This window comes from Leucopleurus acutus (genome assembly GCF_964270905.1).
Source record: "Leucopleurus acutus genome assembly, chromosome: 19".
NCBI lineage: Eukaryota > Metazoa > Chordata > Mammalia > Artiodactyla > Delphinidae > Leucopleurus > Leucopleurus acutus.
Genome location: NC_139161.1, coordinates 18,896,132 through 19,150,475, shown reverse-complemented (window position 1 = coordinate 19,150,475; position 254,344 = coordinate 18,896,132). Strand labels below are relative to the sequence as shown.

Below are 254,344 nucleotides of genomic sequence, written 5' to 3'. Positions count from 1 at the left end.
GTCCTACCCTCTCCGAGTCCATTCTCTTACCCGCAAAACGGGTATAATACCTATGTCGTGGATTGTGATAAGAATTAATTGAGATAATGCCCAAAAGTGCTGGTATAGAGGTCTTAATAGCAGGCCCTATTATTATTACTACTAGTGGTATTACTATTGTGATTGTGTTCCCATGTGGAAGCCAGATGTGTAAGGAAGAAACAAGGCTAAATGAGCCCAAAGGAGACAGCCCCACTCACCCCTCTCCTTGCCCCCTGCCATAAGACAACACTCAGCAGGAGAGATTCCCCCCTCGCCCAGAAGACAACACTCAGCAGGAGAGATCCCCCCTCGCCCAGAAGCTGCCTCTCACCAGGAGGTCAAGCCGAAGCTCCAGCTCTGCCCTGTGGTCCACGTCCTCCTTCCGGAAGCCAGCAAAAGGAGCTGGCGTGGCAGCAGCCACTTAAAGGGCCTGCAGGGTTGCAGAGCCAATCTCCCTCTAACCTCCTCTGAGGTTGGGTGCTGGAGGAGGGGTGGAGATAGAGACTAGGGGAGGAGGTTGCAGGCAGAGGAAAGCAGTAGGGGTGCCGCAGGAGGGGCTTAGTAAAGAACATACGTTAGCAGACTCATCAGGTTCACAACACTCTGGGTAATGGCACAGGTGCCTCCTTGCGTGGCAGTAGTAATGTCCGAAGCCATCCTATTTTGGAGGACAGCTTTCTCATTAGAGACCTAAGGATGGGCTTTGTTGCTTATCATTTAAGGCTTGCTGGATGCAGTTAGTTAGGAAGGGCACCTGTGTGCCTGTGTGCCTCCACCCCCAGGCCAATGGAGGGAAACAAGACAGCGGCCAAATGACTGCAACAGTGGAAAACAGAACGTGCCCACCTGGCCTCGAGGAGAGGGAGGTGGCAGCTTTAGGCACTTGACCTGGTTGTGCATACCATACATGTTGGCTGGGGAGGCAACACTGTCAGTTGTGAGGATGGGGGCGGGGGCGGGGGCCGCGTGCCAGACCAGACCTTCACCTTCTCCCCTCTTTTTTTTGGCCACGTGGCTTGTGGAACCTTAATTCCTCAACCAGGGATGGAACCCATGCCCTCAGCAGTCCTAACCACTGGACCACCAGGGAATTCCCACCTTCTCCCCTCTTTTAATGGTGCATCTTCCATTCCAAGTGTAGTGTGTTTCAACAACCAATCCGTCACTGGTTGGGAACTCCGATGCGCGGCCCAGACTCCTTTGGCAGTTGCTTTGGGCATTGTTTAGAACACATAGGTCATGATGTTACTGCATTAACCAAGTCACCCTATTTCAAGGGCAATCAGGTATCCTCGGCAATATGCCATCCCATACAGGCTTTACAGTGGCTGTTTTTTCAACGCACCCAATCTGCTGTATCTACTGAAGGGTCAGTTGCTAGGGCTTGTATCCTGGCTAGGGCATCAGCTTCTGATTGCCGGGGGATGTCAGTGCCTTATGAGCCAGGATGTGGAAGACAGTGAGGACTGCCTCAGACTCTCGCGGATGAACTCAAATGTCTTTTCACACATCTTGTACAAGGGCTGATTTCTTTTTTTTTTTTTAATTTATTTTATTTATTTTTGGCTGCACTGGGTCTTCATTGCTGCGCGTGGGCTTTCTCTAGTTGTGGTGAGCGGGGGCTACTCTTCGTTGTGGTGCACGGGCTTCTCATCGTGGTGGCTTCTCTTGTTGTGGAGCACAGGCTCTAGGCACGCGGGCTTCGGAAGTTGTGGCACGCGTGCTCTGTAGTTGTGGCTTGCGGGCTCTAGAGCGCAGGCTCAGTAGTTGTGGCGCACAGGGCTTAGTTGCTCCGCAGCCTGTGGAATCTTCCCGGACCAGGGCTTGAACCTGTGTCCCTTGCATTGGTGGGCGGATTCTTAACCACTGCGCCACCAGGGAAGCCCGAGGGCTGTTTTCTGATCAGCCATCTCTCAGCTTCCCTTTGTCCCAGCCGTAGGGTTAATCCCTTTAGAACAGCCCAACTGTTCTGAGTTCAGCCCATTGGCTGCTGCAGTTCGTTCCTGTTTCCAGCCAGATGGTGTCAGTGTTGGGCAGAATAGCAACTGCAGTCCATGTGGGTGGGTTGCCCCGACTAGACCCAACTGTATACCAGGCATCAGCGGGGATCCCTGCCCCCACCCCGCCTCTCTACAGGCTGCAGGGGACACCCCAGGTATAGAGGCAGGGGAATTTGGAGGATTACATACTCTTCAGGGCCTAGTAGCACTTGAATTTCTAGAGACAGTGGGCTGGCAGGCAGGGTGCCCCTCTGTTGCAAATGGGCCACTTAGTCAACGTGGGGGTTGAGCCATGGCAGAGGTGGGTCCATAGAACATAGTCTCAACCCCGCCCTTGATAGGAAGGGACTTTCTTACCATGATATGCTGTTCTTTCGTGAGAGGCTATAGCTGGTGGGGTGTTCTGTATACATTGCAAGGAGCTGTTGCTCTATGAGGGGTACATTGGGGTTTCTGTCCCCCCCGCAGAGCTGGGACCAAAATCCTAAGGGTGCTCTCCTCTCCTGTTGTCTCTGCCACAGTGTGTCCCGAAGTCACAGATGCATCTAACTTAAACGATTGCCCTGCTTGGGGGGTGCCCAGAGCTGCGATCAGCTTCACTAGTACTTCTTCCATCTCAAAGGCAGCTTGCTGCCCTGATCCCCGGTTCCACGGGCGCCTTCTCTTCATCAGGCGGCATAAGGGATGGAGGCACTGTGCCAGGTGGGGAATAAAAGTCCCCCCAAACCCCCAAATCCCTGCAAAGGCTTGCACCTCTTTCTTTTATATATATATATTTATTTATTTACTTATTTTTGGCTGCATTGGGTCTTCGTGGCTGCATGGGGGCTTTCTCTAGTTGTGGTGAGCGGGGGCTACTCTTCGTTGCGGTGCGCAGGCTTCTCATTGTGGTGGCTTCTCCTGTTGTGGAGCATGAGCTCTAGGCACACAGGGTTCAGTAGTTGTGGCACGTGGGCTCAGTAGTTGTGGCTCGCGGGCTCTAGAGCGCAGGCTCAGTAGTAGTGGCACACGGGCTTAGTTGTTCCGCGGCATGTGGGATCTTCCCGGACCAGGGCTCGAACCCGTGTCCCCTGCATTGGCAGGCAGACTCTTAACCACAGCACCAGCATGGAAGTCCCGCTTGCACCTCTTTCATATTCTTAGGGGTTGGATAGGCTTGTACCTAATCAATCACAGCTTCTGGAAAAATGCACGTCTTACCCCACCAAACAACTCCCCAAAACTTTACGGGGGTGCCTGTGCCTTGAATTTTCTGAGGGCTCACCACCCATCCTCGCCCTCACAGATATTCCAGCAAAGTCTGCAGAAGGTCCTGCAGCAGAGGCAAGTCTTCACATGTTAACATCATCTCATCAATGTAATGAGCCCATTTTACTGATGTGGGGAAGGAGAATAGGGACAGATCTTGGGCTACCATCCCATGACATGTGGTGGGGCTGTGCAGGTGGCCTTGAGGAAGCACTTGAAAGGTCCATTGTTGCTCCTCTCGCATGAAGGCAAATTGATGTTGTGACTCAGTGGCCAGGTGTAGACTGAAAAAAGCATTCGCTAAGTCAGGTAGCGCATGGTACGTTCCTAGGATGGCGGCCAAGGTACTGAAGGCGGTGGCACTGTTGGGCACAGACACATGGATGGGGCTTGTTCAGCTCTCCGTAGTCCACGGTTATCCGCCATAAGCCATCTGGCTTTTTCACCAGCCATACCAGGCTGTTGAACGTATTATGGGCAGAACGTACCATTCCCACTCAGTGCAGTTCTGGGATAGTTTCTTCTATTCCCTTAAGCCCCACCCACCCAGGCAATTTATATTGTTTGACAGTTTCCACTCTTCCCCGGGGATGGCAGGCTTACCGTTCCCAGTTGGTGTTCCCCTCATCACTGGTCTGATTACTCTAACCCAGAGGCAGATTCGCAGACATAGGTTTGCAGAGCTTGACCTTGTAGGATATCAATGCCCACTATGTTCTCTGGTATTAGTGATAAAAACTCTCACATTCTCTCTAGAAAAATGGTACAGATGAACCAGTCTTCAGGGCAGAAATAGAGACACAGATGTAGAGCACAAACACATGGACACCAAGGGGGGAAAGTGGCGGGGGGGTGGTGGTGGTGGTGGGATGAATTGGGCGATTAGGATTGACATGTATACACTAATATATATAAAATGGATAACTAGTAAGAACCTGCTGTATAAAAAATAAAATAAAATTCAAAAAACAAATCTCATATTCTAGGGGTGTGGAGGGGCAAGGAGAACGCCCAATTTGCTGTGTGAAAAGGACTTTCCTGACTATAACCATTTGCGCTCTATAATTCAGTGGCGCTGAGGGGGCCAGAAAACTTCTGAGGGTGACCGTGTATTACAGTACATCCGGGGAAATTCCCTGGCGGTCCAGTGGTTAGGACTCGGTGCTTTCACTGCTGTGGCCCGGGTTCAATCCCTGGTCGTGGAACTAATATCCGGCAAGCTGTGCGGCACAGCCAAAAAAAAAAAAAGGAAGGAAGAAAAAGATATTAGAGTACATCCGGCTCCAGTATCCACCAGAGCTGTACTTTTTTAAAAAAATAAATATTTATTTATTTATTTGGCTGCACCGGGTCTTAGTTGTGGTATGTGGGGTCTAGCTCCCTGACCAGGGATCGAACCTGGGCCCCCTGCATTGGGAGCGTGGAGTCTTAATCACTGGACCACAGGGAAGTCGCCAGAGCTGTCACCTTCTGTTTATTTCTGGAAGATCAACCAGTAGTGAGCTCCACAGGAGGCCTCCGATTGCCTCCAGTGGGCCTCACCTGGAAGCAGTCTTGGCCTGCATCCTATAACCTGGGCACGTGGGAGGCACCCACCTCAAATAGGAGAATCCCTGAGGCCTCTGCTGGAGCGGGCAGGGCATCAGGGATGGTAGGGCCAATCGGGCAGTTCTGAAATGTTATGCAGGTTTTAAGGCTTCCCACAGGCCAACCAACACAGCACTGGATGGCCGATGTATCTTTTCACTTGCGTTCCCAGCAGCAATGAAGTCAAACCACGTTTGTTTCCGGGTTACTTTTACCAAACCCTTTACAGCCCTTCAGGATAGCCTTTTGGCTTTTTGAGCTCCCTCTCTGTCTTGGGTCTTTCCTGCAGGCCAGTATGTAACTGTTCCTGGGATTTGTTGGTTTCCTCTAGATCAGCAACGGATTGCCCAACATCACAAATGTCTTGTCCCACAACTGGGCTCAGCGTGGATATTACTGTCTCATACCAGGTGATGGGGGCAGTCTGGAGTATCTTGGCTTTCATTCCTGCAGTGAATGTGGCCTGATCAGGACCTTCAAAGATAGGAGCACAGATGGCCTGTCTCACTCCCAACTCCCTAAGCAGTTGTTGCACCTCCTCTATAGATTTCCAGGGTCCCACATGCCCAGGGAAACCCCTCATATTGGGACAAGCCTCCCTGCAGGTTAGAATAATCTAATCTATAAGGGAGTGAGGACCTCGAGCCGCCAAGTCCTATGCAGATGCTTCAGGAGGGCCGGCTGTGTGGTGACGTTGCTCATTTTCTCTGCCTCCTGCCAGCCAGGGAAATCATCCCCACGCCCCCCAATCCCGTAGCCATACTAACCATGCTTGGATACCTTCCCTGGCCTTTTGCTGGAATTCGGCAGCTGTATCACTAATCTCAGTGGACGTTTATTCTCTCATCGTGAACGTTTCCTGAATGGGGGCTGCCCTGCTGGCTGGGATGGTCATCACCTGTTTTTCGTTTTCTTCTGCATAGGGGTCCTATGGCATGGGGAGTTTCGTGTGTTTTACTGTCAATCACCACAACACCCCCCCCCCTTCCCTCTCTTCACTTTCCTGGGGATTCCACCTCTTAGCATCCAGTCGGGCTTTGTCAAAAGCGTTTGGACCTTAATTTGAGGCAGCTCTCGAGCTCCTAGCTTTGTAAACCGCACAGTAATGTCTCCAACTATTCATCCCACTCCCCCACCCCGCCTGCCAGCCCCGAAGTGAGCAGAACAGTGGACAATGCACGTCCTTCTCTAACCTCAGCTCTTCTTCCAGCTTTTCAACTTGAGTTTCAGCCTCTAGTTAGGCATCAGTGGCCAGCGACCTGCCCACAGCAGTGGCCAGCCCACCCTGCAGACATTCATCTCCCATCTTAGCCGCGGTGCACCCGGCACAGTTCCTCAAACAGGCACATTAGACCAGCCTGCGTTTCCCAAGATCTCCCATGCAGGTGCCTCTTTCCCAAGGCCCGTTTCTTCGGTCTCCTGGCAGGCTTGCCAATGTTGATTTGTAAACTGGCCCCATACACAGAGGGCAAAGAGAGACTGAAGAAAGAGACAGCCACTCCAGATTGGTAGGTGGCAGGTTTAATAAGCAAGGGAACTTACATACGAGGCTTGTCCTGGGCAGTGCTAGAAGAGTAGATCTCTGCACCTGCACACCAGAATCTTCAAGTTTCTACAGAGGCCTTAACTGGGTTCAGTCATGTAATTCATCCAGTTGGTCGCAACAACACATTGCCCTCTCAAGTCTGCGTCCTTGAAACAGCTCCCACTGTGGGAGTCGTGGGCAGACTATATTCCAAGGACACGGGAGGGGTGAGCAGCCTCTGACTGCCTGTGTCCAGCTGGCAACTGGTCAACTGGCAGTCACGTCATCCAGATAACCTCCTCCAACAATGTCTAAGTAGGCATGTGAGACTGTGTGTCCAGATGTTTCAGGGAATTTCCTGACCGTCTTTGCGGTTTGCTTCTTCAACTGGTCCTCTCTTTAAAACCCAACTTAAGATGTGTTTGCAAGAATCCTGGTCTCAAGGCCTTTGTGGCACTAAAACTCTTCCATCCTTGACTCCAGGACCAAATGCAGCTTCTGTGGGGCCAGAGGCTTATACGCTTTGGGAGACCTCTTTAGGAATACAAAACCCACAAAATTAAGTATGAAAGCGAGCATTTATTTAGTTTGGGAAAATAAACTACAACACATTACTGTAGTGGAATCCTGGAGATTGGCTTCCCTCCCTTTTTAGATCGTCCTGGATAATTTACCCGAAATGTTTCCTGATGGCAACCTGGCTTTGTCCTCCCACGGAGATTTCCAGTTCCAGCCTCTCCAGCACTCATTAGCTTCACGGTAAACCCTCGGCACTTAGTCCCACCCCTCTCCCCCCCACCCCCGCCGCCCCCTTTTCTCCCGTCCATAGGGACCATTCTCTGGCAGCTCTACTGAGCTCACACGCAGAGCTCTCCTCCTCCTCCTCCTCTCTCTCCGTAAAAAACTGTCATATCACTGGTTCTGGGTGATGTGGAGAGCACTGCACGGGAGCCACGACACATGGCCTCTGTCCTTACCTCCCCAGATGTCCCTGGAACACACAGGGCGTCAATTTTTCCATCTGTGAAATGGGGGCTTGGACATTGTCCTGTGACCTCCCACATGAAGATCCTCAGACTGGGAGGGTGCCAGGAGGGCTCTGGGGACGCCGAAACCTAATTCAAGTGCTACCCTACGACCCCCACCTCCGTCCCCGCGATTTACGCAGGAAAGCCAGGTGTTAGTTCCGCCTTTGCCGCTGTCTCCTGAGGGACATGGCTGAAGCCAACGTCTTCTCTCAGAGTCTGAAGGGCACCCGTGTGAAACGGGCTTTCAAGTCCGCCTTGACCTACTCGACCCAGGCCCCGTGAGGTTGGGTTTTGGAAATAACTTTCCGTGTACCTCCCAAACCCCCGAGCTCTGCTCCTTATCAATGCAGGTGCCCCACCCCATAAGAAATCTCGCGAGAATCCCTCGCCGAACCAAAGTTCAGATGTTTGGCCTTTCTCAGGTTCCGTAGCTCGGAGTCGCAGCACCGGAACTAATGTTAACTGGTCGCGGCTGGGGAAGCCTTCGCGGTGGTGCAAGCGGAACCAAGGCCCGGAGGTCTCAGTAAGTAGGACCCGAGCCTGAGCGTCCCCTTTTAGTACTCTCCTCCGATTCCTTGAAGATCCTGGTGCCGCTCAGCAAGAGCGCCCAGGATTTCTGGATCCCCAGCCTTATGATTCAGGGGCTCCTGCCGAGTTTTCCCCTCTCGGGATTTCGATGCAATTCAGCAAATTCACCGCTCCGTCTGAGAAATGATAAAACCGAGATTTAGAGCACAGCCCCGAGGCGCCGTTTGCCAGGTCCCGTACCCTCCCCCGGGTTCCTCTCGATCCGCACTGGGAACGCCATCCCTGCTCCAGGTCTCCCTCTTTTGGGTCCGAGTCCTCCTACAGTCTTCGGCCTCAGACACATACCACTCAGTAACCTTCGCCTCGTCTCCCTGACTGTCCGCAGGCCTGGGCAGCATGGCCGTATTCCGGTCGGGCCTCCTGGTGTTGACAACGCCGCTGACCTCCCTGGCCCCTCGCCTGGCCCCCATTCTGACCTCGGCGGCCCGGTTGGTGAATCACACGCTCTATGTACACCTGCAACCGGGCATGTGCCTGGGCGGCCCGGCTCAGCCCCAGTCCAGCCCCGTGCAGGCCACGTTTGAAGTTATCGATTTCATCACGCACCTCTACGCTGGCGCCGACGTCCACAGGCACCTGGACGTTAGAATTCTGCTGACCAATATCCGAACCAAGAGCTTTCTCCCTCCCCTGACCGGCTCAGTCCAGAACCTGGCCCACCCGCCGGAAGTGGTGCTGACCGACTTCCAGACCCTGGATGGAAGCCAGTACAACCCAGCCAAGCAACAGCTCGAGCGTTATGCTACCAGTTGTTACAGCTGTTGTCCGCAACTGTCTTCGGTGCTCCTATACCCCGATTATGGGCCTGGAGTTCTGCCCGTGGGGTCCCTGGACGTCCCCTTACCCTCCACCATCAGCCCAGCCTCCCCCGTGGGCAGGTCTGCCAAGCAGCCAGTGCGTGGCCACCGGCGAGGTGCTGTGGGTGGCACGTTTGACCGCCTGCACAATGCCCACAAGGTGTTGCTCAGCGTCGCGTGTCTCCTGGCTCAGGAGCAGCTTGTGGTGGGAGTAGCAGACAAAGACCTGTTGAAGAGTGAGTGAGAGAGACCGAGTTAGGGCAGTCTTACCCTCCCCCCAGGCCAAGACTGAGGAAGGGTGGGGCCATCCGTTACTTCCCACCACTCCCAAATGTCACAGTGCCTGGCACTCAGTTTGCACGGAGGGAATTTTGTTAAATGAATGAATGCAGCTTTCTAGGTGTGTGGTCTAGTCACCATTCAATCAGGATCCCCCAAATGTGTAGCCAAGGAACCTGCACTTTTAAACAAATTCTCCAGGTGATGAATCCTAAAGTTTGAGTCCCAGGGAATAAATGGATGAGTAAGTTGTAGGTAGCAGTGCCACAGGCGGTCAGAGGAGCCTCTCGGAATTCTCTGGCTCTTGGAATTCTCCATCTGACTCTGGTGCCTCCTGGCACTGCTAGTTCTCTGCACACGTGCCAGCCCTTGCAGCTCTATTGTGCTTGCCTGCTGCCTCCTCATAGCTCCCCCGTCACAGACCACTGCCCAGCTCCCCTCTGGAGATAGGATGCTTAGGGACGCTCTCCCCTAAACTGGCCCACACTCTTCCTCCCCAGTAAAAAGATCTCACTGTTCTTCTGGGCTCCTTCCCCAGGCAAGTTGCTCCCTGAGCTGCTCCAACCCTACGCAGAACGCGTGGAACATCTGAGTGAGTTCCTGGTGGACATCAAGCCCTCCTTGACTTTTGATATCATCCCCCTGCTGGACCCCTATGGGCCCGCTGGCTCTGACCCCTCTCTGGAGTTCCTGGTGGTCAGCGAGGAGACCTATCGTGGGGGGATGGCCGTCAACCGCTTCCGCCTTGAGAATGTAACCCCTGAGGGAGACTGGCAGAGGGAGTGGATGGGGATGGGGAAGGCCACTGGGGGCTGTTGGAAGTACATGACCCCAGAGGAGGGAAGAGAGGGCTCAAGGTGGTGGGAAGAGGCAAGGAGGAACTTCCCAGCTTGCCCTCCGAGGCAAGCTCTACCTCTGGGTAGGCAGGGGAGGATAAGGCGATAGATTTGTCCTCATCTCACCCCTCCTTCTCTCTCCTCACTCTTCCTTTGCCTCAGGACCTGGAGGAGCTCACCTTGTACCAGATCCAGCTGCTGAAGGACCTAAACCACAAGGAAAACGAAGAGGACAAAGTCAGCTCCTCCAGCTTCCGCCAACAAATGCTGGGAAACCTGCTCCGGCCTCCACATGTAAGCCTAACCCACCTGCCTCCCACCCCTTCCCCTGCATGGGTGGGCTGGGAATGCTGGAGAGGAGAGACTGAAGGGTTCAGCCTCAAACCTGAGTCTGGGGACCCTAGTAACTGTGGGATTCCCTCTTATCTACCCATAGAAGAGGCCAGAGCTCCCCCCAGGTTTCTACGTGATTGGGCTGACGGGCATCAGTGGCTCTGGGAAGAGCTCAGTAGCTCAGCGGCTGAAGGGCCTGGGGGCATATATTATCGACAGTGACCACCTGGGCCACCGGGCCTATGCCCCGGGTGGTCCTGCCTACCAGCCTGTTGTGAAAGCCTTTGGAACAGGTAATAACTGGGGAGGGCTGGAGGTGGCCTGAAGTGAGGAGATGGCTGGCCTCCTTGCCCAATCCTCTGTCTCTGTCATCCAGATATTCTCCATAAAGATGGCATTATCAACAGGAAGGTCCTAGGCAGCCGGGTGTTTGGGAACAAGGTAAACACACACCTCTCCAAGGGCTCTGCAGCTGCTGCTAGACCCAGAGGTTGGGACCCAGTGGACCTCTCTGGTCTGGCCCAGAATGCCAGTTTCCACTCAACTGTTCCCAACTGCCTCCTCCCTCGGGCTGGCTCCATCTCATCCGGGGGAGGGTAAACTCTGCCCACCCCTTCCATTCCCTTTCTCAGAAGCAGCTGAAGATGCTCACGGACATTATGTGGCCAGTTATCGCAAAGCTGGCCAGAGAGGAAATGGAGCAGGCTATGGCTGAGGGTGAGTGAGCAGCCCAAGGGAACAGCTAAGCAGAAGCTCCCTCGGGAGCGTTCCCACCCTAAATCAGACCATCCGCTTTCTCTGGGACTGTGTTTCCTTGGCTCTCTGACTGGTAGCAGGTGGCAAGGTGCTGCTGGCAGTGACTGGGGTCTCCCCACAGGAAAGCAGGTGTGCGTGATTGATGCCGCCATGCTGCTCGAAGCAGGCTGGCAGAACATGGTCCATGAGGTGTGGACCGTTGTCATCCCTGAGACTGAGGTATCTGGATCCCACCCCCTACTCTATCCCCACTGTAGCCCGCATCCTGCTCTGAACCGGTGGGCTGATGAATGCCTTGTCTGCCCAGGCTGTACGACGCATTGTGGAGAGGGACGGCCTGAGTGAGGCTGCGGCCCAAAGCCGGCTGCAGAGCCAGATGAGTGGGCAGCAGCTTGTGGACCAGAGCCACGTGGTGCTGAGCACCTTGTGGGAGCCACATGTCACCCAGCACCAGGTTGGTGCCCAGGAAAAGGCTGGGTTGTGGGGAGGGAGTCTCCAGTGGATGCTTGTATGACCCTGTCCTCTTTTCTTCCCAACATTCTGGCCTGTCCAAAGGTGGAGAAAGCCTGGGCCCTCCTGCAGAAGCGCATCTCCGAGGCACCATCAGGCCCATGACTAACAATGAGTCCTCTGTGGGGCCAAACTGACCCCTGGAGCTGACAAGAGATCCAGTGATGATGGCGAATTGGGGCCTTGAAGCTCACCCTAGCTGGGGCCTAGAGGGCTCTGTGCTAAGCTGGGCGGGGCCTGGCTGGGCCTGCTGGACACAGGAAGCCTACCCAGCTTGCCAGTGTTTGGCCAACACTGAGAATGTGGCTCTTGGGGGAGCATCCGTCCTCGCTTTTGCCCACAGGCCTGTGGCACCCGTGGTGGGCTGGAGCCAGGGCAAACACTGAAACTTGTTGCAGAATTAAAGGTGAACGTTGCTAGGTGCTGCCTGTATGGCGCTTACTTCCTGCTCCAGTGCCTTTGGGTATCTTTGCGACCCTTTCGCCACAAGTGCAGGGCCCAGGCCCGAGCTGTAAGCCAGGAACGCAGTGGTTAAGAGCATGGCTTTTGAAGCTAGCCAGACTGAGGCCAGTCTTGGCCCTATCACTGACTAGCTGTGTGCTTTTGGATACGTTTTGGACTTTGTAGGTACCTCAGTTTGCTTAGCTTACAAAGTAGCATGACTTGGCCAACAGGCTCTTTGAAAGCGTCAATTCCACAACTATCCTGCCAGACTTGGGCTGGGCGTTGCAGGAACATCCTACAAGAAGCCACGCGGGGCTTCTGGCCTCACAGAGGTTGCACCCCGGAGGGGTCGGACGAGGTGGCCAAGACTGCAGGTCCGGGAAACTCGTCCTGGTCCTCGGAAGCTGGCTGGCCTCGGCAGTGCGCGTGCGCGCAACTCTGCGACACTGCGTACAAGCCTTTTGCGGGGAGCCCGTTTCACCGAATGTGCTTCATGTCGCGGCGGCTAGGACGCCTGCCCTGAGGAAGGGCAGGGACGGGCGGGTAGGACGGCCCCAAGACCGCCGGTATCAGCCCCGACACCAAGCCGGACTCCAGCACTCCACCGACCGCAGCGGGTGGGGGGGTGGAGGGGCGTCTTCCGGGTCGCGCATGCGCAGCCTCCCCGCCCCGCCCCCCGCCTCTGGGCCGCGGGTTGGTGGGTTTGGGTCACGTGGGCGCGCATCGCCGCTTCCTCGCCGCAGGGGGCCAGCCCACGGGCAGGTTTCCGGTTCGGTGGGTCGGAGATGACGGAGCCGGGCGCCTCTCCGGAGGACCCCTGGGTCAAGGCAAGCCCCGTGGGCGCGCACGCCGGCGAGGGGAGGGCGGGTCGGGCTCGTGCACGTAGGGGGTCCGGAAGACGAGGGGACTCCCTGAAGTCCCCAGAGCTACTCCCGCTCTCCGGGCCCCGGGGCTGCAGAGAAGACAGCTCTCACCCCGCGTGTGCCAAGGTGGGAAGACAACTGAGGCGTGTGCGCGCGGGTGTGAGGGGACGGGGTTGGAGGGCTGGGGGTGTGGAGTGGGCGGACGGGGTCCTGCCGAGGGGTGGCGCTCCTGCGGCCTAGCCACTCTTGGCTCTGGGGGAATCCTGCGGCTGCCCGCGCACCCCAGGGGTGTGTGTGTGTGTGTGTGTGTGTGTGTGTGTTTGTACACGCGCGCAGGGGCGGAGGTCTGAACGGGCTTCTCCCTTGCTCGGTGCCGCAGGTCGAGTATGCGTACAGCGACAACAGCCTGGACCCCGGTGAGTGCGTCCCCCACCGTCTGCAGCTCTGGAGGAACACTCCCATTTCAGCCCTATAGATTTAAGTGGCCTTGCTAGCCACACCTGAGCACAGTCCACTGCCCGTGAGCTGAGCGGGCCTGAGCAGCGAGGGAGGAGGAGCTGGAGGACAGGGGCAGGAAGCATCCAAGGGTGACACCTAGTTCCCTATGTCCTGGAGCAGGGACGTGATGGAAGTAGTGACAGTTGGTCACTCACCATCATCACGCCCCGATGTCACTTTGTGAGCCAGGAGGTATCACTGCAGGCCTGTGGAGCAGAGTAGACACTAGAGACAGGAGCACTGCGAAATGGCACGACAGGAAGTGGGTGGCCCAGTATGGCTGGCTTTTGGGTTGAAGGGGAGAGGTCAGTATTTAAGGCCCAGGAAGCCATTATGCCCCTAGCAGGGCCCCTCCCTCTATCCTACCCTTAGTGATTGGGGCCTCTCTTTTCCAGGGCTTTTTGTAGAAAGCACCCGCAAGGGGAGTGTAGTGTCCAGAGCTAATAGCATCGGTTCCACCAGTGCCTCTTCTGTCCCCAACACAGGTAGGCAGCAACGTACCCCCCACTCGGGGGAACCAGATATGCCTTCATTTTAGTATCTTTCCTAGACAGGGCAGCTCCAGCCATCCACGTGGAGGCGCTGGAACCCTAGTGCTAGAAGCAGGGTATTGCCATCTCTCACCTCATCTGGGATATTAGGTTCTTGTATCTATCTGCCATCTCTGGGTACCAGGTTTTTCTTCCCAGCTGGGGAAAAGTGGGCTAGATGGGCCCCACTGGGCCCCAGAATGACCTCTTCCTGCCCCCAACTCTGAGCGTAGACGACGAGGACAGCGATTACCACCAGGAATCCTACAAGGAGTCTTACAAGGACCGGCGGCGGCGAGCACACACTCAGGCTGAGCAGAAGAGGAGGGATGCCATCAAGGTGATTGGGGATGCCTGCACCTCAGCCAGCGCAGGAGGGCGCTGCACACTTCAGATCCACTCTGCCTTGACCCCGTCAGGCAGTCCCAAGCAGGCTTGGGGGCAGCTAGTCTAGGCCCTGGACATGAACTTCTCCCTCCTTCCCACTCCCTTTGAGTGAGTGAGCATGGAACTTGGTATCATGGAAGAAAAACTTTGTGCCCATTTGCCTTAACCCCTTAGTTAAGGAACCCATGTCCCCTGCTGTCTCCACAGAGAGGCTATGATGACCTGCAGACCATCGTTCCCACCTGTCAGCAGCAGGACTTCTCCATTGGCTCCCAAAAGCTCAGCAAGGCCATCGTTCTGCAGAAGAGTATGGCCAGGAGAGCACTGGAGGGCTTGGAGCCAAGGGGGCTGTGAAGGCTAGTGCCTCAGAGCCGCTTTTGGCCTGGCCCTGGTGGGGTGGTTGTAACAGGAGAGGTGGGGTCTGGGGGAAGGGGAGACACAATCAGCCTGGTCCTTCTGGTTGTGCCCACCCCCTCTTCCCTCCCCCACTCCAGCCATTGACTACATCCAGTTTTTGCACAAGGAGAAGAAAAAGCAGGAGGAGGAGGTATCCACGCTACGCAAGGACGTCATGGCTCTAAAGATCATGAAAGTGTAAGGGGGGTGCTGGGCTGGGGGAACCAGGGCTTCTGGTTCTGAGGGGACTCTGAGGCCCCTTCAGTTCACGCCCTTCCCTTTGTTCAAAGGCCACATCAGATAATATTCTCACTCTCTCATGTGGTAGGCAGGACTCTATCCCAACTGTAGCAGATACTCTGGAAACGCCTGTGGGATTAATGAAGGGAAGGCTGGAGAGGGTGGGTCACCACTGCTGACCTAGAAGCAGTATCTAGCTGATGTTGAATACCTCCCCAAGGCTCTCTGGGAATCTCCTTCCCAGGGGAGTACGTAGGGTAGCGCTATTCTTCCTGGGCCGGTGGAGCTGCTGCAGCCCCTTAGCCCTGGCCTGTTCGCTCTCAGGAACTATGAGCAGATTGTGAAGGCACACCAGGACAACCCCCATGAGGGGGAGGACCAGGTCTCTGACCAGGTGAAGTTCAACGTGTTTCAAGGCATCATGGACTCCCTCTTCCAGTCCTTCAATGCCTCTATCTCCGTGGCAAGCTTCCAGGAGCTGTCGGCCTGTGTCTTCAGCTGGATTGAGGAGCACTGTAAGCCTCAGGTATGGGGCAGCCGTGGACACGGGGCTGGGGGTCTTCCCACAGGCACAGTGGCCCAAGCTGTTGTTTGTTCAGAGAGACAGGGTAGCAGGTTTTAGGTTTCTTGAGGTTATTTCTACAACTTTCAGTATTCTTGTTTCCCCCTTTGCTTTCTAGCCCAGTTTTTCCTGTTAAGGTTTCATTTGGCAAGAAGGATTGGAGCACTCACTAATGCAAGGCCTAGCTCTTGGCCTTTGTTTCACCCACATAGTGGCAAGTAATGGCAGCCTCAGGCATTCCTCCTCGGCCGCCCAGCAAGTAAGCCCCGATCACTTGCAGCAGACTTACTTGGGGTTTTTGGAAAGATTCCTGGCCCCCACCCCCAGGCCCACTAAAGTAGCTTTCCATGGGGTTTCTAATTATTATTTGTAATGGAGAGTGTGTTAATGGTTGCACCGAGTCTTCCATTTTTGAGGCCTGGTTGCTTTTTCTGAGGCTTGACTTGTATCTGAGATTCTCACGTTTTTGTTTCCCAACATTTTTTTCAATGTAATTTTTAAAAGTTACACTCCATTTACACTTATTACAAAAAACATTGGCTGCATTCCCCATGTTGTACAATACCTCCTTGCAGCCTTACACCCAGTAGTTTGTACCTCCCACTCCCCCACCCCCCACTGGTAACCACTAGTTTGTTCTCTGTATCTGTGAATCTGCTGCTTTTTTGTTATATTCACTAGTTTGTATTTATTTAGATTCCACATATAAGTAATGTTATACACGTATATGTGGAATCTTTCTCTGACTTACTTCACTTAGCATAACGCCCTCCAAGTCCATGCATGCTGCTGCAGATGGCAACATTTCATTTTTCTCTTTGGCTGAGGAGTATTCCATTGTGTGTGTGTGTGTGTGTGTGTGTGTGTGTGTGTGTGTACCACATCTTCTTTAGCCATTCATCTTGGTTTTTTGCAGGGTTTTTTGGGTACTTTTAAAAATTTTATTAAAGTACAGTTGATTTACAATGTTGTGTTAATTTCTGCTGTACAGGAAAGTGACTCAGTTATGCATACATATAATCTTTTTCATATTCTTTTCCATTATGGTTTCTCATGAGATATTGAATATAGTTCCCTGTGCTCTACAGTGGGACCTTGCTGTTTATGCATCCATTCTATATACAGAAGTTTGCCTCTGCTAATCCCAAACTCCCACTCCTTCCCTTCCCTACCTCCCCCACCCCCGCAGCCTCAAGGCTCTTCTCTGTGTCTGTGAGTCTGTTTCTGTTTCATAGAGATGTTGATTTGTGTCATACTTAGATTCCACATATAAGTGCTATCATATGGTATTTGTTTTTCTTTCTGATCTACTTTGCTTAGTATGATAATCTCTAGGTCCATTCATGTTGCTTCAGATGGCATTATTTCATTCTTTTTTTAAGGCTGAGTAGTATTACGTTATATATATATATATACACCACATTTTCTTTATCCGTTCACCTGTTGATGGATGCTTAGGTTGCTTCCGTATCTTGGCAGTTGTAAATAATGCTGCTGGAACATTGGGTTGCATATATCTTTTCGAATTAGTGTTTCTATTTTTTTTTGGATATATACCTGGGAGTGGAATTGCTGGATCATATGGTAGCTCTATTTTTAGTTTTTTGAGAAACCTCCATACTGTTTTCCACAGTGGCTGCACCAGTTTACATTCCCACCAACAGGGTGCAAGGGTCCCCTTTCCTCCACATTTGTTATTTGTGTTCTTTTTGATGATCACCATTCTTACAGACGTGAAGTGATATCTCATTGTGGTTTTTTGTTTTTCTGGCTGCGCTGGGTCCATTGTGGCATGCAGGTTCGTCTTCATTGCAGCGCATGGGCTCAAGCTCACGGGCTCAGCAGTTGTGGCGCTTGGGCTTAGTTGCCCTGTGGCATGTGGGATCTTAGTTCCCCGACCAGATCTTACCCGCGTCCTCTGCATTGGAAGGCGGATTCTTAACCACTGTGCCACCAGGGAAACTCACCATACTGTTTTGATTACTGTAGCTTTGTAGTATAGTCTGAAGCCAGGGAGCATGATACCTCCAGCTCTGTTCTTTCTCAAGATTATTTTGCCTATTCGGGTTCTTTTGTCTTTCCATACAAATTTTAAAATTATTTGTTCTAGTTCTGTGAAAAATGCCATTGGTATTTTGACAGGGACTGCAATGAATCTGTAGATTGCCTTGGGTAGTATGGTCGTTGTAACAATATTGATTCTTCCAGTCAAAGAACATGGTATATCTTTCTGTCCGTGTCATCTTCAATTTCTTTCCGTCAGAGTACAAGTCTTTTACCTCCTTAGGTAGGTTTATTTTATTCTTTCTAATGTGATGGTAAATGGGATTGTTTTCTTAATTTTTCTTTGATACTTAAATGCAAGAGATTTCTGTACATTAATTTTATACCCTGCAACTTTACCAAATGCATTGCTGAGCTCTAGTAGTTTTCTGCTGGCATCTTCAGGATTTTCCATGTTTAGTATTGTGTCATCTGCTAACAGTGATATTTTACTTCTTCCTTTCCAATTTGGATTCCTTTTATTTCTTCTCTGATTGCCATGGCTAGGGCTTCCAAAACTATGTTGAATAAAAGTGGTGAAAGTGGGCATCCTTGTCTTGTTTCTGATCTTAGAGGAAATGTTTTCAGCTGAAAGCATGTCCCAACATTTTTATTGTGAAACACTGTAAACATACTGCAGCATTGAGAGAATTTTATAATGAACACTCATATATCCCCCCCCAAAGTTTACCATTAACCTTTTTGTATTTGCTTTATCACATAGTAATGCATCTCTCCATCCCTGACTGACTCCATCCTGTTTTGGGGGCATTTGCAAACTGTGGACATCAGTGCTTCCCAGGTTTTTTGTTTTAACTGTACTCTAAAGAGCACACCTGGTTCAGGCAGGCATCACTGAGCAGCTCTGTGCCCTCCGTGAGCATGATCTCTCTCTTTCTCTGCTGCCCCTACCAGACCCTACGGGAGATTGTGATTGGTGTTCTACATCAATTGAAGAACCAGCTTTACTGACCAGCTCTTGGAACCTGCAGAACAGCCAACAAGAGGCCTTGAGTCTCCTACTTGGCCGTGGAGCCACTGGGCTTATGAGATTGGACTGTGACACTGCACACCAGTCAGCTGCTTTCTCCTCAGTGTTTGGCTCCCCAGCTCCCCCTCCCCCTCAGCCCCATCTTCAGTGGGGCTGGGGAGGGGGGAAGGTTATTATGAAAGCTTTGATTAATTTATTATACTGACCATAGATCTCAAACCTACCTAGTCTTTCCCCCTCCCCATAGAAGTCCTCGGGATGGGGTCTGCTCTGGGAACCCTAGAAAGCTCCTGGCCTCTCCCTTTGTCTAGGCCTCAGGTTTCTGCTCCTGTTTGGTAACTACCATTTGCCTGTTCTGGTCTCTCTGGCAACCTTTAGCCTGAGTCTGGCCACTTTGGCAGTAGTTGGATGGGAAGAAAGGAGGAAGGGAAAATGCTCTCACAGCCATGAAGGGTGAAAGGTGGCCTCATGCCTAGGCTAGGGCTGCCTGGTCAGCCCAAGGTGAGGCCAGAGCTTTCTCTGGCCAGCTCAGGGCAGGGCTGCCAGGTTCCTGCCCTTGCCTCCTACTCTGGGTGGTGGAGGGAAGCAACCTCCTCACCCACTCCTGCCCTCTGTGTCCCCACAGGCAGTAGCACTGCACAGCAAAGTCAAATGTGACACAACACTACATATTAAATTTTTTAATTTTTCTAAACACCAACAATGCAATTTTGCTAAAGTTACAATTTTGGAAAACTGGTCTCAAGACCACTCCCAGGCTTTCTGTCAAGTGTATCTGGGTCTCTACCATCTCAGTGCTGCCTGCATTTCTCCCAGGACTTAGGGTGGGGTGAAGGTGGGTAGAGAAGATTTTCTAAAGGTCTCCTGGAGTGTAGAGCCCAGGAGAGTCCTGGGTGAGGCCCTGGGCTCCTTGAATGCTGTGCATAGTAGCCTCTCCCTGCCCTTGTCCCCCAAGCTCTCTTTTGCCTTCCTCAGGTTTGATATCTGGGAGGTTTGATTATCCAGAGGAAATTAAATATTTTTATATCAAATTATATTACAATAAATATTGCCAAATGCTTTCCTTTTGCATTGTTCCCCATCTAACTAACTGTTAAGTTCAGGCAGTCAAAACGTGGATGACGAAATGAGTGAAACCATCCTCTCTGGGCCACCAGTGCTCCACCCAGTACTTTGGTGTGTGCCCAAAAGCGGACAGCAGCAGGAACAACAAAAAAAGCTGACCTAAACAAGGCAGCCAGTCCAGGACATCTGTGTTCCCAGGCCTGCCGGAGGGCCTCAGGGATCTGGGAGCTTGAGGTTGTAATCTTCATCTGTCTCTATCCCAACTTCTTCCTGCGGTGGAGGGGCAGCAAGACAAGTGAATGAGACCTCCCTGGACGCAGGCCCCAGGGGAGCAAGGAAGGGAGAACATCACTTACAAAAAACTGCTTCTTGCTCTTGGGGTATCCTTCAAGGATTGCATCAGACAGCTCTGTTGCCTGACAAGAAACAAAACCGCCCCCTTTCAGATGGGCAGTACTCGGCTTGCCTGACGAGTCCATGATACCCCCGGTGGCTGCTGCTGTCCAGGGCCCGCCTAGAGTTCCCCCGCACTTACCATCCTCTTGCGCTTCCTCCACTCCTTGCAGTACCTCTGCCTCTCTCTGTACACCTAGACAGGGAAACAGGTTCCTCTGACCCCACAGCAGCCGCTGGGGTCGACCCCAGCCCCACAGCAGCCGCTGGGGTCGACCCTCCTCACTTTGAACCTGCACAGGCAGCCCTCCCTGCTCCCCACTCCCTCCCCACCCACCTGCTCTTTCTCTTCTGGAGTCACGTGGTTGGTGGCCGCTTTGATGTTCTTCAGTCTCTCTGTGTAGCCAGCACATTCCTTCTTTAACTCCTGGATCTCTTTCTGCATCTCCGCTGTGGTCAGGGCACTAGCTAACTCCTTCAGCTCTAAAACCACATCCCCCGGAGAGGTCACTGGCTACCCTGAGGTAGGAGACCAGGCCTCCACCTTGCTCTGGGCTCTATACACAGGGTCCAGAATGGGTCCCATATTCTGGAAATCCTCAAGAGAGATTAAGGCTTACAGAATTGTCGGTTTATTCTAGTTTTCTTTCCTTCCCCATCTACAAATAGTCGAGGGGAATGAGTCTGAGTAGACTGTTAGCTGTAGTCAGTTAAAGCAGCAGAGTAAAGGGAAGTGTGGGAACCGTATACTGGTACTCACAGCAGGGAAGGCAAATGCCTGACTTGCCCACTTGTCTTCAAAAGCCATTAGTTGTTAGACATTGATTTTAAGGTAATGCTTATGACAGCCCAGCAAAGGGATCTTTGCTGCAAGAAGACAACACTGCAGTCAACAAACCCTTCACTTGGTAATTCCTGACCTCGGACTGACCCTGACACTAGGGGTTCCTTCTGGGGGTTGCCCAGTCCTACCAGCCTCCATGTGGCGGCAGCCCTGCTGCAAGCTCTGCACCTTAGCAGTGAGGGCCACGATTTTGGCATCCAGGACTTGGAGGTCAGCATCACTGGCCGTGTCAAACTGTTCCTGCCAGAGACAAAAGGAAAAACAGAAGCAGGCTGATGGGAGAAGCAAGAAGGGAACCCACGTTTGGGAAGGCCACATTCATACACACTCGCGAACCTGGGCCTGGGAAGATAGTGAGAGGGTACTTTCGAGCAGTCAGTTCAGTACCAGTCCACTCAAAAAGCTGTAAAAGAACAAGTTGAAACCTGATACTCGTCCTAAGGGGTTTTGAGGTGCAGGATACTGAACAACAGGACAGAAATATCTTTCAGGTTACCGGCAAAACCACTCACTGGGCTGAAGGAGTAAAGGAACATTCTTCTCAAGGTGATGATACCTAATTATGGGTTTCCACAATAGGAAGAATCTGGACAGGTGAAGAGGCATGGTGGGAGGTATTTAGATAAAGGAAACCAGTGAAGTCTGAGGAACCTCTTGCATGAGACCAGCAGCTAAAAAAGGCCTGTGCTGGGGCTCAGTGGGGTCTTGTCAGTGGTGACGGGAAGCAGAATGGAAAGGATGGGAATACCAGCCCAGGCAGTTTGGATTCTACATTCAGGTGAGGTAAACCATTAGGGCAGGAGGCAGCAAACTACAGCCTACAGGCCAAATCCTGCCAAATGCATGTTTTTGAAAAAAACTTATGGAAACGTAGCCACATCCACTTGCTTACATATTGTCCATGGCTGGTTTTGCTCTATGGTGGCAGACTTGAGTACTAGTGACAATTGTGTAACTGGGACAAGAGACCATCTAACCTGCAAAGCATAAAAATATTAACTGGCCCTTTACAGAAAAAAAAAAAAAATCTGCCAACTTCTTTAAGGGATCTTCAATAGAGCAGTAATATAATGAAATCTATTTTGGGATAATTAGCCTTGACGGTGGATGTTAAATCCTGTGGGGTTACTGAGTAAAGGAAGATGAGAAATGGGGTCTGCCCCAGAACAGCTTCAGTTTTGTGAGGGAGACAAGTGAAAAGACAATTACAATAGAGTGTGCCTCAAAAGAGGTAAGTGCCCGAAGAAGGCAGTTAGCTCATAGCATTCAGGGAAGGTTTCTGGAGGTGATGCCCTGCGTGAAATCCTAAGGGATGAGTAAGAGTTAGCCGGGCAAAGAGAAAGAAGGGACTCAAAAACTCTGAGCAGAGGAAGGACAATGAGCAAAGGCCACAGGAGTAAAACACATCTAAATGGTCCAGTATTGATGAATGGAGAAGTAACAGGGACAGGAGAGGCTAGAGGCAGGCTGGGGCCAGGTCTCCAAGTGCCTTTCATCTGTTCTAGGGAGCACTAGAGTTTTCAGTAGGGAAACAGCATGACTAGATTTGTACGTACATAGGTTATTCTGGCTGCAATGTTTAAGATATGTTTAAGGAGGCCAGGAGTTAGAAGGATATTGCAGTAGATGAGGAGCACCTAAACTAGAGCAGTGGTGGCAGCTGGAAAAGGAGAGGATGGATTCAAGAAGAGGAAAACAACTGGACTTGATGGCTGACTAGGCATGTGAAATAAGGGAAGTTAAGAATGATTCCCCGGGACTTCCCTGGTGGCGCAGTGGTTAAGAATCTGCCTAACAATGCAGGGGACACAGGTTTGATCCCTGGTCTAGGATGATCCCACGTGCCACAACTACTGAGCCTACGTGCTGCAACTACTTAAGTCCACGCACCTAGAGCCTGTGCTCCGCAACAAGAGAAGCCACCGCAATGAGAAGCCCACACACCGAAACGAAGAGTAGCCCCCACTCGCCGCAACTAGAGAAAGCCCGCACGCAGCAACGAAGACCCAATGCAGAAATAAACGAATGAATGAATGACTCCAGGAACATCCCTGGTGGTCCAGTGGTTAAGAATCCGCCTTCCCATGGACATATATACACTACCAAACGTAAGGTAGATAGCTAGTGGGAAGCAGCCGCATAGCACAGGGATATCAGCTCGGTGCTTTGTGACCGCCTGGAGGGGTGGCATAGGGAGGGTGGGAGGGAGGGAGACGCAAGAGGGAAGAGATATGGGAACATATGTATAACTGATTCACTTCGTTATAAGGCAGAAACTAACACACCATTGTAAAGCAATTATACCCCAATAAAGATGTTAAAAAAATATATATATATACTCATTTTCTTCAAAAAAAAAAGAATCCGCCTTCCAATGCAGGGGACGGGGGTTCGATCCCTGGTCAGGGAACTAAGATCCCACGTGCGGGTGGGTGGGGGGCAATTAAGCCCCCCCACCGCAACTAAGACGCAATGCAGCCAAAATAAGCAAATAATAATAATAATAATAAAGAATGACTCCCCGGTCTCTGGCCTGGGTGAAGAGTGATTCCATTAAGGGAGAAGAATACAAGAGGAGCCAGTTTAGGGGAGAGATGAGGCATTCTACTTTGGCAATATTGATTCTGAATGGCCTGAAAAGCATCCAGGTGAGGGGGGTCTGGGCTGGAGATACAAAGTTAATGTCACATGTGTTTACGGAAGGCGGTGGAGACAGAAGGAAAATAATTTGGAAGACGGTGGTTCTCATCTAGATGATAGGGAATAAGAACTTCCAAGGATAAATGGATCTCGATAGCAACAACTCAGGATCTTCTGTCCTCTATCATATTTCAAGTCTGGAAATCTCGTGAAGTTTGGATGACAGCAAAGGGGGTCCACACTTTGACTTAAAGGCTGGCTGGGACCCTTTTATTGGCCTAAGACCGGTGAATTTCACAGGATGCTTCAATTCTCCCAAAGAGAGTTCATACCAGGGACTGATTCACCTAATGCCGGACTCTCCCACACGTGCTAATCTGCACGTTTCCCTCACCTGGTCAGCAAAGTATATTTTCTGCTTGCCGTACATCTTCTCTTTGATCTTGCCTTGTTGGGCCAGCTGGTCCAGCGCCTTCACCACCGCCTGGCAGAGGGGAGGGGGCGGAGAAGTCGGGGGAGTGACTTCGGGCCGGGCTGGGGAATGTCACCAATGAGGCGGGAAGCGCCCGAAGAGCCTTAGGAAGCCCAAGGCTAGAATGGCAGCCTCGGGAGGGGAGGAATCCAGGCAGATTCAAGGGGTCCCAGGGGAGGAATCCCAGGAGAGGGTCCTCACCGCCTTGCCCAGTCCGTGTTCCCGCTGCAGGTTCCCGAACACGTCCTGGGCGCTGTAGGGCCGGTTCTGCTCCTGTAGGTACCTCAGCAGGATCCCGGAGGCTACGAAGAGAGACGAGGAGGGGAGGGGTTCCCTCAACCGACCCCTGCCCGCCCTTCTCCCAGGCCTCCCGGCGCCCACGGCCCTTACCTCCCGCCACGGCCCTTACCTCCCGCCACGGCCCTTACCTCCCGCCACGGCTTCCGCCCGGCCTTTACTCATGTCCTTTACCGCCACAAAACTCTGAAAGCCGGAAGTTGAAGTTGCTCGGGGCAACAGCTCCTTCCGGCGATGAGCCGGGCTGGCCTCAAGTGGTGATTGGCGGAGGGAAGCCTTCGCGAGGAGCGGAGCAGCCCTTCCCGGACACCGTGTTTCAGCTCGGCCGGGAACTCGGACGCCTACGTCTCGCCGGCCGGGTCCCGGCCTCTGCCGGGGAGGCGGGGCGCGCGCTTCGAACCTCTCACTTACTCCTCTCGGAACCAGGGCTGTAGGGAATCACGCGCTGATGTTTCGGGACCCAGTTCTAGCGGCCGCTGAGCACTCGTGACCTTGAATTGGGCTGAGTATTCGAACGGAAAGAAACCTCAGCATCACCTCCCGCTGGGCAAGCGACTTGCTCAAGGTCACAGGGCTAGTTACCTACGGACGTGTCCCCTCCCACGGCCCAAACCTTTCAGTCGGTTTTTCTCATTTTTTGTAAAACGGCAACAAGAGGTGTTTGCAGGAGGGGAGTTATGAAGACAATAGAAGGGGTAAGCGCCCTGGAAAGAATAACGCTGCCTTAATTTGCCCGTTACCGAGCTTCGCACACAGGGGGCGCTCAGCACATGCTGTGGTTGAAGGTAGGGTTGGGAGGCGCTGCTCTTAAGCCACAATGCTTGTAGAAGTTTCCTCTTGGCCGAGACAATCTTATGGCAACACCTGGCAGGTGCTTTCCACTCCTGCCCACATCGGCCAATGGGACAAAGCCTGAAATAAGTATTTCTAGTTTCTGAGGTCAGCTGAAGGCCAAAGAGCAGCTGTTGAGTTGCAGGTTCAAACAATCCAGAGGGCCACGGTGCTAATGTTAAAAGCTTCTATTACCTAAAATCTCATTAGCCATTGAAACCTATGCTTGTCTTCACACGTTTAGGGGACAATATTATGAATCAGAAATGACGGAACTGCAGGCTAGATGCCAGCCGAGAGTGCCGGTTATGCTCACATCTGGGCTCTCCTGGAGAGGGGAAGTAGCCTCCCACCATGGTGATTGTTCTGGCCATCACAGAAGGAAAAACAGGGGTGGGCAGGTGGGTCCCTCACACATGGGCTTCCTCTTTTGAGGCTATCACCTCCTCAAATTAATATCATCTCAGATTAACAAGACCTATCAAAGGATAAGGCACCATTCAACATCAGTCTCTTAAAAGATTGTTCTCATACAAGATTTATTCCCCAGCACCCCTCCCTCCCTCATCCCCATCCCAATTCACAGTGGAGGACTAAGGAGATTCAGAGCAGGATCCACAGGTACAAGAAACACCTTCCAAAGATTTTGCTCTCCTTCCTTCCCTCCCTCTTGCCAATTTCCAAGGCCTGAAGCTAAACACACTCATGCAAACACACAAAGTCCCACTCCTTTCCCACACCTGTTTTTTCCACATCAGAGCTCACTTGTAAGACATCTGGGCTCTGGGAAGAGAGAAGGTATCCAAAGTCTGTTTGAGAACACTAAAGTGGGGAGAGGCCGTTATCCTAACCTTCCACAAAGGGAAGTGACTATGAATCAGACACCTAGCTCTTCTCCCTTCTCACCGTTGACTATTTTCACTCCTTGGCCTCTACCTTGTCCATCAACCAAGAGCAAACATGTTAGCACACTCCCACCTGCAGCACGTGAAAATGGGCTCTGTCCAACATCCCTCACCCAGCTACAGGGGTGTTGGGGGAGTGGTCCCTGAGGATCAGCAAAGGGTTAATGCAGAGGGAAAGAGGACAGAAGAGTTCAGCTTGAGCTCTGATTGGGGAGGCACAGGTTTAGAACTAATGACCTTTTAAAATTTTTGTCTCACATGATTTTATTAGGGGCAGTAGAACAGATACCCTTTACTGGGGTCTCTGCTGATTACAGACACATTCTTGCTAACTGGGCTCATCCTTAAAAGAAGCCCTGCCAAACTGGGGAGGAGTTGAAAACAAAATTATTAAAGGAGCTGAACAAGGAGTAAGAATAGCTGGTGCAAGAAGAACTGGTGGCTCCTGGGATGAATGCCACTGAGCCATCTGTAAAGTGCTACTCTGACACTGCCCATGTGGGATTATTGCTTCTCCAGAGGAGGAGCAGGGGAAGCGACAGGAACATGGAAATGGGTATGGCATGGCATTGCTTTGCTCACTGCTCAGGCTGATGGGCAAATGGAGCCAGGGGTTAGCAGCACCAAAAATAACCAGGCAGCTCCAAAACATTCAGTGAGACCATGAGATATAGAGGCACTCACCCTCCCAGCCAGCTGACCCCATGGCCCAAAGTAATGTAGAAGAGGCCCACCCCCACCTCATGTTCACATTCTTAAATTTCACAAGCAGTATGTTGGAGCACTGGAGGTTAGGCCTCAAGAAATGAGGATGGGCTGGGGCAGAGGGAACAGGCCTGCTCTGCAGAACCAAAGGACAAGCTTGCTTAGAAAAAGGCAAATCAAAGCATGGCTTAGCAAACGAGGAAGATGACAGTGTAACTCTCCCAGCTGCCTGACTTGGAGCTCTCGGGAGATGATAAAGGGAGGGAGGAAGGAAGGGATCTATCACTGAGGGCTTCTGAGCACCCATACTTAGAAGCACACAGCAGCATCCCCTCAAAAGGGAACCAATACCCCTGACTACTTTGTTCCCCAGAAATACCACCATCCTGATGGAGAGAAGTGTCCCTCAGGGGAGCACATTCTCACTTCAGTGACTTGAGCTCAGAAGTCAGTGTCCAGCTGGTGGCAGAGGAGTGAGTGTCCTCTCTCATCAGGCCTCTGCGCATCTGCCAGGCTACTGAGCATACATATATAACTCGGGGGCTGGGACCTGGGTTCTTCCCTTGCCCCTTCACCTTAAGTGGAATGGGGAGCAAAAAAACCTAAACCACAATGAGCCCAAGGGGAGTCTCTGCCTCAGTGGCTCCTGGAACTGGCAGGGTCCAGCTGATTCAGCTCCGACTGGTCCAGAAGTTCAAAGTCATCCCCCTCAGCATCAGTGTCCAGGTCTGAACTGGGGGCCCGGAGGACACCTCTTGTGGCTCTCCGGGGAGGTAGGCCAGCAGGGCCTGGCTGGGAGGCCCCTGACAGGGCCAGCTGGATCATGCCCTGGGAGACCAGGCTAGCAAGGTTGCTGGTGAGGTTGGATCCTGCAGGCAGGGCGCCAAGCAAAAGCTCCGGCAGTGCAGCCTCGTCCCGGCTGGCAGGGGGGCCCTGAGGCTCCTCGGCCCCTGGTGGGGAACGGTACATCGAGCTGGGCATCCCGATGCTGGTATCGTCCTCATCATCCAGGCCAGCAGGATCCACGTTAATGGAAGGAAAGTCTGGGAGGTCTCTGGCAAAGGATTCCTCTGGATCACTGTGACCATCTAGGTCTGGGAGAACAGAGGAGTGTCTGAGACATGGCAACTGCCTGGCCTTCCTATGCCCTAGACCCACCAAGTCATCTCCAAGTAACCAGATGTTTCCACCCTGGATTTCTGGCACCGGTCAGCTTTCCCCCTCCACTTACAGACTGCTGTGACCTCTACTGGCCAGAGAACTCCCCCTTTCTTCCTCTGCTATGTCCCCCATAAGCCGAGAATCTGAGGGTATAAGGGACTGAGGATTTCTAGGAGAGCAGCAGTGCCACCTGGCTGGAGCCATACCCCTAAAGCTGCTCTGCCACCTGCTCCACAGCTCAGAAAACAGGAGAAGCGAGGGCAGTATCCCCGCTGCCCGGGAAGCTGAGAGGCAACAGTCAGGGCCAATATCAACTTGGGTCCAAGGTTCCTCTACCTTCAGAGCCTTCTGTTAGAGGTGTCTGGCCCCGTGAAAGATTGAACGTGCCGTTGTCTGTACAGGAGACCTCAGCATCCGAGTGCTCAGAGTCTGTGATGGCCAATTCCCTGGCAACAGTAGAATCATCCAGCTTAGGAAAAGAAAAGACCAACACGCCTGAAGAGATGGTGCCATTAGAAACGTGCGCAATTCCCTAGTTACAGCTTCACCAGTGAGCTGGCCCTAAAGGCTACCTTAAGGCCAACAGTGTAACCAGGAATGCATGGGGACTTGAGTCAAAATCTTGACCCCTTTTAGGCTGCTCCCCCAGGGAAAACACCCTTTTTCATCAGTCTTGAGCACAGGAAGGAAAGCAGTCTTGGGTGTCAACCAGCCACTTACTCTTAAGCAAATAATTGATCCAGAGAATACTTTTCACAAGTGCCAGGAGGATGCACACATTGCCTGACCTAAGGCAAGCCGGGCTGTTTAAAAAACGATCACACCAGTTGCAGAAGTTCTGCCATGATGGCAGGGTTAAAAGGAGGCATGGAAGAGGGTGTGCTGGTCACCAGGCTCAAACTGAGATTCTACATACAAAGTCCCAATATAAAACTAGCTTCTCTCCTCACTGCTCTTGGGGCAGTGAGGTCCTTGGAAAAGGGCAAGAAGCTGGGTCCCTGGAGAGCCCACAGGGAGCTTGAAAACCTGGTTACTGTCTAAACATGAGTGCCAGATGGTTAAAAAGGAGCTAAAAAAAACCTGGCCAGCGACGCAGCTCCCACACCCAAGATACCTGAGGACAGAAGGCAGCAAGTTCCTCTTCACTGTCACTGTGGTTGTCCCCAGCGCGTTCTGCGTGTAGACCTCTGCGGCGCACTGTGTGGAAAGAGCAAAAACGCCTTGACGCCTTCCCTTGAGGGGAAACCCCTGTCCCCTTTGGCTTTCAAAGGCATAAAATCAGAACACGAGAATGAACCCCCTAAGCCTACATAACAACGCCTGAGGGAGGAGCTGCTGAGCCTAAGTGGCAAGGTAAGCTGATAACACAGGAGAAAGATCTCTCTTCCAACATCCCTCCCTTTTTGTTCTGGTCAGATGATCAACTACCAGGCTTGTCAACAACTCTCAGGATCAGCTAGGGACAGACCAGATGTCAATGTGTAAAGCGGACACTGTCACAGAGAGGGCAAAGGGAGATGCCCCACCTGGGCTGAATCAGCCTTTTGAGGACTGGTACTATTCAACTGGCTGCGTTAGGGGGAGCTGGGCCTTGGTGCCCATGTGCAGGGCTCTTAGAAGGCCAGGGTTTAATGAAAACCCAACCTGACCATACCACAGAAGAGAGGGAAAAGTTCGCACGACTGTCACTCGTGTGTTGGAAGATCCTGGGCTAGTACACTTCTGGCTTCTGAAGCCAGTTTTAAATTACTTTTGGAAGGCAGCTTTCAGTACTGAATGGAGGCCGAGCTTAGGAGTTTGAAAGACCTGCTCTGCCATTTACTAACCGTGAGCTTCAGTTTCCTCAACCAGAAACTCAACCAGAAAAAGATAATACCACCCTCTTCTCAAGGTTGTTATAAACGTTAAATAAGACAACGTATGCAGAGCTGCCAGCACATGGGACGTGCTTCATAAAAAGAAGCTAACACTGGGAATATCTTCACTGTCTTTTAGTTGACTTGGGAGAACTTTTCTCGTTATTTGTTTAAAATGGGAGCGTCTAGAATTCCAAACGGGAAAAACTAGTAAGCCTGCACAGATTTCCCTGGAATAGAAGGTCACTTTTACCACCAACCCCCTACACACCACCCACATCCCACTTCTCCGTGTTCAAGGACCTATTATGTCAGACCTACGGGCTTCTCCTTCTCCTCCCCAAATTGTCCAAGTGGAAGGAAGCTTCCCCTTGACACTTACATTGTCTCTCTCTCTGCTTGGACATCATGTAGCCACGGACACTGAAGTCCAGCCGCTGCAGAGCTGGCTTCAGTCGTACGTACACTCGATCCCACAGTCGGTGGTACACAGCAAGGGGCCACATCATGACAGTGACAACTGAGAGGAGTGGGAAAGAGTGGCAAAATGGAGAAAGGGCTGCATGAAACAGTCCTGACTGTCCCTCTGCTATCGTGTCCTTAGGGCTTGGACACAACAAATTCTAATTCTGCTGGTCATCTTCACAGATGTGAAGGTTCCGGAGGGCAGAGACTTCTGCAGTCACCTACAGGGCTGTGCATAGCGGAGTACATGCTGACACATCGAGGGCAGGACCAGGCAGTGCTGTCACTTGCATATGGGTGTTGCTGAGCCATAAATAAGGCCAAATGGTAACAATGCCTCAGCAAATACACAACAAATCATGTGAGCTTCGGATATATAATGGCCAGGGCCATCACTGCTCAGTTCTTCCAGTCTCAAGCAGACAGAGTTCATGCCAATATGAAGCAACTAAATTTACAGAACTGTGCTCCAGGGGGAAAAAAAGTGCTCCAGGGTAAACAGAAGCTAGTAGAGGATCCCCTAAGTGTTATGTTCTACTGTTGTAACAATACACTGACTCTAAAAATTCCCTCCTGAAATAGGGACAGACAGTCCTTTATAGCTGGTAACACAATATATGTTAGTGGACCCTCATCAGTTTCTAAAGCTGACTTGGTAAGAAAAGGACTTTATATGTGGGGAGCCTGATACAGGTAAGAAGAAAGATATTTTCATGACACTAAACAGGACATGAAAATATAAAAAGGTCATTTCCTGGAGAACCAAAATATAAAAGTCCTCTCCCTAAACCCAGAGTTAGCTATGGCTGGAAAAGCTATGAGGAGGGTAAGCTTGTGGGGGAGGTATATACCATACTTACGAATTAAGTAGGAGAGCAGGAGCCCAGGGATGTAGCGGCCCAAGACAGCCAAAAAGGTCAGTATCCCACAGCTCAGCAAGCAGAACTGGGGGTGTCAGGAAACAGTATTAAGCTTCTGCTATACGGCAGGGGACTGGGTTGGGCATGGGGGGCGGCTAAGATGGAGATGTGATAGAAATGATTCTTTATGACCTCTGAGTAAAGCATGGACATGTCAGAATGACATGTACCTAGCTACTGTTGCATCCAGTGGTGATTCTGTTTGGGAGGAAAGGGAGGATGTCCACTTCTATTCAAACTCTTCTCACATGGCTAACCCCACAGGGCCGCACCTTTCATGCTGGCAAACTGGTTTGAATAGGACTCAGCCAAAAGTTCTCTCTGAAAACAAGTGTTGGTGGTGGGCTTTTTAAGTCAAAGTAAAATAAAATAAAAAACTCAACCACCTACCACATGTTTAACGACACAGAATGCACACAAGCAAGCTTTCTTTCCCGTCTTGGGGCAGGAAGATGGCCTAATCTAAGTAGCAAGCACCCAAAGAAGGAATCGTCAAGCTCTTGCCTTAGTCTTAGTCAGAAGCCCCTTCCGACAACTTCCCTTGTCTATACAAACACCATGGTCTTTCCTTTCTTGAAGGAGGGTAGGTAGTAAAAGGGCTGTTTCAGTTTAGCATGAACTGAACTGAGAGCCAGAAATGAGAGTGAAAAAGGGAAGAGTCTTACCTTGCCTGGGTTTTGCTTTTTGAAAAGCAAAAGGTTCCTTATGAAAATGGTCCCACTAACCCAGACTTCAGCTACGTGGTAGCAGAGCTCGGGCACGCTGAGCAACCGAGGGTGCACAAAGCCCCAGCTATGGGAGAGAGAAGGGGGAGCTGTGAAAGGAGGGTGTTGAAGGTTCCCCCCGCATCTCACTGTGAAGGCAGCCAGTCCTTCCGGTTTAAATAGGGTCTGGGAAGTGGCTAGTCCTAGTTGCTCTGGAGGTGAAGCATGACTTTCTTCTTGGCTCACCAGGTTGAAACTGGAATTTAAGGACTAGGAGGGCAGACTTGTTCTGACAACTCCACCCTATGAGCAAGCAGCCCAATCCACGTGTGCAAACCTGCCACCAGCTCCAAGGCCCTTTGTGCTTAAAAACATCTTTCCTGGGCTCAGACCATTGCAATTCACTGTGATTGCAACGCAGGGAAAAAAGTAGAGCACAGTCTGATGCCACTGCTGCAGAGGCGAGAGGCAAAGGATGTGCCCCTGAGAGAGAAAACAAAGCAAAACCAAAACAAACCATGGCAAAGAAAATTCTTTGGGTCAAATATATGAGATGAATGAATTGAGAAAGGAAAGCAGGAGCTGTAAGCCACAAGGGGAATCTTTGGCTTGCTGATGCCGGGAACCACTGTGTTTTCTGACCAGGAACTTGAAACAGCCAGAGGTTACAGAAAACACTAAATGACCTGGTATAAAAGCCAGGAGACAAACGAAGTAAGTTGCCTCTAAGTTTTCATACTAGAGCTGAATAATGCAGCCAATTCCTTGGTTATGTCAGGTTATGGGGCACTGTAATGCTTCTTTCTCAGAAACATCTTTTGTAAATATCAGAGGACACTAGCCATCTTAACATATTCCTTCCTGAACTTGAGGATTTGTTAAAATGATTATTTGCAACAGACTAGGTTCTCAGCTTATACTTTGTATCTAGAACATGGAGTTAACAACCTATAACCAGAATATTACAACAAGAGAATCAATCAGAGCAACAAAAAGGGATTTAATTAGTGTTCCATACCTCTCATTGTCTAATGCGTCGGGTCTTGGCACTACAATATTAAAACAAACACCAGCATTAGTTGGTAAGGAAAACTTAAACATGAAAATGTTAGGCTGTTGGTCTGATAGCTCAAGTTTTAATGGGTTTGGGGAAAAGGAAACAGTAATAGACGACAAAAAGGAGACACCATGTTATACTGCCAGAGTTAGGGAGCTGCAGACAAGGGAATGATGGCTGATGCCTGCTCTTTTCTCTGGTGGGATGGGGTGGGGATCCAAATGGAGCATTAGGGCCCCTTCTAATTACTACAGTTGAGAGCCAAGGCGCACATAAAAAAAGGTCCATCCCACCCCTCAAGTGTGTCTGGGTTGCGCGTACGCATCAATGTGTGCCAGGTTACGAAGGCATTATATGACTACTTCAACTTTAGAAATCTGCCTATTCTCTTTAAAAAGAGACCCATTAACTACAATCAATGATGTAAAGTCTTTTGACATTCACTAGCCATGAGACAGGTGGGTGAACTACCTGATTCCTTGAAGTCTCTCCAAAATAGGATGGGAATGTATTTAAAAGCTGTAAACTCTGGTTTGAATATTCTGCCAACACTTCAAAATTACCATGTCCGACCTACATCAATTTTCCTCTCTCTCACTCCCCACCCAAACCAACTGCCCTGCCTGACGTTGCCTACATCTAACTGTAATGCCACTGCTACTCTCCTAGCTTTGAAATCCCAAAGCTGCTGTTATCCCTTACTCTCCTAACCTCTACTTATCAGTTTGACGTGTCTTCCGTCTTCACAGCTCTCCAAGCCATCCATCATTTGTTTCCACTGATACCTCTCTGACTACTTCTCACACAGATACAGCCAGAGTCTCCCTTCTTCGCCCTTTTCTCTTACCACGTGGTTGGGTAAAATGCTATCAAATTAATCTTTAACATCTTCTCAGCATATAGCTCTAATAAAATAATTATCAGGGACCACCCACTATCTATAGGATAAAGGTTCTAAGCCTAACTTAAAGGCCCTTATAAAATCTAATCCCAACACACTTTATTTCCTAGCACTCCCTTTAATGACCTCTCCACTCCTGTGAAAATGATCAGTTCCCTGCCCTCAGGAGATGCTTTGCAGCTTCTGGTTCCTCAGACTAATCAAGCCTCTGACCCCCATAGAAACCCACTTATCTCGCTACCTGTCCAAATCTTTTGTTTCATTCAAGGCTTGAGCTAGGGCCAAAATACATGACAAACATACTGATCACATACTGCACTGTGACATCTCTGGTGCTGTTCTGTAACTTTTCTTATGTTTACGTATGTATCATCTTGGATAAAAGGAACCATATCTTAGAGGACTTTATCTAAGTCATAATACCTAACTTAGTGCTTTGCAAATAAACAATTTAAAAGAAATTCCAGAGGCAAATTGATACTGTCTTGGTAATGATGTAGTACCCAGTGAGGAGAATTATTTTTTAACCACTTGAGGACTATTTATTCCTCAGGCCAATTATGAGGGCAAGAATATCTCAGGTGGCGGATACAGATTTCCTAAGCTTAATAAACAATGAGAAGGACAGAACTCAGCTCTAAGGAACTACAGATGGGGCACTAGCCCTTCAAACGTCTCCTAAAGCAAATAATTCAGACTTCAAAAGATATTCCCAGCTCCACATACTCTCCCCAAACCCCCTAAAACTAAAGGTAAAAATGACAGAAAAGCCATTTTCGGTTCAGATTGTTCTAAATGCTACCAGACTTACCTTTTATTTCAGGCCAGATTTTGCTCTTCCATTGATCTATACACACAATGATCATTGAGCTGAATGCAAGTAAAAACACAAGACGAAGGGATGTCAGGGCAAAGAACCTAAAGAGAAGGAAGAACAGAAGATCATTATCCAATTAAGCTAATTTCAGAAAAGACCGTATGTGCACCACTGGTCCTGTGGTAAACAGACTTAAGCGTTAGTTATAAACCTTGGGAAAAATCACTTAAACTTTCTGGACTTCAGCTATTTTACCTATGGTGCAGAGATAGTAATTTGCTTCTGTAAAGGCAGAGGACTAAACCAAATAACCTCTTAAAGCCCATTTCAACTTTCAAGCCTGTGATTCTATTAATATCAAGGAGAAATTCATTCTTTGTTTTTGTTTTTGCCACACAGCACGGCTTGTGGGATCTTAGTTCCCTGACCAGGGATTGAACCTGGGCCCTCATCAGGGAAAAATGCAGAATCCTAACCACTGGACTGCCAGGGAATTCCCGAAATTCATTCTTGTACTGACCAAGTTGTTTTGATGAAAGCAAACATCGTTCTACCAAATTAGACCCTGGTTCAGGGCAACAAACGGACAGACATGCACTAAAGAGCACCTAATTCAATTAGATATCCTTTTACAGAGGAAGGAACTAAGGCTCAAAAAAGTAAAACGAGTTGGTCAAGGTCACACAGAAAGTGAGCACTGAAGCTACATCTAAAAGCCATTTCTCCAGAATTAACACCAACCCTTCTCAAACTCTTCCCAAAAATTGAAAAAGAGAGAACACTTCTTGATTCATTTAATGAGGGCAACATTACTGTGGTACCAAAGCCAGACAAAAACACTACAAGAAAACTAAAGTATATTGATACCTATGAATATAGATGCAAATATCCTCAATAAAATATTCAAAACGCATTCAGCAGCATATTAAAAAGACTACACACCATGACCAATTCCTGGGATTTACTCCAGGAGTGCAAGGGTGGTTCAACATACAAAAACTCAACAGTTGTAATGTATCACATTAAGAGAATAAAGGAAGAGCTAGTTCTTATTAGAAGGCATCAACCATAAAGAGATATTTACAAAAAATCTGGGAAATCTGAACACTGACAGTACATCTGAAGATATTAAGGAATTATTGTAATTTTGGGGCTATGATGTTATGGAAGTTATGCTTTTAAAGAGTCCTTGTCTTTTAGAAATACATACTAAAATATTTATGAATGAAATGATATCTGGGATTTGCGTCAAAACAATGGTTTGGCAAGGGAAAGGGTGTGAAAGAAGAGGAAACAAGATTGACTATGAGTTGATAATTGCTGAAGCTGGATGATGAGTACTTGAGATTATTTATGCTATTCTCTCTACCTCTATATAATTAAAATCTTTCACAATAAAAATTTTTTTTCAAAAAAAGCTAGTTCTTATGAGTCTTTCTATGATCCAACTCTAAAGCCTTTAGGGCAATGCCCTGTACAGTGTCTGTAGTCCAGTGATGTTACCAGACTGTGAGGAAATAAGTATAAAAATTGAAAGTAAGAATTTAGCAATTTGACCAAGTAATTTTGAATCTAAGGGTATATTTGGGCTTGTATTTTGTATGCATTTTAAACATATCTAGTAACTCATTTATACTGTATTTTACAAAAGTATTGCTCAGAAATAGACTGGGGAAAACGACAACACTAGTCCTTCACTGCAGATCGTCTGAGAAACAGTGTTCTAAGATCTTGAAGGAAGCCAAATGCATCACAAGAGGCGGTTCAGCAGGCATGGCTCTTAGACTGACTTGAGTTTGTTTCTCTGAACAGCCACTCTGAGTTGATGACCTTGAATAAATTAGCTTGACCTCTTTAAGCCTCAGTTTCCTCATCTATATGTGATGTTAACAATAACAAATCAGGAGACCTTCCTGGTGGTCCAGTGGTAAAGAATCCACCTTCCAATGTAGGTGACACAGGTTTGATCCCTGGTCGGGGAACTAAGATCCCACTTGCCGCGGGGGCGACTAAGCCTGTGCGCCACAACTACTAAGCTCGCGCGCCTCAACTAGAGAGAGAAAAACGCACACGCCACAACTACAGAGAAGCCCACACACTGCAATGAAAGACCCCTCATGCCTCAATGAAGATCCCACATGCCGCAGCTAAGACCCAATGCAGACAAATAAATAAATATTTTTTAAAAAATAACAAATCATGCAAGATTATTTGTAGGTATTAGAAACAACATACTTAATCACTTATAGAAATATCATAGTTGGGCTTCCCTGGTGGCACAGAGGTTAAGAATCCGCCTGCCAATGCAGGGGACACGGGTTCGAGCCCTGGCCTGGGAAGATCCCACATGCTGCGGAGGAATTAAGCGTGCGCCACCACTACTGAGCCCACGTGCCACAACTACTGAAGCCTGGGCGCCTAGAGCCTATGCTCCGCAACAAGAGAAGCCACGAGAATGAGAAGCCTGCACACCACAAAGAAGAGTAGCCCCCACTCACCGCAACTAAAGAAAGCCCAGGCACAGCAACGAAGACCCAACACAGACATAAATAAATAAATAAATAAATTTATTTATTTAAAAAAAGGAAAGGAACAGAGAGCTAGAAAAGCAGCAAGAAAACAACTAACAAAATTAAAAAAAAATCATAGTTGATCTTGCTAAAAAGACAAGAAAATACAAGGCACCTAATATACGCCTAATATATGTCCTATTCAGTTTTACAATGTAGAAGTGTCATTAGCTATCATCACAGCAACTGATCAAACAAGAGTAAGGATGACCAAGAGTTGGTTATAAATGACCTCTTCTCTCCTCAACACATGACCTAATGACATATTCACAGAACACCATACTAAGAGTATAATCCTTACATTAAAAAAAAAAAGCTTTATCTGTATCTATGAATACGTATATGCAAGCAGGAATTGTCAGAGGAACTTTAATTTTGGTCTCTAGACGTTTCTGCACTGTTTTCAATAAACATGAATCTATGTCACATAATTTTTTAAACTATACAAAGAATGAGGGATGGAAGAAACCAAGAACTTAGAAATCCAGTCATCAATGACAACCCTATTCCAATATTTCCACTCCATCACTTGAAGGATACTGTAATTATATATGAGATTACAGAATGAAAGTAGTTTAATAGATTTAAGCCTCTAGAGCTGCCCCAGGCCATTAATCTTCTCTCCAAAGCCAGTTCATCATCCCAACAAACAAGGAAATTTAACAAGGCCAAGGAGAAGGTCTCGAGGGCATCCTGCTCCCCAGTGCTGCTGCTTCCATGTCCCAGCAGCAGGATGTGGCAGGACTGTTTTCTCTGGAGTACTTGAAAGGGCTCTCTGGGGAGGCAATCCAGGCTGTCTGCAATCTCTGCTTCCCAAATCATGATTACTAACACAAATATAAATTGGGGTAGGGAAAGGATACTAAGCTCTCCTAAGAAAGGTCAGTTTTCCAAAGATGATGGCAATAAAAATACTGTTTCTCCAAGAGCTGGACTATTTTAGTAACCTGTTAGAGCCCCCACCTATGCTTCAACTCAGTTCAAACATTTATTAATTGCCTATTATATGCTGAGGCCTTGTGGTAAGTAGGCCAATTACAGAAAAGAGTAAAACATGGACCATACTCTCAAGTGTATTTATGTCAGTATGTGTTTGTAATATAGCATGACAAGTTAACGATAACAAAGAGGACATCTAAGCTGTGATTTGAAAGATTAATGGTAAGACAACAGGGCAAAAGGATGCGGGGAAAGAGAGGACATTCAGATAGGGAGAAGAGCCAGCTGGAATGACGTATTTAGGGAACTACAAGTAGTATGATAGAACTGGAACTTAAAGAACAGAGGGAGGGGATGAGTATGGGGAGAGAGGCAGAAGTCAGATCATGAAGGGCCTTTCATGACAAAGGGTACTGGATTTTATCCTGCAGATAAAGTTGAATCAGCAAAGAGTTTTACAAAGGGTATATTTTCTGGATCATGAAGGCTGAAACTGTGCGCATCTTCTTGAACCAGATTAATCCTGGTCCATAATTCAATTTTAGAGCCAGATATAAGATAACCTTTCCTTGAACAAGCCAATGCAGAAACTTAAGAGGAAGAAGAGTTTTTCTGTGTGGTGCAAAATAACAATTCTTGGAAAAATAGCTTCTTCCATATAGATAAAATCTTAATTAATGGAAAGACCACCTCAAACCACTAGAGTTACCTCTCCAAGGTAACCAGACAATTAATATCAAATATTATTAATTCCCTTAGGGGGTCTATCAAATATAAAAGAATATGGATAAGTGTGTGCTCCTTTCCGTCAGCCCTCAATACTAAATTCTTAAACAAAAAGGAAATATCAATCTCAGATGCATGTGTTTGGGATATACTAAAGTCACATTACACTTTTATTTTATGGAGGTAACTTGGAAGCCTACCTGTAAAAAAACCTCTGCAACTATGTACAAGGACAAGACAAAATTGAAGATAAAGTACTTGTGAGATTGGTATAGGTAAGGAATGAAGAAAAATAAGGGAGGATTCCTCTGGATTAGTTTAGTCCTGCAACGTCTATTCACGCAGGCCAAAAAATTCACATGCAGATATGTGTACAAGTTTGATAAGACAACATGCAAAACGTTTTTCAGCAACTATAATCAGCATGAGAACTTTCCAATTTAGCAAAGATAACTACAAATGCAGTCAGTTCTGGATATTCACATGTGAATTATTTAATTTGGTTACTGCCCATAGCCCATTACTCCTTCTACCCATTGTAGGCTCACAATAGACTTTTCCTTAATGATATTTATTTTTTCATATTTCTAAAGGCAAGCATGTTTACAGGAGAAATTTTAGAAAATATAATTACTAATTAAGGAAGAAAATAAAAATAATTAGTACACTATCACCCGTATGAAACAGTCTTGCCAATAAAAAAAAAATTTTTTTTTTTTTGAAACTAAATCTGATCAAGACTCTAGATTTAGCTACCAATTTACAGGAAATACACAGAGGAGCACAGGGGAACATGTTACGCCACAGGGATGCAATCAGCAAAATTCAATCTGTAGGACACTTTACAGGACAAACTGGTTTCTTCAACAGATAAATTGCAGAGGAAAAAAGACTGAAAGGGAAGCAACAGAGTAAAAGAGATGCTAAAAACAGAACAATCGGTCACAATATGTGGACTGCATTTGGATGCTAACCCCAAAGAACTGTTGAAAAAACAAAGTGACATTTATGAGAAAATTTGAACACTGACTGGAGCCATTAATTTTTTACACTGACTGGAGCCATTAATTTTTTACATTTTTTAAAAAATCTTTATTTTTCAGGGTCACATGCTGAAATACTTAAGAGATTAAATGACATGACGTCTAGGATTTCCCTCAAAACAAGAAAGGGAGCGGAAAAGAACTGGGGTATGGAAGACACAAAATTGGCCATGAATTGAAAAATTTTAAAGCTGGGTACAATTGTAATACATACTATTATTCTGACTGCTTATATATATGTTTTTAATTTTCCATAGTAAAAAGTTTAAAAAATAACCTATTATCTACACACATACCCTAAAATGGCAACAGAGGTTCTTCATTTAAAAAAATATTCAAATGTAAAAACTCCATGGAAGTATATAGAATATCTGGTTTAAAAACCTCCTCCTTCATTTAAAAATACATAGGCATGTTTTCCTTCATCACCAGAAAAGCACCACAACTTGAAAATGATTACATCATACACAGATACAATTAGGTGGTTTTTTTTTTTTTTTTTTTTTTGGCTGCACTGGGTCTTCCTTGATGCACGCGGGCTTTCTCTAGTTGCGGTGAGCAGGGGCTACTCTTTGTTGCGGTACGTGGGCTTCTCATTGCAGTGGCTTCTCTTGTGGAGCACGGGCTCTAGGCGCACAGGCTTCAGTAGTTGTGGCACGCGGGCTCAGTAGTTGTGGCTCGTGGGCTCTAGAGCGCAGGCTCAGTAGTTGTGGCGCACAGGCTTAGGTGCTCCGCGGCATGTTGGATCTTCCCAGACCAGGGCTCAAACCCCTGTCTCCTACATTGGCAGGAGGGTTCTTAACCACTGCGCCACCAGGGAAGCCCCTACAATTAGTTTTCTAAACCTTTCCCTAATTGAACTGAGATGTTTCCAATTTTTGATGTAACAGAGCTGAACTAATATCACTGAGCATAAATCTTTGACCTTATTTATGATTAGCCACTTTAAATAGAAGTACCAGGTCAAAAAGCATTAACTTTTTTTTTTGTAACAGTATTATTGAGATACAGTTTGCATACCATAAAATGTATCCTTTCAAACTAATTCAATGTTTTTTAGTATATTCAGAGTTGTGTGACTATCACCATTATCTAATTTAGAACATTTTGATCACCCCAAAAAGAAACCCATGCCCATTAGCAATCACTCCCCATTTCTCCCAGCCCCTGAAAAGGTAATAACTTTTTAAGTATCTTAATACATGTTGCTAAATTACTTTCCAGAAAGTCTGTTGAATTTATGTTCCTATCAACCATAAACCAGTTTTTCCATATTGTGCCCGGAATTAAATACTATCATTTTAAAAAACCTAATAGGCAGAAATTAGAAACTCACTGCCACTTATATTAGAATTTTTTATTACTAATATGTAAAAATTTATATATCTATTGATTTATTATTATTTGGGTTTTTTTGTCTTTTTATAAACTGTCCATCCCCTTTATTATGGGCTAAAATCCAATTAATTATCAGTCTAAATAGAATACTCCTTGGAAAAACAATCTGGTGTCCAGAAAACTCATGAGAAATTTCAAAAATAAACAATTTTTCTGAGGTCAAATATACCATGGATCCTCATCATTAGTACAGATAAATTAAAGTTTGTTATAATCATAAACAAAAGAAAGATCCCAAGTCTATTTTCAATCAAAGAAGATACTATTTCTGGGTTGCTTTGTTATTATGGAGTAAGCTTGGCACTTCGAACAAAGCATCCCATCCTATAGGGACAGAAAGCCCACTATTGTACAGCACTTGTGGCTGTCTGCTTAATGAGTCAGTCACTGGTAAATCAGAAAGAAAACAAATTAACCCAACCAATATCATGTAGAGATAGTTGCTGCTTGCACAAAACCAGAAATGAAACCAGCTAGCTGCAAATGACCTACCTTATGTTAATGGACAGAAAACACCCAACCTATAAAAAAATAAATAAAATAAAATTCAAAAAAAAAAAAAAAGAAAGCATCCTTATAATCAGAAGAGATAAAAACTGATGGCAAAAGAGAGGCAAAAAAAAAAAAGTAAGCCAAGGCATCTCTGGGAGTCTTCCTTGCTATCAAAAGCAACAAGAACCCTCCAAAACTATCATCAGAAACATTTGCTCAATAGATTTCAACTGAAATTTGACGTGTAGATTTTTTTTTTCACAGAACAAATGTTTCTACTTAAATAGGCCCTCCCTTCCATCTCCTATCTCTCACTATTACTTTTTACTCAAATTCTAACTTTTAAAAAATATTTATTTATTTGGCTGCGTCCGGTCTTAGTTGCGGCACACAGGACCTTTAGTTGCTGCATGCGGGATCTTTTAGTTGCAGCATGCGGGCTCTTAGCTGCGGCATGTGGGATGTAGTTCGCTGACCAGGGATCAAATCCCGGCCCCCTGCATTGGGAGCACTGAGTCTTAACCACTGGACCACCAGGGAAGTCCCTCAAATTCTAACCTTTTAGATCAGCATTGTGGTATACCTTTAATCACTTCTCCGGTCATTATTTTTGGGGGGGGGGGATGGGGGGATTGGTTAACTCAGACTAGTGACTGTAAAAGCAGATCCCAACAGAGAAAAAACAGCTTGTGGATTGCTCTAAATCAATATTCCTAATTTGAAGACCATCTAGAATCACAGACTGCTAAAAACTGAAAAGGAGCTCAGCAGTCATCTAGCCCTCCTTGAACCATATGTACTTCATAGGAGGCGGTGCGAGGGCTTAGAGTTCACACACATTTCCAGGGCTCCTTTGTCCTCCCCTTATCTTATGAGTCAAACTAAAAAGTTACTGAAACTTTTCTTTTCTGATCCTGTCACGACAGACTCTTGCTGACTCATATTCTTCCCCCAAATCATTCATTTACAGGTGGTGCTGAGGCTAATGAAAATATAGGCTATTGATAAGGAAGGCCTGACATTTCTGTTATTACACTAGAGAAAATAACATATAAGTGACCAGAAGCAATATAGGCTGGAAGATCTCTAATAGGATCACTATAATTTTTCTGGAACCTGAAAATAAGAGTGAAAGCCTTGAAATACTATAGGAGCAAGGCATCTACATCTATCCCTATCTTTTATGTTGTTTTTTATTAATATGTAAGAGGGCACATTCACAGGTATGGAAAAACCTCAAATGAGAAGACAGAACACTGAAAGTTAAGAGCTACCTACCTGAATTCTGATGATTTGTTTGTATTCCTATCCAGTCTTCTAATACCTCAAAATGTATAAAACACCTCAGTTAATGACATATCATTATTCAAAACAAATAATGAAAGAAAAGTAAAATGTTTCAGACTTGATTTTTCTCTGACCTGAGCTAATGGATCCACCTGTGTTTCTTAAATTGCTTTTTTAAATAAAGTGAGAACAAAGCAGTTACTCTTCAACATTCCTAAGCAAAACGTCAACACCCACATTAATTTGATGCTACTGGAATGTGAAGTCTAACTTTTATTTTGAACCTCACACTACCTTCCAAGGAAGCTCATTTCCTAAAACAAACAATCCTGTGGATTCCAATGCTAAAACTACCCTAGCCTCTGGGGTCAGTCATTTTGTACCCTTCACAGGTATGAGTCCTCTCCAAGAATGGCATACCCAATTGCTCTTTCATTCTCAAGAGTCACACCCTCATTTTGCTACATCTCTCCCTCAGCTACTTAGAGCCTGATGGGAACGTAACAGGAGTAACTGCATTCTGGATACACAACAGGCAAGCTACCAGGAAATGCCAGAGATAAAGACCAATCACACGGATGCTTTAAGAGACTCAGAGTAGGTAAAGGGGATCTGAGTGAGATTCTAAACACAGCATATTAGTAAACTTAAGTATATACTATTGGGAGCCAGTAAATTAAAGATAACTAACATTTAAAGATGTGTCTCAGTCAGAGCGGCTCCTTATGTGCAGATCTCAACCCCACATTCTATTTTGAAAATCGCTCTCAGGCAAGGGGGATGTGGAAAGCCCTCTCCTCAAAAATAACAACATACATGCTACTGATCTATCTGCATTAATAAACCCTTGGTTTCTCAGGATTCATTTAAATCCTGATAAAGTTTTTATATATCAGTCACACTCTGACACAAACTGGTTTATGATCAACTTTTTTCCTAGGAGTACAAACCCAATGTAGGAAATGAAGTTCTGACTAAATGGTCTGCGGTTAGAGGTTGGGATAGGGAGGTGACAGGAAAAGAAGAAAAGGTCATTTTGGAAACTGCTCCAGAATGAGGTGCTACAGTTAAGGTTTTTGACAGACAGCCAAGGAGAGAAGTAGATACCTGGGGATCAAGGAAGAAACACTATCAAAAATAAATGAAGGGGCTTCCCTGGTGGCGCAGTGGTTGAGAGTCCGCCTGCCGATGCAGGGGACACGGGTTCGTGCTCCGGTCCGGGAGGAACCCACATGCCACGGAGCGGCTGGGCCCGTGAGCCATGGCCGCTGAGCCTGCGCGTCCGCAGCCTGCGCGTCCGGAGCCTGTGCTCCGTAACGGGAGAGGCCACAACAGTGACAGGCCCGCGTACCGCAAAAGAATAAATATATAAATAAATAAATGAAGAGGGGCAGGGGACACGGGTTCGAGCCCTGGTCCGGGAAGATCCCACATGCCGTGAAGCAACTAAGCCCGTGCGCCACAACTACTGAGCCTGCGCTCTAGAGCCCACGAGCCACAACTACTGAAGCCTGTGCGCCTAGAGCCCATGCCCTGCAACAAGAGAAGCCACCGCAATGAGAAGCCCGCACACCGCAATGAAGAGTAGCCCCCGCTCGCCACAACTAGAGAACACCCACACCCAGCAACGAAGACCCATAGCAGCCAAAAATAAATAAATAAATGAAGGAAAAAAAGAACCCTCTTTAAAAAAGTCATGAGGGACACAAAATAATTTAAAAATAAATGAATGAATGAATGAAGAATGCTGTAGGAGAAGTTTATCATCAAGTTTGCTCAAGACTCTAGAAGCAACAACTGCTGTGACACCTCTAACCTGAGTCTCCTTCAAACTGTGAGAGGATTACTGTAATAAGCACCAGTGTGTCTTCCTGTCAATGAACTTGGAATTATTCATTTTGCTCTAGCTCACTGAAAGTCTTCTTTCAGACAAAGAATAATAAATGTTTTGGTTTTAAATCCAAGAATTTCAAGAGGAAATGTATTTTTAGCAAAAACAATTTTGTTTTGGAAACACACACTTTGTTTTGTTTCAGACTTATCCAGAACAGCTTTATTTCACTCAGCTGTAGAAGCCACCCTACACTTCAGTTCCCTTGGAATCTGATCAATACTTCCCTAGTTATTAATAAATCCAAACTCTGCTTGGCACATCTTATGAAGACCTAAGTCCACTTTAGGTGATGACAACTCAGAGAAGCAGCAGTTCCATTTTCACAGAGCATGACACAGACAGATTCTTAAAGCATACTTGTAGCCCCACTTTTCCAGCTCAGGAAAATACACACACTATTAGACACCCTCAATTTCCCTGGCTATAAACCGTGGCTAAGGATGCCTCTCTAACTCCCTGGAACAGGGAAGACTTGCCGTCATACGTGACTTTGAAACGGGTGAAATCTCACAATCACTATTTCATAACTGTTCTTTAAAAGCTTACAATTTTCTTTCAAGTTGCAACTATGGAGGCTCTCACGGACGCTCAGACTTCGCAAACTTCCCGAGTGGGCGAAAGGATATCTATCTAACATGCTAATTCAGATCGCTCAAGTTTGTTTTCTTATCACACCTATGTATACCTTTTCAAGAGCTCACGCCTCACGCATCTACCCCAATAATAATTACTAAAATCCCTGGAGACAGTTTTCAAACCACTGTTGAGCAGACAAGAGAAGGGAGGTAACAGGGAAGACATATGGGAACATATGTTTATGTATGACTGATTCACTTTGTTATAAAGCAGAAACTAACACACCATTGTAAAGCAATTATACCCCAATAAAGATGTTAAAAAAAAAAAAGAGAGAAGGGAGGTGATGGCCTTAACGGGACACAGCTTCCCCTGGCTAATATGAGGCGCCCTCGCTCACTGCGAGCGGCTCAAGATGTTACTAGAAGCTCCTGCCAGATGTGCGGGGCGAGGGTGCGGGAGCAGATAAAGCACGGGAAACAACTGGAAGGCCCTGGGGAGAACTGCGGTGCTAAAGCCGCAGGCGGGAAGCAGTGGAAGGTGAGGCAAAATTAGGCAGGTACAGGAAGGAGCCAATGCAGCGAAGAAAATAAGGGGGGCGAGAGATAGAGCCTTAGAGAAACCTGACGAATTCGCGCCTCGGAGGGTTTCCGAGGATCCAGTTCTCTCACCAGAAAGCCGCGTTCAGCCCCAGGCACCACAGGGCGCTCCTGGCTGGCCGCTCCCACACCAGGGCTGCCTGCACCCGGCTCAGCAGAGGCTCGTAAGGCCCCAGCACCTCCACCAGGGCCCGCTGCGCCGCCTCAACCTGCTGGTCACGCTCCCAGGAGCCTGACATACTGCGGCGGCCCCTGAAAGTCTGCCCCGAAGCTGGGCCTGGGGCCACGGCCACCCCCTCAGCCTCCGCCATCTCCCCCCGGCAGCCACAACATCCGGGGCCACGGCTCGACAGTCACAATAACACCAACTGCGCAGGTGCAAGATTCGGCGGGAAGGCCGCTTCCCTCCACAGTGCGCCTGCGCGTAGGGTCTAACTCCTGTCCACCCAGAGAAAAGAACGCTGCGTCAAAGTACGTCCCCGGCGCCCCAATCAGGAGCCGCGCACGCGCAGTCTGCAAGACTGAAACCAAGTGATTAAGGAAGTGCGGTCGGCAGAACTCAGTTCTCATTGGAGCGAAGAATGTTCGTGGGCGGAGCGAGTTGTTTGGCGCCTGCGTCGTCCGGCTAGCGGGCTAGCGAGCCGCGGCTGGGCTGGCGGGAGCGGCTGCAACGCAGGTGCCTGAGGAGCGATGCCGAGGGAGATCATCACCCTACAATTGGGCCAGTGCGGCAATCAGAGTGAGCGAACCTCCGGCCCCTCCACTAGCCAGGTTCCTTAGGTTCTATGGGATCTCGCTGTGGGATCCTGGACTCCATCGGCCCTTCCCAGAATCGTAGTTCTCCGAAAGGCAGGACATACCTGACCGAGTGTCCAGTTGCCCAACCCCGAGGGGCCGTCCCCTGGTCAGTCGCTGACATACAGCCCTTTCCTCTGACACGGGAGACTCCCGAAGCTTGACTTCCTATCCCTGGACCCGGGCGCTCAGTCCCCGCTCCTAGCTGGAACCTGCCCAGACCTAGATATCTTCTTTCTCCCCCGCCCGCCCCTCCCCCCAGTTGGGTTCGAGTTCTGGAAACAGCTGTGCGCCGAGCATGGTATCAGCCCCGAGGGCATCGTGGAGGAGTTCGCCACCGAAGGCACTGACCGCAAGGACGTCTTTTTCTACCAGGTGCCCCCAGCGACTTGGCCAGGGCCGGTAGTGGCCCAGGGGGCCTGAAGGGAAGGGCAGTGGCTTGGTACTGGAAACCCGCTGGGCAGAGGAGCCAGGGCGGCTGGCTTGAAGAGGGAGGGCAGGCAGGAGCCAGAGTTGGGAGGACTGGAGGAGTGGGTGGGCCCGAGCTTACTGGGCCCGATCCTGGACTCCCCTTGACAGGCAGACGATGAGCACTACATCCCCAGGGCGGTGCTGCTGGACCTGGAGCCGCGGGTGATCCATTCCATCCTCAATTCCCCCTATGCCAAGCTCTACAACCCAGAGAACATCTACCTGTCAGAGCATGGAGGAGGAGCTGGCAACAACTGGGCCAGCGGATTCTCCCAGGTCATTTGCTGTTCCCTGGCAGAACAACTCCATTCCCGTGTGGGGACAGGCCCTATGACTTCCTAGAGAGAGATGAACCAGATGGAGGATGTGTGACTGTAGAGAGAGAGACATGGCTGAGGGGAGTTCTAAGCCAACTATGTGTAATATTGTTAAGAAACTGTACTAGCTAGTGCTGTGTGCCAGGCCATACTAAGTGCTTTACGTATGTTAACTTATTTAAACCTCCCAACAACCCTATAGGTAGGTTCTACAGGTCCACAGGCTCTGTGGGTTTCCAGAATAAAAAAAACCCCTCTGAAACCAAAAGATGATTTATAACAACTCATTTAGCAGCAAAACCAAATCTCAATGGAGACAAGTTATTTTATAGTTTCTTTGCAACTTATTGTCACTACTCATAACTTCCATTGCAGAAATATTAATGTATTTGATTAGCACCCCTCAGACCCCCACTGGCATTTTACTTGGTACATATTATACATTCTATGTTGCCTTCCTAGATCTGAAATACTTGAATTCCAAAACATAACTGGCCCCAAGAATTTTAGATAAGGAATTGCGGACCTGTATTAGTACCTTCATTATACAGATGAGGAAACTGAGGTATAGATGAAGTAACCTGCCCAGAGTCACCCAGCCAACTAGAACTAGAGCTAATATAGGAACCCAGGCAGTCTGGATGTAGAGGGCCTGCTTGTAACCGCTAGGCTGTACTACCTCTCAGTGCAAATAAAAAGCAGGACCACTGTGCTCCTAAAAAGGACTTTTAGGTGCTATAAGGAGAATCGAGGGTGGCTCTTCTGAGGTCAGAGTCCTTGTCCCTTAGTCCTGTCCCACTCTGACACCCCCCATGTCTGTACAGGGAGAGAAGATCCATGAGGACATTTTTGACATCATAGACCGGGAGGCAGATGGCAGTGACAGTCTAGAGGTGAGTGTCTCAGGAATGCTGGTGGGAGCCAACATGGGGAAGGCTCAGCAACACCCTTTAGAAGCCACCTGTTAGGTACGAGACCTTCCCATGTACCCTTTGCATTGGTCAGAAGCCACAGGGCCTTGCTGGAAACAAGGCAGAATCTCCTAAGCTGCATATGTGTGGCAGGGAGGGAAGTGGAGGAGAGGGCCTGGGAAGATAGGAGTCCAAGAAATTATGAGATGGGTCCAGTTTGAAATCCTGCCACTAGATATGTAGACACTGTCGGCCCCTTCCCCATACAGGGCTTCGTGCTATGTCACTCCATCGCTGGGGGAACAGGCTCTGGCCTGGGCTCCTACCTGTTAGAACGGCTCAACGACAGGTAAGTCTGTGTTTTGAGGGGCTGGGAGGATTTGGTTTCCCAGGTGACTGGGAGGCCCTCCAGATGAACCTTCCTATTTCCTGGAGCAGGAAAGGGCCCTTCCATTCCCTCCTGTATTGAGGAGAGACAAGGTACAATGACCAAGAACCCAATCACACTCCCAGTGGTTGGAAATGGAGTCTAGCATCTCAGCCTTAGATTAAAATTCAAGGAGCATGGCCGGTCTGGAATTAGAACCCTAGGTCCTAAGATGTCTCTCTACCCTTCCCCGCTTTTGGGTTACAGACTTCCAAAAGTCAAGTCTCCCTTCTCTGCTGTTCTGTGACCCCACCCAAATTTCCCCACCCTGACAGTCATTGGAAGCCCCAAGTTTACCAAGCCTCCAGTCTGTTGCCCTTGACCATCCTCTCTCAAACACCGCTAGGTACCCCAAAAAGTTGGTGCAGACATACTCGGTGTTTCCCAATCAGGACGAGATGAGCGATGTGGTGGTCCAGCCCTACAACTCACTGCTCACGCTCAAGAGGCTGACCCAGAACGCAGACTGTGTGGTGAGTCCTGGATTCTCCCTTCTCCACTCCCAACCTTCCTATTTTATCATTTTCATGCATTTTTAAATGTCCATTTGGGACCTTCCTGTGCCCCAGTCCTGTTCAAGTCCCTTTTGGATGGGTCTTTCTGGCGCCAAGGAAATTAAGCTTCAGAGCCCAGAATCAGGCAGAGCTCCTGTCCTTTCTGGCCCCATAAATCTGTCACCCTCTTCGGTCCCCCCAGGTGGTGCTGGACAACACAGCCCTGAACCGGATCGCCACAGACCGCCTGCACATCCAGAACCCATCCTTCTCTCAGATCAACCAGCTGGTGAGCCCTCACTCCTAGACTCCTTTGGACTGGAACCCCACCATCGGGGGAAGGGAGGCCTCGCAGGACAAGGCCCTTGACACAGCACCCCGTCCCCAGGTGTCCACCATCATGTCAGCCAGCACCACCACCCTGCGCTACCCCGGCTACATGAACAACGACCTCATCGGCCTCATCGCCTCGCTCATTCCCACACCACGGCTCCACTTCCTCATGACCGGCTACACACCCCTCACCACGGACCAGTCGGTAAGAGCAGCCCGCAGGCCCAACAGGCCCTGACTTGCCTTTCTCTTTTCCTGCTGCACCCGGAGCTGCCCCGTGCAGCCCCCAGAGGCCCTGCGCTCAGGGACTGGCACAGGCTGGGTGACCTCCTGGCTGGCTTGCTCTCCTCTTCCCTCTGCCTGGGGCTCCCTGCAGGGCCCGGGCTGTACGGGGTCTGCTGATGCTCCTGCACAAGGGCATGAGTTTGCTGAGCTCGGAGGACTGACATCCCTGATCCCACAGCAGAGGCTCAGTGTGGACCTGAATCTAAGGACACTCCCCACAGAGGCCAAACTACCCCAAGTCTGACGGGGACGTGTGTTGCCTGCTGCTCTCTGTCAATGCGTTTCTCGACTGTGCCCTGAGTGCTGGCCTGCCCTGTGGCCACTGTCCCCTCAGGTGGCCAGCGTGAGGAAGACCACGGTCCTGGATGTCATGAGGAGGCTCCTGCAGCCCAAGAACGTGATGGTGTCCACGGGCCGCGATCGCCAGACCAACCACTGCTACATCGCCATCCTCAACATCATCCAGGGGGAGGTGGACCCCACCCAGGTAGGTGAGGCCCCTTCGTTTTACCCCCAGAGCCCACAGGGGTAGAGGAGAGGCTACCACCACCACTCCTGTGCCCACCCCAGGTCCACAAGAGCCTGCAGAGGATCCGGGAACGGAAGTTGGCCAACTTCATCCCCTGGGGCCCAGCCAGCATCCAGGTGGCCCTGTCCAGAAAGTCGCCCTACCTGCCTTCTGCCCACAGGGTCAGCGGGCTCATGATGGCCAACCACACCAGCATCTCCTCAGTGAGTCTCACAGTTGGCACATAAGTATTGTCCTGGTTGTGCCGCACCCCTGCTGCCCCTGCTTCTGGCTTTTTTACTCTGGAGATAGCCCAGCCTTGGTTCCCTGGCTCTCTGAGCCATGTTGTTCGCTGAGGTTCTTTGTGACCCCTGCTTTCTGCACACCCCAAGCTCTTCGAGCGGACCTGTCGCCAGTACGACAAGCTGCGGAAGCGGGAGGCCTTCCTGGAGCAGTTCCGCAAGGAGGACATCTTCAAGGAGAACTTTGACGAGCTGGACACATCCAGGGAGATTGTGCAGCAGCTCATCGATGAGTATCATGCAGCCACGCGGCCCGACTACATCTCCTGGGGCACCCAGGAGCAGTGAGTCCTCAGGATGGGGACCCTCATCTGCCTTACTGGTTGGCCCAGGCCCCACCTGCCTGACCACCCCCTCAGAGCACAGATCAGGGACCTCGTACCTCTTTCTTATCAACATACAAGTACATGGCCAGGAGACACATGTACTTCTCCTCTTTTGAGACTATTTATGTTTAATAAAGCACTGGCTATAAATCAAGTCACTGGTCTCTTGGAAGCCTTGGAGAACTGGGGGAGGTGGTGCCTATTCTTTCTCCATCATTCCGACAGGGTCTTCCTCTACCTCCTACACCTTCAACTCTAAGCAAACGGCCTCCCCTAGCTTTTCCTCCTCCCGCCCAGTATTGGAGAACATGGGTGAGGTTGGCCCACCTGAGACGTTCCTTTCCAGGACAAAAAGGTCCACAAATACTGCCTTGCTCTCTATCTGACACTCCACGTCCCAGTTCCCTCCCACCCCTCCCTGTATGGTGACCATTCCATCAGGTTCACATTCCCGCATCAGAGTGTTCTGTTGGTCGTCACAGCCGCAGGCCTGTGGCCACCACCCTCACTACCAAGCTCTGGACAAGCAATAGAGTCAGCCCAAGTGCCTTGAATCTTTCTGCAGGCAGAGAAGTGACGGAAAGCCAGTCCGGGAGAGCCCTGGTCAGGCAGCTGGAGTCTAGGACAATCAAATCAGGAGACCAAATCCAAAGTCTAGACTGTAAGCAGGGCCAAAATGGGCCCATATCTGGGGCACCATAATTGTGTATTCAGGTGGTCTCCAGTTATTTCAAAGGCCAGAAACTTCCACTTCTGGTGCAAGATTGCAGGGAAGTAGTCAATACATAGTGGCCTAAATCTTCAGGATCAAAAGGGCAAAGGATTGGGGCTGGCCGGGCTCAGCAAGCAGGTGAAGCAGCCCAAGAAAGTTCCTGCAGCTCTATGGAGGCTGAAGAGTACACAGGAGCTTTGGGTGAACTAAGACTTTTTTCCTTCTTGCTGCCTGTTAGCCTGGGGACACACTTTTCCTTCCACGAACCAATTTATCTTTTATAAAGCTCTGGACGTGAACAAAGTGAGCAACATACAGGCCAGACCTTCATGAACAAAGGGGACACAGGACTGATGGGCAGAGAACGCACAGTCACAAGCCAGGTCCTGGGCTGCCTGAGGGGTGGCAGGGAGGCCACAAGCCTGTCACCACCACCGTCATAGCACAAGCCTGTCACTTTTGGTTGCCAGGGTCTGTAGGTGACTGACTAGGGAGAGCCAGCCTGGCTGGTGTCAGCCAGCTTCCTCCCTTCATCCAGTAGGGAGGAAGATGACTTCAGGGAAAACCTGTGGGCACCGGGTCCCTTCTCAGCTCTACCTCTGACCCCTGCACCACTGGGTACCTTGCCTGGCTCCTGTTCTGACCTTGATGACCAGCCTTTCATCACTTGGGGCATCTGCACGAGTGGCTGGTGCGAGTAGGGGATCATGAGCTGGCAGATGGGGTGAGGCTGCTATATGTGAATAGCAGCTGGTCCCCCTCCAGGCCACAAGCCATCCCAGGGCCCTCATCTGCAAGACCTAGTTAAAGAGTGTGGAGCCCGGGGGAGGGAACACCTAGGTAGTCTGGAGTAAAGTTGTGTGTGGGTATTACTAGTCACCAACCCAGAGGGGTGAATACCATCCCTGAGAGGGAGAACTGGACTTAACAAAGATGCCTCCTTTTTCGGACCGCTGAGTGTCTAAGCGCAAACACCTCAATGCCAGCTTCAGAGCCAGGCCCCTCCCCCAAGGCTATTTCCAGATCACCCATCACCCCACACCAGCACAGCCCCTCCCTGTTCTTGGCCAGCAGCACACCCCAAAGTATGTCAACCAGAGGGCAGAGAGGAGGCCAGGTGGAAAGGGAGGGAGGCCTCTGGGAATCAGGGCAGCAGGTGGTGCTGGTGGTGAAAAATCCCTGCAGTCTGAGAGCCTGCCAGCCACAGAAGTAACAGTGAGACAAGGGCTGCTGCAGAAGAGCTGGAGAGAGCGGAATGCTCAAGCTGGAACAGGAACCTCTCTTGACTAAACAAATCAGAGAAAATGAGCCATTTAAAGGTAATGTTCCTAGAACACTCCAGTGTGATGTGACCCCAGGGACCCTGAAACACGCATGAGACAGAGATCTAGCAGCAGGAAGCACTTTAAAAATAGAGTGGTATAAACCAATCTGAATCCTCAGGATTGTAATTTTGGAAAGTGTGTGGAGATGAAGGCAAGAGGTAATGAGCACAAGGGTAGGGAGGCCCAGGGTGAGCACAGCCACTGCACCGAGTTGGTGAATCGTCTAGCAAGCCTTATCCCTGGTCTCCACTGGACACAAGTATTCTAGAAATCCCTGGAAATGGGTACTCTGCAGTAGATAGTCAGAGTGCCCAGACTGTATCTTAAAATCCAACATACAGGGCTTCCCTGGTGGCGCAGTGGTTGGGAGTCCGCCTGCCAATGCAGGGGACACGGGTTCGTGCCCCGGTCCGGGAGGATCCCGCGTGCCGCGGAGCGGCTGGGCCCGTGGGCCGTGGCCGCTGGGCCTGTGCGTCCGGAGCCTGTGCTCCACGGCAGGAGAGGCCGCGGCAGTGGGACGCCCACGTACCGCAAAAAAATTAAAAATCCAACATACAGTCCCCCCTCCGGTAATGCCCACCCCTCTACCACCTGCTCACTTTCCAGTCCCACCTGAGGATCTGAAGCAGGTAAGGGGCTGCCCTAGAAAAGTGACAGGAACATTTAACTTGACATTCTGATTTACTAATCCATCATGTGTAAGTTTAAATTAGATTCCCTAGGGCCTGATCACTAAGTGTGAATTGGTAAAACTGAGTTCCTTGCAAAGCTGCAGGCCCCATCAGTCAGGGTCTAACACCCCCGTGAGACCCAGTTGGAAACACCTCTGCATACCTGTGGCATTGCTATAGTGGTAACCTTGGCCATGGAATCCAGAGGTAGGCAGTTCTTCTACATAACCCTCAACCCTCAAACCCAGTGGTACTGAATTATCACCTGGGTGACCAACTCATCCTGGTTTTAGTACTGAATGTCTTGAGTCCCAAGAACCCCCTCAGATTTGGTTTTAAAACTAAAATTCCCATATTCCCTCATTCCTGGGAAAACCAGGACAGTTGGTCACCCTAAATTAAAGAACACCATAGAGAATGACTGGAAAATCTCAAAGCAGTACAAGTGAGTGATCAGGGCTGAATCAAGGCCAAGTAGACAACAGTTCATGTGTTCACTAATTAAGCAAGCATTTATTAAAAATAGAGACCAAGGGCTTCCCTGGTGGCGCAGTGGTTGAGAGTCCGCCTGCCGATGCAGGGGACACGGGTTCGTGCACTGGTCTGGGAAGATCCCACATGCCGCGGAGCGGCTGGGCCCGTGAGCCATGGCCGCTGAGCCTGCGTGTCCGGAGCCTGTGCTCCGCAACGGGAGAGGCCACAACAGTGAGAGGCCCGTGAACCCCAAAAATAAAAAATAAAAAAATAGAGACCAAGTTGCCCATTAAGCTTCACAATGGACCCTACCTAAGGGGGTTTCCAATTTTATTGGGAGTGAGTAATATATAATGTAATTTATATTATGTATTTATAAAATATTAATAATATTTTTGCATGTGATCATATATTGTTTTTCTTAATGAAATGTCTCAAACTATGTTGTCCAATTTTAAGTGCTATATGTAAAATATAATACAAAATAATTTTGGAATCATTATTGAGCATTTAATATACACTAAGCACTGTTCTAAGCACTTTACATATATGAGCTCATTTAATTTTGACAACAACCATATAGATAGGTACTGTTTTAGCGCAATTTTTACAAACAAGGAAACCGAAGGTCAGAGGAAAGTGAAGCTCAGGGTCACATGGCTAGTAAGTAGTCTTTCCCCACCTGGAAAGAAAAGACTTAGGAGGAGATGTGGTGACTGCCAAATATATGATGGGCTGTCAGCTGCAGGAGGGAGGGGACTCATTTTGTGACACTCCAGGGAGCAGAATGAGGACCAGTGGAGGGAACTATGGGGGGGGGCAGGGTCCAGCTCTGCAGCAGGAAGAACTTCCCCATGATCAATACTGTCTACCCGGTGCAATGAGTGGTCACATGGACCGTGAGTCCCCCTCCACTGAACTCAGTCAAGCAGATTCTGCATGACGACTTGCCTGGAATGGATGGATCCCAGGAAACGGACGAGGTGACCTTTTTTTTTTCACAGCATGCCGGATCTTTGTTCCCCGACCAAGGATCGAACCCGTGCTCCCTGAAGTGGAAGAGCAGAGTCCTAACCGCTGGACCACCAGGGAATTCCCAGATGAGGTGACCTTTAATGTGCCTTCCAGCCTTAAGGACTGTTAGGAATTTCTTGAAAACCACTTTCTTTTATAGTAAAGCTTATTCATTTTCAAAACAAATATATTAAGGGCTTACCGCGTGCCTGAACTTTTCTGGGAATTGGGGATACCTAAATGAATAAACTAAGGTGCTGAATCTCAAAAAATTCATAGCCCAAGACATCTATGCAGAAAGTGACAGTCAAGGTGGTAAGCAAACATCAGAAGGATCACAACAGTGTGTGCTCAGTCGATATTTGTCGAGGATTTCCCTGGTGGCGCAGTGGCTAAGAATCCTCCTGCCAATGCAGAGGACACGGGTTCAAGCCCTGGTCCAGGAAGATCTCACATGCCGTGGAGCAACTAAACCCATGCGCCACAACTACTGAGACTGTGCTCTAGAGCCCACGAGCCACAGCTACTGAAGCCCGCGTGCCGCAACTACTGAAGCCCGCGTGCCTAGAGCCCGTGCTCCACAACAAGAGAAGCCACTGCAATGAGAAGCCCACGCACCACAACAAAGAGTAGCCCCCGCTGGCTGCAACTAGAGGAAGCCCGCGCGCAGCAATGAAGACCCAATGCAGCCAAAAATAAATAAATTTTTTTAAAAAGAGCTAAAAATATATATATATAATTTGTTGAATACTTGCAAGAACGAAAGGCTGTGAGAGGCCAGTGTGCGAGTCACAGAGAACAATCATTTGACAGGGTCTTGAATTCTGAGGGAAAGCTTTCCAAGTGGAGATGTACGAGAGAGTAGGAGGGCTGGCGTGTGCAAAGGCCCAGGCTGGGCAGGGGAGCGCGAGTTGCAGCTCACCTCTCTTCTGAAGCTCAAGCCCTCCCTTCCCATCAGTGGCTGCGAAGGGAAGCTCACACCAGGCAAATGAGGCCACCAGGGCTCACCTGGGGCTGAGGGGAGACCAAAGGCAGAGAAAAGGGGTTGTGGCCCAACCCAGGTATGTGGTAGGCTTCACAGAGAGAAACCAGCAGGGCCTTGTATGCCGGGGAGCAGTTAACGCACTGACACCCAGAGGGAAGAGCATGGTAGGCACAGGGAAGAGCACCTGAGAGAGGAGGGAGCCCCCAAAACAGGACAGGGTTCTGGAAGCTGCAGAGGCTCAGAGGTGCATGTGGGGGAGCAACAGGAGACCAGGTCAGGGAGATATTCCAAGACCAGACAGGTCATGTAGGGCCTTTTATGCCATGTAGAGTTTGGACTTTATTCTCGGAGCAAAGGGGAACCCCTGAAGGCCACCTGGGAAGCTCCAGTCACCAGCCTGCCCTTTCTGGACTTTTCCACCCAAATGACCCCCACACCCCCTCCTGCTTTCTTTCTTATTTTTTTTTACTCTTCCATTATGGTTTATTACAGGATATTGAATATAGTTCCCTGCCTTATACAGTAGGACCTTCTTGTTTATCTATTTTATATATAGTAGCTTGTATCTGCTAATCCTGAACTCCTAATTTATTCCTCCCCCACCCCCTGTCCTCTTGGGTAACCATAAGTTTGTTTTCTATGTCTGTGAGTCTGTTTCTGTTTCGTAAGTTCATTTGTGTCATATTTTTAGATTCCACATATAAGTGATATCATATGGTGTTTGTCTTTTTCTGACTTACTTCACTTAGCATTATAATCTCTAGGTCCATCCATGTTGCTGCAAGTCACATTATTTCATTCTTTTTTATGGCTGAGTAGTATTCCATTGTGTATATATACCGTATCTTCTTTATTCATTCATCTATCGATGGACAGTTAGGTTGCTTCCACGTCTTGGCTATTGTAAATAGTGCTGCTATGAACACTGGGGTGCGTGTATTTTTTCGAATTAGAGTTTTCCCCAGATATATGCCCAGGAGTGGGATTGCTGGGTCATATGGCAACTCTATTTTTAGTTTTTTAAGGAACCTCCATACTGTTTTCCATAGTGGCTGCACCAATTTACATTCCCACCAACAGTGTAGGAGGGTTCCTTTTTCTCCACACCCTCCCTAGCATTTGTTATTTGCAGACTTTTTTTTTAAAGTTTATTTATTTATTTGTTTGTTTGTTTATTTGGCTGCATTGGGTCTTAGTTGCTGCACGTGGGCTTTCTCTAGTTGCGGCGAGCAGGGGCTACTCCTCGTTGCAGTGAGCGGGCTTCTCATTGTGGTGGCCTCTCTTGTTGTGGAGCATGGGCTCTAGGCACGCGGGCTTCCGTAGCTGTGGCACGCAGGCTCAGTAGTTGTGGCTCGAGGCCTCTAGAGCACAGGCTCAGTAGTTGTGGCACATGGGCTTCGTTGCTCCGCGGCATGTGGGATCTTCCCAGATCAGGGCTCAAACCCATGTCCCCTGCATTGGCAGGCGGATTCTTAACCACTGCGCCACCAGGGAAGCCCCATTGTAGACTTTTGAATGATGGCCATTCTGACCAGTGTGTGGTGGTACTTCATTGTAGTTTTGATTTACATTTCTCTAATAATTAGAGATGTTGAGCATCTTTTCATGTGCCTGTTGGCTATCTGGATGTCTTTGGAGAAATGTCTATTTAGGTCTTCTTCCCACTTTTTGATTGGGTTGTTTGTTTTTTTTGTTATTGAGCTATATGAGCTGTTTGTATAGTTTGGAAATTAAGCCCTTGTCGGTCACAACATTTGCAAGTATTTTCTCCCAGTCCTGTAGGTTGTCTTTTGGTTTTGTTTATGGCTTCCTTTGCTGTGCAAAGTTTGAGTAGGTCCCATTTGTTTATTTTTGCTTTTATTTCTATTGCTTTGCTCATCCCCTGCTTTCTCTTCCCTCCTGTTCCCTAACTTTTTCTGCAACCAATATTTGGCAAATCTGATGTCAAAACTCTTGTCTATGCCCTGCCACTCCTTTCTGAAGGTGGATTCTTAGATGCTGTTGCCAGCACGCTGACGGCCTGCTCTTTATCATTTTTTTCTGAGGAGCCATGGCCTGCCCTGCCCTAAGCTGCCCCAGACCAGTTCTGCTCAGCAGCCTGCCCTGCTTCCTTCCCTCCCCCAAAGCCCTCAAATCATTCCTGACAGGCTCAGCCGGGCCTCCTCCCCCAGCTCAACCACAACATTCCCCTTTCTGTCTGCAGTCCACCAGATGCATAATTTCACAATATTTTGTTAGTGTTATAATTATATTTTTGTCATGTAATTTCCTTTTCTAAACTCTCAAACACAACCCCATGTAGTCCATAAAATGCTTTGGCATTCTTGCAATAATTAAGTTCCAACAAATAAAGTTGGTTTTGAAATGTACCCCCTTCCTTAGCAGTTATACTATAATTAAGACAGTTTCTTCAGTTCATTTTTTAAAGTAATCAAGACGTGGATACGAAACATGGACATTCTCTTTTTTCGTTAAAAATGAAAATATAAAGGGAAAGGCAGGGTACAAAACTCTAGCTACAGACTGATTTTTTTTTTTTTTTTTTTTAGTTTGAAATGATAGATTCACAGGAAAGTGCAAAGAAACATACAGGGAGGTCTTTGACACCCTTCACCCAGCCTCCCTGATGTTAACATCTTGCATAACTATAGTACAATAGCAAAACTAGGAAACTGACATTGGCACAATCCACAGAGCATAAGCAGACTTCACCTGTCACATACAGTTCGCTCATGTATGTGTGCAGCCCTATGCAATTTTATCACGTGTACTTTCATGTAACCACCACAATAAACATGATACTTCATTGTGACAACATCCCACGACTCTTTCATGCCACCCTTTTATATCCACACTCACCCTGCCCTCAGCCTGATTTAAATATGAAAAAATATTAAATGGAGCACAGAAAAATTGCTGAGAGAAAATACAGCAAAACGATTGTCAATAGATGTCTGGATTGTGGAATAATGCTTGATTTATTTTTTATTTTACTTTTTATTTTTACAATTTCCAGTCTTTTCCATTTTTCTTCAGTGACAATCCATTACTTTTATAAGGATAATATCTTGAAGAAATTTATAACATATACCATAGTATTTATAATAGCGTGATCCAACAATTTTCAAATTGGAAAAAATTCTGGTAGATTTTAACTTGTTTTGAAGTTTACTTTACCAACAGATCAAAATAAGACCTTCCTTTCCAGGTGTAAAATTTTTTCCATCTCCCACAGAGCGATTTACAAAGTAAAACATCTAAGCGTTGTTCATAATTCTATCTTAGCCCGCCTTTATAAGGTTAAACTTGAGCACAGTAAAAGGACATTGTTTCAGTTATTTATTGATTGCATAAAAATTCATCGCAAAACGTAGAGGCAAAAAATACTGATTTATTGTTTCTCTTGATTCTGTTAGTTGATTGCAAAGTTCTCTTTCTGGATCACTTGGGCTACTACAGATGGTTGGAACAGCTGGAAATTTATTCCAAGTTGGCCTCATTCACAAGTCTGACAGTTGGTGCTGGGCAGGGAGTCTCAGTTCTTCTTGTGACCTCCCAACCTCCAGTAGACTAGACACTGGTCCAGGACAGGGTTCCAAGAGGGCAAGCCCCAGTGCACAAGTGCTTACCCTCCCGTGCTTGTGTGATTCATGAGTCTCTTGGTCAAGCCCAAAGTTGATTAGGGAGGGAGCTACACAAAGGCAGGAATACTGGGAGTCAGGGTCATTAGGGGCCACCAAATGCAACAATCTACCACAGATATGAAGGCTTGCCCCTTTATAAGAATGTAAATATGGGCAAAATAAAATATTGCTTTGGGTCCAGGGGTAAGGTTGAAGAAGGCAATTATAAGGCAATTTCTAATCGTCATATAACCATGATTCAATCAAGATAATAGAAAAGGCCAATTTCCCCATGGCTAACTTAAGAACTAGTGCCTTATTAAGTGAGTTGAATAATACGGTTACATAATCAACTAGATGTTACATTCCTATATCTATTTCCATAGTAGAAAGTAATATAGATAAGAAATTCTCTTTTCTTAATATTCACCAAACATAATTTAGCTTTTTTTTTTTTTTTTGGCCGCACCGAGGCACGTGGGATCTTAGTTCCCAAACCAGGGATCGGTTACCCGAGCCCATGCAGTAGAAGCGTGGAGTCTTAACCACTGGACCGCCAGGGAAGTCCCCATAATTTAGCTCTTTATTTTAAAAAAGATTTGTTGGAATTCCCTGGCAGTCCAGTGGTTAGGATGCTGTGCTCTCACTGCCGAGGACCCGGGTTCAATCCCTGGTAGGGGATCTAAAATCCTACAAGCCTTGCAGAGTGGCCAAAAAAAAAATAAATAAATTTTAAAAAAAGATTTATTGTTTAAAAACAAATATTTGTGAAAATTATAATTCTTAAGAGTTATACATTAAATCAAACTTTGCCTCAGAACTAATTTCTACAAATACAGGAAATATAAAAATGGATATGTTGGGACTTCCCTGGTGGTGCAGTGGTTAAGAATCCGCCTGCCAGTTCAGGGGACACGGGTTCGAGCCCTGGTCCGGGAAGATCCCACATGCCGCGGAGCAACTAAGCCCGTGCGCCACAACTACGGAGCCTGTGCTCTAGAGCCCACATGCCACAACTACTGAAGCCCACGTGCCTAAAGCCCGTGCTCTGCAACAAGAGAAGCCACCCAATGAGAAGCCCATGAACCGCAACGAAGAGTAACCCCTGCTCGCCGCAACTAGAGAAAGCCCACATGCAGCAACAAAGACCCAAGGCAACCAAAAAAAAAAAAAAACGATATGTTGGAACTTCCTTGGTGGCGCAGTGGTTAAGAATCCGCCTGCCAATTCAGGGGACATGGGTTTGAGCCCTGGCTGGGGAAATAGGATCCCACATGCTGCACAGTGCAGCAAAAAAAAAAGAAAAAAAAAAGAAAAGAAATGTCCCTCAAATGAATGTAAGTACGAGGCAGAAAGAAAACTAAAGAAAGGCACTCTGGATAGCCAAGTTCACGGGGGTGGGCTTAGTTACCCCACAGCATGTGGGATCTTAGTTCCCCAACCAGGGATCAAATCCACATCCCCTACATTGGAAGGCAGATTACCACTGGGCCAGCAGGGAAGTCCCTGTACTGTCAAGTGTTGACCCATAGTCTACTTACTCTTACTTTAAACAAAGTCTGATCTTTTTAGCGCTTCCCTGGTGGCGCAGTGGTTAAGAATCCGCCTGGCAATGTAGGGGACACAGGTTTGAACCCTGCTCGGGGAAGATCCCACATGCCTTGGAGCAACTAAGTCCATGCGCCACGACTACTGAGCCTGCACCGTAGAGCCCACGAGCCACAACTACTGAGCCTGCGCTCTAGAGCCCACGAGCCACAACTACTGAAGCCTGTGCGCCTAGAGCCCGGGCTCCACAACAAGAGAAGCCACCACAATGAGAAGCCCGCGCACCGCAACGAAGAGTAGCCCCCGCTCACTGCAACTAGAGAAAGCCCACACACAGCAACAAAGACCCAATGCAGCAATAAATAAGTTAAAAAAAATTTTTAATCCTTTAAAAAAAAAAAAGTCTGACCTGTTTAGATGCATGAATTCCTAGACCAACACAAATTTGAAAGGAGAAAGGAGAGAGCTACTAGGGACTGTCAAGTAAAAAGCAGTCAGGACCAGCACAATCATCCTGATAAGGAGAGGAGAAACAGAAACATTACCAAAAGCCATAAGGAAGGGCCAGTTGGCTTAGGGGAGAACCTAAGAGTCTTTGGGCAGCACGGCCAAACTCAAAGCCTAGCATTCATGCAGTGCCTCGAGTCAACGAGAAAAGATTGAATTTCATTCAGTATATTCCATTTAAGAAAAAAGAGAAGAGTACATTTTACATATACTCCCATCAGAAAAAAAAGTATATATATATATTAATGTTTTAAGTTCTGAGACCTAAAGAGATAAGCCTGGTTATCTGGAATATCCACTTATCTACATGGAAAATCTTTTTTTTTTTTTCCTGTTAAACAGTGAGGGACTACTGATTTTCCACTGAAAGAGGTAGTATCTTTCCTCTGGGATACCAGCCCCCTGTTCACTGCTCTCCTGGCAATTACTCCCCTACATTTCAATTAATGATTCACTTCTCTGTCTCCCCCGCTGGCCTATGCATTTCTTGTGGGCTGGGAGAGGGTCTTTTATCTCTGTAGCCCTGATATCTACCGCAGGCCTAGCACATTGTAACCGTTCAACAAACATCTGTTAAATAAGTGAAAGAACAGTGTCAAGGCCATAGCTTCTACTGTCTTTCCTTTAACAAGGAGACAATAAAAGACTTGCCACACAATCACATAATAGTGTACCCCAGGATAAATTTGTGTGTTCACTACATTGGCCTTCAGATCAAGAACATTGTGACTTTAATCCCAGACCATTTTCAAAAAGGAGGGAAGGGCTTCCCTGGTGGTGCAGTGGTTGAGGGTCTGCCTGCCGACACGGGGGACACGGGTTCGTGCCCCGGTCCGGGAGGATCCCACATGCCGCGGAGCGGCTGGGCCCGTGAGCCATGGCTGCTGAGCCTGCGCGTCTGGAGCCTGTGCCCCGCAACGGGAGAGGCCACAACAGTGAGAGGCCTGCCTACAGCAAAAAAAAAAAAAAAAAAAAAAAAAAAAAAGGAGGGAAAAGGGGGCAAGAGATGTCATTTCTGCAACTTACAGAGACAAATTTTTTTCAATTCCTTTTATGCATGAGGTAAGGAAAGCTATCCCCAGATTCTTACACTGAATAGCTTTATGGTATCAGGAACCAAGTGGCTTGTTGTAGCTGAATTTCTGATATTTGATCCTTTGGAAATCTTCCCAGTGGATACATTATACAATGTGCCATTAGCGCCTGAATGGAAACAAACTAGTGACTAGGAGTATTTTACTTCCTACAAGATCAAATCATAGTCATGAATCACAAACTAGATCTCTAGACGGCTGCACCAAAACAGAAAATCAGTGGAAGGTATGGCAGTTCCAAGGCCCTCCCTGCAAAGTCAGTTGGGAAAGAGGGCGTCAGAACTGGCACAGCGGGAAGGTCACCCACAGGGTAAGACAAAGTTGCCAACTGGATGTGCTCCTTTGAAACAACTTTGCAGCGGCTTGCCTTTCTCAAGGAGCAGGGCCGCAGCCAGGAGATGACAGAAAGGAGGAGGTGAGGAATGAGAGCGAGCCTCATCGACACCGAGCTACAGCGGGTTGGGCCAATGAGAAAAACACTGGGCCAGAGAGCCCCAGACCTTGCCCAGAGACTCAGAAATGATTCAAGGAAAATGAACATTTTCCTTTCCCCAACCTCCCGTCCTCCCTGAGAGGCCTGACTCCCACCATGTCCCATTCTTCCTTAGGATTCCAGAACCTAGAGAGAACTGCTCCCCAAAACTTTTCTCTTGCCCACTTAGATTCCAGTCCTGGAAATGGTACTATTCTGAGTATCCTATCAGCGGGGAGGACCCCAAGGGCAGAAAGGAATCACACAGGGCACTGGCCACAGAGTTGGTGTGAAAAAAACACCAAGCCACCTGAGGTTCATGAAAAGGATCAAGTAGTGATGAGCATACTAGGGTTCATGTCAAGGAGCTAATGAAGGCCAGACTACTACCTCGGCTTCTAGGACATAACTATAGACGATAAAGCTTAAGAGGGCCCCCACCCAAAGCCCTGGGACAACCTTAACTGAAGTCTAGTGTGGCCCCTGGAAATCCTTGTGATCTCACTCTCTCGTGGATTGTAAATGGACTCCTGAGAGCACTGGGATACTCTGCTCTGGGGTCCAGTTGTGTTCAGGGATCTCCCCGTAGTGACTCTTCTCTTCCAACCAGCTATGTTCCCTTGGCCTCACGCTATTTATTTCTCTGTATACACTGCAGTTGTCCCTTGCTCATTCAGTAAGTTTCTGACCACTGCCTCTAACCCACATGTGAGTGCATGCCTTCAGGTAAGTTTTGTTATCAGGAGATGCAGCAGCTGTTAATCCGTAGGCCCTGAGCCACTAAACTGATTCTCCTACCCTGCCATACTCCACGCACTTATATCCTTGCCATGTGAACAGCAAGGCCCCCTATAAATGCAAGCGTTCCTTCTGTTTCCCCTACACCAAGACTTCTTAACCTTTGCTGGTGCATGGATCACTTTGAGAATCTGTTACGAACCTTTCCCCAGAAAAATGTAAACATACGAATTTGAAAATAATGTTAAGGGGTTCTTGATTCCTAAAGCCCATCTTTTGGACTCCAACCCAATGCTAACAATTCCTGATGGCAAGAAATGATGACACTTCTAAAGAGACAGGCAGTCAGAAGAGTGAGAGCTCTGGGGAATTCCCTGGCAGTCCAGTGGTTAGGATTCAGGGCTCTCACTGCTGGGCCTGGGTTCAATCCCTGGTCAGGGAACTAAGATCCCACAAGCCACGCAGCGCGGCCAAAGAAAAATAAAAAAGAGCAACAGCTTAACCTACTTGCTCTCCATATGCATAAAAGCCTGCAGAAGATTTGGGGACAAAAGTTTGTCAGTTTCATCCTTGAGGTCCAGCCAGGGGCTGTGCTCAGCTGTCCACCGAGCTCAGGCAGCAGGCTAGGCTCATAATGACCAACCAAGGCAGCATCTCCTCATTGAGGCTGGCAGACACAGGCCCCTGCCCTTGCCCACACCAACACACTCCCAACTATGGGGCTAGCCCAGGCCTTACACACCTTTCCCCTATGGCCATCCAGGCAAGCCAGGTGACTCTGGTGCTACCCTGTCACCTTGAAATAGTGGATGAAAAGGACTTCCTCCAGGTCTGCCAGGCCACACCTTTTCTATATTTCCTTCTTCTACCTTCATCTCTCTCTCTCACACACACAGACACACACACACACACACACACACACACACACACACACACATTCCAGCTGTCACTCAGGAGAACAGCCAGTGTCAGCATCCTGAGGCCCCCCCTGGAGCACTCCTCCCAGAGCACATCTTCAGGGATGACTCTGCTGAGCTCAGTCATGACTGTCACCCAGCCACTGTCCAGATTCCATTTCCTGGGTCACTGTGACCTCCTCAAAGGCCACAGCCATCACGGAGCTGGTATTCTCATGCTGACATCCTACTCCAACCCTCTCGGCCTCAAAACAAAACAAAACAGCCTTGATCTTGGCACAAAACTAAGTGGTCATCACACACACAGAGGGTTGCCACCAACCTTCCCCAACCAATGCCCAAAATGATCACATATCTTTTTTTTTAAAAAAAAATACTCAATAGGGCTTCCCTGGTGGCGCAGTGGTTGAGAGTTCGCCTGCCGATGCAGGGGACACGGGTTCGTGCCCTGGTCCGGGAAGATCCCACATGCCGCGGAGCGGCTGGGCCCATGAGCCATGGCCGCTGAGCCTGTACGTCCGGAGCCTGTGCTCTGCAACGGGAGAGGCCACAACAGCGAGAGGCCCGTGTACCACAAAAAAAAAAAAAAAAAAAAAAGTCAATAATGTATTGCATGGCATTCATAACTTTTTTTTGGTTATAAATTTATTTATTTATTTATTTTTGGCTGCGTTGGGTCTTCATTGCTGCACGCAGGCTTTCTCTAGTTGCAGCGAGCAGAGGTTACTCTTCGTTGCTGTGCACGAGCTTCTCATTGTGGTGGCTTCTCTTGTTGTGAAGCATGGGCTCTAGGTGCATGGGCTTCAGTAGCTGTGGCACACGGGCTCAGTAGTTGTGACTCACGGGCTTAGGTGCTCTGCAGAATGTGGCATCTTCCCAGACCAGGGCTTGAACCCGTGTCCTCTCCATTGGCAGGCAGATTCTTAACCACTGTGCCACCAGGGAAGTCCCTGATTACATATTTCTAACAAAGACTGACCATGAACATAATCTAGAGTCTGTGGACCCCAGGGATAGGGAGAGATTTCCCTGCCCTTCCATAGACTAGGGACTTCTCCCACTCTAGCCTTTCCCAATCGTGGGAAAGCTTCCTCCTCCCCACATATACCATCTTTCCTACCGGTAGAGCATTTCATCCTTGAGGTCCAGCCAGGAGAAACAAAACTGTAAGGTACCAAAAAAAACCTCTCAGGATGGACCTCAGAGTCAATCCTTGATGCTGTGGACCATCACATGAATTAGAAATCCACATGAATAACATGTCACCAGAGTTTTATTCCAAGATTCAGTCCAATTCTGGCCTCTCCCGACATGCTGTCAAGCAGTGCAATGTACTTAAAATGTTATCATAACCTATGTCTCAGAACGTTGTTAATAACTACATTTGTGATCTTGGGCAGGGCACCTGTCCCTGGGCCTCTGTTTCATCATTCATTCACTCAACAAACATTTATTGAGAATCTAGTAAGCTCCAGGCACTGTGCTAAGTGCTAATGACAACAAAGATGAGCAAGATATAGACTGGCTGAAGAATTTCCCACTCTTGTTTATGGATTAATGTAAATAACACATCACATGGCTGCACGAGTTATTTACATTAACACATAATTAGGGCAATAACACACTAGGGTAATAATGGAGGCCAGACAAGGTACTAGAGGAAAACTGGGAGGGGAGAACCTGTGTCTGACTGGGGCAGAGGGGTCTGTGAAAATAAGGGGGTTGGACTTCCAGATGAAAGCGTCTGTTACTCTAAGATCATGATGCATTCCAAAAGGGCCCAGCAGCCATTTGGATATTTCACTTCAGGGAAATGTGTACAAACCACCCTCCACTAGTGCAGATAAGGCATTCACCATTGGCAGTTTACCATTTGGCACCAACACCTCTTTCAAATTGAAGAGAAGCCAGATTCTCATTATCAGACCTTTGCAATATCCAATTCCAATGATTACCTACGAGTGTAAATGACACTTGGTGAAATCAAGTCTCTTCCAACTCCAAGGTCAGAAAACACGTTATGTATACTTGTGCCATATATATACTTAACCAGTTGATGAAACAAACACATCATTTAGGAGGGGGAAAATAACCAAACCCATACACACATAAAGTGAATCTATCATAAGGTTTTCTTTCAAACAAAAACCAGAAATAAAACCTATTGATCTGTGATTGCTGGGAGCTCATTCACCCTGAGATGCTACTGAACTAAAGTCTGCTAAATGTGGCTTACAATTAACTCACAAGCACTAGTTAATACAATTTAAATCCTCAAATACTGAGAGGAACAGAGTTATGAATGCCTAAAAGGTCAATATCAATCCTTCCAAGCTATTTTCTTTTTCTGCTTACCTGTTTTTTCTATATTTACTACAATAAATATTTTTTTAAATTAATTCATTTATTTATTTATTTCTGGCTGCGTTGGGTCTTTGTTGCTGTGCGTGGGCTTTCTCTAGTTGCGGCAGGTGGGGGCTACTCTTCATTGTGGCCCACGGGCTTCTCATTGCGGTGGCTTCTCTTGTTGCAGAGCACGGGCTCTGGGGCATGCGGGTTTCAGTAATTGTGGCGCATGGGCTTCAGTAGTTGTGGCACACGGGCTTAGTTGCTCCGTGGCATGTGGGATCTTCCCAGACCAGGGCTCAAACCCGTGTGCCCTGCATTGGCAGGCGGATTCTTAACCACTGAGCCACCAGGGAAGCCCAATAAATGTTTTGATGTTGTAATATTTAAACCTGGTAAGGTCATTATTTTACATAGAATAAAGTGTGTCCTCTCCCATTAAAATATTTATTAGTTTTTCCTGTCTTCCCAAGGTAGTGTGTGGAATCTGATACTGCCACAGGCAAAATGACTGGTAAGTCAGTTATATCTACAATTCAGTGCTTAGATTTTGTTCTATCTTGAAGTAGGAATACAGGTAAAATACAAGGCTTCCCCATCCCATTTTCAATTCTTCATCAGTTTTATATATATATATATACATTTTTTTTTTTTTTTTTTTTTTGCGGTACGCGGGCCTCTCACTGTTGTGGTCTCTCCCGTTGCGGAGCACAGGCTCCAGACGCGCAGGCTCAGCAGCCATGGCTCACAGGCCCAGCCGCTCCGCGGCATGTGGGATCTTCCCGGAGCGGGGCATGAACCCATGTCCCCTGCATCGGCAGGCAGACTCTCAACCACTGCGCCACCAGGGAAGCCCTATATATATATTTTTGATAAAAGTATATCTATGTATATTTGATATATATTTATCAAAAATATATATTTATCAAAAATTTTACGTGTTAAGAAGCCACCTTGATGGTTGCACACCAATGTGAGTGTACTTACTGAATATTACACGTTAAAATTACACTGAGGGCTTCCCTGGTGGCGCAGTGGTTAAGAATCCGCCTGCCAGTGCAGGAGACATGGGTTTGAGCCCTGGTCCAGGAAGATCCCACATGCCGTGGGGCAACTAAGCCCGTGCACCACAACTACTGAGCCTGCGCTCTAGAGCCCGTGAGCCACAACTACTGAAGCCTGCGAGCCACAACTACTGAAGCCCGCGCACCTAGAGCCCGTGCTTGGCAACAAGAGGAGCCACCACAATGAGAAGGCCATGCACCGCAACGAAGAGTAGCCTCTGCTTGACACAACTAGAGAAAGCCCACGTGCAGCAATGAAGACCCAACGCAGCCAAAAAAAAATTACACTGAACTGTACACTTAAAAACGGTTAAAAGAGTAAATTTTATGTGATGTATCTTTTGCCACATTAAAAAAATAATTAAAAATGTTTTATTTTAAAAAATGCAATTGACTTGTGTATATGGACCTTGTATTGTAATCTTTCTAAACTCCCTTATTAGTTCCAGTAGCTTTTGAAGGAATAGTCCTTAGGATCTTCTATGTACAATCTTGTCTTATGTCTTCTGTAAATACAGTTTTATTCTTTTCTTAAAAAGAAAAGATATCTCTACATTAACAAAGCAAAGACTATCAGAATATAAAATCTTTTTTTCTGTACACTAAAACGCTTTTAAGATATGCCAAAGAGGAAGAGCCATGACACAACAGATGTCAACTCAGATTAGGGAAGATAAGATTAAAATTACTTTGATTCAACACATGAGAACAATTTGAGAATGACTTTGCTTCAACATGTGATTAACAGAATAACACCGTTAAGTCCTGTATCATTCCTGAGCCACAGAGGAACTATGGCAGAGGGAAGTGGACACAGGCTTTCCAGGGTTCCTTGGACTCTCATCTTATTTGATCACGGGGTGATTCAACCAGGGAGCACTGTTTGGTCTCGATCCACCCAGAAGACACACTCGATGACTTGCTTCCATCACACATTTACAGATGGGGTTGAAGTAAGTAAGGGAAGGGACTCTGACACTTCTCACCCGGAAACCTCAGAATAGACGCAGATCCCCCCTGAGAGCCTGCACAAAGGGACTGTCTGAGACCTGCAAACCCTGGGGTTCAACCGCCAAGGTCTTAAACTGGAGAGGTAAGGAGCCCGAGGGGCAGGCAGGCCAGGACTCAGAAAACAAGAGCTCCAAAACATACAAACAAAAACCATGAATAAAAAGTGTTAGGGCTGGATTTTCCAATTCTCAGTTAGACTGTTAAATAACTCTTCTTAGAAATTTGTTGGGCTGATTTAACAAAGCAAATGATAGAGAGCAGGAAACTAAAACTATGTCAGAAGTTAATTTTTAATAATCTCCCAAATAGTTTTAATTAGCCAAATATACTAGCCCGGCATAGCTGGAGAGACATATTGATAGCATAATAAACATCAGTAGAGTCAAAAGGGACTACAAATTTCAACATACATATAAAAACAGTGGAAGCCGTAGAAATAATGACTTAGTCCCAGATACCTGAGGAGATCAAATTATTAAATATAACATATTAAAGCAGTAACAGAAGATATTACATCTTACCACAGTGGAAATATTTTTTTTATTTCATCAGAAAAAAAATCTGATTTAATTTTTTCATGGCTGGGAAAATAGGATCTTAAAAAGGAATTCTGCCAAGAGCACCAACACAAATATATCACGACTTAAACAGAAATCATCTTTACTGTAAGAAGGAGAAAAAAATACAACTTTCACAATACAGAAAATACAGACCATGAACAATATTATTACTAGTAGATCATGCAAAGATATGTTTTGAAAAAGAAACAAGCCTCAGTTTCCTCATTCATGAAATGAAAACTTGAAATAGACTGAGTATTTAGTGATCAAACTTTTTATGCGTTAACAAGCTATCTCGGACTTCCCTGGTGGCGCAGTGGTTAAGAATCCACCTGCCAATGCAGGGGACACAGGTTCGAGCCCTGGTCCAGGAAGATCCCACATGCCGCGGAGCAACTAAGACCGTGCGCCACAAATACTGAAGCCCGCGCGCGTAGAGCCTGTGCTCCGCAAAAAAGAGAAGCCACCGCAATGAGAAGCCCGCGGGCCACAACGAAGAGTAGCCCCCACTCGCCACAACTAGAGAAAGCCTGCGCGCAGCAATAAAGACCCAATGCAGCCAAAAGTAAACAGATAAATAAATTTATAAAACAAAAAACAAGCCATCTTGGGGGATAAGGAAGGATGGATTGGGAGTTTGGGGTTAGCAGATGCAAACGATTGTACGTAGAATGGATAAAAAACAAGGTCCTACTGTATACCACAGGGAACTATATTCAATTTCCTGTGATAAACCATAATGGAAAGAATATTAAAAAATGTATATATATGTATAACTGAATCGCTTTGCTATACAGCAGAAATTAACACATTATAAATCAACTATGCTTCAATAAAAAAGAGAAAAAGAAGCTATCTCGATGGTTGCACATCAGTGTGAATGTACTTAATGCCACTGAATTCTACATTTAAAAATGGTTATAATGGTAAATGAGCTATAGGGGTGACAGGAGCCCCCAGGCAACCCCTCCCGAGGAGAACTGCCTCTACCCTTCCCTTTCCTTAGGGTGTAGTTGCCATTTTCTCTGTGAACACTGTGGGGGAAAGGTTGAGAAGGTTTAATTAATAAATGATTTTTATGTCCCATCCAGCTCTAGCATGCTGTCACTATGCCTCCAATAAATGAACATTGTAATGCACAGTGACAACAATTTGAATAGACAGGACCCCCGTTCCACACAAAGAAGTTATAACAAATAATGAAAATGACAGAAACATTTCTATCTCTCTAAAAGCTACTTTTCTGGAAAGTACATTTAAAGAATATCAAGATTAAAAAAATTAAATACATTTTAAAGCAGGCATTCCTAGCAAAATGTGTTTTAGGGCAGACTGAAATGAGGGCCTAAGGTCATCCATTTGATGGCTGTAACTGTAGCTATTTCCAACTAAGAGAATGTAGCCATTACATTCTCCCCAGCCACAGTTACAGGGATAACATGGACATGAACTAAGGACAAACACAGAATCCTGAAACTGTCATCATGAAATACATAATTTCCAATAAGTAGTATAAAAAAGGATACAAAAAATACATAATAAAATCAAAAAATTGAAATTTGCCCCTATCCTTTCTCTAGTGGGTATAAAGATATTAAAACACAATCATTTATTCTTTTTTTTATAAATTTATTTGTTTGTTTATTTTTGGCTGCATTGGGTCTTTGTTGCTGCAAGCGGACTTTTCTCTTTAGTTGCTGCGAGTCGGGGCTACTCTTTGTTGCAGTGCGCAGGCTTCTCATTAAGGTGGCTTCTCTTGTTGTGGAGCACGGGCTGTAGGTGCGCGTGCTTCAGTAGTTGTGGCACATGGGCTCAGTAGTTGTGGCTCAAGGGCTCTAGAGCGCAGCCTCAGTAGTTGCAGCGCACAGGCTTAGTTACTCCACGGCATGTGGGATCTTCCCAGACCAGGCCTCAAACCCGTGTCCCCTGCGTTGGCAGGCGGATTCTTAACCACTGAGTCACCAGGGAAGCCCCAATCACTTATTCCTAAAATAGTGCATGATTATTTTACAGAGCACTGATGGCATACACAAATTTACCTTAGCATTCAAGAGATTCCTAAAAGAACGTTCTCAAATTTATACATAGGATAAGTTCTTCACTTGAAATCAAGTATGAAGTACATAGGGTGCAATTATATGATCCTTGCTACTTTTTATGTTTTTAAATGTCCAAAATCAAAAGTTTGAAAGTTTAATTATAGATTATATCTTTTTAATTTTAAAATGTTTAGATTTTGTTACGTGATGTGCATAGCTGAATCCTGAGTGTGTTATTTCAGCCTGGTCAGGGATCTATGTTTTTAGCACTCTTGCTTCAATAAGAGAAATAAAAAGACTCAATGGAGCATATTGTTGAGCAATGCTCCTTAAAGTTCAATGTACATACAAATAACCCAGGGATCTCCTAAAAACGCAGATCCTGATCCAGTAGATCTTGGGTGGGACCTTGTTATTTTTTAACAAGTCTCTAAGTGAGGCTGATCCTGCTGGGCCAGAACCATATCTGAGGAGCATAGCTAGAGAGCAATGGCTTTCAAACTGAGGTGCATGAGAATCATGGGGAGGGCTCCTTAAACCAGATTGTTGGGCCCCACCCCCAGATCTGAGGTGGGGTTTGAAATTCTGCATTTCTTTCTTTCTTTTTTTTTTTTTTTTTTTGGCCGCATTGCAAGGCTTATGAGATCTGAGTTCCCTGACCACGGATTGAACCCAGGCAGTGAAAGTACCGAGTCCTAACCACTGGACTGCCAGGGAATTCCCTGCATTTCTAACAAGTTCCCAGGCAATGCTGATGTTGCTTGTCTGGGATCCACACTTTGAGGATCACTGCTCTCAAGGAAAGAATATTAGATTGGGAGAGAGAACACCTGGGTCTAACCGCCGCTCTGTTACTCACTGGCCCTCTGACTCCATCAGGTAGAAATGCAGTCAGCTGCAATGAAAAGAGCATTCAATTAAGAGTAGCTTAAATAAATAGTATTTTGTTTTTCTCACTTGGTAAACCCAGAGGTGGGGAGTCCAGGGTTGCGGTACCTATTAGGAAGCCATCAGGACACATGGCCTTTCTCTCTTTGTGTTCTTCCATCACTAATGTGTGGCTTTTTGTGCTCATGGACACAAGACAGTTGCTGAACCAAGTTCCAAGCAGAAGGAAGGGAATAGAGCAAAGGTGGAAGGGGCATCCGGCTGCACTTGCCCTTCTGAAAAAGTGCTCCCAGGAGTCTCGCTCCATGGCTTCTGCTTACATCTCACTGGCCAGAACTGAGGCAACCATAGACCAATCACTGGAAGGTGACTAGACAGAGGGGATTGGCCTCGCCAACCAACAATGTCTACCACAGTGATCTAAGACACAGACACAGATCTTAATATAACAACAAGACAGACAGAAGCTCCAAAGCCTAAGTACACGTCTCAGCTCTCTGACCCCCCAGTCTCCTCATCTGTAAAGTGTATGAGATACCCTACTGGCATTTTGGCACCCACAGTATGGGTCTGTCCTGTACGTTGCAGGACATTTAGTAACTCTGATCTCTAGGCACTCAGTATTGCCCACACCCACCTTTGTGATAAAACCAAATAGGCCTCTGCTGTTTTGCTGCTGATACCTCCAGTTGGGGTGGAGCATGGTAGGGGACTACCTTCTGGGGTTGGAAACCATCTTACTATATGGTGTCTGGTCCAAAATCATGTGATTCTTCCTGGCCTCTTCGATAAAGGCTAGTGTTTTTTTGGTTTTTTCTTTTGTTGGTTTTTTTGTTTATTTGTTTGAAGGCCTGACTACACAGCAGGAGCATGGGTCTTCACTTTTCACCTCATGGTGGGTAGGCATTTTTCATCTCCTTATTGCTATTTTTAGACATTACTCTCTTTTTTTGGAAATATAGTTTATTTACAATGTTGTGTTAGTTTCTGGTGTATAGCAAAGTGATTCAGATATATATAGATATCCAGGTATATTGTTTTTCAGATTCTTTTCTATTACAGTTTATTGTGAGATATTGAATATAGTTCCCTGTGCTATACAGTAGGACCTTGTTGTTTATCCATTCTAAATGTAAGAGTTTGCATCTACCAACCCCAAACTCCCAGTCCATCCCTCTCCCCGCTTCCCCCTTGGCAACCAGAAGTCTGATCTCTATGTCTGAGTCTATTTCTATTTTGTAGATAGGTTCATTTGTGCCATATTTTAGATTCCACACATAAGTGAAATCATATGGTATTTGTCTTTCTCTTTCTGACTTACTTCACTTAGTATGCTAGTCTCTAGGTCCATCCATGTTGCCGCAAATGGCATTATTTCATTCTTTTTTTATGGCTGAGTAATAATCCATTGCGTATGTATACCACATCTTCTTTATCCATTCATCTGTTGGACATTCAGGTTGCTTCATGTCTTGGCTATTGTAAATAGTGCTGCTATGAACACTGGGGTGCATGTCTCCTTCTGGACCATGTTTTTCTCCAGATATATGCCCAGGAGTGGGATTGCTGGGTTATATGGCGACTCTATTTTTAGTTTTTTAAGGAACCTTCATACTGTTCTCTACAGTGGCTGCACCAATTTACATTCCTACCAGCAGTGTAGGAGGGCTCCTTTTTCTCCACACCCTCTCCAGCATTTGTTATTTGTAGACTTTTTAATGATGGCCATCCTGACTGGTGTGAGGTGGTACTTCATTGTCATTTTGATTTACATTTCTCTAATAATTAGAGATGTTGAGCATCTTTTCATGTGCCTATTGGCTATCTGGATTCTTCTTTGGAGAAATGTCTGTTTGGGTCTTCTGCCCACTTTTGATTGGGTTGTTGGTTTTTTTGTTATTGAGCTGTATGAGCTGTTTGTATATTTTGGAAATTAAGCCCTTGTCAGTTGCATTGTTTGTAAATATTTTCTCCCAGTCCATAGGTTTAGAGAATTACTCTTTTACCTTGTTGAAAAAGCCCTCTTCCTCCTTTTCTTTTAAAATAAATTTATTTATTTCATTTATTTATTTTTGGCTGTGTTGGGTCTTCGTTGCTGCACGCAGGCTTTCTCTAGTTGCAGCGAGTGGGGGCTACTCTTCGATGCGGTGTGCGGGCTTCTCATTGTGGCAGCTTCTCTGGTTGCAGAGTACGGGCTCTAGGCATGCAGGCTTCAGTAGTTGCAGCATGTGGGCTCAGTAGTTGTGGCTCGCGGGCTCTAGAGCACAGTCTCAGTAGTTGTGGCACATGGACTTAGTTGCTCCGTGGCATGTGGGATCTTCGCGGGCCAGGGCTCGAACCCATGTCCCCTGCATTGGCAGGCGGATTCTTAACCACTGCCCCACCAGGGAAGCACCCCTCCTCCTCCTTTGAGGCACCTGTTATCCACCACCACACTCTTTTACTGCTTGCTCCAAAGACCTACCTACTTCCAAATCATTCTTCCACATTCTCCAGACTTTCCTCTCCACTCCAAGCCTCACCATCATATGGATGGTCCTGACTGTACTGGCTGTTCCCTGACCTCGTCACCTCCAATGTCCTTTACCACTTCTCTACTTGTCACCCACACTATGGACAGACCTCAGCACTTGCCATCCCACAAACTACTCCTTAACTTCAAACTTGACTGTCTCACTCTTGCACCACAGCTTCCTGCACCTCCACCTTCTCATTCCCTTTGTCCCATTCTTCTTTCTAATGTTGATTTCCCTCTCCCAAGCAATCAGCCCCTTCCTAGCGTTACATTCTTGTCCAGGCAGTCTGGATAATCTGATCCATCCCTCCTTTATTCCCCAGATCTTTACCTCACCCCCCTGGTAAAACCCAGCCCTGGCTCTCACTGATCTGCCTCTGACACCCACATTTGGGCAGCTGAACACTGCCCGAGGCAGCATTCCCCCCCCACTGCAGACTATTGCCTTGACATCCTGATGGTCCCTAACTGCCCCAACCTTCTCCAGCCCCTGGGCTGGGAGTCCTTCTACTTGTCCTTGTCAGCCCTCTCTTCTGCTCCCAACCTTTGTTCACCTCCCCTCTCACTCTCACTCGAAGCAGATAACTTCACTCCTACTTGACAGTGAAAATAGAAGCCATCAGGCAGAATCCCCCTCAACTTCCTGCCCCCCACTCCCACCCCACTAAAACACTTATTTTTATCCACACTCATCCTTTCCTCCCTTTCACTGTGGGAAAAGTTTCCTTCCTGTAGTTAATCCCTCCACCTGAGCCCTGCGTCCCAATAGCTCCAGTCTCCTCAGGGACTTGGTTCTTAGAATCCTCTCTGTCCCTTCAGTATTTCAACATGATGTTGAAATACGGAGGCTTTTGCAAGCTTCTCCCATGTTCTAAACAGCAGTGTTCCCCAGACGCTACATTCCCACCTCCTCTGTAAAAGTCTCCCTTTCTCTCTTTTCCCCTTTAAAGCTGGAATTCTTAAACTTTTTCACACCACGGATGCTTTTGGCAGTCTGGTAGATTTCTGAATGCATACAACAATACACATAGGGGATAGGGAGGGTGGGAGGGAGGGAGATGCAAGAGGGAAGAGATATGGGAACATATGTATACGTATAACTGATTCACTTTGTTATAAAGCAGAAACTAACACACTATTGTAAAGCAATTATACTCCAATAAAGATGTAAAAAAAAAGATATTCATAATCTGGAAGGGGAAATAACAAGCATAAAGAATAGTAGAAGTGAGGGAAACTATACTAATTGTCCCCCAAAGAGTTACAAACAAAAAGATTTAGATATTTAAGGGAGGAAGAGATCACATTAGGAAAGGTTCTATGGAGGAAGTAGCCTTTGAGAAGGGCCTCGAAAAACTGATAAGATTCCAACTGGCAGAGATGGAACAGAGTAAGAATAATAGAGAGCAAGAAATCAGCTGCAGGAAGATGGGCATTTCTAGAGAATGGTGAATAGCATATTTTGATTCAAGGGTTTGTTAACCTTTTCTGGCTTTAAGAATTTTATGAAAACTATGAACCCAATTCCTAGAAATAAAAGCACAAATTTCATAATCAAAAACAAAACAGGGCTTCCCTGGTGGCGCAGTGGTTGAGAGTCCGCCTGCCGATGCAGGGGACGCGGGTTCGTGCCCCGGTCCGGGAAGATCCCACATGCCGCGGAGCAGCTGGGCCTGTGAGCCATGGCTGCCGAGCCTGTGCGTCCGGAGCCTGTGCTCTGCAACGGGAGAGGCCACAACAGTGAGAGACCTGCATACTGCAAAAAACAACAAAACAAAACAAAACAACAACAAAAAATACACATAGAATTACCATGGAAACCAATTATATTGAAATACAGTTGTTACAATAGATTAAAATTTGTGACACAGTAATACATGTGCTTCTTTCATTTTATTTTTCTGTCATCCATGAATGCATTAAATAATGAGATACTGGGACTTATGTGGTGGTCCAGTGGCTAAGACTCTGAGCTCCCAATGCAGGGGGCCCGGGTTCGATCCCTGGTCAGTGAACTAGATCTCACATGCTGCAACTAAGAGTTAGCATGCCACAACTAAAGATCCTGCATGCCACAACTGAAAGATCCGGCACATGGTGACGAAGATCCCACATGCTGCAACTGAGACTGGATGCAGCCAAATAAATAAATATTTTTTAAAAGAAAATAAATACATAAGATCTTGAAGCGAGTCTAATAGCTCCCATATTCGCAAGCAGTTATGATTATAAACAATACTTTGCAACATCTGCATCAACTGTCATGTGATCTAAAAATAGCTGTGATTTTTACAGGTGACAAAGTCACAGTCACTGCTAATACTCGTGAAATGTGATGCCTACAGTTATAATGGAAGGGGAGGCTAAATTTTAATTAGAGGTGAGTGAAAAATCAAAATGTAATTTTCTTCTCATCCAAGTTCATGGATTCCCCTGAATTCTATTCATAGACCCCTTGGAGGGGATCAGTGAGCCCCAGATGAAGGCCCCTGTTTTAAAGTCTATACTCCCTGCCCACCTCCTTATCTTTCATTCATGTCTTAATTTTAGGATTCATTAGTGCCAATTATGTATAAGGGTAAGTAACCTTCTGCAATCTAGTTTTTATTCTCGTAGCCCAGGGTCACTATCCTCACCAAAGTCACCAGTGTTCCCCCACACTAGAAGGACTCTTTTCTATCTCCATATTACTCCATCTCCCTGCAGCCTCAGATGTCAAATCATTTCCTACTCGGAAACTTCTCCTTCCTAGGCTTCTGCAGTATCCTTCTCTATGGCCATGCCTCCAGCTGCAAGTAAAAAAAAATTTTTTTTAAAGATTTAAATTATAAGGAAATATCCCACATTTTAAGAGGTCCAGATATGAGGCAGCTCCAGGGCTGCCTTATCAGGGACCCAGGTGCCTTCCATCTTTCTGCTCTACCACCCTCAGCACGATGGCTTATCCTCAAGATGCTCTCTGCACAGTTAAAAGAAGACTGTTGCAGTTCCAGGTGCCAACATGCAATTTTTTAAATAAATTTATTTATTTTATTGACTTATTTTTGGCTGCATTGGGTCTTCATTGCTGCGCACGCGGGCTTTCTCTAGTTGAGCGGGGGCTACTCTTCGTCGCTGTGCACGGACTTCTCATTGCATTGGTTTCTCTTGTTGGGAGCACGGGCTCTAGGTGCATGGACTTCAGTAGTTGTGGCTCGCAGGCTCTAGAGCACAGGTCAGTAGTTGTGGTGCACGGGCTTAGTTGCTCCGCAGCATATGGAATTTTCCCAGAGCAGGGCTCAAACCTGTGTTCTTTTTTTAAATTTATTTATTTTAATTTATTTATTTTTGGCTGCGTTGTGTCTTCATTGCTGCACGCGGGCTTTCTCTAGTTGTGGCGAGTGGGGGCTTTTCTTGCGGAGCACAGGCTCTAGGCGCTCAGGCTTCAGTAGTTGTGGCACGAGGGCTCACCAGTTGTGGCTCACAGGCTCTAGAGCGCAGGCTCAGTAGTTGTGGCGCATGGGCTTAGTTGCTCTGTGGCATGTAGGATCTTCCCGGACCAGGGCTCGAACCCGTGTCCCCTGCATTGGCAAGTAGATTCTTAACCACTGCACCACCAGGGAAGCCCCCAACATGCAATGGAAGAAGAGAGTGTGTCTCTTCCTTTCTTTTCTTTTTGGCCACGCCTCGCACCTTGCAGGATCTTAGTTCCCCCACCAGGGATTGAACTCGGGCCTCAGCAGTGAAAGCGCCGAAAGCTAACCACTGGACCGCCAGGGAATTCCCTCTTCCTATCTATTTTTATCCAGTGAGGAGACATTCCCCAGAAGACCCCAGAAGTCTTTCCTTACATCTCACTGACCTAAATTGCATCACATGTCCCTTCCTAAATCAGTTGCTGGCAAGGACACTGTGATAACCAGAGTTGGCTTGGATTAATCAGGATTTACTGCTGCTTGGAGGAAAGGTGGAATGCAGAACAAAGTCAGGGCTCTGCCAGGAATGAAGAGGGTAGGCAATCAAACCTCACTGATATGCACTAGTTTTTCTTCTGCCTTTTTGCTTGCTCCTTCATTTTTCTTTGCAATACAGTCTTCCTACCCCCTAGGTGTTGTATTCTATCAGGTTCTATTCCAGTCCTCTTCCAAGCTAGGACCATCCCACACCATGCAGTCTCCCTGAGTGACCCTATTCGGGCCTATGGCTTTAACTGCCACTTGGGTACAGCCGACTCTCCACCTAGACATTGCTCCTTAGCTCTAGGCCTGTGTATTCCCTGTTGCGTACTGGCCCCTGACTTCCATCTGGATATTCTTCAGGCCTCTCAAACTCAACCTGTGCAAACACACTCCTCCTGAATTCCCTGTGTCTCAGTACACGGCCCTACCTTCACCCAACATCCCAAGACTGAAATCTGTCCGCTCAGAGTCTTCCCTCTCCCTTACCCCCATGACACGTTCAGTCATCTTGAACTGCTGTAGATTCTCTCCACTCAGTATCTCTCAACTCTGTCCCTTGGGCAGGGCCCTCCTCATTTCAGGCCTGGCTGGTAACCTTGCCTCTTGCTCCACTCCATGCCTGTCTCGCTGATACCAGAAGCATCTTTCTAAAAGGCAAATCTGAGTCTGTCCCAGCCCTGTTCAGAATCCTTCAGTGGCTTCCTAGTCCTCAAGGAGCATCCAGGTCTAGTGCCTGCTGACTTCTCCAGTTCACTACATGAAATTTCCCTCATTCCCCCTAAACTCAACATGCCATCTCCCACATCTGGACCATACATATGCTGTTTCTTCCACACCATAAACTCCCTCAACACACGCATACACACACATACACACACACACACACACACACACACACACCTTTTTTTTCCTTCCACATGCACTCAAAAAATACTTTTGTTTCTGATTTGTCATAAGGAATGAGACCGAGCATATTGTTCTGTAACTTGTTTTTGTCAGCTGCCATGGTTGGCCACTTTTCCACACCAATGATAGCTCTACCTTATCTTTCTTTCTTTTTTTTTTTAATATTTGTTTCTTTTGGCTGCGCCGGGTCTTAGTTGCACACGAGGGATCTTCGTTGCGGTGGGCGTGTGGGATCTTTAGTTGCGGCATGCGGGCTTCTTAGTTGTGGCATGTGGGCTTCTTAGTTGTGGCATGCATGTGTGATCTAGTTCCCGGACCAGGGATCGATCCCAGGCCCCCTGCATTGGAAGCGTGGAGTCTTACCCACTGAACCACCAGGGAAGTCCCTACCTTATCTTTCTTACAAATGGCTCCTTTATATTCCTTAGTAGGGCTAAGAGTAGTTTATTTAACTATACCTCTGTTGATGGACATATCGATCATTCTGCCAGTTTACCTCCAGAATGTATCCATTTATACTACCACTAATAGTGTATAGAAATAGTGTATAAAAGCACCCATTTCTCAGAATCTTCATCAACACTAGATATTGTCAATCTTTAAAATTTTTGTTCATATAATTTTTTGCCTTAAATGTGTGGGGTTTTTTTAGTAAATTTATTTATTATAATTTATTTACTTTTTGGCTGTGTTGGGTCTTTGTTGCTGCGTGCAGGCTTTCTCTAGTTGCAGCGAGTGGGGGCTACTCTTCATTGTGGTGTGCGGGCTTCTCATTACGGTGGCTTCTCTTGTTGCAGAGCACGGGCTCTAGGCACGTGGGCTTCAGTAGTTGCAGTGCGTGGGCTCAGTAGTTGTGGCTCGCGGGCTCTAGAGCATAGGCTCAGTAGTTGCGGCGCATGGGCTTAGTTGCTCTGCGGCATGTGGGATCTTCCCAGACCCTCCCCGGACCAGGGAGGATTCTTAACCAATGTGCCACCAGGGAAGTCCCTAAATGTGTGTTTTTCTGATTAGTAGTGAGACTGAGCATCTTTTTATATATTTTTTACTTATCATGAACCATCTATTTCTTTCATCCATTTTTTTCTGACTGTTTGTTTTCTTCTTATTGATTTGTATCCACCCCCCCACTCCCCCACCCCCACTTTCTCCACCTGCCTAATTCCTACCAGACATTCAAGATAGGCCAGGTACCACCTCCTCCAAAAAGTCTTCGCCAGTTCTCTGGCCTCTCCCTGCCTCTACCCTCAAGTTAAGCCCCCAACTCTGCACTGTCTACATATCAACCTTGCTGTGAGTTTATCTCCTCCACAAGTTCATGAGTGCTTGGGTCTGTTATCTCTATTTCCCCAGTTCATATTAGCGTGCCCTGCGTAGTATAGGTGCATAATAAAAGAATGAGCAAATAATTGGCAAATAGGATGACCTTCAGGCTTAGTTTCTTTTCCCTATTCCTTGAGAAAACGATACAGAACAAAATACCCAGGTTTATTCTATTTCATAACCAAATATGAATTTAGCATAACTCCTTTCACAGAAAGAGCTTCAGCTCTCTGCCTTCATTGTTTAATTTTTTTCTTTGGCTTCGTTTTGAAAGTTAAAGTCCCTGGGGTCCTAGGATCCCAGTCTCAAGACCCGAAATCTCCCAGCCCCTGAGACACACCCTCATTTCCAAACCTCACACCTCTGCCTCCTTACTTCCCAAGATACCCATGCTCCTGGCATACTACGGGCCAGGCATCCAGGAAAGGCCAGAGATGAAGGTGTATCCAAAATAATGTCTTATTGGGAATTCCCTGGTGGTCCAGTGGTTAGGACCCCGTGCTTTCACTGCCGAGGGCCCAGGTTCAATCCCTGGTTGTAGAACTAAGATCCCTCATGCCGCAAGGTGAGGCAAAAAAAAAAAAAAAAAAAAAAAAAAGTCAAAATGATGTCTTATTCAACCTGGAATGTTCAATAAATGCTTAGGACATATACAAACTTGTTAGTTGACAAATGCTGCATTTATTACCAGACACAAACCAAGGCCTCAAACAAAGGAATGCCACATCCCCATTACATTATCATAACCTGGATTAGAGAATACGGAGCCAAGCAAATTAAACTCAACACACAATAATCAAGCCATGGGTAATGAACTTGAGACCCTATGAGAAGGACCATGAACCTGGGCCTTCTGTTCAACCTCAACAGAAGTCAGATCTGAAACTGAATCTGTAGGATCATCACACAGTAATTAGGTTTTCATTTTTTCAAATGTATTTAAAGCAATCACTCATTTTGTTTTTACTCTGAATAAGATCTTTATCTGTGGCAGCAGCCGCTGAGCTATACCTGAGTTCCAGTTGCAACTCGTGGCTAATATTTGTTGAGCATTGACTATGTCAGGCACTGTGCGAAGTGCGCATGCATCATCTCATTTAACCCAGACAGCCAGGTCAGTTCTCAGCAGAAATGGAAAGCACAGCCTGCGAATAACTGGGAGGATTTATGTTCAGCTCTGCTAATGTACACAAGCATCTCAGTTTCCAACCCATGTCTACAGACTTGGAGGAGCCTCTAGCTAGTCAGAGATGGCTTCTTAGAGAAAACTTACACTGCAACTTCTCCAACTCAGAGAAATTCACACGTTCTAACCTGTTTGCCTATAAACTAAGATTTGAAGGAAGCTTTCCCACTTCTGGGAGACTAGAAGGAGGAGCAAGGCACTGTTATTAATCAAAAAAAGGCTGAAATTAAAGTCTCGCGTTTCACAAGTGTTCATAAACTGCTTTCAGCTTATTATTTTAAAGGAAGCAAACAGCCGTTCCAGAGCCACAAGGAGGGGAGGGCTGGCAAGTTCACTCCCACCTCAGAAGCCTTCCACTTCACCTGGGCAGACTCGGAGAGGGGCCTGGCTAAGCCTCTGAAGACAGGCGGCCCCAAGGAGAGGATCTGTCGGGGGAGGGGAGCTACGGGGCTGAAGGAGGAGCTCCGACCCCACCCTCTAACTTCAAAGGGAGCGGCCAGATCCTCCCTGAAAAGGCTGGGCTGCAGATCCTCCAGGAGGTCGCTCGAGCTCTTCCGACATACCGGCGGGAGCTGGAGGGAGCGGGCGGGGAGGCCCGGTGGGGTGAGGGGAGGGAAACTGAGCCCGGGAGGGGGCAGGCGTAGGGCGAGCCAGAGCCTTCTAACGAAGCCCTGGAGATTCTTGGCGGCCAGAGCTGGACGGCGGCCGAGTTCTCTTTTGAAAAAAGAGAGAGAGAGAAAACAACAACAACAACAACAACAAAGAAACCAAGAAAAACACCTCGTCTGAGCATGACTCTTGGCCGTGGTGCTTTCACCAGCGCCTCTGCAACGGCTCCCAGAGAAAGCTCGCCAGACGGGGACAGACCGACAGCCCCACTGAGCGGAAGAGCGGCCAGAAGCCGGCCCAGGTCGGAGCGGGTGCTTGGAAGTTTGGGGTGGGGGTGAGGGCGGACTGCACCGACGCTGCCATAATTGGTTCAGAGACAATTGGCCATCCATATGGAAAAGATAAAGTAGATCCCTATCTTACAGCAGGCCTCCAAATAAGTTCCAGATGCACTAAAGACCTACAGGAAACAAGCACAACTACTATGGGGCTTTGGGAAGAAAACACAGAAGGACAGCTTTGTAAGAGTGGGAGAAGGGACAGTTCCTTTAACAAGGTCTAAAACGTGCAAAATGTAAATGAAGAGATGGATAACTTTGTCTACATTAAAATGAAAATCGTCTCTAAGGCAAAAGACATCACACACAAAGTGTAAAGACAAGCCATAGACCCCATAATATTTGCAACCCATACAACCGAGAAGAAATTCGTACAATATCTTAAAATGTCTAAGAGAAACAGCTCAATAGAAAAAAAAAATGGGCAAAGGAAATGAACAGGCAATTCCAGAAGGTCAGTTACAAAAGAAAATGGAATCGACTTTACTTGTGATCATAACTGGAAGTTACAACCATGAGATCCCATTAAGCATCTGTGGGATTGACAAAAATTAAGATCTGATAACGCGTGTGGAACTGAGTATAGAGAAATGAGAATTATGTTGCTAGTAAAAGTGTAAATTGGTACGACCATCTAGGAAAAAATATGCCAAACCTTGTAAAGTTGAAGCTGCTATCTCCTTGGTAGAGATATTTTCCTTCACATTCACAAGTGGACGAGTCCTGTACTCACTTGATGTAAGAGAGAATAGTGGAGACAATCTAACTGGCCCTGTGTGGAAATAGAATAGACTGGTTTTATTCATCCAATGAAATACTTTGAAGCAGTTAAAAGGAATGAAATAAATCTACATGTGTCAACATGGCTAAATCACAAAATCTAATGTAGGGTGAAAAAAACCAGGTTACAAAAGGATATCACACTCTGATACCATTTATGTAAAATTTCAAAACAAAAAAATATATAGTAAAAATACAAAATCATGCTTGTATGTTTAACATTTTTTTAATTTAAAATAAAATAGAAACCACAATGAGATACCACTTCACATTCACTAAGATGTCTACTTTTTTCTTTTTTAAGTAACAAGTGTTGGCAAGGATGTGGAGAATTTGGAACTCTTGTGCATTGCTGGTGGGAATGTAAAATGGTGCACCCACTGTGGAAAATGGTATAGCAATTCCTCAAAAAAAGTAAACACAGAATTATCCTATGATCCAGCAATTCCGCTTCTGGGCATATACCCAGAAGAACTGAAAGTAGGCAGTCAAACAGATATTTGTACACTCATGTTCATAGCAGCATTATTCACAATAGCTAATAGGTGGAAGCAACTCCAGTGTCCATGGATGGATGGATTAAACACAAAATGTGGTATATGCATACAACAGAATATTATACAGCCTTAACAAGGAATAAAATTCTGATATATTCTGTAACATGGACTAACCTTGATGACATTATGCTAAATGAAATTAGACAGACACAAAAGGACAAAACGGTGTGATTCCACTTATATGAGTTACTTAGAGTAGTCAAATTCGTAGAGACAGAAAGTAGAATGGCGATGGGGGTGGGGTTACTGTTCAAGGGGTACAGTTTCAGCTTGGGAAGGTGACAGTTCTGGAGATGAATGGTGGTGACAGTTGCAGAATGTGTATGTACTTAATCCCACAGAATTGTAGTTTAAAATGGTTAAAATGGTAAATTTTGTTAGGTACATTTAATTTAAAAATAGAAATTTAAAAGAAGAAAATTGGCTTGAATCCAGTCCCTCTACCTAGCAGAGAGGGCAGAACCACTCACCTACCTGTGAAGCGCGGCTGACTCCAGACACCTGAATCGCCCCTCCCCTCCCCTCCCCTCCCCCACACCCAGTCGCTACCCCGCGGCCTGGCAAGGCTCACTACGCAGACGCGGAGCTGGGGTGGGTGGGCAGGAGGGGCGTGGCCTCACTCTGCGCCTGTGCGGAATTCCAGCTGCAACTGCTGTGGGGGAGAAGATGCCCAGGTTGGGCTCCGCGGCCGCCGGCCGAGGGGAGGCCCGCACTGCACACGCGCAGACTGAGCATCCGCGTCAAAAGCCGAAGAGAGCTCGCGCTCCCCACGTCCTGCGCGTCCAGCTGCCAGGCATTAGTCCCTGCCGTGACTCCCGCTGGGCCCGGACGGGCTGGCGCGCCCTCGTCTGAAAAGCAATGCCCCGGGAGATCATCACCCTGCAACTGGGCCAGTGCGGCAACCAGAGTGAGCGAACGATCGCCGGGCCCAGCCAGTCTCCGGTTCTGCCCTTTCGGGTCCCACCCGAGTGCTTCGCATCCTCCAGCCCCCGCTTTCCCTTCCATGAACCCCCTGCCCTACTGCGCATGATGAACCAAGCCCCGGACCCCAGACCGAGAGCCCTGCCTCCAGCCCCCGGCTGTCACGGCTCCCAGACTCTTGGGCCCACCCTCTGAGAGTGACAGTCTCTGAGCCTCACCCTGGGCTCCTGAGGCCTTACGGCTCTAGCAGATCCAGGCGTCTCTCCTCTCCCCCCAGTTGGGTTCGAGTTCTGGAAACAGCTGTGCGCCGAGCATGGTATCAGCCCCGAGGGCATTGTGGAGGAGTTCGCCACCGAAGGCACTGACCGCAAGGACGTCTTTTTCTACCAGGTGCCCCCAGCGACTTGGCCAGGGCCGGTAGTGGCCCAGGGGGCCTGAAGGGAAGGGCAGTGGCTTGGTACTGGAAACCCGCTGGGCAGAGGAGCCAGGGCGGCTGGCTTGAAGAGGGAGGGCAGGCAGGAGCCAGAGTTGGGAGGACTGGAGGAGTGGGTGGGCCCGAGCTTACTGGGCCCGATCCTGGACTCCCCTTGACAGGCAGACGATGAGCACTACATCCCCAGGGCGGTGCTGCTGGACCTGGAGCCGCGGGTGATCCATTCCATCCTCAATTCCCCCTATGCCAAGCTCTACAACCCAGAGAACATCTACCTGTCAGAGCATGGAGGAGGAGCTGGCAACAACTGGGCCAGCGGATTCTCCCAGGTATCCAGGTGGCCATCCCAGAGATTCTTGATGTTCCCTTCCTGGGGCAAGGCAGGCCCAAGCAGTCTGGGAATTTGACCACACTGACAATAAATAAGAGACAAGGGTATTACCCTGATAAGAGGGACAGCCAGAGAGAGGTTGATGCAAACTTTGTGCAAACCATTTGCAAAGTAGCATTTCTGGGGGGAGGGACATAGCCCTCTGTTTGAGGTGGCAGCAGTGTCCGACAGTAGAATTATTGGTGCTGAAAAGAGATGCTTTCCAGAAACTTCATCCTCATCCTCCCTCCTCATGTGTCTATCCAGGGTGAGAAAATCCATGAAGACATCTTTGACATCATAGACCGAGAAGCAGATGGAAGTGACAGCCTAGAGGTGAGGCTGCCCCCCTGGGGGGTGGGGGTGGGGAGGAAGCTGAAAAGTGCTGGGGAAAGGTCAGGAGGTAGCCTGATCAGATGTGTGATGAGGGCAATTCAATTCAAAACTCTTCCATTGAGTATCAGATGTGAGATAGTGAGGTAACTAAGGTACAGTCCTTGTCCTCAAGGAGATCCCAATCTGGATGGCATCAGCTCCTTCCTTCTCAAGGAGCCTCAGCCTGGATGGACATAGAGGAAGCCTTGACACATTAGCGTGTTGGGAATGGGGAATGACACAAGCCTGAAGCCTCTCTGCCAGATCCCTGGAGACTGCCTCTCCATCCCTCCCTTGCAGGGCTTCGTGCTGTGTCATTCCATCGCCGGGGGAACTGGTTCTGGCCTGGGTTCCTATCTTTTAGAGCGACTGAATGACAGGTAAGCCTGTGTTTGGGGAGAGGGCATTAGCCCTGTTTCCCTGGGTAATGTCTTTCCTTTTTATCGCTTTTTTCTTTCGGACTGGAAGGCCTGCCACTACCACCTTTGAGTCATAGGTAGGAACAGAGCCTGGCCACCCAGGGAACACCTTGGAAGCAGTAACTCCCAGGCGGGGGGTTGCCTAGGGGGAGAAGGGGACCTACGAGGTTTGATGCTTTAGGCTTATCTTTTTTGGCTTCTGGGCTCTGAAGACTCAGTTCTGCCCTCACCCCTTTTGTATAAGACGTTGGTGGCACTTGGAAAGGAATGGCCCCTGTTATCCCTAGAGAAGATAGAGATGGGCAGTGATGAGAGTCCTTCCAATTCACTATGTCACCTTCCCCTTTCCCTCTTCCTTACCCCCAGGTACCCCAAGAAGCTGGTGCAGACATACTCAGTGTTTCCCAACCAGGATGAGATGAGTGATGTGGTGGTCCAGCCCTACAACTCACTGCTCACGCTCAAAAGGCTGACCCAGAATGCAGACTGTGTGGTGAGCATGCGAGGAGGGAGTGGGGGCTTTGGTCGACCTCCCCAAACCAGAGAGACATCTACACCCTGCCCTTCCCAAGCCCTTGCCCAGAGAACAGAGGACCAACAAAGCCATACCTGGTGGACCAAATTATGAAATAAGGACCTGATCCCAAGTTTCTTATAGTCCCTTTAGGCAGCAAGACTCTCAGCAAAGTGAATAACACGCCCCCACGTGTCTCCCCTTAGCCTGTTTTTCTTTTTTTAATTAATTAACTAATTTATTTTATTTTTGGCTGCGTTGAGTCTTCATTGCTGCGCACGGGCTTTCTCAAGTTGCAGCGAGCGGGGCTACTCTTTGTTGTGGTGTGCGGGCTTCTCATTGTGGTGGCTTCTCTTGTTGCAGAGCACAGGCTCTAGGTGCGTGAGCTTCAGTAGTTGTGGCACACAGGCTCTGTAGCTGTGGCTCACGGGCTTAGTTGTTCCACGGCATGTGGGATCTTCCCGGACCAGGGCTCGAACCTTTGTCTCCTGCATTGGCAGGCGGATTCTTGATCACTGCGCAACCAGGGAAGCCGCTCCACTTAGCCTGTTTAATGCCTACTCATGCTTACATTCTCAGCCCAAGGGTTACTTTCTTAGCAAAACCTTCCCTGACCACCCAGACAAGGTCAAATTCCTTTGTGCATATTTCAGGCTATAACTATACTTTTCTGTTGTTTTATATTTAATGTCGGTCTCCCTCCTCTAGACTATAGATGTGGTGAGGGGGAAGACCATGCCTGTTTTACTCTCCATAGTTTCTCTAGGCACCGTGCCTGGCACATGTTGGACAATTAAATATTTGTTTAATGCACTGGGTGGTAGAAACGTGTCTCCTGATGCCCCAGAGACAGTACATGCCCTTTAAATTAGCACACCTACTTCCTAGTTTTGGACTTCTTCCTAGTTTTGGAGTTTAGAGGCGGACTAAGCAAATAACTTATTTCTCTGCCCCCTTTCTCCTCAAAAAGGTGCCGTGACCCTCTTCTGTCCCCCCAGGTAGTGCTGGACAACACAGCCCTGAACCGGATCGCCACAGACCGCCTGCACATCCAGAACCCATCCTTCTCTCAGATCAACCAGCTGGTGAGCCCTCACTCCTAGACTCTTTTGGACTGGAACCCCGCCATCGGGGGAAGGGAGGCCTCCCAGGACAAGGCCCTTGACACAGCACCCCGTCCCCAGGTGTCCACCATCATGTCGGCCAGCACCACCACCCTGCGCTACCCCGGCTACATGAACAACGACCTCATCGGCCTCATCGCCTCGCTCATTCCCACACCACGGCTCCACTTCCTCATGACCGGCTACACACCCCTCACCACGGACCAGTCGGTAAGAGCAGCCCGCAGGCCCAGCAGGCCCTGACTTGCCTTTCTCTTTTCCTGCTGCACCCGGAGCTGCCCCGTGCAGCCCCCAGAGGCCCTGCGCTCAGGGACTGGCACAGGCTGGGCGACCTCCTGGCTGGCTTGCTCTCCTCTTCCCTCTGCCTGGGGCTCCCTGCAGGGCCCGGGCTGTACGGGGTCTGCTGATGCTCCTGCACAAGGGCATGAGTTTGCTGAGCTCGGGAGGACTGACATCCCTGATCCCACAGCAGAGGCTCAGTGTGGACCTGAATCTAAGGACACTCCCCACAGGGGCCAAACTACCCCGAGTCTGACGGGGACGTGTGTTGCCTACTGCTCTCTGTCAATGCGTTTCTCGACTGTGCCCTGAGTGCTGGCCTGCCCTGTGGCCACTGTCCCCTCAGGTGGCCAGCGTGAGGAAGACCACGGTCCTGGATGTCATGAGGAGGCTCCTGCAGCCCAAGAACGTGATGGTGTCCACGGGCCGGGATCGCCAGACCAACCACTGCTACATCGCCATCCTCAACATCATCCAGGGGGAGGTGGACCCCACCCAGGTAGGTGAGGCCCCTTCGTTCTACCCCCAGAGCCCACAGGGGTAGAGGAGAGGCTACCACCACCACTCCTGTGCCCACCCCAGGTCCACAAGAGCCTGCAGAGGATCCGGGAACGGAAGTTGGCCAACTTCATCCCCTGGGGCCCAGCCAGCATCCAGGTGGCCCTGTCCAGAAAGTCGCCCTACCTGCCTTCTGCCCACAGGGTCAGCGGGCTCATGATGGCCAACCACACCAGCATCTCCTCGGTGAGCCTAGCCTCCTGGTCTTCTTTGGCCACTCTCTTCCACTAGCCACCTTCCTCATTCTCCCCCAGATCCATTCCAACCCCTTATCTTGCACTGGCTCCTGGAGATTTCCATCTCTTGCAGCTCTTTGAAAGTTCCTGCCAGCAGTATGACAAGCTGCGGAAGCGGGAGGCCTTCCTGGAGCAGTTCCGCAAGGAGGACATCTTCAAGGAGAACTTTGACGAGCTGGACAGGTCCAGGGAGGTTGTGCAGGAGCTCATTGATGAGTACCATGCAGCCACGCGGCCCGACTACATCTCCTGGGGCACCCAGGAGCAGTGACTTCCTCCCCGCTGCACCCGCTGGACAGTAAGCACAGCCCCCACCATGCCTGGTCCCTCTGGTCCAAATTCCCCTCACCAACAACCTTTCTAGGTTCTTCTTCAGCCCAGCAGTCGGCCCTGCTTCCTCCCTTCCATGCCTGGCCCTTGATGTGCTTATTTAGCTCTAATAAAGTAATAAAGCTGCACTGTGAGTAGAGTCAGGCCTTGGTCTGTGAATATGGGGGACAATAATAGTATCTCCGTGGTGCCCCACAGTTCCCAGGCATATGTCGGTAGGGTGGCCTTTACCTGCTCTAGCTGAGTCCCGGTCTTTGTGTGTCCGCTGTTTCCATGAGCCTCCCTTACCTAGAACCAAGCTGCTCTGGAGCCAGTCCTACTCTCAAGACTATAGAGGATTACTGATGCCTGCTGTCTCCTCAGTGCCTAAGGTCCTGCCCCAGGGTGGATCAGTATTGCCCATAGTGCCCCAGCCTCCTCCGCTCAGGACAGAGGCCTACTGAAGGACGGTCTGCAGCATTCTGAGCGGGTCAGGAAAGCCAAGACTCTATTCCCAGGCACAAGGCGATTAGATCCTCAGGAGTCGATCTAATTCAGCCTAATCTGATAAAAGTAGGGCTGAGCCCATCCTGATAAATTCTTTATCTGTGCCAGAGAAGTTCTTGGGTCTGATCCTGCCCCAAGCTTCTTCCGTTCCAGTCCCAAAGCAGTGGGCACATTAAAGATGGACCCAACCAAGACCCAGAAGCTGGACACCAGGGTAGGACTGGGTAGTGTCAGTCCTGATGACTCACTGTCCTCGGGCCTCAGGGATGCCAAGAGGCCACCCCTATGCCACTCGGTGGAAGAAGGGTCATTGCCAGCTTCCAAAACTGTCCTCTTGCCTGCCCCCCCCCACCACCCTAGGGCAGCCTACGGGCCGGCAGGAGGTGAAATCCAGAAGGTCACGGAGGGTGGAGCCCTGCGGTGTTCAGACCCCCCTCAGTGCTGGTGAAAGCCCAGAGTGTGGGCATCCCCGGAGGTGGAGCTCTGAGCTCTGGGGCTCCACCTTGTCCCACTGACAACACTCCCACGCAGCAAGGGTTTGTGTAAATAAGGAATTTTTGTGTGTGTGTCTTCTCTTCTACAAATAAATTAAGAAACAAACTAGAAAATTGTCTGCACCCATTGCAGCCCTTGGATGTGGGGCGTGCCCTGTCCCTGCAGGGCCAAAAGGGTCCATGGTTCCCTGAAATCGCAGAGCAGTCCAAGTCCAGGATGGAGGCAAGAGGGAGGTCGTGACCTCTTGGCAAGCTCAGTCCTGCAGCTGCCCCAAACAGCCAGACTGTCCCTGGGGCTCGTCCAGGCCCGGGTGCTGGCTGGGAGGGGAGGTGTCTGGCAGGTCTTGGCATGGAGGAGGACTACTGCTGGGCCTCTCAGGGGAGGGGTTGGCCAAGTAGGCATTCACCAGCTGCATGATCTCTTCCACCTAAGGGAGGGCAGAGGTCAGAGTACACAAGGGGCCACTGGGTTCTCCTTTTTCTTGACCTCCACCCAGGCTCCTTCCCAAGGCCTTACATGAGCTGCCCCCTACAATCTTTCCTTCCTCATCATCACTCTCCCTCACTCATAATGTGCCAACCATACTTGCTTCTTTCTGCTCCTATAATATCCTAAGGTTATTCTCAACTCAGGGCCTTTGCACTTGCAAGTCCCTCTACCTGGAATGCTGTGCCCCAGATCTTCCTTTGGCTAACAGCTTAAGTGTCACTGTTGTTGCGTATCTTTTCCTGACCGTCCTACCTAATGCTATGGCCCCCTCCAATCACCTCCTGTCTCACTACCCTTTCCTTCATAGCGTTTGTCACTGTCTTAAATAGTCTTTGAGGGGACTTCCCTGGCTATCCAGTGGTTGAGACTCCACACTTCCACTGCAGGGGGCATGGGTTCCATCCCTGGTCAGGGAACTAAGATCCCACGTGCCACCTTGTGTGGCCAAAAAAATTAGAAAAAAAGTCTTTGATTCCTTTAGTGTCTGATCACTGGCTCTGATGTAAGCTCCTTTAGTTTGTCTTTGATCACTGTTGGATCCCCAGGGTCTAGAGCTGTACCTGGCCCATGCTCAATGCTTACTAAATGTTTCTTGACATCCTTTCCCTTCCTTCCTCCTACACCCTCTTCCCACTCACCTGGGGACTCTGCAGGAGGAGCTGGCTCTCTCCCACCCTCAATGCCAGGATGTGGGGGCCCATTAGTTGGCAGGCGGCCACACGGCCATAGCTGACACTGTGAACGGGCTGTGTCTCACCCGGTCGGGAGAGGGACATGGCCTTGGCTCCCAGGCCCAGGCATAGCTTCTGTGGAGCGCCCCCACCAGGCTCCTGCGGACAGACAGGCAGAGTCAGGGTGGAAGGAGGGGACCCTGCAGCATTATTTTTGGTGTGGGGAGATGGCTGTGAGCAAGAGGTTTCCTGGCCCCCCATAATCCACAGCTCCACAGAGGCGAGGGCCCCAGGGCCAGTGACTCCTGGGGTCTGAGAATGGGCAGCTGTGCTGGGGGTAGGGAGTGACGGGACCCACAATGGGGGCCTGTGGCTCTGGGGCAAAGGTGTGGGGCTCGGGCCGCCAGAGTCCCCCTCTCCCTTCTCCCCCTCACCGTGCTCAGCTCCAGAACGTCATACCGAGCAGCGCCGAACCCTGGACACTGCGCCGCCAGAGCCAGGTAGGCAGCCATGGCCTCAGCTCGGCCCATGCCCCGTAGCCGCTTCCAGCCTCCCAGCACAGCAGCCGCTGTGCCGGCGCCACCTCCTCCCTCGCGGGCCACGCTTCCCGCCGTGCGGCCGGCCCCGCCGCGCCGGGCCCGCTCCGACCGCCTCTTGGCCAGGGCCGGACTCCAGATTGCCCCGGCCAGCAGGGCGGCGGAGCGGGGAGGCCTGGGCACCGGGCGGAGAGGGTCTTCACGCGGCGGGGCCGGGGTGGGCAGCAAGCGGTCCAGGCGCGGCAGAGGCGCCCGCGGGGAGAAGTCTCGGTGCAGGCTCCGCAGGCGCAGCGTCGCCTGGGCGCGCAGCGTGTCGTCGGGCGGGGACGGACGGCCGCGCAGCAGCAGAGCTTGAGCCTACGGGGAGGCAGGGGTCATCAGCGCGGGAGCGGCGGGGTACCGTCTCGAAGACACCTAGGGGTGTGGAACCTGAGGTCTGGGTTCGAGCACCGCCTCCCCCGGGGTTGCCATAACGACGAAATGCGATGGCCCAGAAACGGGGGGGTTCAGGCTCGCGGGTCTTCGCTGGGCGTGAATGCCAGAGATCCTCACCTGCTCAAAGAGGAAGGGCAGTTCGTGACCGTCTGAGGACAGTCCCTCAGGGTGCAGAGGTCCGTGAAGACGCAGACACAGTCTCCATCCGGAGTCCGGCGGGTCCTCCAGCCCGGCTTCCTCCACCGCCAAACTGCAGAATAAAGCACGCCGCGATGTGTCCGGGAAGCAGGGGCCCCCAAGGCGCGGGCCCAGGGGAAAAAGGCGGGGCCAGATGTTTGGGGCGGGGCCCGGGCGGAATGGACAGAGGAGGCAAGCCTTGAAGCCAGACTGCAAACCGCCGGCGGACAAGAATCCGTCTGTGAACCAGTGAAATTGACTGTGCCGGGCAAGTGGCAGGCGCTCGGTAAACGTTTGCTTAGGGATTGACCGAAGCCGAGAGGCGAATGGGCTAACGGAGAGCAGGGCTGGGGCTGGACATTTACTTCTCAAACCTGGTGAGCACGTCGGCCACGAGAGTCCCCCCGGCCAGGGCTCGCTCCTGGGGCCCTCGCTGCTCGTACAGCGCGAATGCATTGCGGCTCCGGGTCAAGCCCAGCCGCCCCACCAGCTCTCGAGCAACCTGGAGGAGTGGGAACATAAGAGGAAAGTCAGACCCAGACCGCGCAGGGGTCTTGCCAGTACTTCTGGAGGGGTCCAACTGGAGGGGTCTTTCAGGTCTCTTAGTCCCGCCACACACAGCCGTTACCCAACTGATGACTCTCAGACTCGGGCAAACCCTAAGGCCCAGGCACCAGGAGAGCCAGGCATGGGAAGCTGAGAGGAAGGTTGAGGTTTCAGGGGTTTTCTCTGTGGTCTTACCTCTCCCGCCGTGGTGTGGGAGTCTATGGCCACAGGGCAGGCACCAGCCCCCGGACAGTGCACGGTGCACAACAAGTCCTGCCGTCGGCTCAGCGCGGAAATCTCTGCCAGCGAGGGCACCAGCTCCCGGCCGCGCGTCCGGCCCAGCGCTTTTCGTATGAAGCGCGCATATTCCGCCAGTTCCGAGTCCGGAAGCGCCTGCTCAGTCCTGGGTTAGGGAGAACTGGAGAGTCAGTGCTCCAAGGGCTTTCCTTCACCTCCACCCTATTGCCTTCTTACTTTATAGTTTATTTCGCCTCGCCGATTCCCTCCCCTCCAACTCTAAGTTCCTTGAAGGCAGCGTGGCCAGCTCTTCTGAATCTACCCTGATGCTCTGTATGGAGCAGAATTACTTTCTAAGGCCCCTGGCAGCTTTCTCCTTACTGCCTCCTCCCACTTCCCAAAGTTTCCATGACCCTCCTTCGGGTTGAAATCCAAACTCCAGCCGCATTCCTCTTTCCAACCTAAAAGCCCTGGCGCTGGACTGCATCAGCTCCGAGAAAAACAGCCTTTTAATAATTCTGCTGCCCAAAGCGGGAGGCTTTTTGTAATTCCTCTGCCCGCAAGTGGTGTATGATCTTGTAATTCCCACAAAGGCACTATGCATGTTAGCAGAGCCCTGACCTTGGGGCAAGTCCCTTCCCTTGTCTGGGTCCAAGTTCTCCATCTGCCAAACTCTTTGGAAAGACCTGCCGTTCTTTTCCAGCCCCTTAGCTCCCTTGCCTTGGCCTTACCCCCACGCCTCCCCTCTCACCTCTCCAGATGCCCCAGGAGGTGCCCCCGTACAGGTCCACCAGGCCGGAAGGTACAGCTCATGCAAGTGAGGAGCTGCCAGTACCGCAGGGCCGCGGGGTCTTGGGTAGCTGGAGGCCCGGGGGGGCCTGCGGGGCCCGAGGTCTGCTTAGCCAGCTGCAGGAAGAGCTCATCTCGGAGCGCAGGCAGGTCCCGGCAGGTCTGGAGCACACCCTGCATCAGGGGCCCGGGGCGCCGCGCCCCCTCCAGGGCCTGCAGCGCCAGGAACAACCGCACCGCCTCCTCGCGCAAGGGAGCGTAGCCCGGACCTGCGGGGACGGCGGGGGCGGAGGGACGGTTTGGAGAGGGGACACAGAGCTGGGCCCTGGGAGGAAGGTGTGAACCAGGGGAAGGTCAGAGGGAGTGTAAGGGGACAGAGGTGGCAAGGAGGGGAGAGTGCGAAGGACAGGAAGAGTGAAGGGAAAGCAATCGTCCCCACAGAGCCAAGTTCAACCCCTGCCTCCCGGGAATCTCCCCCTCCAGATCCCCTAAGGCTGCACTTTGAGTTAGTAACTTGGATGGATGGACTATAAGGACACAGGGTCAACCTTCAGATTCTGTAATTGGGTACCAACAGCTATCACCATGGGCGAGAAAACAGGTTGGACCGCGAGTCAGAAAACCAGGGTTCTTGTCCCAGCTCCCCTTAATCCTCTAGCTTGAGGACCTGGGCCTGTCACTATTCCCTTTTGGGGAGAAGTATAACTAGATGAGGTCAGCACATTCTCCCAAGGTGGTGGCTTTTCCACCACTTGTAAAGGCAGTATGCCATGGTGTTGAGAGTATAATGAAAGAACAAAATAGAGGGTGTAAAAAACTCATGAAGGAACATCAGTAGTCAGAATGAGATCCAGAGAAGGTGGTCAAAGGGAGCCTTTACTTTCTGTGCTGGCTTTCCTCCCCCTCTACCTTGGGTACCAGTCTGCTCAGCTTCTGGTTTCATCTTCATCCTTTGAAAAATGAGGGGCTGGGTAGGCCCCCTGAGGACTCCTAGATCTCTATCAGGTGAGGCATTCAGATTCCCCATCCAAGGGACTTGGGCCATGGCAACACTCACCTGGGGCACTGACTCCGTAGGGCAGGGGCAGGAGTGGGGCATACAGGGCCCCACTAGTGTGCCTCAGAATTGGGTTCCGTCTGTAAATAAGGGCCACAGCTTCCGGGTCCCCATAACTCTCCTAGAGGCCATGGAAATGATCAAAGTGATGGAGAAGGGGGCTCACCATGAACCCAGAAAGTTTATGGGTCCACCACCCTCCTCTTTGTCCATGGAGTTCCCTCCCTCGCACCTGAATGTCCCTGAGCAGCAGCTGGGTGGGGGTCTCCAGCGGCGCCTTAGAGGCTATCACTTCGCGCAGCGCCACCCCCCAGCGCTCTGCCTCAGCCTGGCGGGGCGAGCAGAGCCGGACGCTATGCTTCCGGCCAGACACGGTCACTGACCACAGACCTGGGGGAAAGAGAGGCCGCGGAGGTCAATCAGGGCTGGCTGGGGCAGCTACCTAGGGAGGTAGGAGAATCCCCATGAGGTCTCACCGGTCTCCTTGGGCCTGCGCTCAGGGCCGGTCACCGAGCACAGGCTGGTGAGCACGAGGCTCCCGAGGCGCCGCGCCCCCTTCCCGCTGCTGCTGAACTGGTCCAAGGAGTCCCGGGTGAGCACGAACCAGGCTCGGCGCGGGGGCAACCAGGGCCGCGCCCCTCCTCCGCGGGGCTCGCGGTACAGCCAACCTGCGGGGAGAAAGAGGGAAAGGGGATCGGCAGGAGAAGACATTATCCATGGAGGATTGGGATTGGGGCCTCTAGAGCGCATGAGGTGGATCCCCACCTTTCACGACGACGTCTGGGTCGTCTTCTGACGGCCCCTTCTCCGGGATGAGGCTCCGTGTCTCCTCCCAGCTTTGCAGCCTGGGCAAGAAGGGAGCGAGGTTTGGGCAAGCCTGCCGGTCCTGCACCCCGCCTCCAGGAGGCTCCTCTCTAAGGGCTCCCCAGACAGCGAGGGGTGCCTACTCCCCGAGCTGGGCACCCCTCCCCCAGGCTGTGGGAACTGCTGGGCCGTTCTGACCTCGCACCAGAAATAGCCTGAACCCCCCCTTCCTCCCCGCGCCCCCAGCCGGACCGCCCCCCGGGACCCCGGCCAAACCACAGCGTCCGGCGTGAGGCCTTTCCCTTATTGCACAACCGCGGGAGGGAAGCCGGTGAACATGGGGGTCCCAGACCATGGGACGCAGGGGCTGAGTTCACCTGTCTGAGACTGGACCGCTCCTCACAGGCTGAGTCAGCGTCACATCCAGGGGGCCCTGGGGAAACAGGCAGGGCGGCCCTCAGGCTAAGAACCCTCCTTGCAGGATGCCAGTGGCTTCTGGCCCAGGACAGTGCTGCTCAGAGGATTGGGGAATCAAGGAGTGGGATGGTGACTGTGACTGTGACTGACCGAGCGAGCTGAATGAAGCCACTGGGCTAGCCCCTTCCACCAGTCTCTACAGAACAGCCCAAGCTAAAAAGCCAAGACTCTCGCCTGGTCTCTGTGATTCTTTAAAGAGGCAATCAGGTGTTGGGGTAGAGTAGGAAAAGCACTGGGCAGAGAGTCAGGAGACCTGGGTTCTAATACCGGCTCAACCGCTAACTCAGATCTGCAAACTTGCTGAGGAACCCTGGCCAGCCCCTTCGAGTCTTTGGGCCTTAGGTTCCCATCTGTGGAGAGGGAGAGGTGGATGAGGTCCTTTCTTGCTCTGGCAGTCGAAGTCACCCCCTCCTCCTCATCTCCCTTCATTGGCTGGCGGGCGTTCGTTCAGGCTGGCAGGCAGGCAGGAGGCACAGAGGTGAATGAAGGGAAGAGGGACCCTTTCGGTATAGGGCTTTCTCCAAGAGCTTCGTATACCCTCCCACAGGGACCCCTGAAACTCAGTAGGAAGTAGAGACCCTGTGCTTTTGCTGGGGCTCAGGCCAGGCTGAAGAATACTCTCCACGGGAGGTACAGTCCCGGATTTTGCCCTCCCCCAACCACACTCCCTGTGCCCTGGAACTCCTACTGTAGACTGGGGTCTAAGAAAGGCCTAAAACCCTGCCAGGAGCCAGGTCAGGCGGGAACTGTGCCATGGTCCCATTGCATCCAGGCAGCTAAAGTCAGGAGGGGGAGGTGGGGGAAGGGGGCCAGGGACACCTGTCCCCAAGCTCCGAGGAGGGGGGCGGTGGTGGAGGTGGAGCATGAGGGAGGCAATGGCAGTGGTTCACAAAGCCGACCCTGCTCAGGCTGGAACCCTGGGGACGCCTGGGTCCTGTGCCTTCGGGGGCGCAGATCCTCTTATCTTCTGGAGGGTCTGAGAGGGGCTCTCAGCCACACCACCATAAGGGCAGGTGCTGACCCCTCTCTTAGACCAGCTCCCCTAATCGCAGTCCCCTGATTCCCTCCCTCCCCGCCCCCCCTCTATATTTATCCGCCCTCCGCCTCCGCCAGGTGCTGGCGCCGGCCCCAGCGGCGCAGCCCGCCCCACCCGGGCACTGAGCCACCGGGCCTGCTGGGGACCCCTGAGCGGGGGAAGGGAGCCCGACCCAGGCCACAGCACACGCGAGTCTGGCTGCCCGAAGTTTGCTTGCTGGCGTGCAGGGGCATCAGAGAGGGGACGTCGGGGGATGCTGGTCTCCCACACCAACAGAGCCTCAGTTTCGCCACGGGGAGATTCGACAAAACCCGGGAGCCGAGTGTCCCTCACCATTCCCTCAGGGATTCCCCAGGAGCCTCACCAGGGAGGCCCTGAGTGTCAGGGTAATGATGAGGGGTCCTCGGAGAGTTGTGGCCCCCAACTCCCTCTCCATGGTGTCCCCGCCACAGACCCCAGTCTGAGGATGCCAGCTTCCCCTTGCCCAGGTCCCCGCGGCGGGAACTCCCGCATCTGGCCCCAGCGCTCAATGCTCATGAATTGGAAGCGGAGCGGACCCAGGTGTCCGAGCCGTCCAGCCGGCCTCGCCACATTCCTCGGCGCTGGCGGAGGCGGAAGGAGACGGGATGGGACGCGGGCCCAGCGGGGAAGGGAGAGGCTGGGCCAGGTCGGGCCAGGCGTGACGCCTCCCCTGCCTCAGGGCCCCCAGCAGGTGGACAGCGCCCAGCGTGCTGCGCGAGGCCCACAGGCACATCCCGAGGCGGGCTGCTGCTTGAGCTCTCGGGGGCTTCTGGCCCCCAGGCAAAAACGTCTCCCGAGTCCCCAGTCCCGCAAGAGCACGGCGTTTGGCTCGAGTCTGGAGCAGGATCAGGCGTGACGGCCGGTTGTAGTGAGAGGGATTGAGACAAGGCTTCAAACCCCCCGGGACTTACCCTCCCGCCGCCCGCTGGACTCGGGGTCCGTAGCTCAAAGGTCTCCTCGTCCTCGTCTTCGTCCCCGTCCCCGCTAAGCTCGCCGTCCCCGTAGTCCCGGTGCAGAAGAGTAAAGCCTCGACGGCAGCAGAGGAGCCACCACAATCCCCCGGGGAGAGGCATCCGGGCGAGCAGCCGGGGGATTGGGGTGCGGGCAGCCGGGGCCGAGCTGCAGGGGGTCGGAGAAACTGGCGGGGCTCCGACCCGAGCGGGGGGAAAGATGAGGAGGGAGGAGGGAAAGGGAGAGGGGGACTGGGAGGAGGAGGTGTCTGGCTCTGGGGTGCAAGAGGTCACTAGCTAGAGCCTGCGGGGGGCTCAGAGTCTGGGCCCCCGGAGGGGGAGGGGGAAGCGGGGGTGGGGGAGGAGGGAGCAATGTCCGGAGCTGGGAAGTAGTGTCCGTTGTAGTGTCCAGCCCTGTGGGGGGCAGTGTCCGGTGCAGTGTCCGAGGTGGGCAGTTGTCCAAGCTCCAGGGAGGGTCGTGTCCGGTAGGGCGTCCGGTGGCCGGGGCCCGGGCCGAGCGCGCTGCGCTCCCTGCAGCCCCGGGACTGGCGCGCTAGGGGCGCGAGCACAGTGCCGGGACCCCGCCTCCCCAACCCCCTCCCCTTCGCCCCCCCCTTCTTTCTCTCCTCCCTTCTTTACAGGGCTGTGTCCAGTTTTCGTCACAGCCTCCTCTGCCCAATCCCTGTGCCTGGCGCCGGGCGCGGCCACCAATCAAGCTACTGAAACCGCGGCGGGTTGCATCATGTGTCCCTGGCTTGGTGACAGCGGGGAGGGGCAGGGGAATAAGGAGGGAGGGGGCAATGCGATGTTAGCCACGCCCCCGCTTCGGAGGTCTGACACGGACTGCTAGGGACGTCACGGAAGCCCGCCTTCAGGCTCTTGTTTTAACTCTTGGCTCACCAACCAACAAATTAAAAGCACTCGAGCAGGAGCTTTGGAGAACAAAGTGCCCATAGGGCATAGAGAAAGGCTCCGACTGCTGCCCTCTGCACCCCTGTCTCGTCTCAGGGTTCCAGAGAAAGGAAAGAGCCTTAGCTACCTGCGCCAAGCACAGCTCTAGAGGTAGCCCTCCGCCCCTGGATGAAGGAGTCCAGTTCCGCGATCTGAGTCACCTCCTCTTGAGGTGAAGACGCTGAGGAAGAGACTCTGGGAGAGTGCAGACCAAGGCCGGAAATAAAATCTAATGTAGAGCGCACAGCTCACTGAACTCCAGTTGGGAGAGTGACTTCGGATTCTAGGGAATTCCGTGGTCTTCGAATGGAGTGGAGTCTCCTCAGGGTGACTATCCGGCGGTTCTGTGTAGGAAGGGGTTAACCAAGGCTCTAAGCGGACGGGGCGGGGCCAGAGGAGGGGCGGGGCCAGGGCGACCGCGGGCGCGCGCGTGCGTTGCTGACTCAGCGGCGATTCCTGAGATCACTGGTGGAGGGTTCCAGGTTGGCCCCCAGTGACTGGCGTGTGGGACCCTTTGAAGATCGGCTCTGTGTCCGGGACTTCCCTGGATCCTGGCCCCTGGAGGCCGTGGTTCTTGGTCTCAGCCGCCGGAGACTCCGAGAAGGAAGGCTAGCCGGAGCTGGGCGCGGCGGGACAGGGCGGGGACGACGGGCCAGCGCCTCCCTGGAGACATCCCCGCCACGCTCCGCCCCTCTTGCCCTGGGTCCCCAGACTCCAGGCTGGAGTGGTCGGGGCAGCTTGGCTGACCGGATATTAAACTGCGAGAGTTGTCGCACGTGGACACCATCCTGCCTGTCGTGACTGTGTAAAACAAAGACCAGGACTCAATGTCTTTAGAGACCATCCCAGCCTGGCCCTCGCCCCAGATGAGAGTGGCCTGCGCTGAGACTTCCTAGGGATGGAAACACCACACCATATACTCTCTTCCCTATCTGGATCCCAGGCCCTTGCCTGCAGGGAAGTTCTTTCCCTTGTCTAACCTCTCTCGGGCAGGCTCAGTACATTCCCTCTGAGCCCGTCCCCAAGGAAGACGGAGAATGGCTGTCACCCCACCCCCACCCCGCCCGTGCTAACCACTCTTTGGAAATTTGCAAATTGGAATTCTCTCCTTGGATTTTCTCCAAGGTGAAAAACTGCGACTCAACTTTTCAAATAACTTTTTCTCTCCACCAGCGAACCTTAGAAGGGACTGTAGAGTGGTAACCGAATCCAACCCAAAACGGGAATCTCCTGGCCCCGTTCCTACCCCCACACCAGGCATAGGCACACACACAGTCCCCGACAGCCTCAGCCGGAACATTCCAGAGGCCGGGAACTCGGTACTTGCTAAGGCAGCCATTACTGGATAGCACTCTGGTTGTTAGAAAGCTCTTTCTTACACTATTTCAGGAGGAACGCTCGCCCCTCGTCGCCTGGCAGCTTCCCCACCTCACCTCTGTTGGCAGAGACCGGGTGAAGGTGGAGGGGGTGTCAGTGCCTAAAGCTTTAGCAGGCTTAGCAGCCCCTCACCCCCACCCAGGCTCTCAGCGCCTTCCACTCAGAGCCAAGCGCGGCGGAGTGCGAAGGGGCGGGGCCGTGGGGGACCCACCAGCTCTGCCCTGCTGCAAATCACTTCCAAGCCGGTGAGTCAAAAATAGTAACAGTTGTTGTGTTGCCCCTCATTTCCATGTTGTCAGTTTAATGTGCCGAAGTACAGAAGCAATTCCTGATGTCCCTACCTCTTTCTCAGTGTCCCCCACCTACTCCCTCTTCCCGCTACCCTCCCTGGAATCATTTCCTCAGCCCGCCCCCCTCCTCTTGATTCGCAGCCCTAGTAGTCCCAGAAGGAGATACTGTTGGTCTCCGTGGGAGCCGAGCAGGAAGAAAGGCGGGGCCGGAGGGGGCAGCGGCCGCGGTGGTGAGGCCCTGGACTACAGCCTCGACCCCGTAGCAGCCTCCGCAGGTCCTGGCGGAAGCGCAGGCCCAGAAAGGCGTAGAGCACGGGGTTGAGACCGCAGCGGGCGAGGGCCAAGCCCCCGGTCACCAGCAGTGCCAGATCCTTGCGCTTGCTGGCGGGGCAGCTCCGCTCGCGGGCCGCCAGGAGGTCGGCAGTATCCAATAGCAGGGCGAGACTGTAGGGCAGCTGCAGCACCACGAAGGCAGCCACCAGGGCCACCACGACGCGCAGCGCGCGCCGGCGCTCGGGCCCCCTGGTGGCCAGCAGCGTGCGGCCCAGGAGCGCGTAGCAGGCCGCCATGACGCCCAGCGGCAGCGCGAAGCCCAGGACCACCTGCGCCACGGCGCTCACCCCCTTCACCGCCTGCGTGAGGCCCTCGGGGAAAATGAGACGGCAGCGCCGCTGGCCTTCTCGCTGCCCGTCCTGGCTGAAAAGGAGAGCAGGCAGCGCCAGGAGCAGCGACAACAACCACACGATGACTGAGACCAAGTGTGCACGGCCCGGCACCGGGGGCCTCGGTCCAGCTGGGAGGGCCCGCGCGATGGCCACGTAGCGGTCTGCGCTGATACAGGCCAGGAAGAGGAAGCCGGCGTGGAAGGAGGCCGAATAGAGGCCCGAGATGGCGCGGCAGGTGACACTTCCCAGACTCCAGCCCTGCAGAGCCCCGGCAGCGGCAAAGGGCAGGGTCAGGGCCAGCAGAAGGTCGGCCAGGGCCAGCTGGAGCAGGTGGGCGGAGGTGGGCGAGCGGGCAGCGCGTCGCGCCGCCAGGTGCGTGGCCAGGACCAGGCCATTGCCAGCCAGACCCAGCGCAGCCACCGTCAGGGAGACACTGGGTTGGAAGGCCCGACTGAAGGCCTGGACATCGGCCTTGTAGCAGAGTTCTGGCAGCGGCTCAGCCGAGTATGCCTCCTCATCGTCCCCGGAGTAGGGGCCCCAGGAGACCTGGGAAGGCCAAAATGAGAAGAGAGACCTTATGAGGCATGCCTCCACCACACACCTCCCCCTCCCACACATGCATTCCAAGCTGGGGGCTCCTGTGTGACCAGGTACAATGGTACAGTACCCGGGGAGAAGACATAAACTCTTCTCCACACTCTTCTTAGCACACCCTCAGACAGGCCTTGGCTTCCCTCGCACCCCTCCTGCCTCTACATCCAGCTTCCTCGGTGACCTTGAGTGAATCACTTGCTCTTTCTGGCTCTCCAGTTGCCTAATACATAATGTCGAGATTAGAAATCCTGACCAGCCCACCCGGCAGGGTTGTTTGAAATAAGGAAGATAATGAATGTGAAGCATCTGTGCTCTCCATAGGCCAAGTGTCTGTATTGTTAATAAATCTTAGCGCTTCAGTTCTTCTGCAGCGCCCTCTCCTGGAAGAACATCCACATGCAGACTTTGCCTGAGACCTGGTCCCTGGACTCCATGCTTGGCCTGGAGAGGTTTTCTATGTCTCCTTTCCCTTCTCCCCTTCTCACCCCCACCTCTTAGCCTCCAGTACAGGTGCACTGAACTACTCATGACAAGGGGGTCATTAAGGGTTGGAGCTCAGGTTTTCTGGGCTCAGTTGGGACCTTAGATCTCTAGGTTCAGCTCATCCTCCCTCTGAACCCCAGTCCCGTCCCCGAACCCCAGCGTCTCATTACCAGCCCGATCTATCTGGAGGGCCTCTGGTCCCAGAGGGCTCCAGGCATCCTAGGTAGGTCACAGCATGGCAGAGGCCTGGTGCTAGGTAGAGAATCCCGTCCCTTCACCTTACCCTCCCTCTCTGTAACCATTACCCCCCTGCCCCCACTCCCACCTGCTTTGCGGGCTCAGTCCCCATCTCTGGCTACTCGGGTTTCTGAGGTAAAGCCACTGGGTACAGAAGTTAAACTAGTGGGACAGGAAGGAAGGGGCGGGGAGAAGGGCCAGGAGGGCGGTGGGGATTAGGGTCTGTGGGCCGTCTTTACCTAACTTTCCTATTCTACGTCCTAAAAAATAATTTCTCCTTACCGTGCCAGTAGAAAAAGAATGGGTTTTGTAACATCATCGTTTGCTAGCCACCTGTGTGATCTTAGGAAGGTTTTCTGACCTCTCTGAGCCTCAGGTTTTTCATCTGCAAAGTGGAGTGAGGTAAAAATGCAGAATTCACAGGGTGCTGAGGGTGCCTAGTACGCGTGCCTGGAGCATAATTTGCTGTCAGAAAATGTTAGATTCTTTTACTTACTCTTCTCCCCATCTCCAAGCACCCTCCCCTTCCATCTCCCTTTTCTTGGATTTTTTCAGGACCCCCTAACCGGCCCTAGCCTCCCTTCCCCCATCCCTGCGGCCACAGTCCCTGTCGGCCTCGGGTTATTCAGGGTATTTCCCGGCGACGGGAGGCTCTCTACCCCCGCCCATTCGCAGTAGGGCTGAGGCGCGCGCTTGCGCGGGGTCCGGGAAAGCGGCGCGTGCCAGGAGAGAGAGGCTGGGGGAGGGGGGAGGTGAGAAGAGAGAGGGTGGAAGGAGAGACGAGAACAGCGGAGAACCAGGAACAGCACAGAGAGAGACAAGGGAGAAAGGTTGGGGGAGAGAGGAAAGAGGGAGGGGTGGGTAAGGGGTCGAGAGAGAGCCATCCGCTGCGAACCCCAGGAGGAAAGCCCGAGCTGGAACTGGAGCCCTAGCCGGAGACGGGCACTGGGAGGCGGCCGCCGGGATCCGTCAGCCCTGCATGATGCGTCTCCGGCTCTTCTGCATCCTGCTCGCCGCGGTCTCGGGAGCCCGGGGCTGGGGCTACTGTGAGTGCGGGGCTCGCAGGCAGGCGGGGTTGGGCCTGGGAGTCTAAGGTCTGCAGGGCGGGTCCCGCACCGCATTGCGGCTGGGTGGTCGCGGGTCCCTTCCCGGCCGGCGCGCGCTCGTGCGCTTTCATCCTTTCCTGCCTCTCCCCGGCGCTCCGCAATGCAGCTCCGAGGCTGGCGCGCGCGCCCGGCGATGGGACTGGGCTCAGAGCTGAAGATAGAGCCGGCCCGGGCGGGGATTTGGGACTGGGATCCAAGCGGGAGCTAGTGCCTGGGTTTGAGGGTTGGGAATAAGGGTGGTGCCAGTGACCCCGCTAGGGTTAAGGTTTTGCCAGGGGCTGGGGCTGGGCTTGGAGCTGGCCCAGGGACCAGAGTTTGGGGCTGAGGCTGGGGCTGGATTTTGGGGTTGGGATCCATGCAGTATTTGGTGACCCTTTATGATGCTAAGGTTGCACGTGGAACTGGTGATGGTGCTTGGACTGGCTGGGGTTGGGACCAAGGCCTGGATTTGGGGTTGGTGCAGGTCTGTGGGTGCTGCTGACTGGGATTGAGGCTAAGGCTGGGGCTGGATTGGTGTCTTGGGGTGACTCAGGTTCTAAAAGATGCTGAGGTTTGGGATTGTGTTTGTGGGTGTACTGAACCCCAGCTGGTACTAGGCAGGGTCTGGCCTACAGGTTCTTCCAGAAGAAGAAGGCAGCCTCCCCGAAGTGTGCAGCTGTTGCTGCAGACCAGGTTGAGTAGATGGTTTACGTTAGGGCTGGGTCTGCAATGGGGGAGAGAGAAGAAAGAGCTCCGGTTGCTCTGCGTGCTGGGCCTTTGGGAAGACTGGGAGGGGCCACCCTGATCAACATGTCTGTTCCCCCAAGCCAGACGGCTGTGACGAGGAGCTGGTTGGGCCCCTGTATGCACGCTCCCTGGGTGCCTCCTCCTACTATGGGCTCTTCACCGCACCCCGTTTTGCCCGGCTGCACGGTGAGCGTGGTGGCGCCCCGTGGTGGGGTGGGGGACTCTGGAGGGCTGGAGGTGAATGGGGAGCCAGTGGTGAAAGGCCTTGCCCCTTCTATAGGCATAAGCGGATGGTCTCCCCGGATTGGAGACCCAAATCCCTGGCTCCAGATCGACCTAATGAAGAAGCACCGGATCCGGGCTGTGGCCACGCAGGGCTCCTTTAACTCTTGGGACTGGGTCACACATTACATGCTGCTCTATGGCGACCGAGTGGACAGCTGGACACCGTTCTATCAGCGAGGGCACAACGCGGTACTCCAGGCTCCCTGCGCACACACTTGGGGAACCTTTTCAGCTCTGTGACCTGGGCTGGGCCGGGCACAATCTTGGGGGAGGGGCAGCAGGCAGTGGTGAGGGCACAGATGAGGAGCAGTGACTTCCTCCCCAAGGACTCAGTCCAGAGGGACTGTCGGCTCCCCATGTGTGCAAGATATTCCCAGTGACAGGGTTTAACATACTTCAGGGTAAAATCTGGGAGAGCTTCATGAGGGTGGTGACATCTGAGTTGACCTTTGAGGATATAATGGGACGCTCTAGGCTAGGGAAACTGTGTTTGTGTAAAGCCATGAAGGCAGGGGAGATAAGGAGTGTTTGCCTTCCAGAAGTCGAGATTGGCTAGATGTGACAACTGTGGACTGGGAGGCTGTGGAGAAACAAGCAGAGGGTGGGGACGTGGTCACTCCTCTTCCCTTGCCCCTCAGACCTTCTTCGGTAACGTGAACGAGTCGGCGGTGGTTCGCCACGACCTGCACTACCACTTCACGGCGCGCTACATCCGCATCGTGCCCTTGGCTTGGAACCCGCGCGGCAAGATCGGCCTGAGGCTCGGCCTCTACGGCTGCCCTTACAGTAAGGGTGTGAGGTCGTGGGCGGGGTGGGGGTGGTGCCCGGGAGACAAAGAGTCTCCCCGGTCCCCAACCCACCTAGTGCCCCTCGTGCAGAGTCCGACGTGCTCTATTTCGATGGCGATGATGCCATCTCGTACCGCTTCCCGCGAGGGGTCAGCCGGAGTCTGTGGGACGTGTTCGCCTTCAGCTTCAAGACCGAAGAGAAGGACGGGCTCCTGTTGCACGCCGAGGGCGCCCAGGGCGACTACGTGACACTCGAGCTGCAGGGGGCGCACTTGCTGCTGCACATGAGCCTGGGTGAGCTCAGAGATCCCGGCGCAAAGCCTGAGGCTCTCCTCCCACGTCTCTTGTTGCACCTCCTCCGCGAAGCCGCACCCCACTCCTTATCCTTCCCTTCCTTAGTGTTTGGACCAACCCACCTTTTTCGTGTAAAATTTGGTGCTAGCAAAACACTGGACTCGGGATCAGGAGAAGCGGATTCCAGTCTCAGCTCTACCACCTACCAGTGGGACAAGCACTTCCCCAGTCTGTTTCCTCATTGTAAAAACGTTGTATATACGTATACACACACGCTTAAAGTGTTATTATTTTGCATCTCAATCGCTTTTCATAACATCCACATGATGAGGTAGAAGCAGCTATCGTGCCTCAAGTTTTACTGATAGGAAAACAGAGGCTCAGAGAGGTTAAATGGCTTACTCTAAGTCCATACTTGCCAATGGCCACTGCTCCATCCCAGGCTGAGGGTGGTCCAATCTCTGTATGCCCACCCTCCCTGGCTGCCCTGGGCCCTGGGCAGTCCCTCCTCTGTGCTGCCAGCTGCTGCTCTGCCTGGGGACTAGCTGGGCAGTAGGGCTCGCTTGGGTTTTCCAGGTTCCAGGTCTGACCCCGCCCCACCCTCCCCTCAGGCAGCAGCCCCATCCAGCCAAGGCCCGGTCACACAACCGTGAGCGCTGGTGGCGTCCTCAATGACCAGCACTGGCATTACGTACGCGTGGACCGATTTGGCCGCGAAGCAAATCTCACCCTGGACGGCTACGAGCAGCGCTTCGTGCTCAATGGCGACTTCGAGAGACTGAACCTGGACACCGAGGTGAGCGGAGGGGGGAGGAGCCATTTGGTTAAGTGGGATGCTGGGTGGGCCGGTGGGGGACAGCACTTTTCTCTACCAGAGGTAAGACTCTGCTTTCGGGTGTCTGAATATGCTAGCAGCTCTTGGCAAACTCCCAGAAAGGCCTGGGTTTTTGTTGTTGCTGCTGCTATTAGCACGCAGACTCCCGGACTCCACCCCAGAACTACTGAGATGGAGTCTGGAAATCTGGATTTGGGGGATCGGACAGGATGAGAAAATTGCCCCCTTCAGGCCCTGATCTGCAGATAAAGAATCCCAGACAGGTTCATTGACTTACCTAAGGGCATGCAGCCAATCTGTGGTGGAGTCAGGGCTAGAACCCAAGCCTGGGGAGGCCCAGCGAGCTTCCCGCTTCAATACCGATACTGGGGCACTGTGTGTCTCAAGTCTTATAAAACTCAATCTGCCTGGAGCGTGGGACAGTGTACGGCGGGGGTGGGGGGGGAGCGTGAGAAAGGCGTGCGCGCTGCCGCGCTTGTCGGCTCAGTGAGAAAACTTCTGGAAACTTCACCATTGATCCTGATGGGAGTGGCCCCCTGAAGCCATTTGTAGTGTATTCACTCCTCACTCCGCCCCGCAGATGTTCATCGGGGGTCTGGTGGGCGCCGCGCAGAAGAACCTTGCCTATCGGCATAATTTCCGCGGCTGCATGGAAAACGTAATCTTCAACCGAGTCAACATCGCGGACCTGGCCGTGCGGCGCCATTCGCGGATCACCTTCGAGGCCAGTGGGCCGGGGGATCTGGGAGGACTGGGGCGTCAAAGCCGCTTGGAACCGAGAGGTGGAGTGGGAAGAGATATTGCGAATCATGTAAAAGCCGAGGACCCCTCTCCCCAGCGGGATGCTCAAGTGGCGGTGATGGTGTCATCACTGCCTCACAGGAAGTGCAAAAGGCCAGCTCCCAACCTCCCAGTTAAAAGCTGTGGTGCGGTCTAAGCATCTCCTCAATTATAACTGAGGAAAGTAAGGTGTAGCGACCCTGAGTGGCTCCACCAGGGGTCACGGAGCTGCGCAGGGGCTGAGGAGGGACTTGAACCCAGGGCTGTTTCGGTGTGTGGGTGTGCGTGCTCCCCCCACCCGAACTCAGGAGCGTAATCAGGCACTGCTGCCGGGAAGCAGGCGGGAAATTGCCTCTCCACGCTGGAAGGAAGGGAAGGAGCGGTCGCCCCTGGAGACGATGTAGATCAGGATAGAGTCCTGCAGGCCGACTTGGTGGCTGGAGACCTCCTCCACAGCTGGACATGTTTCTGGGGGAGTTGGGGAGGTGCACCCAGGGAACCTCACTCCTCACAGAGGTGGGGCGGGGCATCGGCTCGGGTGCTGACAGACCCTCACTTTCGTCTCTAGGGTAAGGTGGCATTCCGTTGCCTGGACCCGGTTCCTCACCCCATCAACTTTGGAGGCCCTCACAACTTCGTGCAAGTGCCTGGCTTCCCTCGCCGAGGCCGCCTCGCAGTCTCTTTTCGCTTCCGTACCTGGGATCTCACCGGACTGCTACTTTTCTCCCGCCTGGGGGATGGGCTGGGCCACGTGGAGCTGATGCTCAGTGAAGGGCAGGTCAATGTGTCCATCGTGCAGACTGGCCGAAAGAAACTTCAGTTTGCTGCTGGTGAGGGGTGGAGGGAAGGGGGAGGCACAGGGAGGCCAGGGAAGGGCAAAGAGCAGAGGAGTTTGTAGGCCTGGACTGAAGCCTTTGCACACAGGAGAGGGGTGAGGGAGTGAAGGGAGGGAGCAGGGCAGGAGGTCCCAGGGCCCTGGGAAAAGGTGGGAGTGGATGGAGGCTGCTGGGAGTTGGAGGGCGGGGCAGATCTGAGGAGCTAAGGAGAAGCAGGAAGGCCGAGAATCCTGGTACTCTCCAGTTCCGGAGGGTCTCTGGAGGTGTCATTCAGTTATGACTTTTGTGTCAGCCACTGGGGTTCCACACAGTGAAGAGAGACATTCAGAGATGTCACCACTCAGGTTGATAAGTGTAAAAATGGGAGGCACATAGGCTACTGTTAGGACACAGAGTGGGGTTGCTGCCTCTTCTAGAACGTGGTGCCCTCCCTCCCCCACACACACCATCCTCCTGTCCTGTCCAGGGTTCCGCCTGAATGATGGCTTTTGGCACGAGGTGAATTTTGTGGCACAGGAAAACCATGCAGTCATCAGCATTGATGATGTGGAGGGGGCAGAGGTCAGGGTCTCATACCCACTGCTGATCCGGACAGGAACCTCATACTTCTTTGGAGGTAAGTGGAGGCCAACCTGGCTAAACCCCTGTCTCTGGGTGGGAAGGCCCCATCTAAGTCCACCCAGACAGGGCCACATGGAGAGTTTTGTAGCAGTAAATCCCTCTTGTCCCTCTGGGGCCTTGGGGACTGGAAGGTCACTGTCATTGTCTACTAGCCCCCTTCCTTCCTTCATGTCTGGCTCTCCCTTGGCATCTCCCTGGGGGAGGGTCGCTGGAGTCTCCCCTGGGGAGGGCCTCACAGGGGTGGTTGCTCCAGGTTGTCCCAAGCCAGCCAGTCGATCGGGCTGCCACTCCAACCAGACGGCGTTCCATGGCTGCATGGAGCTGCTCAAGGTGGATGGTCAACTGGTCAACCTGACTCTGGTGGAGGGCCGGCGGCTTGGATACTATGCTGAGGTCCTCTTTGACACATGTGGCATCACTGATAGGTATCCAGAAGCCCCTCTCCCTACAAGAGGTGACCCCTCCAAAGCCCTCTTCCATGGTCTCCCAATGATGGGAATGGCCTTTCTCAATGATCTCCCTTCTCCTGGTCCCAGCTCCAAAGTCTCCTACCTGGGGATGATTCCTCCTTGACCTCTCACCTTCTATTTCTTCCCTTAAAGTGACACATGCTCAGAATGGAAATGAAGCATCTGTTTTTGGTCCTCGAGGGTTTTATTTGGGGGGTGGGGGAAATAAGGCATTATTTATTCCTTTGGGGACGGGGAAACAGTATAGTACTTGAGCCCTGAAGCCTGCCTAATGCCCCGGCATTTAAGCTTGGTAGGTGGAGTCTGTTTCGCACTGGGTTTTGGTGCTCCCAGGAGTTGTGAGTGAAGCTTGTAGGGATCAGACTGTACGCTCAAGCTCCCCGTAAGGCTCCTTCCCTCGGTGCTGACCCCTCACCTAGGTGCAGCCCTAATATGTGTGAGCATGACGGACGCTGCTACCAGTCTTGGGATGACTTCATCTGCTATTGTGAACTGACAGGCTACAAGGGGGAGACCTGCCACCAACGTAAGCCAGGTTGGGTACGGGGGAGAGTCAGAGACAGGGGAGGTCAGGAGGTTTCTGGCAATCCTGAGGCCGCTAGAGATGGTAGGGCTGGCCCTCCTAGCCCCCTGACCCTATAACTGCCTTTTCCCCACCTCACCACCGACCAGCTTTGTATAAGGAATCCTGTGAGGCTTATCGGCTCAGTGGGAAAACTTCCGGCAACTTCACCATTGATCCTGATGGGAGTGGCCCCCTGAAGCCATTTGTAGTGTACTGTGATATCCGAGGTAAGTGGCTCTGACGGGTGGCGGAGGGGCAGCTGACGAGGCAATGCGGGAGTGTGGGGGAAATGGAAGGATGGAAGGGTGGACAGGGGCCAGTGAGATTAAATGGTGGTGGGGGTAAAGGAGGACAGAAGGGGGAAGGGGACACTCAGGGATTTGTAATCTAGCCTTGCAGGTAGATTCCAGCTTCCTGATCCATTCCAGCTGTCTCATCTCCGGCCTAGGACGTTGGGGGCCTAGAGCTGGGCTGAAATGGAGCTGCTGGCCACATTTCTTGTCTCTGGATTGCAGTAGTGGTGCTGGGGGCGGGGCAGGGACATGGGTAGGGAATGCCCGTCTCCAGCCACAGCTCTGTCTCATCCCCCCTCCCCCAGAGAACCGGGCCTGGACAGTTGTGAGGCATGACAGGCTGTGGACAACTCGGGTGACAGGTTCTAGCATGGAGCGGCCATTCCTCGGGGCCGTCCAGTACTGGAATGCATCCTGGGAGGAAGTCAGTGCCCTGGCCAATGCTTCCCAGCACTGTGAACAGTGGATTGAGTTCTCCTGCTACAATTCCCGGCTGCTCAACACCGCAGGTTAGGGGGTGTGGGGGTGGGGAGGGCAAGGTGGAGAGCTGGAGGAGAGACCGGTGGGGTCTGGGAGAAGAGGATTAGAGGGTTCAAGGGAGCCCTGGGCTACAGGATTCAAGAAAAGGTCTGGGCTGGTTGGAAGGGTGAGAGAGGAGCCCAGAGGCTAATGGAGGGCAGGGCCTGGAGGCTGCCTGCACCTCTTCCCCAGGAGGCTACCCCTATAGCTTCTGGATCGGCCGCAATGAGGAGCAGCACTTCTACTGGGGTGGCTCGCAGCCCGGCATTCAGCGCTGTGCCTGTGGTCTGGACCGCAGCTGTGTGGACCCCGCTCTGCACTGTAACTGTGACGCCGACCAGCCCCAGTGGTAAGGGGGGCAAAGGGACAGGGCTTTCAGGATGCCAGGGACCGCTGAGCGGCAGAGGCTGAGCCACCACATCCTGTCCCCACAGGAGGACCGACAAGGGCCTGCTGACTTTTGTGGACCATTTGCCTGTCACTCAGGTGGTGGTGGGGGACACGAACCGTTCCAATTCTGAGGCCCAGTTCTTCCTGAGGCCTCTGCGCTGCTATGGTGATCGTGAGTGACAGACCCTTTTTGTGTACCCTCCCAGGGTCAGCTCTCCAGTCTCCAAAATCTAGGCTACCTGATCCACTGGGGGTCTCTAGGACACACTGCCAGACACCCCAGCTCCTGGTGTGATATGCCCACACCTGTGTTGTTCCTCGGCACCTTCCTCTCTTTCATTACACGCCTTAAGTTTCCCTGGGGACCCCTAGTTGTCCCCTTTTGCCCTGTCTCCCCCCGACCTGAGGCTGCCTCACTCTTCTCCCCTCCTGCCTCGCTGACAAGGCCTTCCTCCATCTGGTTTTGTAGGAAATTCCTGGAACACCATCGCCTTCCACACTGGGGCTGCACTGCGCTTTCCCCCAATCCAGGCCAACCACAGCCTTGATGTCTCCTTCTACTTCAGGACCTCGGCTCCCTCAGGAGTCTTCCTAGAGAATGCAGGGGGCCCTTACTGCCAGTGGCGCCGACCTTACGTGCGGGTGGAACTCAACAGTGAGCAGGCAGACGTTGCCGGGGGATGAAGATCCCTGGGGAGGTGTGGGGTGGGTGGAGGCTGGGACAAGTGACAAGGGGTAAGATGCCCCTCTGCGAGGCAGCATGGAAAGGGCTTCAGATGGCGCTGGCTTCTACACCCAGCTCTTTTTTTTTTTATATATAAATTTATTTATTATTTATTTATTTATTTTTGGCTGCGTTGGGTCTTCGTTGCTGTGCGGGCTTTCTCTAGTTGCAGAGAGCGGGGGCTACTCTTCGTTGTGGTGCACGGGCTTCTCATTGCGGTGGCTTCTCGTTGCGGAGCACGGGCTCTAGGCGTGTGGACTTCAGTAGTTGTGGCTCGCGGGCTCTAGAGCACAGGCTCAGTAGTTGTGGTTGCACGGGCTTAGTTGCTTCGCGGCATGTGGGATCTTCCCGGACCAGGGATCGAACCCGCGTCCCCTGCATTGGTAGGCGGACTCTCAACCGCTGCGCCACCAGGGAAGTCCCCAAGCTCTGTCTTGACAGCTGGCTTCGTGACCCCGAGCGCCCACTTAGCCTCTCTGGGCCTTAGGTCCCTGACTTGTAAGGAAGCTGGACTCCTGGTGTGTGGGGGTCTTCTACCTGATGAGCTATGCTTCTAACCTGAGAAGTGGGGCTGGGAAGCTGGCTCCAGGGATCTGGGAATTTGAGAGAGACCAGGGGTATGAGGGTTTTTTTCTTTTTTTATACATTTATTTATTTATTTATTTTTGGCTGCGTTGGGTCTTCGTTGCTGCACACAGGCTTTCTCTAGTTGCGGCGAGCGGGGGCTGCTCTTCGTTGCGGTGCGTGGGCTTCTCATGTGGGGGCTTCTCTTTGCTGTGGAGCACGGGCTCTAAGAGTGCGGGCTTCAGTAGTTGTGGCACGTGGGCTCAGTAGTTGTAGCACACGGGCTTAGTTGCTCCGCGGCATGTGGGGTCTTCCCGTACCAGGGCTTGAACCCGTGTGCCCTGCATTGGCAGGCGGATTCTTAACCACTGCGCCACCAGGGAAGTCCAGGGTATGAGGTTTTAAGCAGTTTATGGGTTTTGTCCCAGGCTGTAGACAGATTGGAGGGACATTCAAGGAGCTCCAAAGGGTGAAGAAGAGGGGTTGTATCAGGTGAACCTGTGAGGGATCTTGGAGGTCTGAGTCCTCTCCCCCTAACCCCCAACGTTGTCCAGCATCCCGGGATGTGGTCTTCGCCTTCGACGTGGGGAATGGGGATGAGAACCTGACAGTGCACTCCAATGACTTTGAGTTCAACGATGACGAGTGGCACCTGGTCCGGGCTGAAATCAACGTAAAGCAGGCCCGGCTCCGCGTGGATCACCGGCCTTGGGTGGTGCGGCCGATGCCCCTGCAGACCTACATCTGGCTGGAGTACGACCAGCCCCTCTATGTTGGTGAGCAGCAACCCAGAGGCAGGTCTGAAGCCTCTGACACCTTCCCCCGCTCTCAAGGCCACTCTCCTTGTTTCCAGGAACCCTGTGTCTTAGGTCCCGATCCCCTCGACCTCAGAGTGAGCCAAAGGCCCACCTTTCCTCTCCAGTCCCTGGCATCTATTCTGTTCTTCTAGCCCCCTTGGCTCCCTTCCGAACCCCAATGCTTATCCCTGTCTCTGGCTCTGCACCCATTTCTTGACCTGCCCACCTTCCCCAGGATCTGCGGAGCTTAAGAGGCGGCCCTTCGTGGGTTGCTTGAGGGCTATGCGTCTGAACGGAGTGACTCTGAACCTGGAGGGCCGTGCCAATGCCTCTGAGGGAACCTCACCCAACTGCACGGGCCACTGCGCCCACCCCCGGTTCCCCTGTTTCCATGGAGGCCGCTGCGTGGAGCGCTACAGCTACTACACCTGTGACTGTGACCTCACGGCTTTTGACGGGCCATATTGCAACCACGGTTAGTGCTGCTGGTTATGGGAGGACAGGGAGCCATAATGGGATGTAGGGAGGGCAGGAAAGGAAGGAGGGCACAAAGTGAGCATCGGGGAAAACTGTGGTCGTCCTGGGCTCCTGCGCTCTGAGCTGGGGCAGTCAGGCAGTTGAAGATGTTGGGTGACTCCAAAGGCATAAAGTGGGGCAAGGAAGGGATGGTACAGCTAGCTGGCACGAAAAAGATCAAAAGCAACAAGCAAATAACTTCCCCATCTTCCCACTGTCACCGAGGGAACACAGGTCACCCCACTTGCAAGCATATCCCCCCAGGCTGCACGACGCCCTCCTATGCCATTTCCTATTGGACAATCGCTTCACTCCTAAAACATGTCTACAACCTGGTCCTTGGTTAAGGCAAGCCTTGACATTCACCATAGCAAGATTCTGCACATATACCCAGACTGCAGCCTCTCTAAGGCTGGTCTAGGGGGATGAGTGAGCAGGGAGGTCACTGGTGGGAGAAGTCTGGTGAGGTAGGGAGATACAGGGACTAAGGGACTGACAGAAGGCCTTTGGTTTTGGTTCGGAAGCGTGAGTAGTGGCAGGTGTACCAGATGGGCTTATGGTATCTCGATTCTAATCTTGACTGTCCCCTTACTGTGCATCCCTAGGCAAGGAGCTACCCATTTCTGAGCCTCGCTTTCCCCAGCTGTAAAACGCGGGGGTTGGATTAGATGATCGTTTACATTTCCCATGATATTAGGATTCCATTCCGTGATACAGGGGTGCCAGAGGACCTAAAAGCGAATGGAGACGGGTTGTGGTGGTGGCTGAGACTGGGGACACGTGCCAGAGGGTGTGTGTGTATGACATACACAGCGTCTGAATGTGGGAACAGGGGCCCTGACCTCACTCCCTCTGCCTTCAGACATTGGCGGTTTCTTTGAGCCGGGCACCTGGATGCGCTATAACCTCCAGTCAGCGCTGCGCTCCGCAGCCCGCGAGTTCTCCCACATGCTGAGCCGGCCAGTGCCGGGCTATGAGCCCGGCTACGTCCCCGGCTACGACACTCCCGGCTACGCGCCCGGCTACCATGGCCCTGGGTACCGCCTGCCTGACTACCCGCGGCCTGGCCGGCCGGTGCCGGGCTACCGTGGACCTGTCTATAATGTCACTGGAGAGGAGGTGTCTTTCAGCTTCAGCACCCACTCCGCCCCCGCCGTCCTGCTCTACGTCAGCTCCTTTGTGCGTGACTACATGGCTGTGCTCATCAAGGAAGACGGTAAGCCCCCCGAGGCTCTCGCTCTCAATTCCAGCTGTCTCTGGGTGCCCTCCATTCTCGTAACTATCGATTGACCAATACAAGGACTCAGGTGCTCTTACAAGATGGGGGCTTTGTGAGCTGAGAGGAGACCCCCCTCTTCCTCCTCCCCACCCTACAGGGACCCTGCAGCTGCGCTATCAGCTGGGCACCAGTCCCTACGTGTACCAACTAACCACCCGCCCCGTGACTGACGGCCAGCCCCACAGCGTCAACCTCACCCGGGTCTACCGCAACCTCTTCATCCAGGTGCGTGCAGGGGGAGGGGGACAAGGGAGGCGGGCCGGTTCAGACCACAACCTCGCCATCTAGGTTGCGGCAGTGGGAAATGCCAAACGTTTAGCATTTGTAGAGCACGTTCCAGTTTACAGAGGACGTTCATGTGTGTACTCTCACGGGACCTCACAACCTCTCTGTGAGGTAGTTCAGGTAGGCAGCTCTTCTTCTTACCTTCGTTTGACAAATCACTAAAGGGGCTCAGACAGTAAGGTGGTGTCCCCGAAGTCAAACCACCGTAAGCTGCGAAGACAGGGCTCAAAACCAGGTTGTTGGGTTTTTAATACCAAATCCTATGTCTGGGTCCAGGGGTTCCCCACCTGGGACTGAGCTAGGACTCACCACCAACTGGGAGAGGAGAGTTCCAGCCCGGCCTGGGCTACGTCCGCCCCCGGTTCTCCCTCCCTCACCTCCTTTCCCCTCCCCACTCAGGTGGACTACTTCCCCCTGACAGAGCAGAAGTTCTCACTGTTGGTGGACAGCCAGCTGGACTCACCCAAGGCCTTGTATCTGGGGCGCGTCATGGGTAAGCTGGGGCTGAGAGGGCGTTCTGGGTAAGGAGCTGTGGGTGAAGTCCCTGGAGCCCGGAGGGGAGTGAAGGACGGGGAGTGGCATTGAAGGTGCCGATAAAGAGTGGGAACCTAGCGATGGTGAGAGGGGGCAGCGCTATTGGTGGTCCAAGCCCGTTTCTTTCTGGGCTGCCCCTCCCTCAGAGACGGGAGTGATTGACCCGGAGATCCAGCGCTACAACACGCCAGGTTTCTCGGGCTGCCTGTCTGGTGTCCGATTCAACAATGTGGCCCCCCTCAAGAGCCACTTCCGAACGCCTCGACCCATGACCTCGGAGCTGGCTGAGGCCCTTCGCGTTCAGGGAGAACTGTCTGAGTCTAACTGCGGGGCCATGCCACGTCTCGTCTCAGAGGTGCCACCTGAGCTGGACCCCTGGTATCTGCCCCCAGGTACATCCCTGGGACACAATAAAAGAAGGGAAGAGGGACAACAGGGAAAGGAGATGATTCTTAACCTGGAGGCGGCTTCTCCTACCTGGTGCTTTCTCTTTTTCAGACTTCCCGTACTACCACGATGACGGATGGGTTGCCGTACTTTTGGGCTGTGAGTAGCACAGTCACTACCCTGACCTCCTCATTCTACCCTCTGGCTGTCAGCGTTGCCTCCCGGCCCCGTATCCTCAGGCCTGAGGGGTGGTGAAGGCACTGGGTGCATGGTGGCGCCCAGAAGGATGAGACAGGCTATGCTGAAGGTAGCTGATAATCAGGTTGGAGATTTTTAAATGTCTGAGGATGCTATAGACTTTTCGTTGAAAAGAAATATCAAAATGGGGCTAAGCTTTTACAATGATGTGCCCATCAATGCCTGATCCCATATGCCATCTCTTCTCAGTGGTGGTCCATTGCTGGGCACATCTGACTTTATGACCTTGTGGATCAGATAATCTCCACTTCCTGACGAGCAGCTTGAGTCACATGCTTGTCTGCTGGATCATGGTCATCATGTTCCACCAAAGTCAGGTGTTCAGTATCTAAAAGGTCCCAGAATTAGGCAGGAACTGTTTATTCAAAGGAGCTTTACTGCACTATAAAGAGGTACATTTTGTGGTACGTAAACTATATCTCAATAAAACTGTTATAAGAAAATTAAAAAATAAAATGAGGCTAAAGGTAAGGGATGAGGAAATGGGGGTCAGTAACATCCAGAGGGACGAGAAACTGGGGTAAGTACCAGGGATGTGGAAAGAGAATGTTACAAACAGAAGACGGCAGGGGATGAGCCAGGAATTTAGACCTACCAGATACTTAAGAATGGCTTGATGTGGCCATACAGCTGACACTCTTGTACACGTATGCTTTAGGCCAAAAGCGTACATGTGTGTACGTATATAGGTGAAACCCCAAAGATCTGCCCTGAATTGTTCCTTTTTTTCTCTTTCAGTTTTGGTGGCCTTCTTGCTGCTGGGGTTGGTGGGGATGTTGGTGCTCTTCTATCTGCAAAATCATCGCTACAAGGGCTCCTACCACACCAATGAGCCCAAGGCCACTCACGACTACCACCCGGGCAGCAAACCTCCCCTACCTACTTCAGGCCCGGCCCAAGCCCCAGACCCGGCCCCAACACCAGCTTCTACCCAAGTTCCAGCCCCAGCCCCTGGCCCCCGGGACCAAAACCTACCCCAGATCCTGGAGGAGTCTAGGTCCGAATGAATCAGGAGAAGGGCTTCAGGGACCAAGTCCCTCTCCTCCAAATTCCCCAATCCCTGCCTCTGCCCCCCCCCATCAGGGACATTTGGCTCCTCTTAGCTGGCTCTGCTCACCCAGAGGCTTTCCCTCCTGCCAAGTGTGGTGGGCAGAGCCGCAGATGGGACCAAAGGGAGTGGCTGCGCCGCACTGCCTAAACCAATGCCCTGCCCGTCCCCATGTCCCCAGGCTCCTGGTGGTTTGCCTGCCCCAGAGAAGCCTCATGGGGTTAAGACAGGCCCTTCCTGCCATCCCTGTCCCAGCTGCTGCCGGGGATTAACAACAGAGTGCAGGGGAGATTAACTGCCTCCCTTCAAATATTCAGTCTCAGCAGGGACAGATGTGTGGGATTGCAGGGATGCACGGGGTATGGGGGGAGGAGGCTGCTGAATCATACCCCCCAGCCTCCCCCCTCCCCTGCAGAACATCTTCCATCGGCTTCCACTCAGTTGGGGATTAGGGAGGGCTTCACTGATGTCTCCCACCCCCGTTTTTTGTTTTTTACAGAGACCGAGAGGCCTCAGTTTAGCACCTTAGTACCTCCACTGCTTTACATGCTTTAGCCAAAGCCATAAAAAACTTGCAATGTAGAGAGAATAACGCAGACACGCTGACTAGCCAGCCCTCCACTCTTCCTCCCTCTTCCAAGATATGCAGTAGCCTTGGTGCCCGTCCAAAGGCTTGGCCCCCCTCTCCAATGCATGAGGAGCCCTCTTTCCTCCGCTCAGAGATGCTGCTTCGTTCGCCCCGGAGGTCATATTCTTTATATATATTTTTTGTTGCAAAGTCTCTCTCTAGAGAAACTCTATATATTACTCTAATTTTTTAAATTATCAGTTTATATATAAAAGAAAAACTCAATCGACTGTCCTGTCCTGTGCTGTGCCCACGGTCTGTAGTGTGCTTCTCCTGTGTTGGAAGTCTCATGAGGTCTGCTGGTCATTCACCCAAGCCTGATCCGGCCTCCACTCTGAAGCTGTGCTCTCAGACTTGGAGCTGTTCTAATAAAGCAGAGTGACAGAGCCTAAGTCTGTGTGTGGTAGCTGGCGTCGTGGTTAGGGCACAGTGGGATGATTTTAAGGCAGCTAGTCTGACGGCTCCAGAAACTCTATGGGGAGCACTCAAAATCCTTGCATCACCTACTGGAAGCCTGCTTGCTTCCTGCCAACCCCCTACCCCAGATCTCCCCCAACCCCAGATCTCCGTGGACAAGCGGAGATCAGAATGCTACAGCTTCAGCCTGAGCTGCCCCTGTACCACCATCCCTGGATCCTTCCAGGGTCCATCCCTGGACCCCGAAGCACACAGTACACAACTTGCCAAAATGGATTCTACCACTTTATTCAGATAAGAGGTCACAAGCCACAGGACTTTAAAGTGCGTGAAATTCACTGGCAATAGAGCCGCACATATACCAGCCTCCCCCCGCCGGTCCCCACCACCTTGCTCCATCCATCATTACATGTCTGAGGGGGAGGGGTTAAGACCCGTCATTCAAAGGTGGGGGACAGCAGGGGATAAGGACGGGAATGCTGGAGGAACAGCAGTAGTAGTGGTCTGACACTGGGGGAGGGGATCAACCACAGCGATTCTGTACACGGAGGGAAGGGTGGGGTCAGCCCAGCCTCTCAAAGGCTGGATGTAATTTTTCCCCCATCTTCTCCTTATAGCCAGCCCCCGGCATTTCAGACAGCCCTAACTCTTCCTCCTTCATCTGTCTCTGGTTTTTCCCTATAATTTATGAGTAATTTGGAGCCCACAGTCCAGCTAGAGGGTGTCCCCTATACACAATGCATACAGACCACAGCAGGTGTAGATTTCAGAATCATAGTGGGGGCTGGCCCAGTCTGGTGGAAAGAGGCTTCTGTCAGGAACTAGCTAGGCGTGTGCTCAGTGCTGGCTGCATGTGTGCCCACAAGTGTGGTGAGTGAGAGGATGTGAGTGTGTGTGTGTGTGTGTGTGTGTGTGTGTGTGTGCACGCACGTGCGTGCATGCACGTTCCACAAAAATCCCTAGGTGACAGTTTAGCCAGAGGGAACCCTACTCCTCGCTTCATGGGAAGCCAGTGGTGTTAGAGGAAGGGGGTGGCCAACACAGACTGGGGAAGAGAGGCTCTAATTCCCCAGAGAGAAGGGAGAAGCCCGCTCCCGTGCCTAACGCTCCCTAGGCCAGTCTGTGCCTGCCCATGTCTTCTTCCCCAGCACAATGCCCCTTGTTCCCTGCAGCTCAGCACCAGCTGTTGACACAGGGGCGGCTCTCAGAGCTGGCTCCATTCTCACTCAGTTCTTCTGTTTCAAGGCAGCTCCTCCTGCCTCCACCATGACATAAGACAGAACTGAAGGAGAGTCTTCCACTGTCTCCTTCCCCCTCCTCCCTCAGGAACGAGATTTGGGCAGGGACCCCAGAGACCTCAGCTCAAACTCCACCTCAATCTATAGACCTTCTAAAGGAAATAAAGTGCTTTGCATGAATCCCAGAAAGAACGGCATCATGAACTGGCACAGGTGGCCGGCCTGCTTCTCGACACTTCAGATACCCTCTGCCAGTCCGCACCGCATGCGCGATGCCATCCCAAACACGTGCAGTTTGGGAGCTCCTTGCCCACCTCCAAACACATACTGTCCTTTCCAACAGCAGGGGCTACAGACAGGAAAGTAATCAACCACTAACCTCCCCCCTCTCTAGTCCAGGCCTGCACCCCTGTACCCGGAAGAGAGGAGCAAGAGGGGCTCCCAGCCTCTAAGGGGAATGAAAGGCCTGAAGACAGCTACATCTGCAGGGAACCCGAGCATCACACCCAGGCTGCACGACGCCCCCCACCCCCAGTTCTTCAGTGGTGGCGTAATGCCTGCCTGCAGTCGCTAAGCCAGAACTTTGGAAGGGGCTGACAGGGCACTGGTACCTGCTCCCGGGAATCTGAAAACGTGTCTATCCATCTCCAGAGTACACAGAGAAGGTTTCTCAAAGCCTGCTGGGCCCCAAGCTTAGCAGTTTAATTACTGTCGTCAGGCTGGTTCTCACTCTCTGCCTGTGGAAGGATGGCACTCAGCTTTCCTTCTCCCAGCATTGAATATCTTTACTTAGAACCCACACTCTTTCAGTTTGAAGCCTGTCAGGAGGAAAGAGGTAGTAAGATGACCCATCTCCCCTCTGAGTTCGGTCTGTGCTGCCCGCCAGGCTCGCCTTTAACCCTGACCACTCATAAGCTCCAGGTACCAAACTTCACTTAGCCTGTCCTCTCCAGGTCTTAGGACCACAGAGAGATATGCTGGCAGCCCAACTACAGAAGGACCCTTGGTTTGGAAAGTTAGGGTAATGCTTGTTAGGAACCGTCCAAGTTAACTCCCGAGGCCCACAGCCTGGGTAGCTGATGAGAACTCAAGCGTAAGTCACCCGCCCCCAGCCTGTGCTCTCTTCCTCCGAGGCCTGAGATCGGTCTCCCACTTGTGCAACTCTCTCCTGGGAGCTCAAGCCCTAGCTGCCTCTGTCTCCCCTCTCACTGAGACAGTTTTGTCCCCGCTGGACACAGCTGAGGCCTCACTACAGAGGGAGCGGGTAGGGGTTTCTCGGTGTGGGAGACACATAGTGCAGGAAACTGGGGCAGCAGTGGTGTGTGCATGAAAGCAGGACAGTGCCGCTACCATAAGTGCTGGCGAGGGGCCCAGGAGGCCTAAAGGACATCGGTCTCCCTCTCGATCCCCACGTACTTGAGGGCATCAGCTTGGCTGTACCTGTCCCAAAGCAGGAGGAGGAACCAGGTTACTAGCAAGGCTTTTGGGATTGACAATAAGGAGTCCCCTCCCGTCTCACTTCCCCTCCCACTCCCTACCAGCAGCTTACAAGGCCCCCGCTTCTGAGGCGAGGCATCAGAGACCAGAACAAAGAAAATGCCTCGCCCACCGTGAGATCTTCTCCTTCATCCGCATCGCTCACCTCCAGCCCCCAAATCAGGTTCAACAGCCACCCCTTACACCTCTAGGGCCACTTCCCCAGGACTACTCCTGGCTGCCTCACCTGTAATCGAAGAAGAGCTCTTCACCAGCCTGAATCGCCCTCTTGGCGAAGATCCCAATCCGATGATCCCCATTCACCATGACCACTGAAACAGGATAAACCCAAGGCTAGATTTCCACTTAACTCCAAGTCAACAGTCAGTAGCGAGTCTGGGCTGATTTTCTCCAAATTCCCAGTGGAAACATACATGAAGTGGAGTTAGAAAGTACTCAATGCAGGTAGTTGTCTCTCTGCTTTTAGATCTGTTATTCTGGCCAGTGACAGGGGGAAAGAATTATCTTTAAAAGACTCATGTTTTGGGGAAAATGTTTATAGGGTATCCAGTGAAAAAAGCAGATTGAAAAACTGAGAGAGGGACGCTCAAAATGATACCAGACGTGAATCATATTATCTTTGGACAAAGAAATAACTCAGCTATGAAAAAAACTGAATAATGGATAGAAATCGTAGTAAATGAAGCATCCACCTCCCACCCCACCTCCCAGGTTACCGGGAGCTCACCTTTGGCGTAACAGTTGGGGTTCACTGAATGGTTTGCAAATCGAATTTTGTTTCCTTTCCGGGTAGCGTCCACTACAAAATCTGTATAAAGTAAACCAAGGAAGACCATGAGCTCACCAGGCAACTCTACAGCTTCCTGAGCCTGAGTCTGAAATCAACTAAACTGTAACAGAAACAATACAATGCAGGGGGGCCTCTGAAGCCAGCACACCCACAGGAGCTAGAAACCAGCCTCGTGTGGAAGCGCTCCCCGTGGGTGCCCCTCTTCTTGCTGGAAGCACATACCTCCCCTCCCATCTACTGGGGAGGGAGATTTCTGAGGTGTAAGTGCTCGGTGCTCTGAATACAAACACAACCCGGAAATGGAGGTTCTCCCAAAGCCAGTGAACTATGGCTCATGGAGTCTCTGAGTTCAGTTTCACCGCTGTGCTCTGAGCATCTGCTGGAAGACTCGGAGCTGACCTGAACCTGTACCACGACCAGGGGAATGTGGTAGCAAGACCTGCCCGAGACCACCTGGGGATGCGAGAGAGCCTCCCTACCGTTGTTGAGGTTGAAGAGGAAGCTGGACATGTACTTGTCATAGACCTTCCCTCGTCGATCAGCCTCATCCTGAGAGATGAGCTGCAGAGACAGACAAGGAACAAACAGGGGGATGTGGCTGTCTGTTCAGGGCACCGCACCCCGCCTCTAGAAAGGGCTGGGAGGGGGCTTATTGAGGACCACGATGAGAATCGTCGGACGGACAGCTCGGCTTCTTTCCTCCCAATCCCCACCCACCCAGGCTGACCAGCAGTAAGGCTGACCAGAGTCTCCTGCCCGCACCCCTTGAGTAGCCTGACTTGCCAAAAAGCCCGAGAAAGAGTGGTTTGTTTCAGGACTGCAAACCGTTCTGTGGCATCCCCCGAGAGGCCACATGAGAACTCAGCTGAGTTATTTAGAGATTAATTCACAGAAGTCTGGCCCACAGAAAATCAGGGTTTCTCATCAGTATCTCCCCAGATAAGAATGTGGGCCAAACCGATAGCACTCACCTCACCACAGTATTCAGAAATGAATTCGTTCTTCTGCACAGACTCCTTAATGAAGGTACCCCATCCGGCCACATCTGAGGGGGCCAGCAGCAGGTGCTGGGGAAGAGGGAGTCAAACGTCAGACTACAGGGCGTGTGCGAGCCAGTGGGGGATGTGTGCTGGACGTGCATGTGTGCTGCGGGGAGCAGGGTGGAAAGAGCTAGTAACTGTAAGAGGATCTGAAAACAGAAAAGGCTCTAAGCCATTGTGTTCTGGTGGGAGTTGGTGAAAGGAGATATGACACCCCTTCCTCTAGCCCTGGGGACCTCCTGGGCCTGAGCCCATGGAACTCACTGTGGGTGTCCAGTAAAAACAGACAATGTCAACGACATGGCCCTCCTCTCTGCTCCTCTCAGCCTGGCCAGGTCAGGGGATCATTTTTCTAATCCCTCAAGGGGACCAAACACTTGATTAACTCAGAAAGCGTGTGTTTGTTAGGATTTACCGACACTGGCGTACACACTGCCTAAGGAACCAGTAGAAAGGGGCCACTCGGACCGTCGGTCCTTCCCACTCCATCTGGCCCCGAGTCCTGGGAAAAGCCCTCACCTTCTTGAGGCCACGCTGGATGCTGCAGTTCTTACAGGAGACCACCTTGCAGTCCCAGTGCTCCGAGGCCCCACAGGTGAGACACAGGTCGGGGTCGCACTCTCGCACCGCCAGGTAGCACGGGCACTGCTTGGTGTTGCACTGGGTCTTGCAGCGACAGCCGGGAAAGCGATTCTGACCTGTGCAGGGTGCAGGCGAGGGTAGAGAGAGAAGCAGCCTAGTGCTGGGGCTCGGGTTTGACTCAAGGGACAGCAGGGAAGTCCATGTTATGGGTTCAAGGGTATGTGGCAACAGAGGAGAGAAGCTGCCTTCCCAGTAATCACATACTCAAGTGTTTTTCAGAGAAAATGGAGTGCCTACCAACATTCGTGCCTGAAAGTCAGAAAAGCAGCTTTGACTCTGGAGATGTGTTTCCTAGAGATTCCCTAACAATGCTCTCCCCTGCTTTGTTAGTAGAATTTGGAAGGGAGGTGGAGAGTGCCCCAGAGAAGAAGAAATCAGTGCTTTTCGCTGGTAAATCCTCACTACCAAAACAAGAATCATTTTCAGAATGCATCCGTTCTATCATCCTCCTCCACTCCTCCCAGCATGAACACCCATCCCTCCACTGTGGTTCGGATGGATATCTGCTCTGGGTTAGGAGGTGCTTCCAGCACAACTGCCTGGGCACCAAGGTCTGCAAGCTCTGGGGGCTGCCTTCATACTGCTCAGCCTTGAGTGGAGGAGGGCACGCGGGGATAAGACGTGAGAGAGAAGCACTCTGAGCCTCTGTTCCACGCTCTGCTGACATCCAGACTGACCTGATGCTAAAACTCCAGATATGAGACTAAAACAGACACACACAGAATTGTAACCTGTATACATTGTAAAACAATATCCTGGATAGGGAGGCTGTGTTTTTGCACTTGAAGGAAAAAGATTCCCCTGTTTCTTAATGCTGCCCTGAAAGGTGAAGCTGGAAAAGCAGCTGATTTCTGTGTAATTGTTGCTTTTAAAATCATACACATCAGGGTTTTTAAAAAATGGTTTTTCCAGATCTTAAGTATCTTGTTTTCCCTGGAGAATGCTTCAAACACAGCAAGGAGAATATGAGAAGGCCCGTAAGCAGCAAAGGGCCTGGGGGGTGGGGGCCGGAGCGGAGGGAAACCTAGGATGCTGAGGCCGACTACTGCAGCAAACGGAGAACTCTTACAGTCAGGGTTGCACTGGCAGAACTTCTCACAGAAATTCTGAGTCATGATGCAGGGGCAGGTGCTGTCACAGGGCCGGTCTGGGTGGTCACAGGGCTGGTAGTTGTACACTTGGGTGGAGGAGTTATCTAGGAGAGAAGAGAACAGACAGGACACTGCTGTGCCCACACTCCCAAGCTGCCCTCCCTCCCAAGGGTCCAGTTGCCCCCATTCAAAGGAGGCTTGTTCTGATCATAACCTTGGACACACATTTAGCACCTGAAGTGAGAAGCAATCACAGGTGACGGTTCATAAGCTACAGTGGTGCGATTTGCTTTGTGGGGAGAGTGTGGAAATGGTCCAATCACAGGGCAGCTATTTTAAACACTAAACGAAGCCTAAAACCTGGCAAATGGCCCATGATGAAAGTCAGAGACCACAGGCCTGTGACTCTACCTCCTAAGAGGTCTTCTCGGCTGCAGTGAGGGGCTGAGCTGTTCTCAGCTGCTGCAGGGGGACCTGCGATGTGTGCGGAGGCCGTGCCGGGTCAACAAGTGCAGCCATGGGTGGGGCAGCGGGAGGGGCGGCCACAGGCTGCAACCTGAGCGGATCACCCTGGTGGAACGTACCTTTCTTCAGCTGAATTTTCCTGCAGTGAGCAGCCCACAGCCTGCAAGAGATGGTACAGCTCAGGGTCATGGCCCTGGGGAACTCTGCAGATTCGGGTAAGTGATAACATGACCTGCTCTGAGGGACTGCGGTCTGATGACTGGGGATCCTCCCCAAATCCCTTCACAGGAGGCCTGGACGTTGGTCCACGGAAGCTGGAGTCCATCCTACCTGCAGCTGGCCTATGCCTCAGGATTTAGACATGAACAACACCCCTCTCAATAAACAAACATACGTAAAAGAACAAAAACCAGATGCAAAACAAAACCCAACCCTCTACGTCTATTAAAATGCTATCGTTTCTCCCCGTCTCCTCTCCCCTGCCCTCCCTCTCTTTGGGGAGGTGGAGATGTGGGGGCATTTCAGGACGGGGAGGTTGAAAGGGAGAAGACACAGGGATTTCCTTCTATATCTAGAGCTGGTGTCAGTTCCTTGGGGAATAAAGCCAGGCAGAGTGTCGGACACACACACACAAAACCAAAAGACAAAAAAAAACTTCCAACCCTAAGCAAAGACTAGCTAGAAGGCAGTGTTGTTATGCAACTTAGAAAAACAACACAAAGGCCAAAAACAAAAAAAACCAAAGACAAAAAAAAACTCTGGTCAGAGCTGAGAAGTGGGCACAGGGGTAACTAACAGCCCAGTGAGAATAAATGGCCTCAGGGTGGAGCCACAAGGCTAGCTCACGTCCTACTGGCCGGAGCTTAGATGGAAAACCAGTTATTTCATGGTCCACAGCATCGAGGGACAAGGGAAGGGCTGGTCCAAGGCACAGGCCCACAGGGAGCACTGAGAAGGCTGGCCCCCCGCTGGGTGATGCTGAACTGATGGGCAGTGGCTGAAGAGGGAGGCAGCAGGGAAGTCCTAGGGGAGGTCAGAGCACAGGGACAGCCCGGCCATAGAAAGCCCTCTGTCCGACCCTTGCCTGTGCTTTCTCTTCTTCTTCTGTGAGGGGTTCATGAGCTCATCTGTTGGCAGCTTCAGGATAAGTGATTCTTTGACTGCGAACTGGAAGACCTGGAAGAGAAATCCAACAGGACCTGTCACTTCTCCTTGAGCTGAGTGGTCAGATAAGTGACCCAGCCAGGTGCTGGGCTTGGGAGAGTTCTGGAGAGCTCACAGGCCGATGACGGAGCATCTTCAGTAGGGAGAGAGAGAGTGGCCCTGGGACATTGGGTTACTGGCTCTGAAGTTAATTCTTAAGTGTTTATCCTGATTCGAGAAGGAGAAATACTGAGTACAGGTACAGTTTTCCTGGTCAGTAGCTTTCATCTACTGCTCTGCCTACCAAGCCCTGAGGGGGCCGATTCTTACCAACAGTATCTGCCTCTTCTTAGGAAGGGCAGCACCGTGTACCTTGTGTGACTGAGTCTGACGTGACCAGAGGTACCGCCCGGCTAAGCACTAGCTCCCTCTGTTGGCGTAAAGTCAAGGTACCGCCCGGCTAAGCACTAGCTCCCTCTGTTGGCGTAAAGATGCAGAGCCTTGACTATTTCAGTAGGACAGCATTTCAGGAAGGCTGGCTCCCGCTCAACGTGCTGCTTCCCGGCGAGCGTTCGTTTTCAGCTTTTTCTTCTCCTTTTTGGTTATAGGCCCTCTTGAGATTCCGTGAAAACTATGAATCTTCTTCTCGGGAAAATACACACAAAAATGGTTTTGCACACATTTCTGCAGATTTTTAGGTCAAGAAAACCTGTGCCTTGGGGAAATAGATGTGAGCTCCAAAATGAAAGCAAACGGCGCTTCAGCTCATGGTTCTATTTGTTCTAAGTAGAGGGAGCATGAAGAACACGTCACAGAGACACTTTCAGAAGGTAGGGAGCTACGCGAGCAGGGCTCAAGCTCTGGCGTTCCTCTCTCTTTGGACAGTTTGGCCCTAACACCTGACTCCCTGTCCCTGTGCTTCAGTCTGTCTTCTCACCGCAGGCTTTTCCTGCCTCCAGAGTAACAGCAGCTGCTATCAGATTGTGATTCTACAGACAATCTGAGCGAGATGGGCAAGTTCCAGGCCCAGCTCTCAGGGGTCCTATTTAGAAAATCTGATGATTCCACATTTGAAGAATAAAGCAACTGAGAAGACTGATGGGTGGGGTGGGGTGGGGGCAGCGGCAGCTGCAGCTACAGAAGCAGGAGCAGCAGTGGAAATGCAAGATAAGAAGATCCCCAGAAAGACCCAGGAGTCCCTTCTAGGAAATGGGTCCACATTTAGAAAGAAAGGCAGGAACCAAAAAAAAAAAAAAAAAGCTGAAGAGGGTAGAAACATCCAGAAGAGGTAGAGAGTGGCTAGAGACAGAAATAAGAATTCAGCAAGGAGAGCAGATCCCCAAACCTTGCTAGGCCTGGCATTCGCAGGAGGCCCCACGTTTGGGGAACCCACCTCATGGCCCAGAAGCACAGGCTCATGAAGGACTGAGCCTTAGAAAGCTTTTGTCCAGACAGGCAGTCTTACAAAATGGCAAAAAGGGGACTTCCCTGGTGGCGCAGTGGTTAAGAATCCACTTGCCAATGCAGGGGACACAGGTTCGATCCCTGGTCCAGGAAGATCCCACATGCCGCAGAGCAACTAAGGCCGTGCGCCACAACTACTGAGCCTGCGCCCTAGAGCCCATGAGCCACAAACCACTGAGCCCACACGCCACAACTACTGACGCCCGCATGCCTAGAGCCCATGCTCCGCAACAAGAGAAGCTACCGCAATGAGAAGCCCGCGCACCACAACAAGAGAAAGTCCGCACGCAGCAACGAAGACACAAGGCAGCCAAAAAAAAAGGCAAAAGGGCCACCAGAGTAGCAACTTGTTCTTGTTCCTTTCAGACAGTACCTGTTTGCACGTCTTAGTCCCCAGAAGCCTGGCTATTGAACAGAAGTTGTTGAAGTAGGTGCCGTGAAAGACTCGAAAAAGAGATTCTTCAGCCCCGGTCCACTCCACAGGCTCCGAGGGTGCTTCCACTACACAGAGCTGAGGTGGGGCCGGACTAGCCTTCTGTTTCGTGGGGGTCTGACAGCGAGAGTTAGCCTCTAAGAAAGGAAGAAATGAGAGAAACAGAAGAAGGTGGAGTGCAGTTGTCATCAGTAGTGTGCCACAGACTCAGTACTTCATTCTAAAGGCAGAATCGTTAGGAACAAAAACGTTCCCTGTCCTTACTGCTTACAGGTGAACACGTGGAAAGAATGAACAATTTTAAAAGGTAGTGATGTTAGGTGTTAGGCAATGATCCTGGGTTTACCTTGTGTGGAAAGAAGAGATCATTTTCTGTTCACTGTACCTGAAGAACTGGAGGCCCAGTCATTGCCAGTGTCCCTGTCACTGTCCCCTTCTTTGGTCTCAGCCACAGCAGAGGCTGAAGTGTTGGAACAGGAAGCACTGACCACGTGGTGCCTTCGCCGGCGACGCCCGGAGCACTTGGAGCGAGGGTTGTGGAGCATGGCATACTCCTTTGCTCCTTCCTGCAATGGCCGTGTCACAGTTAGGAAACAGAACCAGGCCCAGAGCCACCACGTTGTTCCCGTCATCACAAACTATCTTCAATATCTGGGCTTACTTACAACAATGCTTTTTCTTTTTCTTTCTTTTCTCTGTACCACATAAGTATGACCACATGATAGTTTCTTAACATTCTAAAGCTTACAAACTTATACCTCTTCACAAAAGAGCTGCCCTATAAAATAATCTTTAGAAAGATATAATCAATGCATCCATGCACCTTCAACTGTCTGGTGAGTTGTATCTTACGTTCATTTGCATGCTAGCTGTCTGGAATCTGAGAACACATTCTCCTGTAGATGAGAAAATGAGGTTCAGGGACTTCCCTGGTGGTGCAGTGGCTGAGAATCCGCCTGCCAACGCAGGGGATACGGGTTCGATCCCTGGTCCGGGAAGATCTCACCTGCCGCGGAGCAACTAAGCCCATGCGCCACAACTATTGAGCCCACGTGCCGCAAATACTGAAGCCCGTGCTCTTTAGGGCCCACATGCCACAACTACTGAAGCCCGTGCCGAGCCCATGCTCTGCAACAAGGGAAGCCACCGCAATGAGAAGCTTGGGCACTGCAGCAAAGAAGAGTAGCCCCCGCTCGCCGCAACTAGAGAAAAGCCCGCGCGCAGCAACAAAGACCCAAAGCAGCCAAAAAAAAAAAGAAAAGAAAGAAAGAAAATGAGGTTCAGAGAGGGGAAGGGACCTGCTGAGAGCATGTAGTTAGTATTCCAGACTAGGTACAAGAATCAGGGCTCTTGGTCTCCAGGCCTAACTCTTCTTTACATTTAACCACACGGTCTCTGTTTCAATAAGAAAATGTATAATCCCTGAATTTGTATAATATTCCTACTTAAGTTTGGAACTTCCCTCCAAGTCAGTATTTTAAACTTGGAAGAATACTGTTTTGTTACTTTATAGCTACGTTTATTGTGGGTTTTTGTTTTGTTTTTTTTAAAGACCAAATAACATCATTCAGCTTGATCATCTATCTTCTCATCAGACTTGGTTTCCAAAGATTTCTAGCTGTTTCTGAAAACTAAATCTACAAGTAAAGGATAAAGGTTTACCATCACTAAGGATATTCAGAAGGCCCTAAAAGAAATTCCAAGAGAGAAGTTTTGAATTTAACTGAATCTGATATTAAGGGCCTATGCTATGATGTGACACACACAAGATTCCAGGAAAACTACTGTGGAGAGGGCAATGTCCTTCTGAGTTATATAAATGCTGGTATGTTGACATAACATGGTGTTAAAAACAAAAAAGCATGGACTGTGGAGTTAGACCAGAGCTTGAGTTTCCTCACTGCCACACCACTGACATAGTAACAATCTTGAGGCAAAATATGTAACTTTTATAACCTATAGTTTCTCCACCTCAAGATGTTGTTATAAGCATGAAAATAAGATAATATATGTTAAGGGCCAGCCTACTGCTTGACACGTAGGAAAGCGTTAATACATATTACGGAAAAAATAAATCAGACAAAGTCTATTTATTCTTTTGCTTTACCATATGGCACATTTTCCAGATTTTTATCCAGTGAAACTCTCTACCATCTTCCTTCTATTATCCCACTAAAGATGGTCCCAGAGGCACTTGGCTGTATAACCTCATTTTAATTGGTAGCAGAAATTTTATCAAGGTATTTTATTCTTTACCTAAGCTCACCCTGTTGTGTAGAAAGCAGAACTGTGTCTTTGGCAAGTCCAACTGAACCTATTCCCTTCGAGCTCTCAGTGTACCGCCTCCCCACATGAATGCAGGAGACTTTATGCCGCTGCATGAGGTCTGTCCATCGGGGAAGGGTCCATCTGGTTGATTAACTCACATAAGACATCAGCACCTTCACGTGTTATTCCTCCTACATTTATATGCATTTAAAGGGAGACAGCAAAGAAAATGGTGTCTCACACACACATACAGCTCCAGTTCAAACAACACAGTTTCAGACTCTGAAATCTGAGTAGCTGATATTTAGAGCGAGAAGGCCTTCAGTGTTCTTCAAACCTCACTCCACAAGACTAACTTCACAGTCCTACTGCTGCAGTAACTGGGAGCTCCTTAAGAGCAGAAGCCATGTTTCATCTGTACTGTGTGACCCCCAGGGTGCTGTGTACCAGCTCACTTGGTTTGCGTTTCCTGGGGTAGAAAGCCCAAGGACCATTTCCTGCTCAGTTTTCAACAAAGTTTAACAATGGCAGAACAGCTTAAAAACGTACCAGCAAAAGGAAGCAGTCTGTGCCACATGGTTCTGGCTCAATCTTGATTTCTTTGTTCTTGCGTTTATATACATTAGGGGTGGCATGAAAAGCTGGAAAACACAAAACTGTCCTGTTGCCAATGGTTCATCCACTTGACAGGAGGGGGAGGAACAAAATTGAATTAGGGAGCTACTGCAGGAGAATTTAAATATAAACAGCTATCATCAAGGTGCACAAAACCAAATCATTTCTGACATCAACACACTTCTTCCAAAGCTAGGGGGTACTCGGGGACAACTGTGTTGCTGGTTATTCTGTCCTCACCATGCAAAGCACACTGCACTATAACTGAACAAGAGAAAACAGAATGGGCCCTTTGTAAAACCATCATCAGATCAGAAGCCGGGAACTCTATCGGATAAACTGAAATAAAGAGAAGGAAACGGTGGCTGGGGATGGAAAACAGGAGAGCATTTCAGGGTCGCCCCACTCACGGTGAAGGAAGCAGTCGTATTTAAAGCAGCGCCGGCAGAAGAGCGTGTGGAAGGAGTGCAGGGACTGCTCCCGCTGCACGGACTTAGCATTGGGGCCATCGATGTTGGGTGTGCACTGAGGGGGCAGTGCATTGGGGTCTGACATCTCTGTGAGCTCTCGATACCTAGTTAAGAAAAGAGAGGTGAGAGTTCCTTCCAAGGGAATGTGTGCACTGAGAAAATGCACACTGAGTAGTGACAGTCATTGCGAATGGTCTGCCAAGGGAGAATGGGCGTTTTTTTATGGGTCTTGATGTATAACCAAGTGGGTTCACCACTGTAATTATGCTGGGCTCGGCGTGTGTCTGAAAGTAAAGGGAGGCAAAGATTTGATAAATATGGTGCTGGAGTAACTCTCCAGAAAAGTGGCAAAATCTTTAAACTTCTCTGCCCAGACTTACTTAAAAGCCAGCAAACGATGTCCCTTAATATGGGAATGGGCATTCAGAGATAATCAGAAGTGTAGGCCAATCATAATGCACTTACCAGAAATGGGGCTTTTTATTAAGCAAAAACAAGCTTGTATGAAAGTTTCCCCCCCGCCCCCCGGTGCTCTACATGGCCTGCAGGGGGCAGCTTTCCCTACCTCTCCTTCATGTCATCTGGGACACCATTTTCAGGGAACATTGAGGCAATCGCACTGAAGATCATGTCATTTGGGAACTGTTTCTTGGAACTCTTTTTGTTTCCTGAATTAGAAAGACAAAAAGTTCCTGAGTGCCATCATCAGAATATGCAAACAAAAGCTATTCGATCGTTTCTCCTTTTGTCACGGCATTTTGATTAGAGCTGCTCTGTTAACCTGACCATTGACGGTTTAGGAATACATAAAGAAGGTCAGTGCTACCTGGACCTATCTAATAGGCCACCAGTAAATAAGGAAATCAGATTCATCTACACGTTAACAACAAAATCCACAGTCCAGGGGAATTCCCTGGCGCTCTAGTGGTTAGGACTCTGAGCTTTCACTGCCGAGGGCCTGGTCGGGGAACTAATATCCCACAAGCTGTGTGGTGTGGCCAAAAAAAAAAGTCCACAGTCCCAGACAGAATCTGGAGGCGAAAACAGAACTTTTCATGGAGAGACCTGAGTGCAGAAGGACCCCACCATAATACTGATGCTGAAGAACAAGATAGATACTATAACTTCATTATAACAAGAGAGAGACACTATGTGTCTAGACATATAGTATAATTAGATAACATAAAGTATAATTAAATGTGAAATTAATTAAATATTGACTAACATGGGAAAACGCTCATGATGTATAAGATTAAAGAAATAAGGGGTATAAAATTATGTATGGGTATACACACATATGTGGCGTGACACCAATTTCATATACCACATATGTATGTTAATTTACATATGTACTTTTTAAAAATTGAGGTATAATTGATATATAATATTGTACCCATTTTAGGTGTACATATGTATATTTATATACATACATTTTTTAAGTCTAGACGGAAATATTAATACTGGTTATTTCTAGGCAGCAGCATAACAGGGTAATTTTATTTTCTTCTTTATAATTTTCCGTATTTTCCAAAGACACTATGTTTATAATTAGAAATGCACAATGATTACTGTCTAAGTTCTCCTACTTTCTTCTTCAGCTAGATCACAGCTATCTTAAACCGTTAGTCAGTGAGCACATTTTCCTTTTCAGTGGACCAATGAGAAGCACCAACAGCCTTTAATAAGCAATAATCTTCTGTTTTTGCCTTCCTCCCTCTCACTGTCACTTTCACGGCGGAATTGGGAAGTCGCGCTATTCACCTTCAATAGCATGTCGTTTTCTCTTTCTTGTTACTGGCAGATCCTCTTTGCTGTCATCTTGCTTTCCATCTGAGGTGTCGTTGTGCCCTTCTTCCTCCTCATCGGAGTATTGATTCAGAGCATCTACCAACTCCAAGAAAACAGCATCACTAATCAGGACAGACCCGGGAATCATCTCTGAAATATAAGATTTAGATGGATGAGCAGTGGTCATTTTATAGTCCATTAGTCCTCCTGGGAAGATTTTCCGGTGTTCACTCCTGAGACCCAGATAGATAATATATGTACATTTTTATGTGGACAACCAGGGAATTACAGTAATTGGATTGGCTCATACAACTGCAACAGTTCAGCTGGCTAGAGTGGGAAATCCAGTTATGGGCTTTCTTTTTACTGGGGTCTTCACTTCCTCAGTAATATCAACCTGTATTTATGGTCCAAAATATCACAAAAGTGTTCCAACAATACAAATGGGACAGAGGAAGATGATAAAGTGAAAATGTACTTGGTTTTGCTGCTGATGGGTCAGTAGTGACTTCTTTGAATCAAAAGACAGCATACTTGTTTAAAAAAATCATACTATCAATATATGGGGTTATACTACAACTTAGGATAAAGCCTCTGAACACTAGGGGGCACTGTGTATAAATAATGCATTTCAACAGCATCACAGCAGCACCCACAATTGTCAAAAGATCAGGTGAGGCTATTGGTTTGCGAGTCCATGGAGAGTCTCTCCCTATCACCCCTTCGTACACACTAACGCCTTTTCTAGAACTACAACTAAATACAAATGACTTGCTTTTGAAATCGTATACAAGCCCCTGTGTCCCTGTCCTTTGAAGTAAAAGGCTTTTGCTTTAGTCTCCCAGGTCTTCCCTGAGTCACCAAAAGACTGGCTCAAGAGGCAACGATTAGGAAATGTGAAGATGCAGAAACAAGGAATAGCTGTTGGGCCAGGAAACTGGTAACAGTTTAGACTATAAACCTACAACGTAGGAGAACCACTGTAGTCCCAGTTCCCCGAAAGATATAGATACAGGCCTGACACATGTTCCTAAGTTGTCTTACAAAACGCAGACCCCCACCAGAGGAAAACTGCTGACCACAAGTATGCAGACCCTAGACTGGTTGAAACCAGAAAGTTGATGATGCTTGAAATCTCACCCTGATGCCAACCAATCCAAGCATTGGGCACAAGCTGATCGTGCGCCCTGCGGCCCCTTCCTCACATTGCCTTTAAAACCCCTTCTGTGAAAGCCATCAGGGAGTTCCGGTCCTTTGGGCATGGCCTGGCTTTTCTCCTTGCTTGGCACCCTACAATAAATGCCGTACTTTCCTTCACCCCAACCCGGTGTCAGAAGATTGGCTTTACTACATGCGGACAAGCAGACCCAAGTTTGGTTTGGTAACACTTTTAGGAAAGTCAGAATATTATAACCAAGTTCTGGGAGATCCAGGGGGTATCTGGATCTAAGGAGAGAGGTTATACTCATTGCCAGTCTCACAGAAAGGGAAACAAAGAACAAAACAGCCTTGGATGGATTTATGGAAAACTCCTAAGATCAAACTTATTTGTTCACTAAACTTTCTCTCTAGCCACTGATTACTTTTATGTCCCATCTCCTTTTTTTGGCCATGCCACATGGCTTGCGGGATCTTAGTTCCCCAACCAGGGATTGAACCTGGGTCCCTGGCAGTGAGAGCTCGGAGTCCTAACCACTGGACCATCAGGGAATTCCCCCAACTCCTTTTAAAATTGAACAGGGGTGCTGGTAATATAAAATGTTTACTCCCAGCCATGTGGTGACATTGAAATATTCTTCAGTGTATCCACCATGAGGCAGCAGATAAAAGCAAGACAATGCTGCATCAGATAAGAGGCACCATCCTAACAAAGTCCAGGAGTCCAGCGCCACTACCTTCTTCACCGTGCACTTTGCCATCGTAGTTATTGATCAGCTCCTCAATGAAAGTCTCATCTTCTTCTTTCACCTCATCTCCCATGTAGGGAATATTGCACAAAACTGTCTCATCTTCTACCTGAAATCAAACCAGATGTGATTCATTCCATGAATCCACTGTGAAGCTCCTCTTTCCTGTTTAAAGGAACCTTTGCCAAGCCTTTTTTGCTGCTTTGAAGCCCCTGAAAATGCCTTTGGTTACAAAGTTAACTACATTTTAAAGACTGGCCATTTTGTTTTGCCAACAAAACCTCAAATGGAAGCGGGTAATGCTACTCTTGGAAGAAAAAAAGAAGTCACTTTTACTATTGGAGAATATTAACTACCAAATGTTAAGCTGGATATTAACAATGATATTTTCACCAACATCTAGAATGTGACAGCACATTTCTTTTTCACAGTGATTCCATCTATTACGTCATTTTATCCACTAAACATCATTGTGAACTAGGTACAAATATCACATAAACAACAGCCTAAAAGGTCTTCAATTCTAATTCTTCTCATAAGTGGAGAGACAGATGAAAGGAAGGCTTCCAAGAGTATAATCTGCAGTATAACTGGAATGTTTATAACAGAAACTGGCAACCATAAAGTATTTGTATATTCTATTATATAGACTAACACTAACCTCAGATAAACATAATAAAAAATTATGATTACAATTCAAATTACTCACACTCAGTGGGAATCTAAAGTCAATTGCAGTACAAGCTATGTATATTTTCTGGCAATAAACAATACTAATGGATCATTTTTATTTTATTCTATTTTATTTTATTTTATCTTATTTTATTTTTTGGTTCAGCAGAGAACGGTCATTCTTAGTTCTCCAACTATCAAGTAAAATTACTCTGGAGTTTTCTTCTAAGAGATGATTTCCTTCTGTAAACCTATACCCTATTCCAGTCAGCGGAACTGCTATCTGTCACCAGGCATGATAAGCGATTGCCATGGTATTTAGAGAGGACTGATTATCAGAACCACAAATAATCCTAGTGGGAGTCAGCATAAAGGCGCAGATGAAAGGACTGTAGATCCATGTGCATCTCTGTTATCTTAGTTGCTTTCACAGCATCTTGCCTTTAGGGGATTAAGAAAGGATTGCTCCATCAGCAGGGAGTTGTCAACCTGCTGAAAGAAGTGTCTGATTTAGACTGCATTTAACTGCACGTAATGTTATAAAATTGGGCCAAGGTAGTAAAGGAAAATTGGACTCGTGCCCAGTCTCTTTCATTCAGAAAAGAACCAGCATCAATTCTCAGGCACACTCCAGAGAGCACAAAACCTAACAAGTTAGAACAACGTGCAGTATGTGTTTCCCAGAGCCAACAAATTACCAAAACATTCTGCTCTGCAGGCCCAAGCTTTGTTAAGTATATTCTGACAATATTTACCCTGAGAGGGGTGCCAGCATATCAACATTAAAAAAAAAAATCGTTAAGTTTAAACAATCACCACGGTACTTTCAATACGTACCATAAAGTTCTGCTGGAGAGGCGACCAGGAATACATGATGGGAACCAACGCAACTGTGTTCAGAGACCTCATTAACATATGCTGGCTTGCAAATCCTGGGAAAATGCTCTCTATGGTACACTGAAATGTAAGAAATGACATGGAAAGGGAAGGGCAAGCACACAGCCCAAGAGAGAATTGGAGTTTCCTTCCAAAATGATCCCAGTAGCCTTCTACTTCTTACAAATTAATAAGCTGAGGGTTTTGTAACAATCAGCTCCTAAAAGGAACAACTCAAGTGTAAACCTGTGGGAAGCAGGAACTGTCTCTTATTCACCTGTGCATCCTCTACAGAGTCCAGCACAGTGCCTCCCACACTCAACTGATGTTTATCTCAATCTAAAACTGTTGGTCTCCTTGGGCTGAACCCAACAGCAAAGGGCCTCTGAGAGTCCTGGGAGATAAGGAGGAAGATAAGGAAGTTTTCCTGAAGACCTAAACTTTGAGACAGTGGACATCAACTTAGCTGCATAGCTTGATGGGGACAGTACAGTGGGAAGCAAAGTAGTAGAGAGATTACAGTCACATTCTGCTTTGGGAAAGAAAGTTGCTCTCCATAAACTATCTGCTTTTTATATTTAAAAAATATTATCTCTATAAGAAACTAGGATGATTTTTTAGTTTAGAGAAAGGGATGTCCCTTTGATCAATATACTCCTATCCATTATCCATGGCATTCCTTTCCCAATTTCAAAGTAGTGGAGGTGCCAAACAAGACACAAAAAAGGCTGCTTTGAAGCTTGTATACAGAGCCCAGGATGGTAGACAGTAAATGTCTTATTTTTCTATGAAAAACTCATGATTATACTCATTAACTGAGGAGAACAATTACCATCCCAGTTATTCAAAGATGACTACAGTAGCTGTATCCATTATCCTTATTTTCTAATATCACAAATACAGAAAAAAACCCTTAAGTTCAAGGAAGAGAGGAAGGCTGAGCTTAGACACTGGAAGTACCTTTTTGAGAAAAGGATGCCCACTCACAGGCTTCATCAACTGAACAGGTTGGACACGAAGCTTCTTCCATTCTTCATTGAGGATCTGGGTTTTTTCTTGAACTTTTGCAAAATTTGCTACATACAGAGCCTAGCAGAGCCAAAGAAAAAACTGTCAGGATTTCAAGAGAAGACTAAGAAAAAAGAAATCCAACCCCTCCATATTGGATCAATATGTTAAAATACATAACCTTTCAGTTAAGAAGTATTTTTACCTTTGCACCCATATTCGCCTGAAGCCGTTTAAGTTGCCGAAGTCGCATGTATTCAGATTTAACTTTCCTCTTCCAGTAAGTGATACATTTGGAAGTTGGGGGGTTTGGTATATCCATTTTGCTGTAATCAAAGAGAGGCAGAGATGACAAATAGCATTCAACTGCCTGGAAATGAAGCATTCCACAAATGCAAATAAACATGGTCAATTATGCTTTCATTCCCGTTACGTTTAGTCATAAAAACATAAGCTTAAAGAACCCAAATCTATGAGTTCAACAGAAACTTCCAATTAAGAAAAGATTTCATACCAGCAATTTCTGGTCTGATTACCCACAAGCTTAGCCTCTGTCCTCCTGTGGTACCTTGTTTTTAATTTAGCTCTCAAGAAGTTCTTTCACAGATATTTAGGAACTTGGATTACTTGGAAATTTGGAAGTCTACCCACTACCTTATTAAGAGAAATGTTTAGCAAGAACTAAGTTAATATCAAAGAGCTTCGTGGAAAGATCCACCCACAGGATAAAACTACACCCGCCAAACTGCCTAAATCTACCACATGCCTAGCAATAAAGGTCGGATATGACAACAGCATAATCTTATCTCCAAATCAAGATACATGGAAATATATAACATTGCAAATCACTTTTTTGGGGGGGGCAGTGTTTGAATTAAGGTTCACAGTTTTAAAGAAGTACTTATTGTACCACACTCTACCTACCTCGTAGAATGCAGGGCAAAGGATATAGTTTTACAGGTGTCTTCTGTTCTTCAGAGGAATGGCAAGACACAAAGGCCAAACAAATGTTCAGCTTTTCAAAAGAGAATAGACAGTGGTTTCAAGTCAGTGGAGCATGTTTAGACCCTGATTCCCTCAGTAGGATGCTCCCTAAGAACTATGAAGACTTTGAGGTCTCTGCTACCACTGTATCTGCATATAAGTCAGGTCCTAATAATACCTGATGCCATTTGAGAAGTGTGCTTTATTTTACTGAATTCTATCCTTCCAGTCATACATACAAATATATTCTCACAATTACCAAGTGTGCTTTTCTGCACCAATTTCTAGGCTCAGCCAGCAGGCCCAAAAATTAATATTTTAGAGAAAGAACAAATATTAAGTGCATGTAAAAATTCAATAAAATCTGCAAGGTTATGTTTTTATTCTACATCAACTACTTAGGTTTCCTGGAGAACGAAGTCTATTTATTTCACCTAACATTCTATATTTCTAAAAACATTACAAGGAGCTATGAAGAGCCAAAATTTGAAACAGAAACTAAAGTTTAGAAGCATTTTATTTATTTATTTGTCTGTATCATGCGGCATGTGGGATCTTAGTTCCCCGACCAGGGATCGAACTTGTGTCCCTTGCAGCGGAAGTGCAGAGGTTTAACCACTGGACCGCCAGGGAAGTCCCCTAGAAGCATTTTTAAATTACCTGTTTTCACCCATAAGAAATGACAGCACAGACAAGAAAACAGCAAAATTTAACCCGCTGTCACACATATGCCACCACCAGATCATAATTATATCTCATGCTACTGGACTTCAAGAGGACTATATCTGAATGTTTCATTTAAAGAACCAGACGGATTGGTGTAATGCTATGTTAAACTTAAAGGATAAATGAAGTAAGGGCAGAATAGCAAAGAAGCAGACAGACTCACTGTGTTTACTGTTAAAGCAATCAAGTGATTCAAGCTCTTAAAAACAGAATTCTCTGTGAGTTAAATATTATCTCTCTGGCAGAAGGGAATTTAACAACGACAATACCATAACCTAAGAATCTGAATCCCAGAAGCTAAGCTACTACGGTGCTGGGTTATAACAAAAATTAAGCAGACCTGAATTTCTTTCCTATAAATTACAGCATCTCTCTTCTTCCTACATCTTTTAAGTACCTCTCATGCCTCTATGGAATGGGGACCAAAAGAGGGACTCTTTTTTAGAATGAAAAAACCATTTAAGAATATACACCCTGCTCACATGTAATATTAAGCAGTTGCTCATATAATTTCTGCCCTGAACAAGCTTAATAATAATCTGCTTTAGGAAATGAAAAAATGATTCAAATCTAGGACAAAATGCCTCCCTAAGAAACCTTAGGTTACCCTTATCGAGACCCACATGACCCAAACAATTGGTTTTGTACTGCAATCCCTCTCCCATTCCCTTTGGAACTCATTTTCCCCTTTTTTTCATTTTTAAAAATTTTTTCATAAATTTCTTTATTTTTGGCTGCGTTGGGTCTTCATTGCTGCGCGCAAGCTTTCTTTAGCTGCGGTGAGTGGGGGCTACTCTTTGTTGCGGTGCGTGGGCTTCTCATTGTGGTAGCTTCTCTTGCTGCGGAGCACGGGCTCTAGGCGCGTGGGCTTCAGTAGTTGTGGCACTTTGGCTCTACAGCGCGGGCTCAGTAGTTGTGGCACATGGGCTTAGTTGCTCTGAGGCATGTGGGATCTTCCCTGACCAGGGCTCGAACCTGTGTCCCCTGCATTGGCAGGCGGATTCATAACCACCGCGCCACCAGGGGAGCCCTCCCTTTTCTTTTTTTTTTTTTTTTGCGTTACGCGGGCCTCTCACTGTTGTGGCCTCTCCCGTTGCAGAGCACAGGCTCCGGACGCGCAGGCTCAGCGGCCATGGCTCACGGGCCTAGCCTAGCGCTCCGCGGCATGTGGGATCTTCCTGGACTGGGGCACGAACCCGTGTCCCCTGCATCGGCAGGCAGACTCTCAACCACTGCGCCACCAGGGAAGCCCTCCCCCTTAAAAAAAAAAAAAAAAAATTATTTATTTATTTATTTGTTTGGCTGCGTTGGGCCTTAGTTGCAGCATGCGGGATCTAGTTCCCTAACCCAGGATCTAGTTCCCTAACCAGAGATCGAACCCAGGTCTCCTGCATTGGGTGCCTGGAGTCTTAACCGCTGGACCACCAGGGAACTCCCACTCATTTCCCTTTTTGAAACAGTAAGCTTAAGGTAGGTTGCTCCATCCATTTAAAACTGGAAACCAGGAATCCCCTGGTGGTCAGTGGTTAGGACTCTGCATTTTCACTGCCAAGGGCCTGGGGTTCAATCCCTGGTCGGGGAACTAAGATCGTGCAAGCCATGCAGCACAGCCAAAAAAAAGAAAAGGAAAGAGAGAGAAAGGGAGAGGGGGGGAGAGAGAGAAAGAGAGAGAGAAAAAGGAAGGAAGGAAGGAAGGAAGGAAGGAAGGAAGGAAGGAAGGAAAGGGTCCCAGTCATTGAGCCGCAGCCGAGGACTCAGCAGCCTCCCCTCGAGCCCCCTCGCTTCCTGACGCTCCGTCCCCCCAACCCGCCGTCTTCTGTCTTACGCAGGTGCAGGTCCTTTCCACCAAGGAAAAGGAATCATATGGTATGTCCACTATCCAGAACCTCCACTCTTTCGACCCCTTTGCTGATGCCAGTACGGGTGATGATCTGCTTCCTGCTGCCGCTGAGGATTATAACCATCTAAGAATTTAACAGAGAAATGGCAGGAAGACCCTTACTACTGTCCAAGGGATAGCTGATGATTACGATAAAGAGAAACTAGTGACGGCGTTTCAGAAGAAATTTGCCTGCAATGGAACTGTAATTGAGCGTCCAGAATATGGAGAAGTAATTCAGCTACAGGGTGACCAGCGCAAGAACATATGCCAGTTCCTCGTAGACTGGACTGGCTAAGGACGATCAGCTGAAGGTTCATGGGTTTTAAGTGCTCCTGGCTCACTGAAGCTTAAGTGAGGATTTCCTTGCAATGAGTAGAATTTTCCTTCTGTCCCTTGTCACAAGTTTAAAAACCTCACAGCTTGTGTAATGTAACCATCTGGGGTCTGCTTTTAACTTGGACTAGTGTAACTCCTTCATGCAATAAACTGAAAAGAGCCATGCTGTCTAGTCTTGAAGTCCCTCATTTAAACAGAGGTCAAGCAGTAGGCACCTGGCAGTGTCCGGCCTGAAACAAAGCAATAACAGCGATGTTTCAGCCAAGTCCAGAGCCCCAAGATCACAGGCGGCTATGTCTGGCCAGAAGCTCCTCAGCAATCCCTCTACAGAGTTCCCTGCCCTAAGAGAATGTCGCCACCTGAACAGCCCTCGGTGAAGCTGAGAGTGGAGGATGGGGTGAGGCAGCGATGGCAGCTGTACTGCTAGAGGGAGTCTTTGATCATCAGGGGAAAGATCCCGTGGTATCTCCAACGTGACCAGGTGGGCAGAGCTTAGAGCAGCCACCTTCCTTCTATTGAGGTGACAGAACATCTGGCTTGCCACCAAGGTCTTTTTGACCAGACATATCCTAGCTGATCGATGTCCAAACTAGAATGTGAGGCCAACCTTCTATCAGAGTTAAACTTTTTTTTTTTTAAACTTTTGACAAGGGAACAAATTTCAAACCGGTGTATCAGTCATGTAGCTGTAGAGCTCGCAACTTACTAGCAACAACTGCCCAATGCCACGTGAAGTAACAAACTGTTTTTTTCCCTTCAGTTTTAATGTTATGTATTGTATTTAAACCCTTATTTAAATAAAAGTTTTCAGAAACAAAAAAAAGAGAAGAAAGAAAGAAAGAAAAAAGGGTAAAAATGGAGGCCAAGTAATGGAAAAGAAAAGAATCCACAGCTGCTAGGGTGCGCGCGCGCGCACGCGTGTGTGTGTGTGTGTGTGTGTGTGTGTAGATTTCTTAGAGGAGATGGCCACAGGAAAACATCACTATTTTTATTATAAAAGGAGTTATGGCTGAAATATGATCTCCTACAGTCTGCCAAAAGAGATGACTGTGAGCACACCACAATAGTCTAATAATTAATGGCACTATTTCTATTTACTTATTTATTTGGCTGCATTGGGTCTTCGTTGCTGCACGCGGGCTTTCTTTAGTTGCGTCAAGCGGGGGCTACTCTTCGTTGCGGTGTGCGGGCTTCTCATTGCGGTGGCTTCTTGGTGCGGAGCACAGGCTCTAGGCACACGGGCTTCAGTAGTTGTGGCACGTGGGCTCAGTAGTTGTGCCTTGCGGGCTCCAGAGCACAGGCTCAGTAGTTGTGGCACACGGGCTTAGTTGCTCTGTGGCATGTGGGATCTTCCCGGACCAGGACTTGAACCCGTGTCCCTGCATTAGCAGGTGGATTCTTAACCACTGCGCCACCGGGGAAGCCCCACTATTTCTAATTTTACTCAAGTGCTTTATTTGGCCAGAGCAGTACACACATGTACATGAAAATGTCACTGCATTTTAACCAATCATAATGTATAATAAGCCATGCTTCCTCCTTTTACAATTTAAGTGATATTTGAATCTCATGTGACCATGGGTCAATATTTATTTTGCTTGGCTTTTTAATGTGTTTTCGGTGTCTCAAAAAGTTTATTTGGCAGTTGGCCAATCCCCACAAAGTGAATGAGGAAGATGAAACATACTGTTTAGAACAGATAAGTTTGATTAAAATAAACACCTGAAACACAGCCATAGGATGGGTTTTCACAGCATCTGGACATTAACAACAGCTATCACTTCCAAGATTACATATTAAAAAAAAAAGCAAACAAACAAAAAACTCAGCATTCACTAGAACAGATTTGGAGAAATGGGTCCATTCATCTTAGGCAAAGGAAGTGGCACACAAAAAATACTTTAAATTTTACTAGATCTGTTATTTAGTTACTTATATACACAAAACACTATTTATATTCCAGTTAAGTACTAAGCTAAGAGCTTTTCATTACATTCACCTATACATTGAGAATAAACTCCAAAATATGCTATTATGGTCAAGAAGTTTAAACATAAGTCTTCATCTAAATAACTCCTGCAACTCAATAAAATAAAGAACCCAATAAAAAGTGGGCAAAAAATTTGAACAGAGGGCTTCCCTGGTTGCGCAGTGGTTAAGAATCCGTCTGCCAATGCAGGGGACACAGGTTTGAGCCCTGGTCTGGGAAGATCCCACATGCCGCCGAGCAACTAAGCCCGTGTGCCACAACTACTGAGCCTGTGCTCTAAAGCCCACGAGCCACAACTACCGAAGCCCACGCGCCTAGAGCCGGTGCTCCGCAACAAGAGAAGCCACCGCAGTGAGAAGCCCGTGAGCTGCAACAAAGAGTAGCCCCCACTCGCGGCAACTAGAGAAAGCCTGCGCACAGCAACGAAGACCCAACACAGCCATAAATTTAAAAAATAATAAAAAATAAAAATTTGAACAGATACTTCACCAAAAAAGATACAGAAATGGCAGATAAGCACACAAAAAGATGCTCAACATCATTAGTCATTAAGGAAATGCAAATTAAAACCACATTGACATAACTATTATACAACCACAAGAATGGCTAATATTAAAAAGAGTTATAATACTAATTGCTGGTAAGGATGTGGAACAACTGGAATCCTCATACATTGCTGGTGGGAATGCAAAGTGGTACAGCCACTTTGCAACATTATTTTTTTTACTTTATTTTTATTATTATGACTTTTTTGGCCGTACTGCGTGGCTTGTGGGATCTTAGTTCCCAGACCAGGGATCAAACCCGCATCCTCAGTAATGAAAGTGCAGTCTTAACGACTAAACTTGGCTGTACTGGGGAATTCCCTGGTACAGCCTCTTTGGAAAAGTTTGCCAGGTTTTTTTATTATTATTATTCTTTTTAATTTTTTTGGCTGTATTGGGTCTTAGTTGCGGCACGTGGGATCTTTTGTTGCAGCACGCGGGCTTCTCTCCAGTTTCTCTCTAGTTGTGGTGCGCAGGCTCCAGAGCGCATGGCCTCTCTAGTATTGGCGCATGGGCTCAGTAGTTGCAGCATGTGGACTTAGTTGCCCTGTGGCATGTGGGATCTTAGTTCCCCAACCAGGGATCAAACCCACATCCCCTGCATTGGAAGGCGGATTCTTAACCACTGGACCACCAGGGAAGTCCCACCAGTTTTGTTTTTTTTTTAATAAAGTTAAATATATACTTACCGTAAAACCTGGCACACAATTTCTAATTATTTATCCAAGGGAAATGAAAACATATGTACATAAAGACCTGTACACAAACGTTCAGAGCATCTTTATTCGTAACAGCCAAAAAGTGGAAATAACACAAATATCTATGGATTGGTGAATGTATACAAAGTGCAGTGTATACGTACAATGGAATACTACTCAGCAATAAAAAGGAACAAACAGTTCCTGTATATGCAAAATATATCGCAAAAGCATTATGCTAAGCGAAAGAATTCAGACACAAAAAACTTCATACTTTATGATTCCACTTACATGACATTCTACTAGAATGTTTCTAGAAAGGGATTAAATGGAAAGAAGCATAAAGGAGATTTTTGAGATGATGAAAATGTTCTATACCTTGCTTGTGGTGAAGGTTATATGACTATGTACTTTTATGAAAACTCACTGAGTCTCTGGGCACTATACGCACAGAAAGAACCTTACTAACAAGAAGTTGCGACACTGAATTCTTTTTTTTTTTTTTTGCGGTACGCGGGCCTCTCACTGCTGTGGCCTCTCCCGTTGCGGAGCACAGGCTCCAGACGCGCAGGCTCAGCGGCCATGGCTCACGGGCCTAGCCGCTCCGCGGCATGTGGTATCTTCCCGGACCAGGGCACGAACCCGTGTCCCCTGCATCGGCAGGCGGACTCTCAACCACTGTGCCACCAGGGAAGCCCCTGAATTCTTATTTAAAATAAAATTATAGCATTAATATTTTCTAGTGTTGCTTTATTAAAAGAATCAGGTCACGTGCACTTGAGACAATGGTGATAAATATCAAAGCAGGATTAGTTTTTATGAGACCCAAACGCTGGCTCTTAGGACGTACAATACTGATTCAGAAGAGTTAAAGGAACTTCCTAATAGGCTAGAGTCCTACCTTGGCTGGTTCTGCATTACACTAGCATAAAGCTTAATATTTATTGACTGCTGGGAATTCCAGTGGTTAGGACTCCATGCTCTCACTGCCAAGGGCCCGGGGTCGATCCCTGGTTGGGGAACTAAAATCCCATAAGCCGCATGGCTTGGCCAAAACAACAACAACAAAAATATATATATATATATAGACTGCTCATTATCATTCAGTAAAACAAGACTTTTTAGTTATTCCATTTTGAATCAAAATATTAGGGCAAGTGTGTCAGAGAACACAACACATCAGAGGCACTGAACTCTACCCATTGAGGAACTCTTGACTTTAAGTTTTGGAGCACTGAAGTCCCCATTGACAGTCTGTTGGACTAAAGAGGCCAGGAGAGAGCCCAATACACAGTTTGGACAAATTAAAGACAAACAAACAAAACCAGGGACTTTCTGGAATGGAGGTGTTCTCTAAAAGAAGTTTTTCCTTTTAAAACCCTCTCCCTCAATCTTAATCTGATATAATTCTCTTCATCTTTCTCAACATATTTTTATTTTTAAAAATTTTGTTCTTTTGTTTTATCTTTTAGATTTCACATATAAAAGAAAACATATAGTATTTGTCTTTTTCTGTCTGACTTCAAGAAGCATAATGTCCTCCAGGTCCATCCATGTTGTTGCAAATGGCAAAAAAAAATTTTTTTTCTTTAAATATTTATTTATGGCTGTGTCGGGTCTTAGTTGCAGAAGGCAGGATCTTTTATTGCAGTGCACGGGCTTCTCTCTAGTTGTGGCACGAGGGCTCAGTAGCTGCGGCGTGTGTACTTAGCTGCTCCTCAGCATGTGGGATCTTAGTTCCCTGACCAGGGATCGAACCTACGTCCCCTGCATTGGAAGGAGGATTTTTTTTTAAATTTATTTATTTGTTTTTAGTTTTGCCTGTGTTGGGTCTTCATTGCTGTGAGCGGGCTTTCTCTAGTTGCGGCAAGCGGGAGCTACTCTTCGTTGTGGTGCGCGGGCTTCTCACTGTGGTTTCTTGTCTTATTGCAGAGCAGGGGCTCTAGGCGTGCGGGCTTCAGTAGTTGTGGCACGCAGGCTCTAGAGCGCAGGCTCAGTAGTTGTGGCGCACAGGTTTAGTTGCTCCACGGCATGTGGGATCTTCCCGGGCCAGGGCTCGAACCCGTGTCCCCTGCATTGGCAGGCAGATTCTTAAGCACTGCACCACCAGGGAAGCCCCTGGAAGGTGGATTCTTAACCACTGGACCACCAGGGAAGTCCCCAAATGGCAAAAATTTTATGGCTGAGTAATATTCTGTGTATGTGTGTGTGAGTGTGTATGTATCTCATATGTTATCCATTCATCTGCTGATGGACACTTAGGTTGTTCCTGTATCTTGGCTATTGTAAATAATGCTGCTTTGAACACTGGAGGCAAGTATCTTCTTGAATTAGTGTTTTCATTTTCTTCAGATAAATACCCAGAGGCGGAACTGATGGACTGTATGGCAGTTTTATTTTTAATTTTCTGAGGAACCTCCATACTGTTTTCCATAGTGACTGTACCAATGTACATTCCCACCAACAGTGCACCAAGGTTCCCTTTTCTCCACATTCTCACCAGCATTTGTTATCTCTTGTCTTTTTTGGTAAAAGTCATTCTAACAGGTGTGAGGTGGTACCTCACTGTGGTTTTTACTTGTATTTATTTCCCTGATGATCAGTGATGACGAGCATCTTTTCACGTGCCTGTTGGCCATCAGTTTGTCTCCATTGGAAAAATGCCTATTCAGCTCCTCCGTCCTGTTTTTTTCTCTTTCTCTGTAGTTAACTATCCTTTGCAGAAATGTAATGTGTTTTTAGTATTGCTGCCTCAAACCTTCTTTGGGAAGTAGCTAGTCAACAAAGTAGAGACTTTTTAAAGTTAGTACAGGACAGGAAAAAGATATACTTAGCAAAATAAATTGTTACAATTTTCACATAAGGCACAAATCAAGGGCAGGAATTGTTACCTGGAGAACTAAGGAAGCCAGGTTTCAGATCTCAAGAATTAAAGAGACATAAATAATATTTTAAATGGTTTTAAAAGGCATGCTAATTCCAAGGCAAGTATAAGAGAAACAAGTCCAACCAACTACGTTTTCTCCCCTTTTCCCTTCTCATGAAAGTCTTCTTGGGAATAAAATTTCATTTTTAATCCTAGGCTCCTTATTCTAGTGCTGTTTCAAAGAGAATTAAAGTAACACCGGACTTCTCTGGTGGTGCAGTGGTTAAGAATCCACCTGCCAATGCAGGGGACACGGGTTCGAGCCCTGGTCGGGTAAGATCTCACATGCCGTGGAGCAACTAAACCTGTGCGCCACAACTACTGAGCCTGCGCTCTAGAGCCTGCGTGCCACAACTACTGAAGCCCGTGCACCTTAGAGCCCGTGCTCCGCAACAAGAGAAGCCACCGCAATGAGAAGCCTGCACACCACAATGAAGAGTAGCCCCCGCTCGCCACAACTAGAGAAAGCCTGTGCGCAGCTACCAAGCCCCAAGGCAGCCAAATATAAAATAAATTAAATAAATTATTTTTTAAAAAATAATTAAAAAAAAGAATCCGCCTGCTAAAGCACAGGACACGGGTTCGAGTCCTTGTCCGGGAAGATCCCACATGCCATGGAGCAACTAAACCCAGGTGTCACAACTACTGAGCCTGCGCTCTAGAGCCCGCGAGCCACAACTACTGAGCCCACGTGCCACAACTACTGAAGCCCGCGTGCCTAGAGCTGGTGTTCCACAACAAGAGAAGCCACCACAATGAGAAGCCTGAGCACCGCGACGAAGAGTAGCCCCCACTCGCCGCAACTAGAGAAAGCCGGCACGCAGCAACGAAGACCCAACGCAGCCAAAAATAAATAATAAATAAATAAATTTATTTTTAAAATAATAATAAATAAAGTAACACCATAATGAAAAAGTCATTTCCACCTCAGTAAGTTTTAAAGCTGTGCCCTGGCGTCGAGTTCCGTGATTGGCCTGTAAGTACTCTGCCAGGTAGTGGAAGAACTAGGATCCAGATCTCCCAACTCCCAGTCCCAGAGATCGTCCCACTACTTATTTATTCCACAAACATGTATTGAGCACCTACTGTGTGCCTCGTAGTGTTTTAGTGCTTAAAGTGCATCAGTGAATAAACAAACCAACATCTCTGCCCTGGGAGAATTAATTCACACTGTACACACTCAGCATACACCCTGACAATAACAGTATTATTACATCTTTACAGATGATCCTTTCCTCTATTATAAATGTGTGTGTGTGTGTTTTAAGTACTTTATCTCCTAATAATTTCTTCAACGCAATTAAGTAATCTCCTTTATCAATGCCACACATCCCAGTCCTGGGGTTTCCAAGGCTTAAAGTAGACAAGCTCTCACAGAAACCTCTGATGGAGTTAGCACCTACTCCGGCTGGAAACGTCTTTCAAGTTTCCTAAACTTAAAAGCACCGGGTGGGGGATTTTTCTCTTCAAAGGCGTCATGGCAGCAAACGCGGAAGAAAAGACCTACACTTTCAAGGCCATCTTCGCACGCACCCAGTGGTTCGGCTACCTCGGCTCTTAGCCCCCATCCTCACCCCTGTAGCCCTAGACTCGATACCTAGGCGACTCTATTAACAATCCCATATTTCACCTATGAAAAGCCCACTCTCAATATTTCCATCGGCGGCACGAACATCCTTCCACCTTCCTTCCCCTCCCCGCCCCCGAAACAATTTCTCAGTAGTCGCTTTTTACCTAAATAAGTTTGTCCCACATTTCCTAACAGGCATGTCCCAAATACACCACCTTGCCTTGCTTCAAGGCTCTTTCCCTTACATTATTTGATCCCCAAGAGAATTCTGGGGTGGGCAGGGATTGGCGCGAGACCAAATTTGGAGAGAAGCCTCTTACTCAGGGCTGGGACTAGGGGGAGACTAGCTGGGCGCCTAGTGCGCAAACCCGAAGGAGGCACGCGGCACCGGCTCGACCCCAACAGTGAGCTCCCCTTTCCATTTTGCTCCTTAGGAGCCTCACTCGCCTCACCCTGTTTTTATTGCCACCGCTTCCTCAACACCCCCAAAGTCATCGCACGCTGAGCCCCCTTGTCTGGTCCTTCCCGTGCACTGCCCCAGGTCCCCGGGAGTCCACCTCGCTAAGGGCCCCCGCAGGTGCCACCGCCCACCCACGCCCTCCCGGCGCTGGGGCTCCCGCCCACCCCACCCCGCCCTCCAACGGGATTCCCCGTCCCCGGGCCCGCCCCCGCCGCTCCTCCTCCCCGACACACCGCCCTCCCCGCCGCAGACGCGGTTCTCGCCGGGGGTTCTCTCGCCCCGCTGCCCCCTTTCCCCAGCCTTCGGAACGGGGAGTGGGCGCCCCGCTACCCCCCGCCAGGCAGATAGTGTGCTCCTCCGCTTCCTTCCAGTTCTCTGACCCCTTCGACTCTCCCTCCCTCAGGCCCCGGGTGGCAAGGTGCGGAGGCCCGGCCCCACCGCCGGGCCCAGGATTGTTTACTCACTCATCCTCCATCCTGAGCCGCAGGGACCTGCCGCTAGGGCGCCTGCGCACCGCGGCCCCGCCCCCACGCCGCGGCCCCGCCCCGCGCCTCCTCCCGGCGCGTGCGCACTGCGTTGCCCGCGACCGCTGGTCAGGCCGGCTGGGCATCCTTCTTCGCACTTCTGCGGTTTGGCGCCAATACCCCAAACTCGGGAGTCCGAGGTGGTGCAACCCGAGCCCGATGGTTTCCAAGGCGACGCTGTCAGGGGACAGGAAGGGCTCTTGGGAAACCTCCCGGAGCCATTAATATCTTTAAGACTTTATCCAGTAGTTGCATCATCCCCACACTCTAGTGACATGCCTCACTTCATAATTTGAAACCAACCTGGAACCCCTTCATTACAGATCCTTCACATCTACAAATACCCTCAAACGCCCGTCTATGGGCTCTAAGTTATCATTCTTGCTTTATTTACACCGGACTGCCCTATTTCTGTCAATAGTTTTCTCAGTCACTTAGATTCAAATCAGTTGCCTTGAGTCAAAGTATCTTCTCACAAGATACCTGTAAGTTACCAAAGGAAAAAGAGTAACTTTACAGGGGAGAAATCTGGCAGACATCACCTTGACCAAGTGATCAAAGTTAACATTACTAGTGCTGAGAGATATTCTTACTAGGTACCTCTCAATATGATGCAATGAGAAGGGTACAAAATCACTTACATAGTTGTCTTGAAAAAAATGCATAAGCTGAGTTAATCATGAGGAAGCATCAGACAAATCCAAAATAAGGGGCAGTTTACACAATAACTAGCCAGTATCTTCAAAAATGTCAAGGTTAAAAAAGGCAAAGGGTGAGGAACTGTCCAGATTAGAGGAGACTGAGCAGACATGACAACTAAATGTAATGTGTGATCCTGGCTTGGATCCTTGTCCAGAAAAAGCACACCAGTGGGATAACTGATGACATTAGAATAAGGTCTGTAGATTAGTTAATAGTATTTTTTCCATCTTAATTCCTGGTTTCGGCAATCGCATTTCTTCAACATTTGAGGAAGTTTGCTCCAGGGCATAGAGGAACTCTCTACCACTTGTAACTCTTTTGTAAATCTGAAATTATTTCAAAATATAAAGTTAAAATACAAAATAACATTACCTTAAATTTGTCTCCACAGACATAATTTAAAAGCCTATAATCATTTTTTTCTTCAAATAATTTTCATAACAACTCTATGAAGTAGGTAGGAAGGATTTCAGTTTTACACACGAGGCTATTCTGGTGTAAAGGAGTTAAAAGACTTGCCTCACACAGATGAAAAACTGTTCTGTCAGATCTTAAACTCGGGTCTCTGGATTGCAGATTTAGTGTTCTTTTCCTTATATCAGAACCTTTGACTTCTCTGTTTTCCTCTTGCTTATATCCAATTCACAAGAAAATCAAGGCAAATATTCCTTAATACTTGGCAATTTTCAGTGATGTTCCTTTCCATTCCAAATGCTTTCTAGACCAGTGGTTCTCAAATTTGGTTCACATTGAAATCACCTGGGGAGTTTTAATAACTACTGATTTCTTCCTCCCACCTTCAGAGAGCCTGATACATTGGTCTGGGGTTTGGCTTGTGCTTCAAGAATTCTCAGAGCATCCCAGGTGATTCCACTGTGTAACCGAGTTTGAGAACCATTACACTACATAAATAATTGTTGAAATAAAGAATATGGGTTTAGGGCTTCCCTGGTGGCGCAGTGGTTGAGAGTCCGCCTGCCGATGCAGGGGACACGGGTTCGTGCCCTGGTCCGGGAAGATCCCAGATGCCGCGGAGCGGCCGGGCCTGTGAGCCATGGCCGCTGAGCCTACGTGTCCGGAGCCTGTACTCCACAAAGGGAGAGGCCACAACAGTGAGAGGCCCGCATACCGCAAAAAAAAAAAAAAAAAAAAAAAAAAGAATATGGGTTTAAAAGGGGAGGAAGGGGACAGGCAGCAGGTTAAAAAAAAAAAGAATCTGGGTTATCTAAGGAGAGATGTTCAGAAGATCTGAATGTCAGGACTGAGACTGGAGAGCAGTTTGAGAACCATCAGCTTATTGTTGTTAACTAACACCATGGAAGTGGACCACTTGGTTTTCAGGAAGTATGCCAAGTGACAAGAGGAGAGATACAAAGACATTCTGTGATAACAAAGAAAATATGGTTACAAAAATATTTTGAGGTGGAAAGGAAGGAAGGAGAGGGGATATATCTGTACATATCAGAGTGTACAATGCAGCTCAAGCTCCACCTCCTCCTGCCAGCCCCCCAGGATCTCCCCCAGCTTCAACTCCATTACCACTTTATACTCGCTACCAGGCTGTCTACCTCTCTGATATCCATCACAATGTTAGACATAGGACTAAACCCAGGGTTTAGTTATCCTTGTTCACTAGAGGATTATAAAACCAACTTTCCACATCACCAGTAAGTGTGGGGTTCTTGGGGAAAATTTGTCTGCCAATTGGTTCCTCTCTCCCTCTCTGATGGGAGAGAGTTTTTCCTGAGACCAGGCTCCTTCTTAGCTGACCATGGTCCATGAGACGCTATCAGCCAATCTTTGGCCAGCTCTTCCTCTAACTTTTTCTTTTCCAACCCTTTACGTCTTTGCCCTATAAATTCGTAGAAAAACTGTTGGCAAGTGGTCAGCTACTAGACCTTTGAAAAACAGTACCATCACCCCTGCCCCACTCCTCCCAGCCCCACCCCCAGGCAGTTAATAGGAGAAAGGAATAACTGTGTCACTCCTGGCTTCCAGTTGCTCATTTTGCTCTTAAATTGGAGGCCTCTGGGGCTGAAGGAAACTGGACAAAGTGTGCTGAGTAGCCTAATAGGACTTTTTTTTTTTTTCCTCAAAGTTCCCTATTGTGGAAAAATAAAATAATGTGTTTAATTTCTGAAACCTGATGCCTGATTTGCCTTGGCAGCCATCCTCCTGGGCTTGGCCGAGAGTCCAGCAACACTAATATACTGATTAATACCAGCTCAACTTGCTCCCTGGAGAAGAAGAGCATTATTTACTTGACCATTTTCTTAAATCCTTTTTAATTTGCATGTATTTTAGCATGATCTTATTGGCTTTACCATGCTGTATCTCTGACCACTGGCCCCAAAGAAGCCTCAGGGAAGACTGTTCTGCTCTGTGCACTCACAACCCCATCACAAGCAAGATTTTGTTCCACCCGGTGATTAGAAATGACATGTCACGTGTTCTGTTTCTTCTGGGGCAGGCAAGTTCTAAGTGTCCTTTTGTCCCCTGCTGGTCTTCAGGCCACTAGTAGAAAGGGAGGGAGCTGAGGCTTCCCAGAATTCAAACAGGGCTTTCTGTACTGTTCCTTCCTCCCTTCCAACTTTCCTCCCTTCCACGGTAACCCCTCTGCTCATTCTGCCCCTCCCTTGTAAAGCCCACAGGGATATCAAATAGCTTTTCTCTGAAGGGACACAGAGGATTGAGGAACCGTTGGGCCCCAGACAGTCCCTGACAGGGAAATGTAAACACAGCTGTAGAGATGGGAGCAACCCATCTTCCCTCCTCCCCCATTTCCCACCCAGAAGCAGGGAAAGGCCACCCTGCTGCGGAGAAACAAACAAGCAAACAAAGCAAAGCACAGCCTCAAAGCCCGCATGAAGGTCACCAGAAACAAGCTGCTGCCCAGGCCTTGACGGGACCAGCTGAGGTGCCAGACCCCTCCCTGAACGCTTAGAGCAAAGGCAGCTCCAGAGCAAGTTGAGGTCTGGACATTACTGAGCCTGGAAACATGGCTCGATTTTTGAAGCCTCTCCACTCCCGGACATTTTGTCTTCTAATCTCAAAAACCCAGCTTTCCGCCTCAGGTACTTATCTCCTGACCCCTAGTTGCTTAGGGATCATAATAATGCATTCAATTCAGCAAGTAAGAACAGGCCCACAATAAACCCTTGTCCAGGGCTCTCAGAAGTGTAAACTCTGAACCTCCAAGCCAAAATATTAGAAAGGGCCTCCTTAGCTTTTGTTAATTACAAAATAAATAATTCCAGCAGGAAGGAGAATTACTTTGGGGGATTATTTGGTGGGATTCAGGCCTTGCTTTGCACATACTGGGAAAGCTCCAACGCCACAGCTAGGGTGGTGCTGCCCATTCTCACTCTCTTGGCACAGTGAATGCAGGGCCTTGATCCCACGGGACACGCTCTTGGCACGGCGCTGCCTGGGAAGTAGCTCTGATCGGGTGGACAGCTAATGAGCTGTGCTTCCTTCCTGGCCATCAGGGCCCTCAACTGTAAAACTGCAGAAGTCGAAAGACAATAACAGCCTTCAAATACTGACCACTCAGTATGTGCCTGGCATTGTGCTAAGTGCTTTACAGTAGGTCATCTCGTTCCATATGAAGTCAGCAATATTCTTACACTCACTTTACAACTGAGGGAACCAGGGCTTAAAGAGATTCTGGAACTTGGCCAAGGTCAGCCAGCTGGTAAATGGTGGGGCCAGGATTTGGGCCCCAACATTCTGACTCCAAACCTACCCTCTAAACCATTCCACTCTACCTCCTCTATTCTCTGAGGTCTTCTAGCTCTGAATCACAAGTCTGGATTTTCTCCATGGTTTTTTCCTTTCACTGGTGGTGCCAGGAAGAGAAATGTGTTTGGGACTCTCCTCTGCAAGTTCAGAGGAAAACAGTTCCTAATAGACAAGGGGCTCCTTACTTCCTCTGTACTAGAGATGCCAATCAAAGCTGGACACTGGACAGACCCCCATATCAGCAGGGCACAGCCTGTGTGAAAGACAAACAAATCCTAGCCAGACAGGAAAGGGGAGTTCCCCTTGGTTCTGTGACACCCCCTTCTTTCTTCCCTGGCTTATCTGCAGGGTCCCATGCTGCTGATACTATGGCCCTTTGCACCCCACTGCAGCTAGGATTGGATACAAGGCTGTGGAAACTCTTTTGGAGAAAGAAAAGTATAACACATAATCTACAGATTCCATGCACGACATTGTATGGAAAGAACCAAAAATAAATCACATTTCTTTATACATTTAACAAATTGCTTTTAGCATTCACATATTCATTAGCTATTGGATTGTGGGTGAACCTACATCATCTCGTACAATCCTTGCAAGATGCCTGGGGGTAGGTGCTTTTATCCCTGTTTTACAGAGAAGAACACTGAGGCTCAGGGAGACTGACAACATTGGCCATGGCCACGTGACTGGTAAGTAGGAGGGCTGGAATTCAAACCCAGGCTAGGACTATCTGACTCCAAAGCCTGTACTCTTTTCAATAAAGAGTGTTGTGTAATGAAAACAACCAAAATTATGAAATGGGAAGGATCCCAGAATATCTTGGAAACAGAGTTGCATAACTATATGTGGTACACGTTATGATAGTAACTACCATTTATTGCATGCTTCCCAGTGCCAGACATCGGGCCAAATGCTGTAACACGCTTCATCGCTACTGCTCAGTGAGATACATGCTAGTAACCCCATTTCTGCAGGTAAGAAAACAGGCAAGCTCAAAGGGGTTAAGTAACTTGCACAAGGTCACATAAGTGACCTTCTGTCTACAGGTTGGATAGCAGGTTGACTTCCATCAGGTGTTAACCTTTCTTAGCCTCAGTTTCCTCCTTTGTAAAGTGGGTTGCTATGGTACCTACTATAATGGAGTTGTGAGGGTTTTTCTGATGGTGTGGTGATGGTAGTTTTTGTTGTTTTGGCCACGCCACAAGGCATGTGGGATCTTAGCTCCCCAACCAGGGATCGGACCCATGCCCCCTGCAGTGGAGACGTGTAGCCTTAACCACTGGACCACCAGGGAATTCCCTGAGTTGTGATTTTTAAGTGAAACAATTTGTATGAAGCACTGAGCACACTGCTTGGCTCCCTCAGGGCATCCCCATGTTACACAACACCTAGACTTCTGGGGTGCTGGGGAGGGGTAGAAGGATTCCTGGGGATGGTTTCAGAGGACAGTCCTAAGGAATGGAAGAAGGGTGAAAGCAATCCTGGCATCTGGCATTGGGTCCTGACAGCAACCATGAGTCAGCCCCAGGTGCCGAGGGACCAGCAGTGTTCTCAGCACTGCTGGGTGTGTGCTGTGGTCTCTTGGCCATGGTCCTCTTCAGTCACACTGTCTGGACGTCATTCTTATAAATCTGGCCTGGGTTCTTTTCAGAAAAACAGCCTCCACCATGTGATGTCATGGTCCAGCCTTGGTCAGGGAAGGAAGCAGGGAGGAGGTTGTGCGTACAGAGTTGGGTGAAACAGGATCTTCTTATTTCTGGAGGGGCCCATCTGGTCCTAGAAGAAACTCTCTACCCTTCTCCCCTCCCTTCAAGACTCAGTAAAGAATCAATATTCTGATCTGGAGTGAGAGGGAGGTGATAAATCTAATGGTTAAGACCTGAAGCTTAGCATCAAACGGTCCTGGGTTCATATCCTGGCTTTGCCAATTACTTCCTCTGGGACCTTGAGAAAATCACTCCTGTTTTCCCCATTTCACCCATGGACAAGATAATTCTGATGTTATGGTGGTGAAGTTTTAAGAAATGCTTGGAAATCACTCAGCATATGTGTCAGGGAACACACTCTGCAGCACATAGTAATTGTTCAATAAATGTAGCTACTATTAAGTCCCCAGCAGTTGATGAGGAACATGGCTTGACAATTTTCTCTGCTTTTTACATATAACTTATAGATATTATAAGAGAGCCAGTGTTTTCTCCAATAACCATTCTTCCCTGTGAGAGGTGGTCAGGCTCCTCACGCCAGCACCCTGGAGATGAGGAGGCTGGGGAGAGACGGAGTAGTTGTGTCCCTACCCCTTTGTCTTCCCTCCCTTAGCCAGCTGGCTCCCTGGCTGTAGCTCTTCTGGTTCTCCCTGCTGCCTCCCTGCCCTCTGAAGAAGCCTGTCTCCTCTCTCCAGATTGGAAAGATTAGCTGCCCCCAGCCAGAACTTCGGGCTTCCCTGACCCTGGCTCTCCCCCACACCTTCTCCTGCGCTCTGCTCTTTATTTTGCAGACAGCTGGGGAAGAGGCCAGCATGTATGATTGTCTCTATGCAGTAGAAAAGCTAATTCCTGGATGCTCTGCATGTAATTTCATTGTGTAGGAGGCCCCCAGTGCTTCTGACTCCCCCTATGTTGTTCTGGACTTGTCTGTGTGCATAGGGGGAAGGCTGAGGATTCGAAGTGGCACTCCTCCTTAGGATCAAGTTACCTCTCCCCCTGCTCCAGGCAGGATGACCTTTGGCCCCTAATAAGAAGGGAAATTTACATGGCAGTAAGATCCCTGCCCAGGAGAAGTCAATATAGGTTGAGGCCAGAAATCTCAGGTCAATGTCCAGCTGGATCAGAACCAGATCCCTCTCTTCCCAAGCCCTGGGGGTGGGAGTGGGCTAAGGACAGAGGAATAAGGGATTGTGTAGGAAACTCAAAGCCTAGACGCTACTAGATATAAGGAAAAAAGACTGAAGACAATACTACACTGCAGCTAAAAGGAAAGAGGCACATCTGTATATGGTATCATGGAAAGATGACCCAAGACATTACTAATTTTTAAAAAGTCGCTGAACAAGGATATTAATTCCCATTTATGCTTTTTTTAGGTCCAAAATACCTGGGGGAGGTGAGAAAGGAATGGGGTTATAACGTTTTCTGTGTTTAAGTATTCTGCAATGAGTATATACTTACGTATTACTTGCAATTAAAAAGTATGTCTTTAGAGCAAAAAGTATATATTTTAAAGCAGAAACAGGCTCAGAAAGGAAAGGTAACGGCCCGCAGGGGTGGAAAATACGACTTCCCATGAAAGAGCCAGCCCCTGTCCCTAATGAAGCCCTTCTCTGGCCCCTTGCTGCAGATCATGGGACTATTTCCTATGGCAACTTGGAAAAGGTGAGGTCTCTAGTCCCCGTTCAGTCCCAAAGGACCTCCATAGCAGCAGACCCGCAGTTACCAGGATGCCCCCAGGGGTCAAATGAAAACAGCCAAACATCCAACTGGCTAGGAAAAGTGAGAAGAGGAAAATCAGGAGGGGAGGAAATTTACAGATTCTCCAACAGGTTTGAACTCCCAAGTTCAGGGAGGATTACAACAAGCGCTCCTTTGCATCATTACATCATGATGCAAGCTTAACTCCAACTCTAGGCTAAAATACCGCTTTCTACCAAGTCACTTGTATTTTCCCTTTTGCTTTTTATATATGAAAATATATAATTATATATATATAAAATTCTATTTTATATATGAAATGTTTTATATATTTTATATATAAAATATATATTTTATATATGAAAATGTTGAGCTCCAAATATATATTTTATATATGAAAATGTTGAGCTCCAAAGATGTGAAATGGCCTACCTAAGGTTACACAGCAAGACAGAGGCAAAACCTGCCTTCAGAAAACTAACCAATGTTTGTTTGTTTTTATCCATTATACCATACTGCCTTATTTAAAACCCAGCATTTGTTTTTGTCAACTTTAATCTTGATCCCAACCCTAGTCTTTACCCACAGTGGGCTCAGGTGCCTCTGGCCAGTGGAAATGGCTGATTTTGCTTTCTGCCCCTCCTTGCTTCCTCCTCCCATCTTCTCACCTAGAAATCTCCCTCTTGACCATGTTTCCTTCTTTTTTTTTTTTTGCGGTACGCGGGCCTCTCACTGTTGTGGCCTCTCCCGTTGCGGAGCACAGGCTCCGGACGCGCAGGCTCAGCGGCCATGGCTCACGGGCCCAGCCGCTCCGCAGCATATGGGATCCTCCCGGACCGGGGCACAAACCCGCGTCCCCTGCCTCGGCAGGCGGACCCTCAACCACTGAGCCACCAGGGAAGCCCCCATGTTTCCTTCTTGAAAAGGGCAATCACAGGTGGGAGGGAAGGAACGGAGTTTGTCCCTGGCCTGAAGTGACTCCAAGGCAGCCTGGCTCTTTTCTGCCCCTTGCAGAAGATGACCCTCACCAGGAAGGCTTGGGGGTTCATGCCAAGTGGGCCAATTCCCTTCTCCCTCTGGATGCCTTGCTAAAGCAACCTCTTGATCCTAGCTATGGAAGAACAACAGGTTATCAGTGGCCATGATTTAAGAGCCTAGGACCCCGAGATGAAGATTTGAAGAGAGATGGTGCAAGGTAATTTGTGGTGGGAAGGAATCAGTAAACTGGGACAACAGCAGCAGCTGAGTCCAAGGGTCAGTGTCTGGGAGTAATTTAGGAAAGTTCGGTGCTGACAGCTGTGTCTGGAGTTGAACGTCATGGCCAAATCAGCTCCTGGGCTCCTCGGCTGCTTCAGGCCTACAAAACTCTGGCTCAGGACACAGAGACAGCTGTGGTGTGGCAGAAGTCAGGGCCGCTGGGGCCCCATGCTCAGCCTTGCTGTTTCTCAGCTGTGTGGCTTTAGGCAAGTCCTTAGGAAAGGAGGAAAGGAAACTAGCATCTGCCTAAGTGAGTGCAGTGCCCGTTCACAAGTGTCACTCTCACTACAGATTAGTGAGGAGGGTAACGTCCCTGTTTCACATGGGAGGAATCTGAGAATTCATGAAGGTAACTGAGGTCATTCCAGGCTATATAGCTGGAAAATGGGAAGACGGAATTAGGACTCAGAGCTTCTGAGCTCAAGTCCTGGGCACTTTCCCCTGGGCTTTAGCGTCTTCCTCTGTAAATAATGTACCCACCTCATGAATGAAGTCACACATTGTAGGTTCTAAACCTTCCCTTTTCACAACCTTGGCCCTGAGGAGTTGTGGCCACCTTCTTCTTGGGAATGGAGCAGTCTTACTTTTGCCACTGCACTCAATCTGGTTCGTGGGTCTAGGCCCCAGGGGGTGCCTCGAAGGCAAGGTATTCGGACTTTGCTTTCCCCTCTACCTCTATCCCCAGGCCTTCTCCAGACTCTGAAGGTCTGGCTCCCTCTTCTCCTCCTCCTCCTCGATTTTGGCAGGCGGGCTGACATCAGTGGGTGTTCCCAAGGAAAGGGAACTCTGAGCCGAGCTCCACGGGCCCCTTCCCCCACGGCCCCGGACAGCCCCAACCCCCAGCCTCAGAAACGGCAGCGTTCAGAGGCCCTCTGAGCTCCCAAACCCCTCCCTCTTTTCGCTACCCGCCCCCCCCCCCACGCCCCCGCCGCCTCGCGGAGGAAGGGAAGGGGTTGCTAGAGTCCGGGGAGTGGAGGCTCAGAGACCCCGACGAGTCCTGGGCGCCACGCAGCCGAGCCCAGGAAATGGATGCCGGTTCTGGGGTTACGAGGGGAGCTGTCCAGCCCCGCAGGGTGAGCTAGCAGAAAGGGTGAGCCAACGTCGGCCAGGCGGAGGGAGCGGCGGGCGCCAGGGCCGGGTGGGGCAGCGACTCCCCCTCCAGCCCGCCGGCCCCGGGCGTCGCCCCCGCCCCCCACGTGGCCGCAGCCGTCCCAGCCCCTGCGAGGAAGCGGCGCGGCTTCCTGCGGCTTGGGACGGGGATATAGGCGCCCCCGCCCGGGACCGGCTCAGCGCCGCCGCTCCTCCTCGCCTGTTCGCCGCGCGATGGCCTCGCTCCGGGCGGAGCGCGCTGCCGGCGGCCCGCGGCTCCCCGCGACCGGCGCCGGGCGACCGGCAGCGCTCCGCCTCCTCCTGCTGCTGGGCGGTAAGCGCAGCGCCCCGAGGCCCGGGCGGGAGGCGCGGGAGGCCCTGGAGGGGAGACGGGCTGGACGGCCAAGACCGGAACGGGCCCCGGGGTGCGGATGCGGACAGCGCTGCTCTTTGGACGGTCCCTGGCCCCACCACGGTGAGGGCGCAGCGCGAGCTGCTTCCCACTGGGGAAAAGCTGGCGTGCCCGGGTCCCACAGAGAGGTCTTGGGACGTCTGGAGCTGGCGAGGAGGGAGGGGTTTGGATGTGAGTGGGAATGAATTGGTGCAGCCCCTCTCTTCTGGGCACTGAGGCATCCCGTGGGGGCCTGGATTGCTTCTCTTGTTTTTCTGAGGGTAGCCCTGACTTCCAGGGGTCTCAGCCCCCAACCCACACACCCCTTCCTCCAGGCTCCAGATCCCCAGCATCCCGTCTCCCTGCCCCTTTTCTGCCCACAGCCGTCCTGAAGCCCCAGGAGTCCCTGGCTCAACTTCTTCCCACCCCAGACGTCTTAAAGTCAGAAGGTGAGTACCCAGCAGCTGTGGGAGGGTGGCCCAGGGCAAGGAGAAGAGAGGTCTGTGGGGAGTGTCCCTTTCTCACAAGCCAGGCCCCAAACCCAGTTGGTGCCCCTAAGTTCTGCTCTGTTCTCTCTTGGGGTTCCTTGTGGTCTACCTCTCATCCCACAAAGCCTCCAGCCGGCTCTGAGCTGGCCCACCTCACAGGTGGATTAGAAGATCCCAGAAAAAGTGTATGTGGAAGTTCTTGCCAGGCGGGGTAGTGCTGGGCACATGGAAGACATTAAATTTTTCCTGAGCTGAGACTCTCTGCTCAGCCAGGACTGTCTTGCTTAGGAAGGCTTCTGAGGCTCTCCGGGTAGTTCCCATATTTGAAGACAGGAACAGTGGTTCCTCAATGGAAGTGCCTGGACCAGAGGGCTTGGAGGGTGGCGTAGGGGTGTGGTCAATGTGCAGCATCTCTGCCCACAGGGAAAACAGTGGAGGAGAAGTATGAGACAAATGTCCTACGTTGCTGGGATCATTATAAGGTTCAAATGGACTCTATCGAAAAGGATTGGTGTGACTGGGCACTCATTAGCAGGTAGGGGCAGTGCTGGAGGGCGGCTTGGGCCAGGGCTAGGGCTTGCTCCTTGTGGGCCTTGAGTAAGTGTGGGACAGTCCTCTTTTTGGGCCCAACCCTTCCCTCACTCTAGTCCTCTCCTGTCCCCAGGCCTTACAGCATCCTTCGAGACTGCTTGGAAAGGAATGCAGAAGAGTTTGGCCTGGGCTTCCCCAATCCCTGGGCAGAACAGATCATCTTTGAGACTCACCAGATCCACTTTGCCAACTGCTCCCTGGGGCAGCCCCCCTTCTCAGACCCCCCAGAGGATGTGCTCCTGGCCATGATCATAGCCCCCATCTGCCTCATCCCCTTTCTCGTCACCCTTGTGGTGTGGAGGAGTAAAGACAGTGAAGCCCAGACCTAGGGTGGCGTGAGCTCTTCAGCCGCCATCTTACTCCTTTCCTCTGCAGGTCTCTCCCCTCCCCTCCCTACTTCCTTCTCTCACTCCTACCCCAACTGCAGATCCTTAGATCGGTGGAAATGGAAGCTGGGTGGGGTCAAGGCTCAAGTTCTGTAATCTTCAAAATAAAACTGGTTTTTTTTGTACACTGTTCCCCTCCCTATCCCAGTGGGGCCTGTGTCCTTCCCAGAGTCTCTGCCATTCCCACAGGCCCTCTGTTCTGAGCAGCAGAGCTGGAAGAATCTGGATAGGCCCACTGTTTTGTTCACTTACCTGCCCCCCCCCTTCCCCTACCCGAAGGCCACACCCATATACTTCCTTCTCTCAAGGCCAGGCCTTTCCTGCGTCTATCCAAACCCAGCTCCAGGAAACGTGCAGGAAGAGACTCCCTTCCTGTCTGGAGAGCAGCCGGGGAGGTGAGGGGGGTGGGATGAGGGAGGACACTTTGCCATGGCTCCTGTAAGAAGGAAGGGGGTGCCACCCGGGAGCCCTGAATTTTCCCTTTCCTGATGCCTCAGTTTCCTCCCAGGGCCTGGGAATAGGAGCTCTGATCTGACCAACAGGAGTCCATCCCTAAGGACCTCAGGATTGAGGGCAAAGGCAGTGGGGGCTTCCTATACTAGACTCACCACAGGACTTCTCCTCCAGGTCCTTGGCCCTCATCCTACATTGTCCTGGACCCTGGGTGGGTGTGGCCTGCAGCCTGGCCACACACTGCCCCCTGGTGTCCACTAAAGCTAACAACCAGAAGATGGACGTGGCCTGGAAGAAGCTCAAAACTGAACCCTGTGATCAGAGACCTGTCATCCCCATAGCAACCACTAGTTCTTCACTGGATGCTTCTGTTAGCTTCTTGAGCCATACTTATGCTCCCTTTCCCACTTCTTAGGGACATACCTAGCTATCCACATTTCTGTATATGGACACTCCTATATGTTCCCTGGATGGTGAGGCCCAGTTCTCCCCATGGAAACTTCACCTCCAGTTCTCCATGGGACAAACCTGCCAGGTCATCAAAAATGTCTAGAGCATAACTTGGTTCTTCAAAAAGACACCTGTTTATTCCTTGTGGCACCTGGCACCTCTTTAGGAACTCTCCTTCTCTCCTTGTTGAAATGTAAGCCTCCCTGAGTACATGCATATCCACTTCCTGGGACATGCCTGTCTGTTCCACAGATATATACCTATATGCTTCTAGAACATATCTGTTTATTCTCTGAGACACACTTCTCCTCTCAGGACACATCTGGCTCTCTAGAGACATACCTATTCCCTAGGACATTTAGAGTTTTCACCAGAGAGAAACCTTTGCTCTATTTCCATGAATGCATCTGTCTTCTCCAAGGATATATCTATGCTCTTTTTGACCCATATTTGCCTTCATACATTTTACTAATATACATCAAAGGCATGTTGGTGTAAGACACTGTATATGGCATTTTGTGTTGGGAAGATAAGTTAGATAAGGCTTGGCTTCTGCTTTCAGTGGCTTTCATCTAGTAGAGGAGCCGACATGTACACAAATAAAAACAGTGGAGGGCTTCCCTGGTGGCGCAGTGGTTGAGAGTCCGCCTGCCGATGCAGGGGACACGGGTTCGTACCCCGGTCTGGGAAGATCCCACATGCCGCGGAGCGGCTAGGCCTGTGAGCCATGGCCGCTGAGCCTGCGCGTCCAGAGCCTGTGCTCCGCAACGGGAGAGGCCACAACAGTGAGAGGCCCGCATACAGCAAAAAAACAACAACAAACAAACAACAAAAAAAAACAAAAACAGTGGAGTGTGTGATGAGAGTCATGCAAGGGATGCAAGCCAAATGTTTTCTGAGTGCAAAGGAAGGAGGGGCCCATTGAGCTAAGGTGCAGTCACAGGAGGTGAGATCACAGGAGGGTGATTGTGGAGTTGGCACCTGACTAGGCCTTAGATGGAGTACATTCCCCTATGGGAGAGAGTCGAAAGGGAGGTGAGTTAGAAAATTATTGCAATAATCCAGGTTTGAGAGAACAAGGGCATGGACCAAAGGAGTGGTGAATGGGGAAATGGAAAAAAATTAAAAAGTAGGGAACTTCCCTGTTGGCACAGTGGTTAAGAATACGCCTGCCAATGCGGGGGACACGGGTTCGAGCCCTGGTCCAGGAAGATCCCACATGCCGTGGAGCAACTAAGCTCGTGAGCCACGACTACTGAGCCTGCACTCTAGAGCCCGCGTGCCACAACTACTGAAGCCCATGCACCTAGAGCCTGTGCTCCGCAGTAAGAGAAGCCACCTCAATGAGAAGCCAGTGCACCGCAACAAAGAGTAGCCCCCGGTTGCCGCAACTAGAGAAAGCCCGTGCGTGGCAACAAAGACCCAACGCAGCCAAAAATAAAATATTAATTAATTAATTAAACAAAAAAGTGAGCAGAAAAAAAGCAATTAAAAAAATAAAAATTAGGAAAGGTTATTAAAAATAGGGGAGGGATTTGGATATGAAGGTGAAGTAGAGGAGAGGTTAGAGCTGACTCTGGCTTTGAACCTGGGTGCCATTAGAAGGAGAAGCTGGCCTGAAGAAAATGGTGTATAATATGAATAACAATGGAACAAGCTGTTATGTTCCGTAGAGAGTTAGAAATGGGAGTGGTGGTGGTGCTGCTAGTGGTAGAAAAGGGCTGGAGCTAGAAATATAGGGTTAGGAGTCCCCTGCACAGAAAAGCCATGTGAAGCCATGAAAGGGATGAGAGTTCCTGGAGAGAAGGTGTACTGAAGAAGGCTAAGGTCCTTTAGGAAACACCACATGTAAACAATGAGGACAGAAGAAGACAAAGGGAAAGATCAAAGAGATAGCAGAACAAGGATAAAGCAGTGCCATGGAAGCGAAGGAGATGGTACCCTTTGAGAGAACTTTTTTTTTTTTTGATGTGGACCATTTTTAAAGTTTATTGAATTTGTCACAATACTGCTTCTGTTTTATGTTTTGGTTTTTTGGCCACGAGGCACGTGGGATCTTAGCTCCCCAACCAGGGATCGAACCGGCACCCCCTGCACTGGAAGGCAAAGTCCCAACCACTGGACCACCAGGGAAATCCCAAGAGAACATTATCTATTAAATGGTTCATTCATTCATTCATTCAGCAAATATTTGTTGGGCACTTCTGTGGACCAGGAACTGTACACAGTGTAGGATGGACTTCGGTGGGGGAGATGTTAGAGATCAGACAGGAAATTGAGAGGGTGGTAGAGTCAAGGGAACTACATATTTTCCAGTAGGGATGACGTCAGCATGTTTGTAGACGAGAGGAGCCGGGGGAAAGGGAAAGAGGGAATATGATACACAGAGAAGTCCTGGAGGAAACTGGAAAGGAGAGGCAATCAGCTGCCAAAGGGTTGCCCTTGTAAAGGAAGAGTGATACTTCTTCGAGTCCAAAAGGAAGGAGTAAAAGTGAGAGAAATTTTTGAGAGATGAATCCAGTGTGATGACAGAGAGGAAAGATTAAGAGGTTCACATGCATGGCCTCAGTCTCATAGAAATAGAAGGGAAGGGCATTCTGCAGAGATGGAGGAGATGGGAACAGGTGGAATGGCATGAAGAGTGTGGAAAAGTTTGAAGAGTTACCTTGAGGGATGTGACAGGGAGCCAATAAAAGACAAAACATCACTGGGCTGCACTGATTGCCCAGCAATGAGGTCAGTCAGGGAATCTGGGGTTCAGTCAGCAGGTTCCGGTGAATTTTTTTTCTTTTTCTTTTTCAGTAATACTCCTGGGCCCAGGCGTGAAAAAAAGAAGATGGGGGTGGGGTGGGGAGGTGGGCAGGGATCAACGACTCTGGTTTGGAAACTGAGCAGCAGGTAGGCAGGCAAGGGGACGGAATTGAGTAGTCTAGGCTGGGGAAGGAGTCAGATAAGACCAAAGGGGGTCCAGGGACTTGAGGCTAGAAAGGTGAGGACGTGGGAGAGGTGAGAAAGAGGTGGCTGTGCTCAAATACGGCAGCTCTGAATAATTGAAGCAGAGCCATTTCAAGCAATAAAAGCTACAAATGAGCTCCTGGGGAATGATGGAGTCGAAGGACACAGGAATCGAGGGCAACTGCGAGGGACTGAAGTTAAATGACACAAATGTTGACATTAAAAGAAGCCTAGTATAGTGGAAACAAGTCTAGGCTGGGTTCTGGAGACCTGGGTTCTACTTGCAGTTCTACTAACTGTGCCCACTTTGGGGGAGTGACTGCCCTTCTCTGGGGTGGAATCAGAAGACTTCTCAGGGCCGTTTCTGCTCTAGACGGTAAGGATTTGGGGATAATAGGAAGGGACGGGTTGACGAGGACGATCCCTCCCGTTGGGCAGCCCCTCTCCCCAGAGGAGCCCGGAACCTTTCTGCTGTGCTTTCTGCCCGGACGTGCCGGAGAGGAGACCGGAAGTCCTTTGCCGGCGGGTTCCGGGTTTCCTGGGCTACTACGATGGCGATGAGTTTCGAGTGGCCGTGGCAGTATCGCTTCCCGCCCTTCTTTACGTGAGGCTCAGACCCCGAGAAGCCCCGCTGGGCCTCCCTCCCCTCCCTAGGACCCCGGGCTCAGCACTGATGCTTCAAATGGGGAGGGGGAGAACGGATCCGGTTGCCGCCACCCTCAGTCCCTCACTTTCTCCCCCGAATGCGCCCCTGGCAAGTGCTGCCGCTTGCTCTCTCACTTCCTCTAATTCTGCGCCCCACCCGCTTCACCCGGCAGGTTGCAGCCGAACGTGGACACTCGGCAGAAGCAGCTGGCCGCCTGGTGCTCGCTAGTCCTGTCCTTCTGTCGCCTGCACAAACAGTCCAGCATGACGGTGATGGAAGCTCAGGAGAGCCCGCTCTTCAACAACGTGAAGCTACAGCGTATCCTCCCTCAGGCTCTTCCACACCCCCCACACATGCACTTCCACACTTTCCCACGTGCCCAGACCTCACACTCCTCTTCACCCACAGAAGGCAGGTTCCCACCCCAACTGGCCTTGGGAAAGAGCCAGACTGTGTAGCTGACATCCATTTTACCTCCAGCTCCAACCCAAATACAGCACCAAGCCCTCTTGTCCGCGGCAGTGATGAGTACCCAGGTGTCATTCAGATCTTAGAATTTCTGCCCTGAAGCCAAGTACCAAGTTTTTCGACCTGAGCCTTTTTGACTCGTTGCAACTTTTGTCCTCTGTATGAGGCTCAAACTCTGGCATTACCTTTAGTAATTTTCTCTGCCTACTCTCCTTGTCCCAGGAAGTAAGGGTTGTTTTCTTTTGCTGCCTGATTCATCCCTAAAATATCTAGAGAATGGCTGGAGGAAGGAGAGATGACAGAGAGTGAGAAATGATAGTACCTTTCATTCTCTAAAGCTCTGACTTTTTTTTTTTTTTTTTTTTTTTGCGGTACGCGGGCCTCTCACTGTTGTGGCCTCTCCAGGTGCGGAGCACAGGCTCCGGACGCACAGGCTCAGCGGCCATGGCTCACGGGCCCAGCCGCTCCGCGGCACGTGGGATCTTCCCAGACCGGGGCACGAACCCGCGTCCCCTGCATCGGCAGGTGGAGTCTCAACCACTGCGCCACCAGGGAAGCCCCTAAAGCTCTTCCTTTTAATTACACTAGTTTCTCTTTACCTTCCTCCCCCCAATATGCAGAAAATGCCAGTTTATATCCTGTTGGGGCACTGCACATCTATGTGTGTAGGTGGGAGAAGAAGGGTAGTTTGTAGCATAAGCCTGGCTCTGAGAAATTTTATCCCACCCAGTTCATTCCATTAATACCATTCCCTTAACCTTAAACCAGGGAAGCTGCCCGTGGAATCAATCCAGGTTGTATTAGAAGAACTGAGGAAGAAAGGTGGGTTCAGTTCCCCAGATTCCTTATTTTTCATCCTAGTTGGGTTTTCCTGAGGGCAGATTAGCACAAGTCTTTTCATTTTTTTTTTTAACCCTTCAGTGGCTTTTTCTAAAAATTAATTTTTATTTTTGGCTGCGTTGAGTCTTTGTTGCTGCGCGCGGGCTTTCTCTAGTTGTGGCGAGCAGGGGCTACTCTTCATTGCGGTGTGCGGGCTTCTCATTGAGGTGGCTTCTCTTGTTGCAGAGCACGGGCTCTAGGTACGTGGGCTTCAGTGGTTGTGGCTCGCAGGCTTTGTTGCTCCACGGCATGTGGGATCTTCCCGGACCAGGTCTTGAACCCGTGTCCCCTGCATTGGCAGGCGGATTCTCAACCACTGTACCACCAGGGAAGCCCCCACAAATCTTTTCTTTTAAGAACTTTTTTTTTTTTCCTCTCCTGGCTTGGAGCCCAGAGTGTTCTGTACAGTAGCTCAATTCCCTGGATTCTTTTCCCCCACTGGTATACAAAATTGAAATCTCTCCATCTGTGCCCCAAGACCTGAAGAGGAGAATGGATGCCTTGCAGATAGTAATAGTAAAACAATCCTTGAATTTCTCTTTCTGAAAGCTGAGTCTCTTACACTCTCTTCCACCTTGGTTTTTGCCTCATTGTCTCTTCTTATAGCATGGTGCTTTCATAAGTATCTGTTTTGCAGGGAACCTCGAGTGGTTGGATAAGAACAAGTCTAGCTTCCTGATCATGTGGCGGAGGCCAGAAGAATGGGGGAAGCTCATCTATCAGTGGGTGAGACTATTCTGACGCAGTGACCCATGGCAAAGGAGAATGAATCTGTGCTCAGCAGATGCCTGGTGTTTTCAGATCCAGACTGAGCAGAGTGGGAGGGGGCAGAAAGAGGAAGGTCTTCCAGGCAAGCCTCTTTCAATGACTCAATTTCCCTGGCTGGAAAGAACTTTCCTTTTTTTGCCTGTAGGAGGCCAGAGGCTATGTGAGGCCATGTTTGGAGAATGCAGTACTGGAAACCACGAGTACTATTGTTGGCTGGAGCCTTTGGCCACAGGAGATAAATGGGGAAAGGAAGGGAAAAAAAACACAAAAACCTGGAGCCCCTCCCCCACTACATCCTTATGGGGCTGTCCACAATATAAATGAGACTTTCTGAACAGTGTGGGTGTGGGGACAGACTCTCTCCCCTGTCACCACTAGCCCTAAACATTCCCAAGGGAGAGAGGAGGGGAAGAAGCGCCAACAACCCAAATATAACAAACACACACCACCCATTCTTGAACAGGAAAACAAGCAGAATGAGAGGTCACTCCTCAGACACGTGAAGGCCTGTGGTTTAGTGGTTCCGAGCGTGTGTGTACATGTATAAATATAGCACCTGTAGGGTTTGTGGGTTTTAGGCCACTCCTCTGCTGAGGTGACAGCTCTGGTTTGGGAACAAGTATCATTCCTGGGTCAGAGAGGTGGAGCTGGTGAGTTTACCTTCCCCCAGGAAATTCCTGGTTCTTATTCAGTCCCTGTTTTCTGTGTCCATAGGTTTCCAGGAGTGGCCAGAACAACTCCGTGTTCACCTTGTACGAACTGACCAATGGGGAAGACACAGAGGATGAGGGTAATGCTTTTTCCCTTTCTCCCCAGTTTTGTTATCTGAATCCTCCTCCGTCTAATTTTTGTTTACTTGACATTCAGATTTCCCATTTTTCTGCCTCTAAATTCCAAATACTAAATAATACAAAGGTTCTTAACCCATGTCCAAGATTTCCATAAACCATCTGAATTCACATGCAGAGAACCCACAGATTTTGTTTGTGGGGGTGTATGTGCATTTTTCTCAGCATAGAGTCCATATTATAAGATTTTGAAGGGCATCTGTGACCCATGAAAAGTTAAGAATTATTGGTAAAGATGCCGAATGAGGAACTAGGGCAGGAGATTAAGCCTGAAATTTCATTCCTTGCTGACTCAGGCTTTCTTTCACCCTTTATTCTTATAGAGGGCTCAAGATCTGTAGGTGTCAGCTGAAGGGATTGGGCCAACACTCCCATCCCCACCCCCTGCCCTTTAGAATACTATGGTTTCTGGCCAGACAAGGATTTGTATACTGTTTGGTTTTTACATAGTGCAAATACTCTCTCAGCTCTTTTATCTCTGACTTCATATTCTGATCCCCAGGATCACCAAAAGTACCAATCTAAGCTGGGGAAAAAGGGGCACCTCCCCTTTCTGCCAGGCCTGGCTGCCCCAGCAGAGTTTACAGCTCTTGGCTTTCCCCCCACTTTCCTGCAGGCCTCTGCTTGCTACTCCCACCATCATGCCATGACTTCAGTGCTGCAGCCTTGCCCAGCCCACCGCTCAGGCCAGGCAAAGCTGGAAGCTTCCTCAGAAAGCAAGCTCCCTGACTCAAGAGCTGGGCCCCTGCAGGGGGTGAGGTGTGCAAGCCTGTTAGGGCTTGCCTCCTGCCTCTCACATCTCCCTGCAGTATCTTGCCATATCTCCAGATACTCAGGGGGCCCTTGGCTCCCAGCCTTGTTCCTTTTCACTAGGAAAGGGGAGATATCTGTGCTGGACCTTAACAGTCTCCTGGCCAGAGGCATGGCTATACCTCTTTGTGTTAGAACAGGTCCTCCCAACAGGTACAGATGCAGTTAGGGTCAGCGTACAGTGACAAGGGACTTGACCTCCCTACACTTGATTGTCAGGGCCCCTTCTTTGTGGCCCACAAGCAAACGGTGTTACTCTTGTATATCAGACACTAGTGGGTGGGGGGGGGGGGTTAGTGCGAGGGTGTGTGTGGGTTGAGTCTGACAGAAGAAACAGGAAGGGGGAATAAGCATGAACTCCCATTTCATGTTGACTCAGGCTTTCTTCCACTCCTCACTTCTAAGGAATACCCAGGAAGGGTGGGTGGGGGCAGCTGTAGCAGTACAGCTGGCCTGGAAAGTTCTGTTTCCAGCTGGACTGCTCTTCTCAGAGGTCTTGAGCCCCAAGGAGCTGAGTGTCCCTGACTACCCATCTCTCCCTGTCCAGAGTTCCACGGGCTGGATGAGGCAACCCTACTGCGGGCTCTGCAGGCCCTACAGCAGGAGCACAAGGCCGAGATCATCACTGTCAGCGATGGCCGAGGTGTCAAGTTCTTCTAGCAGAAACCTGTCTCCCTTTACTTCTCACCTCCTACCCTTCCAGGGCTTTCAAAGGGAGACAGACCAAGTGTCCCCACAGATTGGATCCGTGACTCCACCAGACTCCAAAGGGCTGCAGTCCAGGGGTGGGTTTCCCACTTATCCCATGTGTCTGTCCCTGGGATAGGGTGAGGCTGAGGTGCCAGGGAGAAAAGATGTGCTGCTCCTTGCCTCACCTCCTCTCGTGAGCTGGGGTCTGTAAACCTAAACACAAACTTCATTTGTGTCACACACGTAAGTACATACACACATGCACCTGCACAAGCTTGTTTCTTCCCCCTCCCACCCCTTTAGCTGCTGCTGCCTCCTCTCTCATGCTGCTGGTGCTGGATCTTTCCTAGGGGATGGGCGAAGCCCTGGCTGCAGGCAGCCTTTCAGGCAATGTGAAGATAGGAGGCCCAGGAAGGGGCCTGGCAATGAGAGGTGGGGCCGGACACTGATTTATGATATTAAAAAGCTTAACCCTACTGCCTGCTGCTGAGGTTATTACTGGAGTGGGCAAAGGGAAGGCTGTGAAGTGTTAACCCCCTGAGTGAATCCCAGCCTAGGGGAGGGGAGAGAATGCCTATGGCCTTTGAAAAGGTCCTCTCGGCTGGCGGGCTCCAGCGAGCCTGTGGTTTTACATCTGCCGGGCGGGCTGTGCGGGGGAGTGCCGATGGCACACAGCTTGCGGACAGACTGCTTTCTGTCTCTAAAATGGAGTAGCTTAACGACTTCCCCCTCCCTCACCATCTCCCCGTGGAAGTCCTGAACTACTCTGAAGCCCCTCCCTCCATCCATCTGCTCTGGGTGGGGTAGTTGAGGCCAAGGGGAGCTGAGGGGGAGTAAACCGGATATGGACTTCGGTTTAGTAGAAACTTCGGCAAACAGAGGGGGAGGAAGGAGAGCCCACAGAGCAAAAACAGCCACTCCGGCCAGGATGCGGTCAAGGTGGGGAGGTGGAGAGGATGGGTGACCTGGTCCTTGGTTTGGGGGAGGGGCTGGCTTTGGGGTGCACACACCCATCCCTGTGCAGCCCGGAGGGACTGGGAACTGCGACGTCGGAGAAAACCAGATCTTTCCATTGACCTCTGTATTGTCGGCCTGGGGCCATTCCGGACGATTAGGAGGGGGTGGCGCTACCTTATCTGGGTCGTGCAGGCTGGTGGTAGCCTCCTCCTCACCACCCCCCTTTCTAGGGCCGGGGAGCCGCGGTCACTTTTCATCTCCCTGTCCCAGTACCGTGTTCCCCCAGACAGGTTTGCGCACTCGTAGTGCGGGAGGACACACCGCCGCCCCGCACCCGGCTCCGGCTTCGGAATGAGACTGAGGGCGGGTTCTCCGGGAGGCCAGGGGGAGGAGGGCCAGCGGCCGGGGGCGGGGCGGTGGCCGAGGTGAGGGGCTGCGCCACGGGCTCCACTGCGCTCGTGGTTCCGAGGGGGCGGCTCTGGGGGAGTAGGGCGTGTCGGGGGGCGTGTCGGGGCGTGGCTGCGGGGCAGGCGACCCTGGGCTGGGGCCCCAGTAGCTCAGGCGGAGCGCTGCGCACCCAGCCAGTACTTCTGTCAAGCCGCCGCCTCCGCAGCCGCCCGGCTTACCGCCCTGCGGCGCCCGGCCCTTCCTCATGCTGGCACCGCCGGCCCCAGAGACCGAGGTCCCTATGTCCCAGGCGGAGGCCGACCTGGCCCTGCGGCCCCCGCCGCCTCTGGCCGCGGCGGGGCCCCCCCGCCTCGGGCCCCCTCGCCGGGCGCGCCGCTTCTCCGGGAAGGCTGAGACCCGGCCGCGCTCCTCCCGTCTCAGCCGCCGCAGCTCAGTCGACTTGGGGCTGCTGAGCTCTTGGTCCCAGCCAGCCTCACCCGTTACGGAGCCCCCTGCTCCTCCGGACTCCGCTGGTTCCGGCCCCGCAATGAGTCCACCGCCTAGCTCTGAAGAGCCCACTGAGGACACGTGGACCGCGGGCGCCCCGGTGAAGGCCGCAGACTCCGAGCGTCCGGAACTCGCGGGCTCCGCAGGAGGGTCGGGGCCCCGGGAACCGCCGAGGATCACCGAGGCGGCGGCCCGGGAGCGGCGGCGGGAGCAGGAGGAAAAGGAGGACACGGAGACTCAGGCTGTGGCAACGTCCCCGGACGGCCGATACCTCAAGTTTGACATCGAGATTGGACGTGGCTCGTTCAAGACGGTGTATCGAGGGCTGGACACCGACACCACGGTGGAGGTGGCCTGGTGTGAGCTGCAGGTGCGGCTGGGAGCCCCCTCGGTGACGCCACGGGATGGGAGGACCCTTTGGAGGTCTTGGGATGGGAGACCCAGGGGACAGCAGCAAGAGGGATGTATTTTTCCAGTCAAATATCCAGACACCCTTGTCCCCCTTGTTCTGATGATCCATGGACCTGGCTGATTCCGGGCTGCAGAAGGAGAAACTGAGGCAGGTGGTGTATGGTGGCTCCCCTATGGATTTAGACATTCTCACTTTGCGGGCTCTGTACTCAACCCTGAGAGGTGGAAAATAGGATGGGAAATCGGGTAGGGAGCCAGTTCAGACCTGAGTGGTTACCTACTATCTCTTCCCTTCCTCTCCCTTCCCCCTAAGTCCTGAGACCCTCAGTGTGACCCTGGTCCCCCTGCTCCCTCACCCTGGCTCTTTGCAGATTAGGAGGCTGGAATGATGGAGGCCAGCAGCTGAGGCAGGGTCCTCTCCACTTCCAGATGATTTAGGGCTATTGTGGCAGGACGGGGCCCTCCCACGCCCCTTCTGAAGCAGTCAGACTTCTGGACTTCTCCACAGCTGGGGGAGGGGAGACAGGGAGCTCCAGCCCTGGCCTGAGTCCAGTCCTGCCCCTCATCCCGCTGCCTACCTGAGCTCTCCTTTCTCAGATCTAAAGGTGCTGAACCCCATAGACTTTAGGGGTATGCTGGCTTGAAGGACCTTCTTCCCATAGGGGAAGAACCCAGTTAAGTCTGAGCTAAAAGCTTTGGATTCAGACTGGGGGGACAGGGCCTGGGGGAAGGGTCCTCCCCTCCAGCCCTGGCACTGGGCTTGCCCCTTGCGCCTGCCAGTGCCGCGCCCCAGGCTCTAAGCCAGGCAAGGCAAGGCGGCCAAACTGGGGTGGGGGGGGTGGTGGAGGAGGGAGATGGGGGAGGCGAGACAGCCATGGGGCAGGGGGCAGTCTCCTGGCACCTGGTCCTGGATCCTTTGTCTCTTACTCTGTACCTCCCTCTGCAGCCCTCCTGCCTCCTGCCTGGATCTAGCAGTTCCCAGTTTCTGAGGCCAATCCCCTTGCCGGCCCCAATTCTCTGCCTGCCGTCCGCCTGCTGCCCGCCTGCTGCCTGCCCGCTGCCAGCCCCTGGGCGTCCCCTCCCACCCTACGGCCGGCCTGGGCGGCTACAAAGGCGCTATTGACTTCAGGGCTCCTGGACAGGGCTGCATAAAAGCGCTTGTGTCCAGGCGGGGGTCCAAGGGGCGGCCCCAGGCCCATGGTGGGTGTGTCCTTGGAGCAGCCCAGGGGGGCACACTGGGAATTAGGGATCTACAGTCAGTGGACAAATGATCCCACCCACCCAGCCCCATCCGTTGGCTCCTACCCTCACTTCTCCCTCAGCCCTGCTCCATGTGCTCCCATCCCCCCTCTCCGTGGGGGTCCTGGGCCTCATGTGACTGTGACCCCCACCCCCTACCCCACAGACTCGGAAACTGTCTCGAGTGGAGCGGCAGCGATTCTCGGAGGAGGTGGAGATGCTCAAGGGGCTGCAGCACCCCAACATCGTCCGCTTCTACGACTCGTGGAAGTCGGTGCTGAGGGGCCAGGTTTGCATCGTGCTGGTCACCGAACTCATGACCTCGGGCACGCTCAAGACGTGAGCTCTGCGCCTGGTGGCGGGAGTTGGTGGGAGGACTGGTGGTGGGAGGTCTCCACTGCTTCTGGAGGAGCCCAGCCTCCTCAAACGCTACACGCAGGTCCCAAACCAGGCTCACTATCTCTCATCCTCCTCTCTTGAGCGTCTGGAGGCCTCAGCTGCCCCCTAAGGAGTCTTCCCCCACGCTGCCTCTCTCCTCTGCAAGCTATCCTATCTTCCTGCAGCCTGCAGAGATCTGGCACTGTCACTTCTCTCCTTAAAACCCTTTCGAGTTTTCCCACTGCCCTCAGGATAAAGTCCACACTCTCTAAGGACTGCTCACAAAGTCCTTATAGGATCCAGCCTGCGTTCCAGACAAACCAAATTCCCAGCAGCTCCTCGCACCCTGGCCCATCACCTGCTGTCTCCGTGCCTTTGAGCACGGGTGTCTCTTCTACCTGGAAAGTCTTCATCCCTTCCCATTTTCACCCTTGAACGCCTATTCATCCTTCAGGACTCAACATAAAAGTTATTTCCTCTCTGGAGCCCTCCCCCACGCCCGGGGCAGTTAGTTATCCCTTCTGGCACTTCCACAGCACCTTGGGGGCGGCCCTGTCTGTGCATTTACCGCCCGACCCCCGTTTTGTAACCTCCTGTCTACCTACCACACTCCCGAGTGCGTTTCTGCTTGAGGACTGGCGCGGATCTAGGCTAGGAGAGGCTGGCAAAAGATGCGAAGGCGGGGGAGTGGGTGGGGCTACGGGGAACTTCCCAGTGGTGGTCTCCCTCCCCAGCCTATACGTCCCCCACCAAGACCGTGGCTATGCGCCCTCCCCCAGATACCTGAGGCGGTTCCGCGAGATGAAGCCGCGAGTCCTTCAGCGCTGGAGCCGCCAAATCCTTCGGGGGCTCCATTTCCTACACTCCCGGGTACCCCCCATCCTGCACCGGGATCTCAAGTGTGACAACGTCTTTATCACGGGCCCTACAGGCTCCGTTAAGATTGGGGACCTGGGCTTGGCCACGCTCAAACGCGCCTCCTTCGCCAAGAGCGTCATCGGTGCGTCCCTCCCGGGGGTCCTTGCCATTCTTGCCCTCCCCCATGTCAGGAGAGAGCCTGGGGACCCCCTCCCCCTAGCAGTGTCTTTCGGGATCCACGGAGGTAGAAGACCACAGGGAAGATGGGGAGACCTGTGGCATTCCCTCTTCCCCACACCCCTCCCCCAATCCCCCACCCTCACACACACAGGACGGGGAGGGGTCGGTCACTTGCACTCCAGAGCTGCCTAGCCTCTTGTACGCTCGAGGGGAGGGACGAAGCCATAAAGGAGGCACTGCAGCCTGACACCTGCTGTGGATCCTACAGGGACCCCGGAGTTCATGGCCCCGGAGATGTACGAGGAAAAGTACGATGAGGCCGTGGACGTGTACGCGTTTGGCATGTGCATGCTGGAGATGGCTACCTCGGAGTACCCTTACTCTGAGTGCCAGAATGCCGCGCAGATCTACCGCAAGGTCACTTCGGTGAGAGGGGGCAGGGAGGAGAGGGAATTACAGGTCCCCTTTACACTTTTCCTGCTCCAGCCACCCCGCGGTCAGTGCCCTTTCCCTTAATGAAAACAGGCTGGACATAAAGACGCCCTGGTGAACACTGAAGGATATTGGATGCACACAAGGCCCCTCCAATACAAGCTGTTTAGAATAATGTCGTGTGTAGCGCTCCCTAGAGCTTACAAACGATTTCACATCCAATCGATGTGAAATCCTTCCTGCTGCCCCGCGGGGTGAGCAGGGCAAATGTTCTGCCCTGCGTTTTACAAATGAGGACACTGGCTCAGCGAGAGACTTGTTCAAGGTCACACTGTCGATACGTGGGGGGACTGGGATTTGAAATCACATCTTCTAGTAGCAGTCGCGGTGCTTTTGCGTCTGCACGCCCTGCTGCCTCGGGCAGGGGCGGGTGTGTCAAGCAGAGAGCTGGGGCGCAGAGGGCGGGAGGCCTCATGCAACCCCATTCCTCAGGGCACAAAGCCGAACAGCTTCTACAAAGTGAAGATGCCCGAGGTGAAGGAGATTATTGAAGGCTGCATCCGCACGGATAAGAACGAGAGGTGGGTGGAAGGGGCAGGATGGGGGTGGGGGCGGGCGGCGATGGGGCTCGGCTCACGGTGGCGCCGCCCTCAGGTTCACCATCCAGGACCTTCTGGCTCACGCCTTCTTCCGCGAGGAGCGCGGCGTCCACGTGGAGCTGGCGGAGGAGGACGACGGAGAGAAGCCAGACCTCAAGCTCTGGCTGCGCATGGAGGACGCGCGGAGAGGGGGGCGCCGCCGGGACAACCAGGCCATTGAGTTCTTGTTCCAGCTGGGTCGGGACGCAGCCGAGGAGGTGGCGCAGGAGATGGTGAGCGGAGGACAGACTGCCTGCCCTGCGGCTGGGCATGTGAGGGGCGTTTGGACGTCGACTGGAGGGGCCAGTGCCTCGCTGGAGGGGTGCCTGGGTGGTGGGAGGGGGGCTCAAGCCAGCCCTCTCGGCATCTCCCGCAAGGGTCACCCTGCAGCTCCGGCCTTAACGCACCCCACTCGCATGCACACCTAGTGTTCTCCACAAGTTGGAGATTTCCTTTTCCAGCCTTGGGTCCTTCCACCTCCCTGTTTTACTTCCTACTGATCCGGGTTTCCTGAAATGCCCTTCTCTCCAGCTTATCTTTTTTTCCCTTTTTCATCCCCCATCCCCCCCGTCTTTTTCTCGATCTTCCTTCATGCCCAGAACCATCCATTTCAGAAAGCCTGTCCCCTCTAGAGTCAAAATTAAATGCTTTTTTCCCATTTCAGCAGGTCCTCCATTACTGGAGGGGCCCCCATTGGTCTTGTTTTATACCAGGATACATTCCTGTCTTTTTCTTACACTAGACTATAAAGTCTTGGGGGCAGGGACTGTGTGTATTGGTTTTTCTGTCCCTGAGGGTGCTTAGCACATGGTGGGAGCTTGTTAATCACCCACATCTGTACACAGCCTAGAGCCCTTTCCCATGCATTTGATGGTTGTTACCAACCCTGCATGGAGTGACATTATCCCGATTTATTGATGAGGAAATAAAAGCTCAGAGAGGTTGAATATCTTGTACAAGGTCCCAAGCAAGTTAAGGGCAGAGCTGGCCCAGGTTGTTCAGATTTTAGGTCAGATCGCCCTGCCCCACCGCCTTTACATGCCCAGCAAAGCTTGTTATTGAAATGAATAAGGACATGATGAACAGAAGCTGGTGGACCAGGAGAGGCATATGTGGGAAACAGAGATGTGGGGCTGGTCTTGGAAGGCCTGAGGGGGGAAGGGAAAGAGTATGAAATTCTTGATAGAAAAATGCAGTTGAGGGCTTCCCTGGTGGTGCAGTGGTTGAGAGTCCGCCTGCCGATGCAGGGGACACGGGTTCGTGCCCCGGTCCGGGAAGATCCCACATGCTGCAGAGCGGCTGGGCCCGTAAGCCATGGCTGCTGAGCCTGCGCGTCCGGAGCCTGTGCTCCGCAGCGGGAGAGGCCACAACAGTGAGAGGCCCACGTACCGCAAAAAAAAAAAAAAAAAAAAAAAATGCAGTTGAAAGGGTGGGAAGCATCTCTTGGTGAGTCTGGGTCAGGAACCTGAGAATGTGTTTGAAATATGGCATAGGAGCGGGTCTCCGAAGCATAGCTCAAACCTGACCTGGGATCGGATCCTGATCCATTACATACAGAGGTTCTTGATCTTGACACTACTGACATCTTTGTTTGGGAGACTGTACTGTGTGCATTGTAGGATATTGAGAAGAATCCCTAATATCTACTCAGTAGATGCCAGTGGTACCTACCCCTAAGTGTGACAACTAACAATGTCTCCAGATATTGCCAAGTGTCTCCCAGCCCCCAAGAGCAATTGACTTACTGTATAACCATGAACTGGTCACTTAGTTTACTTATTTCTAAAATGGGGCTGATAAGACCTACCTCAGAAGGTTGCTGGAAGGATTTAATGTTGATAATGTGAAGAGCTTCCAGTTAATGGACACAGTGGATAATCAATAAATGTTGGTTCCCTTTCTCCCATGTCCTGGAGGCCTCAAGAAGGTGTCATGATGGGTCCTTGCTGGGGGAGGGGGAATCTCATCTCAAACTGTGCTCCTCACCCTCCCAACTCCAGGTGGCCCTGGGTTTAGTGTGCGAAGCCGATTACCAGCCGGTGGCCCGTGCAGTGCGTGAACGTGTTGCTGCCATCCAGCGAAAGCGTGAGAAGCTGCGCAAAGCTAAGGAGTTGGCGGCCTTCCCCCCAGCGCCAGGGCCCCTACCAGCAGCTGTCCCCATGACTCCAGCCCCCTCCAGTGTCTTCCCCCCTGAACCCGAGGAGCCAGAGGCAGACCAGCACCAGCCCTTCCTCTTCCGCCATGCCAGCTACTCATCCACCACCTGTAAGTCACCTCTGACCTTGGGACCCAGGTCCCAGAACGCTTGGCCTCTGCCCCCTACCCAGAAGTTCAAGCCAACAGCATTGTCACTTACCCAGCCTTCCACATCTAGCCATAGCTCCTTCTGGGAAAGAACTCTGCCACAGCTCCAGGCCCCTCCTTGCTCAGGCAGCCTCCCTCCTTGGCCACCACTCCCCTTTATTTCCACTTTTTGATCCCCTCCCTCCCCACCAGCGGATTGCGAGACTGATGGCTACCTCAGCTCCTCCGGCTTCCTGGATGCCTCAGACCCTGCCCTTCAGCCCCCTAGGGGCGTGCCATCCTGCCCCGCTGAGTCCCATCTCTGCCTGCCCTCGGTGAGAGGGGGTCACATGGGGGGCTCCCAGCCATTCCAATCCTATGACCTATCTCCCATACTGTAAAACCCAAACCCCTGACATGGCCCCATGTCCTTGGAAATCCACCCCTCTTGTCCTCTTCCTAATTCCCTCTGCCAAGTACCCCAGCACCCTTGACACCATCTCCCTGGAGCCCAACAATTATCCTCCCCTGACCTCATGAACCCATATCCCATTTCAGGCTTTTGCCCTATCCATTCCACGTTCCGGCCCTGGCAATGACTTTTCCCCTGGAGACAGGTAAGTTCTGGTCTGAGTTGGGGTGTTAGGGTGAAATATATGGAGCTCTGGGCTCCCAGTGTCCACTCTGACACTCCTGTCTTCTCTTCCTTTTTTTTCCAGCTATGCCTCAGATGCAGCATCAGGCCTTAGTGACATGGGAGAAGGGATGGAACAGATGAGGAGACCCCCAGGGAAAAACCTCCGGCGCAGACCCCGATCCCGGCTTCGGGTCACAAGTGTAAGGAAGGGGCACAGGTGTTGGGGAATAAGCTACAGGGCCTGGAGGGAACTGTCCGAGGGATAGGGGAGGTTAGCCAGGAAGGGGGAGAAGCAGTGTGCTACTGGTACCCACGAGTCAGCCAGACATGTTTTTAATACAAGACTACGCTGGCAGAATCTGCCTCTCTCCAGTTCCAATCTGGCCACCATCATTTGGTTGGAGTGGGGCGGGGACACGTGATGAAGACAGAGAGCTTGACCTCCTCCCTCTGCTGACGTTTGACTCTGAAGGTCTCAGACCAGAATGACAGAGTGGTTGAGTGCCAGCTACAGACGCACAACAGCAAGATGGTGACCTTCCGATTTGATCTGGACGGGGACAGCCCGGAAGAGATTGCAGCTGCCATGGTGAGGGGGAGAGAGATGAAGACAGAGTCTTTGGATCTGGGACAAGAGTCTCCTTCCTGATGTCCCCTGTTGCTGAACTCCCCACCCCCACCCCATCCAACAGCAAAAGCGTTTTAAAGCTCGTTGGCCCTCAGCACAGTGACACTGAAGATATCTCTGCCCTTGTTTGGGGGGAGGTTTCTGTTTATCCAGTGAGGTTCGGATCCTCAGCTGGAGCAATTTGAGAGTAACGTAGGGTATACATAAGTGCAGTGAAGTGCATGCCAGACACGCGATACTGTGGCTGTAAGTAAAGGATGGGTTGGGGGCAGCAGGCGAAGAGGTAGGACTTACGTGAGGTCTTGACAGATGGGTCAGAATGGCAGTGAAGAGTGGAAAGGGCATGTCCAGTGGAGGTATGGCAAAGGAAAGGCATGGATATACGGAGTGCCTTGAAATATGGGGCTAGGAGGGCTTCATGAGGAGACTTTGTCATTGGAAGAGTTCCTGTAGGAAGCAACGAGGTCCTACTGTATAGTACAGAGAACTATATTCAATGTCCTGTAATAAACCATAATGGAAAAGAATATGAAAAAAAAAGAATGTGTATATATGTATAACTGAATCACTTTGCTGTACAGCAAAAATTAACACAACATTGTAAACCAACTATACTTCAATTTTTAAAAAATCCAAAAAGAAAAGGGTTCCTGTAGGAGAGTTGTGGAAGTGAGGTTGAGTCCAGATCACAGACAGTCTTAAGAGTTAGAGTGTAATATGGTGAGAGTAGGTTTTAAGAAGACTGTTCTGCTGTGGGATGTGGGAGAGGGTTGGGGGTAGGGAATCCAGTTGGCAGGTGGATACAAGAAGCCGGATGTGGTCCAAGGAGAGAATGGATTATGGGGGAGGAGGAAGAAAAGGGGTGAATCTGAGGGTATTTTGGGAAAATAAATTACTCTGTAATCCAGTAATCTATTGACATGGTACAGTGTACATAGTAGATGGTCAATAAATATTTGCTGAGTTGATATGAGAGGGAGTTAGGGAGAGGGGATATCAAGGGCGAGTTGTAGCTTAGAGGAACTAATGGCAATAGGCCATCAAAGGAGAGAGGAAGTTAGAAAATGAAAGTGGCTTGTTTTTTTTTTAGGGATCATCATGAGCTTGAATGACAGAGACAGGCAAGATAAGATCCTCTATAGGAGAGAATACGGGTCAGGGCTGGAGAGAGCGGTGGATCTGGGGGTCTCAGCAGAGTTGAGCATGAGACAAGGTGGGCCTGCAAAGCCTGAGGCGTAGAGGTTTGTCTTAGTGGATACCCCCAGTTGTGGAATGGGGGGGTGGGGATAGGTCATCGAAGGACAGAGATGGAGCCTGAGAGGTAGGAGGAGCTCCAGAAGATGTTACTAAAAACTGAGTAAGGAGATTGTTTCAAGGAGGCATAGGGTGAAGCCTGAGGCAAGACCACACTGGCTTTTGTCAGGAGGAGGTCTTTGTGGGAGACCGGTTTCAGTGGAGTGGGGGCAGTGGATGCCAGCCTCTGGGATGAAAGAGGGAAGGGAATGGAAGAAACGTCAGACTTCAGGAACTCTCTCTAAAGCTTCTCCTCCATCATGTCATTCAGCTTGTGTCGGGGACAGAGACAAACTATCACCTGGCGTGCAGGCTTATCAACTTCTGTCAAGCCACTCAACCCTTCAAGAATCTTTCCTCCAGCCACACTGGTTTCTGAATGGTCCTCTGAAGAGGCTTGGGTGCCTTTCAGCTTCTGGCTCCATCTCCTCGGGGGTCTCGCCCTGGGAGCTTTCTCTACTGGGCTTTCAAGCCCCACTCAGATCCCACACAGCCAAAGGGACCCTGTCCCTGAACCCAGGGTCCATTGCCCTCTTTTCTCTCCTTCCCAGCCCACCCTCCACTCCTCTGCTGCAGAATTCTCCTGAGACTTAGATCTCCTCTTGTTGCTTTTTTGCCCCCAAATCTGTAGAGGCTATTGTGGTTACAGAGTAACGTCCAAACTCTGGAGCACAGCCTTTAAAATTCACAGCACTCTCAGCTATACTCCAGTCTTCGCTATTTTGTGAATGTGCTGGGCCCTTTTTGAATGTGCTGTGAAGGTGCTGTGCCCTCTCCTGCCTCAGCACAGCATGGAACAGAGGAAAGGGTGGACTTTCACATAAGACCTGAGTTCAAACTTCAGCTCTGTTATCTACTAATTTGGCAAACTTGGGCAAGTTTCTTAACCTCTCTGAACTTCATCAGTAAAACGCAGGGGATAATACTTATTTTGCAAAGATGTTCTGATGTAATATATAATCTATGAGAAGTGATACAGCATGTACAAGAAGTGAAATGATGATGAAAGTATGGGAAGTGTCCACACATGGTAGGTCCTCAATAAAGGGTTGCTTTTCTTACTCATCCTTCAAGCCTCAGCTGTGGAGCCATCCCAGCTTCCCCCTATCCCCTGAGGTGGTATGAACTGCTTTCTTCTTAGAATGGATTTTTAAAAATTGTGTTAAAAAACACATAACATAAAATGTACCATCTTAACCGTTTTCAAGTATACAGTTCAGTAGTGTTAAGTATATTCACACTGTTGGGCAACAGATCTCTGGAAACATTTTATCTTGCAAATCTGAATCTCTGCCCATGAAACAGCAGCTTTCCCTTTCCCCTTCCAGGAATAGCATTTTTATCTCTATGCCAATCAAAAACGCCTTACCTGCCATGGGCTGACTTGCAGTCTATTGAGTTATGTATGTGTGTGTGTCTTCCTCTAGATTTTGGGCTTCTTCAGGACCAGGACCTTGTTTCATACTTCCCTGTTCCCTCAAAGAACCTAGCAAATGCTTGGCACATAGTATATGCTCAGTAAGCATTTGTGGACTTGAATGTTACATTTACCATTTATTGCCTTATTTTTACTTAACTTTGTGGGGCTGTGTGTGTATGTGGATCTGTGGGGGCATACTTTATAAGCCCTATGAGAGAAGGAATTGTGTCCAAAAGCCTGTGAGGCAACAGTGTAAAGAACTCAGACTTTGGCTTTAGACAGGTCTGGGTGCAAATCCCCTGATCTTGGGCAGACTGAACTTCACCTCGTTGAGCATTGGTTAACATAGCTCTAAAGTGGCAGTGTTAACATAGACCCCAGAAAGCTGTCGTTGGTGTTAAATGTGATAAGATATGTAAAGATCTGGTATATACATGCATGCTGTGAATGTTACCTCCTTTTCTCTAAGCTGTATTTCTCCTTATGCCACACAGTGCCTGGCACACAATGGATGCTTACTAAATACTTGTTTTAGGTTGGTGGTGAGCACAAGCGTGGGGTGAAGGGTTGGTTTTTAAAGACTGGGGCCGGGAGAGAGGGATGAGTGGGATAACCGAGCCCTCCTTCCCCTTCCCACTGACTCTCGCCAGGTGTATAACGAGTTCATTCTGCCCTCGGAGCGAGCTGGATTCCTGAACCGGATTCGGGAGATTATCCAGCGAGTGGAGACCCTGTTGAAGAGAGATACTGGCCCTGTGGAGGCTGCTGAAGACCCCCTGGGCCCCCAGGTCAGACCCCTCTGGGCACCTCCAGGGGGAAGGGACTCTGCTCCAGGTTTCATTACTCTCTGCCCTTACCAGTCCCCTTGGATCTAACTTGTCTTCATCTCTGGGACCCCAAAACAATAGCTCTTCCCCCATTTGAAATCTGATGAAAGCCACAGACTCTTGTTCTAGAAAAATGTGTCCAATGCATACTTTTTTTTTTTTTTTTTTTTTTTGCAGTACACAGGCCTCTTACTGTTGTGGCCTCTTCCGCTGCGGAGCACAGGCTCCGGACGCGCAGGCTTAGCGGCCATGGCTCACGGGCCCAGCCGCTCCATGGCATGTGGGATCTTCCCGGACCGGGGCACGAACCCGTGTCCCCTGCATCGGCAGGCGGACTCTCAACCACTGCGCCACCAGGGAAGCCCCAATGCATCCTTTTAACTCATTATTTTGAAACAATTTCAGACTTACAGAGGGGACTTCCCTGGTGGTCCAGTGGTTAAGACTCCACACCTCCAATGCAGGGGGCGCGGGTTTGATCCCTGGTTGGGGAACTAAGATTCCCACATGCCTTGCGCTGCGGCCAAAAATAAATAAATAAAATTTCAGACTTACAGAGAAGTTGCAAAAATTGAACAAAGAATTCTTAGATACTCTGCCTAGATTTGCCAGTTGTGTTTTGTCACATGAGCTTTACCATTCTCTCTTCCTCTCTCCCCTATCTGTGTGTGTGCATGCATTTTTGGGGAGAACCATTTAAGTAAGTTGCAGACATCATGCCCCTTTACCACTACATATTTCTCAAATACAGTTTTTTTAAAATATTTATTTATTTGGCTGCACCAGTCTTAGTTGTGGCACACGGGATCTTCGTTGTAGCATGCAGGATCTTTAGTTGCGGCATGCGGGATCCTAGTTGTGGCATGCGGGATCTAATTCCCTGACCAGGGATCAAACCCGGGCCCCCTTCATTGGGAGCGTGGAATCTTAACCACTGGACCACCAGGGAAGTCCCTCAAATACACTTTTGAATCCCTTGAAACTCATCTGTGGACTCCTAGAGGTTCACGAGTCCTAAGACTCAGCTCTTCCCACTGTGACATTTCTCTCTCTCAGGAGGAGCCAGCACCATTGCCTGCCCTCCCAGGGTACCCCCCAGACCCACCCAGTGGTATGTACTACATTCTGTCCCTGCTCATCCCAACCCCTGGGGTTGCTCCTGGGAAGGGCATAGGGAATGGAGGATGGGAATCTCAACATCCGCTCCCTGCCCAGCAGAGTTCCAGAGCAGCACCCTAGAGCAGAGGAGCTGGGCAGCCTTCTCCACCTCCCCATCCTCTCCTGGAACCCCCTCGTCTCCTGGAAACCCCTTTTCTCCTGGATCCTCTGCTTTCCCAAGTCCCATCTTCCCCATCACTTCTCCCCCATGTCACCCCAGCTCCTCCTCATTCTCTCCAGTTTCTCCCCAGGTCTCCTCAAATCTCTCTCCACACCCCCCCAGCTCCCCACTTCCATTCTCCCCCAGTGCATCCCAGTTTCCAGTCCCATCTGCTCAGTTTCCACTGAATTCTCTCCTCCCCAGCTGTTCCCAGGTTACTCTTGCTCCTCCCTCCTTCCCGCCCTGTCCCTCTGCTTCTCCCGTCCCCTCCACCACAGCAGCCCCTCTGCTCTCTCTGGCTAGTGCGTTCTCACTGGCTGTGATGACTGTGGCTCAGTCCCTGCTGTCCCCCTGCCCTGGGCTCCTTTCCCAGCCCCCGCCAGCTCCTCCTGGTCCCCTGCCCAGCCTGCCCCCTCCAGCTCCCCTTGCTCCCTGTGGCCAGGAGAGGCCTTCACCTCTGACATCTGAGATGGAGAGTGAGGTGAGTAGGAACCAAGAGGGATGATTGCGGGGTGTGTGTGTGGGGTCCATTCCGGATCATTTCTCTACTCATGGATCCACACTTTTTAGGCCTCTCCAAATCTTGGTTGGCCACTCCTGGGTGAAGCCAGACTGGCTCCCATCTCTGAAGGTGAGGCCTCTGACCACTGACCTTCCCCTGCCCGTTATCCTCAGTCACTTTTCTTTTTTAATAAATAAATAAATTTATTTATTTATTTATGGCTGCGTTGGGTCTTCGTTGCTGCGCACAGGCTTTTCTCTAGCTGCGTCGAGCGGGGGCTACTCTTCGTTATGGCGCACGGGCTTATTGCGGTGGCTTCCTTTGTTGCGGAGCACGGGCTCTAGGCGCGCGGGCTTCAGTAGTTGTGGCGCGCAGGCTCGGCAGTTGTGGCTCGTGGGCTCCAGAACGCAGGCTCAGTAGTTGTGGTGCATGGGCTCAGTTGCTCCGTGGCACGTGGGATCTTCCCGGACCAGGACTTGAACCCGTGTCCCCTGCATTGGTTAGGCGGCAGATTCTTAACCACTGCGCCACCAGGGAAGTCCCTCAGTCACTTTATATCCTGCCACTGATGTCTGTTCCTTCTTCCATGACTCCTTCCTTGTCTCACTACAGAGGGAAAGCCCCAGCTTGTTGGGCGCTTCCAAGTGACTTCATCCAAGGAACCAGCTGAGCCTCTTCCCCTGCAACCGACATCCCCTACTCTCTCTGGCTCCCTGAAGCCTCCAACCCCTCAGCTGACCTCGGAGAGCTCAGACACGGAGGATAGTGCTGGAGGCGGGCCAGAGGCCAGGGAGGCTCTGGCTGAAAGTGACCGTGCAGCCGAGGGCCTGGGGGCCGGAGCCGAAGAGGAAGGGGACGATGGGAAGGAACCCCGAGTGGGGGGCAGCCCTCCACCCCTGAGCCATCCCAGCCCAGTGTGGATGAACTACTCCTACAGCAGCCTGTGTCTGAGCAGTGAGGAGTCAGAGAGCAGTGGGGAGGATGAGGAATTCTGGGCTGAGCTGCGGAGTCTTCGGCAGAAGTGAGTCTGGGGAGGATGGAGGTCAAGAGGTGGACTTGGGAGAGCAAAGTGTTCGGCTGGCCCTCTCACGCTCCTGATGTGTCTTCAGGCACCTGTCAGAGGTGGAGGCACTACAGACACTACAGAAGCAGGAAATTGAGGACTTGTACAGCAGGCTTGGGAAGCAGCCCCCGCCGGGGATTGTGGCCCCTGCCGCTATGCTGTCTAGCCGCCAGCGCCGCCTCTCCAAGGGCAGCTTCCCCACCTCCCGGCGCAATAGCCTGCAGCGCTCTGAGCCCCTGGGCCCTGGTGAGACAGCAGTTGCCCCACTCCCATCTTTCTGAAGACCTGTCCCTAGTGATCTTTCTTTCAGGCCCTGGGGGTCTGCCCCTTAGTCTGGGGGGGACTAGCCCCCTCTCCCCATGGCCCCTTCCCTCACTCAGTGCTCTCCCTCCCCATCCTGCACCCAGGCATCATGCGAAGGAACTCCCTGAGTGGCAGCAGCACCGGCTCCCAGGAGCAGCGGGCGAGCAAGGGGGTGACATTCGCCAGGGATGTTGGCAGGATGGTGAGGGCGGGCCCAAGGGAGGGAGAGCCCAGGGAATGATAAGTGGCTGCAGCTTCACCCTCCTCCCACCCTGGAGGTTTCTTCAGTTCTTTTTCTTTTGCCTCCAGTGAATTCCGAACAGAAGCCATGTGTCTCATCCACACCAGGGCCCACCGTGGAGCTTGTGCTCTCAGAATCTGCTGACCAGCACTACTCTGCAAGGAAGACCTCAACCCTGAGGGAGTAGGAGGCCCCAGGGGCCTGGAGAGTGCCGTTCCATTATAGGGAAGAGCCAAACACGTGGGAACTGTTCGCTGTGTGTAGAAGGCATAAATTCTGCAGCCTACCATCCTCATCCCTGCCACCTCTCCAGCCAAGAGTGAACCACTAAGCAGTCCCACCCGAGCCCGGATGCTTCTACAAGGCACACTCCCAGCTGGGCAGGAGGAGGGGGTGTTCTCACACCAGAATTAGTAGCAGCCAATAAAAATGCTGGAACCTAGAACCTGGTGAATTTGTATGTCGGACCTTAGGAACTGGGGACAAAGCTTTACAGGGTAAGGCAGGGGAGGATTTACAAGGAATTCCCGTTTCACAACGGGAGGCAGGGGTGGAGCCCAGCCTTATGGCTTCCCGCCAGCAGTTCATGAGGAAACTGCAAGGTCAGTAATCCACCTGACCAAGCTAAGAGTCCACCCAGACCCCACCTTAGGCCTACACAAGCAGGCCCCAGTGTAAGTTAAAAGAATGAAAGCTGCTTGTCCCTCATCCTTCATCTCTCTCTCTCTCTCTCTCTCTCTATGGGAAAAGGCAGTAAAGTTGGAGTAGTGTGTTTCTCAGGGTAGAGGACAGAAGAGTGAGTGACCTTCCTTCCCCCCAAGACCTGGTTCAGTCTCAAACAGCCCAGTGACCTACCACGATCTCTCCCTTAAATCAGGTGGAAAGATCTCATGGAAAAAGCAATTCTAGTTAAACATTTACGGCTCCCTGGGGCCATGCCACAGCTGCAGCTACTGCCTGTGGAGCGTTCCAGCATGAAGTGTCAGCCCCAACACACTCATTGGACTCCGAGAGATGACTCAGTTTATTGTTCTCAACCTGACCCCATTTTTCCCACTTTAGGCTCCAACACTGCACAGAGCTGCCACCCTCACCCCCATTAAGAGCCCACCTCTCGTCCTCCACCCTCCCAGCCAGACCCTGAAGGGGATAAACCACAACGTCAGAAAGCTTGGGAAAAGCCAAGGTCAGACACCTCAAACAAGGAAACAAACTAGGAAAAGGAGTCTGGCCACACACAGTGAGTGCAAGGTGGGCATGTTCCCTTGACAATGGCCAAATGCACAAACCCGTGGTCACTTGGGCTCTATCATCGTCCAAAGTTAGTAAGAAGGAAAGCAATGCTGTGAGCAGGCTTCCATTTCTACAGGGTCGTGGGGCATCATCCGTCATGTGAAGGGACTCCAGCAGGTTGGAGATGCAGGATGCCCGTCTGGATCAGTGTCCTGATGCCCTTTCCTGAGCTCGGGCTCGAGCAGCTTTGGCCTCATCTTCTAGCTCATCCAGGAAACGCTCCTGGGACACCGAGTATAAGGTGTAACCATCTGCGGAGGTGGGTTCAGGAAACCACGTGGAAAATGCACATTCCCTTTTCCCAGACTTGCTCAACCACCCTTGTTGATCTCTCATCCTCCCAAATCAGTGATTCGATCTTCTGCCCTCTGCTCTTCTGAGCCCTGACCCTGATTCCGTTATCATTAATAAATTATATTAAAAGAGCACCTTTAAAATGACAAAGTAAGGTACACTTAAACAGCTTGGCTCAGCGTTACAAGTAGCCAAGACTTTCACAGGTCGGGCTCTTTCTGCCACCCCCACATTGCCCTCCTACACGCCTCTGCTGCCTTTCTCCTGCCCCCAAATGCGGTCTTCCTGAGTCTACAGTCCAGACGGATACAAATTGCTAACACCAGGGCCCCAATGCTCAGGCCGGTCACGATGTTCCGGGTCCGCCGCTGTGGCAGCATCTTCTGCCACTGGGCGAGCTGCACCTGCCGCATGAAATGTAGTTGCGCAGGAGTCAGTTTGTCCCGCGTCGGGTCGATGCGCTGAGCCAGGGGGCCCTTTCCGCTCTTAGCATCCGGAGGGTCTCCAGCCCCCGGCGCCGCCATGTTGCCGCTCCGCCCTCCGCAGTTCCCGGGGCGCGGGACTTGCTGGGAGTCCATGGCCGCCGCAGGGAACTCTGGGAGATGTAGTCCGCATTTCCTTTCACAAAGAGTGCGGCTCCCGGCCCAAGGGAAAGGGCGGGGCAGGCGAGAAGAGGCCGTGCTTTCCGATTGGCTGAAGGGTCCGCGTCCGTTGGAGCTGGAAAAGGCTGTGAAAGGCTCGAGGCTGTGCTGGGAAATGAGTTTTCCTCAGACTTGAGGCCAGGAGGACCAGCACACGGAAGGGGACGAAGAATCCAGGGTGTGGCAGAAGACTCTGAAGGGAAGCTAAGGGGGACGGATCCAGTGAGACGTCCGGGGCAACAAACAAGGTTCTGAAAATGGACCGACCTGTGAGGCCCAGATTGGCCTCTCTCAGTGACTTTCAGTTTGGAGCTGTTGCCACAGAGACAATCGAAGACGCTCTGCTCCACTTGGCCCAGCAGAATGAGCAAGCCGTGCAGGAGGCTGCGGGCCGGATGGGCAGCTTCAGGGAGACCCGGATCGTGGGTGGGGATGCAGGCCGGGGAGCTGGGCTTATGGGAGGCTGGGGCACCGCTCTTTGAGGCACCGACCTTGAGATTCAGTGTCCCTTATTCATTCAAATAAGTTTCGTTAGTACCTACTCTTCCTCCCTGCTCCCTGGTTAGAAAGATGAACGAGAGGTCTAGTCCCCGCTTTCAAACCATGTATATCATCTTTGGAGGATATTAGGACAAATCTGCAAATGACTAGGTACAAGTATGGTTAGATAAGTGACATACCAGGTAAAACAAGCTTTTATGGGGATTGAAAGGAGAGATGGAGTGAGGTGGGGGTAGGATGAATTAAGGAGTCCTCCAGGCATCGTGGCATTTGAGGTAGACCCTGAAGGAAGGATAACATTTTGGCTGGTGAAGGTGGTGGATATGGACCGTCTTCCTCCCATCCTTCCTTCTTTCCTTCCTTTTTACCGTATCTCTTTCTCTTTTTTTTTTGGCCTTGCCAGGCGGCTTGTGGGAGCTCCCCACCCAGGGACTGAACCCAGGCCTCCGCAGTGAAAGCGCCGAATCCTAACCACTAGACCACCAGGGAACTCCCGGGACCATGGTTCTACTGAAAGGGGATAACATGAGTCAAGCTATGGAAATAGGGACATTTTGGGTGAATGTGGGTACCATGTCATCCAGGTTGGCCAGAGCCTGTGGAAGAGTAGTTGAAATCCAGACCAGAAAGTGGTTTGGAGACGTTCCATGTGGAACTTTGAATGCCAAAGTGAGGAGTTTATACCTGACTTAATAGGAAAACAAGAAGGCACTGAGGGTTTTTGTTGTTTTTTTTTTTTTTTTTTCCATATGGGAGTGATATAACTGTAACTTTTGCCTTAGAAAAAATTATTTTGGCTGTGATGTAAAGGATGGACTGGAGTAGAGAGAGATGGGAGGTAGGAAGACCAGTGGAGTCTTCATGAGTAGTTTTTTAGGTGATAGGGCAGAGGGAATGACAAGGGAGGATGGATTAAAAACATTTCAGAGGTAAAAGCTAGGGTTCTGCAATGGATGAATTTTAAGAAGTGAAGAAGGCGAAGATGACTATGCCAAAGGGTTGAGCCTAGAAATAGAGCGGTGCCACTAAGAGAAACACACACATACATTAAAATAAATAAAATGGGAGGAAATGTGACTTGTTTGGGAAAGAAAATAGCTTTGGTTTGGGAGCTACTGAGTTTCAAGTGCTTGTGGGACATCTAGAGGAAGGTTTCTAGCAGGTTGTTTAAAGAGTAAGTCAGAAGAGAGGTCAAACTAGAGATAAGGGTTTGGGAGTTCTCTCCAGAATGATACTGTTGAAACTGTGGCACTGGATGAGCTCCTAGAGGGAGAGAAGAGAAGTGGGTCTAGTACAGTTCCTTGGGAGACATTTTGTGTTCAGGAAAGTGGAGTAGGAGGAAGAGTCATGAAGGAAATAGATGGAATGGTTGGGGAGTTAGGAACAGAACCTAGAAACCTTTGGAAGCAAGAGGAGAGTTTCATGGTCAGCAATTTCAGATACTTCACAGATATGAACACCAGGAATGACGATGGCAAGAGGGCCATGATATTTAACAATTTGGATGTATTTTCTGACCTTTGAGACAATCATTTCAGCAGGCTGTAAAAAGTAGAAGCCAAATTGCAGAACATTAGGGAGTGGATGATGAAGTGGAAGCAGCAGGTGTAAGCTAGGCTTTCAAGGAATTTCACAGTCATGGAAGCTAGAGAGATAGAGCCCTAGCTTAAGAGAATAGAAGGGGAGGGTCTTTTAGTTAATAGATCTGAGTGTGTTTGTACGGAGGTGGAGCCAGTAGCAGGAGAGAGGTGTAACCCTCATCCATTCCACCTAACCAAAACTGCTTTCTTGGCAAATTAAAATGGAAAATAGAAACAATTGCCCAGATGATTCAGATCAAAAACAAAATAAAACCAAACAACTATACACACACACACAGGAAAACAAAGAAATAACACCTAAGTTCCAGCAAATAAAAGGACTGGCTAATAACACACATTATGTGTTCTAGGATACTTTGCTTAAACTAATTATCTTCTTCATTGGACACTGTTAGCAGAGCTTTGGCCTCCGTAATGATAAGGTTTTGTGCTTGTAGCTATGTGTAACCTGTGTCAAGTAGATTGTTAAACTGTCTTGTGCTAGCTTAACTTTTATAGATTGTTTTTCCTCTAAGTCAGATTTTCTCTGACGACATATGGTAATGGAAATTTGACTAGATGTAATTTGTTGCTGCTCAATGCTAAAAGTTCCTAGTTCTGCAGGAGCTTTGAGAACTAACGTTTATCCTTGTTTCCACCCTCTAATGATATTGCTAACTAAATAGAATTCTATCTGGGGCTGTTCTTTCAAAGAGAAACACAGGCAGCCTAAAATCCTGCCAAGGTATCTTACCCTTCCCACCTTCCCAATGACTTCCCCCACCCAAGTTGGGCTATGTTCCCTGATTTAGGGGATGTTGCTTCCAAACAAGCCACTTCAGAGTAACAAGCTTGCTCCTGGGGAGAGGCTTAGCCACCACAGATTTACCCAACGAACTGGTGGTGGCGAAGTGGTGTCCAGCTGTAAGGTGAATTGTGTTTGTAGAGCAATGGGAGTTCTCCAGTGGGTGGTTACTAAGCAAACAGTGTTATAAAGAATATCAAAGCTCCAGGAGGGACCTTTCTGTTCCTATCAACATTCCAGTGAAAACAGAATATAGGGGTTAGGGTTTTTATCCATCCAAAATCTCTCTTGAAGCTGGAGGTTCCCAGCATGGTGTAAAGGCCAGCTAGACCAGCTGGTTTGTTTGTGTGTCGCTGGCCAAGCCTTTTATCAGCTGAGACCCATAGGAAGGCTCAAGGGGCCCTGAGGGGGCTCAGTAAGCCTTTGTTTTTGCACGCAGTCAGCCTCCTTTTCATGCCTCTCATTTGCCTATTGGCAACAAAGGGAAACAGGTTCAGCTTGGGTTGTTTCCGTCTCATCTTTCTCACCTCCTGACCCTCTTCCCTGGGCCCCATCATGGCTTTTACACAACGCCAAGAGTTCACAGAGTCGTTTTGGTTGCACCTTGTGAATTAAGCTCTTCTTTCCTGTTTTGGCAGAGTTTGTTTTTCTCCTGTCTGAACAATGGTGTCTGGAGAAATCCGTGAGCTACCAGGCTGTAGAAATCCTAGAAAGGTAAAGCCCTGAGCATAAGGCCTTTGTGAGGGGTACCTCTCAGAATGCCTAATGTACCCAGACCTTTAAAAGAAAAATACTAGTTGCCCCTTACCATGAGACCTGGTTTGCACCCTCTTTTTCTTGCAAATGTAAAATTTTTTAGCCAGCGATTGATATTGGAGAGGATAAGCTGTAACACGGTTTGAAGCACAAACTCCATTTAGTCTGAGTGTGGATTGTTTCCTTTCCCCTTTCCCTTCTTTATAGGTTTATGGTTAAGCAGGCAGAGAACATCTGCAGGCAAGCCACAATCCAGCTGAGAGAGAAGACAGGGCCTCAGAATTGGAGGGCTCTGAAAGAGCAGCTTTTCAACAAGTTCATCCTGCGTCTTGTGTCATGTGTTCAGCTGGCAAGCAAACTTTCCTTCCACTACAAAGTAAGGAGCTGGGGTTGCGCATGGGCACCTGAGTGTTAGAGAGAAACCAGTCCATCCAAAGGTGGCTTTGAGAAACCCACTCCTAGGCTAGGTGACACTACTCATGCAGGAATTCCAGAGTGTAATTATGCTCCCTGAGCATACCTCCTAAACACACACACACGGGTCACACAGAAGCAGTGACTAAATAGTCTGAAGTTCTGTTCCCAAAGTATAATTGTTGGATGGATGCCATCATTCATACAGGTCACCTTTCCTCCCCTTGGACTCAAGGACAGTTAAGGTGCCAACCTACCTATTAGTATTAGAGGCAACCTATTACATTTATAAAGGATAAAATGTTTCCACATCACTGTGTGATGTCTGTATAGTATCATTTATTCAACAAATATGTTTTGTCTTCTATGGCCAGATGCTGCACTAGGTGCCATGGCTACAGGAGTAAAAATATTGTCTGTGCTCTCAAGGAATTTATTAGCTGACGGGAGAAGACACACAGGCTAATAATGTGAGCAAGTGTTCTGATTAGTGTAAATACAGAGGGCTCTGAATAGAGCCAATCAGCCTTGGAGAGTCGAGGAAGTGTATTTAGAGAAAATGACTTTTTGGGGGAACAAACAACAGAACATTTATTCATTATCTTCCACCTGCTGTTAACCTCTGTCTCCACTCCCATCTAGAGATAAGCTTCTCTCAGCTCTGCCTTTCTTTGAGATTAATCAAACATTTTTAATAACTCTTTTCTTCTATTAACTTACAGTAATGCATTATTCTTTTGTTATCCAAGAATGTTTCACTGCCTGTACCCTCTAGTATAAGTTGAATACAAATGGTGAGGGCAGACATCTTTGCTTTTTCACAGTCTTAGGGAGAAAGTGTTCAATATTTCACCATTGTAAGTGATGTTAGCTGTAGGATTTTTGGTAATGCACTTTATTTTTTTTTTTATTTTGGTTGTGCCGGGTCTTAGTTAGTTGTGGCAGGTGGGCTCCTTAGTTGCGGCTCACCAGCTCCTTAGTTGTGGCATACGAACTCTTAGTTGCCACATGCATGTGGGACCGAGTTCCCTACCAGGGATCCAACCCACGTCCCCTGCATTGGAAAGCAGATTTCAACCACTGCGCCACCAGGGAAGCCCCTGGTACTTGCACTTTAACCAATAGAGAAAATGACTTCTTGAAGGGTAGGGTGGGGGAGATGGGTGGATCCTAAGGAAAGAGGGAGAAGAGGTAAGGAGAGCAGTGGGGGTGTTGGGGGTGAGGAGGGAGATCCAGATACAGGAAAGAGCATGTGTAGAAGCTTGGACAGCATGTGGGTTTGGGGAGTGCAAGTAATTCTATATGGCAAGTGTAGAGTGTAAGGGGGAATTACCAAGAGAGAAGATGAGATAAAGGCATGGGCTGGATTGTGAAGGGCTTTGTTCACCATGCCAAAATGTATGACCTCTATTCTGACACCCTGCTCTCCCTTTCACTCTATTTTGGTTTTCTTTGCTCAGATAATCAGCAACGTTACAGTCCTGAATTTCCTCCAGGCTCTTGGGTATCTACACACTAAAGAAGAACTGCTGGAGTCAGAGCTTGATGTTTTGAAGTCCCTGAACTTCCAAATCAATCTGCCTACTCCCCTGGCGTATGTGGAGATGCTCTTGGAGGTTTTAGGTACTTTATTAAGTGTGTCGGGCATGTGGGTTGGAGTCTTCCATAGAAGGCAGTAAGAATGTGCCTAGGGGGTTGAGGGCAGTGGGCAGAAGCTGCCAGTGAGGAACAGCAGGAAGCGCGCATTGACTGAGGAAAGTAGTTTCCTCTAGTACTTGTCAGGGAAACAAACACCAGTCCCGGCACCTGGCTTCTGTTTGGCCTCATTAAGCCTCTCTTATTGTAGCACCAAAGAGTTGACTTTGTGGAGAGGCACGAGATGAGAGGGGAACAAACAAATACGCTCCAGTTGTATATATACTGTAGCTGGAGATTTTTCTACCTCTCCCTTTGTCCTTTAAAATCCACCTCCAGCTACAGAGGTTTCTTACAGTAGAACATAGCAACCAGGAAGCACAGTAGCAGCTCAGCAGCTTTGTGTCACATGACAGCTGTGATTATGATCAGAGAAGAGGTTCATAATGCTCTTTACCGTGCGCGTACTCCATCTAGGATACAACGGCTGTTTGGTGCCAGCCACACAGCTGTATGCGACCTGCCTGAACCTACTGGACCTAGTCTATCTTCTCCATGAACCTGTATATGAGAGCCTGCTGAGGGCTTCAATTGAGAACTCCACACCCAGTCAGCTGCAAGGGTAAGGCAACTCCTTTATTGTAGGCTCCTTCCAGAAACAGGGAGTCAGTAACATACCACAAGAACTTGGGAAATGGAATTTACCTAGCAAGGCACCCAGTCCACAGATAACCTGCATGGGTTATCTCGTTCTAATTAACATCCAATACGTTGTTTGGTTGGATGACTGAGCCCAATCAGCAAAACCCTGAAGGCTTTTACTTTTAACATTTAAATGACTTCTAGTAATTAACATACTTTCATTCCTAGCTCTTCTTTTATAGCTGCTTATAATTTGAGATTACTGAACTGCTTTTATAGCCACTTAGGAAAAAAAGCCAGTCACAGGGTTGCAACTTGGACAAAAGTGTTTGATTACTGTACAGTCAGACTGGTAAAAAGCCTCACAGTTACATTGTTAGGGAGACAGACGGAACAACTAAAGGTCCGTAAGCCATTCAGACAGGAGGCTCATGTTTTAATCCGTTGAGTTGGGGGAGGTTGGAAGAGGGAATCAATTAGCTATTATTTGACCATTTCTTTCCATCTATAAAAATTCCATGATCAACATAAACAACTCATAGTTGAAGTCCCATAACCCTAGGATTTGGAAGATCAAGTGTCTAGCTCCAAAATTAACATGGTTTTAATCACTTAGGGAAAAGTTCATTTCCGTGAAGGAAGACTTCATGCTGTTGGCAGTAGGAATCATTGCAGCAAGTGCTTTCATCCAAAACCATGAGTGTTGGAGCCAGGTATGCACCACTGAGCAGGACCAGCATGGTCAGAATTCATTTAATAGAAAGCATTCTCCCCTCAGTTAAAGGAAAACAGAAGACAAGCTATAAAAGGTAAGTGCCAAGACCCAGGACTAGGATGAATGAGCAGGATTTGGGAGGGAAAAACTACGGTGGTACTGAAAAATGTTCTCCAGTTTTCCTCTTATGAAATTGGAAATGGAGGCCCAAGTTCAGCTTGTTCATTTCCCATTATGATGATAATCTGCTACTATGTTAAAGTCCAATAAGTGTATCCTCCCAAATAGAAAAAATGTCAAGACCCAAATATCCCTCTCATATTTCACAAAACTTATCTCCAGCAGAGGGAAATGTCTACCAGAAACTTTCCATGCTAACACTATCAGGGCAAAGGTATCCTAGTGTAATTTGGCCATTGGCAAACGCTGGGATCTGGATTTAATCTTCTCTGTAAGCTCAGAGAAATGAAAAAATTTACATTTGGCTTGAGAAAACAGCCCCAGCAATGTGTCTGTGCACTAACACATGTTTATTTAGTAATAAGAAATCTGTCTCTGTTTCTGAAGGTTGCGGGGCATTTGCAAAGCATCACTGGCATTGCCTTGGAGAGCATTGCCGAACTCTCTTATGCAATCCTGACTCACAGCGTGGGAGCCAGCACTCCAGGTCGACAGCGGCCTGTTCTACCCCACCTGGTGGCCGGAGCACTGAGGGCTGCGACTTCTCCAACACATGAGGCAGGCGGAATCCGCCCAAAATAAACAGCCTTCTGTCACTGCACTCATCTCTCCCTTTCCTTACTTTCATACTCAGCGTACAGAAGTTCCAAGTATCTTCTGAGCTGTGTTTTATATTCCAACTTGATGCTTATTTTTCTGCATCAGAGAAAGAGTTAAAGTGAATAAAGCATGTCCTCTTCGTCGTACCAGACTGAAAGTGTCCAAGAGCCGGGACAAGATATTAGAATATCAGTGAAATTAGTTTATTTTTGTTTAACAAGATATTTATGGCTTTCCTCTTAACTGTTCATTAAGGGAGAACATCAGACATGGAGATTAGTATTAACCAGGGGCTCAAAAACTGAGACCATCTGGGTGACCTTGACTGAGCATCAAGGAGGTAGCCTTTATTTCCCCTTAAAGTTAAACATCTCTGTTCTGTTGCTGAGAGCTACACAAATAGGGCTTTCTCTACAGCTGTCTACTTTTGATTAGAGTCTTTTTAAAAAACTAACACCCATCTCTAAACATGTTTCAGCAGACTTTCCACATACCTGCACTTGAACTCGGTTCTCCCAGAATACAAAGTACTCTATTCTAGTTAAAGAAAAACCCAACAGTGCACCTCTGGGCAGTTATCAGACTGCAGTAAATCTTTTATTACAAATAATTAAATCTCTCCATAAGGTCTCAAACAGTATCAAACACAATTTCATATCTCTAACACAGAGCAGAGCAGGCATTCAGTACTAGAACCAAGTGAGAAGTATTAAATTTCAAGCTTCTGATCACATCACGTGGTGACCAAAGCTTACATGTCATTTTCTCACGTTATCCAACTGTGCATCTCACACATCTTGTAGTCTCAGTGGAGACAAAAGTTTCTATTTCATATTCTAAGTGCAGGAAGTTGAGAGAGATAAAATCCAGTGAAAACACATCAATCTCAATTCAACTCAGTCTAAAAAAAAAAAAGCAAACTTAAATTAGTTGTTTTGCGGGGACAAAGGGAAAGGAAGGCATGGGGTTAAGAGTCAAAACTGTGATAAAGGCCAGTTGCTATACATGGCATGTTGTAGCTCTGGAAAGTATCTGTTATGTTTTAAAATAAAGTGGCTTTTGTGGATTTTTTTTTCTTTTTCGGTATTGTAAACATGTGCTGTTTAATAGTACCCGAATTTAATTTAACACTTTTTTTTTTTTTTTGCAAACAAAACAAAATTTAAAGCCTTTAAGGCAAACAAACCCCTAAGGAAAAAAGCAAGTCATTTGTTATAAAACTGTGAGGATACCCAAGCAAGACCCCACTTAAGATTCGTCAGCATGAACTTGAGAGCTTTTGTCCACTGTTCCTCAGAGTTAAACTGGGTTTTGATGGAATAGGAGCCACCGCTGCCTCCTGTGTCTTCAATCTTGCCTTTCTCCACATCCATCCTGCAAATGAACACAGCAGAACTCATTAGTAACTGAGATCCGAGTTAAGTCAGTTCAGGCAAATGGGCAGGGACTTGATCATGGGACCATTCACGTCATTTTATCTACTAAAGAACTCTTGGCAAGGAATGGTAGTGTATTTTGGATTTGCTTGAAAGCCCAATATCAGGAAGGCTGTCACAAGAGCCTCATTGTCATTGCGGAGTACAGGGACAAGACACACACCCAAACAGATGAGAAGCCTGGAGCAGAGGGTAAGTGACGGTTACAGTACTCCTCACTGTTTTCCTAGGCATTCCTCACTTATGGGGAGAGAAGGGAGGCAGAAGAAAAGAAATGCTTTGTTTTGGGGTGATGGAAGCAGCTCAGCCTTACTGTGTTAACCAAGGTGTCCATCCATCTCTGGGCTCCTACAAAATTTGATCAAAGGAAGCATTCCTGTATATTTCCAAGGGTGTAAGGGAAAAACCTCCCTGAAACTGGAGAGCAGGCTTGAGCTCTGCAGCAAGAAAATCCCCCACACCATCTAAGTCAACATTCTTTTTCTCCAGGGACCAGGTGGTTACATTCTGTCCTGTTTGCAGTGTTGGATCAGTCTCTGCCCATCAGTGTCAATGTCATCTTACTCCATTTTCTGCTTTCCCACTATATGTACTAGTTTTGCCTCCACTCTACTGTCCCTTCAATTCTGCTCACTCTGGTCCTACTCTAGGTTCATTCAGCACCGGGGGATACTGACCTGTAAGGAAGACAAAAACGTGTCTCGCCTTTCTCAACCTCTTCTTTGAACTGCTGCACACAGTCCAGGAAAGCCACCATTGCATGGTCAAACTTGTTGTCCCAGAAAAACCGCAGCCCCCCAGAACAGTACAATGGCAGCTCCTGCCCGAGAAAAGAGAACTGGCTATAGCTGTGGCCCTAACACAGGTTACCGGAGATTGTTCCCAATCCTATCGATCTCTCAAGTCATGTTATGTCTGTATTTCACTGGCAACAGTAACCTTGGGCAAATAACAATGCACCTAAAACTGTTTCACCATCAGTGGAAATGTATTAAACATCTACCGCACAGCGATGCCTTCCCCGTCCTGGTGCACATATTCTGCTCTGATCTGCCCATAGCCCTTCTCAACACTGTAAAAATTTTATTTTCTTTACAGGCCCCAAAGAGCTAATCCGGAACTAGACAGGACACTGAACCAGACGTTGGCTCAACATGAGATATCTCAGTCTAAGAAAGAAGCTAAATAATGCCATTATCAAAACTAAACCATTTCGTTAGAAGGTAAAAGGATTCTGTATTCCAGTGAAAATGGACCTTCCTGGGTACCTTAGATTTGTCTGTCAGAGACTCCAGATACGAATGGTTTCCATAGGGAACAAGTCGATACCTAAAATGGAGATGCAGACAGAGATGGAAATAGGACTCCTCCTAAAGTGATTACTGGGATGTTATAACCCAGTGATTTTCAGTCTTCAGCTACCCAAGAACCTCTATTATTATTTCCACTCCTCTCTCACCTCCCCACGCGCTCCATGTTTAAAAGGTTTTGTTTCCCAAACAAACTACATTTATTAGATAATTATCTGGGGGCCTTTTATGGATGCATGTATGTCCTGGTTTAGATTTAGAAACAAAAACTGAAAAACAGCTTTAGGAACACTAGGTTATGGAGACAGGAAGTTGGGGACCACTGCTGTGGTCGTGCAGTTCAAGGACTGCTCAATCATTGGAAAGGGACTGTGGTGAGGGGAAAACCAGAAGCAGACAGTCTCCATGGACAGAATACTCCCCGTTCGTTGGGAGCAAGGGCTCTTGCCATAGTGGACAAGAGTACCAGGTAGGAGATACAGATTATATCACAGACACACCACACTCAGGAAATGACTACATTTCTTACCTCTGAAATTTCAGACCCATCTTATTGGCCAGGGCATGGAGCAGCAACACTGTCTGGCCCCAAGCAGCGTTAATCTCGTTCCATTCCACGGGAACACTGGGCAGGCGACCCAGTCTGAAGTTATTGATTGTGCCAAACTGTCCACTGTGCCTACAGAAGAAGGGCAGGGAAAAATACAGACAGAGTTTAAAACTTAGCAAATTCTGAAATTTCCTGCTCTCACCTAAAACCTGGCATAAATCTCTCTCCTTATCTCCAGATTCATATATCCAAGTCCTACTTGGTACTTTAAATACATGTCTAAAACGTGAGTCGTCATCTTTCTCCCTGCTGCTCAGACGCCAAAGTAGAAACCTGGGCGTCATCCTTGAATGCTCTCTCTCTCTCAGCTCCCTTCCCCCCAACACCACCAGGCTCTGTTGATTCTACCTCCTAAACCTCTTAAATCTGTCCACTTCTCTTCAGACTCAATGCTACGACTCTACCCTCTCCTGTTTAGATTCCTACTGGCAGGTTTCCTTACCAACAACCTTGCCCTCTTACCCCAAGTCATTTCTCACATTACAGAAATGCACAAATGCAACTGTACTTATGTCACTTTCCTGACTAAAATGCTTCAGTGGCTCCCACTGTCTTTTGGACAAAGTCCATATCCTTAAAGAGGCCTACAAGATCCTTTAGGAATTGGTAACGCTCCAGTTTCATATCCTGTCATTCTCTGCTTCACCCTCAATCTCCAGTCACAATAAACTCCGTTCAGTTCAGCTGGAGATTACCACTCCCACTTTCCTCTGTTTCTGTGCACATGATGTTCTCTCTGCCAGGAACAACCCCCCTCCTCTGCAGACTTATACTCCGTATCTCAGCTTAAACATCAACTTCCTCTGGGGGAATCGTTCCATGCAGCCTCCTCAAATCGGGTAAAGTGCCCTCATGTGTTCTCACAGCACCCAGGGTTCACCGTGACCACACTGTACTACAAGTGCCTGTTACCGAGCCATCTCGCCCAAGCGAAATGTATATTGCTTGCTGTTGCCTTCCTAGTGCTTAGCACAGTGTCACCACACAGTAGATGCTCAAAAGATACCACTTGAAATGGATAAAATGTCAAATCAATGAATAAACAAACGACCCCAGGGGGCAAGAAATCAGCACCAGGCAGATGACCAGATTTTCACGTAGCTGGAGAGCTCCAATCTTTCCCTTTCCTTGGAAGAATGGAAGTCACCAAGCTCTAGAGTTCCAATCCCCTGATTGTGCCTATCCCATTACAAGGAGTGAAAGAAACCTAGATGGGGTGAAAATGACACAGACCCCCATTCCGTGGGAGGTGGGCACCCTGGCGTAGCGGCCAGCAGCTAACGTCCAGGTTGTGGTGCTTCCCAGACGCTCCTCACCCTCCAACCCTCATTACCAAATGTGGAAGGTTGCGTTAAAGACGTTGGTTTTCTTCAGCTTGTCCAGCTGCATCTGGGCATAACGCATCTGGTTTTCTACACTCTTCAGCTCATCATCCAGTTCTAGCTGTTGTCGTTTAAATTCACTATATTCCCTTTGATACCTGTGAACAGCCAAGGTGACCATTAAAGGCTGTTTGGGGGCTAAAATTTCTCTCCCACCGCCCCCCTTAATGATTTCTTCTAGTGATTATGGTCACTTCTAGTTACAGCATCTTTTACATTTGGCAAATATCCCACTCAAAGGAACGTACTTGCCCTACATGTTTTGCCTGGGAAGGACAGAAATGTCTCAAATTCCAGCTGCTCATATGGAAAACGGGGAGGAAAACAGGACTCTCCCAAACCAGGACCAGACACCTCTTGGATTTCTGATCTTTTCCAGAAACTAAGTGAGTTAGTCAATGGTGGTTTCTTCCCTGAATTGGCCGTAATTGAGCGTCTATCACTTCACCTCTACATCCTTATTGACTTTTAAATGGTTAGTATACATCATTTCTAATGGAACTTGTTACACTATCCCATGAAAAAATTAACTTTGTTCAATGTCTTTCACTTCCCCATCCGTAGTTACTGTGGACACTGTCTCCTCCACTAGACAGAGGGTTCTCTCAGGTCAAGAGCACCAATGAAATTTTTGAGCTGGAAAAGAACGTAGGCCAACAAGCTCATCTTTCCAGAGGAGGATGCCGGGTTCAGTGGCTGACTCACCCAAATGAGCCCAGGTCCCTACAGGACAGAGCTGTGACTAGAGGCCTGGTTCTCGGCTCTCTATTTAACCAACGCTTTTGCCACTTAATCATGCTGACCCTTCGTACGTAATCCTCCCCACCAACCTCTAGAAACAGGGCCTGGAAACAATATGCAGGATCCAGAGCAGACATGCTGCTGAATGACAGCTCACTGCTGTTTACAAACTAATCAGACACATTCAGCTGGAAGCCATTTCCGCTGCTGGAGCCTTGAGGGCAGGAAGATAGAAGAACAGGGTGATCACTCACTGAGCTTCCTCCTGATCCAACCTCTCAGCCTCAGCCTGGACCTTCTCGAGATTTTCTGCCACTATCTGACGGTTCTTTTCCACATCTTCCAGCTCTTGGATCAGCCTCTCCTCCTCTAATGCCAGCTCCTTTAGCTCCATCTGGAGTTGCTCGCTGTCATCTTCATTCATTTGCTCTAAGATTTCCAAGCAGCGTCTGCCAAGGACACAGGCAGGGAATGCTTACCAGAGGGAACCTGTTATTCCTTTTATCTGAGTGGAGCACAGCCCTTGGGTAAGGGCCACGCAGCCCCAGAGCAGGGAGAGCCCTAAGATTCAGAGCTCCATTCCCAGGCCCAGGCTCTGGACGTACTCACTTGTAGTTCTGACACTCATTTTCAGTGACGTTGAGCTGAGTGTCCAGCTGGTCTAAAAGAGTATCTGTGCATTCCTCACACAGTGGGTGATCCACATCTGTCTGGCCTGACATGATGTCGAAAAGGTCCCCAGTGACCTGGAAGTGTGGGAGAGTCAGGGTAGGGCCTACCCCATGCTACCTGCCCAGACACCCCCTCTACCAGCCAGGCCCACTGCCTGACACCCATGAGGCAGACTTGCCTTCAGTCTTCGGCTGAGGTTCTCCATGGTGCCGCCGTCGGATGCCTCCCCGATCAGAGTGAAGCTGTTGGCACTTTCTGTAGACATCATCCTGCAGACAGCCCCCCGCCCATGGGCCACATGAGGGAGCAGAGAGGCCTCCTCCACCTACTGCAGTGCCAGTGGCAGAGACTCTCAAGCACCGGCTGAGGGGCCTCAAGGCACATACCCACTCCTAGCCCGACTGACCTCCCAAGGGTACCTCTCTCCCAAGGGAAGGCCATGCTGGTCTTCCACAGGGACACTCAGCACGAAGGTTGGCCTGGATGGACTAAGGGGGGAGACGGGGCATCAAAAACTGATATGTGTGTGTCTATAGTAGAAAAGGAAGGAGAATCAGGAAAGACCATTTCTTAATATTACTACCCCTTGCCAGCCACCTTCACATGCATCAATAATTAAGAACCTGAACATCTAACAACATTTGCTATCTTAAAACTTTTCAAGGGCCCATCTCTTTTATTAGTCAATCACGCTCTCAACTTTTCTCAGTTCTTCATCATGAGAGATATTGTCCCTTCCCACTGTGTGAATGGCTACAGGAAAAACTCAATCAACACTGGAGAGTGATGGGCCAGGTATAAGGGAATATGTCTTTTCAGGAAGAGCCAAAAGGCTACGTGATGATCCATCTTCATCACCTGTCTCCAGGTCTCAATTCTGGGTTTAATTAAAATTCTACTGGCCTTTGGCAAGGAACAGGGGGCTGAGGAGTAGTAGGCACCTGGCTGGGGGGATGAATCTGCGAGAGACACCATCCTGGCGAGTTTCAATAAATGGCTCCTGGGGAGGAAATAAGAGAGCATTAGAATCCTGGCAGCTTAGAGGTGGAGTCCATTTCCCCAGTGGCCTCAGAACTATTTGGCTTTACCCTTGATTGATAACCACAATACTTGAGAAACCACAGAGACTTAAGAAATGGGTGTTATATAGCCAATCCTTGGATACTTGCACTAAGAAAGGACCCTTGGTACAGACAAACCCCAAGTCCCATTTGATTTTTTGTGGGGAACAGCGTTTCCTAACTATGCTATACCCTATTATATTTGCATTTACCAGTCAAGGTAGGGGAGAGAATGCCCTAAATCATGGCACAAGGAAAAAGCCAGAGCAGACTGCAATGAAGTTTACCATGGCATAGAACAAAGTAGATACTTTATGTTTTCCATACTTTGATATAATTTATATGTGATCAAAACCTTATGACATTGATCTCTGACAATGACAATTATCACTCATGTTATCACGTTTAAAAAAATTACACATTCTCTAACACTGACAACCCTTTCTAGCTAGTGTAATCACACAATTCAATGTCCAAACCAAGATACTTTTGAGACTAGAGAGGAGTGGATATTAATAATTAGCTAGGACAACACCAGGTGAACCAGGAATGCCCTGGGATGACCTGTGCATCCAGGTCATCCCATCTCCCACCTATAATGGCTTATAATTCCACTTCAAATAAAGAAGAGCCTCTCTTCACATTTTTGAATGGATGCCTCATTCAGCAACCCTGTGACCTCAGGTGCGACTTCTGTGTCTCCAATGATCCACAGTGGTCTGATCATGCAGAATGTCTCATGTTAACCAAAGATCCAAAACATCTGGGGGTCTAAGAGCACCAAGTACCCTGCAGAAATCCACTTCGCATTCCAGTGTGTTCATACCTCTCCTGAGTTAGCCTCTTCCTCCTGGGTCTCTCCTGGTTTCACCTGGGCTGTGGCAAGTAATGGAGCTAAGAGCAAGGAAAATATCGAAGCTTTCAGAAAGAGTCTTCTCAAAGCAGAAGCATGTATGACAGTATAAGAATCAGAAATATCCTTCACCTTTTTCTTAAAGTACAATTTATACAAAGAAGAATCTGTTGTCTTTTTTCCCTTACACCCATTAAATCGGATTAAGGGATTGTTAAATTTTTTCCAGTATAATGGTACGATTATGTCTTTAAAGACACACCTTACCTTTCAAAAATACTAAAATATCTATGGTATTTATATGTTTGGGATTTGCTTCTAAATAATTTGGGGTGGGAGGGGAATGGATGGGGCTGTAGATGAAAACATGGTTAAATATGGATGGATAATTTTTTTAATTAATTAATTTTTGGCTGTGTTGGGTCTTCGTTGCTGTGCGCGGGCTTTCTCTAGTTGCGGCGAGCGGGGACTATTCTTTGCTGTGGCGCACGGGCTTTCTCATTGCAGTGGCTTCTCTTGTTGCGGAGCACGGGCTCTAGGCACGTGGGCTTCAGTAGCTGTTGCACATGGGCTCAGCAGTTGTGGTTCGCAGGCTCTAGAGTGCAGGCTCAGTAGTTGTGGCGCACGGGCTTAGTCGCTCCGTGGCATGTGGGACTTCCCAGACCAGGGCTCAAACCCGTGTTCCCTACATTGGCAGGCGGATCCTTAACCACTGAGCCACCAGGGAAGTCCCTGTATGGATAACTGTTGAAGCTCAGTGATGAGTACACGGGGTTTCATCATAAACTTTGAAGTTTTCCATAACAAAAGTTAATATCCCCTTTCCCTCAGAATAAGTGGGAAGGAACATGAGAGAACTTTCTGGGAAGATGAAAGCTTTCTACATCACAATGGAGATCTAAGTTACACGAGTGCATACATCTGTCAAAAACATACAGCTAAGGGGAATTCCCTGGCGGTCCAGTGGTTAGGACTCCGTGCTCTCACTGCCAAGGGCCCAGATTCAATCCCTGGTTGGGGAACTAAAATCCCACATCCCACAGGCTGCGTGGCACAGCCAAAAAAAAAAAAGCTAAGATTTGTAATGTATAAATCTTGACAATTAGGGACTTCCCTGGCGGTCCAGTGGTTAAGACTCTGCACTTCCACTGCAGTGGGCACGGGTTCCAGCCCTGGTTGGGGTACTAACATCCCACATGCTGCATGGTGTGGCCAAAACCCAAAAAACTTGACAATTAAAAATTGTCAATTCATGACAATTTACCTTAAAAAAAAGGAAGTAAAGAGCAAAGTAATTGAGTGGAGATGGGAGGTGAATGGAGGTATAGAGAAAACAAGAATGGCAGGATGTAGCTAATTGTTGAAGCTGGATGATGGATACAAGGGAGTTCACTACGCTATTCTCTTGACTGCATGTTTGAAATTTTTCATAATAAAGTTTAAAATATATTAAAGAGATAGTTCCCCTCAGAAAATAAAAATCAGGTATTAATAATAACAGTTAATATTTATTGAGTACTTTTCCCCAGCATATTCTTAAGTATCTATGGTCTTTGTCATATTTGATCCTTACAACTACCTTGAGATTGTTTTACATTTTACAGATAAAGAAAACCAAGAGACCAGGGTCAAGAGACGTGAAGTAACTTGCAAAAAGTCATTCAGCTAGTAAATGACAGGATTTAAAGCTAAGCAGGCTGACTCTAGACCCATGAGCTTATTTTAACTGTCTATTCAGTCTTTTCTTTTTTTCTAGCTTCATCTCACTTCTTGGGACTTTGAGACTCTATTCCTCTACTTATCAGCTGTTGGCCACTGGGTGAGTCACTTAACCTCTCTAAGCCTCAATTCCTCATGGATAAAATGATAATTTTACTACTACTCCATAGGCGAGTATAACTGTAATACTCCATAGAGGTTAAAAGTAATGCATGTAACGCACTTGGTATATGGCAAGTCCTCAACAATTGCCGTTTATTTTTAAATGTACATATTCCTTTACTCTGAAACAACAGAAGCAGAAAACTAAGGACCTTTCCTTGCTATAGAAAGCTCTCAGAAGCACACAGTGTCAACATTCTTTTATGTTCTCGATAAGAAAACAAGAAGCCAGAGAGACTCCGCGACTTCTGAGGCTCACAAGGCGTGTCTGTGGCAGGCTATGTGCAGTCTTTAAGACCTTCATCTCCAAAGCTGCCCACTTTCAACGATCTTGACCACCCTCTTTCTAAGGGTCTCGCTGACCTGTGAGCTCCTGGATGGTGACACGGTCCAGGATCTTGAAGCTCGTGTCCAGTTTCAGGGGCTGGCTGCAGCGCTGACACACGAAGCTCACCTGCATGGTGCTGCTGGATGTCTTAGACCCCTCCATCCCTGCGGCGGTGGAAAGGAGCCGATGTTAAGGGGAATCGGCGGCCTTGAACCCCCGGCCCGGGGCTACCACCAGCCTTACTATTATGGTGAAAGGGTAAAATCTCCGCCCGCACCGTTCCCTGTAGGAGCGGTAGGATACCAGGCAGACCTTCTTCCGGGGTAGCCCCGGCAAAGGCAGTTTACAGTTCAAAGTCAGGGAGGGTCTGCAATAGGGGCCGTGAGGGTTCCCAGGTTCCCTTCTAAGGTAGCGGTTCAGCCCCCGACGCTCTTCATCTCGGGACCCGGAGCCCGCCACCCTGGTCCGGCCTACCGCGGGGGCACTGTGGCCTCGGGTCTGTCCGGGCGCGGGGCCTCCAGGACTGCCATCGCCCAGCCTTCAGCTACTTCCCGATCGGCCAGCGGAGGACTTCCGCCAGGACCGGACGTGACGTCACGACGGCTGCAGCTGCTCTGGGAGTCAATCCTGGTCCACTCGCTTCCGTCTGGCTGCCACTTCTAGAGGCTGAACTGGGAATTGCGGCAGGCGTCAGCCGGCGGGCTGATGTTGCGAGGGGAAGTGGAAGGACCGAGTTGGGGGGGAGTCAGGACACTCTCCCGTATTTTAATGCAGTGACTTTCCTTCAGATTTGTCACTTCTGAGCGGAGCCACTTTCATTATTCACTGCTGTGTCAGTTTTTAAAGTTTCTCGTTGGGAGAGCTGGGCGCCCGAGAGAGTGGTAGACACACTTGGAGGGGAAAGTGAGGAGGTAAACTTTATTATTTCATTTTAGATTTTAAAATTTCAATTATAATTAGGGAAAGCCGAACACTTCAGATATTGAAACGTATTATGAAATTATAAAGCTAAACCATTTTTGTCTTGGTGCAGGAATATCAGTGGAACAGACTAGAGTTCAAAAATAGACCAAGTATACAGGGGGATTTAGTATGTGATAAAGCTAGTATTTCAAATCAGTGGGGAAATAAACTACTTAATAAGTGATGGGTGGGGCCAAAGAGCCATGTAAATGGTGGTGAGCTGAATCTTCTACTTCACTTTTTGAAGTTAGTCACAAATTTCAGTGTCAAAAATACAATGATTAAAAGTACTAGATGAAAGCATGAGTGAATATTTTTTATAATCTTGAAGTAGAGAAGGTCTGTCTAAGCATGACATGAAAATCAGAAGCTGAAAAGGAAAATACTGAATTGTACTCAAAAATTAAAACTTTCTGAACTATCAAAGACACTGTAAAAAAAAGTTACGAAAGAAAAATATGGAAAATAGTTGCAGCTCATAAGAAAGAAGGTAAATTTTCTTAATATACAGAAGTCTATTCAATCAATAAAAATACCGATAGGCCAGTAATGAAATGGGCAAAGAATAAGAAAAAGCTCACAGAAAAACAAATGGTTGATTGAAAAAATTAAAAGATATTTCATTTTACTTGTACTTAAGTCAGTGAAAATCAAACAAGTCAGGCAGCATTTCTCATTTATGAGATTGTAAAGGCTTAACCAGTTGATAACATCGAGTGTTCATGAGCAGTTGGGGAACTCCATGCGTAAACTAGCATAATCTTTTTGGAGGTCAGTTTGGGAACGTCTTTCAAAAATTTAAATGTTCATAGTCTTTGATTCATAAAATTTCTTTCTAGGAATCGTCCTCATAGATATGCAAGTGCTCAAATATAGGTGTACAAGAAAGTTCACGGCTAAATTTCCTTCAGTAATAGGGATTGTTTAAATAAATCATGGTGTTGTTCATTCAGCAGAATACTATGCAACCATTAGAAAGAATGAAGTAACTTGCTTTTTACTTGGTTCATTTGACTACTTTGAGAATGGTCTGAAGGAGGGCGAGGGTAGAAGCAGGGAGACCAGTTGGGAGGTTTTGCATGAATTGAGGCAAGAGATGATTATCAATTGAAATAAGAAAAGTTATAGGCAGTAAACATGATACGATTCCATTTGTACAGAAAACAACGTAACATATGTGGTATATAACATGACATGTTAAATGTTATGTTATATGAAATGATGTACAGCAAGCAGTGTCCTTCACCGAACAACGGGACAGAGACTTCTACTTCATACAAGTTTGTACTGTGAGATTTTTCTTAACAATAAGCCTATAATTCATTTACAGCAAAATTAAACTTTTTACAGAAAGAAAATACAACAATACAGGAAGTTAGGGCAATAGTGTCAGGAAATTACCCATAATCTCACCACACTATAATTTTTATGTTTTCCATTATGATGTTTTTTTCCCTATGTATTTTAACAAGGTTGTATTTATGTTTGTAATCTATATGCAGTTTTTGTATCCTGCTTTTAAACTTTAACATTACATAATAAATATTTTCCCATGTTGCTATACAGTTTTTGTAATTGTCATTCTCATGACTGCATTACACTGCATCAAGTGCGCTACCTTAATGTGTTTCTTAGTTGCTGGAAATTTCCATTGCTTCCAGTTTTGGTGATTACAATAATGCTGCAGTGAAGAGCTTACTGTTTCCTAATGATAGAACCTCACAACTGGGATTAACGAGTTTGGCTATTTCAGGTCTCTTGATTAACGTTAGCAATTGTTTTCCAAAGTGGTTGCACATAATTATATTCTACCTCCAGTAATGTATGAGAGAGCCCATTTCACGATGCCTTGGCCAGTATTAGATATCATATAGTTGAGGGACGAGGGCAAAAACATTGCACTTCCTTGTTATTTTAGTTGATATATCATTGGTTCCTTGTAAATATGGACTCTTTTGTGAAGGTTTTCCTCTTTTGTGAAATTCGTTTGTGTCCTTTGCTTGTTTGTCTATTAGGTTCTTAGTATTTTTCTCAGTATGTTTCATTAATTTGTATGAATGGTCTGTTTAACTAAGGTGTTTTCCAGATGTGCAGACGTTTTATGTTTTTATGAATTCAAATCTGCTTTTTTTCTTGATGACTTATATTGCTTAGAAAGTTGTTCCCACTTCCAGAAGTGACTTTCCTATTAATATATTAAATGTGTACGATCCTCCTATAATTAGCATCACATGTAATATGTGGGACTAGATTGATTTTCTCCTGGTATTGCTAATTAGAGATGGTCTTTACAACCCTAATTCCTCTCGGATCTTTCAGCATGAGACCCCCTCTAGAGGAGATGGGTGGAATCATCCTCAAAGAATTTTCACCTAGGCCTCGTGTGGCGGATTCATAGTCCTACATTTCTTCCTGTGTGGCTGCCACTAACACCATCTCAGAAAGGCGGGGACACGTAAAGGGCTTCTGGAGAGGTAGGGCCTATAGAGATGACAACTGTGTGTTTGGAAGTCTGTCTTTGTCATTTACCAACCCTGACCTTGAGCAAGTTATTCAACCACTCTGTACCTTGTTTTCATATTTGTAAAATGAGATTAATAGGGAATTCAGTGGTTAGTCCAGTGGTTAGGACTCCGTGCTTCCACTTCAGGAGACATGGGTTCGATCCTTGGTTGGGGAACCAAGATCCCACATGCTGCACGGCACGGCCAAAGAAAGAAAAAAAAGAGAAAAGATTAAAATAATGATAATAGTGTACGTCACATAGGGTAGTGTGATGATTAAATGAACTAATAATATGAAGCACAAAGAGCAAATGTCCGGCACGTAGTAAACTCTCCATGTGCTCTGCGGCTTAGAGAATATATGACCATCAGTATGTGTAGTGCCTGAGGGATTGTGAATAATCAACATATTGTCATCAATTCAACAAATATTTATTGAAGACCTGCTATGTGCCAGTCACTCGTCTAGGTCTGGGAGGATTCACTGGTGAACTGCTCTAATAGCTTATATTCTTGAGGAGAGAATTTGACAATAAACATGTAAACGAATGAATAAGGTGATTTCAGATAATGGTAGGTGTTATGAGTTGAATTGCGTTCTCCCAGGAGATGTTGAAGTCCTAACCCCCAGTACCTGTGAGTGGGACCTTGTTTGGAAATAGAGTCTTTGCAGATGATCAAGTTAATGAGGTCATTAAGTCATTAATCCAGTATGACTGGTTGTCCTTATAATAAGGGGCAATTTGGACACAAAGGTGGACATGAACAGAGGGAAGACATGTGAAGAGACACAGGGAGAAGATGGTTGTCTCCAAGCCAAGGAACACCTGAGACTCCCAGGAGCACCCATTTGAATGTTGTGGACATGAATTTAAAATAAGACCAGTCATCAGTGATCATGTTTGATTCATAAGCACCCAGGAATGAATAGTTTGTTAAATGTAGCAGTGCCCTCAGCAATTGTTCACTGAATAAATAAACAAATGAGTGCACATTACATAAAACACTTGGATAAGGGAGAAGAAAGGGAAATAAAAAAGGAATGTGTATCTGTCTTCTTACAACCCTACTTGAAGAAGACAAAATACAATTATTTGAGAACAAAGCCATATTTCAACAAGCAGAAACACATTAAGTTTTCAAGCTGAAGTTATCAATTCTGAAAGAAATGCAGGGTAATGGCACACTTAAAATAGGACGTAGTTAATTTGGGAAAGCATTCCTGAAGTTAAGTTCCAGATCAGAGTTGAAAAGTTACTAGAGACAAGTGTAACAGAAAGCAGGGGTAAAAGGGGGAAAACCGTTAGATGGTAATACACAAGATGGGTAGTATGGGCTATGTTGTATGTGGTCTTGAATAAGTGGAAAAGAACTTTGAGTCTGAAAATGGGACTGATAATAATTATATAGTTTAAGGTAAGCATGAGGTAAGTTCATGAACAGGTAGCTTGTCTGATAATGGCTACTGTTTATCTAGTGCCTGCCTTGTATCCAGGCACTGTACTAGTTCTTTTACATATATGTGATTTCCAGTATTCCTAACAACCCTACAAAATTGCATACTATTTGTTAATAATAATTGAAATTCCATTTTACAGATGAGGGAACTGAGACTCAGCATTTCAGTAATTTTCCCAAGATATCACAGTTAGTAAGGAGCTGAGGTGGGATTTGAAGGCAGGTTTCTCTGATTCCAGAGGCCATAGTCAGTCACACTTCATTTAACTGTGTATTCCCACCACCTCCCGTGCTCTTTTTTTTTTTTTAAATAAATTTATTTATTTTTGGCTGCGTTGGGTCTTCGTTGCTGCACACAGGCTTCCTCCAGTTGAAGAGAGCAGGGGCCACTCCTCTTTGCGGTGAGCAGGCCTCTAATTGCGGTGGCTTCTTTTGTTGGGGAGCATGGGCTCTAGGCACGCGGGCTCTGTAGTTGTGGCTTGTGGGCTCTAGAGCGCAGCCTCAGTAGTTGTGGCGCACAGGCTTTGTTGCTCCGTGGCATGTGGGATCTTCCTGGACCAGGGCGTGAACCCGTCTCCCCTGCATTGGCAGGCGGATTCCCAACCACTGCGCCACAGGGAAGTCCCTCCCTTGCTCTTAACACAGAGGTGTGCTCAAGATAAAATGTAAATCAGATGACCTGCCTTTGCACTTAATCCAAATTGTTTCCTAACAACCTTCCCCAGCCCACTCCCACCCCCAACTAACTAACTAGTCTTTCAATTTCTTCAACGGAGACTTCCCTGGTGGTCCAGAAGTTAATACTCCACGCTTCCACTGCAGGAGTCACGGGTTTGATCCCTGGTGGCAGTGCAGCCAATAAATAAATAAATATGCTCTTTAAAAAAATTTCTTCAACTGGACAACCACTTTCCTTCCCCAGGGCATTTCCCTGTGCTGCACCCATACCTTTGAAGGCTCTTCCCCTCACTCTTCCCAAGCTAACCCTTTTACACCCTTTTAGCCTGTCACTTCATCTGAGAGGACTTTCTTGGCCATTTTAACTAAAATAGACCCCTGGCATTCTCTATGTCAGTCATTTTTTCCCTAACATTTATCAGATTTTGAAATTATGTTGTCAGTTTACTTTCTGGTGTCTTTCCCAAGTATTAAGTCCCAGGAGACCAGAGAACTTGAGTCTTGTTTACCTTTGATTTCCCAGAACTGTGCTGTTCAATACAGGAGCCACTAACCACATATGGTTACTGAGTACTGCAAATATGGTTCCTCTGAACTGAGATGTGCAAGTAAGTGTAAAATTCATACTGGATTTCAAAGACTTGGTATGAGAAAAGAATGTACATGATCTCATTAATATTTTTTATATTGATTACATGATGAAATGATAATATTTGGTTAAACTGGGTTAAATATATGATTAAAACTAATTTCACCTGTTTCACTTTTTAATGTGGCTGCTAGAAGATTTTAACTTACATAAGTGACACATTATTTCTAGCCTCTGAGACACTGCTGTCTCAGAGCCTAGTCCATTTTAGAGCGAAATAACCGATGTTAAGAGACCATGGGTGGGTGAATTAAGGGTTAGAGACTCTGCCTTCCATGAGGAAAATGGATACAGCATTGCCCTAGAAGTTAGGAGATCTGAGTTCTGGTCTTGGATTTTCTGGAAACACTGTGTAGCCTTGGACAAGCACCACCGGCCTCCAGGCATCAGTTTGCCCATCCATCAGGCAGTTGATCACTGAGGTGAAAGTGTATGAGATTAAGTGGCTACATGGCAGAGAAAGGTTGGGAAGCCTGGTGCAACAGGACTTGTCTTCTGTTAGGCTCCAGCCTAACACTAGAGCTCCGGCCAAGAGAAGGAGGCGGCAGAAATCACAGACTAGACGCCCCAAACCCAGCGCGGGGACCGTCGGCTTCCTCAGGTCGAGGCGCGACGGCGTCACTGGGGCGCGACGGCGTCGTCGGTCGGGTCCCCGCTCGAGGCGGTAGCGGCTCCGAAGGTCCCTTCGGAGAAGGCGAGTGCCGGGATAACAGAGAAGCAAGTAATCCCCGAGTCTCTTTGAACCTCAGATCTCACTAAACCACCCTTGGCCGCACTCCCTTTTATTTCACCCGCAGAGCGGAGAGGAGCCGGGAAATAAGAATGTCCAGAGCCGAACCTCAGCGCGGCTGCGCAGGGCTTGTGCGCATCCTCGCCGAAATCCCGGCGGTTGTCTGTGACGTAATTTCCGGCGTGAGCGGCGAAAGCCGGGAGGGCGAGCGAGAGAGGGAGCAGGCAGAAGGCACAGGCAGCAGGCGGGCGGGCGGGCGGACGGCACGAAGGGAGGGAGCGAGAGAGCAGTGAGTGAGCCAGCGAGGGCGGCCGCGTCCCGAAAGCAGCCGACATTCCCGCCTCCCTCTGACCCCCTCCCCGGAGCCCACAGCGCCTCCGGTCTCCAGCGGAGCGGACACGGCCCGGCCCGGCCATGGCCTCGTTGCTGAAGGTGGATCAGGAAGTGAAGCTCAAGGTAACGGCACCGGCCCGGGCCTCCTTACCCCTCGCTTCGATCCCCGAGCAGTCTGACCGGCTCCCCACTCCACACGGCGTCTTTGTCTCCCTGGGGACACCAGCCCTGAGCTTCCGCTCGGCTCAGCCCAGCCCCCCACTCCCGGGACAGCATCGGGGGAGAGGATAATATGGGATGGCCTTCTGTACCCCGTCTAATAGTGGAGAGCGCGGGGAGACCTCTGCGGACACGTGGTGGACTTAAGTTCTTTAGGCCAGTGACAGCTGGAAGTCCCCCAGCCCAGCAGCGTCCCCGCCTCCGGACGCTGCTGCTGCCCCTGCCCTTGGCATCAGGCCTGCCTCGTATCCTGGGCCAGGTTTGGATGGTGGTTGACAACGTTTGTGAGCTCACACCTCCCCCACCTACCTGTCTTTTGTCTGCTCTTAAAGTCAGACAGCTTCAGAACAGGGAGGGAGGGAGGGAAGACAGGCGGGTGTTGCCCTCAAGCCCGGCTTCCTTCTCCTGAGATGGAGAAATGGATCCTCAGAAAAAAAGTATTTGCAGTCTGGGGGCCTCTCAGCTTCTCATTACGATTACAGGGTGAGGGGAAGACAGTTGGATTTGGGTTTCCCCATCCTGCCCATACTTCTGTTGCCAGGTACTGACTTACTCATAGTGAATTGTTTTCTTTGTTAATTTTAGGTTGATTCTTTCAGGGAACGGATCACAAGTGAGGTGAGTGAAATAAATAGAAAAATGAATGTTGGTTAATAGTCGGGAGTTCCCCAGAGGAGAGATACCTGTAGAGACAGACCTCCCCACAGTTACTAATTCGGTTGTATTTTCCCTCATCTTTAGGCAGAAGACTTGGTGGCAAATTTTTTCCCAAAGAAATTGTTAGAACTTGATAGTTTTTTGAAGGTGAGAGACGCTTTTCTTTTTCTCAGATTCCCCCATTTTTTTGCCCCGGTCTTTCTGTCAAATGGGACAAATCACGTGTTAATTCTGTTTTGTTTTGTACTGTAAAGTGCTCTCATTTCTTGCCCTTTAAATGAAATACTTCTTTGTTCATCTTGGAAAAAAACTAATGTTTTCGGGGTGGGTTTCTCTCTTTCAGGAACCAATCCTAAACATCCATGACCTAACTCAGATCCACTCAGACATGAATCTCCCAGTCCCTGACCCCATTCTTCTCACCAATAGCCATGATGGACTGGACGGTGTAAGTGTCGTATATTTATCTTTGTGTTCGGAAGCAGTAGGTTCTCTGTTCATTATTCCCTGCTCAGTGTGAACATATACAGAGGGGACAGTGGGATTTGGATCTGGGAATGAGGATTCTTACAGATGTTATGACTGAAGTACACCCCCTTTAGATCCTGATTTTCATTTGTAGCATGAAGTGAATATGTTAATGTTACTCTGTTAGAGTGAGTTTAAAAATAGGACAAATAGCTACAGGTTCCCTCAGGTGATCTGGTCTGTCCCCAGGACTCTAGACAAGACTTTTCTTACCCGTTTCAGTGTCTTGAGTGTTGTTATGGAATGAACAGTTCTTCTTGCTATGTAACTGCAGTCCTAGTCTTTGTGTATCTTTAGTGCCTAGTTTTTATCAGCTATATATCCACATTTTATTATAACACTGATGACACTGTACTGTATTGTTCTTTGTCTGCATTACTGTCTCATTGATAGAACTTGCAATTCTGGAGAGCAGAAACTATCTTAATTATCTTTGTATCCCCAGCACCTAGCATTGTTCCTGGTACATAGCAGGTGCTAAATACATGTTTGTTGATTGAATATCGCATTTCATTGTGGAACCAGCAGATTTGTATTTATTCCCTTAATTATCCTAACTCTGCATTCAGTGCTTCATTTTTCCTGTTTTTTTATAGTATCCCCCTGCCCAATTGCTTAATTTTTTAATTTTTTTAAATTTACTTATTTGGCCATGTCGCACGGCTTGTGGGATCTTAGTTCCCCAACCAGGGATGGAACCCAGGCCTCTGGCAGTGAAAGTGCCAAGCCCTAACCACTGGACCACCAGGGAATTACCCCTAATTGCTTAATTTGTTATATTTCTTGAAAGGTTGGTCTTCCCAACTAGAGTTTAAGTTGCTTTGTGACAAGAATCTTTTTAATTAATTAATTAATGGCTGCGTTGGGCCTTCGTTGCTGCACGCGGGCTTTCTATAGTTGTGCCGAGCGAGGGCTACTCTTCTTTGCGGTGCACGGGCTTCTCATTGTGGTGGCTTCTTTTGTTGCAGAGCATGGGCTCTAGGCATGTGGGCTTCAGTAGTTGTGGCACGTGGGCTCAGTTGTTGTGACTCGTGGGCTCTAGAGTGCAGGAGTTGTGGCACACAGGCTTAGTTGCTCGCTGGCATGTGGGATCTTTCCAGACCATGGCTGGAACCCGTGTCCCCTGTATTAGCAGGCGGATTCTTAACCACTGCGCCATCAGGGAGGCCCCAAGAATCTTCTCTTAAAGCCTTGTATGTGCTTAGTAAATTGTGTGTAAATTAATAATGGGGTCGAGGAAGGGATTAAACTTGCTCGAAGGGTAGCTTATGATGGGGATGTAGGTGTCAAGCAGGCTAATTCCCATCTTTTTGTATCTTTAGCCCACTTACAAGAAGCGAAGATTGGATGAATGTGAAGAGGCCTTCCAGGGTAAGAGCTCCCTTCACTGTATCCCACCCCAGCCTTTCCTGGCCTGCAGCCCTGAGATGCAGGATGAATCTTGTGTTCTCCTGGCCAGGAAGCAGGATCTGAATTTATTTCCCAGACGTTAGCATTCCCAAGTCCTCCAAGCATTGTCATTATTTAGCACTGTAAACCTAATTTTCCAGTTAATAGGGAGGGTTTGTCTTAGTGTGGACTGCCAAGGGAGAGAGGTTGGAAGTGGCTACACATCACAGATTTTTCACAGAAGTCACAGTTCCATATCATTTTTTCCTCTTCAGTAATAGTTGGTACATTAAGTCTATAGAGCATGTTTTAATTTTTTTATCCTTCAGAGTTTTGGGATACTTTAGACACCCATTTGCTAATCCATGCATTCTCTTTTTGATTTCGTTGGGGGTGTCAAGGTTTATAGATAGAGTTGTGACAGATAAAAGGCAGAGGTCATAGCATCTCATGGGTCTGGGAAAGAGAGAAAGGGGTGGAGTGCTATGTCCTGCCTTCCATCCAAATCATTTAACCTTCCTCATGTCCCTGCCAGGAACCAAGGTGTTCGTGATGCCCAATGGGATGCTAAAAAGCAACCAGCAGCTGGTGGACATTATTGAAAAAGTGAAGCCTGAGATCCGGCTGCTGATCGAGAAATGCAACACGGTGAGGCAGGGGCTGACCCCAAATAGCCTGGTTTGAACTATGCAAGATGATGGATATGGGGCTGGAGGCGTGGAGATGGTGTGGGAATTGGAAGTCTATTTTGGCTCCTGTGCTCCTGACATCTGGCCCCAGCAGCATGAATTGTATACTTCGTGGCTTCAGTAGAAAAGGCCAAGGTCCTCATATGTATATTTCGGTCTCCTCACTCTCCAGGTCAAAATGTGGGTACAACTCCTGATTCCTAGGATAGAAGATGGGAACAACTTTGGGGTGTCCATTCAGGTAATGTGCTTGCATTAGAAACTGGAGAGGAAGGTTTGGGAGGTAATCTCATCTCCCCTGCTTTTCTGTTTTCCCTTTCTCTTTGGTCTGCCTTGGGGTGATATGGAAGTGACTTTTGACTCAGTTGTTTTTTCAGGAGGAGACAGTTGCAGAACTAAGAACTGTTGAGAGTGAAGCTGCATCTTATCTGGACCAGATATCTAGGTAGGGCTGCTTGGGCTTGGCCCGGGAATTGGGGGCTGATGAGGTGGTAAGCACTACTGTCCAGGGTCTCCTGCAGCTTCCTCCTCTTCTCTCTCCTTCCAGATATTATATTACAAGAGCCAAATTGGTTTCTAAAATAGCTAAATATCCCCATGTGGTAAGTAAGGGTTTTGTGGGCCGAGGGTGGAAGTGGTAGGACCGGGAGGAGTGGCTGTTCCTGGGAGGAGCCATGTGGGGACAGTCAGGCTTTGGGAACTAGCCTTTTCTCCGCCCCGCTCTCAGGAGGACTATCGCCGCACCGTGACAGAGATTGATGAGAAAGAATATATCAGCCTTCGGCTCATCATATCAGAGCTAAGGAATCAATATGTAAGTAACCTTGGTCCCTTCCCACAGTTGCTCTGGCTTCTCTTAGTTCTGGTGACCATTTTCTTGCCACTCTCTGGAGGTTGAGATGGAGGGCGGAGGTGGAGGTAAAATGAGTGGAACAAATTCTGCCCATTAGCCAAGTGTTGAGAGCTATGAGGTCATTGAAGGTATCTAGCTGGGCATCTCCCTTCTTTCTACCTGGATGGGAAAGGGCACAACATAGAATAGGGATGAAGATGTGGGTGTTAGAGTCAGGCTTAGGTTTAGAACCAATCCTACCTGTAATGTGTGGCCTTGGGCAAGTTTAACCTCAAACTTCAGTTAACACATTAAAGGACCCAGTGCAATTCTTGGTATGTTATGTGCTCAGTAAATGTAATTTGTTAGACTCTTGGGCCCTGGATATACCCAGGTGTGCCTGGGGTATAAGAGAGGTAGTAGGGCAGCCATGCTGAATTCAGATTCAGGTGAGTGAGATCCAGGTTATGTGAGTGATTGCTTGGGAGTTTGTGACGGTGTCTTATTTTCCTAGTGAGGTAGGGGTACAACAGACATGTGAGTCCATGATCCCTCTTCTCCCAGGTCACTCTACATGACATGATCCTGAAAAATATCGAGAAGATCAAACGGCCCCGGAGCAGCAATGCAGAGACACTGTACTGAGGCCAGGGCCAGGGCCAGGGGACTCTGTGAGTCTGGCTCAAGACCGACATTGCCTTGGTTTGTTACATGACTATCGTGATGGGGAAACTGGCTGGAAGTAGTAATCACCCCTCTCTCTGTTTTTAGTTAGAGCCTAATGAAACTCTCATGTAGTTCTGTGACGTGTTTACCTCTTTTTTCAGGCCTCAGGAACTCTTCTATTTCCTTCCCTAGTACCCCACGCCCCCCTGTCCTAATTTCTGGAGACCTCCAGGTTTATGTATGCAGGATATTGGCACAAGAATACTTGTGTTTTTTCTCCCTGGCTTTCTCCTGTGTCTTGGGCTTTGTATATTCTTCCTCTTGATGATCAGTTGGTTAGAAACTGAGGGAACTGGAAGGAGAGTGCTAGGTGTTTTGTAGGAACTGGGGCGGAGTGTGGGGGACCAGCTCCTTTCTTCCTGATGGGAGGTTAGTGTCCCTTGACAGTGGGACGTTGCATCCTCCCTGCCACAGTTGCCCTGGTGATGACTTCGGGTTTCCCATCTATATACATTGCACCTTGAACCTGATCATGACAAGAAACACCTTAGACCTTCTGCCAAGTCCCTAGCTGCTTCAGATGTTTTTATAACTAGGATTTTCACATACACATATGTGTGTCATATACACACACGTACACACATGCAGCACACACATGCCTTCCTACTCTGTTACTTGATGCCCCCCTCCCCCCAGCCCTGCCCACCCCCCCAAACCCTGTCTCTGTCTCACACTCTCTCACACTTTCTCACACACACACACACACACACACACACCCTGTTCAGAAGGTGTTAGGTGTCTTAGTTCTCATCCACCAGGGCCCATTGTCTCCTGGTATTGTAGCCTCTTGGTGCCCGAGGCTGGTGAGTTGGAGGACAACTGAAAGATGAGAAGCAGGGGTAGTGGGTTCCCCTTCCTCTGTGATTCGGGTCCTTTGGGGCATTTTTGCAAAGGCTGGTCCTCTGAATCCCGGTTTCCTCTTCCCAGGCCAGTTGTAAATTGGGGTGGGGGTGTCTGCAGCTGTGAGGCCAGATGCTGCTGCTCCTACTGGGTTTTCCCTTTGGGAAAAATGTTTTCTTATTTATAGTATTGTGCTTCCAGGGAAAGCGGTCACTTGTGTGTATATGTGTGTGCATGCACACACATGCATGTACACATTGTGTGTATGTGGAAATCTGCTGGGCAAGTCAAAACCATAGAAGAGTTGCCTCTTATCTCTCAAATCTTCCAGAGATGTCACTTGTCACAGCTTTTGTGTTAGCCCTCATCAACCCCCACTTCTATTCTACCACTACTGGAGAGTCTGCTGGTGATTCTCTGTGTCTGTTGCTGACTTTTATTCTACCCCTGTCTCTGTCTTGCAGCCCCGAATCATATTTCCATCTGGATGCATCATTTTTCCTCCCAGTGTGCTCTAGAGAAGGAGTTAGGATGCTGTCTTCCCATGAATAGTACTCAGTAACAAACCAATTGCATTTTAGTTGGGCAATGCCCCTACCCACCCTCAGACCCCTTCCAGCTAAAATGTTCCGTCCTCCCACCATGTGTTTCTCAGTTTCCCTTTTTGTTTGTTGGATTGTTCCCATGTCCCTCCTCCTCACCTTACCACCCTTGGATCGTAATGTAAAATTCTTTTACCATGTCAAGAAATTATTAAAAATACAGGTACTTTGACCTCTTTCTAAAGCTGCAGACCCTGATGCGATGCTCTGGTGTCCAGGAACATACCCACACTTACGTGTGTGCACATTGGGATACCCACCTCCTCATATACCTCCAGCCACCCTATTGGGTGTCTTTATACCAACTGAGCTGCCTCTTTTCTCTGGAATAATGGAAAGGCTGAGGCTTCTGCCTACCAAGAGGCAAGGGTGGGTCCTTCATTTGTCTTCAGTCTGAATTAAATGAAAGTTAGCTCTTTCCAAAGCTAAGCTGCCTTCTACCCTCGCAAAATCCCAGCTCCTTCCTTCCTTCCCTCCCCAGTGATACCCATGAACTGCCAGTAGAGGCCGCTCTAGTTCCGTGTGTGGGGAATCACCTGGTTCAAGGCACACCCGACCCTGTCATTTTCTTTGCTCTATACTAAAAGTTCCTTCTGAATAATGTCTTAAGTTTCTTGCGGAGATGCCAGGGACCCCTGGTTTTTGGTTTTCAAATGAATTGGAGGGCTATCTAGGACCTTAGCTCCCTCTGAAATAAAGTTTCCTTAACTTCCACCTTGCAGAGGAGCATTCTGGTATCCAATGATCTGGTATCTGTTGTCTCTGCAGAAAGGGATTTAAGGTCTTGAACAATGGAGGAACATCTGCCCTATTCTGTTTCAGAGATCCTTACCAGTAGCTGACAATTTTTGAATGCCTGCCCGTGCCAGGCTGTTAAGCACTTTACGCGCCTGATCTCATTTACTCTCCGTGAATCTCTGGGGTAGTTTTATCCCTTCTTTATAGGTGAGGACACTGAGACTTACGATAAGTAACTCCCCTCAGGTCACACAGCTTAGGGACCTGCGATTGGTGTACAAATCTGACTGCTGCGCCCAGGCCTTCACCACTCCTTTCTCACCGACTAGACGGAAGAGGCCTGAGACTACAGATCAAGGGCTTGGTCTTAGGCATGTGGCAGAACACAGTGCTTACTGCTGAGCTGGGCAGTGGATCCTGGAAATACTGGAGGGGAGTGCCTGCCAGGAGGTAGGAAAGTGGACAGTTAGAGTGGCTGCATGTAGTACATGGGACTTGATTGGGCGTCTGAGATCTGCATACTTCCTCAGACCCATTCTGGGTGGAAGGTAGAGTCTAGTGTATATACAAATGCCCTCTAATCTGGTCTAAATGATGGAGATCGGTAGTGGGTACTGACCGTGCTGCTGGGAGGAGTTCAGGGATGGGGAGAGGCTATGCACGTGGAAGTAGTACCTTGAGCCAAACCACAGAACAGAAAATTGGAGCAGAATTATATAAATCAAGGTCAGAAATTTCCCGTCCAACCCACAGGGTGGAGTTTTCACTATTCCTATCCATCCTACTGAATATAAACCCTGATTTGATGTCAGTAAGCAGAAGGAGCAGCTGGCGGGACTCTCATTTCAGCTCTCGGCAGTCACCATGAATCTCAAGGTAGTCCTCGTGTTCCTGGCACTGTCCCTCATTACTGTCTTTGCCCTGGCCTATGTCTTGCTGACCAGCCAACGTAGCTCCAGCCAGCCTCCCCGCTGCCCCTCTGTATCCTACAGTGCCCAGCCCTGGACACACCCTGGCCAGAGCCAGCTGTTTGCAGACCTGAGCCGAGAAGAGCTGACGGCTGTGATGAGCTTTCTGACCCAGAAGCTGGGGCCAGGCCTGGTGGATGCAGCTCAGGCCCAACCCTCAGACAACTGCGTCTTCTCGGTAGAGCTGGAGCTGCCCCCCAAGGCTGCAGCCCTGGCCCACCTGGACAGGGGGAGGCCCCCGCCTGCCCGGGAAGCACTGGCCATCGTTTTCTTTGGTGGACAACCCCAGCCCAATGTGACTGAGCTGCTGGTGGGGCCACTGCCGCACCCCTCCTACCTGCGGGACGTGACTGTGGAGCGTCACGGGGGCCCCCTGCCCTATCACCGACGCCCCGTGCTGGGAACTGAGTCTGCCCAGATGTGGAAGCATTTGAAAGAGGTGGAGCTCCCCAAGGCACCAGTCTTCCTGGCTTCTGTCTTCAACTACAATGGTTCCACTTTGGCAGCTCTGCACGCCACCCCTCGTGGCTTGCGCTCAGGGGACCGTGCTACCTGGATAGCCCTCTACCATAACATCTCAGGTGTTGGGATTTTCCTTCACCCTGTGGGGCTCGAGCTACTGCTGGACCACAGGGCCTTGGACCCTGCCCGCTGGGCTGTCCAGCAGGTCTTCTACCTTGGGCACTACTATGCAGACTTGGGTCAGCTGGAATGGGAGTTTAAGGCTGGCCGGCTGGAAGTGGTTAGAGTTCCTCTACCCCTGCCAGATGGGGCCTCATCGCTGCGATCGCAGGTCTCCCCAGGTCCTCTTCCCCCTCTTCAGTTCTCACCTCAGGGCTCCCGGTACAGTGTGCAAGGGAACCTAGTGGCGTCCTCCCTTTGGACGTTTACCTTTGGCCATGGGGTGTTCAGTGGCATGAGGATTTTTGATGTTCGGTTCAAGGGTGAGCGAGTGGCCTATGAAGTCAGTGTCCAGGAGTGTGTTTCTATCTATGGTGCCGATTCACCCAAGACAATGATGACCCGATACCTGGATAGCAGCTATGGACTTGGCCATCACAGCCGGGGCTTGGTGCGGGGAGTGGACTGCCCCTATCAGTCTACCATGGTGGACATCCACGTATTAGTGGGCAAAGGGGCAGTCCAGCTGCTCCCGGGGGCTGTGTGTGTGTTTGAGGAGGCCCAGGGACTACCCCTCCGCAGGCACCACGGTCACCTTCAGAGTCATTTCTATGGTGGTTTGGCTGGCTCGGCCCTTGTAGTCAGGTCTGTGTCCTCTGTAGGCAACTATGACTACATTTGGGACTTTGTATTGCACCCAAATGGGGCGCTTGAAGGGCGGGTCCATGCCACGGGCTACATCAACACAGCTTTCCTGAGCGGGGGCGAGGAGAGCCTCCTCTTTGGGAACCGCGTTGGGGAGAGAGTGCTGGGGGCGGTGCACACGCATGCCTTCCACTTCAAGCTGGACCTGGATGTGGCAGGTGAGTGCCCAGGGGATGAGGATTGAGCATTGGGGTGGGCCAGAGGGAAGGGAGACCCGCACATCAAGCCACATCAAGCCGGAAGAGGCAAGAGGGTGGCGTTCCAGCACCACAATTTATTGTGGCAACAGCAGGGACTGATCTGACTGTATTCAACTGCAGTCAGCCTAAATACTGGGCTTATTGGGTATTTGGCAAAAGGTAGAGAGTGTTCCCCCGCCCAGCCCCTCTGACCCGCTGCAATTGTGAAACCAGATGTAATGGCTGCGCTGTACTAGCTGGCTGCCTTAGCCGGTCTGTGGGTGGTGAACTTGCCCTTGCCCTGCCTGTCTGAGGCTGGACACGGCTGGAGCTGGGGCTCTGAGTTCTTCCTCATTCTGAGAGTCAGTGGAGGTGGGGGAAGCTGGGGCCTGAACAGAGATAGGGAGTAGTCTGTGTAAAGAGCTTCCTGAGAGTGGAGGTGGTCCTGGGGCCTGAGAAAAGGAGGTGCTAGCTGGGGGCTGCTCCGCAGGATTTCAGGCAACTGAGATTACAAGACAGGGGCCCAACCACCTCCTGGGGAGGACCATCCCATCCCTGCCAGCACGTGTCATTGCAGTGGGCTCTCTGGTGACATGGCAGGCATGCGTTAGGCTTGCTGCAAGTGTAGAAAGGGATTTCTCAAGTAGGGCTCTAAGCACAAAGGGGACCTAAAGCTCCTGACAGATTTTTGTCCAGAACAAAATAATTAACTTATCAAGTTAGACTATTGGGCCCAGAAAGAAAATTAGGAATCCATCAGACCCTCTCCATTTTTCAGTTATGGGAACTAAGGAGGGTGGGGGGAGATGGGTCAGGAAGTGGCTGTCCAAGTATAATGCACTGTAACTCAGCATATTTCTTGTGAAACATTTCCATATTCTCTTGAGTATAAAGATGGCGTGTGTGTGCATCTGTGTGTGTGTGCTGTGCGGGTGGAGGGGAGAGAGCTAAGAAAACAGCATGATTGAAATGCTATTTTAAATCATGCATTTTAACTAGGTTATTCTTGGACATATTTGGAATATGACTATTTTCTGACTTGAAGTTTTCTTTCCAGCATTTTGGCATTGAAGAGCCTTGTCTTAGGACATAAAATCAAATCACATTTATTGGACCAGCGTGCAGCACAGGCTGGTGCTGTGGGCCAGAGAGTCTGTGTCAGGCCCCTGCACACAGGACAACTGGCAGGGGCACTGGCTTCAGGAGAGTTCCCTGTGTGCCAGCACATTCATATGAGTCATGCCAAAAGGAACTAGCAGTCCGAACCTGCAGAAAGAGTATAAGTGTTCCAGGGATCTCCCAGACAATTTAAAGATATAAATCTACTTCCTTGTAAAAAAGACAAAGTGATACCTGCCATATTGAGAAAAAAAATCAAAGTCTCAGAGCCAGGAGGAGTATGCAGGGCACCACGGAAGGGGACTGGGTTTTTCCATCCGGCTTCTCCAAGACAAATATCCCTTTCATAGTTAGAAGAATGTTATTAGCCACCTGTGTGTGCTTTCACATTTATAGAGCTCAGCCACAGAACAGCTTTTCTTATGCCCATTGTAGCGATTCACCGAGTGAGAATCAGAGAAGCGAACAATTGGTCCAAAGTGTATTGGGTAGACCAGCGCCAATAGAACTTTCTGCAATGATGGAATGTTACATGTCTGCCTTGTCCAATATGTTAGCCGCTAGCCACATGTAGCTGTTGAGCACTTGGAATGTAGATAGTGTGACTGAGGAACTGAATTTTTAAATTGAAAGAGCCACTTGTGGCCGGTGGTAACTGTGTTGGACAGGGCAAGTTCAAAGAAGGCGGGCTAGCTCTCAAGTCCAGACCTGGCTCCCAGCGCAGAGCTGATGAGCTCTGCTGTGGTGAGCAGAGCTCTGCTGAGCTCTGCTGTCCTTTGTCAGGCCAGTGCAGGGGGCATCACGGAGAAAACAAGGGACCTGTCTCACCTGCTGTGGCACTCCTCTCCCTCCCTTCACCCTGGCAGGGCTGAAAAACTGGGTGGTAGCTGAAGACGTGGTGTTTAAACCTGTGGCAGCCCCTTGGAGTCCGGAGCACCAACTGCAGCGCCCACAGCTGACTCGGCAGGTCCTGGGAAGGGAGGACCTGACAGCTTTTTTCTTGGGGGACCCCCTTCCCCGCTACCTTTACTTGGCTAGCAACCAGACTAATTCCTGGGGTCACCAGCGCGGGTACCGAATCCAGATCCACAGCCCTCTTGGCATACACATGCCCCTGGACAGCGACATGGAGAGGGCCCTCAGCTGGGGGAGGTGAGGAGGGCCCTGGGCACTGGGTGGTAGGGAAGGACTGGTCCCCTTCCCATCCCAGCTCCTGAAGACCCCAACTCACTAACCTCGATCATTCACCCCTGGACCTCTTCTCAGATCCAAGTAGATATGGGACGGGAATGGTCTCACACAGAATCTGATCCAAAGGATTTCTGGGCTGAAAGGCCCTTGACGTTTTCTGACACCACCTTCCTACAACATTCCTGGTCAGATACCAGCTTGTGGTGACCCGGAGGAAGGAGGAGGAGTCACAGAGCAGCAGCATCTATTACCAGAATGACATCTGGACACCCACTACAGCCTTTGCTGACTTCATCAACAATGAGACCCTGTTAGGAGAGGTTGGTAGCCCTAGGGGCAGAGGAAAGGAGCTCCCCTAAGCCTGGTGTCTTGGCTGCCCAGCCCCTGGCTGTAGGATGGAGGGAATGGTAGATTTCCAGTTCTTAGATTAGGGGCCAGCCAGGGAGTTCCCTGATGACCAACATGGGTCATCCCTCCTGGGGGTGAGATTAGCCCTGGGACCACCCTACAGCTTCTCACATGGATTACCACGCCTGTTATTTGGGCCTGCAGCTGGGCAGAGGTAGAAGCAGGGCTGAGACTGGAGACTGGGGATTGTGGCTGAGGGGAGGTTCTCTGGGTCTCGCCTCCAAAGTCTCCAGTTCTTCCTCTTCCTGCAGGACCTGGTGGCTTGGGTTACAGCCAGCTTCCTGCACATCCCTCACGCTGAGGATGTCCCCAACACAGTGACTCTGGGGAACAGAGTTGGCTTCTTGCTCCGACCCTATAACTTCTTTGATGAGGACCCCTCCATCTTCTCCCCTGGCAGCGTCTACTTTGAGAAGGGCCAGGATGCTGGGCTCTGCAGTGTCAATCATGTGGCCTGCATCCCCCACCTGGCGGCCTGTGTCCCGGACCTGCCGCCTTTCTCTTACCAAGACTTGTAGCCCTGAGTGTGTGGTCGGACATGGGCAGGGCGGAGAGGGGGTGCCAAGACATGTACCTTCCTCTCTGTTCCCACTTCCTGCTCCCCTGACACTCGACCCTTGGGAAACCACCTCGTACCACGTAAACCCCCATATATCCTTTGGTTAATTCTTATTTCCAGTTCATTTTTTAAAAATGATGAATTTATACAAATGACGTTGATATTAAAACTAAAACACCACAAATCCTACCACTCAGAAAGAGCATTCACATTTGGTGAATGTTATACCAGGCATTTCTTTAATGCATGTGCATTGAAGTGGAAGAATAGATCGAATTTTGTAAAAACTGATGGTGTGTGTAATTTATAATAAAAAGTATTACAAGACTTTTACTTGGATTTCTTCTCTTTGACTTTTGAAGTATCTAGGATCCCCCAGAGAATATTAAGGACTCTGGCCAAGGAAATTAGCCATGGAGGAGAGGGGGCGAGGGGGACAGACCTGGCCAAGAAATGCTGCTTGGGGAGCTGAAGAGCTGGGGGTGGGGTTTCCTTGGAAGGAGGACAATAGTTCCAAGTTGCAGGAAAGGGAACATCTGGCCCTGAGAAATGGGCGCTGGGGAAAGAAGTGGGGCGGAGGGGAAAGAGGGGCTGCCTCCTCCCCGGCATTCCTGTGCATGTCAGCGCATGTCTGTGCTCAGGCTGGTCAGCTGCATTCGTTTGAAATCCCCACCACCCCTTCCTCCTAACCCAGCGCTCCCCTGTCCCAACCCTGACCCAGAGAGCAGAATGTGAGCTGGAGCCTGGAACACAAAGCCATGTAAGGTCTGTGGAAATCACTGCTGCCCTGCCTTAGGCCCGCCTCCCAACCCCAGCCCGCTCCGCCCCCCTCCCCAGCCTTCCCATGCTCTTCCCATCCTCAGTCTCCATTGCGTCGCAATACTGAGAACCTCAGCCAGAGTCTAGGAGCCCCCAGTACAGGGAGCAAAAGAGACCCTCTGCTGCTGAACTGAGAATACAAGTCTCCACTTTGGTTCAATCCTCTGTCTCTACGTTCATGGGACAATGAACCAGAAGACCACCCTGGTGCTCCTCGCTCTGGCTGTCATCACCATCTTTGCCCTGGTGTGTGTCTTGCTAGCTGGCAGGGGAGGAGATGGTGGTGAACACAGCCTGCCTCCCCTCTGCCCCTCCATATCACCAAGTGCCCAGCCGCGGACACACCCTGGCCAGAGCCAGCTGTTTGCAGACCTGAGCCGAGAAGAGCTGACGGCTGTGATGAGTTTTCTGACCCAGAAGCTGGGGCCAGGCCTGGTGGATGCAGCTCAGGCCCAACCCTCAGACAACTGCGTCTTCTCGGTAGAGCTGGAGCTGCCCCCCAAGGCTGCAGCCCTGGCCCACCTGGACAGGGGGAGCCCCCCGCCTGCCCGGGAGGCACTGGCCATCGTCTTCTTTGGCAGACAACCCCAGCCCAATGTGACTGAGCTGCTGGTGGGGCCACTGCCGCACCCCTCCTACCTGCGGGACGTGACTGTGGAGCGTCACGGGGGCCCCCTGCCCTATCACCGACGCCCCGTGCTCATGCGAGAGTACCTGGACATAGACCAGATGATCTTCAACACAGAGCTGCCCCAGGCTGCTGGTCTCCTCCACCACTGCTGCTTCTACAAGCACCAAGGAGGGAACCTGGTGACCATGACCACAGCCCCCCGTGGCTTGCAATCAGGGGACAGGGCCACCTGGTTTGGCCTCTACTACAACATCTCAGGGGCTGGGTTCTTCCTGCACCCCATAGGTTTGGAGCTTCTGGTAGACCACAAGGCTCTGGACCCTGCTCGCTGGACCATCCAGAAGGTGTTCTTTCAAGGCCGCTACTATGAGAGTCTGGCCCACCTGGAGGAGCAGTTTGAGGCCGGCCTGGTGAATGTGGTGGTGATCCCAGACAATGGCACAGGTGGGTCCTGGTCCCTGAAGTCCAAGGCGCCTCCGGGTCCGGCTCCCCCTCTGCAGTTCCATCCCCAGGGCCCCCGCTTCAGTGTCCAGGGGAGTCGAGTGGCCTCCTCACTGTGGACTTTCTCCTTTGGCCTCGGAGCTTTCAGTGGTCCAAGGATCTTTGACATCAGATTCCAGGGAGAACGGCTGGCTTACGAGATCAGCCTGCAAGAGGCCTTGGCTGTCTATGGTGGAAATTCCCCAGCGGCAATGCTGACCCACTATATGGACGGCAGCTTTGGTATGGGCAAGTACGCCACACCCCTGACCCGTGGGGTGGACTGCCCCTATCTGGCCACCTACGTGGACTGGTACTTCCTTTTGGAGTCCCAGGCCCCCAAGACACTACCTGATGCCTTCTGTGTGTTTGAGCACAACCAGGGCCTGCCCCTGAGGCGACACCACTCAGCTTTTCACTCCCACTATTTTGGGGGCCTTGTGGAGACAGTGCTGGTCTTCAGGTCTGTGTCGACCTTGCTCAACTACGACTATGTGTGGGATATGGTCTTCCACCCCAATGGGGCCATCGAAGTCAAATTCCATGCCACAGGCTACATCAGCTCAGCGTTCCTCTTTGGAGCTGCCCGAAGATATGGAAACCAGGTTGGGAAGCACACGCTGGGCACCGTCCACACCCACAGTGCCCACTACAAGGTGGATCTGGACGTGGGAGGTAAGACATCCTGGCGGAGGCCAGGATCCCAGATAGGGGGCTGAAGGGCTGTCTTTGTTTGCTTTGTGTTTGTTGGAGGTTTTCCAGGAAAGGAAGATCTGAGCATGAGTATATGTTTTGGAGTTTCATGCTTCCTCTTTTGCTGGATGGGAGAGAGTTGGCTGCTGAATTTTACTGAGATCTTAGCTCATTGGCTGGGTACAGAGCTGCCACCCACCCTCCACATGACCTCATCAGAAAATCTTGGGAAACAGCTAAGCTCAGAGAAGAGGCAGGATCCAGGCTAAGGGTCCCCTTTGCCCTCTTCCCTCTCTGGCACTTATATGGGCCCCACTTCAGTGAGGCAACCATTTGCTTTTCAGCTTATCTGTGTCTGGCCTGCAGTGTAGGTTTTGGGGAGGATCTGTTTGCATTCTGCAGAGTCCCTGGCACCTGCAGGCCAATCGTGGAACGCCCCCGGGGGATACATTTCCCTGGGAGGTGGACCTTTCTCCTCCCTGAGTTTCCATCTCTGGGCACAATACACTTAAGTGTGAGGGGTAGAGTGGATACTGTGGAACATTCCAGATAGTTCCTGGAGTTGGTGGTCACAGAGAGCCAAGGGTTACATGATGCCTCGGAGTCTTGGTCATTTCACTGTCGTTCCCCACACTGAGTTCATCACCAGATTTTTTTCTGCCTCTGAAATATATCCAACCCCTCGCTTGGCCCCGCTACCGGCCCCCTGTGGGCGTCAGCCCTCTCTCTGCTGCTTCGACTCTTCTTCCTCTCAGATCCATGGTTCACCCTGTGCTCAGAGGGACCTACCAGCCCATGCCAGCCTGCTCCCTTACACACTTCCCACTTTCCCCATCACCTATAGGATCCTGTCCACAGAAGGACCTACAAGGCCCTTCCCTTCAGAGGACAGCTACTGCCTGCCTTTCACCTTCTTCCCCGTGCTGCTTAAGACACACACCCGCCCTGTCCCTGGACACGCGCACCACATGTGACAGTCACGCTTCTTTGCTTTTGCTCCTGTTTTGCCCCTGTCTAGAATGCCCTGCCATGTCACCTCTGCTGGTGACATCCCCTAAGGTCAGGCTGAAAAGTGGCCCAGGAAGCCCTCTATTCTTGCCTGTACCTGTGTTCCTCTAACCTTCAATCTGGAATGGGCTCCTCTCACACTACAGTCCCTTCAGGGCTTGGCCTCTCTGGGGCTTCTGTGACAGCAGGAGGGTAAGGATGTTGTTTCATTCATCAGTGTGTCCCCAGTGCTGAGCACAGGCCTCTCCACTAATGAGTGTGAAAGGACGAAGGAATGAAATCCTTGAAGAAATATTTCACAGGTCAATAGGTTTGGCTGAAAGATTGGGACATCTTGGGGAGAGGGGAGAGAAGCAGGGGGCACACTCAGTCTGGCTTTCTCTTTGGCCCCCACTCTGAAGCCAGGTGGGGACAGAGTCCGGGGGCGGCGCGGGGCAGCTGCATGACCAGCCCTCCCTCCCCCCCTCCCCCCCTTCCCTCCACCTACTCTTCACCCCTGCAGGACTGGAGAACTGGGTCTGGGCTGAGGACATGGCTTTTGTCCCTACGGCGGTACCCTGGAGCCCCAAGCACCAGATACAGAGGCTGCAGGTGACCCGGAAGCTGCTGGAGACAGAGGAGCAGGCCGCCTTCCCCCTGGGAGGTCCCTCCCCTCGCTACCTGTACCTGGCCAGCAATCACAGCAACAAGTGGGGGCACCCGAGGGGCTACCGCATCCAGACAGTCAGCTTTGCTGGGGAGCCTCTGCCCCAGAACAGCTCCATGGAGAGAGCCTTGAGCTGGGCAAGGTGGGTGATGGGGTGCGGTATGTGTATGGGGTTGGGGAGGGGATGAGAGTGAGAAGGGAGTGTTGGGAGGGGCAACTGGGAACTCAGTTCAGACTGTACACGAGGTGAGTGAGGTAAGAGCTCAAAAAGGATTTCCTGGTTATCCAAAGGCCCACAGTGGATACATGGTCCCCTTGGAAGGCTAAAGCCCAGGTGGGAAAAGTCTTTTCTGTTTGGGAGGGGGCATATTGTGAAATGGCAAGGGATGAACAGGAGGACATGGAATGATTTCGGGCCACCCACCAGGGTGGCGTCAGAGTGACTGTGTGAATGAGATGGGAATGCTGAGGTCCATGGGCTCGGCTCCTTTCCATGATGATCAGGCAGCAGGATGGGCTTAGTGACCATGGAGGCCTGACCAGAGCATCTCTAGGTACCAGCTGGCTGTGACCCAGCGGAAGGAGGCGGAGCCCCGCAGCAGCAGTATCTTCAATCAGAATGACCCCTGGGCCCCCACCGTGGACTTTGCTGACTTCATCAACAATGAGACCGTAGTTGGAGAGGTCAGCCGGCTGTGGGAGGCTGAGGGAGGGGTTCGGGGACACAGAGATGAGCCCCACCTCCTCTTGGGGAGGTCCCTGAAAACCATCTCCTCAAGGACGGAGCTGACTCCTGCCTTCTGTGCCTTTGTGGATCTGATCATTACCTGCTGAGGGAATCTTCCCAAGCTGGAAGTTCATTTGCACACAGTGGCTGAGGCTCCAGCCTATCCTCAAGACTCTACAGCTCTCTAAGTCTCAGCGTCGTGGACTGAGTCCTTTAAGGGCCCCAGGACTCAGGAGGGCTGGAAGTGACCAGGGAAGACCACATCTCTTATATCTAAAGCTTCTCTGTTGCTGGCTTGACCATTAAAGGATTAATTTCCAAGTTAATTTCTGCCTCCCAAACCCTGATCTTCCCTCCTCATCCTCCTTCCCTCAGAGTTTGGGAGCTCTCGTTGAGTCAGGGGAAAGGAGCTGAAGTTGCCCGTGGGTGTCATCATTCCTCTGGGGGTGTGTAGGCTGATGGTGATGTCATGGGGAATGTCAGATGATGGAGGGTACAGGCTGGGATGGGGGGCAGGTGTTGCTCCGAATATGAAATCGACCATTTATGCGTTGATTTCTGGACTAGTAGGAAAAATGTTTGAAGACTTAAAATCCTCCTGAGCAAAGGTGGGCTGCCAAAGTGAATCCTGGGGGAGGCGGACGTGCCCTTAGCAAAGCCAGACCTCATGATCCTCTTTCTTCGCCCCCATTAGGACTTGGTGGCCTGGGTGACAACCGGTTTGCTGCACATCCCCCATGCAGAGGACATTCCCAACACAGTGACTGTGGGGAACAGCGTGGGCTTCTTCCTCCAACCCTACAACTTCTTTGACCAGGACCCCTCCGTCGATTCTGCTGACTCTGTCTACTTCCGGGAGGACCAGGATGCTGGGGCCTGTGAGGTCAACCGCCTGGCTTGCCTCCCCCAGGCTGCGGCCTGTGCCCCCCACCTCCCTGCCTTCTCCCACGCGGGCTTCTCCCACAACTAGGTGGATGGGGAATGTGGTTGGGACCCCAGGGCCAGGGAGTGTGGGGAGGGGAGGGGATGGGCACTGGGCAGGGCAGCCTATGTCTTCTCCCTCGTCACATCTTGGGGGTCTTCTTTCTCCCATCGTCCTCCCTTCCCTCCCCCTTCCTTCTGGAAGCATCCTGAGTCTGTGATGCCTGACACAGGGGGCTCTCAGCTCTGTTGACCCCAGACCTGCTAAGTTCCTCTTGCAGAGAGGAAAGGAATGGCCAGCCAGGAGCTTGGAGTCATGGTTAAACTTTCCAGAAGACTCCTGTTTTGGGTGTTTTTTGTTTTGTTTCCTTTTATTTTTGCTTTCTGGTTTCCCAAATCTTCTTAGCCATCCCAGGTTTCTCTTGAGACTCCTGAGTCCTCACTTGGGAGGTGAGGATGGGGGGCTCTGCTATGGGGGTAAGCACCGGGAGGCCGTGGGGCAGGGTTCCAGCCAGGCCCGTGAATCTAGGAATCAAGCTGGAAGGGGCTCTTTCGCCCATGTTTCCTTCTCTCTCTCTCCCCTCTTGCCTAGCCTCCTCCAGTTCCCACCTGTTCTTATATCCTGGGATTTCCCTCCCAGCCCTGAGGGGATGTTACCCAGCCCTCATTTCTCACCTCTGGTCTCCTCTCCTGGTTCTAGGCCTGTGGAAGTCTCAAAATGCAAGGGACATCTAGTTTGAGAGGACAGTCCCCGTCTGTGTCCCTGTGTCTGGGAGCTGCCCCTACCCCCAGTCCTGGGGCAGGATGTGTTTCCCCACAGTTCTTTCTGCCCATTTGTATAGGCCTGCCTTGCATTCTCTGGCAGAGGATGGTCATGGAGACAGCAGCAGCTCAAGTTAGCACTTTAGATGGCTTTGCGGGTGCAGTGGTAATGAGGAGTGGTCATTTTGTGCCAGGTCTGTGCGTGACCAGTGCCCTCTGTCCTCTGCAGTAGCCAATATGGGAGGCTGGGTGGACACCAAGGATGAGAAGCAGGAAGACCATGGACTCCAGTCATAGGGCCAGGGGTCCAATCACGTGTGAGCATGCAAATGAGCCAAGGCCTCTGGGGGTGGAGCCTCCCTGGCAGGTTGTCCGTGTGGAGGGGTGGGTGGGAGCAGTCTGGATTGGGGGGTCCCTCTACAAAGAGCCAGAGATGGGAAGCAGCAGAACTGTCGTCCCTCAAAGACTGATTAAATAAATTCTGATGCAGCCTTACAAAGCAATACTACACAGCTGTAAAACTAATTTTATCTCTTTATAGGGAATAATCTTCCAATGAACAAGGAGAGGCACAGAAGTGTGTATAGGGCACTTCCATTTGTGTTTTACAGGGAAGGATCATATAAATACATATTTTCATATCTTATAGATGCATATTCGGAAGACACGGGTAACACTGGTTGCCTCTGTGGAGGGGAACCAGGAAGCTGGGACAGAGGAGGGAGGAGACTTAGTACTATACACCCTTTTGTACGTTTGAATTTTGAACCATGTGACGGTATTACCTATTCATTTATTATTATTCAAATAATAAATGGGCCCAAACAACACCTGACTTCTTTTTTTAAACTGACTTGTCTTTTAGGAAGGGGTTGGGGTAGGGGGGAAGGGTAGAGTGAGTTAAGAGATAGCCCCAGGGACTCAATTTTCTCAAGTATTTGAGACCCAGAGAAATGGGTGTGGCCTCTGGTAACTGCTTTGCCTCCTCTTGCCTGTACATCTCCAAGAAAATGTTAAACCTCAGTCAATGTCTCTTTTGCTGTCTCTCACTCCCTCTCCCTGTCTCTCTCTCTCTCTCTCTTAGAAGTGGGAGCGATGAGAAGCACAGGGGAGGGGTGACTTCTGCCTGCTGGAAGCCCAGGCCAGGCTAGGAGGTGAAATGCAGGAAACAGATTTCAGGCGCTGCTCAGCTTCTGACCAGAGGGAGATCATATCCAGGGAGCACAGCCAACACAGAAGCTTCTGCTACCTTCTGTCCTGCCCCAAGCCCAGGTTCACTTCTGGGTCAGTAGAACAGCGGATGGAGACGAGTTAGTGAGCTGGAGAGAAACTAGGTTCCAAAGAACAGAGAGAAAGACTTCAGTCAGGAGGGAGGGCCAGTGATGGCTGGATGAATTTATAACACAGGCTGGGGTGGAAGCCAGGGTGACAGAGGACAGAGAGAGATTGAGGACAAGGAGAGACTGAAGACTGAGACCGAGGGGCAAAAGGCATGTTGTGGCCACCGTGGCTCTGACACTGAGTTTATGCTTCTGTTTTCTCTGACCTGAGTAACTTCACTTCTCCGTGACATGCTTATGATTTTGTCTCCACCTCCTTCTGGCTCCTGTTCATGGTCAGTTGCACAGCAGTCAGTGTTGGAGGGAAAAGGAACAAAGGAAGGCTGGTGTGCACCCCTCATCCCATCCTGTTTTTATAACATGACACTCATGGCCTTGAAACCCATCTCCAGACCGAGAGTGTGAGTGTTTGCAAGCGGTGAGTGTGCGTGTGTGTGTGAATGCTCGCTCACAAGCTTTGATCTGAAGAAGGGACGGTGGTGTGTCTCTCAGTCACGTCACGGAGATGACAGCCCTCCATGGAGATGACGTGGAGACGACAGCTCTGGCCCACGTGGACACTGGCACGTGGCATCAGTGGACACGTGGGTCGTGAGCTCATCAGCCCGGCTGGGGTCAGGAGGGCTGCAAGGTGGACCTCCAGCCCCTACCCCACCCGCTCTCTTCCTAAACCCCTGAGGCTGGCTGGATCGTTCGCCTCAGACTTCTGGCCCAGCCGTAGGAGGGAAGAGTAACCCAGGATGTCAGGTTCTGAAATAACTGGTGTCCCCAAGGCCAAGATCTTTAGGACTTGGGCCCATTGCCCTATAAGAGGAGCTGGACAAGGGGACGCCTGAGGCTTAGGTCAGGGGCATAACTGGACTTCCAGGAATGTAGACATGGGAAGTCCCTGTGAGGAGCGCAAGATATGCTCGCCTGCCTCTGCTCTCCTGTAGCCCCCTGAGAAGGGCTCCCTCTGAGGGTGCAGGAGAAGGATTCCTACATGCATTCAACAAAGATTTCCCCAGTGCCTCCTACATGCCAGGTACCTTGAAAGGCACTAGGATACGTTATGGAATAAGATGCACAATGTCTACCCTCAGGGAAGAGAGGGGCCAGGAAAGGGTCCATTACATCAGGGAATTTGCCAGGGGAGGTAGGAGGAGGACATAGCAGGGGCTCCTAACCCGGACTTAGGGATTGAGGAGGCTTCCTGAGGGACCTGATGTCTAAGCTGATCCTGGCAGAGGAGTAGAAGTTGGCCGAGGGAGAAGGAAGAGAGCGAGATAAGGTTCCAGGAAGAGGGAACAGCATACTCAGAAGCCAGGAGGTGACAAACTGGCCCCATCCAAGTACCCAAGTTCATTGACATGTGTGTGGGCTGTGAGCAGAGCCTGGAGGGCCAAGCAGGGGGCAGAGGAGGCAGGTCCTTGCAACCACAGTTACCGTAAGGAAAATGGGGAGCCATGGAAGGATTCTAAGCAAGGGAGTGACAGGGTCAGTGTTGCCTTTGAGGACATTGCCTCTGGCCCAGATACAAAGAATAGAGTTGACAGAAGGATTAGGCACAGGGAGGTGGGTCGGGGGAAGAAATGATGGTGGCCTGAATTCAGGGTTAGGCTGGGGGAGGACTCCTGTGAGAATGTGGCCCAAGGAGGCCCTGTTTGCAGAGTGCCCTGATCAGAGCCCCATCCTGGATGCCCCCCTCCCCGCTCCCAACTTGTGCTGAGATCACAGGGAAAGTAAGGAAGGATGCCTGGTCACTGACTCTGGTCCGCAGCCCCTGACCTCCTGAACGGAAGACCATTGCTTTTTTTTTTTTTTTTTTTTTGGCATGCGGGATTTAGTTCCCCTGCAGCAGAAGCGTGGAATCTTAACCACTGGACCGCCAGGGAAGTCCCCTGTATGTCCTTCTTCTGAGGAAAGTCTCCCACCATCCCAAGTCACCCAGTGCAACCTTTGTGTCCTTGTGTCACCTAAGAGGCTGTGCCCTTTCTCACTCATCCACCCAATCAGACACCGAGTCCTGTCAACTCCACCCACCACATCGCTCAGACCCCTCCCTTCCTCTCTGTCCTCGAGGTCACTGGCCTCATCCTGGCCCTTTGTTTCCTGTCCAGTGTCCTCCCCACGTCTGTCCCACACCCAAGCCCCACTCCACACTGGAGCCAGAGCCATGTCCCCAGAATGCAGATCAGAGTGCACTGACCTGGGTGTCCGGGATGGTCCCGCTGGCCACACAGGGCCTCTGGGGCAGCAGCTCGACTCAGGCACCACGTCCTGGGGCCCAGTCCTCAGCCTGTGTGCTGGGGGGTGGGCTCTGGCTCCCAGGGATAAACGCATCTTCAGCACATTCACAGAGGCTGGGGACAAGTTGGTCCAAATGAAAATAAGACCTAGTGGGGGGAGCAGGACGTGTGGTCCTGTCTTCTGAGTAATTCTCCAAAAGCGACAACTTTTCAACACGTTTTTAGGGTGTTTGACATGATGATTGTGAAGCCGAGGATGAAACGATATCAGAGGAAGCGATGTGACAGCGAGACACTTAGGGAAGGTGGGCAGAGGGGACACCTTCTTCTGAACCAGTTCCCCCACCAGGCAAGGCAAAGGCTCTCCCTCCCACTCCCTGATCATTACCCACCTCCCATAGGAGAGCCTGGGGATACCCCGTCAGAGTGGACATTCTTGACCTGTGCTTGGTAGCACTGGTCGGGACATAAAACATTAACCGTCCTCTTAAAGGTGTGTTCTTAGCTGGGAGGTAAGACCAGCACTTATGAAAGGGCCCAGAATGAAGTTCCCAGGCTGGAAATACCTGCCTTATGGCCAGGGCTGGGTTTGACCTTAGATTCTTCTCCCCCTTATTATAAAGTCCACATGGCCCATTTCAGATTGAGACAGGCTGGGACCTGGGACCCTTTACAGGAGTGCTTGCACTTGCGCCTGGACAAATGTTTCCTGGAGCCACAGATCACAAAGAAACTACAAGGGACTAAAAATAACTGCACGCATGGGCAATCGGGGCCACTGTGAACCATAAGATACAAGAAAGCCACAAACCAGCTGCCACTTCTGAGGTGCTGGGAGCAAAAGCAGGGTACTGGGCATGACCCCTGCACACAGCACCATCAAGGGGGTGGGCAAACACCTCAGCCTCCCCTCGGGCCCGACCCACCGATCTGCCCCCAGCCTCACCCTCACCCTCACCCTCACCCCACGTAAGGAATCAGCCCAACCTCCACAGAGAGCAAGCAAGGAACTTGTGTTTGTTTGTTTTTAATTAATTTATTTAGTTATTTAGTTTTGGCTGCGTTGGGTCTTCGTTGCTGCGCGCGGGCTTTCTCTAGTTGCGGCGAGCGGGGGCTGCTCTTCATTGCGGTGCGCAGGCTTCTCATTGCGGTGGCTTCTCTTGTTGTGGAGCACGGGCTCTAGGCACGTGGGCTTCAGTTGTTGTGGCACATGGGCTCAGTAGTTGTGGCTCACGGGCTCTAGGGCGCAGGCTCAGTAGTTGTGATGCACGGGCTTAGCTGCTCTGCGGCATGTGGGATCTTCCCGGATCAGGGCTCGAACCCGTGTCCCCTGCACTGGTAGGTGGATTCTCAACCACTGCGCCACCAGGGAAGTCCTGGGAACTTGTGTTTGGTTCTTACTCCTTCCTGCTGCAGCATGAGTCCCAGTAAAGCCTTGCCTGAATTCCTCCTCTGGCTTCTTATCAATTCTATTGATTAAAGAGTCCAAGGACACGGGTCAGTAATAAAATGACCCCTTAGGTGGAATTCCCATATCAAAATACAGCTGGTTGCATAACCAGATGATTTTTGGAGAATCTGACCTTTCTGGTGTTGATTTCCCTGGTTTTACATGTTCTGAGATTTCTCACTGTCTTTCCGCAATTACTACTTTGCTTAGACACACACCTCACAAGGCTCCCTGACCTGACCTCTTCTGCCCGCCCCCCTCCCATCCCCACCTCACACCCCCTAAGCTGGCCTTGGCCGTTCCCTGCCCAGGCCCAGGCTGTTTCAAGTTCCTGTACCTTTGCAGCTTCTGTTCCCTTCGGCTGGAATGCCCTGTCCAGTCTCCTGCAGGCGCACGCACTCTGTCTACAATGTCGGTCTAACATGGCTTCCTGGGGAAGATCTCTTGGACATGTCCAGGTTGCAAAGGATTCTCCTCCAGGCTCACAAGAGATGCATGTCCTCTCTCTGGATCCCTCAGTCTCTCCTAGTTTTCCTCAGGACCTGGCTGCACAGAGGATGGCAGTCTCCCACACATCACCTGCCCAAGAATGGAGGTCACTTTGCTCTCTGCCTCTGCAGTATTTTGGAGGCGGGTTTCCTGGAAATGAGGGTTGTGGGCAGCTAGGTTATGTTCACAGCCAGTTTCCAGGCACCCTGACCTCTGCCGTGCTCCATCAGTCCTGCTCAAGTGGGGAGGGAGCTCTGTTACACTGAAACTCCCCACCCCCTCCAACGCCCCCCTCATGCTCCCCTCCAGTGATTTAGGGTGCTCAGGGCCTCCAAGATGTTGACCTGGGTCAGCCCTTGAGCCCCCCAGCTCCTCCCAGGTGCTTTATGTTCTCAGCATGACTCTCCAGTCTCCTGTGGGTGCCAGTAGGATTCTGGTTGATGGGGGAGCCGTAGACTGTGATGAGGGCTTCGTCAGCTAGAGGATGGAAGGAGGGAATCTGGTTGGAGGGGTGTGCACAGGTGAGTTTTGCTTGCGGCCTTGTAGCCAGGAGAAAGGCCGTATCTGGAGAGTGGAGGAGGAGCCCAAGGACAGTCCCTTTCTGCCCCTGTCACTTCTTCCTCTTGCCTCTCTCCAGGTGTATCTCCCAAACCGATCCCTCCCCCACTTCGTTCCACAACCTTGAACCTGTATGTTTGTTTTGGAACAGGAGGACAGAGGCTTACTTGAGCCACTTAAAGTCCACATTCCTACATCAGTCCTACCTCCCGAGCCTGGCCTGACCACTGATTCCCCCAGCCTCCACCCCCTGCCAACCTTCTGCCATTGCCCAGAAGCCCCACCCAGAGCCAGGAACCTCCAGAGACTGAAAGGGGCATCGTGCACCCAGGTCCTGTCTGTCTGTCTGTCTTTCTATCTTGCATTCCGATGCAAGAGCCTGGAGGCAGCCAGGAGCTTTAGCTATGGCTGTCTTTATTCTTTTGTTCCTGTGGAGTGTTCTGGTGATGGGCATGGGTGAAGGTGGTGCTGGGAGTGAGGAAGGAATTGGGAAGGAGTGTCATCCCAGCCTGCCTCCCCTCTGCCCCTCTGTATCGCCAAGTGCCCAGCCCTGGGCACACCCTGGCCAGAGCCAGCTGTTTGCAGACCTGAGCCGAGAAGAGCTGACGGCTGTGATAAGCTTTCTGACCCAGAAGCTGGGGCCAGGCCTGGTGGATGCAGCTCAGGCCCAACCCTCAGACAACTGCGTCTTCTCGGTGGAGCTGCAGCTGCCCCCCAAGGCTGCAGCCCTGGCCCACCTGGACAGGGGGAGCCCCCCGCCTGCCCGGGAAGCACTGGCCATCGTCTTCTTTGGCGGACAACCCCAGCCCAATGTGACTGAGCTGCTGGTGGGGCCGCTGCCGCACCCCTGACCACACCCACCGTGCCCACTTCAAGGTGGATCTGGACGCAGGTGGTAAGACATCCTGGCGGAGGCCAGCTTTCCAGTAAAGGGGGCTGACGTCTCCATGCCTAGATTTAAAAATTGTCATTGAAACATCAAAAATGTAAAAGTATAAGAAGAAAATGTGAAAGTCATCAAATTCCTCAGAGATTTTCACCCTTAGATGGTTATTCTCTCATGCTTAAAAAAAGTCTTTCCTTTTTTAAAATTGTGCATCTGCACTCTAGACTATATTACAGTGTATACTGTGTATATATGATATACTGGTATACATTTTTAGAATTTTACCACCAAATTTCTATCATAATGTACATATATTGTGTCACTTCTAATTTCTCACATAACAATGTATTACACTCAGGCAAACAACAAATATTTACCGAATGAATGCGTGTTTGTGCCAAGCACTGCACTAAAACAATGTAACAGAAGAAACAATATCCCTGCTCTCAGTAGGCTGAGGTTGTAATGGAGGAGTGGAGAGCACAGTGGAGGGCTCCTGGAAAATGTGAGAGAAACATTTTTTTTTAATTGAAGTTTACTTGACTTAACAATGTTATGTTAATTTCTGTTGTACAGCAAAGTGATTCAGTTATACATATATCTATTCTTTTTCATATTCTTTTCCATTATGATTTTTTTATTCATTCATTAATTTATTTATTTTTGGCTGCTTTGGGTCTTCGTTGCTGCGCGCGGGCTTTCTCTAGTTGCTGTGAGCAGTGGCTTCTCTTGTTGCTGAGCACGGGCTCTAAGTACACGGGCTTCAGTAGTTGTAGCACGTGGGCTCTAGAGCACAGGCTCAGTAGTTGTGGCGCATGGGCTTTGTTGCTCTGCGGCATGTGGGACCAGGGCTCGAACCCGTGTCCCCTGCATTGGCAGGTGGATTCTTAACCACCACGCCACCAGGGAAGTCCCCCATTCTGATTTATCACAGGATACTGAATATATTTCCCTGTGCTATCCAGTAGGACCTTGTTGTTTATCCATTCTATATATAATAGTTTGCATCTGCTAACCTCAAACTCCCAATCCATCCCTCCCCCCCGGCAATCACAAGTCGGTTCTCTATATCTGTAAGTCTGTTTCTGTTTCATAGATGTGTTCATTTGTGTCGTTCTTTAGATTCCACATATAAGTGATATCATATAGTATTTACCTTTCTCTTTCTGACTCACTTCGCTTAGTATGATAATCACTAGGTCCATCCATGTTGCTGTAAATGACATTATTTCATTCATTTTTATGGCTGAGTAGTATTCCATTGTGTGTGTATGTATATGTACATGTATGTATGTATGTATGTGTGTATCACATCTTCTTAATCTAATCATCTGTTGATGGACACTTAGGTTGCTTCCAGGTTTTGGCTATTGTAAATAGTACTGCTCTGAACACAGGGATGCATGTATCTTTTTGAATCACGGTTTTGTCTGGCTATACGCCCAGGAGTGGGATTGCTGGATCATATGGAAACTCTATTTTTAGTTTTTTAAGGAACCTCCATACTGTTTTCCACAGTGGCTGCACCAATTTACATTCGCACCAACAATGTAAAACGGTTCCCTTTTCTCCACACCTGAAACATTTTTATGCTTAACTTCTCTGTATCTCAGTTTACTCAAGTGTAAAAATGGTGTAACAGTGCATTCCTCATAGGACTGTTGTGAGAATTAATGATGACTATTTAAAAACATTTTTTTCTTTTGAAATAACTTTAGACTTACAGAAAAGTTGCAGACATTATATAGAGTTCTCACATACTCATCACCAGCTCCCCCTAATGTTAACATCTTGCACAACCACAGGACAATCACAACCAGGAAATTAACATTGTTACAATACTATAAACTACAGACTTTATGAGAATTTCATCAGTTCTTTACCGATTTCCTTTCTGTCTTCCAGGATCTAAACCCACCTTGCACTTAGATGCCCTATCTCCTTATGGTCTCCTCCAGTCTGGCAGGTCTTCAGGTTTTCCTTGTCTTTCAGGAACTGACACTTTAGAAGATACTAGTCAATCATTTTGTAGAATGTCTTTCAGTTTGGGATTCTCTGATATTTTCTCATGATTGGATTGAGCTTGTGTTTTCGTTTTTGTGGAGGTTTTTTTTGGTAAGAAAACCACAGAAATGACTTTACACCCTTCTCAGAGCGTCATATCAAGGGGTATGTGATGTCCATATGTCTTATTACCAGTGATATTGGCCTCAAGCACTTGGTTAAGGTGGTGTTTAGCAACTTCCTCCATTGCAAAAGTTACTGTCTTTCCGTTTTCAGTTAATAAATATTTGGGGGCATTTTTGATGCTGCGCAAATATACTATTTCTTTTCTTCTCAAACTCTTGCCCACGAATTTTAGCATCTATTGGTGGATTTTTCCTGCAACAATTATTATTGCTGTCTCATTTACATTTTTTCTCTTATTCTTTATACATTTATTAATTGGAATTCTCCATTAAGAAAGTGTTATCCCTCCTTTTTACTTTATTTATGTATGTAATTATTTATACATAACTGTATGGACTCATGGATATTTTATTCTAAGGGTTATAACCCCATACTATCATTTATTTTGTTCCTTAAATTGTTTCAGCTTTGGCCATTGGGAGAGCCTTCAGGCTGGTTCCTGTGTCTTGCTGACATGCCTCCATCCTTTTTTGAGCACTTCTTTACTTTCTGGCACCGCAAGATATTCCAGTTACATCTTGTATTTTCCCTGCTGCAGCCCTGAAATCAACCACTTCTCCAAGAATCTCTGGTTCCTTTTATTGGAGAATAGTGTTTAGAAACCAAGATCTGGGTACCAGGTGTGCTCATTATTACTGGGATGTCATTGCTTTTAGGCTCTCTCATCGGACTTAGCTAGAAAATACATGTATGTATTCTAACTGACGCACACATCTCTCTTTATCTCTACATCTAAGCTATGACAACTCTTAAAGCACTTGGAACGGTGCCTGACACACACAGAGAAGTATTAGTTATTATTGTAAGTATTATCCACGTGAGCCTGTTTGTGTGGATGTACCGGAAAAGGAACTCTTGGCCTTTGTCGTCTACAAGTAGAAACTGTGGAGTGTGGGCTAGGAGCAGTAATTCACAAAGGGAAACTGAGGGTTTGCTTAATCAGTCTCTGCTCTCTTTGATCTTTGGAAGGTATGGAGGGAGCTTCTGGCATGTTTTGGTTTACTGCTCTTTGGTCTCAGATCACTTAAGTTGAGTCCTAAGATAGAACCTAGTTGGACTCCAATAAAATCATTCAAAACTCCAACTATTCAGGCAACAGACTATGTCTTTGGCCTTGCCCCTTATTCCTTGCCAATCCCCAAGCAATAGAAAACACCGCTAAGCTCCAGCAGTGTTGGGCCTGGGCTCTGACTCTCTTTCCTTCTGACCTGCGTGTCTGCTGTCCATGTGTGGTGGAGCCCCTTTGTGTTGGTTTCCTCTGGGTACTGATGTGTAGGCCGTGTAGAGCCAGGCTGAGACCTGGGTCCCCAGCACTGCCATGAAACTAACCACATGCCCTTGGTGACAAACCGGGGCACATTATTTAAATTCTCTGAGCCTCAGTTGTCCCATCTGTACAATGGGGACAATTATAGTTCCTCCTTCATCAGGTTGTTGTGCAAGTAAAGCATCAATCCATGTAAAGCCCTCAACACACTGCCTGTGCAGAGCTCCTCCAAGTTCAAAAAATATGAGCTACTGCTGTGATTATTTTCATGAGAAGGCAGTTCTAGTGACGCCAGAGGGCTTCAGATATGAGGGGCAGACCCTTTCCTCAGGTCAGAAAGAACCTGGTCCTGCACGTTGCCTGCTAGACTGCTCCAACCTCAGGTAAACCCCCCTCCCTTCAGCTCCTCAGAGCGGGAAGGTCAGTGGAAGCCCAGTCACAAGGCATCTGGGATTATTACCAGTGATGATATCAAGAAGAAAGACCTTCTTCAAATCTTTGGATCAGGGACATCTTGGGGAGAGGGGAGAGAAGAGGGGGCACACTCAGTCTGGCTTTCTCTTTGGCCCCCACTCTGAAGCCAGGTGGGGACAGAGTCCAGAGGGGGTGGAGCAGCTGCATGGCCAGCCCTCCCTCCCCCCTTCCCCCCACCACCTCCACTTCACCCCTGCAGGACTGGAGAACTGGGTCTGGGCTGAGGACATGGCTTTTGTCCCTACGGCGGTACCCTGGAGCCCCAAGCACCAGATACAGAGGCTGCAGGTGACCCAGAAGCTGCTGGAGACAGAGGAGCAGGCCGCCTTCCCCCTGGGAGGTCCCTCCCCTTGCAACCTGTACCTGGCCAGCAATCACAGCAACAAGTGGGGGCACCCAAGGGGCCACCGTATCTAGACAGTCAGCTTTGCTGGGGAGCCTCTGCCCCAGAACAGCTCCATGGAGAGAGCCTTGAGCTGGGCAAGGTGGGTGATGGGGTGTCAGAGAGGCACTGAGGGAGGCAGACTGTACAAAAGGCTCCATGTTGCTGGGAACCCAGGTTCCCCCACCTCCCATGGGTGTGTGTACATATACACACTCACGATCACACATTCACACACACACATTCCTGCAGCCACAATCTTAGGCCGCTCAAAATGAAGCCTCCTGCATGGATGAATGAATGGAAAGATGTGTGCTGAATCAAATATGACAAAATGCTCCAGGTGGAATCTAGGATGGTCACTAGACTATTCTTTTAACTTGTCTGTATGTTTAAAGTGTTCACAATCAAGGTTGGAGGGGAAAACAAAGAGAGGAGCACAGATCTGAGGGAATATTCCCTAAAATGCAGGCACATGGGATACTGAAATTCACCTAAGATGGGAATCAGGCCATGTCTGTGCACATGCGTCCAGGCCCTGACTCCCATCTGCATGGACGCGTGAGCGACAGTCCCACCTGAAGTCTGAATAATGGGCCGGTAGATGTTTGAGATACAGGATATTGAGCAAATGCGGGAACTTTGTGAGAGAGACAGAGAGAGAGGGAAGTGGACAGAGAACAATAAAGAGGCTGGACAACATCAGACCTTTATGCTCGTTTCCCCTTTGTGTCCTCTCTTCAGTGCAGCTTCAGGCAGCAGGATGGCTCGACGACCTTGTGGGTCTGATCCAAATCCCCTGCAGGTACCAGCTGGCTGTGACCCAGCGGAAGGAGGAGGAGCCCAGAAGCATCAGCATCTATAATTTGAAGGACCCCTGGACCCCCCACCCTGGACTTCACTGACTTCCTCAACAACGAAACCATTGCTGGGCAGGTGAGTTGAGGGGGAGGGGGTGGGCATGAGCGGGGAGGCCGGGGGAGCAAGGATGAACCTCCTTACTCTCTCCCAAGCCTGATTCCTCTAAGGGTCTTTAGAACCCACTAAGGAAGAAAGCGCTATGATGTCACATTTTTCCTGGGCTGCTGAACTCAGCCCTCCCATACAAGGCCACTGGGGGAGGCAGACGTGCCCTTAGCAAAGCCAGACCTCATGATCCTCTTTCTTCGCCCCCTTAGGACTTGGTGGCCTGGGTGACAACCGGTTTCCTGCACACCCCCCATGCAGAGGACATTCCCAACACAGTGACTGTGGGGAACAGCGTGGGCTTCTTCCTCCGACCCTACAACTTCTTTGACCAGGACCCCTCCATCGATTCTGCTGACTCCGTCTACTTCCGGGAGTTCCAGGGTGCTGGGGCCTGTGAGGTCGACCGCCTAGCTTGCCTCCCCCAGGCTGTGCCGCCCACCTCCATGCCTTCTCCCACACGGGCTTCTCCCACAACTAGATGGATGGGGAATGTGGCTGGGACCCCAGTGCCAGGGAGTGTGGGGAGGGGAGGGGATGGGCACTGGATGGGGCAGTTCTCTCTCTTGCACCATCCTCCCTTCCCTCCCCCTCCCTGCTGGGAGCATCCTGAGTCTGTGATGCCTGACACAGGGGGTTCTTAGCTCTGTTGACCTCAAACCTCCTGGGTTCCTGTCACAGAGTAGAGAGGAATGGCCAGCCGGGAGTCTAAAGTGATGGCCATACTTTTCCCAGAAGACTCCTGTTTTTTTTAACAGTTTTTTAATCTTATTTTTAAAATGAGATGCAATTCATATACCATAACATTCGCCCTTTTAACATGTACAGTTTTAATGGGTTTTAATATATTCATAAAGTTGTGCAACCATGACTACTATCTAATTCCAGAACAATTTCATCACCCCAGAAAGAAACTCCAAAATCTGTTAGTAGTCACTTCCTATTTCCCTCCAACCCATTCCCAATTCTAGGCAACCACTAACCTTTCTGTCACTACAGATTTGCCTAGATTCTGGAAGTTTCATATAAATATATTCATACAATAAGTGGTCTTTTGAGGTTGGCTTCTTTCACTCAGTGTAGCGTTTTTGAGGGGCACCCATGTTGTAGCAGGAATCAGTACTTCATTCCTTTATGGACGAATAATATTCCATTGTATGGATAGACCGTATTTTGTTTCCACTCTTTGGTTGTTACGGATAGTGCTGCTATGAACATTTGTATACAAGTTTGCATGTGGACAAATGCCTTCATTTCTCTTGGGTATGTACCTGGGAGCTGAATTGCTGGGTCCTATGGTAATCTATGGTTAACGTTTTGAGGAGCTGCCAGACACCATTCCAAAGTAACTGTACCATTTCCTTTCTTTTCTTTTCTTTTTTTTTGCATAACATAACATAAAACTTTTACTTAAACTTTTATGCAACATACTTATACACAACATAAAATGTACTCTTTGGCCATTTTAAAATGTACAATTCAGTTACCTTAAGTACATTCAGAAGTTTCTTGGGCCTCCCCAGCTCCTCCTTTGCCCTGGGTCTTGAATATGAAGGTGAGACATCTAGAGACTAGCTGTTCTCTGGAGCCCCAGGAAAGGGTCCCCACGAGGCCTGTGTCCAAGATCTTAGGAAGGTGCTTCCCTCAATTCCCTGTCACCCTAGCTTCCTCCTTCTCTCTCCTTTCTTCCCCTTGTCCTTCCCCTCCTCTTGCTACTTCAGCTCTACTCCCTGGTATTTCCCTCTGAGGTCCTGGGGGGAAGTCCCTGCTGGAAGTCCCCTCAGGTCCTATAATCCCCCACCCCAAATCCCCTCAGCTTTGGTGTCCTCCTCTGTCCCTGGGGTGGGGAAGCCTTGGGCATACAGGGGACTGTGGAGCCAGGTGTGTCCCAGTGGGGACAGTCTCTGCCTAGTCAGGCCACAGCCTCCAGGGCCTCACATCCCTGTTGCCCCTCCTGGGGCATGGACTTTGGATGGCTATAAATAAGAACTGGGACATTTTCCAGAAAGGAGTGTGGGAGCATGAGTAGGGTGGGGAGGAGGTAGACCTCAAAGACCGAGTTTTCTCAGGTGCCTCCAGGCTAAAGGAACCCATGTGGAGTGCGGTGTCTACTTCTATAGTTTGACCTATCCTGTCAGTGTCTTTTCTAGAGGGACCTGTGAGGTCAGGAAGAGAGGGGGTTCCTTCCCCAGCTGGAAGCCCAGGCCACAGACCCAGCCCTAGGGAAGGACACTGAGTGGGCAGGCCCTGGCAAGAGGGGAGTTCAGGGAACAGAGACTTGGGTCCAACTCAGCTTGTGACCAGAGGGAAACTGGAAGCTCAGACCACACGGAAGTCCCATCATTTCCTGCAGGAACTGCCTGGACCCAGGCTCAACCAGGTGAGCCGGGAAGGCATTGAGTTCTGGCAAAGGGACCTTCACCTAAAGACTAAACGCAGTAGGAGACGCATTCCCATCGAGACTGGCAGCAGCATATGGTGAAAAGTGCTCGGATGGGGACGGGGCGAAGGCAGAGCTGGGTTAAAGAATTAAACGAGGTCATGCTTGAGAAGTACCTGGCACCTGATCCACGGTAAGTGACCCTCTAGGGGAAAAATCAGTGTTCAGTGGACCAGAACAGAGATCTGCAGTTGCCTTAAAGCAAAGGCTCTCAACACTGACAGGACACCGAAATCACTGAGGAGCTTGTAAAACTCCACACACCCACGCCGCATTTCAGCCCAATAAAATTAGAATCTCTGGGGGTGACACTCAGACATTAGCAGCTTTGAAATTTCCCCCAGCTGATTCTAACATGAAACCAAGGTTGAGAAAACCCTGGGATAGCAGTTCAGTTCCAAACCTGCCAGAGGAGCATGAAGAATCTAAAAAAGAAGGTGGCTGTCAGACGGCACAGAAAAGGGGCATCACGGAGCCTGCCCCGGCAGTGACAATCTACCCGTGTGTGGAGCAGAGGACCCGGCCCAAGGCCAGGACTGTCCAGCCCTGGAGGCACAATAGCCACGTGGATGAGGGCTCCAGGCCCTCTCAAATCTCTCTCATGACTCATGACCAACTGCTGCCTCTGATTCGCAGCTCAGTGGGCCAGCTTCCCACCACATCTCAGTCATGGAAAGAAAATGGGCAAGTCCGTTATAGCTGTTGTGTAAATGATTATATAGATATAGATATAGGTATATGAGATAGATATATATATCTTCTGTAAATTGGTATCCTGATAATTGCTTTTGCTTTAGCAGTTACTGGAAATGGAGATTAGCCTTCAGGTGTTACTCTGGTAAATGTATTTATTTACCTATTTATTAAAAAAGAATTTTTGGTCCCACCGTGAGGCTTGAGGGATCTTAGTTCCCTGACCAGGGATCGAACCTGGGCCCTCGGCAGTGAAAGCACGGAGTCCTAACCACTGGACTGCCCGGGAATTCCCAGGTGTTACTCTGGTAAACTTAGATCTTCCCTAAAAGACCATCCCCCCCTGGTGAGCTGACAAATCTGGTTTCTGACTTAGGCCCCTCCCTTGGACTGTGGTGAATTCACCAGGAAACCATCGTGGGGTGTCCCGGGGGACATCAGCCAGCCTCTCCTGACACAGCACACACCAGCCTCGCCACAGACTCTGCAACTAGATTCCTGAGCCCAGACTCAGGAATCCTACCTTCCTTCCGTCCCCCTCCTATAGTTTTCCTTGGCCAACGGCCCTTTATAAATCTTCAGAGCTTCCCACTCTCTCCAGAGCATACTAGGCCATTCATGGACCAGGTTCAGCAGCTCCTGCCATCCTGATGCCCTGCTCACCAGACGCCTCCAACCATGGGACCTTCCCCAAACAGGCTGTTCCCATCCACTCATGCCTCTGCCCATGCGCTCCCCTCCTTCCCTCCTCTGGTTCCTTCCTCTTTCCCCTTCCTCCCTTTTTCATCTGGTGAAGGCTTATTCATCCTCTAAAACCCAACTCAAATATCATCCCCGTCCCATTTTCCCTGCTGGTTGCTTTGTTCTCCCTGCACCCTTGGTTCTTTGGAAAGAACCCTGCAATGGAGGTTCACACGCTGAACTCTAGTTCATCATCTACGTGTGTCCTCCCCTCGCTTCCCTGGGGCAAGAACCATGTCCTGTTGGCCTTGGTGGCCTGATGCCCAGAATGGTGTCATGCCCATTGTGGGTGCTTAAATACATCTTTGTTGAAATAATGACAGTTGTTATATTCAGGTAATTCTTTGTCTTGTAAAAAAAACATTTCATATCCAGTTTCTCCTTTGACTCCCTCAAAAAGGAAGATCTAAAGAAGCCCAAAGATCCTGAGTGAATGATCACCCTGGCTGCGCAGGTTAAGCTGGGACACAGGGCCAAAGGGCAACGCTGACACACTAGCCTGAATATTTCCTTTCCAGATGAGACCTGCACTGCTGGAACCAGCAGCCCAGCCAAGGTTGCAGGAGGGAGGAGATGGGACAGAAAAGTTTCTGAGTAGGTAGACATTGGCAGGTCTGTAAATTAGTTCCCCACACTGGGTTTTCCGTGAAACAGGTAGGAGGGATCCAGAGCCTGGGGTAGGCCCAAGGGCGCGTGGTATGGGAGGGTTTGAAGCATAGACTGGACGTTGGACC

The 254,344-nt window shown here is 49.7% G+C and overlaps 19 protein-coding genes and 2 pseudogenes across 28 annotated transcripts; 14 read left to right on the top strand and 7 right to left on the bottom strand.

The window, feature by feature from the left end:
• The first annotated feature begins 7,887 nt into the window (after positions 1-7,887).
• Positions 7,888-11,918, top strand: COASY (Coenzyme A synthase). Its single transcript, XM_082860285.1, has 10 exons — positions 7,888-7,932; positions 8,323-9,030; positions 9,612-9,826; positions 10,072-10,203; positions 10,346-10,535; positions 10,619-10,683; positions 10,875-10,959; positions 11,120-11,217; positions 11,306-11,452; positions 11,554-11,918. The coding sequence occupies exons 2-10, from the start codon at positions 8,334-8,336 to the stop codon at positions 11,611-11,613; spliced, it is 1,689 nt and encodes a 562-aa protein (XP_082716411.1). The 5' UTR covers positions 7,888-7,932; positions 8,323-8,333; the 3' UTR covers positions 11,614-11,918.
• Positions 11,919-12,705: 787 nt separating this feature from the next.
• MLX (MAX dimerization protein MLX) lies at positions 12,706-19,648 on the top strand (the record flags this gene model as incomplete). Of its 4 annotated transcripts, none has more annotated exons than XM_082860102.1 (8): positions 12,706-12,779; positions 13,195-13,231; positions 13,709-13,798; positions 14,077-14,183; positions 14,438-14,537; positions 14,725-14,824; positions 15,191-15,392; positions 18,387-19,639. In XM_082860102.1, the coding sequence occupies 8 exons, from the start codon at positions 12,738-12,740 to the stop codon at positions 18,441-18,443; spliced, it is 735 nt and encodes a 244-aa protein (XP_082716228.1). In that variant the 3' UTR covers positions 18,444-19,639. The 4 variants fall into 4 exon arrangements, with proteins under 4 accessions (XP_082716228.1, XP_082716229.1, XP_082716226.1 ...); XM_082860100.1 differs by having other exon boundaries at positions 12,738-12,941; positions 18,387-19,648; XM_082860103.1 differs by lacking the exon at positions 13,709-13,798.
• Positions 19,649-19,717: 69 nt separating this feature from the next.
• On the bottom strand, positions 19,718-24,368 carry PSMC3IP (PSMC3 interacting protein). Of its 2 annotated transcripts, XM_082860105.1 has the most exons (8): positions 24,305-24,368; positions 24,078-24,178; positions 23,799-23,888; positions 20,893-21,004; positions 20,258-20,403; positions 20,063-20,116; positions 19,884-19,943; positions 19,718-19,797 (listed from the first exon to the last, which is right to left on the bottom strand). In XM_082860105.1, exons 1-8 carry the CDS (start codon positions 24,336-24,338, stop codon positions 19,741-19,743), a joined length of 654 nt encoding a protein of 217 aa, XP_082716231.1. In that variant the 5' UTR covers positions 24,339-24,368; the 3' UTR covers positions 19,718-19,740. The 2 variants fall into 2 exon arrangements, with proteins under 2 accessions (XP_082716231.1, XP_082716230.1); XM_082860104.1 differs by having other exon boundaries at positions 19,735-19,943; positions 24,305-24,345.
• Positions 24,369-25,578: 1,210 nt separating this feature from the next.
• Positions 25,579-46,402, bottom strand: RETREG3 (reticulophagy regulator family member 3). Its single transcript, XM_082861492.1, has 9 exons — positions 46,092-46,402; positions 34,490-34,596; positions 32,739-32,769; positions 31,682-31,808; positions 30,957-31,041; positions 30,014-30,151; positions 28,890-28,972; positions 28,112-28,244; positions 25,579-27,708 (listed from the first exon to the last, which is right to left on the bottom strand). The coding sequence occupies exons 1-9, from the start codon at positions 46,328-46,330 to the stop codon at positions 27,251-27,253; spliced, it is 1,401 nt and encodes a 466-aa protein (XP_082717618.1). The 5' UTR covers positions 46,331-46,402; the 3' UTR covers positions 25,579-27,250.
• Positions 46,403-46,671: 269 nt separating this feature from the next.
• Positions 46,672-51,287, top strand: LOC309975433 (tubulin gamma-1 chain). Its single transcript, XM_082860554.1, has 11 exons — positions 46,672-46,758; positions 47,077-47,189; positions 47,394-47,561; positions 48,427-48,495; positions 48,783-48,862; positions 49,287-49,413; positions 49,637-49,723; positions 49,823-49,972; positions 50,387-50,539; positions 50,623-50,784; positions 50,953-51,287. Exons 1-11 carry the CDS (start codon positions 46,710-46,712, stop codon positions 51,148-51,150), a joined length of 1,356 nt encoding a protein of 451 aa, XP_082716680.1. The 5' UTR covers positions 46,672-46,709; the 3' UTR covers positions 51,151-51,287.
• A 34,770-nt stretch (positions 51,288-86,057) lies between these two features.
• TUBG2 (tubulin gamma 2) lies at positions 86,058-90,868 on the top strand. The gene is made up of 11 exons (XM_082860346.1): positions 86,058-86,232; positions 86,524-86,636; positions 86,841-87,008; positions 87,317-87,385; positions 87,725-87,804; positions 88,210-88,336; positions 89,356-89,442; positions 89,542-89,691; positions 90,107-90,259; positions 90,343-90,504; positions 90,628-90,868. Exons 1-11 carry the CDS (start codon positions 86,184-86,186, stop codon positions 90,823-90,825), a joined length of 1,356 nt encoding a protein of 451 aa, XP_082716472.1. The 5' UTR covers positions 86,058-86,183; the 3' UTR covers positions 90,826-90,868.
• A 1,077-nt stretch (positions 90,869-91,945) lies between these two features.
• PLEKHH3 (pleckstrin homology, MyTH4 and FERM domain containing H3) lies at positions 91,946-100,357 on the bottom strand. Of its 2 annotated transcripts, none has more exons than XM_082860283.1 (13): positions 100,052-100,357; positions 97,984-98,039; positions 97,568-97,647; positions 97,279-97,470; positions 97,035-97,192; positions 96,803-96,923; positions 95,708-96,014; positions 94,915-95,122; positions 94,539-94,675; positions 94,114-94,246; positions 93,460-93,918; positions 92,993-93,184; positions 91,946-92,292 (listed from the first exon to the last, which is right to left on the bottom strand). In XM_082860283.1, exons 1-13 carry the CDS (start codon positions 100,211-100,213, stop codon positions 92,119-92,121), a joined length of 2,379 nt encoding a protein of 792 aa, XP_082716409.1. In that variant the 5' UTR covers positions 100,214-100,357; the 3' UTR covers positions 91,946-92,118. The 2 variants fall into 2 exon arrangements, with proteins under 2 accessions (XP_082716409.1, XP_082716410.1); XM_082860284.1 differs by having other exon boundaries at positions 94,548-94,675.
• A 2,494-nt stretch (positions 100,358-102,851) lies between these two features.
• On the bottom strand, positions 102,852-104,799 carry CCR10 (C-C motif chemokine receptor 10; the record flags this gene model as incomplete). Its single annotated transcript, XM_082859978.1, has 2 exons — positions 102,852-103,919; positions 104,776-104,799. The coding sequence occupies 2 exons, from the start codon at positions 104,797-104,799 to the stop codon at positions 102,852-102,854; spliced, it is 1,092 nt and encodes a 363-aa protein (XP_082716104.1).
• An 852-nt stretch (positions 104,800-105,651) lies between these two features.
• CNTNAP1 (contactin associated protein 1) lies at positions 105,652-119,546 on the top strand (the record flags this gene model as incomplete). The annotated part of the gene is made up of 24 exons (XM_082859889.1): positions 105,652-105,733; positions 106,604-106,705; positions 106,800-106,993; positions 107,443-107,590; positions 107,683-107,886; positions 108,498-108,682; positions 109,302-109,445; positions 110,070-110,331; positions 110,804-110,953; positions 111,212-111,383; positions 111,848-111,954; positions 112,101-112,220; positions 112,592-112,795; positions 112,998-113,154; positions 113,240-113,367; positions 113,665-113,850; positions 115,038-115,259; positions 115,516-115,755; positions 116,659-117,012; positions 117,173-117,300; positions 117,760-117,853; positions 118,041-118,286; positions 118,393-118,440; positions 119,278-119,546. Exons 1-24 carry the CDS (start codon positions 105,667-105,669, stop codon positions 119,544-119,546), a joined length of 4,131 nt encoding a protein of 1,376 aa, XP_082716015.1. The 5' UTR covers positions 105,652-105,666.
• A 2,877-nt stretch (positions 119,547-122,423) lies between these two features.
• On the bottom strand, positions 122,424-152,636 carry EZH1 (enhancer of zeste 1 polycomb repressive complex 2 subunit). Its single transcript, XM_082861250.1, has 21 exons — positions 152,621-152,636; positions 140,964-141,054; positions 140,245-140,365; positions 140,019-140,120; positions 138,993-139,112; positions 137,472-137,592; positions 135,550-135,726; positions 134,354-134,456; positions 133,729-133,892; positions 133,253-133,344; positions 130,821-131,001; positions 130,376-130,572; positions 128,480-128,571; positions 127,515-127,555; positions 126,909-127,034; positions 125,717-125,895; positions 125,129-125,224; positions 124,637-124,718; positions 124,095-124,175; positions 123,594-123,678; positions 122,424-123,310 (listed from the first exon to the last, which is right to left on the bottom strand). Exons 3-21 carry the CDS (start codon positions 140,359-140,361, stop codon positions 123,250-123,252), a joined length of 2,217 nt encoding a protein of 738 aa, XP_082717376.1. The 5' UTR covers positions 140,362-140,365; positions 140,964-141,054; positions 152,621-152,636; the 3' UTR covers positions 122,424-123,249.
• LOC309975501 (eukaryotic translation initiation factor 1-like) lies at positions 143,618-144,639 on the top strand (annotated as a pseudogene). The gene has a single exon. The product of its transcript is annotated as a eukaryotic translation initiation factor 1-like (transcript).
• Positions 152,637-163,051: 10,415 nt separating the features above from the next.
• RAMP2 (receptor activity modifying protein 2) lies at positions 163,052-164,860 on the top strand. Its single transcript, XM_082861527.1, has 4 exons — positions 163,052-163,213; positions 163,654-163,719; positions 164,182-164,293; positions 164,423-164,860. The coding sequence occupies exons 1-4, from the start codon at positions 163,114-163,116 to the stop codon at positions 164,676-164,678; spliced, it is 534 nt and encodes a 177-aa protein (XP_082717653.1). The 5' UTR covers positions 163,052-163,113; the 3' UTR covers positions 164,679-164,860.
• Positions 164,861-169,112: 4,252 nt separating this feature from the next.
• VPS25 (vacuolar protein sorting 25 homolog) lies at positions 169,113-174,170 on the top strand. Its single transcript, XM_082860029.1, has 6 exons — positions 169,113-169,197; positions 169,412-169,557; positions 170,476-170,529; positions 171,224-171,312; positions 172,069-172,144; positions 173,560-174,170. Exons 1-6 carry the CDS (start codon positions 169,145-169,147, stop codon positions 173,670-173,672), a joined length of 531 nt encoding a protein of 176 aa, XP_082716155.1. The 5' UTR covers positions 169,113-169,144; the 3' UTR covers positions 173,673-174,170.
• A 1,141-nt stretch (positions 174,171-175,311) lies between these two features.
• WNK4 (WNK lysine deficient protein kinase 4) lies at positions 175,312-190,204 on the top strand (the record flags this gene model as incomplete). The annotated part of the gene is made up of 18 exons (XM_082860810.1): positions 175,312-175,923; positions 177,370-177,542; positions 178,361-178,581; positions 178,888-179,045; positions 179,544-179,632; positions 179,706-179,922; positions 181,690-181,954; positions 182,186-182,307; positions 182,531-182,589; positions 182,692-182,809; positions 183,082-183,198; positions 186,601-186,738; positions 187,834-187,888; positions 187,993-188,576; positions 188,666-188,726; positions 189,210-189,618; positions 189,707-189,906; positions 190,068-190,204. 18 exons carry the CDS (start codon positions 175,312-175,314, stop codon positions 190,202-190,204), a joined length of 3,735 nt encoding a protein of 1,244 aa, XP_082716936.1.
• A 1,051-nt stretch (positions 190,205-191,255) lies between these two features.
• Positions 191,256-192,316, bottom strand: COA3 (cytochrome c oxidase assembly factor 3). Its single transcript, XM_082860552.1, has 2 exons — positions 192,102-192,316; positions 191,256-191,748 (listed from the first exon to the last, which is right to left on the bottom strand). Exons 1-2 carry the CDS (start codon positions 192,313-192,315, stop codon positions 191,642-191,644), a joined length of 321 nt encoding a protein of 106 aa, XP_082716678.1. The 5' UTR covers position 192,316; the 3' UTR covers positions 191,256-191,641.
• A 373-nt stretch (positions 192,317-192,689) lies between these two features.
• On the top strand, positions 192,690-200,542 carry CNTD1 (cyclin N-terminal domain containing 1; the record flags this gene model as incomplete). Its single annotated transcript, XM_082860345.1, has 7 exons — positions 192,690-192,858; positions 195,957-196,032; positions 196,282-196,450; positions 197,949-198,111; positions 198,601-198,745; positions 199,382-199,478; positions 200,048-200,542. The coding sequence occupies 7 exons, from the start codon at positions 192,690-192,692 to the stop codon at positions 200,240-200,242; spliced, it is 1,014 nt and encodes a 337-aa protein (XP_082716471.1). The 3' UTR covers positions 200,243-200,542.
• Positions 200,543-200,835: 293 nt separating this feature from the next.
• Positions 200,836-211,111, bottom strand: BECN1 (beclin 1). Of its 3 annotated transcripts, XM_082860280.1 has the most exons (14): positions 211,009-211,027; positions 210,570-210,698; positions 208,299-208,366; positions 207,353-207,411; positions 206,831-206,899; positions 206,590-206,680; positions 206,349-206,485; positions 205,994-206,188; positions 204,950-205,096; positions 203,536-203,685; positions 202,965-203,025; positions 202,374-202,516; positions 201,493-201,634; positions 200,836-201,161 (listed from the first exon to the last, which is right to left on the bottom strand). In XM_082860280.1, the coding sequence occupies exons 2-14, from the start codon at positions 210,694-210,696 to the stop codon at positions 201,147-201,149; spliced, it is 1,404 nt and encodes a 467-aa protein (XP_082716406.1). In that variant the 5' UTR covers positions 210,697-210,698; positions 211,009-211,027; the 3' UTR covers positions 200,836-201,146. The 3 variants fall into 3 exon arrangements, with proteins under 3 accessions (XP_082716406.1, XP_082716407.1, XP_082716408.1); XM_082860281.1 differs by having other exon boundaries at positions 200,836-201,634; positions 211,009-211,111; XM_082860282.1 differs by lacking the exon at positions 206,831-206,899 and having other exon boundaries at positions 200,836-201,634.
• A 6,640-nt stretch (positions 211,112-217,751) lies between these two features.
• Positions 217,752-222,984, top strand: PSME3 (proteasome activator subunit 3). The gene is made up of 11 exons (XM_082859842.1): positions 217,752-217,972; positions 218,654-218,686; positions 218,810-218,872; positions 219,069-219,173; positions 220,576-220,624; positions 221,178-221,290; positions 221,504-221,572; positions 221,709-221,776; positions 221,879-221,933; positions 222,059-222,145; positions 222,728-222,984. The coding sequence occupies exons 1-11, from the start codon at positions 217,931-217,933 to the stop codon at positions 222,806-222,808; spliced, it is 765 nt and encodes a 254-aa protein (XP_082715968.1). The 5' UTR covers positions 217,752-217,930; the 3' UTR covers positions 222,809-222,984.
• A 2,943-nt stretch (positions 222,985-225,927) lies between these two features.
• Positions 225,928-230,778, top strand: AOC2 (amine oxidase copper containing 2; the record flags this gene model as incomplete). Its single annotated transcript, XM_082861526.1, has 4 exons — positions 225,928-227,521; positions 229,528-229,813; positions 230,043-230,172; positions 230,512-230,778. Exons 1-4 carry the CDS (start codon positions 225,934-225,936, stop codon positions 230,776-230,778), a joined length of 2,271 nt encoding a protein of 756 aa, XP_082717652.1. The 5' UTR covers positions 225,928-225,933.
• Positions 230,779-231,774: 996 nt separating this feature from the next.
• On the top strand, positions 231,775-236,846 carry LOC309975901 (amine oxidase [copper-containing] 3). The gene is made up of 4 exons (XM_082861249.1): positions 231,775-233,424; positions 234,953-235,238; positions 235,651-235,780; positions 236,518-236,846. The coding sequence occupies exons 1-4, from the start codon at positions 231,825-231,827 to the stop codon at positions 236,791-236,793; spliced, it is 2,292 nt and encodes a 763-aa protein (XP_082717375.1). The 5' UTR covers positions 231,775-231,824; the 3' UTR covers positions 236,794-236,846.
• Positions 236,847-245,179: 8,333 nt separating this feature from the next.
• LOC309976039 (amine oxidase [copper-containing] 3-like) lies at positions 245,180-250,217 on the top strand (annotated as a pseudogene). Its single transcript, XR_014327210.1, has 5 exons — positions 245,180-247,267; positions 247,385-247,449; positions 248,588-248,873; positions 249,576-249,706; positions 249,949-250,217. The product of XR_014327210.1 is annotated as an amine oxidase [copper-containing] 3-like (transcript).
• The last annotated feature ends 4,127 nt before the right edge of the window (positions 250,218-254,344 follow it).

What these genes read in the sequence shown, in the direction of transcription:
- TUBG2 (XM_082860346.1), top strand. Translation starts at nt 86,184, where the DNA reads ATGCCCCGGGAGATCATCACCCTGCAACTGGGCCAGTGCGGCAACCAG. An exon ending in TTAGAGCGACTGAATGACAG is followed by an intron (nt 87,805 to 88,209) that starts GTAAGCCTGTGT and finishes CCTTACCCCCAG; the next exon opens with GTACCCCAAGAAGCTGGTGC. An exon ending in CCCTCACCACGGACCAGTCG is followed by an intron (nt 89,692 to 90,106) that starts GTAAGAGCAGCC and finishes CTGTCCCCTCAG; the next exon opens with GTGGCCAGCGTGAGGAAGAC.
- PSME3 (XM_082859842.1), top strand. Translation starts at nt 217,931, where the DNA reads ATGGCCTCGTTGCTGAAGGTGGATCAGGAAGTGAAGCTCAAG. An exon ending in AACTTGATAGTTTTTTGAAG is followed by an intron (nt 218,873 to 219,068) that starts GTGAGAGACGCT and finishes TCTCTCTTTCAG; the next exon opens with GAACCAATCCTAAACATCCA. An exon ending in TAGCTAAATATCCCCATGTG is followed by an intron (nt 221,934 to 222,058) that starts GTAAGTAAGGGT and finishes CCCCGCTCTCAG; the next exon opens with GAGGACTATCGCCGCACCGT.
- LOC309975901 (XM_082861249.1), top strand. Translation starts at nt 231,825, where the DNA reads ATGAACCAGAAGACCACCCTGGTGCTCCTCGCTCTGGCTGTCATCACC. An exon ending in AGAGCCTTGAGCTGGGCAAG is followed by an intron (nt 235,239 to 235,650) that starts GTGGGTGATGGG and finishes GAGCATCTCTAG; the next exon opens with GTACCAGCTGGCTGTGACCC. An exon ending in ATGAGACCGTAGTTGGAGAG is followed by an intron (nt 235,781 to 236,517) that starts GTCAGCCGGCTG and finishes CGCCCCCATTAG; the next exon opens with GACTTGGTGGCCTGGGTGAC.
- LOC309975433 (XM_082860554.1), top strand. Translation starts at nt 46,710, where the DNA reads ATGCCGAGGGAGATCATCACCCTACAATTGGGCCAGTGCGGCAATCAG. An exon ending in TTAGAACGGCTCAACGACAG is followed by an intron (nt 48,863 to 49,286) that starts GTAAGTCTGTGT and finishes AAACACCGCTAG; the next exon opens with GTACCCCAAAAAGTTGGTGC. An exon ending in TCTCTCAGATCAACCAGCTG is followed by an intron (nt 49,724 to 49,822) that starts GTGAGCCCTCAC and finishes CCCCGTCCCCAG; the next exon opens with GTGTCCACCATCATGTCAGC.
- COASY (XM_082860285.1), top strand. Translation starts at nt 8,334, where the DNA reads ATGGCCGTATTCCGGTCGGGCCTCCTGGTGTTGACAACGCCGCTGACC. An exon ending in ACCGCTTCCGCCTTGAGAAT is followed by an intron (nt 9,827 to 10,071) that starts GTAACCCCTGAG and finishes CCTTTGCCTCAG; the next exon opens with GACCTGGAGGAGCTCACCTT. An exon ending in TGTGAAAGCCTTTGGAACAG is followed by an intron (nt 10,536 to 10,618) that starts GTAATAACTGGG and finishes TCTGTCATCCAG; the next exon opens with ATATTCTCCATAAAGATGGC.
- RETREG3 (XM_082861492.1), bottom strand. Translation starts at nt 46,330, where the DNA reads ATGGCGGAGGCTGAGGGGGTGGCCGTGGCCCCAGGCCCAGCTTCGGGG. An exon ending in TTGCTGCCTTCTGTCCTCAG is followed by an intron (nt 28,245 to 28,889) that starts GTATCTTGGGTG and finishes TCTTTTCCTAAG; the next exon opens with CTGGATGATTCTACTGTTGC. An exon ending in TCTAACAGAAGGCTCTGAAG is followed by an intron (nt 27,709 to 28,111) that starts GTAGAGGAACCT and finishes CTGTTCTCCCAG; the next exon opens with ACCTAGATGGTCACAGTGAT.
- COA3 (XM_082860552.1), bottom strand. Translation starts at nt 192,315, where the DNA reads ATGGCGGCGCCGGGGGCTGGAGACCCTCCGGATGCTAAGAGCGGAAAG. An exon ending in GGCCCTGGTGTTAGCAATTT is followed by an intron (nt 191,749 to 192,101) that starts GTATCCGTCTGG and finishes CCACCTCCGCAG; the next exon opens with ATGGTTACACCTTATACTCG.
- VPS25 (XM_082860029.1), top strand. Translation starts at nt 169,145, where the DNA reads ATGGCGATGAGTTTCGAGTGGCCGTGGCAGTATCGCTTCCCGCCCTTC. An exon ending in AGAAGAACTGAGGAAGAAAG is followed by an intron (nt 170,530 to 171,223) that starts GTGGGTTCAGTT and finishes TCTGTTTTGCAG; the next exon opens with GGAACCTCGAGTGGTTGGAT. An exon ending in GGAAGACACAGAGGATGAGG is followed by an intron (nt 172,145 to 173,559) that starts GTAATGCTTTTT and finishes CTCCCTGTCCAG; the next exon opens with AGTTCCACGGGCTGGATGAG.
- BECN1 (XM_082860281.1), bottom strand. Translation starts at nt 210,696, where the DNA reads ATGGAGGGGTCTAAGACATCCAGCAGCACCATGCAGGTGAGCTTCGTG. An exon ending in CACCATCCAGGAGCTCACAG is followed by an intron (nt 208,367 to 210,569) that starts GTCAGCGAGACC and finishes CCTTGCTCTTAG; the next exon opens with CTCCATTACTTGCCACAGCC. An exon ending in ATGGGTCTGAAATTTCAGAG is followed by an intron (nt 203,026 to 203,535) that starts GTAAGAAATGTA and finishes TCTCCATTTTAG; the next exon opens with GTATCGACTTGTTCCCTATG.
- EZH1 (XM_082861250.1), bottom strand. Translation starts at nt 140,361, where the DNA reads ATGGATATACCAAACCCCCCAACTTCCAAATGTATCACTTACTGGAAG. An exon ending in CTGTTCAGTTGATGAAGCCT is followed by an intron (nt 139,113 to 140,018) that starts GTGAGTGGGCAT and finishes CTTACATTTCAG; the next exon opens with TGTACCATAGAGAGCATTTT. An exon ending in ATACGACTGCTTCCTTCACC is followed by an intron (nt 133,345 to 133,728) that starts GTGAGTGGGGCG and finishes TGTGTTTTCCAG; the next exon opens with CTTTTCATGCCACCCCTAAT.
- PLEKHH3 (XM_082860283.1), bottom strand. Translation starts at nt 100,213, where the DNA reads ATGCCTCTCCCCGGGGGATTGTGGTGGCTCCTCTGCTGCCGTCGAGGC. An exon ending in GTCCAGCGGGCGGCGGGAGG is followed by an intron (nt 98,040 to 100,051) that starts GTAAGTCCCGGG and finishes CTGTTTCCCCAG; the next exon opens with GGCCCCCTGGATGTGACGCT. An exon ending in TGCTGCTCAGGGACATTCAG is followed by an intron (nt 96,924 to 97,034) that starts GTGCGAGGGAGG and finishes CATGGCCTCTAG; the next exon opens with GAGAGTTATGGGGACCCGGA.
- RAMP2 (XM_082861527.1), top strand. Translation starts at nt 163,114, where the DNA reads ATGGCCTCGCTCCGGGCGGAGCGCGCTGCCGGCGGCCCGCGGCTCCCC. An exon ending in AGACGTCTTAAAGTCAGAAG is followed by an intron (nt 163,720 to 164,181) that starts GTGAGTACCCAG and finishes CTCTGCCCACAG; the next exon opens with GGAAAACAGTGGAGGAGAAG. An exon ending in GACTGGGCACTCATTAGCAG is followed by an intron (nt 164,294 to 164,422) that starts GTAGGGGCAGTG and finishes TCCTGTCCCCAG; the next exon opens with GCCTTACAGCATCCTTCGAG.
- PSMC3IP (XM_082860104.1), bottom strand. Translation starts at nt 24,338, where the DNA reads ATGAGTAAAGGCCGGGCGGAAGCCGTGGCGGGAG. An exon ending in GGCGGAAGCCGTGGCGGGAG is followed by an intron (nt 24,179 to 24,304) that starts GTAAGGGCCGTG and finishes CTCTCTTCGTAG; the next exon opens with CCTCCGGGATCCTGCTGAGG. An exon ending in CTCCAGAAGAGAAAGAGCAG is followed by an intron (nt 20,117 to 20,257) that starts GTGGGTGGGGAG and finishes TTCCCTGTCTAG; the next exon opens with GTGTACAGAGAGAGGCAGAG.